The following is a 288358-nucleotide window of genomic DNA, read 5'->3' on the forward strand; positions in this document are numbered from 1 at the left end:
TTCGACGCTGCAACTAACTACGCTATTTTGGTATTCAGGGATTGAAAACGCTTCACTATTGCCTGCACTTTCTCGCTAATTACTAACATCAATGTCCATTCGTCCCTTTTGTACATCACTTGCGTTATGGTCCATACAACACAGTTGCGCCATTTGTTCAGATTCAGCAGTTTCTGGCTCAGATTCTTCCTCCATAATCTGACCTGTATCCACTCGCCAATCGATAGGCACTGCTTTGGCCCGCAAGCGTAGAGTACCGTCTTTATTCTGTATTACATCATCCTCCGCAAAATGATCACTGCACAGGCCTGCTGATCGTATAGAAGATTCTGACCAAGGAAGAAGATCGTTGTTGCCTGAGTAGAAAAATATTTCACCAATTTACCTACCTATTGAAAATATATGTTTATTGAATAACCTACTCTATTCATCGATAAAATAATGAACGCAACGTTACTATAAATAATAAGTAAGAAAAAATGTTTCGTCAAGTTGAAAATCTCCATTATTTACTGTGTGCGAGTACATTGGCGCCATCTAATACCAGACTTGTGCCAATTCGCAGAATCTTTTAAAGACTTCATTCATTATCAAATTGAAATAATATATTATTGTGAATTATTACAGTGCCGATTGTATATATTGAAAGAACAACAAAAAAGCAACAAAGACTGTTCATTGTGATTGTTTACTGTATAAGATTTGTAAGCAAACATTCGGAATTGTGAAACAAAGTTGCTAACAAAGTCAATAATGTAATCTTAATATCATCGTGTTGAAGCAGGAACTGAGTTAGTCTGTAAAGAGACGTGAGTGACTGCAATGACAGAACTGCATGCTTACGATTACATGCCACTTATTTTATTTTCTTTACTACAATGACATCATTAATTTGTTAACTTAAGGTGGCTTGGGCGGTTAGTACCGTACCTAGAGTACGGTACCATAAGGGCCCCTAAAAAATCAACACTTTTCGACGGTAAACTTTTAAATAAATATAGTTATTTCAATAAAACTAAAGTGTAAAAGATAAAGTAATTGCCAGAAAAGTACCGTATATTTTCAAGAATTTCATAGATTCTTTGTAACAAAAAAAAAAAAAACACGAGAACTATTTTAAATTTTTGAGGTTAATAGAGTACTTCTAGAGTATAGGCCGTTTTAGTGATATTTCCCATAAGACTGCATGCTACATTGGTAAATTTTCAGTAGCGATTTGCGAAAAAATTAAGTCGTTGACCCCAGTATTTTTTTATCGCAAATGAATTTGGCATACTTTATTAACATAGTTTCAGAATTTCAGAAGTTTTGATCAAGCCGATAAAAATCCCCGAAGCTACCTTAAATTTCTTGTTAATGAGAGAACTGTGGAGCATGCACTTGTTACGATTCCTCTCACGTATATACCAAACAACTGAAGTAGTTATGAAACTAAATAATATACAGTCAATAATGTATTAATGTATTAACAATAACTTCTGCAACTCTATACTTCTATCTTACCATAAGCTTTGTTACCCCCACCAGTGACGTGCACACAATAACAGTATCATTGTTCACAGTTAAATGATACAACAATATTGTTTATTAATTTTCAAAATTTTATTTTGATTTGTAAGTAATATTAGCCAAGATAAAAAAAGCTAACTTAGTACGAAAAAAAATCATACGTGTGTGTGTGTGTGCGTGTGCGTGTGAATACGTATATGTGTCACGGAGCCCAAAAAAACGTAATCTCTTCGAAATATACACTATGACCTACTTCGAAGCGTTTTTTGAGATTTAAAGACTTTTACTACACTCTTATCAGAAAGAAAATGTGCCGCATTTATGCTGTCGACCCCGAAATAATTTATGGTCTCCTTATCCCTGCTTTGTGTATCATTTTCAACAAGGCATTTCTTATGTATGCGTATAATGAAAACTCGATGGAAAATTACGCGCCTTGTCGATTTATTCCAAATATTTATAAATATAGGTGTATTATAAATATTATAAATATACTTTTGAAAGTCTTGTGTATGCATGTTATATAAATTTTTTTTTCTTTTTTTTTCTTCTCCAGCAAAAACGGAACTGCGCGCTTTTTTCTTACACTTCCTGGCGGTTCCCCGTTCCCAATCGTTCTTGTGGGCAGGAAATTAGGAAATGTATGCAGGGAAGTATATATCCTATCATAACCCACACGCACATGAGAGTTACATTAATTTTTACCGTAAAAGCAACGGTAAAGTGAGGACGCTATCCCAGGCACCTTGTTTTTTATGTACATACAAAGTAAGTTTTACTGCCATTTAAGGTAATTTTTTTAGTGTACATAGAATTTATCGGGATTTATCTATAAATTTTACTGTAGGCTACGGTAATATTTTCCCTGATGAGAAAATGTAACTGATATCGGAGGTTGGTATAATAGGCCACAACCCCACTATACCAAACTCCGATGTATGTTACTTTTTTCCATCAGGGAAAAAATTACCGTAGCCTACAGTAAAATTTATAGATAAATCCCAATAAATTCTATGTACACTAAAAAATTACCGTAAATGGCAGTAAAATTTACTTTGCATGTACATAAAAAATAAGGTGCCTGGGATAGCGTCTTAACTTTACCGTTGCTTTTACGGTAAAAATTAATGTAACTCTTACGTGCGTGTGGGTTATGATAGGATATATACTTCCCATACATTTCCGAATAGCAGTAAAATTTTCTTTGCACGTTTATAAGAAATAAAGTGCCTGGGATGGCGTCCTCACTTTACCGTTGATTTTACGGTAAAAATTAATGTAACTTTTGTACGCATGCACGATAAAGAACATCGTTTTAAACATATCTTTACCATAATTTTCTTGATATAAAAACTCACCAGAGTGCATGATCAATTGATTTTGACGATCCTTCTCTCACAACAACTTCACTAAACTGCACTATTTATATCGTTGTACTATTATTTCCCTTTACACACACTGTAGTTACAATAAGCGTAAAGAAATAACAACGTCTGTGCAACGACAAAGAATAACTGTGAAAAATTCCAATTCGAAGTATCAACCAAATACTTATTGATTCAGAATCTCAAAGAACACGGACATACCTAATTGTACTTTTTTTCAACAGCGAGCTGTCAACACATCACACGTGTGGCGGTTCGCGGTGGCACGGCAGCAGCGGTACGGCTGATTGGTCGTATTCGTAAAAAAGACGTCCAAGCGCGGGAATAAATAGTAAATTTACTTACTTTATTTGTAGTTGTTTGTATGCATCCTGGTATGTATGTGTATGTAACGGTATTTATACATGTGCATATATAATTGTATGCTACATAACTACACTGCTTACGACCTATACTCCTAACATATTAAACTTAATAATATTTTACATGTATGTTCAGTTTATAAATAAAAAAATAATTATAATCATACAGTTACAAATAAACCTTTGAAATGAAATGCAAATTATTTGTATTGCATTAACAGCGTAAACAACAGTAATGAAATCATCCAGAGAGCTTTACAGCAAATTCATGTATTAATGAAATTCTAATAAATAACTGTAGCGCCTGTCAGTAGGTAACCTGGGGTAAAATTACTAGCCAGTTTATCGATAACTAAAACATAAAATAATAATGCAAGCGCTCATCACTGACAATAATAACCCGTATCGCTTACAGGCCATTTTATAAATCAAATAAATAAAAATCTAAAGCGCCTATCATTAGATGACCAGGGACATTGCTGGTAATAAACATGTTTGCTACTATTGTAATAAAGGTAAGTTTTATTGTGCCTTCGGTTTTGTTTCGACAAATCGGAAAAAAGTGTTGTCGACATAATATATAAATTTAAAAGACACATAAATAAAAAAAAAGTTATAAAATGAAACAGAATGATGCGAATCGCATTAAAAAAAAAAAAAAAGAAAAAAAAGTGCCTGTAGTTACAATCCAAACCAAGATCGTAAAACAATACAATCCGCATGCGGCTTAAGCCTTAAATGTCTTAGGTATCCAACGATTGGACGTTTCTGATGTAGAAGTCATATATGTTTATGGATAACCTCCGGAGCTTGTCCTATTGCTATTACAGCAATTATGATAATAAACTTGAGATTACAGCTGAACTGACATCCTTAAAAAATAGTTTAAACTGAATATTTTTCAAAAATATTAGTGGATTTTCCAAATAAGTATGAAAGTATGAAATCCAATGAAAAAGAAATGTCTTGAAATCCAAAGATATTGTATATAATTTTGAGCATTTAACTTCTACATTTTAATTAAATGAGATTGATATAGATAACATTGAAACAAGAGTCAATTGAATAGCATATACTTATAAGTATTTTTGGTTATAGTATATATATAAGTATAGAGAGAAAGACTCGTGTCGTCGCTTGTGTTGGCTGTGCGCTCAGCTAAATGTATGTCAGAACTTGAACACGATCTAACATTTGCTTATTAACCAAGAACTAACATAAGATCTTAAGTTATTTCTTATGTAAGTTCTTGTCGTTTAAATGTATTGAATTACCATCTACATACATACACGGTAAATTTTAAAAATTTTTCTGCATGAAAACTGTTGAAATAGCTCATATAAATCAGTAAATATAAAAAAAGCATCTTTTACCTCCACTAAGGGGATTTGACCCTGGTCCAGAGAATTTCCAGCCGAGTGCGTTACCCACTTGGCCAGAGTGGATACGATTCATGCAGGTAAAGAATTGACGTCCTCATAAGGTTCTTCTAAAACTAATGTTTAATTTTTTATTATGTGGATAACATAACCATTTTGGTTACCTCATTGGTTAATAAACATTTTATAAATGTACATATAAAATTGTTTTGAGTCTGATTATGCGTTTCTTGACAATAAATCTAGTAATTGATTTCACAACTCCTTTTTGTTCACGGATTTTATTTGAACTTTCCTTATACATACTTTTTGTTCCAAGGAAAAAATAATCTATTTTTTAAACTGTAATAAATTCATTGTAATTGCTACAACAAAGTTGAAGATTAACTTTTTCTCTTCAATACTTTAATGTTGGTATCGAAAACCAGCAGCAAAAATAATTTCTCTCTTATTTATACATTACTCAAAAAATTATATAAATTCTTAAAATATAAGTTTATACATTAAATAAAGTTTTTTTTAAGTATTTGATTTAAATAAAAAGTGGAAAAACGCTCCTTAACTAGTATCAGAGATGGTAAAAAGCAATAACTTGAAGACTTACTAACATCGATGTTAGTATTAGATGTACCTCATGAGGACGTCAATTCTTTCCTATGTACCGAATCCACTCTGGCCAAGTGGGTAAGACACTTGACTAAAGAGTCTCTGAACCAGGTTCAAATCCCCTTAGGGTAGGTAAGAGATGCTTTTTTTGTATTAACTAATGTATATAAGCAATGCTAACAGCTTTTGTGCAGAAAAAATTTTTTAATTTACCATTTATGTATCTAGATAGATAGTAATTAAATACGTTGAAACGACTGATACACGAATTTTTATAAAAACTTACATAAGAAATTACATAAGATCTTATATAAGTTCTTGGTTAAAAAGCAAATGCAAGTTCGTGTACAAGTTCTGCTAAACGAACTGATATGAAAACTTACATAAGATATCACATAAAAAATTACATGAGAAATTACGCAAGAACTTATGTAAGACCTTATGACAAATTTTCAGCTGGGCGCTTATGTGGCAAATCCTATTTTTTCTACCGAGCTCAAACCAGCCTCTCAAAAACGCCTGAGAAAAAGTATTTATTTTTTTGACTCTTAACAGTCTGCATTTTATATTTAATATTAAAAAAAACAGTTTATTTATGAATATGTACTTTTATCTATGAATATTATAGTGTTATACATAGGAAAGAGGTATTGGTAAGGAGGTGCTTCGCGAGAATGATCAACACTTATTATTTCAAGGACCTTTATTCAAGATACCGTAATCATAAGCAAGATAGCGCGTGTGTTCCCTTCAAAGGCTCGTCGTGTACTCCCCCGATCAACTCTCTTCTTTCTCGAGCTTCCCTTTCGTTGGCCCTAGGGCCCCTCGTTACGAGGTTTGAGGAGAGGGAGCGTAGAGTCTCACCTATACTATCGTACGTTACACGTCCGAGGCCGCGACGTCGTCGCCTTTGACGACGTTGACTTTTTAATTTACATAGTGTTGAGTCTATATATTTGTTTGCAATTTATGTGTATGTGTATGTGTATTGTATTCTGTTGTCCATGTTGTTTGTGTTTATGTAGCTTAATCTTTTACACTCATCCTTCCATTTAACTGTAAAGAACCGCCGTTCCTTTACATAAATATTTTCGTTCTTCTAATCATTCAGTTTCTCTCATCTCGTGTCGAGTGTATAACAATATTGTTTGTGTATGCGCTTTGCCTTATGTTACAATTACATGCGAAATTGCCGTTAGGTGGGGGCATTTGCTTAGTACTACTTTATATTAAGTGTTGTTTTACAATGTAGTTTCAATTTTAACTTTCGCATGTGTTTGTTTACAAAAAAAAAAAAATTCCGAACAAAATTCTTATTATAGTATTCAAGTAAACAAAAAAAAATCTTTTTCTTCATACCCCGGCCAAAAGTACGAGCTTCCCTGCTCGATTTCACTCAAGGAAGTGTAGCTTTTGTGGCCGGCCAGAAAAGAGGGCGCCTCTGATTGGCTGCGTGCCTTTTGCTACTGCTATCAGCAGCGCACGCGCAGTGGAAGCAAGAACAGCAAGAACCGAGCCAACGAGCCCGACTCGTGCACGCAATATATATAGTGTATAGACTGCTCTTGCCTCGATGCTGTGATCATCAACAGTGACCTGAGACTACGGGTAAAGCTGAATATGTATCGTACAAAGATTGTAATTTTCATAATTGTACTTTTAATGTAAATGAGAAGAAATAGCTTCAAAAATTTTGTTTGCCTGTGAAAATATTGCTACAAATAAGAATTTTCACTGCAAAATTTTGTACTTGAAAATATTATTTTTACAAAAAAAAATAAAATTTCAACTTACTATTTGTTACAAAATATCTATGAATATCTACTATAAAATACTATGTATAATTTGGTTTTTTATAAGAAAAATTTCATTATCTAATAAAGATCATTCGGATAGAAATAATAATTACTTCATACTCATGAAGCTTTCCTACTGCACTTATTCAATGAATCGTATTTAATTTCTGATTTCTTACAAAATGTTAGTAAAAAAAGTCGTCGATGCCCGCCCCCCCGACCAGCACAGCCTCGGCTTCGCCTCGGCCAGCAAAAGTCGGGGCGGGCATCGACTACACATGAGCAACATGTGCTACAAGAGATCCCCGGTGGATGGCGCTGATGCAGACAGCAAAAAAGTAACGTATACGTATATACTCGAGCGTCAGAGCGTCAACTATCAATCAACCAGACATGCTATTTATTAGTTATTATTAATGTATCAAACGTACTTTCGGCCGGGGTATGAAGAAAAATCGTATACGACCCACGGCCAGAAAACTGAAGATCCCGGCCTGCGTGTATGAGGGCCTCGGCTTCGCCTCGGCCATCATAACCACGCAGGCCGGGATCTTCAGTTTTCTGGCCTTGGGTCGTAATATACTATTTGGATCTCGTCCTACGGACTGCGCCCCCTGATACAGTCGAGCGACTTCCGGTGCGCATCCTCTTTTCCTTATTACTGTTATTATTGTTATTATCATCCTTATCTTCACTATAGTTATAGCTACAATCCTCATATATGTATATTTCCATATCAACTTAAAATAAATTTTCCGATGTTACATATAACGAAAAAAGAAAAATTCTTTCTTAGTGTCGTCCTACGGACTCCCCCTCCAATATAGTCGAGCGACTTCCAAAGCTCATACTCGTTGTCTCGCGAATTTTAATTTTGGGTCACGGCCAACGGGAATTCTAGTATTCGTATAGAGGGTTGCAGTCACCTTTTTGCTCTGAATTCTACTGTCGGCGCGGTTTGGATTACTGCTAATTCTCGTGCTTCCTCTTGAGCTCTTTGTTTACCGGTGAACATTCTGTAACATATTATTAGTCGGGCCCCCTGATGAAGAATTAAGGAACTTATACATAAGAAAAAGAAGTCCCATGCCGAATTTATTAACCCTGTAATATATAAAGCTATTAGTTATTAGTTGTCAACCCTGGTTCCTGCCTATGAGCCCGCGCTTTAGTCTCTGTGGTAAATACTTGTCCTAACACTATTTATATCCCATCGATAGCTATTTATTAAAGTATATTACTGTATGTAACTTACCCTTTCTCTTATATTTTCCCTTTATTCGGTTAGCGTTGAGCTGCGAATGTGGCTCTCTCCTCATATATAAAGTTTATAATATTAAACGCATTTTTTTTAATAATCTTGCTTTCCTTCTTCTCCAGATATTATTGCCTATTTATTATTTTTATTGATGTAAGTACTTTTTGTACATTTCAAAATTTTCTATCGCAAATGTTTTTTTTTTTTTGCTGTCATTACTTATTTCACATCAGCTCTACGTGTGCGTATGAGTCGGTTACTGGGTATGTAAATGGTCGGTTATAATATTGTGCGCCCCATCTTGCCTACGGAGTCATATAACACATTTGCGACGACTGTATAGTCCGATAATTTGACGATTGGTTATCTTACATTTGACTTGTATTTTGGTAGCGACGAGCTTGGAAGTGTGAATTAAAAATAATCATTGTACGGCCGTGCATTCCACATTTACGTTTAGACCTGTGTCATATATTTTTCTAGTGTTTTTTTGTATTAACATTTTCTGATACTATATTTTTCATGCTACTCCCCCTCTCTCTTCTCTAATATGATGATGTTTAGGATAGAGATTATATGGATATTTCTCGTTTGCTTTTACTCTTAAAGCTATGCCGTGGACGCAGTTGCTGATTTCGTTCGTTGTACTTTCGCTGTTTTTCCCCTGAAAAACAAAACTTCCATTTTTTCTTTTTTTTTTCTTTTGGTCTTTAGAGAAAGTGTGTGCTTTCTAAGGTGATCGCGCCTTCGACACTGCTCATGTGACAACATGATTTTTCGCACCACGAGAATCTCTGTGAGCTTTTCTCATGAACGCAATACTGCAGGAGCAGCCCACGTTCACTAATGCACAATGTCGTTGTGTAAGTAGTGGCTTTATAATGATTACAAGCAGTCTTGCCTATTTTTTCGGTTGTTGTAGATCTCTATGTCTTTTTTCCAGTATCGACGCCAATGTTTGCACGAAGGTGGGCTGGTAACGTGGTATTGTTGTCCAGGAGGTGTTCCAGGATTCCATGAGGGCTTTCCAGCTGTCCTTCGACGGCCAAGTCCTAAGGAAACACTGCCACACGCTGGGTGGGGTTGATTATTCCTTTTGAGGTGGGCGGTCTGACGAACGTCTTCCTTCCCTTGCTTGCCTCTGTCTACTCTCTTGTCTAGTTCGGACCCCTGCTTACGCTTCTCACTTCCTTTACTACTGCCACGGTCTTTTTGTGGCTCTGTCCCTGACTCATGTTCTGCATTTATCGCGCTGCAGGCCTGTATGAGAGGCGTGTAATGTGCATTTTCACCTACACCTTCTTGATGTACCAAATGGCCAAATTCGCCGTCTGTCGTAGCAATGTAATGAGTTTAAATATAGCTTCCATTGGTTAACGCAAAATGCACACAGATGTTTCTCTTGAATTCTTGGGAGAACAAATAATTACAATCACTGTTCCCGTACATTGTTTGTGACTCCAAATTTTTTTTTGTTTCTTCAGGTTCCCTGCATTTTTGTAACAAATTAGAGTCGCACAAAATTGTTCGTAACTCGGCAGTTGAGATGTCGAGTTCGTATAACCATATAAGGCTGTGGAATAAGCAGTTTCCGGGTGGGTCGTAGGAAATTTCCGATATTTTTGTCAGGATAGTATTGCTGGCGTACTTGTAGCAGTTATTCCCTTTCGAAAGCCTGGCTCTTTCTTGATGTAGCCCAATTTTCCGCCTGCTGTCCCCTGCAAAATTAATTCTCCTTTTTCTGCAACCTCTCGTACTTTTACCTCGTTTTGATTCCTTAGTGCTTGCTGCAGCGGCAAATTGTTTTCGTTAGGCTCCTCTGATTCAGAGTCCGCATCGCCGTTTTCTTGACCTTCTGTTCATATCTGAACCTTTTTTGCTATTCTCGCCACGATATCGTGTTTTTTTTTCGTGTTATACCATTCGAGTTTTCTGAGTCAGTGCCATGGATTTTTATTTTCTTCGGGTTGCCTTGAATTGTTTTCTTACGAGTTGCCCGTACTTTAAATATGCGTGCCGGTGGTCCGTCGCGATTGGCCGGTTCTTCATTCTCTTGTTCGTCTGCTAGCTGGTACAGCTCTTGGCGTGGCCGTTCGGGATTCACTTTCCCCTCTTTTAGTATTGGATTTCGCGATAATGCGTCTGGTGGTCCATTGTTTTCGCCCGGGTGGTATATAACTTCGAAATCATATCCTCTCAGTTCCTCTTTAGGCCTGTTGAAACGAGTATCCGGTTTTTTTAGATAAGTGAAAGTACTTCAGCGGCTTGTGGTCTGTAATCACCGTAAATTTGCGCCTGTATAAATATGGTCTGAATTGCTTTTTTGCAAATACAATCGCCAATAACTCTTTGTCGTATGTCGGGTAGCGAAGTTCACTCCCTTTAAGGCAGCGAGACGCGTACTCATACGGTCTATCTTTTCCAATCTCTCCCTGACTGAGGATCGCTCCAATCGCGTAATTTGACGCGTCTGTTGTGACGATAACGGGTTTTTCCAAGTCTGGAGCAACGAGCACTGGTCCGCTACATAGTATTTCGATAAGAGTTTTGAATGCGTCTTCTTCGTTGTCACTTCACGTAAATTTTGTGCCCTTATTTAATAGCATAGATAGGGGTTGGGTGATCTTCGCATAGCCTTTTATGAATCGCCTATAATATCCAGAAAATCTCAAAAATTGTTTTACTTTTATTTGCGTTTGACGGACGTGGGTATTTTTTGGCTGCTTCGATCTTCTTAGAATCGGTCTTTATTTGTCCATTACCTACGATATGGCCCAACACTTTTGCTTCCCTCTTCAAAAATTGGCACTTCTTGGGTTAGATTGTCAAGTTTGCGTCTGCTAATCGTTTCAATAATTTAGTAAATCACTCCCCATGCTCTTCAAGATTGATTTTCTAAAAACCATTATGTCATCAAGATACACTTTGACCTCATGACCTTGCAAGCCTGCGAGTGCTAGCACAATTGCCCTTAAAAATGTGTTTGGCGAGTCTTTACACCCTATGGGCATTCTTTTGTATTGGTAATGCCTGTCCGGCCCCGAGTGTGCGTCATCTTCGTGCACTTCGAATTGAAAAAATCGTGACTTGAGATCGACTACTGTAATGTAGCGCGCAGATGCTAGGTTTTCTAAAATATCACTTTAAAATGGTAATGGATAGCACGAACCCACCGTGACTTCGTTAAGCAGACGAAAATCTGTGACGACCCTTACTCTTTTTTCGTTGTTTAGCCCCCGTTATTTTGCTACTCTTCAAGTGTTTGAGCTGTACGGGGAGGTAGATGGTTCCACTATACCCTGCTCTAGCATTTCCTCTAGTTCTGTCTTCATTTAGTCTCTGATCGACGGTGGGTATCTATACCTCTTTGCAACTATTGGTTTATCTGTTGTCGTCTTTATTCGGTGTTTGACGAGATGCGTTGCTTTCAGAGGTTCTCTGTCAAGGCCAAATACGTAAGGATTTGACTCAATCAGTCTTATAACATGCTCTATTTCTTCATCGTTGCAACCGGCTGTATCTACGAGTTGCATTGTTTTATCCACCCGTTTCAGTTTTCCTAGCTCATCTTCATCTCTCGCAAAATTTTTTGTTTCTTCTTTATCATCGTTTATTTCTCCATTGAATAACATCATCACTGCTTCCCTCAAACTTTCAACATTGTCCCCTTAAAAGTCTGAGTGCTTCCGGTAAATTTCTTTGTAATTTAGCAGCTCCAGTTCCAGAACAGGAACATATCTTGTCTCATCACTCATATTAATACATTCTGCAACTATCTTTCCGTTAATATTTCTCGCTACAAAGTTCCCAAATAATATTCCCTCCTCCATCTCTTGGAGGGGTATCCAGCTATTTTCTGCTTTATTTCTAACATTTTTTACTCGTGCATAAATAATTTGTTTCGATCTTGCAGGAATTTTAAAAAACTCCGGCTTTAACAGTGGTATCTCTAAATCTTCTAATTTAATCATATTCTCGGCGGCGCTTATCTGGCCCCGATATCGCTTAAAAATATACCACCTTATGATTCCTTCCGCGTCAATAGGGAAGTCATGGGGGACAACATGTAATGTGCACTCCAGCCCTTGTAGCTGAGCCTGTACTGTGCCAAATGTTTTGCGTGCTCCGTGAGTCATGCCAATAATAGCCACTCAATACCTACTATCTATTAGCATGTTTGTGCTAAGAAAATTTTCCTTTATAATCGAAATCTCTGTGCCTGTATCCGCATGAAAAGTCGCCTTTCCATTCTTTAACTGTGGTCCCCGTAACTGGACCGATGGTGGCATATGCCCTGTTCTCGCGAGTTTTATAGTTTTTCTGGGAAGCTGCTCTATTTCTTCGTCACACTCTGAAAGCTTGTGTTTATCATTATTAACATGTGTGTCCGACGCCCTTATCCGATTACTCTTTTTGCAGGCTCTCCTCCCTCTTCTTGTACGTTTGCCCCCCCGTTTTCTAGGAGTATTTTCGCATTCTGCCTTATTACTTTCTATTTTTCCCTGCACTGCGTTAGTATTAGGACTGTTGTGCGTCTCCGCCTCCACTACTTCTTGCTCCACCTTTTGCGGCTTCTCTCTCGCACCTTCTTCTTCGCCGGACACGATTTTTTCCGTCTGTCTCTCTCTCTCTCTCTCTAGTTCATGCTCGGCGTATGGGAATCACGCCGAACATCTTGCGAGTTTAAAGCAGCCGATCCGTCTCTCCTATTATCAGGCTCGTATTCGCCGTTTCTTTACTGCGGTGGCTTCCTATCTTGTGGTGGTCCAGGCCTTATAAGGTTTCTATTATAGCCGTCCCTACTGTCCTGATTTTTATTGTTGTTTCCATAACGGTTGAATGTTTCCCCGTTGTTGTTATTATAAGAGTCACCGTAGCCTCGGTTGGAGTAATAATTACTGTCCGTGGGATTGTAGTTATTGTACCTGTTATTGTAATCATTCCTATCAATATAATTGGTATTTCTATTGTTGTAATTGCTGTTTCCGTTATTTCCAGTACTGTAATTATTGTTTCTGTTGTAGTTGTTATCATTTCTGTTGTCCGGCTCCGATGGGCCATTGTTATAGCCCCTGTTATAATTGTTGTAATTATTGTAATTATTGTTGTGAGAATTGTAATTTCCGTTCCCATGATTATAGCCGTTTCTGTTGGTACTGGTATTTTCTACGGGTTGGTTATACCCTTCGTTTCGCTGTCTCTCCTCTTCCTTTCTGTCTTGCTTACGTGAGCGGCAGTCTCTCGCATAGTGTCCCGGTCTCTGACAATAGTTGCAGTTTCCTTTTGGTTCCCTCCTGTTATCTCTTGACCTGCTATAGTCTTCTATTGACTCGTTGTTTTGCTGCTTGATTTTAGCCTTGCCATTAGGGTATACGAGTTGTCTATGCTTCCGTACCTAATTGAAAGTTCCTGGAGAAATTCTTGCACCGTCTCAAACTGGGCCAGTCTTGGCATGAAATGCTCGGCTGCTTTCTCTTTCAGTCTGTTGGCGAGGGTTCCCAAAAAAAAAATTCGTTCTCCGGCCCCATTTGCCGTGCAACCATTTGCATCACTGTCCCGAACAGTGGTAGGTTAATTGGGTCCCTGTCGAAGAATGGGATGTTGCTCGTCATATAGCAGAGTGTCAGTAGAATATTTTGTTGTGGTCTTCGTGTGCGGTTTTCATCGCGCCCCATATAAGTTCTCTCTTCACCTGGTTGTGAGTGTAGAAATATATCATCTCCCTGCCTTTGTTTGAGTGATCGTGGGACAATCCAAGTGGGTTGGTCTCTATACGTGGGGCGAGCCACTGATGCAAAAGCCGCCTTTTTCATCCATTCTAGTTCTGCGCTGATCTCTCTGATTCTGCTCTCCAGGTGACGTCTTCCACCGTTTTCTATTAATGTGCTCTTCATGCCCCTCCAGTCATCATGTACAGCCGGCGAGGTAGGCTGCCCGAAAATATCTGTATCCCCTGGTATTTTTCGTGGGCCCATTTCTTTCGCTTGGGTCGCGAAAATTTCTGTAGTTCCCCATTTTGATATGTCCTATCCGTTTCATATTGCTTTATTTCTCTGTCTACTAGATGTCTATCCCTACCCCTCGTATCATTTAATTCATCCCCTTTGTTTTTGTTTTCCGTTAACCCGGTTTCATTTATTGTTGTAGTTGCTTTGCCTGTTGGGTGGGATATTTCTTTTCTCTGGTTTTTCTTTACTTTCGTCTTCATTGAAGCAAAGATCCCCATTACCACTGCTCTAGTTTCCTCATCCGTCGCGTCTAATTTTTCGCACCCGCTTGGTTCTAATTCTAATTCTAACATTTGCTGTTTTGTGTCTTCTCTTCGTTCTTTTCGATTAAATATATCGCATATCTCCATCCTATCATTTTGTACTTCGTCTCTGTTATTTGCAACGTCATAGTTCGTACCCCCTGAAAGGGACATGTTTGCTGTATCTGTGGTTTTGGTTTTCTCAAGTGTATCTGTTTTGCTCACACAACACTCTGTTCTTATTTGAAAAATTCGGCTCGCTCTGAGTCAGTGTAGTAGGCTCCGAGTGAGTGTAGACGCGTGTGATTACTGTATCGGAAGCGATAATGCTCAGGGTCCCTCTACCAGCTCTCGGTACGATATATGTTATGTTTAGGTCATAATATTTGGTCCCTTTCACCTAGCTGCAGCAGCATGAGAGAGAACAGACGGGCGAGAGAGTTTCCCTACTTTTCGTGCTTGATCCAATTTATGGAACTTATCCTCTCCTTAAGACGCTGTTCTCTCTCCCCTCTGGTCTCTGCACGAAAAAAGAAATCAAGCATCTGTAGCATGAATACCATCCATATATCGACAGTGTGAGAGAAGTATTGGGTTAAACGCATCGGTTCACATAGCAACACTGTGCGATACAGGATAGACGGTATAAGATCCGCTCAAACGAATGTAGTATGGTCTGCTAGCGTATACACTGTGACACACACGGTCGTAGCGCGTGGAGCCCACGCGCAAAGTGTTTCGTGTGTACTCATACTGATTTTGAATGAGAGACATGCATGATCGAGATGCACAGGCATCTCAGGTATTCTACGTGCCTATCATGGGTTTGGTCTTTTTCACTGTGCTTACTAAGGTATACTTAATTTGTTAGAATACACATTACTGTAAATTCAAGGGCTGTCCTATGATAAAATATTACGTAAAAAAATATTTTTATATATTTATATGGCAGAAAAATCCTAATATTTGATATAATCAAGATTCAATTATAATAGACAATTCTTTGGATATAAATACGTAGTTCCAACTTCTACTGATATTTACCAATGCGATTGACATTAGAGTACATAATTAGTTAAATCCATCATTTTAACACATAGTGGTAACAAAAAATGATTTTTGTATTTACCCAAAGTAATTTTAAAAAATCTTACAAAAACTATGAGGAATTTTTCTATTGGCATTGTCATACTGTTTAATATTTTCACGCTGGCACAGGTGTTTATTAATTTACCTTTTGCCGTATAACCCTCAAAATTGTAACGTATACTGATGTTTCGGTGATTGTCTCCACTCTCTCTCTCTCTCTCTCTCTCTCTCTCTCTATATATATATATATATATATATATATATATATATATATATATGTGTGTGTATATATATATATAATGCACTCAGCGCAGGGTGTTGACAAATAAAGTTGAGCACAATTCACATGTAGTACACTTGAACAAAATATTAGTAATTAATGATGAACAATCGCCACATTAATTTAGTACTCATTAAAGAAATAACTTTTACCTTGGTTATTCATCATTATACACATAAAATCACACGAGCATCACACATATCACATCAGTATATCAGCTGTAATGAATGAGTATTGCAGACCGCGTATGTTATGTATAGGGTATGCCTATAGCTCCCACTCGAATTCAGCGTGCGTACACGCGAAACACTTTGCGCGTGGGCTCCACGCGCTACGACCGTGTGTGTCATAGTGTATATGCTAGCAGATCATACTATATTACTTTGAGCGCATCTCATCCGATCTATACTTGAAATCCAAGCATTGCACACGTGAATCGATAGTCATACTAACGCAGTATAGATTCTCATGCTACAGCTGCTTGATTTTTTTTTCAGTGCGCTGTTTCCTGTTTTCAACGGACTTGTCAAGTTTTTGCGTTATGAGTCACTGATTTTTCTCCTTGTTCTCCAATTCTTTTATCACGTGAATCGTTTTCCCAACAAAATTCTACTAATTCAATGCGTTTTAGGTCTATTTTATCGCGTAATTTATGTTTTGCGCTTAAGAAAAACGGCGGATAAATAATATGTATTTATCAAGGATAAAAAAATTAAAATCCATTGCTCTCATCTCTACCTAACTAGTGCCTCTCCTATTTTGCCTTAGGAGTAAGGAATATACAATTAATTTTATTAAATATGTACTCACGTGCTAGGCGATATGCACACCAATAGGAATAAAATTTCTGGGACCATTTTCCTTGCCTCTTGTTTTCTTGATCCTGTGGTTATCAGCAATTGTTACCCTAGTCCTACTGGCTTCCGGGCTGCTGTCGCCGCTGCTTGTTAACCGGTCCTGTTGCCTCTGATCAAATCCTCGGCTTCTTAATTTTAAATCGTCATCGTATTCTCGCGGCACTGCACTATGTGTGCTTCTCGGCGAAAATTTTTTGAAACGAGTACAATGAAAATAAAAAAAAATTCCGACTCTTACCGTACCCCACACTTAGCACCGATATGCGGAGCGAGAGAAGGCTGCCAGTGAGTTCCCCTGTGTCCTTGTCAAATAACCGCATGCGTAATGTTATGCGTATTGACTCTTTTCGTTCTGTACACTTGTTTTAAACAATAGTTAGAGCAATGATGCGTAATTATAGTATCAGCAAAATAACCCGATGACACTTGGTAACAATCATTGCAGTAGAAGCGATTTCCAACCTTCCGTCCATTTAAACTAATGCTCCCCATTCATCGAGAACCAAGATATGGGCCAGCCGAAATTTTTTTTCAGCAGAAACGTACGGGCTGATTTGAAACACGGAATTATTAAAAAAAAAAATTAAAATAACCTAAAAAAATTTTTTCCTTAATAATAATGTGTTTCAAATCAGCTGGTACGTTTCGGCTGGAAAAATTGTGTCATGTACGTTAGGAGTAACCTTTCTGTTAATTGTAGTTTGGTTCGGTTAACAAGCAAAAACAAAAATTTTTTTTCATCGCCCCATATCTCGGTTCTCGATGAATGAGGAGCATTAGTTTAAACAAACGAAAGGTTGGAAATCGCTTCTACTGCAATGTTACCAAGTGTCATGCGGTTATTTTGCTGATGCTATAACCACGCATCATTGCCCTAACTACAAGAGCAAGGGGACTCACTTGCAGTCTTTTCTCTCTTTGCGCATATCGCATGATTTGGCCTCTATCGTGGTCTATTCTGATAGCTGTGTGATTTTCATCGTAAAAAAATATACTCTACGGATAAATACGATGCTAAATCCGGTGGAATGAAAAAGTGCCCAATTCTCATTGTCAGTTTGTGTAAGTATAACTAGAAGTTGAAACATTCACGTTATTACTGTAATATACCTTGCACAGGCTTGGATATACTGCATTTTTACTGTTTGTACAACCTAAAAATTATTTTGCTTTTTCGCGTGCATAGGTTTCGAAAGCGATATAAATATAAGGGACATGGAAATAAGAAAGACGTATTTGAGAAGTTCAGCTACAGTGACTCGGCTAATTTTTGCTATGATAATGATAATGACACAGCTGATAACCCTAATGATAACATCTGAGTTATAGTATAGTCATGTCACATCAGTAATGGGCGTATTCGTAAATTCGTTTGAATTGTAATTATAATTCCACAATTTCACAATTTTTTACAGGAAAAGCTGGTAGAAGTTAAAAAGCCGAAAATATTGCTAAAAAAAATATTATTAAATTAGAATTGCAAAAGTTACGATCAACATCTCAAAATGTTAATAGTATTGAAAATAGACACTGTAATAATGAAACATCTCAAAATGCTGATAGTATTAAAAATAGACACTGTAACAATGAAACATCTCAAGAAATTTTTGAAACTAAATGCTCAGAATATGAATGTGTAGTTGATCGTTTAAGAAAAGGAAATAAAACACTACATGCAATCAAGACGAAAAAATTGCAAATTTAAGCTACTTAAACATCAAATTACGAAACATGATATTTTGAAACGAACAACTAGGTAGTTGACTCACAGATGTGATATATGTAGTTTATCGCTCTGTGTATTATTTTAAAGTGATAATTTTTATCAAGTAGTATTTGTCAGGGTGCCTATCCATGCTTGGAGCAGTCACTTAGGCCACTGTTACACGGGAGAGACCTTTATCGTTGAAAATTCTTGACCAAGATTTTTAACATCAAATAATTAACTAACTGGGTTGTACCAATGTCAGACTAGTAACCTTTTACGCCCGTCTAGTAATTGAAATTTCTAGCCCCATGTTAGTTACGACAAAATTCATACTGAATGCGTATTCAGTGGCTGTGGTATTAGCACGGTTGGGGTATAGAGAAGAGTGGATTCGCGTGGAAATGTCCATATAGGCGCACAGTTTGGAGACGCGTGGAAGGGGTATATCGAATGTGCGCCTACGAGGAGAGGAGTGGAAATGTCGGCTGTATAGCTGTATATATCTGAACGCATGCGTGCACAGCCAAAGCAAGCGACGACACGAGTTTTTCTTTTTTGAGAGTCTTTTGACTCTGCAACCGAGTACATGATATGTATATATTTAACTGACTTGCTCTCGCTCTGGCTTCAATGTTATCTATAAATCTTATTTAATTAAATCGTGGAACTAAATGCTCATTAATTATACACACAGAATTTTGATTTCAATACATTATTTTTTAACTCTCCCGTACTCTTAAAATTGCCAAATCCATTTATGTTTTAAAAAAATTAACCACTAATTTATTAATTTCACACATCCTAACTGCTGTAAACTGTAGGACAAGCTCTGGAGGATATCCATGAACGTATGTGACTTTGAAAGAGATACCTTCCGTCCTTCGGATAGCTAAGATGGTTAAGGCTTATGCCCCTTTGTAGATTGTTATACACTTAAGGGGTCAAATCCACTTCATAGTAGATATTTTCTTATTTTTTTTTTTATTTAATGTATCATTTTGTCTTCATTTTATTTATTTATGTTTCGTTAAAAAAAAATATATATACATTAAAAAAAAAAAATATATATCTACCATGAAGTGGATTTGAACCCTTAAGTGTATAACAATCTACAAAGGGGCATAAGCCTTAACCATCTTAGCTATCCGAAGGACGGACGGTATCTCTTTCAAAGTCACGTATGTTCATGGATATCTTCCGGAGCTTGTCCTACAGTTTACAGCAGTTAGGATGTGTGAAATTAATAAGTTAGTGGTTAATTTTTTGAAAACATAAATGGATTTGGGAATTTTAAGAGTACGGGAGAGTTAAAAAATAATGTATTGACATTAAAATTCTGTGTGTATAATTAATGAGCATTTAGTTCCACGATTTAATTAAATAAGATTTATAGATAACATTGAAGCCAGAGCGAGAGCAAGTCAGTTAAATATATACATATCATGTACTCGGTTGCAGAGTCAAAAGACTCTCAAAAAAGAAAAACTCGTGTCGTTGCTTGCTTTGGCTGTGCGTTCAGATATATACAGCTATACAGCCGACATTTCCACTCCTCTCCTCGTAGGCGCACATTCGGTATACCCCTTCCACGCGTCTCCAAACTGTGCGCCTATATGGACATTTCCACGCGAATCAACTCTTCTCATACCCCTACCGTGCTAATGCCGTGCTTCTCAAAATCTCAAATAAAAAAAAAAATGTGCACCTTGTTCGGCCGCTCGAACCACTGGAAAAAAAAGGGCACACTCCGTAGCATGGCAGTCAGCAATCTCCCTACTAATCTCTGGTAGCGTGTACATGTACACCCAAGCGTAAAGCGTAAGTGATTAGTGATTCTTTCCAGGCAGTGACCCTAAATGGCAACGTGGACTATTGTTTTCTCTTGATTAACAAGAGGTGGCGCTAGCATTCGTAGGGCACCCAGCTTTTCGCCATAAAAACAGCAGGATCAGAGAATGAGAGAAGTGCATATGTCGCCTGCGTTGTCTGTTAGTGTTTTTGTTTGTAACGTCCTCGAATCGGAGCAATCGTCAACGTTGGTAACATTGGCCCGTTAAAAAGTGATAACACACTAGGTCTTTACTTTGAATAAAATGATGGTGTTGCTACTACCAAGTGTAGATGCTTTTTTGTTTAAAGCTACATTCTGGATAGACTATCAAAGAATTGTCATTTTCAACTATCTCTTATCATTGCTTTGACGGTAGTTCAGTTATTATTGAATACTATCTTGCTTAAAGCTAGCAAAGAAACTTTTATCTGATGAGTAATAATAGTTGATTTTTAAGAACTTTACCCTGTAAATCTAATACTTTATATGGGTATTTTTTGTTTAAAATTGAATATCTGTAATATATAAGTGCAGCTATTTTGCGTTGCAAGGCATGAGTTTAAAATTATCAATGAACATCGAGGAAAAAAATAATTTTATTGATCTTATAGTAATTGAAGTCATTTTTTAACTCTTTCTTGATCTTGAAAAAATATAATCTAATCAACAAGAAACTGCTCAATAGCTGTAAAGACTCTAGAGTGCTTGTTTGTTAATGGATTCCCGAAGAATTTTCAAAATTTATATAGTTTTATTGGTTATGCTAACATCAAGGTGAGTAGATAAAGTTGGATAAATCTAACAAATATTATGAACTACTCTTATACCTACTCCTTTGTCATCATAAGTATTAAATGAGAACTAAAAACTTAGTATTATGGAGCATGACTGTTTAAACAAGCTTGATAAGTAAAAAAGCAAGCCTTGAACCAGAAAATAGTTGCAGTTATAATTTATAGATATTTAATTATGAAAAAAAACGTCTACACACTCAAAGTATTAAGTTGCCAGGGTAGAGTTATTAAAAAAAAAAGCAATGATTATTACTTATCTAACAAAAGGTTTTTGCTGGCATTAAGCAAGATACTAATTGCTAACTACTTTCAAAGCAATGGTAAAAGAAGGTTGAAAACGACAGCTCTTGATAGTCAACCCAGAATGCAGCTTTCAATGAAAAAGCATATCCACCAGGACACCAGGTAATAGCTACACCATTATTTTTTTCGCAGTGGACTTAATGTGCCATCACTTTTTATCGGGCCAATAATAAGTGAACGTAGTTTATTTTAAAAATGTACGTTTCCTCGTTTCTTACAAATTAATTTCATCAGGTAGATAATAGTTATCATAGGAGCTAGACGCAAACGTTTTCACTGGGAAAATGATCTCTCAATGTTTATTTCTTTCCCACTCACTCCTGAGCAACATTAGTTCACTAAAAATTAATGTGTCATATTCAACGCTTATATTACATTGATTTTTAGTAATCAATCGCTCCGAGTGCGCACACGTTACGTCAGTGAATCTTTCAAATCTTATTTATAATCACATTGTTTTCGTGTCGTCCAACGTGTTGCGATTATCGATGATCCCTGTTTCAATTTTTTCGTCATTCTTTCATTTTCAAACGGATCCCTAATCCTTTTTATTTACAACAAATGCATACACATTTTTAAAAAATTTCAATTCATACCACATCGTACTCACTCACTCACTCACTCACAACTAGATCACATTCGATGATCTTCGTAATCTTTTAATCGCAGTTCAAGTCTTGTAATATCGTTTATTACAGCTCGAGCATTCGCTTTGCAGTCTATCAGTCCTCCAGTTCTGACTGTTTATTCCCTTTCGCATTTTTTTGATTCCACATATTTTTTTCATTTATTATGCTTCATCTGTTTACGTTGGATTTTTTTTTTTTGTTTTATGTAATTGATAAGTGTCTACTCGCTACGACTCGAGTTGATTTGACTCGACACATTGATTTAGACAAATTGAAAGTTTAGATAAAATGTACAAGACATAAATTCTCTTTTTTTTTTTTTTTTTGCTTTTTTTTGCTTTTTTTTTTTTTTTGTATTTCTGTGAAGAAAAGCTTCGTATCGCGGTTTTTTCGTCTATTTTTTAGTCATTGATGTACTTAAAGGGATGAAAATATAAACAAAATTCCACCCTTTTACTTTTTAACGAGTATCAAACTCTCACTTATTGTATTAAGTATGCGCGCGTATCAATAATAGTACGCAAAAAGGAATTTTTCATCATGCACGCATTATTTTAACGATAATACTATATTTTATGAGAAATGACAGAGTACTTACTTCGTGACAATGCCATGCTCAGTTTGTTTGTGACTTTACATTTTTGTGTAAATGTAAAAAAAGTAAGAAAACTCCCATTACTGATCCGTTTTGTTATCCGCTTATTTTTTGTAAAGTTATTTTATTTTTTTATGAATTATCGTTGAATTTCGGAGCCGAATACCAAGACGCCGAGTAATACATTTGGAAAAAAGTATAAAAGCATTGTTTCATTTCTCGGGTCAGGACGTGCAGCCAATTGGCCTTCGCCATTTACCTCTAAATTTTGGTACAGTCTCCTAGTTTCACGGAACAATAAAGCTAGTTGATTATTGTTATTATGATTTAAAAAATAAAAGAAATTGTAATGTTGATTTTTCCTGGTGAGAAAGTTATATCCCAAATTTAGAATTCAAGTGATTAAATGTTTTTTGAAATTAATTTTCCATCAACGAAATTTCATACATCAATTTAAAACGCTTTATTTTTACAATTAACAATGATGAATAACGCACTTAAAAGTTCTTTGTTCGAATATAAAATGAATTATTTACACGTTAAAGCTGACAAAAAGTTTGAAAAATGCAATTAATAGTGAATGGGCGATTTTTTTTTTAATTAAAGGATTTATTACAATATATACAATTTTTGCACTAACTTTCGTGATTCGTGTACCATATTTAATGTGTCAAAATTAATCTAATTAACTAAGACTTGACGAATGTTACAACTGCAATTTTCTAATTTCAACTAACGGTTAATACAAAAAAAAAGAATATTTTATAAAATACTTCAAAATTGGAAAACTTACTGAAAAGCTTATCTCGAACATATCGCCTTACAAATAAGATAAAACTAATATACGCGTGCACGTTATCATGTTTGTACGTGCCGACTCTACTAAAATAAGTATTCAGGCCTTTGTTCGGCAGATTATCTTTAGTTTCGATCAATTACTTCATAGCTGTAATTTAAAAATTTTTTTATTTAAAAGTACTTGATTTGAGGTAAAGTTTAAGCCCCGGTAGATTAAAAATAATGCTTGTATTATAAAGTAATACGCGGTTGAAAATCCCAAATAAGTAATTTTTCAAATTTACTTGCATCTTTGAAGAATTTTTTTTAACATGAGCCAATGATTGTGAAAAAATGGATTTTAAACTGAACTTTTAAAAAAAAATTATTAATGCAATTTTTTGTTCACAATTGATTAGCAACGATCCGAAAAATTAATCTACAAGGGCTTAAGTTTTACCTCAAGTCAAGGAATTAAAAAAAAAAAAAAAAAAAAAAAACCACAACTATGAAATAACCGATCAAAACTATGCCGAACGAAGGCCCGAACGCTTTGTTTAATAGAGTCGGCACGTACAAACATAATAACTTGCATGCGTAGATAAGGTTTATCTTATCTGTAAGGCGATAAAGCTCGAAATAAGTTTTTCAGTAAATTTTCTAAACTATAAGCATATTATAAAATATTCATTTTTTCAAATTAACAGTTTGAAATGAGAAAACTGCATTTGTAATATTTAGGGAAAAAATTACGTTCATCGTGCTCAGTAGATTAACATACATTAAATTAATAAGCTTTGGTGGGCCCCATGTTTCTATGGGAACCCCTCTAGCTCTTGGATACCACGGGTGGAAGTAAAGAATGCTCAGATCTCGGCTTGGCCTCGGGTGACAATACATACGAGATCTGGATTATTCTTTACTTAACCACCCTAGGCGTGTGAATAGTTAAGTTTGCACAATTAACAGTCACAAATGAACATTAATTCAGAATTTATTAAAGTAATCCTGTTGAGTTTCCAAAATTTTATTTTAATAAAAAATAACATTCAAGCTGTTACTCAGATTATTTTGCTTCTTCTTCTTCTAAGAAACCTTTTTAAGGTTTCTTAGCAGCTATCTATTAATTTTTTTTTAATTTTAATATACAAAATAAAAGAGTAACAGGCACGAGTTAACCACCCAATGCTCTGCAAAATAAACATTTTATCATTTTCGATTACGCGCTTTATCACGAATTATCCACGCCTCTTAAAATTATTTCGGTATTTCATTATGCAATTAGAGACGCTCCGATGCTCCAAGGAGCATGATGATGATTTTCGACTGCATCGACAGTTCTAACAATGATTGTTTACGCAGGCGACCGTGTGCTCGCGATTACGTTGCTATCACCATTACTCGTTGGTCCATTATTCGACTGTTGGACCGACGCTGGTGCTGGGTGTTGCTGATGATTGGGATTAACTATTACCACGTTCGGATTACCCAGTTTACCGACTCCGGTGAGATATTGAGCACTCATGAGCTGCCCATCTTTGATAATTGGCGTACCGATTACCGTACCGGTTAGCGGACCTGCTGGCGTAAGGATAACCTGTCTGTTACTACCTTGCGACAGTACAGTCATTGTAGGACCAATGACCGGCGTCAGGCTTGCGAGTTGCTGATGTCCCGATTGCGTTGTTACCAAATGACAATTTGCTTGAATACCTTCGTGATGTTGTTGGGCAGCTTGTTGTCCTGAGGACGGAGGAGCTATTGAGCCATTGTTGCTCGACGTCGTTTGCTGAACGAGAGTCGTTGTAAGGGTCGCGGTCGTGGGCTTTGTTGGTTGTAGCGAGACACCTGCATGGCTCAGCGTTACACCTACCAAAAAAAATGAAGTTAATGCACCATACTAAGAATATGTATACTGTTTATACTTTTTTTTCGCTTTCATTTGCCAAGGTTCCATTAACAGCAGCAGTTTTAGCACTTATATCAGCTTGTTCGTTGCCCCTTGTTTCTACATGCAAAGGAATCCATACAAAGCGAATGAAATTGTCTAGCTCAATAGCAACTTACTGGCAACTTTGATAATTAAAATCATAAATAAAATAACACAAGCGCCAATCCCCCCACAACCCGGGGCGCTTACTGGCCGCTTTGTTAATTAATATAACAAATAAAATAACACATGCGCCAATTCCCACACAACCCGGGCCGCTTACTGGCCATTCTGTTTATTAATTAAAAAAATAATTAACGCAAGTGCCAATCACCACACATTCCGGAGAGCTAGATGATGATTTTGAAAATTAATAAAATTTATAAAGTAATAACACGAACGCCTATTACCAAACTATAAAGAGCACTTTCTAGTTGCGCTTGACTTTATTTATCATTTGATGCTTTCTCCAAACAAATAATGCAACCAGTATGCGCCCCGGGTTGCGTAGAGATTGTCGCTTGTGTTATTTTATTTAGTCAATTAATAAACAAAGCGGCCAGTAAGCACCCCGGATTGTTTGGTAATTGGCACTTGCGTTTATTATTTTTTCAATTAATAAACAAAGCAACTAAAAAGCGCCCCGGGTTGTGTGGGGATTGGCGCTACTGTAATTTTATTTATTGTATTAATTAACAAAGCAACCAAAAAGTGCCCCGGGTTGTGTGGTGATAGGCGCTTGTGTTATTTTATTTAGTCAATTAATAAACAAAGCGGCCAGTAAGCGCCCTGGGTTGTGTGGTGATTGGCACTTGCGATAATTATTTTTTCAATTAATAAACAAAGCAACCAAAAAGTGCCCCGGGTTGTGTAGTGATAGGTGCTTGTGTTATTTTATTTTTTTAATTAATAAACAAAGCGGCCAGTAAGCACACCGGGTTGTGTGGTGATAGGCGCTAGTGTTATTTTATTTTTTTTAATTTATAAACAAAGCGGCCAGTAAGCGCCCCGGGTTGTGTGGTGATTGGCGCTTGTATTATTTTATTTAGTCAATTAATAAACAAAGCGGCCAGTAAGCGCCCCGGGTTGTGTGGGGATTAGCGCTAGTGTTATTTTATTCATTTAATTACTAAACAAAGTGGCCAGTAAGCGCCCCGGGTTGTGTGGGGATTGGCACTTCTGTTATTTTATTTTTTATATTAAAAAATAAAGTGGCCAGTAAGCGCTCCAGGTTGTGTGAGGATAGGCGCTTGCGTTATTGTTTAATGTATTTTATTAATTAGTAAAGCTTGTGATACTGCTTTGAGGTGCGTTGAGTTATTGGGTTAAATAGCTTAGGATTAATTTATCAAGTTATGGTGTATGAAATGTTGTCGAGTTATCTGGGGTTTTGCGTCTTGCTCCATATAGCCAATTTAAATTTCCCGCAAGTTTGCCAGTCACATTTGAGAGCACTGATTACACCCAGGGGCAGCGAATCGCTGCCAGCGATGGGATATAGTTCCAGCCAGATTTGGGAATTCTCGAGGACCCAACCTCTCTGACGTGGGAAATCACTAGATCAAAAAAAAAATGGTACCGAAGGTGACGCGCGAAATTCAAATAAGGTCCAATAACACAAGCATCCATCACCTGATGACCCGGGGCGCTTACTGGCCACTCTTTTAAATAAATAATTATTGGTAAATAACACAAGCGCCTATCACCTATTGACCCGGGGCGCTTACTGGCCACTCTTTTAAATAAATAATTATTGGTAAATAACACAAGCGCCTATCACCTGTTGACTCAGGGCGCTTACTGGCCACTCTGTTAAATAAATAATTATAAGTAAATAACACAAGCGCCTATCACCCAATAACCCGAAGCGCTAACTGACCACTCTGTTAAATAAATAAATATTAATAACACAAGCGCCTATCACCTAATAACCCGGGGCGCTTACTGGCCACACTGTTAAATAAATAATTATTAGTAAATAACACAAGCGCCTATCACCTGTAGACCCGGGGCGCTTACTGGCCACTCTGTTAAATAAATAATTATTAAAATAACACAAGCGCCTATCACCTGATGACCCGGGGCGCTTACTGGCCACTCTGTTAAATAAATAATTATTAGTAAATAACACAAGCGCCTATCACCCAATAACCCGAAGCGCTTACTGGCCACTCTGTTAAATAAATAAATATTAATAACACAAGCGCCTATCACCTAATAACCCGGGGCGCTTACTGGCCACTCTTTTAAATGAATAATTATTAGTAAATAACACAAGCGCCTATCACCTTATAACCCGGGGCGCTTACTGGCCACTCTTTTAAATAAATAATTATTGGTAAATAACACAAGCGCCTATCACCTATTGACCCGGGGCGCTTACTGGCCACTGTTTTAAATAAATAATTATTAGTAAATAACACAAGCGCCTATCACCTGATGACCCAGGGCGCTTACTGGCCACTCTGTTAAATATATAATTATTAGTAAATAACACAAGCGCCTATCACCCAATAACCCGAAGCGCTAACTGACCACTCTGTTAAATAAATGAATATTAATAACACAAGCGCCTATCACCTAATAACCCGGGGCGCTTACTGGCCACACTGTTAAATAAATAATTATTAGTAAATAACACAAGCGCCTATCACCTGTTGACCCGGAGCGCTTACTGGCCACTCTGTTAAATAAATAATTATTAAAATAACACAAGCGCCTTTCACCTGATGACCCGGGGCGCTTACTGGCCACTCTGTTAAATAAATAATTATTAGTAAATAACACAAGCGCCTATCACCCAATAACCCGAAGCGCTTACTGGCCACTCTGTTAAATAAATAAATATTAATAACACAAGCGCCTATCACCTAATAACCCGGGGCGCTTACTGGCCACTCTTTTAAATAAATAATTATTAGTAAATAACACAAGCGCCTATCACCTTATAACCCGGGGCGCTTACTGGCCACTCTTTTAAATAAATAATTATTTGTAAATAACACAAGCGCCTATCACCTATTGACCCGGGGCGCTTACTGGCCACTGTTTTAAATAAATAATTATTAGTAAACAACACAAGCGCCTATCACCTGATGACCTAGGGCGCTTACTGGCCACTCTGTAACATAAATAATTATTAGTAAATAACACAAGCGCCTATCACCGTATAACCTGGGGCGCTAATTGCAAATCTAGTAAATAAATAATTATTCATAAATATGTCAAGCACCTTCTTCCTGATGATCCAGGACACTTATTTGCAACACTATTAAATGATAAAAAGTTGATCGATAACATATAACACATATCACAATTTTGATTGCCTATCTAGTACGACAAAGAGCTTTTTAATTGGCGCTCTTGTAATTACTTAATAATTTAGTCTTCAATAGTAGCCAGTTAGTACCCCGGGTCATTAGGTGATAGGCGCTTGTGTTATTTTAATAATTTTTATTTAACAGAGTGGCCAGTAAGCGCCCCGGGTCAACAGGTGATAGGCGCTTGTGTTATTTACTAATGATTATTTATTTAACAGAGTGGCCAGTAAGCACCCTGGGTTATTGGGTGATAGGCGCTTGTGTTATTTACTAATAATTATTTATTTAAAAGAGTGGCCAGTAAGCGCCCCAGGTTATTAGGTGATAGGCGCTTGTGTTATTAATATTTATTCATTTAACAGAGTGGCCAGTAAGCACCCCGGGTTATTGGGTGATAGGCGCTTGTGTTATGTACTAATAATTATTTATTTAACAGAGTGGCCAGTAAGCACCCCGGGTTATTGGGTGATAGGCGCTTGTGTTATTTACTAATAATTATTTATTTAAAAGTGTGGCCAGTAAGCGCCCTGGGTTATAAGGTGATAGGCGCTTGTGTTATTAATATTTATTTATTTAACAGAGTGGCCAGTAAGCACCCCGGGTTATTGGGTTATAGTCGCTTGTGTTATTTACTAATAATTATTTATTTAACAGAGTGGCCAGAAAGCGCCCCGGGTCATCAGGTGATAGGCGCTTGTGTTATTTTAATAATTATTTATTCAACAGAGTGGCCAGTAAGCGCCCCTGGTTATTGGGTGATAGGCGCTTGTGTTATTTACTTATAATTATTAATTTAAAAGAGTGGCCAGTAAGCGCCCCGGGTCAACAGGTGATAGGCGCTTGTGTTATTTACCAATAATTATTTATTCAAAAGAGTGGCCAGTAAGCGCCCCGGGTCAATAGGTAATAGGCGCTTGTGTTATTAATAATTATTTATTTAAAAGAGTGGTTAGTAAGCGCCCCGGGTCATCAGGTGATGCATGCTTGTGTTATTTACTAATAATTATTTATGTTTCAGAGTTGCCAATAAGCACACTGGGTCAACAGATGATAGGCGCTTGTGTTATTTACTAATAATTATTTATTTAAAAAAGTGGCCAGTAAGCGCCCTGGGTTAACAGGTGATAGGCGCTTGTATTATTTTAATAATTATTTATTTAACAGAGTGGCCAGTAAGCGCCCTGAGTCAACAGGTGATAGGCGCTTGTGTTATTCACTAATAATTATTAATTTAAAAGAGTGGCCAGTAAGCGCCCCGGGTCAACAGGTGATAGGCGCTTGTGTTATTTACCAATAATTATTTATTTGAAAGAGTGGACAGTAAGCGCCCCGGGTCAATAGGTGATAGGCGCTTGTGTTATTAATAATTATTTATTTAAAAGAGTGGCCAGTAAGCGCCCCGGGTCATCAGGTGATGGATGCTTGTGTTATTTACTTATAATTATTTATGTTACAGAGTTACCAGTAAGCACACTGGGTCAACAGGTGATAGGCGCTTGTGTTATTTACTAATAATTATTTATTTAAAAGAGTGGCCAGTAAGCGCCCTGGGTCAACAGGTGATAGGCGCTTGTGTTATTTTAATAATTATTTATTCAAAAGAGTGGCCAGTAAGCGCCCTGGGTCAACTGGTGATAGGCGCTTGTGTTATTTACCAATAATTATTTATTTAAAAGAGTGGCCAGTAAGCGCCCCGGGTTATTAGGTGATAGGTGCTTGTGTTTTTAATAATTATTTATTTAAAAGAGTGGCCAGTAAGCGCACCGGGTCATTAGGTGATGGATGCTTGTGTTATTGGACCTCATTTGAATCTCGCGCTTTACCTTTGGTACTATTTTTTTTTGATCTAGTTATTTCCCACGTCAGAGAGGTTGGGTCCTAGAGAATTCCTAAATCTGGCCGGAACTATATCTTACTGCTGTACAGGGGTTTCTCTGATTGGTCAAAACTCCGATTTAGTTCTTTCTCGCATAATAGCTAATGAGCAGTTAGTGAATTACGATGTGCCACCTGCCACATTGTTGGCGAGTCATTGCCATCATTGGTGATGGAAACGAGACAAATATATATTATAGGCGGCACAAGTCTCCTGTTTTCCCACCAACGGATCTCTCCGGCACTCTCCACCGTCTTTATACCTTCAGTCGAAGCACGAGGCTACGCAGCTACAGTACATAACATACATGGCAGTTTTGGCTCTTTGACGTATATGTACTGTAACTTACATCCAAAAGTGCTGGTGCTTGGTTGGCAAGTGTGCAACTGTGCTCTTGAGTGATCGTGAGCAGCGTGAGCTGCGTGAGCGCATTTTGAGCGCAAAAGTGCTATACCTACCTAAATATATTGGTATATAAATTATATAATATATAAAATATTTTGTAAATATAAAATACTTTGACAACACTCACGAAGTGCAGTCTGTATTTATATTGTGTTGAGTAGTTAGTGTTCTTGTCGCACGGTTGATTGTAAGTTGTATCCATTTGATTCGCGCACCGAAATAATATATACTTACGTGGTGCTCTCTCTGTGCTGGATACATGCTTACTTATTTACTTCGGTTCGAAAGTTTTTAAAACGCCTGTGACAAGGCCAATGGTGAGACAAAAGTAACGGAGCTCTTAGCACGTGGCAGCAACAACAGCAACATTGTTTATATTATACAATCGTGCAATTGCGGCTTCCGAGGAGCCCAAGAGGAGAGAAAGGAAAGAAGAACCAACGAGTAAGCTCGATTAGCGTTGCCATCGGAGATCCGGACTAAGTTAATTTAGGTCACAGATACAGGTTTCGGTCAGTATCATATACCTATAAGTAATACTTAACACTTGAGAAAATGTTCCCGCGCGGGCGACTAAATTCATCATATAGAGTATTGTAAGTAGGCGGATTGCCTTCAGGTCGGGCCTGATCTTTGTCTCTGGAGACGAGCCAACGAGGGAAGCTAAAGCCGGAGCGGGAATTGGGTTTTACAACCTCACGACGGGCGTCAACGCGCACTCTCGCCTAGTGTGAACGTCCGACATGCTTAGTGTGGCTCAAGCACGTCATCGTCCAGCCGAAACGCCGGCTTCAACATCGCAACGTTCTGCATCAGGTGAGTCTTACTTTCCTTTTACACCCAAGTACTAAGTATACACACACTATCATTTATACAGCTTAAAACTTCATTTTTTATTTTTCCCACTTATGCATGTGTGTGTACATTATATATATAAATATATACGTTCTTGCTTTATACTCGCTAGCTCTTCTGCTTCTATTCATTCTGCCGCTGCTCTCTGCACATGATGGCTCCCTCTCATTATTATGGTTATTCCGACAAACGGAGTGTTCCTACATCTTTTTGCTTTCATGTCAACGTGTTAACTTGAAACTTCACTCCGCTTAATTACTTTTTTTTTTTTTTTTTTTTTTTCCAATCAAGTTTTCGTCACGGTAAAACTGATAAGTAGTCTAATTACTTACCTATTATACTTGATAACAGCAATCCGTCTCTTGTGATATACATATGCATACCCACATATACATAGGCATACCGGTAGACTGATATTATCGAGAGCGATAATACAAATATTTTTGTAATTATTTCTAGAAAATAATTTTACAAAATGTTAGTAGCAATATATTAAACACAAATTTAATTCATTGGGTGGCCTCCTAATACATACCTTCTGGTCTCAACTGAATATTCTCAACATAGTTTTCCTCATTGTCAAGGTTTTGCTTCTTGCTGATAATGCAATACTCTGGTTCCGTGCTTCTGCGTTTGAGAACATTAGATCTCTCAGGTGACCATGGATGTACTGTAACAGAAAAAAATTGTTATTTGACAAGTTTTTTTATTACAAATTATGAAGTTGGACTTGGTACACTACGGTTCATTAAATTTGTGTTTAATATATTGCTACTAACATTTTGTAAAATTATTTTCTAGAAATAATTACAAAAATATTTGTATTATCGCTCTTGATAATCAGTCTACCGGTGTGCCTATGTATATGTGGGTATGCATGTGTATATCACAAGAGTCGGATTGCTGTTATCAAGTATAATAGGTAAGTAATTAGACTACTCATCAGTTTTACCGTGACGAAAACTTGATTGGAAAAAAAAAAAAAAAAAAAAAAAAAAAAAAAAAAAAAAAAAAGTAATTAAGCGGAGTGAAGTTTCAAGTTAACACGTTGACACGAAAGCAAAAAGATGTAGGAACACTCCATTTGTCGGAATAACCATAATAATGAGAGGGAGGCACACTCAAGGCATTCAACACTTAGGAAAGGGATGGGTGGCCTCCTAATACATACCTTTTGGTCTCAACTGAATATTCTCAACATAGTTTTTCTCATTGTCAAGGTTTTGCTTCTTGCTAATAATGCAAAACTCTGGTTTCGTGCTTCTGCGTTTGAGCACATTAGATCTCTCAGGTGACCATGCATGTACTGTAAGAGAAAAAAATTGTTATTTGACAAGTTTTTTTATTACAAATTATGAAGTTGGACTTTGTACACTACGGTTTACTGGTTCACGGTTCACCGTAGTGTACAAAGTCCAACTTCATAATTTGTAATAAAAAAACTTGTAAAATAACAATTTTTTTCTGTTACAGTACATCCATGGTCACCTGATATATCTAATGTGCTTAAACGCAGAAGCACGGAACGAGAGTATTGCATTATCAGCAAGAAGCAAAACCTTGACAATGAGGAAAACTACGTTGAGAACATTCAGTTGAGACCAGAAGGTATGTATGAGGAGGCCACCCATCCCTTTCCTAAGTGTTGAATGCCTTGAGTATGCCTCCCTCTCATTATTATGGTTACTCCGACAAACGGAGTGTTCCTACATCTTTTTGCTTTCGTGTCAACGTGTTAACTTGAAACTTCACTCCGCTTAATTACTTTTTTTTTTTTTTTTTTTTTTTTTTTTTTTTTCCAATTAAGTTTTCGTCACGGTAAAACTGATAAGTAGTCTAATTACTTACCTATTATACTTGATAACAGCAATCCGACTCTTGTGATATACACATGCATACCCACATATACATAGGCACACCGGTAGACTGATTATCGAGAGCGATAATACAAATATTTTTGTAATTATTTCTACAAAATAATTTTACAAAATGTTAGTAGCAATATATTAAACACAAATTTAAAGAACCGTAGTGTACAAAGTCCAACTTTATAATTTGTAATAAAAAAACTTGTCAAATAACAATTTTTTTATCTTACAGTACATGCATGGTCACCTGAGAGATCTAATGTGCTCAAACGCAGAAGCACGGAACCAGAGTTTTGCATTATCAGCAAGAAGCAAAACCTTGACAATGAAAAAAACTATGTTGAGAACATTCAGTTGAGACCAGAAGTTACTTTGACGCTTATTTCTAAAAATAGTGGTTCAAATGCAATCAAGGAAATATATCAATACAACATCAACATTCCCAATGCCTTTGACGAAAGTTATGAAGAGGCTTGTGATGAAAGCTTTGAAAAACTCAAAGATGAGAAAGTTGAAGAAACATCCGTCAATTTAACTATAAATTATGATTTCAGTTATCTTGAAAATTACAAAGAAATTAAGTTGACGAGAATTAATCGAACTGGAAGTATTCAAGTACTAAACCAAGATGAATTGCATAATTTGTGTTTGCCTGATGAAGTCTATGCAAAAGATTCCGAAGCATGTTTACAGCTTGATGAATCAGAGGCTCAAATATCAACCAAGTTGGTTGCTGATCTTCCAGAAGTTTCCATCGAGCCTTGTTCAAGTAATGCTAAAGCCAAAATTTTGGAATCCAAACCAAAAAAGCGCAGATCACATAAAAAAACTCAAGCAAGGCTCGAAAGAGCTGCTGAAGTATTGAAACAGCAAGAAGTTGAAAACGAAATTGCTACTAACTCTGATTTAGAGAACTACAGCAAGGATGGAAACTTGATTTCATCTACAATTCCAGTCAATGATGAAATCATTTCTGACCAAACCACATATCCCGAGGTATGTTCTTCATTGTTTGAAGAACCGCAAACACCTATTATTACTTATACAACTGCCCCTACTGTCTGTGATTATGATCTCTTCAGTAATGTTGGGATTCCCGTTGAAACTTATTGGTCTAAGGACAAACCCTAATATGCTCATGGATTGCCAAACCCAGTAACAGAAAACAGATGTTGGATTAATGCAACTTTACAAGTTTTGTTTCGACTACCTGTTTTCAACGATCTTAGCTTGTTAGATATATCTAATTGTTCTAAATTGACAAGATCACTTGAAAGTATTCAATACTACTGGAAAAGAGGAATGACCAGAAACTACGCTTACAATACAAGTTTTCAGTAAGTAATGAACGCTAAGCTTGTTTCCTTACACGATTTATTAGTTTCTTTTGCAATCTTTAATTGTGTTATTTTTTGTTATAGTCATTTCAAAGAGGAGTTATCTATATTAGACAAAGGCTATTCATCCAAAGCCCAACAAGACGTTTCTGAATTTCTTATGAATCTATTGAATTTTATTAAAACGGAATTCGAAACAAAGTCCAAAGAATCACATAGTAATGAAATTGAAAATATACCTAATAATGAACAAGACACACCCAGAAAGTCACAAAGTACTTCACATGATTTGAATAAAAGATCACCATTGGCTGATATTTCTGCATCTACAGGTCAATCTAGAAGCAGTCATGTAACAAATAATGAACAACAAGAAAAGGGAAGTACTACAACTCTTTCCTCACCAAAGTCTCAAAATGATAAAGCTGAAGCTAGGCCTAATGTCATTGATGACAATTTTTTACTATACATGGTGGAAAATTATTCTTGCCTTCAATGCTCTAAGAAAAGACAACAAAACATAGAAAATTTAATGTTATTGATTGATTTGCCGTCCGACGATTGTGATGGTACTCTTGACTTAATTGACATGATTAATACAACCTACCATACGGAACAAAGAGAACTGACGTGTGAATCATGCAAGCACGATAGACATACTATGGATAGCAAGTTAAAGGAGATTCCAAAAATTTTGATGGCTCAAATAAAGCGGTACGAAATGACTAGCGAAGGTATCATCAACAAAAAATCGACTAAAATTGATATTCCACGGCTATTGCAGCTTGACAGCCTTGTTATGTAAGTCTTTTTAATTTACCAGTATGCTGTACAAAAATTTGTTGTATCATTAATATAGTATTGGCTTTGTTTCAGACAAAACGATTCAGAGTTGAGTCTTTCTCCATCATATGAACCTGTTGGTATAATATCACACATTGGTGACAGCATAGACTCGGGACATTACATTAGTTTTGTGAAACACAAAGATGAATGGTTTTGTTATGATGATGCAAATGTAAAAATACTAGATGAGGATGAAGTTTTTAAATGTGTACAAACGAATGCTTATGTAATATTCTTCCAAGAGACAGTAGGTGCAGCTTGGCCTGACTTTCGCCCACCTGAACAGAAATAAAAGTCGGTTGCCTCTCTAGTTCGTGAGGTCCTACTTAGGCAGCCTACTGAGGGCACAAGTACAAGTAGGCGCATGAAGGGGCGTGCGTGAGGTACTCATTAGGCAGCCTACATAACCTACCTTCATCTTACTTTTCGAATAGTATATATAGTTGTATCAGCTACGGTTGCAGTGTAAATTGTAGCATAAAATTATGCACAGGTACACAAGTTACAAGTGTCTTTCATTGAGTCTTATACAAATGATTAATGAGTATTCTTATACATATGAGACTAACAAAATCGATCGACATTAAATTTGTTGTCAACTAAACAAAGTTTTCCAAATTACTGAATTAGAAATAATAATTGTTGCTTCAAAAAATATCAATAAAAACTATTTGAAAACCGTACTAAGATTATGAAATTTAACATTCAACAGCTTGTACACTGTCATTTGGATGCCCGACGTCAAATTAAGTTCATCTGTCATTTGATTGAATCAATATGTTTTTGCATGAAAGAAAATTTAAGTAAACTATAGTGTGAGCATTTAATTTGTATTAGATTCTTTGTTATTATTTGATAATTTCTCAGAATTAACTTACGAATTACATGTTCATATTGTAAACTTGATATCAATTGTGAATGAGAGATATTTTTAAGGTGACATTTGTATCTTTATTTATATAAAATTTCTATTTATCTTAATTTTGTATTTTTGTAACTACACGTGATTAACAATGCTGTGATGAAAAATTTTCATGACGAAACAAAATATCATTTGTTTGAAATGAAGCATGACTTTTGTTCAATTATAATACACTGTGTATTCTCATATGTATATATCTATATTTATCCATTGAAAGTTGGTTATGTTACGTCAATAGAGGCAGCCTACTTAGGGCCTACCAAACGCCACCTGACGCTGCCAACGTAGGACCTCAGTTGGCAAGAGAGGCAGCCTAAGTAGGCCCTACTGATCGCCTACTTACAATTTCCGTTCGGGCAGTCATCGTCGTCGCCTTCGTCTTTCGTCAGTTCGTCTGCAGATCAGTAAAATACAGAGACATCTATATATTAGTAAAGAAATATAGTATGATATGCGCGTGCGCAGCGCTCACATAAATATATAATATATACAAACTTGAATGCTTGTATGTATCCAAATCAGTACAGACGAAAATAGGCGATTACTGGGCGAAAGTCATGCCAAAACAGTAAAAATTTTTTGTAATTTTATAACGCTGGACATGGACATTGGAAAAATTCTGACATCACTATATATATAGATTTACTAGCCAATGCTGAATGTCGGATTTTTTCTAATGCTGGTAGTAAATTTACGAATCACTTTTCACATTGAAGTCAGGCCAAGCTGCGCCCAAGTCAGCGCTGTATTACAAACCCACCTGCGGCCAGGCTTGGTTGCTTAATTTGGACCATGCGTTTAAGTTTAAGCTGGGCTGTCCACTTACATTTCTACTCGGGTGATTATGCAACTGATGCAACCTCCCCACCGTTGGCAATAATTGCAAGAGAGACAGATACCCACGCTCGCTGTCGTGTCTCTTTCTATTCGTGCTTTAGCACCGTACACAAGAACAAGAACGAGCAGTCTCTATTTCTTATATGTCTACGTTACTGGCAGGCAGCGAGCACTTTTAGAGAAATTTAAAAACGGTTGTCTAATACGCAGAGTGAATTGGGTACTAACACATATTCATACTCTGCACATAATTATTTTCTAACACTAAATCTACTCAAGGCAATAAGATGATTTGCATCCTGGTAGAAAAAAAAAAAAAAATTTATGAGAGACTTCGAATCAACTTCTTCTGTAATACTTGGTATATTTAATGCTATAATACATTAACATTCAAGTACAATGGCTTTTGCTGCAGAACAACTACAGCCCCAGCAGCAACAACCAACCACCCTTGAGTTCTACCAGGCAATGTCAGATTTCAAGAATATGTTTCCTCAAATGGATGATGATGTCATAGAGGTCAGCAGTTTACATTAATCTAAGAACTTGCAATCATGTCATTTACATCTTACTGAAAATGTATGTGTAAATTCTTCATGTATACACAAACGTCACTTGCACCCAATTTTTATTTTGTTATGTTTACATTTATATTACATCTCATCACATAATTCAGATATTTTTCTGTAGCAGGTGACAATTTTTTTACTCCTAAACTAAAAAAAAAAAAATTTTCCAAAATACTTTCATACAATCTTAAAAATTAATTTGCTGTGTTCTCACCTGCAGTTCTTCCTTCGTATTAGAAATCATTATTTTATAAAACGTATGTTTTTATGAACATTGTATGAGATTTTTTGAGACTGGATAAAAAAATATTGAAATTTTTTTTTCTTATTGCACACTGTTAAGTATGACATAATCTTATCTTTGTACGGTGTGTATAATAATGATAAAATAATGATAAAATAAGTCTTCTTTTCGAATACGGATTTGAAAAAAAAAGTATGTAATTTGTATTTAATTATTAGATTAGTTAAAAAAGAAATCGTTTTTCTGACGGAGATTTTGTTTTTTAGATTCTGAAAAACGTTCACGAATGTTTGCTTGTCAATATTTAAAATGTATCTTTAAATAATAACAGTACGAATTATGGTATATAGAGTTTTATTAAAAAATATATTAGTACACAACTGAACCCTTTATAAAAAGACTGTCATACATTTTATCATTTAATGCAGTCAAGATACATTGATTTTTTATATCTTCAGGGTAACACAAAAATTTTTTCACGGTTAATCCAGCGTTCTTGAATGTGAATCAAATAAAAAATATTTAAGGCATTTTTGTGTTCAATTACTACAGGATGATAAAATACGATAATTTTTGTATCTTTAGTTCTTGTATGCATTGTCATTATCACTCCTTTGGCTGCAGAATTTGTTTCAATAAACGAATCGTTAATTTTCAAATTCTTTGTATACCGTAGCGTTGTGTATCTTCTATTCTTGTAAATCATCTAATCGTAACAAATACAAGTTCCGTTATAATTAAGTTCTTCTTTTTTAACTTTAAAACAGTGCGATATTCCCGGGCCAATTGCTGTTGCATTTTCTAGATTCATAAAAGACGTAACTCGGTTTTTAAAGTTTTCAGTGAGTTCTAAAAATCTTGATCTTTTTGGAAATTGACTAGCAAATGTTGGAATGGATCTATAGAAAAAATAACGATTGGCAATTGGGACCTCTGTTGGGCTTTTCTTTAAATGTAGTAATAGCCTTTTATCATTTTCAAAACAAAAAGCGTCATAAGTATATATAATGGTCCAAGATTTCTGACACTTCGCGCTGTATGTAACAGTAAATGAGTGTTATAGGTCATTTTATTTTTATGGAATAGTTTTTCCAATTAGTAACTTATTAGATTATATCACATCATCGTAGCTGATAGAATCTCTAAGTAAAATTTTAATTCCAAAAACTAATTTTGATAAGTGATCGAAATATTTCTTTGGCAAAGTGCCACATCGACATGTTAAACAATAGTACAAGAGCCAAGACCGCCACTCAGCAGTTCTCGAGGAAGCTCGTTGCTTCAATGATCTTGGAGTTCTTGTTACATGTTTAGGAGATCTTATTGACAGAAGACGACTTTCAACTAAGTATGAATAAATTATTGGGATCTCCAACATAGAAAGGTTGTTAAAGATAGGTAAGTATTAATTCTGTGTACTGGTTTATAACGCCAAGAAACACTCTATTTACAGCTTCATACTGCTGGGTTTTTACTGTTATTTGACTATGAATCTGTAGCATATCTTTAATAATTTTTTCATGGGATCGTTTATATAAATATTCAAAATATCTTCTCCCTGGGCAGCCACTACACAAGTATCATATGTTATGATTATAACACCACAACTGAAAAGACAGACTACCAAAAATTGTAGGATTTCATTTTTTTATTTAATACTAAGCTGAATTACTGTATAACCCCAACTTTTACTGTTGTAATTTATAAATAATTATTATTCATGGCTAAAATAATTTTGAAAAAATTTTTGTTTTCTAATAGTTTTTGTCACAAAGGGGCTATCACCTTGGAGGATTTGCTGCGCAGGACCCTCGGGCTGCCAGATAGCCGCGGATAGATGGCACTTGTGTTTCGAAAACTATTAAAAAACAAAAAATTTTAAAGATATTTTGTCTTGTCTACGACAATCAGGTGAGATGTCAAGTGACTACCTCATGCTAAAAGCTCATCTGAGTTTTTGTAAAATGTATCCATAGTAAAAAAAATTTTTTGAAAACAATTAAATGATATTCAAAGCTGCCCCGTCAAAATACCATTTGGATAGTACACAAAAAAACACATTTTTTAAAGTGTTTTCTTTCAATTTTTAAAAACAAAATAAATTTCTTGAATCCTCAGATGAATCCAAACATCTCAGGTGCTTCTTCAGATGAGATCTCACCTGAGAATTTGAAAAATTTATTTCATTTTCGAAAATTGACAAAACACTTTGAAATATGTGTATTTTGTGTTATAAAGCGTTTAGTGTTCTTAGGCCAATTAATACCATCGATGTATGTATGAGTGTATGGCTTAGTCTGTGTGTGAGTGTGTGACCGCGCAGGAGTGAACTGTAGACTCTCTGCTGGTTGAGTATGGAATGTACAAGCAGTATTAAGTTGGTCGTAGTCGCGTGCACACGTAAAATCGTCGTTTGTAATATGGTTTGAATAAATGCATCTATTGTTGGTATTACAAGCAAGCGTAAACCCATTTATTTATCCACTACACAATTGTATAAATATCATTTTTGATGTACCATCCAATTGTATCGTCAACTGGATAGCTTTAAATTCTGTAAAATTCATTTTTAATTTTTCCTATACCTCAAGCGTTTTTTTGAGAGACTGCTCTCGGCCCTCGGTAGGAAAAATAGGATTTGCCATATAAGCGCCCAATCCACATGAGCGCCCTCTTCCAATGAAAACTTTTTTTTAATAAGGATACTATTTAAGAAATGTCAGGTGAGAAGTAGTCATCTGAGATCTCAGGTCAATTGTAGACAGGGTTGGCTCACTGACAGAAAAGTTTTTACGCCTTATCAGCCGACACTGATAAACTGGAAACGAAATTGCACTTTGCGCCCTTGGCAAGAAAAAAAATGTATGTGACTCGGGCACAAACAATATTCGCGCCCTTCGAGCGCTCGATCATGTTTGTACTTTGATTCCTATTGACGTAATGTACCATTTCTTGTGAAATAGTTGTATATACACACAAAAATCTGCCAATAAATTTCTACTCAACCAATTTTGCTGAAATTTTGCAGACTGATTCTAGACACGTCCTAGATGGTTTTAGTATAGTTTTTTGTTATTAATTTGGAATAATTACGCAAAAAAGTAAGCTAGATTTTTATTTTAGTTCAGTAAAATCCGCTAGGTGGCCTAGAAGTAAAATCTAAGCTACCTGCAATAAAAGTGGGTGGGTCTGGTTTTATATCCCAGAGCGAATTTGTACATGCCTATTGGACGATAGACTTACATCGAATTCTACCCTGAACCACCAAGATTAAGGAGTGCCACGAATAAAAGGCTTTCTGAACGTCAACGCCTCCGGCGTAATACCAGGAAACGTCTAGCCAGATCAAGGTCTAGCTGCTCTAACAATTTAGGGTTTTGTGGCCGTTCTTGCAACTGACTTAGTGCTACAAGAGCAGATTTTTCTACATTAGCAAGTCAGGGAAAATAACCTTGAGGTGTTCGGACAGCCTCATCCACTATAAATTTCATCAGCCTCCTCCTCAGTGGTTCGTCTTGACACTAGACCCACAGAGGTGGTATTCTTCAGGCCCACTTCCTCTTAGAAAAAGGGGCCGTTCTCCAACGGACTAGCATCACGAACTAATCTCCCTGCCTCAAATCACCAAAGCAACCGAGCTCTGCAAAAAAAAAAGGTGCTTGAGACACCTACGTCTCTGGCGTAACACCAGGAGACTTTGCGAAAGAGCTTTACAACTAGCGCTAACGCTTCAAACATTGTAGTTTTTCTCCCGATCAGTCGAGTGCTACAACATCAGGCCCGAGAAGATTACTCCGAGGTATCCAGACAGTCACATTTGCTAGATGAAACTTCAATCAAGAACGAGTTTAGCTTACCGGTCCTTCTTAGGGCCATTCATCTACAACTATCTTGCCAACAAATATACTACAACTTAAGATGGCTTGGGCAATTGTTATCAGCTTGATCCAAACCTCTGAAATGCTAGAATAATGTAAAGGATGCTAAATTTTTTTGCGAAAAGAAAATACTGGGGCCATTGACTTAATTTTTTCGCAAATCGCTATTGAAAATTCATTAATTTAACACTTACTCTTATAAACAGTGGTCACAAAATCGACTTTATCTTCGGAAATCTTTGATTAACATAAAAAATTTTAGATAGTTTTTGTGTATTTTTTTACAAAGAATCTATTCAATTCTTAAAAATAAAGGGTTAACGACTTAACTTGAGAGAAAATCAGAAGAAAAGTATGAAATAATAATCTAGTTTGCTTCGCAATATCTCCCAATTTTCACTACTATAATTTCACGATATCTTATGTCAGTTTCTTGATTTTGTACTTTGGTTTTATCGAAATAACTATTTTTATTAAAAATTTTACCGTCGAAAAGCGTTGATTTTTGAGGAGCCCTTATGGTACCGTACCCTAGGTACGGTACCAACCGCCCAAGCCACCTTAAGAAAAGCTTACAAAGAACTAAGGCTTACAAAAGCTTTAATTATGCCTGTAGTCACAATGGGGTGAATTGAAAAGAAAACTTTAAATGCTCCACATGTATCCAATTTTGGGCATCAAGAAACTGACGTAAAACATTTTTCAAGATTGAAACAGCTGCGTCAAAATCGACAAATAAGTAATCCATTAAGTAAGAAATCAGCTTTCAATCATAGCCCTCAAAAGCTGACAGTGATCACTTTAATCTTCCAAATTTTTAAATAGATAGAATAATATGTATTTCTATACATTGTGACGGTAAAAAATACATAGATTAAGCTCCAGGATATTGTTGTTCTGGTAACAAAGTTGTAAAATTGGTAAAGCAATTTTTTAATAAAATTTTTATTGTTAGTAATGAATTAAAGTTTTGACAAATAGTCCTTTTTATTTATTGTAACATGAGAAAGTGCAAATCAACGGCCCTTTAGGGCCAACAATTATTTTATGACGTAAGAAACGGACGGTATTTTTCAGTTTATAGAATATTAGTAGTTCTGGCTTCCTCGCACATGCATTGTATCGCGTCTACATGTATAACTTTATACAGTCGCAATACCTCTCTTTGCTCAGTGCTGATTCGTTATTTTTCGACATCTCGAGCTGTACAAACGCGCTCTCGTTGTTAAAGCCTACGGCTCCTTGTACTAATCAATACCTTTGAATATCTTAGATAACAATAAAGTTATTTCTTGTATTCTGGTCTACTTTTACTTTGCTTGCGCCTCGCCCAAAACTCTGCCTATCTGCGTAATTGTCAACAGGTTATGGGCCTCAGCCTGCTGCCACGTGCGCGAGGCTAACTTGAAAAAAAAATAACGCGACCGTGACTAGTGAGAGGTGTGTGTGCTCGGCAGTTTTTGTTGAGGTATCGTGTTCGGTGCGGGTGGCAATGAATCCCAATAAGAAGATGCCTTTGGAGGCTGACGAAGTCCGTGAGGATTGTGAGACCAACACCAGCCCCCAGGTAAGCCAAGGGCATGAGGAGAGTGACGGCAGTGAGCCGACCGTGGCGAAGAGCTCCGAAAAGAAACTATCGCTGGGAGACACCACGCCACTGGAAAACTCTACCAGCACCACGTCGCCTCTGTCATCAAGGGCAGGCGTCTGGAATCGCGACATGAATTTGACTCCTGCTAAGCAGAATACCCTCGTGGGGAAAGTTTCTCGAGGTATGTGATATTTCCTATTAAGTTGCGTGATTTAATTCGATTGAGACGCGATGCAGGGTACGGGAGTGCGGTGTCTGTATTTGAAAGAAAAATTCGAGCTCGTTATTCGTTAAATTCGAGTTCACCATTTGTCTTGACTTCCGAGTCAATCTCTGCAAAGAAAAATCGGAATCGCGTTAGTGTTTTGTTTGTCCATTTCCAAGAAGCGGAATAATGCTGGCGCCACGCGGGTGATGATCCGAGGCTCAGGCCGGGACAAGTGAAAGGGAGAGATGGTGGGGGGAGCGCGGCAAGCATGGTCCGTCCTCGTTTCAACTCTTTCTGAAGGCGAACACATGGCGCGCTCTTGCATGTCTGTATCCGGCTACCTGTGTGTGTATATACGTGTGCAAGTCGTAGCTGCGCGTCGCCCGGCCAGCAACTGTGTGCGGCGAAACGGAAGGAGAGGAGAGAGATCGCCGCCGGGTTTGCCATCCAAGCTATATCTATATAGTGTACTACCTTTCTCTCGATTGCTTGTTTCTTTTTGACACTCTCGAAGCTTACTACGAAAACTCGCATAAGCATACCAAGTAAAATTGATTAGTTTCAATTGGAATATTTAACATGTACAAAATTCTCTGAATTTCGAATCGAACTTAAATCGAATAGCTATAGCGACATACATTTTCAGATGAAGGCACTTTGAATGCATTCCTAAAATGGACAAATGCGACTTTCGAGTTGGATAAAACTCATGGAGACGAAATCTTTGGCATGAGTTGGAACGGCGACATTGTTGTTCTAATCATTAAGACAGGATTCAAATATCAGCTTGGTGTGTATTGGAAATTCAACTCACGTAACTTGAAGTCAATCGACCGGTCGTTAAATTACTAAAAATACGTAATTGCGACAGTTTGCTTGTGATTTTCCGAAATCGATATGGCTCGTAGGTGTGTGTCATCGTTGTACGAAGTCACGGGGACGAAAATGCCTGCCTAGCCTTTTGAAACAGTATCAGTTGTCCGATCTGTCGATTGAGGTACTTTCTTTGTCTGACATTTCTTCATGTTTTTTGAATCGAGTAAATTTTATGAAATTCATAGAAAAAGAACTGGTGTGTCGTACGGAGAACTTCAAGTTTTATCGAATATTGTTGGCACAACAGATGGCTCCATGCCTGTCAATTTTAAAAAAATTGCTAAGTCCAAATCCTTCATTACTCTTAATGAGATCGTGCCCGGGCAATTCGATTATGAAAATAAACGAAAATTCGATGATATATTAAATAAAAATTCGAGATTCAAAAAATTTGATTTAGAATTTGAAAATTCAAAATTGAATGATAAAAAGGAGATCTCATAAAGAAAGAGTGCTCAAATTTCAAAGCCTAGAATTTTGAGTATTCAGGACATAGGAACTGGACAAGCCAACAAATCTAATTCAAACTACATCATTAAAAAGTAAAGTATGAACTCGAAATTTTCAGGAGTTAACACCGACCCGCTGCAAAATTCGAACTTGACATTTTGAGGAGTTAACACTGACCTACCACCATGCACTTACGATCTTCAGGAAATCCTGCAAAAATTAAACGAAGCTCTTTTGATATCGTGACAAACAAACCTGCTGTTACTAGATGAATTGAAGGAAGCCAAGCAGGATCGCAAGAGAGCAGAGAGAATTGCCAGGAACTCTGACAATACGACTCGACTTTCGGTGACTCCGTCGTCGTCTGCTCGATCCCGAGCCAACGGTGACCCCTTACTGGCTGATGGAGCCGCTGCTCGCGCTCGATTGGACTTGATTGGAGAAGATACAATAAAGAGAGATTACAAACTCTCTGTCAGTACAAAATTCGATTTCTTTTATAATTATTTCGCATCTGAACTCCGTTATATGGATCTTCTGCATGTAATAGATCAAAATTTCCAGACTCTGGTAGAATTAGACGAAGAGGGGATCGAAAAACAAAAATTTCGTGTCCGCGATATTCTTAATGACAGGATTGATCAAAATTATCATCCGAGAATGGTTTACATAACAGATCCCGTAGAATTATTAAACAAACTAAAAGAAATCAATAAGTACGAATCTTGCCTAAACTCCTCCGATATTCGTCACAAACTTGCAAATTTAAAATACAACCTTAGGAAACAAAAGGCTTTGGAGCACTAGGACTTATTCGAAGAACTTGTGAGAACCTACGATAGTTCACCAGACAATAATCTGCTAGGAGAAAGGGAAAAGAGAGATATGTTTTACCAATCGATTCAACTGTCTGTCCCTCATGTGCAAACCTTAGATTTTGTTCATCGATCGCTCAATTCTTCTGGCCTGTCTTATGGAAGACTCAAGACCTTTCTTCTTGAACAGGAACCTCTTCGACAACAGAAGAACGTCCTCTGGAGCTTCGGCAAATTACAGCCGTAGTCAATCGACCAGTCATGCTCACTCTACAGGTCGTGGTGGATACTTCAATCCCAGGCACCCGTTCATGGCAGAGTGGCCATGTGGACAACACGGCCATGTGCCAGCTAAATGTCTGGCCCCAGAAAAGATCTTCTGCTTCTACCACAAAGGACATGGCGACCATGAGGGGAAAAACTGCCCCAAGTGAAAGGAGGATGAAAGGTATCGTACCACAAATAAATATGATAAAGGAAAACTTCAACGATCTTTTTATGCGAAAGATTCGCGCATAAGAAAGGTTAGCTATTCAAACAACAATAACAAAGATTCTAAACGTGTCAGATTCGACGACAGAAGAGAAAAGTTCAAGTACAACAAGAATCAGGGCACTTATAAAAATGAAAACAAAAACAATAACAAAGGTGAGGATTCTTTACAAATGTTCTGTCCTCTGAATTTGTCTTGAATGAATTCAATAATCGTTCTATTTGAGATTCATCTTTAAATCCGGTGCTATGGAGCACCTTGCAAATTCGAAAAATTATTTTGAGTCTTTCAAATTTGGAAAGTTCGGAAAAATTAAATGCGCAAACAAAGATTCGATAACCGATTTGCAAACACAGGGAGTTGGCAAAATCAGAGGATTTGTCAACAATAATGGAATTGAATTGAATAACGCAATTTGCTCTGATCAACTGGTTGAAAATCTGCTGTCGCTTCGAAAGTTTGTTGACCAAGGTTTATCCATATATTTAGACAATCAACATATCAACATATTCGACAAAAATTTAGAGAGTCAATTATCTCGAGCATTTACCAACAACCTTATTAGCTCGTGGAAGTAAATTTCTTGAATAAAAATATTTCTAAGATTGAACTCATGGCCTGTATCGCCAGAAATTCGAATTATCAACAACCCACATACTTGACTCGAAGGGCTGATACTGAACTTAACAAAAATAAAACTAAAATCACCAACCATGAGCATATGGAAGTGAATCATGAAAACATGTGGGATCTTGCTCTAGCAGCAGCTGTCTACGCATATAACCGGACACCGTACAAGTTAAACGACATGCAGGCTCTATTGGAAAAATTCGAAGAAAAATATAGTTTAGATATAAATCAAATTCGACGTTTTGGTTGTGCGGCCTACATGCTTAGCCCCAAACTGACCCCAAGTTCGGATCCATTGAGAGAAGAGTTTTCTTGATTAGATACACCAGAACTGGATATATATTGTTGAAGTCTGAAGAAGGAAAATACTATGAAAGAAGAGATGTTCGTTTTAATGATAAGCTGATATACCGTAACTTGTACAAGAATAATAGTATTTTGAATTAAGAAAATCTATCTAAAGTTGTAGATAAAGAGAATTTCTTCAAAACATTCGAAGATGAAGAAGAAAATTTGAATTCCAATTACAAAAACCACGATACTCAAATTGTAAAAAAGAAACGAGGAAGACCTTGCAAAATTACAAATTTGACCAATTACCATGTCAATGACTCCAGTTTTACAGATGTACTTACCAATAGTGACAACAGAAAGAAAGTTCATTTTGGTTTTGGCAGAGGAGACGAGAACTTTCTAAACTCCAATGATGAAGTCTCTCGAATTTTATTGGCAAAAATAGATTCGAATATTGTAATAAACAACAATAAGTCTGATTCGAATATAACTCTGACAGATGAACTGTTTCATGTATTACTGGCTAAGATCATTAAAGAAAGATTCTTCCACTTACAGAGAAGCTATGGTTTCTGAAGACAGAAAGTTGTGGAAACAAGATGTTGAAAATGAGTTGAATTCTACGGAGAAAAATCAAGTTTGGAAAAAAGCGGATCGTCCTGTGAGAATGGAATCCAGTATAAGACCAAACATCATCGACTATAGATGGGTTTTAAAGAAGATAACTGATCAAGGCGGTAAAGTCAAGTCCAAAGCTCGACTGGTGATTCGAGGTTTTAAAGACACAAACCAACATAATCCGCAGGAAACTTACGCTCCGGTCTCGAGGCTTGCCCTAGTGAGAGCAGTATTTTCTATCATCAAAAAATTGGACTTGGAAAACTGTCAATTGGATGTCAAAACCGCGTTCTTGAACGGTGAAATTGAAGAGGATATATTCATGGAAACCCCTAAAGGCATGGAAAATTCAAGTAACGATCGAAAAACGAAAGTGTGCAAACTACAATGTTTACTGTATGGACTGAAAATAAGTCCAAAACGCTGGAATGAGCGTTTTACATAAGCAGAAGTCAAAATTGGGTTAACTACCCACGCTACTGAACCGTGTCTGTTTAATTGGCGAGAGAAAGTAAAATTCGTTATCTTGCTATTGTATGTGGATGACATGATTATCACAGGAAACGACATTCGAAAGTTGAATAAAATTAAATACCAACTGCAAAAAAAAATTCGAAATGACTGACCTAGGTGAAGCCAAAAGCTTTCTAATCGCCGAGACAAAATCTTGATTTTGTCGCAACCAGACTACATAGATGAAATGTTATCCAGATTTGGATCTGAAAAACTGCATCCTCAAAAATCTATGGTGACATCTCCTTCATCTCCTATGGTGACAAACCAAGTGCTGATTCGAGAATTAAGAAACAGAGAAGAAACTGTGATGTAAAAAGAGCTGAAAAATTCGAAAACAAAACTCAACATACCGTACAGAGAAGCTGTCGGCAGTTTTCTCTATTTGGCTAACACCATTCGTCTTGATATTGCTTATGCAGTCAACGTTTTAAGCAGACACCAGCTGAACCCTACGGAACAAGATTGGAAAATGTTCAAAAGAGTTTTTCGGTACTTAATAGGGACAAAGAATCTTGAACTTGCTTATCAAGTAAAAGAGGACAAATTAGAAGCATATGCAGATGCTAGTTTTGCAGATTGCAAAGGCTCTCTAACAACTAGTGGCTATGTAATTCGATTATTCGGTGATTCGATTGCTTGGAAAACACACAAACAAAGTAATTATTAACCTGTCAGGCAGAATATGTCTCAATGAGTGGGGCCTGCCAAGAGTTTGTAGCATTGAACAATTCGACTTGATTAATACTTAATTATTCGCTTGCTCCGATGAAACTGGAGGGAGTGGCAAGCTCAGACATATGACTGAAGTGCGTGAGCACTATGTAAAGGAATGTCTCACTAGGTCACTTTGGAAATAGCTTGAATTAGTTCTAAAGCTCAGATTGCTGATATTTTCACAAAACCGTTCCATCGTAAATTGACAAAAATTGTTGTTGAATTCATTCAAAAGATAATTTCGTATTTGTTTTATTTATATGTACAAGATGATATTTATATACTTCTTGTCTGTGCAGGCTCGAAGCCTTAAGAAGACAAAGGCATTAGTCAAAAAAACATATACGGGTCCTTTCATCCTGCCAGAAGCAGTGGATATGCAGTTGATGGCCAATATTAAAAATTTCATGTTTCTAAAATTTGATATGTAGTTCTTTAATTTCGAAATCAATAAGATATAAAGATTCAGTAGTTTTTATCGATTAAGAACTCTAATTTGACTTTGAAGTCACTTTGATAAAATTTTGTATAATGTTTAATTGCTCTGATCCAAGTACATTCGGTTGTGATTATATTCAATGCTTATATACGACTGATTAGAATTATCTTGTAAAATAACACATCTTACTGCGAATCATTAAGGGAAAGTTTACCCGGGATTTGTTCATTGATATAATATAATTTTTGTTTAATGAAGGCTATGCTTTTGTAGTAAGTTGACATGTACTCGTAAGGGAGGAAGTGTTAGAATATTAGTAGTTTTGGCTTCCTCGCACATGCATTGTATCGCGTCTATGCATATAACTTTATATACTCCCAGCGCCTCTCTTTGCTCAGTGCTGATTCATTTTTTTTTCCACCACTCGAGCTGTACAGACGCGCTTTTGTTGTTAAAGCCTACGACTCCTTGTACTACTCGATACCTTTGATTATCTTAGATAACAATAAAGTTATTTCTTGTATTCTTGTCTACTTTTACTTCACTTGTGCCTCGCCCAAAACTCTGGCCACCTGCGTAATTGTCAACATTCAGCATCATTATAAATATTTTTTTCAGTGTTGACAGCTAATTATTCGACCAAAAATGTTTTTTATAAGAAGTTTTTTGTTCTGAGAAATGACAAGAATAGATGATAAATTTTTAACTGAAAACGTTTTACGTTACATGTCAACACACGACGGCGTTCTATTCAGTGGGTTTCGAGCGAAGGGGGGGGGGAGCTGCTAGTTTTCTATAAGTGCATATTAACCGTTTTGAAATCCGTAAAATCTCAGTACCGCGCTAGCGCTACGAGCAGAGAATATATACTTTTCCATTTCTTGCATAGACGTTCAGATCGGCTGTTTTTGCATCCTCAATTATTTTTCTCTAGATTTTAGTTATGTCCCCAAGAAAGTTTATTAAAATATAGTCGAGATATTTTTATTCGTGAAGTTATAAAATGGATGTTCATGGACAAATCGTCAAAAGTTAAAAGAAATATTTTTGTTGTGTTAAATTATTTATCAGCTTAAATGCAATGTGATTATCGATGCCGAATTACGATGTTTTATGCCTTACTCATAGAATAGAACCTCAAATTTTGACATTAAATAATTATTTTACAAAAAACTATGCAATATTTTACAAATTTAAAGATTGGTTTCCATAAATTGTAGAGAGCTATTGATTCTTGGAGCAGAGCTTTTTTCACGTAACTGTGAAGGATTTCGATTGAAACAAATTTTTTCCGCCCTTTTTTGCATTTAGAAGTTTACAAATACTAAACAATGAATTTGCAAAAGTAAGTCATTCATAAAAAATTTCTTGACAAAATGATTGATGGAAGCAAAGATATGAGCAAGAAGCTGAAAAAAAATTTGTTAATTTTTTCATAAATGTTAAAATAAATATATTCCCAGCTTTTGATATCCTTAAAACTGTTTCCCGTATTATTTTTATAGGAAAACTCTGCATTAGAACCAGTTTTTTTTTGTCAGGAGTTTTACAGTTAAATGCATAGAGATATTACCAATAGAATAGGGAAGTAAGTACCTAACGCACAAGTGTACATGTCTCATTGCAAGAGAAAGACAGAGGATAAAAAGATCTTTCATCACTCCACCTACAAGCATGAAAACTTTTAAAGTATATTCATACATAGACGATCACTTCATTTGCCCTCTCTTTCTACCGACAGAACGCGATTCAAGTTGACTCCCCTATTCTATTATTAACATCTCTATGGGTAAATGGTATTTATTGAGCTTCAGGGCGTGGACAGAGATTTGGAGGGAGATTTGCTGAATGCAATGCTATGAAGTGTGCCCACTTTTTGCCACTGGTTCAAGCGCCCAAATTTTTTTATTTGTGAAGCGCGGTAGGGGTATGTGACTACGAGGAGACGAGTGGATTCGCGTGGAAATGTCCATATAGGCGCATATTTTGGAGAAGCGTGGGAAGGGTATTCCGAATGTGCGCCTACGAGGAGAGGAGTGGAAATGTCGGCTATATAGCCGTTTAGCTGAGCACACAGCCAAAGCAAGCGATGACACGAGTCTTTCTCTTTTGACTGCAACTAAGTATATGCTCTATATATTTAACTGTCTTGCTCTCGCTCTTGCTTCAGTGTTATCTATCAATCTTATTTAATTAAATCGTGGAACTAAATGCTCATGATTATATGCACATACTTTTGATTTCGATAAATTATTTTTTAATCCTCCCGTACTTGTAACATTCCGAAATTTATTAATGTTTTTAAAAAATATGCAGCTTCAACTATTCTTTAAGGTTTTCAGTACAGCTTTAACCACTAGCTTATTAATTTTACACATCATAACTTCTTTGAACTGTAGGACAAGCTCCGGAGAATATCTGAACATAATTTATGCATTTTGAAACTCCTAAGAAATTATGAACATCCTATTTACGACAGAAAAAAGCTGGAGGCAGAAGTTTAAATTGGAGTACAATCATCAGTGTCTGTCTACTGCTATTTACTTAAAGTTAAAATTTTAATCAGTAAATTTTGATACACCAAGTAGAAAATAGTTTTGTACAAATTTTATAATTGTTTGCAAATCTTTAATAAGGTGTGCTACTACTATTCTATTTTAGACTGCCAGAAAAATAACAATGAATGGTACAGTTCTCTTAATATGTAATTAAAATTATTCAGCAAGATCCTGAGACAAAACATTTTTTAATATACCGTAGTATTTTATTTTAAAAATATACCTAATTACCTTTTAGGATAAGTATTATATTAAAGCTATTTTCATGCTGCAGATTATTAAGGAAGTTTAATAATTTATATTTAATGCAGGAAAAGCATTGAAATACTTTTGACAATGACACCATCGAGTCAGGAAAGAGCCTTTTTGGATTTTTGGGCAGAAAAGAGTTTTTTTAACTAAAAAGAAAAAACTTTTCACACAGAGGTACACTAAGGTGTACTAAGCCGGCGTCGATAGGTACAACAAAAAAGACCGAGCCGGACAAATTTGGTGTTAGACCCAACGAAACGTTGCTTATGATTGTTTATCGACATTTTGGGGTTTTTATTTGCTCCTCACCCAGCTTTCGGTTGGCCGTGTACTCTGTACAAATTCACACGTTTATTATATACTGAAGAGCGAAACGAGACGTTCAACAGGAAGACATATAAGCCTTTTTAACCAATTTTCTCACTTTTATTTTAAGGTGGTAATCTATATATTTTTATCGATCAATTACTTAAGCATTAGTTTATAACATCATCAATCACTAGATATCTTGGGGTGCTTATTGTCCAATGATTAAATTGATCAAGCAATAATTAATAACACAAGCGCCAATTACTAGGTACTGGGGACCGCTAACTGACCAACAATTACATTAATAAGGTGGCCAGTAAGTACCCCATGTTATTTGGTGATAAGCGCTTCTGTTATCAACTAATGCTTTGTTAATCAGTAAGATGCTTAGTAAGCGCCATATCGTACCTAGTGATTTACGATAATGTTATGATTAAATGGTTTATTTATTTATGTGGATATATACGTCATTATAGTACCAACTTAAAATCGGAGAAATAAAAATTAAAGGCTTTTTCTTGTATTCTGTTTAAAAAGCCTCTTTTATGTCTATTACTCTGAAAATACTCTTTATTATGCTAACCTGACAAATAATTTAGACTCAGGAATTGTGAGAATTAAAAATATTTTTAACTACAAATTTATGTATTAATAAAAAACGAGCCTGGGTCTACTTTTGCACGCAAGAGCTTTCATTAAGAGTTAAAATAGTATCAATAAATAAATTTGTATTTCAAAATTAAAAAAAAAATCTAGTTTTCTGAAAAACAATCGACCAAGTATTTACCCTAGTTTTGCGTGTTTTTCTTAAAATCGTAAAGTATTCCGAAAATTTTCCTGTATTTATGTGCCTACTATTTTATAATAAATTAATTAAGCTATGATTCTTGGAAATTAATACATAAAATTATTATAAAAGAGTTTTAAAGATTTCAAGATTAAGCTTTCCGTCGTGAGAGTTCCGTGAGCTTTTTAATAAAAGCAACCTGTGTCACGTGGTTGAAGAAACTGATAATACGACTATGCTCATATAACTACAAAAAAAAAATTAGCTGTCTTGCATTGTATGGCTAGAGGCGCTTTTTGATGGTTTATCTAATCAACTGCAAACAATAAGATTAATTTATGCAGAACATTGTGTATTGCAGAAAATGTGAAATTAATGAATTGATTGCGAGGATTGAAAGAGCAACTTGAATTGTGAAATTTGAATACTGTTTGTAGTAATTGATCTATAAAAAAAGATAAACAGTGACACCTTCAAAACAGAAAAAAAAAATTTGTTGTTAACTGAAAATGATTAACGCGCTATGAAAAGATTTTAGTAACTATTTCTGTAAAATTACAATAATAATTTATTGTAGGTGGAAAGGATAATTATTTATACACAATACAACTTTTTTTTTAAATCCATTCTCCAAGTTTCAAGTGGTTGAAACTAGTGTGACGTACAGTATCTAGAACCTTTGTAAGTTCGCGCCCAAGACTCACCTCTCACGGCGCATGAGCAGCGGATACAGAGTATGATGATCACCTTTCGGCGGCGGGCCTGAGCGTTATCAGCTCTCCCGCTCTCTCTCTCCGATCAGCCTCCGAACCTAACGCCACGCACGTGACTGCTCTCGCTTTGAGACTTTAATAAACGAACATATACTTTCTTCCACGTGCATTCAATCCTCTTACACCCCCAAACTCCACAATTCCCACGTAACAGGAGGTTGTAGATAACCCGACCCCCAATTTTTGGCGCTCGACTTGTGGCGAGTTGTGTACGACAAAGTAATGGAAAATTTTTTGTTTTTGTTTTCTTTCGTCGTCGGGAAGAACCCACAGTGCAGTGTGAGTGGAAATAAAAAAAATTATCGTGAAAAAAAAAGTAAAAAAAAAAAAAGAATTTAAAGAAGAAACAGTAAATAATAACAAGAAAAGAGAAAAATACAGTGTTGAAAAGACACACGCGGGGAGACACGTGAGAAACCAGCAGGTGTCAAGTACCAGCGTGGGCGCACAGCAGCCATCCAGGAGGCCGGCACCGTCAGGAAATAAAACAAGGAAGAGCCAAAACACGAAACTACATCACACCACGCACTCTCTGGAAGCAATATTTTTCTTTGGACACTTTGTTTACGGACACGGAAACGCTTTGGATTGTACTGCTTAAAATACTGTCCAGGTTGATAAAATTTATATAAACGGTAAATAATATTACTGCTGGGTGATAAGTTTTATCAAATAGGCCCATAACAAACAAACACAACCAAACAAACAAAAAAAAAAAAACAACACAAAAAAAAACAACCAAGCAAAATAAAACAAAATGCAGTCGAGAAAAATTGATAACATTGTAGGTGGGGCGGTGGACCGCTTAGCAGACGCGGAGGTCGTCACAGACGACAGTTTGTAGTTACAATTTTGCCACGATCCCGAGGCCAAAGGTTAGAAAAGTTGAACAAAAAAACAAAAGACTTCATTGGAAAAATTTTTAAGGGCATGAAAACGGTCGTGCTAAGAGATTAAAAAAAGAGGGCCCTAAGCAAATAATTGAAGGAAACGAAGCCTCAGAATCATATATAGAGTCCCTGCGTAGTGATGATAGTGGAGAGGAAGGGGATGAGTCAGATAGGGGGCCCGCTAGGAATCAGCTTAGCAATTGGAGAAGGAAGACAGAGTTGCTCCGGAGATGGCCAGAAAGGGAGGGGGGAGAAAATGAAAGAGAATTCCACAACAGAGATAGAAGGAAAGCTAGACCGATGCGGGAGTTCGAAAATTTTAGAAATAACCAGGAAAGGTGGTAGCAAACAACAGGTGGAGCTACACACAGATCGCCGCGTCACCGGGAGTATGAGAGGAATATAAATTACTCGATTATAGAATTAAGCACAATAATCCCCACAATACCAATATTTACAGAGGACTCAATAAATCTAACGGCGTTCACAAGGGTAGTAAGGGCAATAGGCTGGCAGGTGGACGACAAAGACGTCCTATATTTTTTGGCAACGCTATCCAGCAGGCTAAAAGGTCGAGCGGCAGCACATTTAAATGATAGAATCACACAGTTTAAGTCTATTGAAGAATTTCTCGAAGAGAATACGGAAAGGTACGGGGCCATCAGTAGCACAGAGACAGTTACGGCAAAAATTAGTTCGGAACGACAAAGGCATAGGCCTATAATGCTAACAAAGGCCATTACATTGGCATTGAAAGTCGAGGATATTATGGCTATGAAGTTACCTCGAGTAGACAGCAATAAATATGAGAGATGGGAAAAAGAATCTAACAAAAGGAAAGATGGGGTAAACAAGTGTAACTATTGTGGCCGAATAGGGCACAAAGAATAAGAGTGTCGTTCATTGTGGCATGACATAGAAAAGGGGCTGCTAGTAAAGAAAGGTTGCGGTGAGGAGACCAGAGCACCGTACTATACAAGATACCAGGATAGGGGTGAAGAAAGAAGAAGTGCAAGATCATATAATGATAGTGGAAGAAAACCCGGAGACTACAGACATAATAATATGGCTTAGGCAGAGAATAAATACAACTACGGCAGATATGGGAGAGATTTTGAAAAAGGGTATGCTTATCGCGAAAATAATAACCATAACAATAGTAATAACAGCTATTATGAGCCGAATAGCAGAAATTACGGCCAAAGAGACAGTGGTAGGGATGATAGCCGAAATAATTATGTTCGAAAAAGTAACGAGCGTTATGAGCCTAGACACACAAACAGGACACAAGACGCATTGGAGGCTGAACCTAGATGGGATCTATAGTAAACAGAAGCCAAATTTTCAGAACGATGCTCGAAGTACTCCCCCAACATCGAGCATCGGGAAAAAGTAGCTACGTATTGTAAAGGACCAAAAGTAAATGATGTAGAAATTAGAGAGAAAGAAGAAAAACCCATACATTAGGAGATGTGGGGAAAGGAGATAAACAAAAACAAAATTAATACTTGTCAACAAATGGAGCCAAATTTAAAAAAAATCTAAAAGATAAAAATATATCGATGAGAAAAGAGAACAAGAAAGAAGTCTCGACAGTACTAATTAATTATGCAGCAGTAAGACGCAGACCGCCAACAGTAACGCTGGAGAGTGAGGATTTCTGAAATAAAAGATCCGATTTCTATGCCGACATGGGTGCTTAGATCTCAATACTAAAAGATTATACAAAAGAAAATTCGCCATTGGATAAGAATGTAAAAGTAAAAATAATTGGAGTAACTTATAGAGAACGTGACACAGAAGGCACGGTGGACACAATGATCCATGGTATGAACTGCACTTTCCATGTAGTTCCGCAGGATTTTCCGATCGAAGTAGACGGAATCCTTGGATGGGATATGTTTAAAAAATACAATGGCGAGGCGAGCGCAAAAACAAATAAACTTAGCTTAGGTGGTGTAGAAATCCCACTGAAGACGGCAGAATATCTCGAGATAGCAGCGAGATCCAGGCAGGTTATATATGCAAGAGTCAAAAAAGAATTCGGAAAGATTCAAGTTGGATTTGTGCCACTTCAAGATGTGGGAGAACATGTGCATTTTGGAGACTTTTACGGCACTAATAATGAAGGAAAAATATATGCGAAATGCGTGAATTTTTCAAACAAAAAAAGGAGAATTACAGTACCGAAAGTGGATCTAATAGAGTGCGAAGAAGTGAAGAAGAGCGAAATAACTGGCAACGTGGGAAACGGCGCCAGAGAAAAAGAGACTGCTTTTGTAAGCTTGCTCGAGGAAGACAAATTGGAAGAAAAAGAAATCGAAAAAAATACAGATTGAGATATAAAAGCGTAGATGGAGATAAAGAAATCGACACGTACGCGGAAAAAGACTGTGATATAAAAAGTGTCGAAGAAAGAATTGAAAAAATTATGATACTGATCAATACTAAGGGCTGTAACGGAAAAGAGTTACAGCACGCAAGGAAATTAATATCGATAAATCCGTTTGTGTTTGGGTTGGACGGGGAACCGTTAAAAACAATTTATTTAATTAAACACAAAATAGAGACTACAGCTAATTAGCCAGTAGTGGTCAGAAGATATAGACACCTGCCCGCGGTGAAGGAAAACATCAGGAGAGAAATTTAAAAATTTATGGATTTGGATATAATAGAACCGTCAACCTCCCCATTTAACTTAAATATATGGATAGTGCCTAAACCGCCAGGACAAAACGGCGAGAAGAGGTGGCGACTGGTCACGGATTTTAAACAGCTCAACGAAATAACTGTTGCAAGCTATTACCCACTACCCTTTTATAGCAATATATTGGAGCACTTAGCGGCCGCTTAGTACATCACAGTAGTTGATTTGAAGAGTAGATTTCACCAGATTAAAATTTAAGAAGAGGACGCGCATTGAACTGCATTCTCGGAACCCGACGGTCATTATCAATATAAGCGTATGCCAATGGGGTGCTCAAAGTCACCAAATACATTTTAAAGGGCGATAACGTGAGCTCTAGTCGAGCTACAAGGGCGAGAAATCGAAGTATACATGGGCGACATCATGGTATTCGCAGCAACTCTTGAAGAGCACGAGAAACGCTTAAAAAAATTGATAGAGAGACTGGCAAAAACAAACTTGACCATAGAGCCAAAAAAATTTCAATGTTTGAAGAAAGAAGCAAAAGTCCTTGGTCACGTGGTTGAAAATAGTAAGATAGAGACGGATCCGAAGAAGATCAAAGCCACAAAAGAATATCCAAGACCGACAAATACAAGGAAAATGAAGCAGTTTTTTGGATTCGCAGGATAATACAGAAAATTCATAAAAGATTATGCAAAGACCACTCTATACAAGGACAAAAAAGAATACGGAGTTTAATTGGGTTAAAAAATAGGAAAAGGCTTTTAAAACACTAGTGGATGCGCTATGTTCGGAACCTGTATTAACATCACCGTATTTAAGTAAACCTTTCATTGTAACAACAGATGCGTCGGATTATGCCATCGGGGCAATCCTTAGTCAGAGATAGATAGGTAAGGATGGACCGTGTGAATATGCTTCACAGTGTCTCAAGGGTAGTGAACTTAAGATAGCCAACGTATGTAAAGAGTTGCTAGCAGTAGTTTTTGCAAAGGAACAGTTTAGACCTTATCTGTATGGCCAAAAGTTTACGGTGGTTACGAATCACGAGCCGTTGAAACATTTGAACACGTCCAAAAAACCCGACATTCGGCGTAACAGATTAAAGGCAGAGTTGCGTGGTTATGAATTTGACATCATTTATCGCCCAGGTATCTCAAACATTGCACCAGATGCTCTTTCAAGAAACCCAGTTGTGAAAGAGGGCGAAAAAACCCAGAACTACCGTGAGTAGAACTATATCAAATGGCAGATGAACAAGAGAAGGAAGAGGGTGTTGTAAGTGATGGCCCACCAGTGCGTGTATTCAAAATCAGGGAAAAATTATAAATACAGATTGACGGTAAACTTAAGAAAGTAGTAGTAGAATCAGATTCAGATTCATCACATAAAAATCCCAGAAAGGAAAAGACTGAAGTAGAATTGTGTTCGGAAAAAAAAGCTTAGGAGAAACGAATAACTAAAAAGGAAATCTTTTCACAGGGGCCACTAAAGAATAAATTGGAGCACATGAAGAAAGAGAAGGGCTGGATAAAAGGGGTATAAAAAAAGTGCACACCTTATGTCGTCATAAACCACTAAACAAGGCTAAAGCAAAAGAAGAAAAGACAACGGCAGCTTGACCCTCTAAACAGAATAAGACAAAGTTTTTCTGTCACTCCTGTAAATAACACACAGACTGAAGAATATATAATAGTAAAATGGAAAAAAGACCAGAAGTTAAACACTATGAAATTGAAATATGGTTGAACGGATCAGAGCATGGGAAAGAGAGAGACGACAGAAAGAAGAGAAGCTCAAAAAGTCGTAGTACTTTGGAGGATCGAATGTCTGGGGGGAAAACAAAATCAGAAAATCCACGACAAGAAAGGCAAAAAGAGTCTAACTATTTTGCAGAAAAGGATCCAAAAATTCTGAACGACCTTACCAGCATGTTACAAGAGAAGACAGATAGAATTAAAAAAAAAAGGTTTTGTTGACATCAGAAAAAGAGAGATAAAGGGAAAAGCAGGAGTTAAAATAAATATATGGGAAGTAGATGATAGCAGCAAAAATTTAAGTGAAAAAGGTGATTTAAACAAAACGAAAAGAGGAAACAGTAAGTACAGAAAAGAAAAGTGAAGGCAAGACCAGCAGTGAAGGAGCTAATCTTTCGTGGGATAATCAGGGAGAAAGGCTATCCTCATATCATAACGATATGTCTGGGGCGTTCCATAATTTGAATCATGAAGAATCAAGCAAAAAGAACCAATTGATTTCAAACGATGCATTTAATAAGCAAAAACGTGGATCAGACGGAAATTGTGCAGAGCCATGGAAAGAACGGAATTTAGTAGATGTAAAGGGCGATGGTTATTGCCTGTTTTATTGCCTTATTCTACTGTTTGATCTGGACTTGACAGCAAAGCAGCTCAGAAAAATCTTACTGCATTCTAAACATATTTAAAACTGCGTCGACCCGAGAAACACTAAGAAAATTTTGAGAAAGGATTACGAGTTTGGGGATAGAAAGAGCACTTTTGTCTTTTATCAGGATTGTGATATGTGTGCAGTACGTAAATGGAGATAGACCTCCAATGTGTCATCACTATATAGGAATAAAAGGAGATATATACGAGCACATGTGGTCTGAGCCGAAGCACTATCAGGCGCTCTGCGAAAAAGGACAAAAACGCCATAAATCGATATATGAATTATACAAAAATTTAAGTGATAAAGACAGTAAGATGGTACGGAGGGTGAGACGAGCAACATTGAGGAAAAAGAAAAAAAACAAGTTCCCATATACGAGATAGAAATTCAAGGGTAGAGTTAATAAGAAAACAAAGGAAGACAACAAAACGGATCACGAGATAAGTGATAAGTCAGATTTTGAATTAAAAGAAAAACGAATACCAAAGAAGTGCGATCCGCCACCACCCCCACCGGAACCACCGGATGAGCAAAGCCCAATAGCGAAACAAGAAACACCAAAAATATCGGATGACGACGTGAACAATGAAAGCCACGAAAAAGAAAGTAGTGATAATGAAAATGGGAAAGAGTTACTTAATGAGAACATAAGGGCAGATAGTAATGTCGAAAGCATGGATGATGGCAAAATCAACATAAGTATACCAGGTTTAGATAGGTACAGAGCTTGCCGGACGCGACTACCAGTACAAAAATCACCCTGGAAGCCAGAAGAAGATAATGATATACCACCATTCCAAAGGCTTAGGAAAATTAACGAACATTCATTTAGATACACTGACAACTTGGCCTTTTGAACAATAACAGAAAACATACCGGATACAGAAGCCATAGACACGCTCCACGAGCGAGGTTATATAAATTCAACAGCCATGAATAAAGAAAATAGGAGGGTTGGAGAGGTCTTTCTATCTAGAGCAAGAAAAGTATAAGTAATGCAATTATACGTGAAAGAGCACTTTGACAGTGCGGAATTAAAATCGGATATTAAGAAATGCATATCGTCTTTGAAATAGCCCATGTTGTTTATCAAGTTGACGTCAGTAGGTATTATACGAGATCTAGCAATACTAAGCGTTTCACAGTGGAACTATTTTGCAGAGCAATTTGAAAACACCTTCGAAACCACAAAAATTTCGGCGGTGTTGTACTTGAACAATTTAGTAGTACCACCAGTTGAACAACGATTTGATGTACTCAAAGAATACCACGAGTCATCGGTAGGAGGCCACAGAGGTTTGAACCAGACTTACAACAAAATTGCGAAAGACCATTACTCGCAAAATATGCGACCGGACGTACGTCAGTTCGTGTTAGGTTGTAAATCATGCCAATCTAAGAAACTTGTTAGAGTAAGAACAAAACAGGCTCTAGTTGTAACACATACACCAGCTAGGCCATTTGAAAAAATATCAATTGATTTTTATGGCGCGATAAACAAACCATCGGCTTATGGCAATAGTCACATATTGTTGATTCAGGTCTGGCTCATGAAATATATAATTCTTGTACCAGTAAAAAGAGCGACGGCGTTAGAAACAGCAAAAGCATTTTTAAACAGAGTAATTGCATACTTTGGTGCCCCAGAGAAAGTGCTGTGAGACAGAGGTGCACATTTCCAAAACAAACTGTTGGAAGAGTTCCCAAAAGTATTTAAAATAGACAAAATGGGAACAACAGCCTTCCATCTACAGAGTAACGGCGCAATAGAACAAATGTATCATACATTAAAGGAATATTTAAAGGCGTACGTAAATGAAGATGACTTTTGGGACGATCATTTGGGCATGTGCATGTGTGCTTACAATTAGACAAAACACTCTGCTACGGGGATAGCGCCTTAAAAAGTAGTTCTGGGCTACCCAGCCAGAATCCCATCTAGCTTCAAAAAAACAATAAATGAACAAACGTATGATAAAAATGTAGAAGACGTAATAAAAACAATGATGCGGCTAAGGACAATGGCAGCCATAAATCAAGTTCAGGCGAAGTACAGGTCCAAATATTATTACGACAAAAAATTAAACACAAGATTTTTCATGGAAGAGGAAATGGTCTATGTTCTTAAACAGCCGAGAAAGAAATATGAGGATCACTACGAAGGACCATACAAAATCGTAGGAATAAATTACAAAAACCACAATCTATGACTGAACCGTGGCAATAGAACAAGAATTACATACGTAGATAAAATCAAGAAAGCATGCATTATAAAAACCCAATTGTTAGATAATAGGGAACTCGGGGAATAAAGGAGGATAACAAAAACGAATCGCATAAGAGTAAGAAGCAAATGAAAAAAAAAAAATAAAATAAATAAAAAACAAGATATTAGGAACACGGAGACAAAAATAGTATACTTCTCTCGTAAGCGTGGCCTTCAGACGACTTATGAGATCAGCAATCTAAACAGTATAAACAAAAAAAAAAAAGAATACAAATCTTGTGTTTCAGGGCTGGAACCATGCCGGTGACACAGCAACCTGGAGAGATAGAGGAAATTAAAAGAAACCCTGGAATATTGGTGAAGAGCCCAGTCCAAGCAGTCGCATCAACTTGAAAAATGATATGGTATGTAGATGGGAATGACGTTGTCGAGGAGGTAAATTCATTTTAGACGCGAAAAAGCAAGCAAAATGGAAGTGCAGGGTGACGGTGAAAAAGGAACACGAATATATAGAACAAGTAAAGTACATGGCAGGAAAAGTCTTAAGGGCCTTGGATAGGGTAAAAGAGATATATAGAGCAGTAGTAGGCCAAAAGATTGGTGATCAAAGCAAGACGGGGCAAGCGCTGCAGGGGGGTGTGACTGATGCGGAAAAAGAAAAAAAAAAAATCTAGTAGAGGTGATGCTGACTATTACAATAGAAAAAACTAAGTACTTGACGGAACAAATTAGAGTCATAACATATGAAAACCATAAGCGATATCTTTAAAATATAAAAACGTTTAAAGATAAAGCTGAAAGAATAACGGAGAAAGGTTTAAAAATGTTTGTAGAATACTTTAGCAATTATGACAGAGTTACAGAAATGGTGGGCGAATTTAAACACTTAGCCGAGAAACTTATAACAAAATTTGGAACAACGGTGGACACAATATACTTGGCAATTCGGGGAACGACACATGTACCAGATGCAGCATTGAGAGCGATTTTGGAAGCAACAATTTTGGCAGAGCAGCTAAGACCTGACCTACAGTTCCTAGTGAGGGAAAATATAACTACAGAAGAAGAAATTCGAAAAATCTCAGAAATAACGACTATGGCATTTAACGGCAGAATAATATTTTACATACGGATACCACTGGTTACGAAAGAAAATTTGGACCTTCTTAGGATATCATCAGCCAACATACGAACACATAGCGAGCAGTGTTAGTGAGAGAAGATTTACGCCAATATCGCAAGAGGTTATAAGACTGTGTAAAAGACTAGGAAGAACACGAATATGCACACAAATGGAGCCAACACAGGAAGTCGAAGAGTACCACCCCTGTGAAATACGTATCATATTGGGGATTGCTGTGCAGAAACCAGAAGAATGTCTGATAATTTTAGTCAAGTTAAAGGGCACATTTTGGACACGTCTCTATGCTAAAAACCAACATGCCTTTACCATCACGAGAAAGGACAAAGTTCACATACAATGTGAACACACCGAACACAAGACACTGAAGTGTGTGGATTCTGGGGTAGTCAGCTTAACAAGAGACTGTATAGCTCAAAAATTGGATTCAAGACTGGATCCAGGACAAAAGGAAGGTGAAAATCTCATAATGAAGCTTGAAAGCGCAAACCTAAACTTAAAGAATATAATACAAAAGGTGAAAGGGACTGAAGGAGGTATGTAACTGGAATTAATAGAAGCAGTGATAAAAAGAGACGGACTTCAGGAACTCGATAACCAGGAGCACGGACTTGACGATAGGATAAAAACAGGTACAAAGCTAACGGATATACTCCAACGGGCACACGAGTTAGTACAAACAAAGGAGGAATTTTCAAATTGGAAAGAATACGCATTGTTGGCAGCGGAAATAGTACTAGGAGTGGCAGCCGATGGATTTTCAAAATGGGGGGGTCCAATAATACTAAAAGGTTTTAGAATGATTATCGGTGGATGGGAGAGGAACCGCGAAAACACCAACTCAGTACTACAAGACTTGTCAACCCAGAGGGCCATTGTTAACGCACGAGAGGTACAAGTTCTACTTGGCGAGTGCGTAGGATCAGAAGGCAGAAGACAACCGGTTTAGTTAACAACCAATCTGCAATGATCATTGAGATCTAAGATGTAATAAAAAGGGTCATACATAAGATGTGTACAGATTAGAAAAAAAAATTGTAAATAAAAATAAACAAATAAATAAATTTAAAAAAAAATAACAATAATAATAAAAAAATAAAAATGAAAAGGATAATTAAATAAACAATAACCATAGAAAGAATATAATTATACAAAAATAATGTAGAGAGAGCAGCGCAAACAAGAACAGTTATGTATACACAAATAATTGACAAGGCGTGGCCTCGGAGGTGTGACGTACAGTATCTAGAACCTTTGTAAGTTCGCGCCCAAGACTCACCTCTCACGGCGCATGAGCAGCGGATACAGAGTATGATGATCACCTTTTGGCGGCGGGCCCGAGCGTTATCAGCTCTCCCGCTCTCTTTCTCCGATCAGCCTCCAAACCTAACGCCACACACACGACTGCTCTAGCTTTGAGACTCTTATAAATGATCATATACTTTCTTACACGTGTATTCAATCCCCTTACACCCCCAAACTCCACAATTCCCACGTAACACTAGTATTTATTGAATAAAAAAAGCTTTACTCAGCCTGTGTAAGACTTTTATCCAAAATATGCACTATTTACAGATACTCAAAAATCTGCTTTAATGTTTGCACATATATGTAGTACGAACTTTGTCAATGTAATAACCACGAGGTATTGATAAGGAATGTAACCATAAGCCGAAAAATATAATATGTGTATGTAGATAAATATTCACGTATAATTAGATGTAAGTTGTTACTTACTGGTAATAATCATATTTGATTTAATCGGAATAAAAAAATGAGTTTTCTTCTGCCTCCGGCTTTTTTTTGTCGTAATTAGGATGTCCATAATTTCTTAGAAGATTCAAAATGCATAAATTATGTTCAAATCCTTAAAAGTTATTTTAATATTATAAAAGTATGGAATAGCCTTACTAACAAGAAGTATTTATGAAGAAAAAAATGTTAACTGCACATATATATATATTTTTAAAGGAAACATAAGTAAAAGTAGTGAAAACAAATTGTTAAATAAAATTAAAAAAAAAAAAAAAAAAAAAATCTGCCATGATGTGGATTCGAACTCTAGATTGCTAAACGATCCACGAATTGGTATAAGCCTCATCCATCTTTGCTATTCGAAGGACACGAGGATATCTTTTCGAAGCCACACATGTTTATAGATATCCTTCGGAGATTGTCCTACAGTCCAAAGCAGTTATGATGTGTAAAATTAATAAACTAGTGGTTAAAACTGTACTGAAAACCTTAAAAAATAGTTGAAGCTGTACATTTTTTAAAAACATTATTGGATTTTGGAATGTTGAAAGTATGAGAGAATTAAAAAATAATGTATGAAAATCAAAAGTGTGTGCTGTCACGGCGCAGCCGCGAGGGGTTCACGGGAGCGTGGAGAGGAGATGGGAGAAGAGGAGTGAAGTGACAGAAAAGACAGCGAAAAGGCAGACTAGCTTGGGAACCAGTACGAGGTGGAGCATAACGCGAAGTGAGTGCGCGCAAACAACAGAGGTTAGGTGTGCGAGAACGGTAGCTGAACGAAAGAGAAAGACTCACGGTCGACGCTACTCGAGTACCCGGTAGATTTAAGTGGCGAATACCAGGTCGAGTCCAAGAAGTTTGGCTGGTGGGGACGCCCACCAGTTCCTCTCGTAGAATCAAGAAATCCATTTACCAATTACACCTGATATCGCTACGAAAAGCAAGTAAGTTAAGGCGAGTGTTTTTGCGCGCGTTCGGTTCCTTTGACTCGCGAGGTCTGCCCGTCGTACAGGGAGTTACTTGTGCGAGAGAGACAACGGTCTTAACTTGTTGTTAATGTTCAGGCGAGTTTCCGTTACGGTAAATACACACCCGCGTAAATTTTGACAACTCCTTGTATTTTCTTCTTTACAATATATTTTCTATTTTCTATTTAAACTGCAAGTGATCGTGTGCTGAATTATTGAGCTCGTATATGTGTGTATTACATCCAACCCGAAAATCCCGTGTCCCGTACCTGTGCATGTTATTAGACTTCCAGTGTGGCCTCTCGTTCTAGGTATACAGGCTCTGTGGGTTCGTCGACGCGATCCTGAGACGCTTGAGTATATTGATACAGAGACGAAGGCGAGAAAGCAGGTAACTTGACCTGTGAATTGAACGAGGAGTATCGACGAGGGATTTCGGGCCTAGTCGCCCGATTGAGATATAACTTGGCAGGGCTTGAGGTCACGTCCTGCTCCGGGTTCACTCCCCCCGCGCATCCCGTAGCAGTGCATATAATTATCAGCATTTAGTTCCACGATTTAATTAAATAAGATTGATAGATAACACCAAAGCAAGAGCGAGAGCAAGTCAGTTAAATATATACAGCATATACTTAGTTGCAGGCAGAAGAGACAAACTCGTGTCGTCGCTTGCTTTGGCTGTGCGATCAGCTAAGTGGCTACACGAGGTGTGATCGAAAAGTAAGGTGACTTTTTTAATTGCGCGCGCTTTTTACACTCGAAGTTAAAAATTTTTTTTTTTTATGTTGGTACACTAGTCACAATCATATGTTAATAGTTTTGACTATACAGCATGTGTCGTTTTTATGTGAGAGACTTAAAGGTTAGACTCGTGTTTGCGTACTTGGCGATTTCTTTTTGTTGAAAATAATGGAGCAAAGAGTTTGTATTAATTTTTGTGTAATAAATGGTATTAAGAGCTCAAAAACTCTTGAAATGTTGACAGTGGCCTACGGGGTGTCAACTATGAGCAAAAAAAATGTTTATAAGTGGTATAAGTTATTTCAAGAGGGCCGAGAAAACAATAATGATGAACCTTGCCCTGGGCGACCCAGCACGTCAAACACCGACGAAAATGTTCGGAATGTGAAAGAGATGGTGCTAAAAGATCGTCGAATCACGATTAGAGAAATAGCTGATGATCTTGACATATTGTTTGGCTCATGCCAATCAATTTTGACGGATGTTTTCTGTATGAGACGTGTATCCGCGAACACCATGATAATGCACTTGCGCACAAGTCGTTATTAGTTAGTAGTTTTTTGGTTAAAAACAGTATTTCCATCATGCCTCAGCCACCATATTCACCAGACTTGGCCCCTAGCGACTTTTTCCTCTTCCCAAAATTAAAAAAGCCCATGAAAGAACGAAAATTTGCCACGATTGAGGAGATTAAGGCTACATCGCTGGAGGAGCTCAAACCAATACCCAAAATAGCATTTCAGAAGTGTTTTGACGACTGAAAAAAGCGTTGGCACAAGTGCATTGTATCTGAGGGGGATTATTTTAAAGGGGATAACATTGTTTTAGATGAATGAATAAATATTTTTTTATAAAAATGAAGTCACCTCACTTTTTGATCACACCTCGTATAGCCGACATTTCCACTCCTCTCCTTGTAGGCGCACATTCTGAATACCCTTCCCACACTTCTCCAAAATATGCGCCTATATGGACATTTCCACGCGAATCCACGATTCTCCTCGTAGTCACATACCCCTACCGCACTTCACAAATAAAAAAAAATTTGCCTGGTTCGGCGCTTAGCCACGACGGGGTGCTCGAACCAGTGGAAAAAAGTGGGCACTCCATAGCATTGCAGTCAGCAATCTTCCTATTAAACTCTGGCGTGGACTACGTGCTTAAAGCTTAACTTTATAGAGGTATAAGGACAGAGTACGCGACGGCTATGCTGGCCTGCAAGTGGCTTCGTCAAAAGGTTAGAAAGAGAACGCATTCTAATCCACCGTTCTGTTCTTGTCTTGTCGAGTTACGTGATTGAATAGCCAGATTGAAGTCCAGGTGCTGAGTAAGTTAAGAGAAGGCTAGCCAGTCACGTAACTCGACAAAACAAGAACAGAACGGTGGCTTAGAATGGGTTCTCTTTCGAACCCTCTGACGCTGCCTCTTTCTGGGTCGTACTCTCTGTTCTTATATCTCTATGCTCCACTTTCGCGAAATGTGTCTATTATCATTAAGTTAGCTGAGAGACCAATTTTTCCAGTGTGTCATAGATAGGTGTGCTCCTAAAATGAAGCAGTGTTCGCATCAGCGTGTCCTGTTGGCTACAGATGTTGTCTTGCTTACAATGTTCTCATCTGTAGATAGAACGTAATTAAGAGCCCTCAGTGGCTAAATAAGTGGTAGAGTAATTGCTTCTATCCGAAAAAGTTAGGTTTAAGAATCCGCTCTGCCACTTTTTTTCAGTTACTTTCAGGCTGTATCCCGATAAACGTATTTTCCATTTGTCCTAATAACTGTGACAGTTCTCTGGCAGCTGGTGTAATGTTTTGCCGTGCCATAGTCATAGTAACGAATAATGGCTCTCATTTATGAAATTATGTAATCATTCAGGTGATTTCTTATGTCCACTAATATTAATTGTTTTATGCGTGTTTACAAAAAGTTAAGAAAAAATTTTTTTCAGAAATTTAAATTTAAAAATTTTTTTTCAAAAATATTTACGAAGAATCTAAAATTTATTGTAGACGTTAAGAAAAAGGTTCAAATAAGAAAAAAATCACATGATATTTTTACATGAAAAATCACTTTATTTCTGTGATGCCTCGAGGGTGAAGAGTGGACCCACTAATAGTAATATCGTCTAGCAAATTATCATTAGTACAAAATATAAAATGTGGTACATCGTATTCGCTCCTTGCAGCAATCTAAGGAAGCACCGCCTACATGGGTCAAAATGGTAGTACTTACTTATAATACATATAATAATAGCATAGTATCTTACGAGCCATGACGCCTCATATATTTTTTTTAAGGCATTAACGGATCTCTTACAATAAAGTTAAGTTTTTTTTAGTATTGTGAGAAAGTTTCGAGTCAACAGCAATTTTTCACTGCTTTATGCTGTAAAAATTTTTTTCCTTGAGAAATACATGTCCTCTACACAGAAAATAATTTTGAGCATAAGGAGATCAAGTACGTGTGCTTACAGAGTTCAAATCATTTTGAATTCCTACTACACAAGTATTTGGACTACCTAGATCAAAGATTGTGTCACACTTCAAATTTGCATTGAATTCATAAAGCACAAGCATGAGAGCCACGCTGCCTATAGTGTGTGCGCCCACAATACGGCGCAGCATTGATCTGTAGAAGCTTGTGGAGGGAAGCCCCTGGAGCTTAGCGATCGTGCTCTCACAGCACAAAGTCTGGGCTTATCTTATTTGGATAGTATAGGTATATACTAACGTACTTTTGTAGTGCAAGCCTTTTGTCACTTTTGTGTTTACATTAATGTGTAGTGTAGTAAGACAGTCCAGTACGGTTAGTAATAAAAAATTATCATTTTGTAGCGACCAGATACGGTACTTAAATTGAAAAAAAGCAACTTAAACTGTATTTATTAAATAAATTATTCATTACACAAGAAAACATTATTTCGCCCCCACCGCCCTCCAATTTTTTTATTCGTGTCACCATTTAATAAAATATCAGGTTTATGAATTATTTAGTTTACTAGCTGTTAAAAAGGATCTAAGACTCTAAGAATAATATCTATTAGATCCATTTACTACACTAGTGTATTGAAGAACAAAATTCATATTGGTAGTTGTGTGGTTCGAACAACTGTGGTTAAACTCATTAGATCTTGTTTTGCCCAGCACAGCTCTCTCAAATAACATAAATTGTGGCCTAAGGTATGTCTTGTATAAATAAATACAATATAGTTAAAATTTGTTTTAATAATTTTTTAAAAAAAGTTATCAAATAGAATTGTCATTCCGTTTGTACATACAAAAGTACTTAAATTTTAAATACTCCTTTTTGTTGTATCTAAGTTTAATCTACAAATTACGTTTGGAAAACGTAGTTCCACGAAAGTTTTTTGATAAAATTTATTGATACTATAGTTGAAACGATTCTAATGAAAATGCGCTTGAATAACTAAATGTAGTCAATCTTTTGATGATTTTTAAAAAATATATCGAAAACCCGTTATTGTTGTACTCGAGTATTTTCAAATATTGTAAAAACTTACGAGATGTAATCTGAGTAAATAACTATTTTATTGAAATAAAACAGTTTTCATATCTTTGTTAAAAAACTGTTTCCGTTTTATATATACATATACTCACTGTGGTCATTGGCTGTAAGCCTTTAGTATATTTAAGCCCAATTATTAGGCTCGTGCAGTTCGATGATGTTTAGGGCCGAGGAGTTATACGCACGATTTAGCTTTCTCAGCCCAAAATACCGTATTGCAAAGCTCAATGAAGCTTTGAACGCGCAGAGCCCAGGCTTTGTGCTGTGAGAGCACGATCGCTGAGCTCTGGAGGCTCCCCTCCACAAGCTTCTGCAGTTCAATGCTGCGCCGTACTACAGGCGCACAAACTATAGGCAGCGTGGCTCTCATGCTTGTGCCTTACGATTTCAATGCACATTTAAACTAGTGTGACACAATCTTTGATCTTAGGTAGTCCAAATACTTGTGTAATAGAAATTCAAAATGATTTGAACTCTATAAGCACACGTACTTAATCTACTTATGCTCAAAATTATTTTCCATGTAGTATGATCAACAAATTCCGTCGGTGTTCTATTTCAAAGTGTTGCATAGAGCAAATAGCTTTATTTTCACCCATATCCGCCACATAAAGTTTGACGAGCTTTGATAAAAAGGTACAAAAGTTAAATTTTAAAAGAATAAAAGAAAACAACAAAAACAAAAAAAAATAAAGTGTGGCACTTAACAGAGTCCAATTTGGTTCTCAGAAGCCAATGAAATAACTCTAACTCAAATATACGCATGACTCTTCAAGTCTGTACTTTGTGTGTCTTAAACGTAAAGAATTGAGTTTGGTATCAAATTTAAAGTTATTTATAGTACAAAATTATTATCAGTTATGAATTAGATAAATATTTAATAATAAAGTAAGTCTAGATTAATTATTTAGGCTTTATAAATCTTGTAGGGCAAAATAAAAAAGATCAGTGTTATACATTTATTATCAAAAAGAGGACATAGAGGGTTGTAAAAGTGCTCAGTGCTCTCGAAAGTGGCAAATGATCTAGCGCTAAATTCAAACTGGCCAAATAAATCACGACGCGAGACCCAAGTAACTTAACAGCCGTCACCAGTCTCATGAGCTTTAATAATTGATAGAAAGCATAAAATCGCAAGCTCCAATCACCAGACAACCCGGGACGCTTAGTGATCGCTTTAATTATATAATCATAACGCCAGCGCCAATCACCACACAACCCAGGTTATTGTTTAGTCGTTTTATTTATTATTAAAATAAATAAAATAACAGAAGCACAAATCACCACACAACCCGGAGCGCTTACTAGTCGCTTTGATTGTTTATAATATATCAAATAATAACGCAAGAGCCAATTACCACACAACCCAAAGCGCTTCCTGGCCGCTTACTTCATTTATAATAAATAAAATAATTACACAAGCGCGAATTGCCACACAACTAATGGTCGCCCTAATTATTTATAATAAATAAAATAATAACGCAAGTGCTAATCACTATACAACTCAGGGCGCTTACTGTTCGCTTTAATTTTTTACATCCTGGTCACTCGAATTATTTGCTATAAATATAGTAATTACGCAAGCGCCAATCACCACATTCATTTATAATAAAAAAAATAATAACACAAGCGCTGATCACTACACCACTCGACGCGCTCACTCGTCGCTTTATTTCCAAATACAGCATAAAATAATAACGGAAGCATCAATCACCACACAATTTAAAGCTTTTCCTGGACGCTTACTTGATTAATAATAAATAAAATAATAACACCAGTGCTAATCACCACTCAACTTGGGGCGCTTACTGGTCGCTTTAATTATTTACTATGAATAAAATAATAACGCAAGCGCCAATCACCATACCGCCCCTCACGCTTCCTGGTTGCTTTAATTATTTATATCAAATAAAATAAAAACGCAAAAGCCAATTACCACGCAACTCAAGCGCTTACTGGTCGCTTACTTAAATTATAATAAGTAAAATAACAACACAAGTGCCAATTACCACACAACTTGGGGTGCTTACTGGTCTCTAATTATTTATGCCAAATAGCATAATAACGCAAGCGCTAATTACCACATAACCCTGAAAGCTTCCTTATGGCTTACTTAATTTTTAATTTAAGAAATAATAACAAAAGCCCTAACCACTTAACAACACGCGGTGCTTACTCGTCACTTTATATCTAAATACAGCATAAAATAATATCGCAAGTCCCAATCACTACACAACCCGGAACAAAATAATATTTTAAGTGCCAAACATCACACAACTCAGACCGCTTTCTGGTTAATTTAATTATTTATAATAGATAAAATAATCTATGCACAAACCACCACACAACCTGAGACGCTTACTCTTGGCTATACTTGTTTTCATACAAAATTCAATAATGCAAGGGCCAATCATCACTCAACCCGGGAATTTTTCTGCTCGCTTACTTGATTTATAAGGAACGAAATAATAAAACAAGCGGTAATACTACGCAACCCGGTGTTCTTACTTGTCGCTATATTTCTAAATACACCATAAAATAATAACGCAAGCGTCAATCACTGTACAATTTAGGACACTTACTGGTCGTTTACTTCATTTATAATGAATAAAATAATAACACAAGTGCTTATTACCACCCAACCTAGGGCGCTTGCTAGTTGTTTTATGTATTTTTAATGAATAAAATAATAACGCAAGCGCCAATTACCCCATAACTTGGGACGTTTCTTGATCGTTTTAGTTATTTATAACGAACAAGATAGTAAGACAAGCACCAATCACCACATAACCTGGAGTGCTTCCTTGTCGATATATTTATTTGCAATAAATAAAGTAATAACGCAAACGCTTATCACGACATAATGTGGGACGCTTTTTTGGCGCTTGTTTAATTTATAAGAAAAATTTTAAAATAAGTCCTAACCACTTCACAACTTGGGGCGCTCACTCGTCGCTTTGTGTATGAAAAAAAGAATCTAGTTAACAGTTTATAATATATGTAATAGTATAGTATAGAATAAATATTATTAATGCAACAGTAGTAATTTTTAAAAACCTATAAACTTACAATCTAAGAAAAAATCTACGATCTAGGCCAAAATCTAGTTTCTGTATCCCACTCACTCTTGTCTTGATTTAAAAGAAATGCAAACAAAAAAGTTTTGAAGCTATCGATTCTAGTTGGGACAAATATAGTTTGGTGCAGTTTATTTATCAGAATGGGTGATTGAATAGTGAAAGGCTGGCTCATAGATTTCGTTCAAGAGCAAGGTATAATAAGATAACCTGCAGGAAAGCAAGTGGATCGTTTAATATCTGTATAATTAGATGTAAATCGATAAAGGGACATAATATACGATGGACATTCATGAGCCAGTACCTTAATTGGATGCCTAAGAAATAGTCACGACGGCTGAAAACAGGAAGCCAATTCAACTGAGTACGATATGGGATCACTCTGGATTGCCAACCAATGTTCCCATGGACGAAGCGGATACATCCATTCAGGGCTCTGTGCAATTGGAGATTTGAGGTTGCAGTAATGCCGTGGTAGGCCACTGACATGTAATCAAACAATGGGAAAATAAGAGTTTCAATGAGCTGCTTTCGCAGTGAAAAAGATAGGGCATGTTTACAGTGTTCTACTGTGTAAAGTGAACGAAAGACACTGGCAGAGACGTGCCGAGCATGTCGCTCCCAACTTAACGTACATTGAGAAAATTTTACTACGAAGGCTGTGGTAAGAACTGCCACAATGATTTGTCGTTGTTTCGACCAGAAAATAAAGTAATTGCTACGATGCCTTATAGCAATGTATACTACTGTACTTAGTAGTAACGTTGACTACAGAACTATCGCGGGGATCTTAATATATACATATTACTGCCACTGACTATATACACGTCGTCTGCGCGTCACTGCATTTGCAGGCTGCATCAGTCTCGCGTTTCGCGTCACTGTAAGCACCACGTTTGACGATTTTTCTTGAAATATGCAGCATTTCGGACATTGTAAAGTGCTTATTATTGAATCCCAAGAATAATAATTGTCAAAATGGATGCATTCGTACGGGACGCCTTATCTAATTGGGGCCTAGAAAAATTTATCGATAGATTGTAGAGTAAGTATGCAAAAAAATTAACCTAACCTTTTAGTTTAAAATAAACATCATTACAGAGGCTGGTATAGATGAAGAAATGTTCCTCGTAATTGATGATGAAATGGTAGAAAAATTGTTTGATATAAGTGAATTTGGTTTTAAAAAAAATTTTTTAACCGTCCAAGCCTTTTTAAGAACGCCAGTAGTGCACACTCACCAGATATTACATCAAATTCTTTTTCTCGTCAAATCACAAATGAATTGTCGAATCGTTCGTTTGAAAATGAGAATTCGTCTTTTAACAAGTCACTAACCCCTCCTGCTGTTTGATAACTTCAATACGGAAAGGCAAAGGTTTAAATATTATATGGACCAAAAATTGATGGTAAACCTGAAAAAATTAATTGTTGGTCACAAACTTGTTGATAAATGTGTAAATAATGAAACTATAACCATGAAAGAAGAAGTAACGGCTCAGTATATACACTCCTGCAATACATTGAATCCTTAAATACAGAGACTGTTGTAATCAGTAATTTTATCCAATGTACATTGTGGGCAGATTTAAAAAAAAATTTGAAGGAAAGTTTGTTGTTCCACTTTTTATTTATCAAGACGAATTTAAGGCTGGAAATCCTCCTTGGGGCCCATTCTGGTACCAATAAATTGGGGGGCGTTTATGTCTCCATCCCAAGCTTTTCTTCAAATTTTATATCCCGATTGGAAAACATAATTTTAACTATGCTATTTTTTTGCGAATGATAGAAAAACTTGTGCAAACCAAAACATTTTTCAATTTTTAATTGATGAATTAAATGATTTGAGCCTTAACGGTCTTGAAATTGTCGTAAATAACAGAACACATACGGTATTTTTTCAATTAGCTTTGATTACATGTGACAATTTAAGATTCAATGAAGCACTAGGTTTTGTTAATAACTTTTTTAATGGCAGACCATGTCGCAAATGTAAAATGTCTATAGATTTAACAAAAAGTAAGACAGTTGAAGACGAATCACTTCTTCGTAGCATTGATTCCTACGAAGAAGATTGTAAAGTTAATGCTTCTTGGGAAACCGGTAATACAGAAAGATGCGTCTTCAACACGGTTGATAATTATCATGTACTGAGCAATTTAAGCATGGATCTGATGCGTGATACTTTGGAAGGTACAGCTCACTATGTCATGATAAATATTTAAAATGACCTGATATATGTAAAAAAAAATTTTTACTTTAGAATTTCTGAACATCAGAATAAAAACTTTTCAATACTGTATTGGTGAGTGCAACAAAATACCAACAATCAAAAAAGAGCATATAACTAATGGAAAATGTCAGCTTCTGAAGTAATGATTTTTTGCTAATATTTTGGGTTACTGGTGGGTGATTGCGTAGATGAAAACAAATTTTATAAAAGTTGGCAATTATACTTACTTTTACTTACTACTTAATATTTTCTAAACTTTTGGCTTGACCGTTATTATTAAGATTCATAAAAAGGCACATTTCAGAGCTAGAAAGGTTAATACCTGAATTCCTTATTTCATACAAAAAATTACTTGGTGAACTGAAGTATAAATTTCACAATGCGTTACACTTTATTACAGTAATCTTACTTAATGGACCAATGATTTTTTACTGGACCATGCATTACGAATCGTACCATAGAACACTAAAATTAACTTCAACGACGTCGTGTAGTCGCTTAAATTTGATTAAAACTATAGCCATTAGAAGCTTATTAAAACTAGCGCATATGAAGGTAACAAAAATGTGAAACCAGCTAATATTGCATATTACATAAGGACGAGTGTGATAATTTTTAAAAAAATAAATACTTTTCTAATTTCAAAGATCGAGTATTTGGTACTAACAAAATTTTGTTAAACGAAGTAGTTAGCTTCCAAACCATTATCAGCCAGTGCTTAAGAGTCTCCGCTAACATGCTCAGTTGCCTGGTAGATATCCTCAGGATAGCATGAGTGGTACAGCTGAGTGTCATCGGCGTATATCAAATGGGCGCAGTGTTTTAGTACCCGGAGAAAATTGTTTATGTACGTGAGAAAGAGTAGTATACCACCCACACTACCCTGTGGTACGCCAGTCAATGAGGGGCACCAGTCAGACAGGACCCCACCATTACCCTTGACTGCTTGTCTGCGACCATGAAGGTAACTAAAATACCAGTTCAATGCAGAGTCACTTCAGTTTAGGTCACGCAACTTTTCAAGTAAGCGAGCGTGAGGTATCCTGTCAAAGGCTTTGCTGTAGTCAAACAGGACAAGAATCGTCACTTCACGACTGTCAATCGCCAACCTCACGTCTTCTATAATTCGAACCAAGGCCGTCTGTGTATTGTCGCCCCTTCTAAAACCCACCTGACGAGAATCCAACAGCTCATTCTCAACAGCATTTGGCGAGTGGGGTAATAAATGAGTTTTTCCAAGATGACGGATACGTTTCGATTAAGGAATATGTATTTATGAGCAATGCCAATAGTTCAATAATGCAGGGAGCGGCGAGCCTGAGCATTTTCCCATCTGTACCACCCGAGAGAGCAGAGCAGTGGAAGAGGGCATGCCTCGCGTCATGTGAAGCTACAGGCGAAAAATTAAAAACAGGCATTGGTGAGTGAAGTGGTATACTTTTAACACGCTGCAGGTCCTCAAGTACAACTGGAGCTCCAAGAGATGTGACATCAGAGTAGAACGTGATAAGTTGATTTGGCGAGAAACGCAGTAAGGGCGATGGCAGATGTGAGCTGACTAGGCCTGACTTTCGAACTTCAGACCATTTTGCTTTGACAGTAGTCGCGTTATTCAGTTTGGATGCAAGGTATTTATTTTTGGCCGAATCTAAAAAATTTCAAGCTTCTCTCCTCAAATTTCGATATTCAATTAAGTCTATTTCAAATTGGGTCCTCAAAGCCCGTATATATGCAGCATCCCTGCGCTTCATAAGGAGGCGAATTTTCTGTGTAACCCAGGGCTTTTCGGAGGATTTAAAGCTGATCTGGCGAAGTGGAGCAAGCAAATCAAAGACCGACAGCACAGTATTAGAGAAATTACGGATAAGAAAATCGAGATTAATTTGCCTGCTATCGGTTCCGTCCAGTGGCTCCATACATAAGAGATGAAAATTTAAGAGAGTTTTTGTACGATCAGTTGTTAAAATATCAAGATTAATTTTATTAAAATCACGAGAAAACAATTTTTTGATATACGGGTGTGTCTTATACAAGGTCTAGGTGAGCTCGATAAAGTCGTGACTGGCTATAAAAGGTGTATCAGATTTTGAATAATTAAGAACAGCATCAGAACTATGTACAATAAACAAATCAAGCCAGGTGTGAATAAACTGATCGTAGCGAGGGGTATGGTGTGTGGGTCCAGATTGTACTAAGAACAGTGAATGGAAAGCTATAAATGATTCAAAAGAGGGGGTGTAGTAAGTATCATTATTTATATCTATGGGCAAGCGTGCGGTGGCTCAGTCGGCTAGGTCGTGGATCGGCACGCGGAAGACCGTGGTTCGATTCTCGGCCAGTGCGACTTTCGGGCAAGTACCTCTGTGATTTTTCACATGTGCTTTTTCACCACGCAATGCTCCTCGAGGAGGGTTTAAGCGACCTTCTCACAGCACAAATTTACTAATTTTCCCCTACCCCCCTCCCAGTAATGGGAGGCCTCCCATCCCTCATCCCTTCCTTCTCCAAAGTGCTAAGTGCCCATAGTAGTGCCCTTATTAAAGGAGCCGGACGTCGGGCACTATAATATATAAAAAAAAAAAAATTTATATCTATGGGTCATTCTTTTAAATATGGTAAGCGTTTGTACCTTGGGTTCTCCGATTTTTTTGAAACTTTGCATATCGATTCTATGAGTCAAAAAAAGATAGAACCCGCCGGGAAACATTTTTTTTAGTGCCTACAGAGGCCAGTGCAACGGTTCGAAAATTCAAAAAAATTCAAAAGTCATTATTTCTTTTATTTTTAGCGAGCATCTTAATATTATAAAAAATTTTTTTTTAATATGTATTTCGACGTAAAATTTTCTCAACTTTTCGATAAAAATATTTTGAAAATTAAAAAAAACCGTTATTCGTCCGAAAAACGACTTTTTTTCAAAAATATCAATTTTTGAAGCCGTTTCCCAAATTTTCTTTTAAAATTGACTTCATCATTCGATTCCTTGGCCAATTTTAAAATAATGCGGAAACGTTGGGATATGCATATAAAAAATAATGAAAAAACATGGATATTTTCACTTTTCAAAAAAATTGGGTTTTGTTTAATCGCGTTCGCGGCGCCACGTTTCTTAAGCCATAAATCACGAGCGTAACTCTTTTGTACACACACCTTTATGTGTGTATATAATATAGCAGCTATACTGCCAAACTTAACCAGTAAAGCTTGATTGTAAAGTCAAAAAAACCTGATTTTTTGTTATTTATAAGCTGTTAATTTAAAATGTCAGAGCAAACAAAAGAAAAGTTTGTTTTAATCCTTTTAATAAGCCTGCTAGTCGTAAGTACTGCATAAAAAATTGAACAAATTTATGTACTTTGTTTTTATGTAAACATACTCCAATAGAGGTTATGTATAAATATTTATCTTTAGATTCACATCAAGTAACTAATTTGCGTCCTATATCAGCAGCAGATTTATGCAAAGTGAATGGTGCAGATGAAAATTCTTTGTTATGCTCAGCTTGTCGTAAAGAATTAAGTGTTTATAATCCAACTGATAGTCAAGCTTCATCGAGTTCACAAATCAAGTCTGTACAATCGTCTTCAGAACCGTTAAGTAGTCAAGAAGTATTTCCAATAGTCGAAAAATCAATAGATATTTTAGTAAAAGTATCACCAGTCAAACGAAAATTGTAAGTATTGTAACTCATTCACTGTTCAAGAATTCATGAAATTTTAATTTTACTTTGTACGATTATCCTTTTCTTTCAAAGGTTTGACAGGCCATCATATACAGCATCAAAACTTGATGAAATTCAAGAAGTTGTACGTAAAAAGTTCAAGTCTGATTTCAATGTCAATCCTGTTACAAGTGCTGATGAAATTATACACGATTATAGTGTTATTATTGAAAATTTGAAAAGATTGATTCAACAAGAAACTGATAAATAAGTATTATCAATTTACAACCTAAAAAAGCATTTTTATTAAATTTTAATCATAAAAGTCTTATTATTTAATAGTTTAAAATTTAATCCAATAATTATTTCAGAAAACAAAAGATGATATATTTATCCTTATGTTCTAATCGATGATCAGTTAGTAAAATAGTCGACATATTCAATGTTCCAAGAAAACTTGTAGAAAATGCAAGAAAATTGCAAAATGAAGACATAACTGAGCAAAAAAAGCCTGGTAGGCAAGGTTTGGATGAATTGATCGAGTCAAGAGTAATAGAATTTTACGAAAATGACCAAAATTCTAGATATTTACCTGGTAAAAAAGATTTTAAATCGATCATTCAAAAGGATGGAGAACGAGTACGACTTCAAAAAAAATTAGTTTTATGCAATTTGTCAGAACTTTATCAATCATATAAAGAACAGTTTTCCTCGGATAAGATAAGTTTTTCAAAATTTGAAATGTTGCGTCCTAAAAATTGCGTGTTAGCTGGAAGTAGCGGTACTCATGTTGTGTGTGTCTGTTTAATTCATGAAAATGCAAGATTGATGTTGGAAGGTAATCATTAAATATTTTTAATATTTTGACAATATTAAAATAATTCTTTTTGCTATTTTTCAGGTTGTCAATTTAAGAAACTTTTTTCCGAGCAAGATTTGTATGATATAACGAAACCCAACTATAGAAATTTAATTAATAAAATCGTATGTGAAAATCCTACATTATTATGCTTTGATCGAACGTGCGCGAGTTGTAAAAATACGTGTGAATTGAAAGAAATTTTCATTGAAGCTTTCAAGAAACATCAAATTGTAGAGATAAATTATAAAATTTGGGTTAAAACAGACAAGTGTACGATATTAAGTAATACGAAAGATGTTGATGAGTTTTCTGAAATACTTTTCAATCTCATGAAAAAATTAATTACTCATGATTTCATTGCAGCTGAACAGAATAAATTTTATGCAAATTTAAAAAAAAATTTGAAACCAGGAGAATTTGCTATTCTCCTTGATTTTGCTGAGAATTTCGCGGTCGTGATGCAAAATGCGGTACAAGCTTTTTACTGGAACAATAAGCAATCGAGATTGTTTCCAGTGATAATTTATTACAAAGAAAACAACAAGCTCAAACATCGTTGTTATATTTACATTTCTGATTGTCTTAAACATGATACAATCTCGGTATATATGTTCCAAAAAAATTTTATTGAATTTTTAAGATCAGAGTATGCTAAAATTGACAAAATATATTATATGAGTGATGGTGCTCCACAGCAGTTTATAAATAAAAAAAATTTTTTAAATATTTGCCATCACGAAGAAAATTTTGGATTTAAATGTGAATGGCATTTTTTTGCCACGTCGCATGGGAAATGGCCTTGTGATGGGATCGCGGGTAGCACAAAACGATTAGCTCACCGTGCGAGTCTACAACGGGGATCGACAAACCTAATTCTAAACGCACAAGATTTATTCGAGTGGGCCAAAACTGCTATAAGAAATGTTACTTTTTTTATGTTGGAAATGAAGTTTACGATGAAACATCTAAATTTTTAGATAATCGCTTTTCTAAAGCAATTACTGTAAAAGGTACACTCAATTTGCACGGAATAATACCTTTAAGTGATGTAGGTGGACAAGCAAATGTATTTAAGTACTCCAATACTACTTGTTGTCAAAATGTTAAAATTATAAAATAGAATTAATTTTTAAATAGCTTTTGTTACTAACATGAGAAACTCGTTTCTTTCCAAATTTCTAGCTAAATAAATATAATCAGCAGCCATATATATTTTTATCGAAAAGATAAGAAAATTTTACGTAAAAATACTTGTTTTTAGTAATTTTTATATGATTTTTGTAAGCCTGTAGAAAATAAAAGAAAAAAAAGTCGATTTTTCATGTTCCATGATTTTTCCCTGTATTTTCTTCCATTCTTTTTCATACACATAGCCCAATGTTTCCGCATTGTTTAAAAAACGGTTTTTGACGTAAAATTTGACAAAGAATCGAATGATGAAGTCAATTTTAAAATAAAGTTTGGGGAACGGCTTCAAAAATTGATTTTTTTGAAAAAAAGTCGTTTTTCGAACGAATTTTTATCGAAAAGTTGAGAAAATTTTACGTCGAAATCCATATTAAAAAAAATTTTTTTATAATATTAAGGTGGTTCTTCACGATGGTGCCGTATCAAAGCGACACGGGACCGTGTGGTTTTCTAATTTTCGATTAGCGTATTATTTGCAACATAAAATATGTTGTACTGGCACTTGACTATAATGTCATTGCATTTACATACAAATAAACGTGCTAATAAAGTCAGAGTAAGAGTTATGAAAAAAATTTTTTTTGACGCAAGGTTCTGAAAATGGCATGTACGCTCCTACTCAAGCAGACGTTGCCGCCGATTTCCGCATGATCGATAACTGATCACGTTTACGATTAAATATCGTATACTATTTCCCTGATTAGCCCATACTTTTGTTATATTATTAGAAAGCTGAAAAGTTCTTCTTTCACTACAAACTTTTTCTATTACGATCTTAAGTCTACTTTACGAGATATTACATGATATCGTAGTATGGAAAAGTAACCTACATAAGTATACATGTTAAAAGTGCATTTTTTGACTGACTTGTTGTCAAAAATTTGCCTGATAAAGGGACTTGAAATTTTAAGAGAAGATGTCTTATAACTTTAATAACAATCCCTCCAAGTTTCTCTGTAAGTTTAAGTAAATGGGTTAGGTGAAGAACCACCTTAAGATGCTCGCTAAAAATAAAAGAAATAATGACTTTTGAATTTTTTTGAATTTTGCCTCTGTAGGCACTAAAAAAAATGTTTCCCGGCGAGTTCTATCTTTTTTTGACTCATAGAATCGATATGCAAAGTTTCAAAAAAATCGGAGAACCCAAGGTACAAACGCTTACCATATTTAAAAGAATGACCCTAATATTCTTAACTGTAGGACCTATTATAAAAAATATTGAAAAAAAGAGAAAAAAAGAATTAAAATATTATAATATATAAAAAAAACATAAAATAAAAATTTTTATTTGGTTGAAGAATAATTTGATTAAAATAAAAGACTTAGCTGTCTAGGAGAAATTCTAATTTATTACATCCGAACTTTTAACTAATTCGTAGATTCATTCTACAAATAAATAAATTTAATTTTTTTCATGTGAAACTAGCCATCAACTCAAAGACCTTGTTTACTATCTTTTACAGAATACTTATTTTCAAATTGTTGACTTCACCTTGTAATGTTAGCTTTTACCAAGTGATATGTATGTGGTGATGTTATTGTGTCATACGCTAAGCTCATGTTAACCTACTGTATAAATTTATATTTATGTAATGGAGTAGTTGCGTATTTCAATTCGTCTTTGTATCTCTCGTCCTTGTAAATGACTTTTTCGTATGTTACTTTATTGATTTTTGTTTTGTATTATATTTGTTAATGGAAGCTAAAATTCTATTCTTATCAATTAAAATATGTAAATTTTTAATATTAAAATATAAGAATTGAGAAAAGAAATTCAATCAACAACTAAGTTATGTCTTACCTGATGATTTACAAAATCATTAAAAACGAAAATAATCAAATCTTCCAAATAACATAAGTTCTAAATTTTCAAGTTTGTTTTTCCAATGTTCTTAGAAGTTTTAATTTTTCTTAACTAAACTAAATTCTATGATCATTTGTTAGTCGCTGCCTGCTAAAAAATAGTTGGGTTTCTATTAGCTGATGCTTGCTCGCTCAAGGACATATTTATCTATTTATAACTAAACTATTGCCAAAGTTAGCTTATCTAAAGATACATGTTAAGAATAAAAATAGTACAAATCAGTTGGGTTGCTTATCGTTGATGCTTGCTCATCTGAGAATATATTTTTCACATTAAGTATACTTAAAGTTCGTTGGATTGCTTATTACTTTGCTCACCAGCTTGATAATATGTTTTAATAATTAACTATACTGATTGAAACACATTTAGGTTGATAATCGCCTATGCCTGCGCTTCTAAGGGCACCGTTTAATAAATGATATCAAAAAACAGTCGCACTAGTTATCGCCAATGCTTGCTTGCCTAAGAATATATTTTGTTGATTAACTTGACTAAAAAACAGTTGGATTTCTGATCACTGATGCTTGCTCGCTGAACGGCACATTCAAATAATAAATAAAATAAAAGATCAGATGGATTTCATAACCTCCGGTGTTCAGTAGCTTGAGGATACTTTTTCTTAATTTACTATACTAGTAAGCTGTTCTCACCTGAAAATGAATTATTTTAACTAACTATACTTTAAACAGTTAAGTTACTAATCGCCAATGCTAATACAAAATTTTATGGTGACTAATTGTTTTGTTGATGCTTGCTCGCTAAATAATTTATATTTTGTTAATTCTCTGTACTAAAAAACAGTTTGGTTGCTTATCCCTGATACTTGATCAGCTAAAGATATATTTTATCAATTAATATTACTTAAAATGAGTTTTGCTTCTTATCGCTGATGCTTGCTTGCCCATGGGCACATTTTAATAACAAATAAAACAAAAGAACAAGTAGGTGTTTTATCGCCGATGCCAGGTAGTTTGAAGATATCTTATTTTAGCTATACTATTGGGGTTGATAATTGCTGATATTTGCTTGCTAAAAGATATATTTTATTAATTTACTACACTAAAAAAACAGTTCAGTTACTAATCGACGCTGCATGCTCTTCCGAAAATATATTTTTTTAATTAACTAATAAAAATCAGTCTGGTTTCAAATCGCCGGTGCCTACTTGTTTAAGAATACATTTCAATAATAGATAATGGTAAAAATCGCTTGCCTAACAGCACATTTTATTGATACTTAATACTGTAAAATAGTCAGTTTTCTAATTGTCAATGCTTGCGCGCCTAAGGGCAGATTTTATTTTTCCTTTATTTTTTACAGCATTGATTTTATTTGAAATTTTAAATTCAACACCATGTCATAATTTTGTTACGTGGGAATTGTGGAGTTTCGGGGTGTAAGGGGATTGAATACACGTGGAAGAAAGTATATGTTCGTTTATTAGAGTCTCAAGGCGAGAGCAGTCGCGTGCGTGGCGTTAGGTTCAGAGGCTGATCGGAGAGCGAGGGCGTGGGAGAGCTGATAACGCTCGGGCCCGCCGCCGAAAGGTGATCATCATACTCTGTATCTACTGCTCATGCGCCGTGAGAGGTGAGTCTTGGGCGCGAACTTACAAAGGTTTCAGATACTGTACGTCACACGTCCGAGGCCACGCGGTCATCGTCCTCGATGGCCATACTGTTCGTGTGTGCGAGTATATTTGTGTTATGTTGTCTGTGAATTATTTATGTATACATAATTGTTCTTGTTTGCGCTGCTCTCTTTACATTACTTTTGTATATTTATTATTTATTTAATTATTCTTTTTATTTTTATTTTTATTTATTTATATATATATTTTTTTTAAATCTGTACACATCTTATGTATAACCCTTTTTATTTCATCGTCGATCTCAGTGATCTTCGTGGATTGGTTGTTAACTGAGCTGGTAGTCTTCTGCCTTCTGATCCTACCCGCTCACCCAGTAGCACTTGTACCTCTCGTGCATTAACCATGGCCCTCTGGGTTGACAAGTCTTGTAGTACCGAGTTGGTGTTTCCGAGATTCCTCTCCCGTCCGCCTGTAATCATTCTTAAACCTTTAAGTATTATTGGACCCCCCATTTTAAAAATCCAAAAGATCTGGCATGGTTCCAGCCCTGAAACCCAAGATTTGTATTTTTTTTGTTCATACTGTTTTGATTGCTGATCTCGTAAGTCGTCCGAAGGCCACGCTTACGAGAGAAGTATACTATTTTGGTCTTGTTGTTTCTGATATCTCGTTTTTTTTTTTTTTTTGCTTCTTACTCTATGCGATTTGTTTTTGTTATCCTGCTTTATTCCCCAAGTTCCCTATTATCTAATAATTGGGTTTTTATAACGCATTCTTTCTTGATTTTGTCCACGTGTGTAATTCTTGTTTCATTGCCACGTTTCAGTTTTATATTGTGGTTTTTGTAATTTATTCCTACGATTTCGTATGGTCCTTCGTAGTGATCCTCATATTTCTTTCTCGGCTCTTTAAGAACATAGACCATTTCCCCTTCCATGAAAAATCTTGTGTTCAATTTTTTGTCGTAATAATATTTGGACCTGTACTTCGCCTGAACTTGATTCATGGCTGCTATTGTCCTTAGCCGCGTCATTGTTTTTATTACGTCTTCTACATATTCATCATACGTTTGTTCATTCATTGTTTTCTTGAAGCTAGATGAAATTCTGGCTGGGTAGCCCAGCAATACTTCCTGAGGCGCTATCCCCGTTGCTGAGTGTTTTGTCGAATTGTAAGCGCACATGCACATGCCCAAATGATCGTCCCAAAAGTCATCTTCATTTACGTACGCCTTTAAATATTCCGTTAATGTCTGATGCATTCGTTCTATTGCGCCGTTACTCTGTGGATGGAAGGCTGTTGTTCCCATTTTGTCTATTTTAAATACCCTTGCGAATTCTCCCAACAGTTTGTTTTGGAAATGTGCCCCTCTGTCTGACAGCATTTTCTCTGGGGCGCCAAAGTATGCAATTACTCTGTTTAAAAGTGCTTTTGCTGTTTCTAACGCCGTGGCTCTCTTTACTGGTACAAGAATTATATATTTCGTGAGCCAGTCCTGAATTGACAATATGTGACTATTGCCATGAGCCGATGGTTTGTTTATCGGGCCATAAAAATCAATTGATATTTTTTTAAATGGCCTAGCTGGTGTATCTGTTACGACTAGAGCCTGTTTTGTTCTTACTCTAACAAGTTTTTTAGATTAGCATGATTCACAACCTAACACGAACTGACGTACGTCCGGTCGCATATTTCGCCAGTAATAGTCTTTCGCAATTTTTTTGTAAGTCTTGTTCATACCTCTGTGGCCTCCTACCGATGACTCGTGGTATTCTTTGAGTACATCAAATCGTTGCTCCACAGGTGGTGCTACTAAATTATTCAAGTACAACACTGCCGATATTTTTGTGTTTTCGAAGGTGTTTTCAAATTGCTCTGCGAAATAGTCCCACTGTGATTCGCTTAGTATTGCTAGATCTTGTATAATACCTACTGACGTCAACTTGTTAAACAACATGAGCTGTTTTAAAGACGATATGCATTTCTCAATATCCGATTTTAATCCCGCACTGTCAAAGTGCTCTTTCACGTATAACTGCATTACTGATACTTTTCTTGCTCTAGATAGGAAGACCTCTCCAACCCTCCTATTCTCTTTATTCATGGCTGTTGGATTTATATAACCTCTCTCGTGAAGCGCGTCTATGGCTTCTGTGTCCGGTATATTTTCTGTTATTGTACAGAAGGCTAAGTTGTCAATGTATTTAAATGGGTGTTCATTTATTTTCTTAAGCCTTTGGAATGGTGGTATATCCTTATCTTCCTCTGGTTTTCAGGGTGGTTTTTGTACTGGTAGTCGGGTCCGGCAAGCTCTGTACCTATCTAAACCTGGTATACTTATATTGATTTCGCCATCATCTGTGCTTTCGGCATTATCACCTGCCACCATGTTCGCATTAAGTAACTCCTTTCCATTTTCATTATCGCTAACTTCTTTTTCGTGACTTTCATTGTTTACGTCGTCATCTGATATTTTCGGTGTTTGTTGTTTCGCTATTGGGCTTTGCTCATCCGGTGGTTCCGGTGGGGGTGGTGGCGGATCGCACTTCTTTGGTATTCGTTTTTCTTTTGATCCAGAATCTGACTCATCACTCGTCTCGTGATCTGTTTTGTTGTCTTCCTTTGTTTTCTTATTAACTCTACCCTTGATTTCCTGTCTCGTATATGGGAACTTGTTTTCATTCCTTTTTCTCAATGTTGCTCGTCTCGCCCCTCGTACTATCTTACTGTTTTCATCACTTGAATTTTTGTATAATTCATCCATTGATTTATAGCGTTTTTGTCCTTTTTCGCAGAGCGCCTAATAGTGCTCCGGCTCATACTGCATGTGCTCATATTCATCTCCTTTTATTCCTGTGTAGTGATGACACATTGGAGGTCCATCTCCATTTACGTAGTGCACACATATGTTCTTTTTGAACTCCTGAGAAAAGACAAAAATGCACTCTTTATCCCCAAACTCGTAATCCTTCCTCAAAATTCTCTTAGTGTTTTCCGGGTCGACGCAGTTTTTAATATGTTCATAATGCAGTAAGATTTTTCTTAGCTGCTTTGCTGTTAAGTCCAGATCGAACAGTACAATAAGACTATAAAACAAGCAATTACCATCGCCCTTTACATCTAATAAATCCCACTCTTTCCATGGCTCTGCACAATTTCCATCTGATCTACGTTTTTGCTCATTAAGTGCATCGTTTGAAATCAATTGGTTGTTTTTGCTTGATTCTTCATCATTCAAATTATCGAACGCCCCAGACGTCTCACCATGATTTAAGGATAGCCTTTCTCCCTGATTATCCCATGAAAGATTTGCTCCTCCGCTGCTGGTCTTGCCTTCACTTTTCTCTTCCTTACTTTTATCTTCCGTACTTACGGTTCCCTCTTTTTCTTTGTTTCGATCACCTTTTTTACTTGAATCCCTGCTGCTATCTTCTACCTCCCATACATCTATTCTGACTCCTGGTTTTCCCTCTACCTCTCTTTCTCTGATGTCGACAAAAACTTTTTTTTTGAGTCTATCTGTCTTTTCTTGTAACATGCTGGTAAGGTCGTTAAGTTTTTTTAGATTCTTTTTTGCAAAATAGTTAGACTCTTTTTGCCTTTCTCGTCGTGGATTTTCTGATTTTTTTTCTTCCCCGGACTTTCGATCCTCCGGAGTGCTACGACTTTTTGAGCTTCTCTCCCTACTGTCGTCTCTCTCTTTCCCATGCTCTGATCCGTTCAAGCCTATTTCAATTTCCTCCAAATTATTGTGTTTAATTTCTGGTCTTTTTTCCCAATTCACTTTTATATTTTCTTTAGTCTGTGTGTTTTTTACAGGAGTGACAGAAAAATTCTGTCTAATTCTGTTTAGAGTGTCGAGCTGCCTTTGTCTTTTCTTTCTTTGCTTTTGCCTTGTTCGGTGGTCTATGACGACATAAGGTGTGCTCGTTTTTTGCACCCCTTTTATACAGCCCTTCTCTTTTTTCATGTGCTCTAATTTATTCTTTAGTGGCCCCTGCGATAAGATTTTCTCTTCAGTTTGTTGTTTTTTCTCAACTTCTTCTTCCGAACACAATTCCACTTCAGTCTTTTTCTTCCTGGGTTTTTTATGTGATGAATCTGAGTCTGATTCCACTACTACCTTCTTTAACTTACCGTCGATCCGTATTTTTGATTTTGCCCTAATTTTGAACATACGCGCTGGTGGGCCATCGCTTACTACACCCTCTTCCCTCTCTTGTTCATCTGCCATTTGATACAGTTCTATTCGTGGTAGTTCTGGGTTCTTTTCGCCCTCTTTTACGACTGGATTTCTTGAAAGAGCATCTGGTGTGTTGTTTGAGATACCTGGGCGATAAATTATATCGAAATCGTAACCACGCAACTCTGCCTTTAATCTGTTAAACCGAATGTCGGGTTTTTTGGACGTGTTAAAATGTTTCAACGGCTCGTGATTCGTAACTACCGTAAACTTCCTGCCATACAGATAAGGTCTAAACTGTTCCTTTGCAAAAACTACTGCTAGCAACTCCTTATCATACGTTGGATATCTAAGTTCACTACCCTTGAGGCACCGTGACGCATATTCACATGGTCTATCCTTACCTATCTCTTCCTGACTAAGGATTGCTCCAATGGCATAATCCGACGCATCTGTTGTAACAATGAACGGTTTACTTAAGTCCGGTGCTGTTAATACAGGTTCCGAACATAGCGCATCCACTAGTTTTTTAAAGGCCTCCTCCTCTTTTTCGCCCCATTTAAACTCCGTATTCTTCTTTGTCATTGTAGAGAGTGGTCGCGCTATCTTTGCATAATCTTTTATGAATTTCCTGTAATATCCCGCGAATCCAAGAAACTGCTTAATTTTCCTTGTATTTGGCGGTCTTGGATATTCTTTTGCGGCTTCGATCTTCTTCGGGTCCGTCTTTATCTTACCATTTCCAACCACGTGACCAAGGACTTTTGCTCCCTTCTTCAAAAATTGACATTTTTTTGGCTCTATGGTCATGTTTGCTTTTGCCAGTCTTTCTATCAATTTTTTGAAGCGTTTTTTATGTTCTTTGAGAGTTGCTGCGAACACCATGATGTCATCCATGTATACTTCAATTTCTCTCCCTTGTAGATCGGCTAGAGCTAACGTTATCGCCCTCAGGAATGTATTTGGTGACTCTGAGCACCCCATTGGCATACGTTTATAATTGATAGTGTCCGTCGGGTCCTGAGAATGCAGTTTTATGCGCGTCCTCTTCTTGAATTTTAATCTGGTGGAATCCACTCTTCAAATCAACTACTGTGATGTACTTAGCGGCCGCTAAGTGCTCCAATATGTCGCTTTGAAAGGGTAGTGGGTAACAGCTTCCAACAGTGATTTCGTTCAGCTGTTTGAAATCTGTGACCAGTCGCCACCTTTTCTCGCCGTTTTGTCCTGGCGGTTTAGGCACTATCCATATATTTGAAATATATGGGGACGTTGACGGTTCTATTATATCCAAATCCATCAATTTTTAAATTTCTCTCCTGATGTTTTCCTTCACCGCGGGCGAGTATCTATATCTTCTGACCACTACTGGCTTATTTGTTGTAGTCTCTATTTTGTGTTTAATTAAATGAGTTGTTTTTAACGGTTCTCCGTCCAACCCAAACACAAACGGGTTCATCGATATTGATTTTCTTACGTGTTGTAACTCTTCTTCGTTACAGCCCTCAGTGTCGATCAGTGTTATAATTTTTTCAATTCTTTTTTCGACACTTTTTATATCACGGTCTTTTTCCGCGTATGTGTCGATTTCTTTATTTCCATCTACGCTTTTATATCTCAATCTGTATTTTTTTTCTATTTCTTTTTCTTCCAATTTGTTTTCCTCGAGCAAGCCTACAAATGCAGTCTCTTCTTCTCTGGCGCCGTCCCTCACGTTGCCAGTTATTTCCATTTTCTTCACTTCTTCGCACTCTATCAGATCCACTTCCGGTACTGTAATTCTCCTTTTTTGTTTGAAAAATTCACGCATTCCGCATATATTTTACCTTTATTATTAGTGCCGTAAAAGTCTTCAGAATGCACATGTTCTCCCACATCTTGAAGTGGCACAAATCCAACTTGAATCTTTCCGAATTCTTTTTTGACTCTTGCATATATAACCTGCCTGGATCTCGCTGCTATCTCGAAATATTCTGCCGTCTTCAGTGGGGTTTCTACACCACCTAGGCTAAGTGTATTTGTTTTTGCGCTCACCTCGCCATTGTATTTTTTAAACATATCCCATCCAAGGATTCCGTCTACTTTGATCGGAAAATCCTGCGGGACTACATGGAAAGTGCACTTCATACCATGGATCATTGTGTCCACCGTGCCTTTTGTTTCACGTTCTCCATGAGTTACTCCAATTATTTTTACTTTTACATTCTCATCCAATGGCGAATTTTCTTTTATATAATCTTCTTTTAGTATCGAGATCTCAGCACCCGTGTCAGCATAGAAATCTGATCTTTTATTTCGGAAATCTTCACTCTCCAGCGTTACTGTTGGCGGTCTGCGTCCTACTGCTGCATAGTTAATTAGTACCGTCGTGACTTCTTTCTTGTCTTCTTTTCCAATCGATATATTTTTATCTTTTAGATTTTTTTTTTAATTTGGTTCGATTTGTTGACGAGTATTAATTTTGTTTTCGTTTACCTCCTTTCCCCACACCTCCGACTGTATGGGTTTTTCTTCTTTCTCTCCAATTTTTACATCGTTTACTTTTGGTCCTTTAAAATACGTAGCCACTTTTTTTCGATGCTCGATGTTGGGGGAGTACTTCGAGCATCGTTCTAAAAATTCGGCTTCTGTGTACTAGAGATATCACCCCGTCTAGGTTCAGCCTCCCTCGCGTCTTGTGTCCCGTTTGTGTGTTTAGGCTCATAACGCTCGTTACTTTTCCAATCATAATTATTTTGGCTATCATCTCTGCCACTTTCTCTTTGGCCGTAATTTCTGCCATTCGGCTCATAATATCTATTATTACTATTATTATTGTTGTTATTGTTTTCGCGATAAGCATACCCTCTTTCAAAATCTCTCCCATATCTGCCGTAGTTGTATTTATTCTCTGCCTGAGCCATATTATTATGTCTGTAGTCTCCGGGTCTTCTTCCACTATCATTATATGATCTTCCACCTCTTCATTCTTCACCCCTATCCTGATACCTTGTATAGTACGGTGTTCTGGTCTCCTCACCGCGACCTTTCTTCACCAGCAGCCCCTTTTCTATGTCGTGCCACAATGAACGACACTCTTCTGCTTTGTGCCCAATTCGGCCACAATAGTTACACTTATTTACCTCATCTTCCTTTTTGTTAAATTCTTTTTCCCATCTCTCATATTTATTGCTGTCTACTCGAGGTGATTTCATAGCCATCATGTCCTCGACTTTCAATGATAATGTGATGGCCTTTGTTAGCGTTATGGGCCTATGCATAGAAACTTCGTGGTTGTACGGGGGATTAAGGCCTAATATATATTGGGTCACTACTTTTTTTTAAATATTTTTCTTAAATTCCTGCCTTACCATTTCAGAAACTTCAAGGTTTGCTTCTTGAAGCCCCATAGCTCTGTTAAACAATTTTTGCATGCGATCTGAGTATTCTTTTACAGATTTTCTATCCCTTTGTCGTTCCGACCTAATTTTTGCCATAACTTCTACAATTGCCAAGCTGATTCCTAGCGGGCCCCCTATCTGACTCATCCCCTTCCGTCCACTATCATCACTACGCAAGGGCTCTATATATGATTCTGAGGCTTCGTTTCCTCCAATTATTTGCTTAGGGCCCTCTTTTTTTTTATCTCTTAGTACGACCGTCTTCATGCCCTGAAAAATTTTTCCAATTAAGTCTTTTGTACTTTTGTTCGACTTTTCTAACTCTTTGACCGCCTCGGGATCGTGGCAAAATCGTAACCATAAACTGTCGTCTGTTACGACCTCCGCGTCTGCTAAGCGGTCCACCGCCCCACCTACAACGTTATCAATTTTTCCCGACTGCATTTTGTTTTATTCGCTTGGTTATTTTTTTTTGTGTTTTTTTTTTTTTTGTTTGTTTGGTTGTATTTGTTTGTTATGGGCCAATTTAATAAAACTTATCGCCCAGCAGTAATATTATTTACCGTTTATATAAATTTTATCTACCTGGACAGTATTGTAAGCAGTATGATCCAAAGCATTTCCGTGTCCGTAAACAAAGTGTCCAAAGAAAAATATTGCTACCAGAGGGTGCGTGGTGTGATGTAGTTTCGTGTTTTGGCTCTCCCTTGTTTTATTTCCTGACGGTGCCGGCCTCCTGGATGGCTGCTGAGCGCCCACGCTGGTACTTGACACCTGCTCGTTTCTCACGTGTCTCGCCGCGTGTGTTTTCTTAACACTGTATTTTTTTCTTTTCTTGTTATTATTCACTGTTTCTTCTTTAAATTTTTTTTTTTTTTTTATTTCACTTTTCTTTTTACGATAATTCTTTTTATTTCCACTTGCACTGCACTGTGGGTGCTTCCCGACGACGAAAGATAACCAAAAAAAATTTTTTACTACTTTGTCGTACACAACTCGCCACACGTCGAGCGCCAAAAATTGGGGGTCGGGTTATCTACAACCTCCTGTTACGTGGGAATTGTGGAGTTTCGGGGTGTAAGGGGATTGAATACACGTGGAAGAAGGTATATGTTCGTTTATTAGAGTCTCAAGGCGGGAGCAGTCGCGTGCGTGGCGTTAGGTTCGGAGGCTGATCGGAGAGCGAGGGCGCGGGAGAGCTGATAACGCTCGGGCCCGCCGCCGAAAGGTGATCATCATACTCTGTATCTACTGCTCATGCGCCGTGAGAGGTGAGTCTTGGGCGCGAACTTACAAAGGTTTCAGATACTGTACGTCACAATTTCTTCTAATTGTCTTTAAAAATTTATATAAATAATTTGATAACAAGCTTGTTCTAACGATCTTACAGACCTTTCAAATGTCAGAAGTAAGGAGGTTATTTGCTATGATGTAGTACAATGGCTAGACTCTGATTTAAGACGATTAAAATAAAGCTATCCCGTCAGAGTTCCAAGAAAAAGTGATGCTTATCTTATTTTGTGCAAAATTTGTAGATAAAAGTTTGTTTGTTGATTATAAATATTTTCGTAGCTATTTTTTTTTTTTTTTTTATAATTCACGCAAAACGGTGTCTCAAGTTTTTCAAGAAATATTCTTTTCTGAACACGTTTTTATGCAACGCATACTGTACTTGCATTAATATATCATCTCGAATAACAATATAATCTATTAAGAGAGTTTGGATGTCTGCGAAAATCTTTTGATATTTATACAATGTTTTTTCACACTCATTCTGCTTTATGTAATATAATTCTACAAGAGAAATAACAATGGATAAAAGTACAATTGTAATTTTGCATCTAGCAGTTAGTGCAAAAATGGCTGAAATACTTTCTACAACGGTTAGTGGAGCTTGCAAGTATAAAGATACATCAGAATTTGCTAAGATGTCTTCAGTCTCCGACCTATATTTTCTTTAAAGATATGTTTGCTTGTTGATTCCTTATCTTCTGAAGAACTGCTTTTAGTCTCATCATCAGAAGAGCTGTCAATTTTATCGTTTGTATCGTTAAATATCGCCGGTCTACTGTACGCTTGTAATGAAAGAAAAAATAAGTTACTAAGGTAACAGTATATAAGTGTGTGCATGCTGCGAACGTATATACGAGCAGGAGCAATCTCTAAAATAATCCTATAGTGACCACAACAATACTAATGGCTAACTTCAGTTGTTTTTAATGTTTTCGAGGCCGCTAAACATAAAACCAGTGTTATTTTTCCCGAAAAATGGGGCACTGTTATTCCAGCAGTTTTCAATATTCCTTTTTGAAACTTTTTTTGCTCATTCCTAAGGGTATTTACTTGTTAAAAAAATCATTTTAAGAGTCTCCACAAAGTTTATCAATCATGTACCCAAATTTCAAAGTAAAGTCGCTAGATTTTTGCGGTTGCTAGAGGTTGTGTTAATTTCTGACGCGATTCAATCAGATACAAAATTTTTTTTTTTTTTTTCGCCAGATGTTAATTGAAAATGTTTCTCAGTTACAATAAGTATTTGGTTCTTTCTCTGGTTGTGGACTGTGTATATTGTTGCAAGGGAAATTTATAGGCAATTTGTGAGTTTTTTTTATTTTTTTTAATTTCTTTATTTTTTTTATTTAGGCAAAAGTTTGTTGCTTTTTCTTTTCTTCTGTATAACCCGCAAATATTTGGCACTTTTTCTACTGGACACATACTCTTGTCAGCCAATACTATGGTTTTTGGCTTTTCTTTACGTAGTCGTTTATCAAGATGTGTTTTTTTTTTTTTTTTTTTTATTTCTTTTTTTCTAGTGCTTATCTCTTCACCGATAATAGGGTGTGATGTTTCAGTAGCAGAGTTACTGATTTTGGCAATCTATGTTTTATTTTCACTGCGGATTCTTAAGAATTATATCACAGATGTCTGCTCAGAATGTTCTGACTTCGTTTATGAGACTAATGACTCGTATTATTCTCTTTAATAAGGTTTTTCCTGTATAAATACACATGTATGTATATATACACAAATTTTTTCTTTGATATATATTTTGCAGCCATTCTATTTTCTTCTGAGAACTGTATCCTATAGGCTCTGCAATGTTGTGTTACTATGCATGTATATGCTGTTGTTATTGGCATTCGGAAATGCTGCCTCAGATAACATCGTGATTTTGATTCTTCCACAGTGGAGGAGACCTTCTCTTAAATGGCTTCCAAACCAAATGTGTGTAAGTATTTCCCTTGTTCAGTTTTATTTTAGTCTCGTTGTGTAAACGAAACTCCAGAATTTCCAGTAGTTGTTATTATCCTCTGATAGCTGTTCAATCTGAATCTTATAATCAATCACGCAATCATAGTTTTTTTTCTCTGTGATCTCAACAGACGATTCTTAAAGTTGAATTAGGGTATATCTATTTTGCCATTTTGATAGTAGGTCAGGCGTATCAGAATTGACTATTAATAGAGTAATTGACGGATTATAGCTAAGTGCACGATGGGTAGAAATTTCCAATTGCAGCTGGATTTTTTTGATAATTAAAATCAAAGTATTTTAAAAATTAAATTTTTCTTTGAACTTTGCATGTCTCACGTCCTTTAAAATCTACTAATTACACTATTCTGAAGTGCATCACATATAATCGTAAGTGAACTTGTAAATATTTTGTTATTGAATTTCTTTTTTTTTTTTTTTGTATTGTTAATAATGTTCTTCTTTTGATTGTTTTTTCTTGTTTTTACAGAAATACAATGCTAATAATTATTATGATTCATTTATTTATTATAATTATTATTATTATATTTCTTCCTATAGTTCTGAGTGTAAACATATAATTTTCTCATTATAAACAATATTTCTCATCATTTTTTTTTTGACAATGCCTTTCTTGTTAAGAATTGTACAGTATATTACCTTATCATTTATCTTATTACTTATTTTCCTGTACGTTGGGTGTCGTATAACCAGAATAATTTGACATACGTGTACTCTTCTGTTCCTTTTTTTTTCGCTTTTACTTTGCGCTTGCGTCCGAGGGCCGCGATCAGAAAGAAAAAAATTTTTTTTTTTTTGTACGTATTTTATCAACATTGTTTCTTTAGAAAGGGAAGTGTTGATTGTCTGAATGTCTGTTAGTTACGCAGTTATTCGTTATTTTATATTTTCTTACCTCAGAATTTGTTGTTCCTTTGCGGCTCGTCCGAGAGCCGCTAATTAATGAAAATTACGCTTTTCCCAATGTATTTATACATGTATGTTTTTGTTTATCCTATCTTCCTGTACAATTCTGTATTAGTATAGTAACTTTATTATTCTTGTATTTTTCATCACTTCTGTTATTATACTACTATGAAAATTATTATTGTTATTGTTATTGTTATTACTACTATTATTATTACTTTTAATATTATCATTGTTATAATTATCACTATTGTTGTGTATTGTCGTCAGTTAATGGCTTCCAGTCGTTTTAAAGGTCTGGTAGTGGTGGTGGTTTAAGTGTGAGCCTTATACACTCTTCATCAGCCTTTTCTCTTTCTTTCTCTCTCTCGCTTTCGTCGCCGCTCTCTGTATCACATGCACCTTGTTCACCATTCTCTCTGTCTCGTTTGTTTACAGATTGTTCGTTACTGTCTCCTTCAAGATTTTCCTCTGTGTTATCTTGAGGTTCTTGGTTATCTCGAGGTCGTTGTCGTGATTTTTATTATGATTCTTAGGTAAATAGTCGTTACTGGCTTCTTCTACGAGGGCCGAATAGTGTTGGCTTTCAAGGTGCTTGAATTCCGCGTCTTTCCCCCTCATAAAAGGTTGGTATATTGTCTTATCGGGTGCCACTTGTAGGTGTATGCATATGTTTGTTTCATACTGTTGTGAGAATATAAAAACGCATTTACCGTCGCCAAATTCATGTTTGTTATTAAGTATTACTTTTACTTCTTTTGGGTCTTTACATTTATTTATCTATTTTATTTATCTCGCGTAGCACTTTTCTAAGCTCGTCTGTTGATTCTGCCAAGCTGCACAGAAGTATTAGGGGCGCTCAGACTACCATCTCTAAGGACGTTGATCATTCTTAGTCGTTTGTAGGGTTCTGCGGATTGGATACCTTATATTCAAGTCTATGCATCTTTTTCGTCGTTCATCACGATCGGTATATCATCGCTTTGCCATACATCGATTCTTATGCCTTCTTTCCCCCTTATGTACTTCTTGTCAACGTCGATTGAGACCTTTGCTCGAAATCAATTTATTGATTCGTTAAGTGTTGATTTTAAATTGGTAATTGGACTTCTATTCTTATTATAATTTTTATTTTTGCCGTCGGGTTTTTGTGTATCTGGCGGTCATTGGCTCGCATGTTCGTTCGCTGCCGTTCGGCTTGATTCGGTTATTTCCGTCCCTTGCTCGTCTACCTGTTGTCTACCTTTGGCTCTACTCTCTCTCTGCTGGTCCTGTACCCCTCTTTTATATTCTGATCTCTCTTTACCTTCCTTGTCTCTGTCAGGTGTTGCTGTTGTTGCCGATTCCGCTGTTGCCGCCCTAGCTTTCTGCTCTCTCTCTCTTTTTCTGCTTTCTCCGCAGCCTTGCTATTCCGCGCTAGTTGGAATCCCCAACGTTTTGCTGGCTTGGATTTCCTCTGTGTCACTGGTGGTGAATTGCAATGCTTAATAATAATCTCTTTCGAGTAGTGAGAATGCTCGACAGTATGAGAAAAGTCTGGGATTTTCCTGTGTAGTGTATCCAATTGACGTTTACGAGTTCTATGTTGTATTTTTTTCTGCGGTAACTTCGTTTATAAATAGTGTGCTCGTTGTTTTCACCTCTTTTTCCACATTTTTTTCTTTGCGTATGTAGGCTAGTTTATTTTTTGCCGGTCCTTGTGACAAAATTTTCTCTTTGTCACTTATCGCTGTAAAGTTGTCTTTTTTTGTTTTTGAATAAATACAAAATTTGATAGTACCACAATTGTACGTTATTTCAATTGTCTTTTTGTGTCTTATTTTTCGATTTTTCCGTCATTTTCTGTTCTGATCCTGTATCTCTATAACTGTAACTGCTGGTGCTTGATATGTGCTCGCATCCTTTAAATTTTCTGGGCTTTTTTTAAATTGTTTTCTCGTCTGACTCGTCTGAGTCAGATGTTTCTATTTTGACTTTCTCATTCTTTCGTATTAGATTCCTCTGTCTCCTTGTACGCATTTTATGTAGTCATGCCGGTGGCGCGTTCACGTCTTCATGATTGTCCCTTTCCTGTTTTTCCGCGAGCTCATACAGCTCCCGGCGTGGTAGTTTTGGGTTGTCTTACCCTTTTTTTATTATTGGGTTACTAGACAGGGCATGCTGTGCTTTGTTTATTAGTCCAGGTCTGTAAACATTATCACACTCGTATCCTTGAAGTTCTGCCTTCAAATTTCGAAATCTTAATTCCGGCTTCTTTGATGTGTGAAAATGCTTGAGCGGTACGTGGTCTGTTACGACTGTTAATTTATGACCGAACATATGTGGCCTACATTACTCTTTAGCGTATACTATCGCCAACAATTCATTATCGTAGGTTGGGTATGGTGATTCACTGCCTTTCAAGCATCTGGACGCACATTCACAAGAGTGAAGAAATTGGCACTTTCTCGGTTCTATTGTGAGGTTTGCGTTGGCTAACCATTTTAAAAGCTTTTTGAATCTTATCCCGTGTTGTTCCAAGTTTTGTGCGAATACCATATTGGTAATGTCCGTTCGGTCCTGAGAACGCGGTCTTATGAGCATCCTCCTCGTGAATTTCTACTTGAAAAAACCCGCTCTTCAAATCAACCACGGTTATTTATTTTGCAGCTGATGAATTTTCCAAGATCTCATTCTGGAACGGCAGTGGATAACACGTACCGTCCGTTACTTCGTTTAATAGCTGGAAATCTGTTATGACCCTCCAGTGTTTTTCTTCGTTTGGTCCCACATTTTTCGGGATAATCCACATATTTGAATTATATGGAGATGTCGAGGGTTCAATTATTTGTTTTTGTAGTAGTAGCTTGTCTATTTCTGTTTGCATTTGCTCCTTTAGTTTTATTGGATAACATACCCTCTTGGCAACGATTGGTTTCTCTGTTGACGTTGTTATTCTATGTTTAAGTAAGTTTGTAGCCTTTAGTGGCTCGCTATCTAGGCCAAATACGAAAGGATTGTACTCTGTAAGGTTCTGGATATCGTCTAATTCCTCCATGTTGCAGCTGGATGTATCGACGATTTCCATTATTTTGTTTACTCGAGCCGCTGTATCCGATTTCTTAAAATCTTCAGAATTTTGAATGTAGCTCTTTACATCGTAACTATTTTTACCGCTTATGGCACTTTTTTTTTATAACTTCATTATCTTCTTTATTTTTATCTGAATTTTTAGTATTAAAAAGGCCGATCATCGCTTCGTTTAACCCTTCGGCGTCGTCCCCAGCGATGCTGAATGGTTCCGCCCCTTGTCTTGTTTCACATTCGAAAACATCTATCTCTGGTACTGGCACATCAATTTGTTGATCAGTTACATTTATAATTTCCGCATGTATTTTCGAATTTTTGTTTTCTCCTAAAAAATTTCCGAATAAGATTCCCTCTTTTATGTTTTGTAAAGGGACCCAGCCCACTTGTACGTGGCTGTTATCATCTGTTATACGCGCAAATATTATTTTCCTCGATTTTGCGGGGATTTTAAAATATTTTGGTTTTAGTAATGGGATTCTGATACCTTTTAATTCTGAATAATTTTCTTTGGTGCTTATGAGGATATTATATAACTTAAAGGTGTCCCAGCCAATAATTCCTTCCATCTCTATTGGAAAGGTATCGGGAACTACATGCAGATTCATTATAATACCGTTAAGAGGTATTTTAGTTGTCCCTAACGTGCAGCGTGCTCAGTGTGTGACGCCAGTTATTAGGACTTTTTCTCTGCTCTCTATATGCGTGTCTGTGGTGAGACAGCATTCTTTTATAATCGTTACTTCGGCACCAGTATTCGCATAAAACTTTGCGCTCCATAATTGCAGTTGATTGCTGCTTAATATTACTAATGGTGGTGTGCTTCCAATACTCGTCATACTTACCCTGCGGATAGGTAGGTTCATTTATTCCTTGATGTTTTCTCCGTCAACTAAAGGGCTACTAGTCATAGGTTCTATTTCAACTCTTTTTTCTTCGTAAATATTTTCAGCCGTTTAAGGAGCCTGCTCGGAGTCTGTTTCTCCGATGTGTATTTTATTTGATTCTGTTGGCTTCTTCTCTTCTTTGGCTGCCTCTGTCTCATTCTTACGTTTTATCTCTCTTTCTATTCTCGGAGCCTGCTCGGCGCTTGGGGAGTACGACGAGCGTCCTGCAAGCTTAACTGTTCCGTGCTATGCGTAAATATTTTTCCATCAGATGCATCATTTGTTCTATTTGGAGGTCCTCTGTCGTTATATTTTTCACCCCTATTATAATTTATGTTATAGTTATAATTGCCTCTATAATTAATGTAGTTACCGTACTGGCTGTTGTAATTGTTGTTGTTATTTCGTGGATAATTAATGTTCCTGTTGTAGTTGTGATATCTGTTATAACCTGTATTATTATAGGGGTTTCTTCTCTAATCGTTGTTATAGTTTTGGTGATACGTATTAGGGGGGTAATTATAATTATTTCGGTAGTTTAAATTTCCTTCCGTATTTTTCCTGTTATCTTTGTTGAATTGTTTGCGTCCATCGCTCCGATTTATTCTCCCACTCTTTGCGTCTCTCACTTTTGTGCGACATTTGCTTGTAACATGCCTCCTGCGTCTGCAGTAAGCGCAATTTTTAACTCTTACATTTTGTTCATCTTGTGCTGTCTGCGTTGGTGCGTCATTTGCTTTGATATCAGGGTTTTGAATTTTCTTTTTCGTCGCGTCTCCTACCAGTTTCATACATAATTTTGTAGCACGCTCGCCGTATTCATTGCAATACGAGCAATATTGATAATCCCTGGTTTTTTTACCTTTTTCTGTCGTTTCTGCTTGCTCTTGGTTGCGCGTACGATCGTCCATATCTCTTGTCTCTGTTCTTGCTAGGCATACTTGAGCCTTGATTCGTGCTGGCATTATCTCGCGTAAACTGAGGTCGCTTTCCATTTTCAGCGTGGCTAGGATAGCTTCGCCCAATGTTTTTGGACTGAGGCATGTTACCTTATAGTTATAAGGTGATTGTATTTCATACGTGTATTGCTTTATGGTTTTTTTTTCAGCACTCTCTTTCAACGCCTGTCATTGACTAGGGAGTAATGTCATGTCCGAGTCGTAGAGTGTTATTATTCTATCGTACGTTTTCTGTACGCGGTAGCTGTACTCTTCTACGAGTTCGCCTCTGTATTTCTTTATAACTTTTAATTTTGCTAATAAAGCATCGATGCTCCCTATGCTGCTGCATCTGTTTTTCAGTTCTACTACAAATTGGTCTACTCTTCGAGTAGGGGTGACTTAAGGGGATCGCCGTCAAAAGTTGGCACGTTTGTTGCTAAGTGGCTTAATGAAGAGAAAGTGTTCTGAATTGGGTGTTCGTAATTAAAATTCCCTGCATAATGTGGAGGTACCGTAAATTGATTTTTGGCATTTAAGTAATTTGTATTTGCCCAACTTGATTCGAATTCCTCTGCAGCATAGGGTTGTGTCGTTGTTCTTTGTCTATAGTTATTATTGTTGTAGTTCGTATCGCAAACAACCCCCTCGCTCCCAATTCCTTGCTCCTCTTGAACTACTGGTAATCGCATTTGTATTTGACGCTGTGTGGTTCTCTCATGGATTTTTTGTAATAATGTATGTTTTGATTGTGTCGACATTTTATTTGTATATTGTTGCACCGCCTGTGCAGCTGCTTCTCTTATTATATCGTGTATATTTGTGTTGTGTCTGGTTTAAGCTTTATTGCTAGGTTTATTAGTGAAGGGTTTGTTATTGTTATTTGTTGCATTTTAACGCTCGGCGTGGGGAGTTAATTTTTCTAATAAGGGGAGTTTATGTGTTTCGGTATGGGATGGTGCAACGGCTTCGGTATCGCTCATGTCTTGCCTATGAGATAGCCACCCGCATCTTACGTTTAGCATTAATTTCCTTAACATTTTCATCATAAAAAGCTTCTGTTTTTGGCTGGCTTTCTGTCACTCTGCCCATGATTCTGCATCATCTTCTAAGTCAATCCACACCACCTCGTCGTCTGTGTTAATCAGTCCCACTGTGTGTACGTCTGTGCATCCCTCGACTTTCTGTACTCCTTCTCCCAGTGTATCGTTTGTTTCTGCGTCACTCATAATGTTAATTTCTAGTTTAATTTGTGTTCGTATATATATATATACCTATACATATATAAGGTATTTCACGTCAACTGTCCTAATGCGATCCGCGAGCACCAAAACATGTACTTTTCAACTCACGATTGCGGTATTATAAATAACTGAGAAAAAATAGTGGAAACATAGGATCGACGTGTTTTTTTCTCAGCTTTTCGGTGATGCCATCGGTCTTTTACAAAAATGACGATTTAACCTAGTAAAACACAAAATGTGTTATATCTCAAAAACGGCATTTTTAATATTTTTTTAACCATCGCCAATCGAAAGAACAGAATTTTTTATGTCGGTATGGCGATTTCCAGAGAGCACTTTTTGATTTTAGTGAGATATTAAATGACAAAGTTGGGCGCAACAACACAGTGGCAGTGGCTGCTCGACTCGCGCGATGGTATACTATATATATATATATATATATATATATATATATATATATATATATATCACCAAGCGGACATGGTTAAGTTGCGCTGTTTTGATTCGACGTTTCGATGGATGGTTGAATCGTATACTTTTCTTGTTAAGTGTGTTTGTAAAAAAGTTGTTTTTATGGACACAAGTTAAGAGAAATTGACAGATTGATAGTTTATCTTGAATGGAGCAGTATTTGAGCTGTTTATTATATTTATTTCTCGTTTTCGAGGTTCCATCAACTAGTAACAAAATACGTTATTATGCAAGCAGAAGATGAAATGTGAGCTAATGATTTTACTTGCCGAGCGTTACTTCGCTGCAACGCTTGTGAAGGATATTTTTCAGATAGCTTATAATATTTTAATTCGATTCTTTTTACGTAGGTGAGGCCTAACTTAGAGTGAAATTAAAGTATGTTGTCGTGTTTACTGAATTGAAAAATCGTATGCTTCTTGCTTGCTTTGACAATGGCTTTCTCGTCTCGGTGCTGTAATCCCTTGGGGTTGTCCAATCACAGTAGTATATTCAAGAATTTGTTAAACTTTTCAAGTAATTATCGAGAGACATACCCTGCTGCCTGGAGCCGTAATGACATGCTAAGAGAATTTAACTGTACAGAACGAGAAGCAAGGCAAGCTACAATTTTATTATCTGAAAACGGCATATTAACAGCTCCGAAATAAAACGAGGCAAAGTACTTCCTCTCAAAACAGAAAACTTAGTTAAAAATTTTTATGTACGTGATGATGTAAGTCGACTTATGCCTAGCTTGAAGGATTTCATTTCGGTGAAACAAGAAGATTGTAAAAGGATTCACATAAAAAAAAGATTATTACTTGGCGATTTAAATGATTTGTTTCTACAGTTTCAAAAAGAGCACGAAAATATCGAGATCGGTTTTACTAAATCTACTTTGCTTCGACCGTCCACTGCATTCTAGCTGGAAGCAATGGAACGCATACGGTTTGTGTTTGCGTACACCATAAAAATGTTAAATTGATGTTGGAAGGGACTGACGTGTCTAAATTAACAAAACTTAGCAAATTACAATTAAACAACTACAATGATTGCATTGCAGCCCTAGTATGCGATAATCCATCAGATGAATGTTACACGGGAGTCTGTCTTGATTGCCCGAATACAGCTCAATTGAAAAATCATTTAATTCAAGTATTTAATGACACCGATATTTGTGAAGTAAAATTCCAGAACTGGTTTTAAACTGATCGGTTTAATATAGCATCACAAACGCTAAATGCTCACGAATTCACTGCTTTACTCTGTGAAAAGTTAATGGAGTTGAAAATCCATGGTCATTTCTTAAAAAAATAATCACAGTCTTTTCAAAACCTCAAAAGTAACTTGGAAGATGGCCAATTTATCGTGTGTTGTGATTTCGCGGAAAACTATGCGTTCGTTATGCAAAACTCGACCCAATCGTTTCATTGGAGCAAAAATCAGGCATCTGTATTCACGATAGTTATTTATCATAAAGAAGGAGATGAAGTAAAACATAAAAGTATTGCCATTATTTTCGATAATTTAGCGCATGATACCATAGCCGTGTATGAGTTTAAAAAAATTATTGTCAATTATTTAAAAAAAAACTTTAATCCGAAAAAAATTTCTTACTTCACCGATGGAGCTGGCCCATATTTTAAAAACAAAAGTAATTTCCAAACTCTTTTATACCACAAAACAAATTTCGGTATAGCAGCTGAATGGCATTTCTTTGTCACTGCACATGGCAATGGTGCTTGTAATGGCATTGGAGCAAATTCAAAACGAGGCGCGAGAAGAGCAAGTTTGCAATTGACGTCGGAAAAGCACATTACCTCTGCTGAAGCTTTATACGATTGGGCAAAAAGTCACTGCAAAGAAATTGAATTTTTTTTTAGTGCGAAATCAGATTATGAAGCAACTTCAATATTTTTAAAAAGTAGGTTTAATAAATGCAAACTTATCCCAGGGACATTAAATTATAACGCAATCATTTCCATTGATAACAAATATTTTATGCTTAAAAATACATCTTTAGCCACAAAATACCAAAATTTTCCTAAAGTGAAGTTAGAAAATCTTAAGGCGACGAGTATTAAGAAGAAAAAATGTATATTACCGAAGAAAAAAACTAAGTGACTATTGTAAACATTATGTGAGAAATATAATTACAGAGTTATCGAACGGTGTAAACAATTTATTGCAATGTAATTATGAACGATGTAAATAGTTTATTTTATCTCTCTGTCAGTTTTTGATTAATAAATACATTTTCAATACTTTTGTTTTGTTAAATTCGATTTTGGTTTATTCCTTTTTTAATGGTAACTCATTAAAATAACATATTTATTTATTTAATTATTTATTTTGCTGTGTATTAAAAGTTGAATCAAAACAGCGCAACCTAACCATGTTCGCTTGGCGATAAATACATATAGCATACCATCGCGCGAGTCGAGCAGCAGCTCCCACTGTGTCGTTGCGCCCAACTTTGTCATTCAATATCTCGCTAAAATGAAAAAAGTACTCTCTGGAAATCACCATACTGACGTAAAAAATCCTGCTCTTTCGATTGGCGATGGTTAAAAAAATATTAAAAATGCCGTTTTTGAGATATAACACATTTTGTGTTTTTCTAGGTTAAATCGTCATTTTTTCAAAAGACCGATTGCATCACCGAAAAGCTGAGGAAAAAACACGTCGATCCTATGTTTCCATTATTTTTTCTCAGTTATTTATAATACCGCAATCGCGAGTTCAAAAGTACATGTTTTGGTGCTTGCGGATCGCACTAGGACAGTTGACGTGAAATGCCTCTTGTGCATATATTTTTCTTTAGTTTCATCGTAAGGCACCTATTGTTTTTGTGTATTTTGTGTTAGCCCGATAGATATAGATTAAATTAGAAAATTTTGTATCGAGTGCTTGTCTCCTGTATATCAGGTATATGCTTATACATGCAATTGTGTGTTACAACCAAGGTCCTTAGATTTGTAATTTAGTGAGGATATCGATGTAAAAAATTTTTCTTCGAATGCGTTTTCCCTCGAGAGTTATTTGTATGGTATGTAAGAACAGTGAAATTTCACTTACCAGATTCCTGTCACGTTGGTCAGTATAATGATGATCCTGTGTATCCCCATGAGTCGGCCACCGTAAACACAAATACTAACCAAACACATTGCGAATCTTGAAGTATACACTATATTCATCGAGAGTCTTTTTGAAAGCTGACCTATTGTACTTAGGTTGAAAAACATGTAAAAAAAGACTTAACGAATCTATAGTTAAAATTTCAAAATGTTATGACGTATTACTTAGAAAAATAAACAAAAAAACTTACTTCAAAGTCGAGATATTGACATGGTTCAATATGATATTTAGAGTTTTGTACCAAAAAGTTTTTTGGACGATAGTAGAAACATATATATATATATATATATATATATATATATATATATATATATATATAAGTCGTTAGTTTCCTAGCGAAAAAAATATATGACATATGGAAAACTCAAGCCAGAGATTGATTTCATGAAAAATGTAAGAATATAAAAAGTATATTCTCTTAATCATTTAGTTCTTGCAATTTTTTTTGCTTATGCATGACGGACAAAATATGATATTGAACCCTAACGGCATTTCAGTTTTTATATAAGGTATTTAGGAAAAGGAGGGGAGTAGAAAGTCGGAAAAAAAGTTTATTACATAGCAAGTATATTGAAGTATAGTTTTTGAGTCATGCACTACTTAAAACTGTTAATGTAAGCTTTACAAAATTATCACCAAGTTTATAATGAGTGTCATAGGCCTTTGGACCTCAAGTACCACTATTACTGTGTAGTGGACTTTCTTTGCAAGAATTTAATGTTTTAAAATTGTTAATTCAATGTTCCAATACAACCTTCTGCAAGTAAACGTTAAACAAGGATGGTTCAATAAATCCTTAAAAAATCTTAGAGATGATGCTCGTAGTATCGCAAATTTTCTGTTTTTTTGCAATTCTTTACTAGGTATCTGACAAAGTTTCAACGATATTTTTTCAATTGTATGATTTTTATTGCCAATTAAAAAAAATAACTAAAGTAACTCAAGAATGAAATCGCATGACATAGTTGAGGCATAAAAGTTTCGATAGGTGCCATACTTTTAATTTTGCATGAAAATTGGGTATGAAAAAAATATCTGCGAAATAGGTGCCGCATTTACTCTCAACTAAGAGTCTTTTTGAACAACTTCTACAATAGCTCTCATTTCCATTATACGTGTACTTAATAATGACAATGTTTTCTCACAGAAAATCGTACATTAAATTATCTAGATGTAAATATCCGAAGGATAGTTCAATCCCAGAAAGTACATTGCTGTACTATATTTATCTCTAGTCCACATTTCAATTACAAATTCTTTTCATACTTGATTTTAAAATGATATACAACATAAAAAAATGGTGTTGACAATGATTATAACAATGATGATGGCAATCATGATGATGGTAACTAATTTTCACTTGAAAGTTTAAATAAGTTGAGTGCTATAAAAGTGATTCTATAAGTACTTATTATTAGTAACTCAAAATATTTTAAGTTGAGATTTTTTTTAAAAATTGATTTTTGTAAGAGGTTTCAGAAAGTTTATTCTCTGAGTGTAATAGTTAAAGCCCCAATGTTTTTTAGGCTGTTTTAAGATCGAATCAAGGAGCTGTTGATATGACTATTGATCAATTATTGTCAATGAGCACTGATAATGAAAATGAAAAGATTCGCAGTGAAATTGAAGAAAATGAGGATTTACCATCAAGAAACATAAAGCTGACAACTTTTAGAGCTGAAAGCACCAGAAAAATTAAAAATTGGCAACCACCTCTTATTGGGCCGTTGCCTCATTCTTTTCTGCGAATCTCTTTTCAGGAAGTCGACAGTATTAATAGTTTGAATCTTAACTCTGGACAAGACTTTAGTTTTTTAGAAGATGAAAGCTTTGCTTTTTTTCTTCAGAATAAGGAATTTATGACAGAATTACGTTGGAATGAAGACTTTATGTCAACTTTGAAAAATGGTAATATATTTTTTATTTAAAATGATAAAATTTCTGTCTTGTATTTTTTGTGATATTTTTATAACTCATGACGTGGCTTGGAGGTAGAACATCACACTAACCGATTTTCAAGGAAGTTAACAAGCTTAACTTACTTGAAGTTTATCTCGTAGTTCATGAGCACTCTTACTGAAAACATGTGAAAATAAATTAATTAAAATTTTTATTCATGATGATCAGTGAGGAATTTAAAGTATACTTTGTATTACTTTTCAAATTTTTCGCAGCCATGTTTTGAAAACTACTCTAGCCTTTATAATAAAAGTCTTTTAAGTTTAAATTTGTCTTACTCAATTAACATGATCTTGTTATGTCTATATACTTTAAGGTCAAAGGTAGACTTACTAGACTTGAAGGAGGCTCTACCTCACTATCCCTTACCTTTCTAGCTCTCCCATATCCTAATAATTTTTCTTGCTTTTCCTTTGGTATACTTTAGCTCTTATTTTGCACTCAACAATCGTTTGTTGGCTAGTGAATATTTTTAAGTAAAATATACGTGATTTCATTTATTTATCTGATTTTTTTTTTTGGTAAACAGAAGTGTTTACTTGAGTACTTTAACAACTAACCTTATAGTTTTAAATCATATAAAAATTGTGATTCTGATTGTTTGAGTAATAGTGTAAATTGTTAGATGTGTAATCACTTTGGTTTGAAATACTACGGATACTTGTTTGTCAAACGTAACCCATGTCCATGCTGCCTCCATCATAACATTTATTTGGTAAATCAACAAAAAGATCAAGTGCAATCAAATAAAATTGTTTTAAAATACTTATTATAGAGGAGTAGTAAATGAAGAAATAATTAAATAAGTATATGTGCAATACATGGGAATGTGCAGTTACATTCAATGTCTTAAGACAATGATCTATGTATTGTAGCATCAAAAACGAAAGTTCATAATTTGACAAAACTGCTTTCCATATTTATTCACCTCTAAAAATGTAAATATTATTCTTTGACTTATAGAGCTAAATGTTTGGTGAAAATTCACAGAAAAATTCAACATCATAAATATTCGTAATTCGATAAATCTCGGATGATCATAGAAAATATAAGGTATTACATTTGAAAAAAAAAAACAGAAATATATTTATATTAAGATATACATTATTTAGTGATTATGACTGAAAAGACACATTTTAATTGACGAAACATTAAAGTGGTAGAATTGTGTGGACGTCTGTATAACTCCTGAATATCTGCATAATTACCCTACTCCATGCTTATAATTTCCCGCATAAGTCACTTTCTAAAAACACACGCAAACAGACGAATGCGCGCGCGCACACACACATGCACACACATACAGACACACATATATCTCCCAATATTATATAGTTTTTTTGTGTAGGGTAGTCATCATTCTTTCCCACGCTCTCCACACCTCCGAGCTCCTTCGAAAAAATAAGTTTGTTTCAAATATCCCCCCACAAAAAAAGTAAAATTTGATCGTTTCTCACAGGATACCGACATAGGTAAAAAATATGCTAAACATTATAATAATAACAATATATCTTTGTTATTATAAATGTTCGGGCACATTTAAAATCTACTGACTAACGACCGAACAATAACTCTCACATTTTTGTTACGTTGAGATAAAATTTTTATATACTTCAAGTGCTTGAAATGTGCCTTAGTATTTATTTATGTCTTGTAAAGTTTATAATTTACTGCTACTGAGATATTAATAGTACAAGAAAATGTAGCTATTTTTTCCACCGTTCAAAGACGTTCAAGCTAATTCCCAAACAAACCTATTACATCTATACTAAAGGCCGCGGTTACATGGAGTGGAAAAAACTAGTGAAATAACACAGCATCAGAGAAGAAAAATAATTTCCCTACTACTATTTTTATTTGTTGTGGGAACCTTTTTTTCTAACGTAATCTATCAGAGAGGGTACCATTTAACTTTTTTTGCGTCGTGGCTCTACGTTATTACATGAGCTGATGAACTGAAAAATAGTTACATGATACGGCCCTAGTATTATGTAAATAGGATTCCGCGCATGACAATGCACTCATCACAAGTTTATTACACCTACACCTTTATGGAAAAAAGGTGTACAGATTCGTATATACGTTTACAGCTGAGGTGTAGTTGTTTTGTACATCCATAATAAAGGCTGCGGTTACATAGGGCAGAAAAAGCCAGTGCAACGTCACAGCATCAGAGAGAAAAGTTAATTTCCCCTCTAATCAGTCGGTTTGATCGTGTTTTTTTTTGGAGTTAAAGTTCTCTAGGCTCGCCTTATATGGGTAATTAACCCGTGAAACGACCGAGCGACTGTACGCAGGCTTGTATACTTATAGCTATGCGCTCGATATGCCAGTGCAAAGGAAGCCATCGTAAACAAATAGGCTGGTGGTACTAAAGAGAACGACAAAGTCCGGTGGACAACAACAACATTGTTGTTCTTTCTCACATTTTCACTGCACTGTAACGAAATGAACACCATATGATAAATCATATAGGCCATTCTACTCAAAATTGCATATTTCATGTCCCAGTCGATTACACAGTCGTTTAAGGAGATATCGATCCGGAAATATTTTTAATTATTCAAAAGATATTAACTGCTGAAGGTAAAACATAATGTAGACCATATATAAGTATTTTTTTAGTTTGAGATGCAAAAAAGGGCTAAATTAGCGTAACGAGCTCATGACTCATTCGAAAATTTTTAGTTTTAACGACTCCTGGAATCAAAACACAGTTTTTAATTTTTGAAGTTATACTTCTGTAGGTGAATCAAAGATTTCAGATTTTGACCTTGAGAAAAAGTGTGACGGAAGTGGATTTTTCTTGATTCTTCCCTTTCGCCCCACCCCTCATGACGTACTTCCGGTTTCCTCTACACCACATAATGCCACACAATTTAAATTTTATGAATTTCATTTCTTTTTCTTTCAACCCATTCTATAAAAAAAAAAAAAAAAAAAAAAAAAAAAAAAAAAAAAAACAAGCAAACAAACAAACAAACAAACGAAAAACAAACAGTTTCCAAAGATATTCGAACCCCTGACCTCTTACTTTCTGGCTGCGGCCCTTACCTACTCTGCTACAAGAAAGCCCATTAGTAAGTAATCAATTACTTCATGTTATGGTACAGTTTGTAACTTATATTTAATTGTAGCTTTTACTAAATGTACAATAATTTATTTGGTTTCGTTATCAATTAAATAAATAAACAATTTACTTAATTTAATAAATTTTTAAAAATGTTTTTTAAAAAAGCTTGGAAATGAGTATATTTTAGCAGAGTACCCTTCCAATTAATTAATAAATATTTACTTCTACGTATTCAATTTGTTACTTTTACAGTAAATTAATAATTTTTTTTACAATTCTTTCATATTTTCTCAAAAATTTCAAAAATTACAAAAAAATTTTTTGTACTGTACAAACACAATACTTAATTTTTATTGTTTTACTCTCTTACAAATTTTTCATTCGTGATTATAGTGATTTTTTGGCCGTTCTTCATATAGTTTGTGGGGGAAAGTTCAGAGAAATGATAGGAATTCTAATGTGTACAGTAAAGCTAGCAAGTGTTTTTCTCATGTGGATGTACTCACATACATGCATTTACGCACACTTCATCCCCTTTTTCTAAATTCATTTGAAATTTAACTTGTGGGTCCATTCAAAAATTCAATAGGTTTATCTAAAAGTAATTTTTTGTACCCAAAAAATTCGAGAGATTCCTACAAATCATGTAAATGCCGTTTAACGTTATTTTTTTATTAGGTTACATGTTAAGTATCGATTTTTTTTAATGTAATGTATTTAAAATAATGGCATAGTCAAACAAAGTACAATTTTTGTGGGTATTTTTCATACTATTTTTTATACAATATATTATTTTTATTGTATTGTGCCGTAATATATTGTTTATAATCGTTAACCCATTAAATATTAATTAAAATCACACCCAATCAACTTAGGTATACTCATTCCCACGATAATTGCACCATTTTCGTACAGAATATCGTTTCATAAAAGGTAAATTTATATTTATAATTATATTATCTGCCATATAATTTTATAGGAGTACAACTTCTTACTTGGATACCCAAGCACCCACTGTCTACTGGTTTTATGGTATGAGGTCATAAAGTTACTGGCGCTTACAAAATTTTTACGTATTTTAGATAGCCAAAAAAAGTTTTATCCAAGAGTTGCATGCCGTTTAAGTTGTGGGACAGACATCTTATAAATTGAAAATTTCAATGGAAAAAACTCTCACAATCGCAAGCAATTGAATATGGGCATTCCAATTAAAACATCTTATATTCTACAAATGTCAAGAATGTTGCAGGAATTTTTCTTCTATTTTTCCATTCCAATAAGCCAGTTCTGCAGGCTCGCGAATTTGAAGATTCTTTTTCGCCAAAATAAAAACTAACGCCCGTAACGCTAAGGAATGTTACGTTCCTTTTTTTAGCATTAGGTTATCGACTCGGAAGGTGGTGGGTTGAAATTAAGCTGTTTTATGTATGATATAAGTGCAGTGGCAAAGCCTTATTTGCGTTTGGTGTGTTACAATCTCGATTTTTCGACGATTTTATAAGAGCCCGTAACGCTCCTCTTTTTGCTAAGAGCCCGTAACGCCATCCCGTAACGATATGAAACGCATTGTATCTTCAATGAGTCTTAGCTTATCGGCTGAAGTAGTAATGTACATAATATTAGGAACACAGTACATTGTACAAGACAAGAATAAAGTTAAGTTTTCACTCTAAGTGGTATCATCATTATTTTAAGATGATTTTTTGAACCCGTAACGTTTTTTTTTTTAAATGAGTCGTGTCATATCTTTGTGCCCTGTTTTATTGTCGACTTGGATAGTGTAGTATATAATAGTAGGGATTGAGTACATGTTATAAGTGCAAGAATACGGTTAAATGTTTACTGTGAGTAGTGGTACAGTCATGATCTTAAGACAATTCTTTCAACCCGTAACGCTTCTTTTATTTATAAGAAAATCGTCAAGTACATGATGTAATCAATTATAATGATAAACATCTTTAAAAAAATCATATTAGGCTTTAACCAATAAAACCAAAGAATAACCATCGCAGAGTGTTAGAGTCTAAGTATCCTTCTTCAAAAATAGGGGGTTGCACGAAGCGTGCAGAAAAGCGATGTATATATATATAAATCTTTCTATATTATATAGCTTTTTTCTTAGGGCTGTCCAAACATCATCTCCGCACCCCCCTGGTCCCTCGACAGCCCCCCTTAACCCCCCACAATACAAGGAAAAATAATTTTCATTTCTGTGAATTTAACCCAACAAATGTTGTATAAACCCTTCATGACCCCTATTTTCCCTCTAAAGCACCCACAAAAATTTATTGCCCATTTTACCCACCTTCCACGACCCCCCACAGAAACTTAAAATATATTAAGAAAATGTTATAACCCTGTTTTAAAGGAACTATATTAAAGAAGGGTACATATAAGATAATTTTCTCAACCAACAGCCCTCCCCCACATCTTCTTAAAACTTAAAATGTATTGTGAAGATACTTTGTCATGGGGTCATTATGAAATACTTATTCCCACAGCCCCTCCACACCCCCTAAATTAACTTATAATTTTTTGTGAGATTACTTTATGATTAAGACAAAAGAAGCTTATCCGCCACTTTCCTCCACGAAAAAATTAGAATTTTTCTTTGATACCTGTTATTTTTATATTTGTCGACACCTTTCCCCCACTGTACAATAACTTCAATTTGTGTTTTTCCATTTCATTAGTTTTTGTCCAAACAACAATCAATTAAATTATAAGTAAAAAAACTTTTCCAACAGACGTAGTTAAAGAGATTGAAAGTCTCAATGGGACATTAAATAACATAACGTTTAATTCCTCTTAACTAGTACATATAGTATTTTTAATTTACTTCCCACACCTTTTGGTAGATGGTGATAGCCCGTAGAAAGCGCAAAAATCAGTTTATAATAAATAATTTATTTATCAAAAGTATTACGAAAATTATTAAAATTATCCTGTTATAATATTTTATCTTGAAATTTAACGCGTTAAAAATTTTGATGAGAACTTGATGATTTAAGGTTGTTGAATAGAAAAAATTGGAAACTTTTTAATTTTACTAATCAATTTTAAATTGGAAGGGGGAGTTGGCGCGTGGAGCGCTCAAAAGGGCGTAGCCCTACTATATATATATATACTAGAGGGGCTAATTCCCTCTGCGCGCCAACCTTCCACTAACAGATTAAGTAGACAAAATAACGACATTACTCGTGTATTTATCAATGCAGGCTGATAATTGAGGAGCTGGAAACGAAAAGGGCGCATAAGTTGAGAAACACGTAAAAGTATTGTCCAAGGAGTAAATTTTTCAAACTCACCATATCGATTTTTAAAAAATACTAGCTTGTATAGAATGAAAATCCACACCTTTTTTACTTTTACAACTTTTTGAATCAAGTCGTACTTTTTGAGATAAAAAATAAAAACCGCATTTCTTGAAAACTCAAATTCAATCACTTTTAAAAACATAAATTGCTGTTTCTCAGTCAATTATGATCGAAATCGTTTGAAATTTAGTACGGGTACGTGGAATGTCTCAGCGCTGCCGATGAATTAATCAGATTTAGTTGAATTTTTTATAATTAATTAATATTTAATTAGAAGTAGGTAGTGCACGGATTACGAAGGTTGTCAACTTCAATGAAATAAAGTGTGCGGGAAAGTTTCAGCTTGACAAAACTTTCAGCGACAAAGTTGTTCCTCAATATTCGAAGAAGTTTTCCTAAAAGTTTCAAATCGATTTATCAAAAAACAGCCGAGATAGAGAACTTTTTGTAACAACGTGCACGGATGGTAGGCAATAAGCTGTCACCGGCATGCAGCAGACGGCCTAACCTGATGTTGTTGTTGAGCTGGGCGACCGCCTTGGCTCAGTTATTGTCAGCTGTGCACGTTCTATTTATACAAAGTTCTATATTTCGGCTGTTCTTCAAGAATACCTACGCTCCTGAAACGAATAATATAAATGATGAAATCTTGTAAAGAATTGAAGACAATACTATAGTAAGCAACTTTTCTGAATAATTTTATTTAGTTTAGTCATTAAAATTTCATTTAACTATTTTATTAAAATTTGACTGTATTCTGTCTAAGTAATTTTAATTAATAATTTTCTGTTGATTTTTACATCTGTTTTAATCTGTTTTTTGTCTTGAGTTACTGCTCATCACTTTTTAATTCCTGCTCTTATGCTTTTTTTATGTTTTTATGATCACGCTTAATTTGTACTTTGCTTTTGCCAGCTGCTTTTAAGCTTTTTTTTCGTTCAACAATTTTTTTCAATTTAATTTCTTTTTTCTGGCTAATAGAATCTTCGTTTTTTTTTCTTTTTGGCTCTGTTTTCAGTTTGTTTTTATTTTCTTGATCAATGTCTTTTTTAACAATCTTTCTTCCTACTTTATCAAAATGTTCTATAAAATATGTTCTACTTTGTGGACTAACATACTTGAGTAAACTTTCAACATCTTTTATTTTTTCACTTGCTAAACCAACTATAGGCGGTGATACGCAGCTGATACTATCAAATTTAATAATTGGCTCTATTGTAAATGATTGTGAATAATTGTCATAGTTTACATAGATATCAACCTTTCCTTGTACGTAAAATTTAATATGAAAAGCTTTGCTGATGTACAAATTTTTTATGTCACCTTTGAATATTTTTTCATAATCTATTAGTTGATATTCTTTTTCTTGCACGATAATAAACGGCGGCTCTCGAGCACTTTCGATGATTTTGACATATTCTTGTTGAGTTTCAATTCGTTCAAAATGTTTCTTTTTCTGTGAATATAGACCGAAATTACGATCACACTGGTTAAATGAATGTCCTCGAACAGGGTATAAATATTCAATTTCAATATTTAACTCTGATGCTAAGCTAGAAAAAAACCTTAAAATCATATAGTTACGATTTTGACCGCCACAAGCGTCAGAAAAGAGAATAATTTTTTTATGAATCATGGGCTTAAATTCTTTGTTAATAACGAATGAAACAAAATTGCAAACCGTGTTAGCACCTTTCTTAGCAATACCTTCTGGTAGAATAAACATGTAACTGACGTCAGTTTTATGCACATGAACATTAAACACGTATACCCACATTAATCGACGAAAAAATTGATCACAAACAGGTAGTTTGGGTAAAGGAAGATTTTGTGCAAAATCAAACTCAAGAATCAAAGCATTTTCTTCTGAAATCAACTGCTTTTTCATTTTAAAATAAGCTGCTGCCTTATTTTTATGAACTTGAACTTCTTGGCTGATTGCACCAGCAGTTTCACTTTCAAAACAAATGTTGCATACATCTGACCTGGGTAAGTTAAAAGAGAAGCCCGAATGATGATCAAAAAATTTTGCAAAAGATGATTCTCCTATTGGAGGATCTTCTTTGCCAGTTATAGCTGTATAATAAGTCAAAAACGATTCATATAAATTTTTTGAATTAACGGTAGGGTTTTCAAAATACTTCAATGAAGACTTTTCGTATGAATAATGGGGCTGACGATGTGGAATCGATTCACAATGCAATAAAATTAACTGCTTCACTTCTTCCGTCAATTTTGAATTATGAAGATTTTTTTGCCCTCTTTGGTCGTTGAAACTATCTTGATTTAATATTTTTCTCTGGACTGTTCTTAATCTTTTTTCTCCAATTTGAAATAAACTAAGAATAAATTTTTGGCAAACTTGATAAACATCTTCTGACGTATGAAATAAATAAGTCCATATGACTAATCTTTGGGATTTATTACTCGGATTTATTGTACAAGGATCGCGTTATTTCAAGCAATTCGATAAATAAACATTCTGCATATTGTAATTGCCCAGTGACCAAAAATCAATATGTTTATCAATCTGTAATTGTACGGCAATTTTTTTAAAACATTCATGTTTACAACAGCTAGCGATAGGTTCAAATGATTTCTCGAGAACTTCTTTACCCAAAAGAGTCTCATACGTTTTACCCTGCAAAGTAAGCAACATAAATAACATCAGGTAATCAATGGTAAAATATCAAACGGTATTCACTTATATATGAACACAAATTTCCATAGCATTTCGTAAATGCTCAACAAAAAAATGAGTAAAAAAACAATACGTATGAACAGACACGTATACGTAAATATATACCTCATTTTTAGCTCTTTTTTTCAGGTTTGATTGCCAGTTTTTTTCGTTTCTTATCCTTTTGCGTCCACGGTGCTCATCATTCACATTATTCATTTCAGGAGCGTATAGTAGGTATTCTTGAAGAACAGCCGAAATATAGAACTTCGTATAAATAAAACGTGCACAGCTGACAATAACTGAGCCACGGCGGTCGCCCAGCTCAACAACACCATCAGGTTAGGCCGTCTGCTGCATGCCGTTGACAGCTTATTGCCTACCATCCGTGCACGTTGTTACAAAAAGTTCTCTATCTCGGCTGTTTTTTGATAAATCGATTTGAAACTTTTAGGAAAACTTCTTCGAATATTGAGGAACAACTTTGTCGCTGAAAGTTTTGTCAAGCTGAAACTTTCCCGCACACTTTATTTCATTGAAGTTGACAACCTTCGTAATCCGTGCACTACCTACTTCTAATTAAATATTAATTAATTATAAAAAATTCAACTAAATCTGATTAATTCATCGGCAGCGCTGAGACATTCCACGTACCCGTACTAAATTTCAAACGATTTCGATCATAATTGACTGAGAAACAGCAATTTATGTTTTTAAAAGTGATTGAATTTGAGTTTTCAAGAAATGCGGTTTTTATTTTTTATCTCAAAAAGTACGACTTGATTCAAAAAGTTGTAAAAGTAAAAAAGGTGTGGATTTTCATTCTATACAAGCTAGTATTTTTTAAAAATCGATATGGTGAGTTTGAAAAATTTACTCCTTGGACAATACTTTTACGTGTTTCTCAACTTATGCGCCCTTTTCGTTTCCAGCTCCTCAATTAGTTCACAACAGCAGAATACGTGACTCACAAAGGAGTTGATAAAACATTTGATAACATAAATGGTTATTTGCCAATATAATTTTTCAATAATATCAGAAAAGGTCTTTCACCACACGAACAAAAATTAAAAATAAATGCTATAGTAATGTTAATAAGAACTTTGAGTACATCAGAAGGTCTCTGTAAAGACACAAAATTAAAAATCAAAAAATTATTCAAGTATAATATAGAAGCAGAAATAATAACGGGAGAAAAAATAGAAAGCAAAGCTTATATTCCTAGAATATCATTGAATACAGGCACCTCATCATCATTACCTTTTGTCTTATATAGAAAACAGTTCTCCGTTGTATTAGCATTTTCTATGAATATCAATAAATCACAAGGACAAAGTTTTGATTCCTTAAGATTGTATATTAAAACCTTTATCCTCTCACGGACAATTATACGTTGCTTCATCAAGATGTAAAAATCCAAAAAGAATTTTTATTCAAATAGAATCCGAGAATAAATCAGAAATTAAAAACACTGTTTAGCAAGAAATTTTTCACTAGTTAAAAAATATGTAACTTTAAAGATCGTCACATTTAAACAGACGTATGTTAATTCATAAAAACCATAAAAAAGAAATATGTGAAAAATGTGAAAAGGTTTTAAAAGAACAGATGGATTAAAATGACACATGAAATGTCACAACATTAAGCTAACAGAATGAGTTGTTGTTTTAAAAGCTTAGTTGTGTTTGTCTATGTAATTATACCTCCTCTTGAATTCTGTGTTTTTGTTAATAAAGTACTCAGGTAATCAAGAATTTTATATTTGGTTAAAGTAAACATGGACCAGAAAGAGATTTGAAATGTAAAAGTTCAATCAAGTTAAACAAATAATGGTACTTTAGAGACATATAGTAAGTAAGGGGGAGCGAATAGACAGAGACAGACCTATGATCAGTGACTTGGAAAACCCTAAAAACGAGGTATGACTTGGGTACTAAATTACATATATTTTTTAACATTTATGATAGTAAAACATTCTATAAATAAGTATTTTTCTTGGGGGGGGGGTAGAGGGGGAGATTACTCGAATATAATTTGATCAAAAATAACGCTAAAACAAGCAAATAACTTTGTGAATCGAGGGGGAGCTGTGGGGTAGCTGAGGGGGAGCGGGAGCGAGCAGGGGGAGCTGAGACTCACTTTCGTTAGTACAACTATATAATATAGGGAGAGATAAATGTTTATATATATACATATCTTCATATAAAGTGTTTAAAATTCTTTAAGGCCCCCCCCCCCCAACTTCCTTGCCGCCCTTATAATTGTATACAGACCCTTTCGCCCGTTCATAGTTTTGTTCATAAAAATATAACTTTTTTACGGTATGAATTGTTTTGAATGAGGAAAAAGGTAATTAAGCGTGTCTTGAAATTGTTAAATAGGTGTTTGTATGTTTAATTCTGCAAATCAATGGGTATTTTGGGAATTAAAAAAAAAGAAATACAAAAATTTCTAATAAGTAGTAAAAGTCATTAGAGTTCTTTATCTACCAGAAAACAGAAAAAACTAATAACGAAATAACGAGATTAAGTAAATCAATGAATAACTAGAAAACTCCGGCAACAATTTATTTAATGGAATTAAGTAGATTGTGTTGCGAAAAAAAGGTATGACATTTTGACAAAACAACAAAAAATGGAGAGGACGACAACCAGTGGAAAAATTATAACTGTAGATAGATTGGATATTATTTTGCTGAAAAACAAGAAGCGTTTTTTTTTCATTAACATAAAATAGGTCCCTTAAGTTTAATAGAAAAAATACGCGTAAAGAAATTTTTCTAAAAAATTTTAAAGATATTGCTACTAGTATGGGTTCAATTGAGCACGATTCTCAAATTCGTAAGATTTTTAAAGAAGCAGTTTGTGTTATGAGACCATTTTATTTACGATAATTTTTCGCTCAGTTTCTACTTTCAGAAAATAATCTAGGTGATTAAATTTGAAAAAGATATAAATGTTATTATTCAAGATTTTTAAATAATGTACTTGTTTAGTTGAACAAGATTTTGGAGCCGGAAAATAAGCCATGTAAAAGTTATTATTTATCTATATCCGTTAACAACTGTAAAGATATAAATAATGATACAAGTGACGTAACGTATAGCATAAAAATATTTAACGTACAGTATCTTCTGTTAAATGATAATCAAAAATAGATGTTCGATCAAAGATGTGTCAGAGAGTGGAAAATTATTTTTATTGATACTCTAGGTGGTGCAGGTGCAACATTTTTGTATAAAATTTTGATTTATTATTTTATTTCAACCGAAAAAAAAGTTTTGCCTATGGCTATGACAGGTATTGCCTTGATATTACTCCTTAAGAAAATGACAAGTCAAAAAAATTCGGAATTACTATTACAAGTAGATAATATTAAGAGTCCATTATTGAAACTACAATATGAAAAAATGGCTGTTAGTTAATTAAATTATATGGGATAAAGCTTTAATGACCTTATAAAAGCTTTAGAAAAAGTTGATAATACTTAACGAGACTTCAACAATGAAAACAATCCTTTTAGAAGCAAACAAATTTTTTTATGGGATCATTTTGAATAAATTCTTTCTGTCATTAAAAAAACATTGTAAGTAAAATAATATCAAAATTCTCACTTTTATAGTCATCATTTAAAATTGATAAATAAAATGATAATCTCGTTTAAATGATGCTAAATTTTCAAAATTATTATGGAAAATAGGAAATAAGAAAGTAGAGTACTTGTCATTCCAAGAAAACAGTGAATAGATAATGTATGTCCTAAAATATTGGGTGAAGAGTCAGATTTTAATTTTAATAGTGTAACTTTAACAACACATAATGAATATACATTTTTCTCAAATAATACAATTTTAAGTTAAAGTAAAGAAGAATTTATCACTTATTAAGGTGGCTCCTCACCCCTATACAGCACGTATTTATAATATTTTATTAAAATGTTTATTGAAAGTTATAACAAGTGTCATTTAGCCTGACAATATTATAGCTAGTGCTAAACATCATGCGATTTTTTTCATAAAATTTTGTTGATAAATTTCTTAGATACCGAAACTTGGAAAAAATTCAACAAATTACTGTAATCTTTTTTCAATTTACATCTAATATTTAATTTTTTGGGCTCATTCTCTTCCTTGAACAAAATCATTTGGAGTTACCACTGACAAAATTGCAACAACTTAGATAGGTTTCCCATGAATTTAATTTGTTTACTTATTCTTCGTATTCTCATATAAACAACTGAACTTTGTGGGAAACCTATCCAAGTTATTGCAATTTCGTTCGTGGTGACTTCCGATAAATTTGTTCAAGGAAGAGAATGAGCCCAAAAAATTGAATATTAGATGTAAATTGAAAAAGATTACAGTAATTTGTTGAATTTTTTCCAAGTTTCGGTATCTAAGAAATTTATCAATAAAATTTTATGAAAAAAACCACATGATGTTTAGCACTAGCTATAATATTGTCAGACTAACTGACACTTGTTATAACTTTCAATAAAAATTTTAATAAAATATTCCAAATACGTGCTGTATAAGGGTGAGGAGCCACCTTAAAGTGTCGATAAAACATCACATTAAAAGTTAACAAATATTTATATTAATTTTGCAACAAAAGTCTTAAATAATATTCGTAAATGTCTTTCTCTTTATAAATTACATTCAAAAATTGCAGCAGTCCTGATATTAATTAAAAATTTGAATAAAGTATATTGATATTGTAATAGAATGAGTAAAAAATAACACAATCATTTAAATATATTACTGGAGCAAAAATAGTGACTGTTAATAAATAAGAAATAAAGTAATCATCCTATTATACTCTTATGAACAGTCGTTTTCCATGACAATTATTTATTCGCAATGACAAAGTTTTCTCACAATCAGTTTGAACTTAAAAAAGCTTTTGTTTTTACATGAAAACTTATTTGTTGTTTTTTCTAGGAGTCAAAAATCAAACAATACTTTTATACTTTTATACTAAAAAGAATTCGCATATATAATGTAGTATGTAAAAATATTATTGTAAATTACTGTTTGAATAAAAAAATGTACATACGTACACATCATCTTTGTTTATCATTAATACTAGATAATTATTTTGTATTTCAAATTTTTATTTAAAAAAAAAATAAATTCAAGAAAAACAAGCATATCTTTACTATTAAAAATAATAGAAAATTTGACTTCGATTTATTTAGATTCATAAGATGAATTGTAATACAAAACATCTATATATATATATATATATATATATGCATAATAACGCTTTACTTTGACCTGAAAGCGATCATATAACAGATAGTTGAGAAGAGCACTGACAATTTATGAGGCAACATTATTATTTACTACAATCTTTATGAGGAATTGGCATGCTTAGTGACGCAAAAAACAAATAATAATCTGAAAAAAGTTCATTTCTCTTTAACTTTTGAAATGTGTTGATTATTTTGATTACTGTAAGAAAACTACAACAGAAGTTTGTCCGATAACTGAAGTCTAGAAAGAAAACATTTTAAAATAGTTTAAAAAAACTTAATGTTACAATTAATTCATCTGAGGTGGCATGAAAAGTGTGCTGGCTCGCGAAAGTACTGCCTTATTAGAAAGGCTTATTTTTATGAGTCAGCTTACGCAACCACTCTAATGATTTGATTAATATTTGTTGTTCTGTTAGATGTATACATAATTAGAAGAAAGTTTTGTAATTATTTGTCTGTCACGTAGTATTTGATAAAATTAAAATAGTCTTCTCTTTTGAAGATTAAAAATTTTAAAACGTGTATCGAAAGCTTGAAACAGTAGGTTTATTTGAAAAATACTCCCTCATCCCCATCGAAATTTTATTAAAAGGGAGAGTATATTTTATACGACGTATATCTTTAAATCTAGGTAAAGACTTGGTTCGGAAAATGCTTTTTATAGTATCTCAGAAATAGTACCAAAATCAAGAAAATATATAAAAATGGGAGATACATGCAAACAGTTTCTTATTACTGCACCTATTTTGAGCCAAACCTAATTCATATTGCATAAGTACATTTTTTATGTAAATATACTGTTTATTACCTACAGAAGCGTGAAAGAACAAATAACTGTGGGGGTTGGCACGCTAAGCCTGCAGAGGTGTGGAGCTCTACTACTATATATAAATATATATACATACATTCTTTTAAGAGGTAACTTATGCAGTCATTACGAGCTCTTTAGATATATATCAATAACATAGAAAAGTTGGGCAAACTGTCTGTTTCAGTATGATTTAGTCCTCATAATAACTCTTGCAATTTTTTCCAAATAGTTCAATTTTATTCTATATATATATATATATCTTCTCCTATATTATATAGTTATTTGTGTGAAGCATTCCACATATCCCCCCCCCACAGCCCTTCCACAGACCCCCACACTTCTCCCACAAATAAGCCAAAAATTCGACAATTTTTATCTTTAAATCGAGATTTCTAATTTTTTTTTTTGAAACCCTCCACAGCCCCCCACACATTTTTTCTTGTCCCCTCACAGACCCCCACACCATTTTTCTTGTCCCCTCACAGACCCCTACACTATTTTTCTTGTCTCCCAAAGCCTTTCCACACTATTTTCCTTGTCCCCTTACAACTTTTTCTATTAAGTATAAAATACCCCTATTAAAAATAAATAATAATTTTACTTAGTATTAAGAATAATTATTTTCAACTATTTTTCCACACTGCCAAGGAGGCAAATAGACGGACTTTATACATAATAAAACATTAAATCCATGTTTAATTATGTAATAATGTGAATAAATAATTTATTAAAAGTAATATAATAACGATTAAAAATTGTTGAAATTCATTAAAAAGTATAAAGTTCTCGGTGCATTCAACTTTTTTTGTGTTACTATTATTTTAAAACAATGTAACATTCATTTTTTCTTACATGTTTGAATATGACATAAAACTACACATACAAATTAAACCGTCACATAATTACTAAATAATGATAACCGTGAAAGTATCGCCTCATTTAAAAAGGTTAAGTGCATAATTCATTAAATTGAGCTCTATCATAACCACGAAGAGACAGAACTCCCCGCACCTGATCGTAAATTCGGATATTTATAATGATACACATGTATACTTGTTCTATGTATTTTATAAATTTATACATGTTTTGAATTTCAACGTTTTATATGTATATTTATACATATTATCTAAAATTAAAAAATTGGACTGTCTCTTACATATTGCTTCAAGGTATACGTATTATAAAATAATTATTGTTGTATTTTAATTTTGTAAATCAATAAATAAAAATTTAACTTTACAACTGCCCTTTAAAATATTAATGATAATAAAATTAACTAAATGTTTTAAAAATAGCTATGATAATTTTCTTTTGACGTGTGTACTAAGCTATTGTATTTTAATAAATTTTATTTAAAAAATTAGAGACTTTTTATACCGAAAAATTCAAAATTAAATTTTTTTAACCCAAATTGTCATCACAAATAAAATATACAACATGTCATGTATACTTGTAGCATGATAAAATATTCATAAATAACTTTTAATTTCTTGCCATGAATATTGCCAATTTATCTCTCTTTTCCAACAATATTTTCTATTTGTGTATTTTTTTGCCTGTCAACTTGAATGAATAAATTATTTTTATCCTTGCATCTTGTTAAAGCCACATGTAATTGACCATGAAAAAAAAGCTTTTTAAATACAAACCTATATTATCGAAACTTTGACCTAAGAATTTTTTTATTGTCATAGTCAATGCCACAACGATTAAAAATTGTTTACGATACAAAATAAAAGATAATGTTAAGGAGTTTCCTGTGTCTAAAGTTACTCTTGGAATGAAGACTCTATTTCCAATTTATTCTCCAGTTATTATACTGTAAAAATTTTGTGATTCGTAAACGTGTTCCATTACACAGTCCATCTAATATACTTAAATTTCTAAGTAACATTACTATTGTACCAATTTTTAGATTTAGTTGATAAGGTGGTAATCCTTCACGAATATTGTTTAACATTTCCACCGGAAAAATTAAATAAATATTATCGTCCGATTTATCAACCCCTTTATAAGTTCTGTCATCTATACTGTAGAAAGTTTTAATTTCTCCAGTTAATTTTTTAAGAATTTCATTATTTAAATAAGAGGTGTTCTCGTAATGTGGAGTAAGTATAACACCATTCATCGAACAATTGTAGATATTAAAAAACGTTTGAGGACATTCATTATTTGAGATTTAATTTTTAAAAATGTTAAAAGTTTTTATTTCCCCTTCCCCAATTTTTGATAATAATTTTAAAAATCCTTGATCGTAAGAATGAATATTGATTCCTAATTTTAAAATTTGGAATGAGTTCAATAAAAATAAAGATCAAACTGTTTATTGAATCATAATTTTTTTATTACCTTTTTTTATTATTGACACAATCTGACAAAAATCTCCTCCTAAAATAATTAATTTATTTCAAAAATATTTTTCAGTATTACACAAATCTCTTAATGTTCCGTTGACTATTTTCCATGCTTTCTTTTGAATCATGGAAGCTTCATCCCAAATAATTAAATCAACTTCTCTAATTTTTTTTTATCTGACTCAAATCCTAAAAATGCACTCTGTATATTATTAAGATCTAAAGGAAGGCTAAAAGTTTTACGACTGGTCATCATCCCCTTTGGAAGCAAAATTGGTGCTTCGCCAGTCCATGCTATTAACATGATTTTTTTTATTCGGAGAAATAATAACATTAATTAACGTTTTATATCAAAAAGTTTTTCCTGACCCTCCAGGACCATCTATACAGAATATAATATTTCTTTGTTCGCAAATAAAATAAAATATATTTTTTTGGTCATTATTCAAAATTTTATACATTGAGTTGAACATTTCTTGACTAAAACGAATTTCATCATTCATATCTTCTTTTTTACTTTCCATTTTTTTTGGTGTAGGTAAATTAAAGTATCCACATGATTTATCTTCTTAATCAAAAATTTAGTTAATATGTAAATGATCTAAATTATCTTTATTAGTAGGCAAACCCTTCGTGAAAAATTCTTAGTATTTATTCCATATTTTATCACCTTGAACGTTTTCTAAAATTAAAAATCAAGCAAAAAATTGTCTTAATTGATATGAAAACATAACAGCAATTGCTTCTTTGAAAATTTCATCAATTTTTTCATTGTTGTCTATTAAACCCATTGCAATTGCAGTATAATTTAAAGTTTCATAAGTTATTCTTCTATATGTTATCATGTCTTTAAACGATGTCAAACCAGTTACTTTATTTAATACAAGTTTAAAATAAAATTTTTCATGATCTTTTGGAGATAGAATGTTTAATCGACCAACTGCAATATTTTTTATCGTATTTTTCCTTTAAGATTAATTTTTTGTCCAAGATTACTATTTGAATTTCCATATGTTTGAATATCGTTGTTCGAGAAATTAACTATAACTTAAAAATCTAATAAATCTGAGATGTTTTTCATTTCAATACTTGTACCATAAGTCCCATTTTTTGACATTATGTTGATATATATATATATATATATATATATATTTTATACCGGGTTACCACGACAGCCTACTTATCCTAGTCGCGGGGGACACCCATACACCACCTATGTGTGAGGGTGTATTGCCACACCCATCTCTAAGCCTTTTTCCTCGCATCCTACCTGAATCCATGGGCACAGTGTGAGTATCTCCGGTGGAACACCTTGCCAGTTAAGCTGACACTCTCTGCACCGATGGTGCATCGGGTCCACTCACCACTGTATACCACTTTCCCCGGAGAAGACTCCATTATTCCAGGATGTCCACTCCTCGCCGGTTAAGCCGACGCTCTCTGCCGAAGCATCGGATCCAGGCTAATTAGCATTCCCGGAGAAGCCCCGTGTTTCAGGGGCCACTCCTCGCCGGTAAAGCCGGCGATCCCTGCCCGACGCCTGGCATCGGGTCCGCTAATCCCTACATATAGAGCCCTGACACTGTTTCGCATTCACCCAGGCTCGAGAACCTGTGGGGCAAGGAAGAAACCCTGGAATTACTCTGAAGGGAAATTCCACGGAAAAACCCGCCCCGAAACAGCCGGGGTTACATAGGAACTTTTCCCAATGAAAACAGTTTTTGAAAAAATCTGCATTTACCGGGAATCGAACCCACGACCCCTAGAACTGCGTTGTATTAGTAACAAGCACGGTTACCACTGAGCCAACGCCGCTCCTCCATTATGTTGATATACTTATCGCTACTTTTTTCATTTTGATAATAATTGTTTCTACTATAAATTCATAATAATCTTTCCATTTATTTACATCATTATTGATTTTTAAAGAACGAGCTCTTATGTGGAAATCTTCGTCACTATACAGAAAATAAGAAAAAGTTCTGAACAAACAATTTCCGTCACCTTTCATGCTAACTTTTATATTGTTTATTTGAAAAAATTTTTAAAATATTTATTTTCATTTTAAATTAAATTGTAATAGTACAAAGTACAAACGATTTTTCCAATTTACAGTGAGGAACTCTGTGAAGTAATTATTTCCATTTTTGTCATTAAATCTGAAAATGAAAAATTCTTTCTAACCACTTATATCAATTGATAAAATATAGAATGCATAATAGTAACAAAAATAATATAAAATGTATGTTATATAAAATTTAAATAATTTGAAAAGTGATAAAAGTGATTAAAACTTTTTGTTGTTAAGAATTCAATCATCAAAAAAATAACGTATACCTTTTTTCTCTAAACATAACGAAGAGTTTAAAAACAAAATTTAACGTACCACTATAGTACCTTCTGGGTGGTGTGGAAATTTACTGATAAATATATAACTAATGCTTAACAATGTAGATCAAAAACTCTTCTTCCTCACGAAATTTTGGGCACCAACCTCTTTTCACTAACAGATGAAATTTAAAGACTCTCCTTTTAAGTTAGAACATTAGGAGGTTGGCGTGCGAAGTGCGCAGAGGGATGCAGCCCCACTAGTATATATGGGGGACAGGCAAATCTGTGTTGGTTGGCTGGGGGGGGGACTGTGAAGGGGCTCTCGGCGGTCTGTGAGGGGCTGCGGGGGGTCGAAGGAAAAAGTTTAAAAACATTAAATAAGCGATAAAATTGGTCGGATTTCAGCTTATTTGTGGAAGGGCTGTGCGAGGTCCATGTGGGGGTCTTTGGGGGGGATATGTGGAATGCCCCACAGAAATAACCATATAATATAGGGGAATATATATATATATATATATATACATATAATAGTAGGGCTCCATCCCTTGGCGTGTTTTGTGCGCTAACCCCAGGTGCGAATAAAAGAATCTCTATAATAACTTTTTTGCAAATTGAAATTGCTTAAAGCTATGATTATTTTGCTTATGCGGACGATTATTAGCACTGCAAGGGGGGGAGGGTACTTTTGTGGACAAAAATAAGTTGTGGACTAGATTATTGATGTATTTTTTAGAAGCACGTAACGTGTTTATAATTTTTTTTTACTAAACACAGACACGCAGTTTTTTGCGTGTGGATACATTTTTATATTACAATATCCTAACCAACATTATTTTTCACTTAAAGCTTAGAATTAAAGTTAGTTTTAGTCACATTAATTTATTTTACTATACACTTACATTTTTTTTTACTGATTTTGATATTCTTATCTTCTTGTCTATTTTTTTAGTTACGTGTTCTGCGCAATACTATCCAAAATGTAAACAGACTTTTTACAACGTTCAAGGCAATGTCAAACACTTAATTACTCTAATGATAGTAATTAGTTATAATTTTCAGTTCGAAAATAGTATTATAATAAAACAATTACACAATTACAGAAACAAAAATTTGCATTGCTAGCACATGCCGAAAAAGAAAATTTATTCACGCAAGTGCTCTCAACCAATAGTTGGAAATTATATTCATATGTGTTTAAGATATTCTATTGAGTAATTGTTCAAAGAATGTCATTATAAATAATTTAATAGTCTTTAATGCATATTAATAATAGTATTAAGTCTCAGAATTTCATTGCCATTATAGTTAAGGATGCTTAGTGCCAGAGGATCATGCAATAAACACCAAAACTTAACGAGCCTCGACCATGCTTGTCAAGTATTGTATCTACTCTGTTACAAGCTATCTCGATGTATGGAAAACTCTTACCTGTTCTTTTACTGTAGTTCGTATCTTATTTTCAACTTAAATATTCATTTCCTTTTTATTGACTAAATTAGATTAATTTTAAATTATATTTATTGATAAATTATTTATTTAGGTCGATATAATTTTTTTTTTTTAAGTTTACAAACCTTTTTCTTAGAACCAGATACTAGATGTATGAATATATGTTTATTTACTTTTAATTTTTAATTTGAACTTTAAATGAATATTAAAAAAAAACATTTAAAAAAAAATTTTTCTCAAGATTCTTATCTTTTTTCTATTATTGGCTTGTTCACACGAGGTTCTATGGATAAAGTGTTTTATTTTTATTGCACCTCATTTTTAGAAAAACTTTTTCCGTTAAGAAGGTTACTTTTCGAGTTAAGCTATGTTCAAAGGCATGTAACATTACCTTGTTCAAGATACAGAGGTACTACAGAAGATTTTTTCTTAGCGTAAGCATATGTGATGGATGCAAGCGTGACGTTAGAGATGTTATTAGTATAGTCGGTATGAAATTGTTTTAGATAGTCTTATACTGGACAGTCTAGTATTTCATCGCACTATAGCTTTACTTTGAACTTTTTTTGTGTACATTATAAAAGAAAAAAAAAGAAAGACAAAAAGTACATCGGGTTGCAAACTCTATTAACAAAATTGACGACAATAAGGTAGTAAGTATTGGATTTTTATTAAATAACTTTTTGTTTATTTGGTTTAAAATCTGAAATTTAAAGATACTAGAGATAATGTCTGGACCTACCAATTCCAAAAGGTTTTATCACGATACTTTTAGCTGTACAAAGGTTATAAAAAATTAAAATTTTAAATTAACAACTTTGTAATGAGTCGCTAGTTGTAAATTTTTTGATTGGACTTACGGCACAGCATATTTTTAAGCATGCCAACAACGTTAATATCATCAGTTTCAGTGAAATTTTAATTATGGAAAAGGTCGTTTCTTGATACTTTAATTATGTGGTATTTTTGTCTTATTTATTTGTTTATGCAAGAAGATTTTTGTTGATTTTTGAGAATAGTTTTGAAAAATAGAAGCTAATCCTTATGCATAATAATCGTCCAAGTAACTTTTATTTAAAACTCTTATCTTAAAACATAACCAAGTAAAAAGCCGAAAAAACACATATTGCAATTAAAAACAATGTTCTGGATTGAGCTCACTGACAAGATTTTTTTACGTCATTGTTTATGTTTTTCTAGTAATTGTACGGCCAATTTCGTAATGATAAAACCATGGTTGTCGAATCTTCTGGTGCCTCTGCTACTTATTGCTTAAGTATATAGCTAACAATTTTTATCTTTCTAATGCACAATATTTAGACCAGCGAGTTCCCCAAAAAAGTAGCTTAGAAAATAAAAAACTGACCAACCTTTTTTTAGTCGCTGAAAAAACTTGATCTTTATGTTTTTGAGGGTACTTAATACGAATCTTATATTTATTTCCATCTAAAATTGAATCTTTATAGTCATTTTCAATTCTTTCAAAAAAATGCGAGATAAATTATTCTTCGATTATTAAAGTTTAATTCAATGAAATCCAGCGATTAGTAAATGTTTTTCTATGAAAATTTAACGACACAATTTTAATCCATTGCTTTAAACATTAACATAGGTCCAGAAATATCAACACATTTTGAGGCATTTTAAGAAATTAAAAAAAATTATTTTTAACCATCTGATTTAATACGTCCCTATTTAAAAATGAGTGATAAAGTTTTTTATCCTACGCTTCTTAACTTACAGAATTAAACTATATGGTTTGAAGGAGTTTTTGACCACATTGCATTCGCACCATCTAGGTACAAAAGAAAAAAAGATGAAGTTATTTCAAAATAATCGCTAACTCTTCGCGGCTTTCATGCAATCAATAGGTAAGCGTTAATATAATGCACTTAGTTGCAGTTATTATTTATTTATTTAACAATGTTTGATAAGATTTAGTAAAAAATATTTATATAAATCAAATGAAAGTGTTTAAAAAACAGCCACCGCAATGTTAAGTAACAATTAGAAAATTAAGCTAAATATAGATTTAATATAATATTTTTATTGAAAATTCTCAGATTATTTTTGAATGATATTTTTACAAGATTTTCTACATGAACATAAGAACAGGAATTTTTTTACGTATTTGCAAACACTACGATCACTTTTCTTCAAGCGGCGCTCAGCTTATCCTGTTTATATCCCTCATAACAAAAATAATGTAGGTATAAGCCATCATGTCGGAAAAAAAATATAGTTTGAATTGATATCAAAGTTCTTAAGAAGCATTGTTTAGTTGTTTTTTACGTCAGCTTGAAAAAAAAAATATATAATAATAATAACATGGTATTTTCTTTGCCGTCTGCTATGCTGTAAAAAGAAACATAAGGTGTGCTCATATGACAACCTAAGTTCACTTGTTTCTGCTTCTTTCGAACAGCCACCTTGATTATTCTAACTGTTCACGACCATATAAGGTTGGGGAAATTAGGAAAAATTGTAATGTTATAACGGACAGGTGGGGCATAGCTAATTGTATTTGATTACATGCAAGCAACATCATCGTAAAATCAATCTTATTTTAGAGGTGAAAAACAATATCAAGTTAAGGATGTATTGTTTTTTTTAATTGACCTTAAACACATTACAAATACAACAATCAGACTTTTTTAACTAGTGGGTATTAAAATTCGATTGATGTAAGACTAGTTGACTTAAAGTTAGTAACAAATTTATTAATATATCAACAAACTAGTGTCGAAAACTACACGACTATTTTAATTTAAAAAACAAACGTCTGACGTATTTGAAACTTTTGAGAAATTTTTTTTTTATGGTCCTCAATATACCATTAAACTTACTTACGCAACTGTTTTTTCGTTTATAAGAAATCTCAATTCTTTATAAAAAGCATTAAACGTTAAACGGTTTTGTGAATGTTAGAGACGATAAAAATTATGGCCAAAAAATATTGATTGGGATGCTATTTTTTATTGAGATCCACGTTTTACGGTGACTCAATGGGCGTAGTTATTTTTTCATCCTAAGACTGTAAAAATGGCATTCGAAAAATAAGATCTCTTACAATACCTCATAAAAAAGTAGTTGTTGCGTCATACGGTTTTTACAGTAAGTAGCTGGTATCTTATTACGAATTGATGAAAACAAGTTTCTTTAGCATACGCAGATGCTATGGTAATTTTTATTTAAATACATCGATTATTGGTTTATTCATAAATATTAACGCTTCAAATTGTAGGTACGCATTGTTCAATACTTACTTTTTATAAATTTAGATATTAGATAAAATCACTCGAGTTAGAATGCAAGCAATCTTTCTTCGTGAAGTTTTTAATATGTGGTGAAAAATTAAATGCCTGTTTCAAACTTTAAAATGAAGTCTTCAGTTCCAATAATGTTGGAACTTCCAATTTTATTGCCTCCAACGATCAATACATTATTCAATGTCACTATAGATATTACTCTACACATCCTTCAAGATGAGCACTCAGAGAACTGAAGTTTGCGATAGGCTGCAACATATTAATAGGCACAAGTAGATGGAGGTACTGTACAGGTATTGTTTTAACCAAGTGCACTTTGCATATCGTAGCCTAGTCATAGCAAGCATTTTCAAGATCCACACAAAAATTGAATTACTTTTTTTTTTCAAGAAATTTTTTAAAAATTAAGTAATAATGTGCCTAATTTAGGTGGCGCTGCTAAGTGAAATAAAAAATACTCGTTAAAATCGCCAGAATGCAAGCAGTCTTGTGGGAAGATTTTTTTTATCAACTAAAAAAAAATTATGAAGCGCGAATAAACCAAGTAAATTAAAGATTTAAAGGTATATTATGCTGGAATATAGTAATAAATTTTATGTGATGTTGTCATGTACACTTAAAGCGTGGAAAAAAAATTAAAACATGATTTGCGACTTTGTCTTAAAATGAAAAAATGACTACGTCCATAGCATCGTCATAAAATATAAGTCTCAATAAAATATTAGCTCCCTCACGAAGATTTTTGTTTACCCTAACTTTGACAAAAACATTAAATGTTTGGTGCTTTTTTTATAAACAATTGCGATTTCTTGTAAATAAATAAATGTTTGCGTAAGAAAATTCAATAGTATATTTAGGACCATGAAATATATATTCTAAAAAGTATTAAGTACGTACGACGTTCATTTCTTACATAAAAAATAAATTAAAATTTGATGATCTTCAACACGAATATTTTGATACGTCAATAAATTCTTTACTAAAGGGTCCCCCTGGTTAAGAATGGTGGAATGCCACTTTTCAAAAACAAACTTTTTTTTTTAATAGGTTACTAACCCTTAAAAACTAAGGCTCGTCATATTTTTAGACCCAATATCGACCCCCATGTATATTTCATTGTCCAAAACGTCTATTTTCGGTTTTTATTTTTTTTCAACTTTCCTAACCTCAAAAACTATACTGGAAAATACTATATCGTGCTATTTTCCACCCGCTAAATCGATTAAAAATACTTTTTAACCATAAAACTGTAAATTTCTAACCTTAGAAAATTAATTTGAACTTTAAAATCGCTCTATCTTTTTTTCCTTAGAGATGGCGCGTTTAGATCTTGCAAAAAACGCTTTTTTGGCTCAAAATGCATACCCATGAATTTTGGCAGATTTTTCCAAGTAATGCGCCATGTCCGAAAACCGATCCTAACCTCCAAAGTAGCTGTTTTTTGCATTTATCTCTTTTTCTGTGCAAGGTACACTTCTAATTCTCGCGGAAAACGATTCTTGGATCAAAATACTTACCCATGAATTTTGTCAGATTTTTTTTAAGTGGTGCGCCATGTCCGAAAACCTATTATAACCTCTAAAATAGCTATTTTCCGAATGTATCTTTTTGTATGAATCATTTTTAGTTAAAATAAGTTTGAAAGAAAAGGGATCCAATTTCTGTTTTATTTTGGAACGAAATGAAGAAAATACGTTGTGGAAAAAATAATCATGTATTTACAAATATTTACATACATCTTTTCATAATTATTCACAATTCTAAGTATAATACAATTCCTAATCTTCATCACTATTTTCATCGATTATTGGATGGGTGTCGTCGAAATCAAATAATTTTGTCAAAGCTTCAAAAGGCTTAAATGTTTTCGATAAATATCTACCGTGTGATAAATAATAAATTATTGCAGCTACATGAGACCAACATCCTATTGTCCGGTTACCATTAGCACAGTTACAACATTGATCTCTTATTCCATCATGTCCAATTGAATCCGCTTTGTAACATACGTAACATTTATAAATCCTACTGCTGATGTGTCTTGATCTAACTTTAAACTTTAACACATCAGATTTTTCTTTAACATATCTCAATCTCAGGGTACAATCATCTTGAATCATCTCCACTAAATAAGATACTACCTGCTTCAACTGATAAGAACCCGTGAAAAAATTTCCAAATCTTTGATAGTCATTTCTAGGAAATCTATAGCAAATCATTCGATGTTATTTCACAAAACGGTAAACTTTTTCTATTCCAATTTTTCTCTTCAACTTCAATTGCCAAATGATTTTGATCTGACTTTTTTCCCTCAATTCTTTGGATAATTTCATCAACTTTTTCATTATTTGAATTCAATCTTTTGCCAAAAGTATTATATAAAAAACATGCAATTTGACAATATAAGTCTGCAATGGGTAACATGGTATTGTGTAGTTGATAATGCAATAATTTAAATTTTTGACCAATAATTCCATGCCACCCATCGGATTTCCGTCACTAACAGAGACTCATTAGATTCTCTGGTTGATAGCTGAGTCCGGTTTCCCTTCAATGCTGGCATGAAAACTTTAAATCCTTTTTCTTCTAAATATTGTTTGACATCTCAGAAACCTCTATCTAAAAAAAAGATGTCCCCTTCTTTTAAAATGCTGCTCAAACCATTTGCATCTTCTAATACATACTGAAGGATCTGTGTATCATTTTTATTAGCATTAAATGGTCCAGTTACGTCCAGAACAAATTCATTAGTAGTACAATTTGTGAACGGTTTGCATAATGGTGTTTTTTTCTGCCCAGAGTACGATTTTCTTTGATAGGTGTTATTGCTACTTTTTTTATGACGTAGATAGGTTCCATCCCAAATTATAGCTAAACGATTTTCAACACTACATAATTTTTTCGCTACCAAAAAGGTGTTTTCTATCAAAAAATCTCGAGACTGGGAGTCAATTCCGAACCGTGTTGGCAATACATCGTTTTTTAAACTGCTCAAAATTGATTCTATGAATGCTGATACTTGTTTTTCCTGTAGGCCCAAAACAGCGAAAATGCAGTTATCAAAATTACCAGTCCGTAATTTAAATAAAAAAGTCACTGTAGAGCTTGAATAACTGTGCGGTTTCCTGAATTTCTCAAAGAAGGCATCATATTTTGAAGGGCATGAATACTTTCCCATGTAAAGCCTGTTAAAGATTTCAAATGCTCTTCAGATAATCCGAAATTTCCAATTTAGTTAAAAAGACGTGAATTCACTTGACTTAAGGTAACAAGGAATTTATCAATTTCAGTTAATTCAATGGAGCATTCATTCGAGAAAACTTTCATTTTATCCATTTCTTCTTTATAAAATCTAGATTTTTTTAAAAGGTCACAGCAACATCTATTTCTATTTGGTATGAAAATTTCTCGTTTAGTAAAAACTTATATCCTAGCATTGAAAGGGACATTTTGAAGATTATCTTTTGAATTGCAAATGTAACAATACATACGAGTGATAACTGATCTCTGAAAAGGCATATTGACTATTTCTACTGTTTTTTCCACAGGTGGTATATAAATTGATGAGTTTGTTGACTGAGTGTTGGATAAAGTGAGAGATAATTGACTGAATCGCTCACTATTTGATTCGATTTCACTGTATTCTGATTCAATATCTGCAGGATCTTTCATTACTTTATGTTCGATGGCATCATTCAATAACGGTATTGCAGAGTTATTTTCTGCTTCTAGTTTTTTCATATCACTTGCACTTCTTCTAGAGTTACGTCTGCATTTATTACAAATTACATCACCAATTTGAACATAGCATTTATAAACTTCAGATATATGCGCAGCCTTATCTCGAGAGTTAATAAACATGAAATCACCGGTGGTTTTGCGAATATATACATTGCAAGCGACGCACTTATCATCATTCGTTTTTCTCTTCTTAATATCATCATCTGATTCCATCATCTCACCTGTGAAATATTGATTTGTCGTGAGCAGATTTTAAATTATTGAAAATTTAATTTTAAGACCAGATTGAAAGTAGAATAAGATGCAAACATAAGTAACAGAAAAAAAAATATTCAGATTCTTTATTTTTTTTTAATTAAAATATTAAAAAGAGGGCGTTCCACAACTGGTATAAGTTAACACTTCTTATTAAACGCAAAGAACTCTAACTCAGCTATAAAAAGTTGAGGAGTCACATGAAAATGCAGAGATTAACTTCAAATTCAAAATAAAAGTAGATTGTAAAAGTGCATTGAATCATCGTCAATTGAATATAGTACCAACTCAAACCAGCATTGGAAATACTATTTTCTTACATTTTTGCATGAAAAAATAAAAAACATCACAAATTATTTAATCCAGGAATTTTTACATTGCGACTATAAACTTTGGTTTTTCATTGTTATGTTGAATTTTCTTAAAAAATAGTTTTTTCAAATACTCTCATAAGGTTTTCATCCTTTACAATTCTGTTTGCTTTTGATGCTTGGGTAACTCAGTCAAAAACTTATAGCTATTAATATGCCTATAATTTATAGCTATAATTATAGCTATAACTACCTATAAAACAACTATAATAATGTATAAAATTCAGCTATAAATATAGCTATAAACTACAGCTGTAAATTTTTCACAAATAATGAATAAACATTAGTTTAAAATCAGATTTTTTCGACATATATCGATCAGTACAGATGGTATCATCCGTAGGATAACAGCAAAACTGGGGGCCTGAAGTATTTTGGAATAAGTAGAAAAAAAAAACAAGAAATCATATACAATTTCAAGTTTTTTAAATTTGTTTGAGAATACTTTAGGCCCTCAGTTTGACTGTTATCACACGGATGATACCGTGTATACTGATCGATATATGTTGAAAAAATCTGATTTTAAACTAATTTCTATTTAAAATTTGTGAAAAGATTACAGCTGTAATTTATAGCTATATTTATAGCTGAATTTTATTCATTATTATAGCTGTTTTATAGGTAGTTACAGCTATATTTTATAGGTATAATTATAGCTATAAATTTTTAATTGAGAATATTTTTTCAGTACATGAATTGAAATAAACTTTCATCAATCGCACGTACCTTGAATATTGTCATCAATTTCTGACTGTAATTCTTCATGCTGTAAAGGATTATTTTGAGCTTAAGATGTAGAAGGCTGTTGATACTCTTCGTTACTCAATTTTCCATCAAAACTTTGCTCAGAATTCATCGGCTTATTAGTAACTTTGCTTCTTTCACCTACTGAAAAAGTAAAAACATTTCAATAAAAAAATTTGCTAGATGTTGAATATGTACAAATATTAATCAAACCAAATATTGTATTGAAACAGTAAAAAAATTTTCATAAAGCTGTTAAGATAATTAAATATCAAAAATACATTTATACTTTTTCAATTCTGATTATGATTGTAGATTTACATTCATTATTCTAATAGATTCAAACATAAACATCTAATTTTAATGATCAAGGAGCCCGGTAGGGCTCTCTTGGCAAGTTTATGATACATTTATTTTTTTCTATTTAAAAAACTAGTAGTTACTGAAAATTATAATTCAATACCTTGGTTATCTTGATCTTTGTTCTCATCCTTTTGATTTTTTTTTCCTGATTTTATTTTTCTTACTTTGCTGTAGCATTTGGAGCAAATCACATCATGAATATGAATATCAAGTTCAGAAAGCAAGGTCAATTGTGCTGCAGTTTCCAAATTATGAACTGTAAAAGATTTACCACCAGCTTTCCGGATTAATGCACGACACATAGAACACTTATCTAGTCTAGTCTTTTTCTTCGGCGGTTCTGCACTAGTTTCCATTATTCAACTTTATAAAAAGAGAATTATTTTAATACCAGTCATTACTCGTGTTAAAATATGTGGATCAAATGAATGTTGTTAATGATTTTGAGAAATAAATTTTGAGATTATAAATTTTCATTTATCATAGTTTTTTAAACTAACTATTGCTTTGGTAATTAGCATGTAAATGAAATCAATACTGAGTCAAGGTGGAATTCACATTGAAAATTATAAGTATGATAATAACCATTCAACTTAATAAAAAAATTGTGATAAAATTTTGAAATCGCTTAGGTAGAATCAAAGAAGTAGAAATAGAATATGTAAGTAAATGTAAGTCATATTCAACATTCACTTTAAAAACAAAGATTAAGATTATAACTTATCGACCATTGATTTCATCATTTTTTTATTTTATCAACATATAGCTCAAGAATTTACGTAATATAAACTCACAGCAATCTTTAAAATGATTTTTAGTAAAAATTGATAAAAATCTTGATAGATGAACACTATTATACTAGCAACTTTTTGTCTCCTCGAATGAGAACTTTTTAATATCAACATGCATAATATTAACGTACAGCTAAATTGAAATGATTAACATGTAACATACCACTTTCAGTATTATTTTTGAGAATCCATAATATGGATATGAAAATTTACTTCAATGGAGTATTAGTTTTTCAATCTCTACATCGGTAACTTAAAACAAAAACTTCACCAACTTTTTTTTTCTTCAAAAAGCGAAAAAAAAGGAATGCTAATTCCTTTCTTGTGTTTTATCAATGAAAAAATTCAATGATGAATTTAATATGAAAAGTTTATACTTTCAAAAACCGAGATACACACCCGAATAATCCAAATCAACAGATGCGTAACACTTGAAGGTCTTCGAACATAAAATAAGTTAAGAACTCCCAGTCAGTTTCTGACACAGAAAATCAATATTCACTCATTCGTGTTCCTTCTTCCCGTAAGTCTTGTGAAGCTCAGAGTAGAGTTGGTATAATACGTATTATTCGTTCTGTGTTTATGTTTTCGTCAAATTAAATATACTGTAGTAATTTTAAACTTTGAACCCTACTGAAAAATCTCAAGTGAGATCTCAGCTGATTTCTCAGGTGAAATCTCAGCTTATTTCTCAGGTGAGAACTTGACTGAAATCTCTTGCCGAAATCTCAGCTGAGATTCCCAAAAAATAATTATCAAGGTAATTGATGTTATGCGCTGAGTATATTAAAATAGTCCTAGTGGAATCAAAGTCTATTTTACTGTTTGACCTAAAGAGTAACGGATAAACCTTGAATATTTGTAACGATGTTAGCACTTGAAAAAAGTTTCACAAAATGAAGTAACGTACAAGCTAGCATATGGGGCGGCACGCTACTCGCGCTGTCTGCTATCGCCTGCCTCGAGGGTAGTAGAAGTAAGTGTGTTTCAACAATAATATCAGAATTATATTGAATTCCTCTTTTCATTCATTATTAAACTACTCGCCTCGCGACGGCATAGCAATAGCACTAATGTCGCGAATTATTCTAACATCTCGAATTCTAATCTAACTTGACTTGAAAAAAAATTGACGGTGTTAGCACTTTGAAAATTTTTTGCGAAAAAATAAAGTGTGAACTAGCGCGTGGAGCTGCCAGCACGCAGTGGGTACTAGTTTGCACACGCTATATCTATCCTTCTCTCTCTTATAATAGGATCGACATGAATATTCAAGGATGACCTATCACCCGGTTGGTCAAACAGTATAATAGACTTTGATTTAATTTTTTTCAATATACTTGAGGCAGATTTTCGATATACTTGAGTCATAATATCAAATCTCATGATAATTCCTTTTTCATGGATCTCAGCTGAGATTTTGGCATAAGATCTCACCTTAGTTCTGACCTGAAAACTCAGCTAAGATCTCACCTGAGATTTTTCATTACGGGAATCCATTCTCAGATGTTGCACAATACACTGAAAAATCGAATAAAATTCGAGGGAATGTTTTTTAGGCGATAAGACATTTTTGCAAGGATTTGAAATGCACCTCGTGAGGGAAAAAAAAAAATAAAATCGAAAAAAAGCAGTCTTAAAGGTTAGAATCGGTTTTCGGACATGGCGCACTACTTGAAAGAATCTGACAAAATTCATGGGTATGTATTTTGAGCTAAAAAAGCGTTTTCCGTTGAAATTAGAAGTTCACCTTGTACAGATATGAAGATAAATGCGAAAAACAGCTATTTTAGAGGTTAGGATCGGTTTTCGGACATGGCGCACCACTTGAAAAAATCTGCCAAAATTCATGGGTATGTATTTTGAGCCAAAAAATCGTTTTTTTTGCAAGAATTAAAGGTGCACCTTGTACAGATAAGAAGATAAATGCGAAAAACAGCTATTTTGGAGGTTAGGATCGGTTTTCGGACATGGCGCATCACTTGGAAAAATCTGCCACAATTCATGTGTATGTATTTTGAGCCAAAAAAGCGTTTTTTTGCAAGATCTAGACCTGCCATCTCTAAGGAAAAAAAGATAAAGCGATTTTAAAGTTTAAATTATTTTTTTAGGTTAGAAATTTACATTTTTGAGTTTAGAAAGTATTTTTAATCGATTCAGTGGGTCAAAAATAACACGACATGATATTTTTCAGTATAATTTTTGAGGTTAGGGAAGTTGAAAAAAACTAAAAACCGAAAATAGACGTTTTGGACAATGTAATATACATGCGAGTCGATATTGGGTCTAAAAATATGACGAGCCTTAGTTTTTGAGGGTTAGTATCCTATTAAAAAAAAAAAGTTTATTTTTGAAAAGTGGCATTTCGCCATTCTTAACCGGGGTGACCCTTTCATTTAGATGGTTTCAAATGATTCAAATTTTTAAAATGTATAAGTTTAAGAAATTTATAATGTGTTTGAAGCAAATTACAAAATACTCGATTTTTTGTGATTTTTTCTTCATGTATTGTTAATATTACTTTGTTTCTTACCTCCAAAATTAGATCAATTTCAAGATGATGTTCCGTGCATATGAAGGAATAAAAGTAGCTATGTCTATTCCTGTGCGTAATTAAGTGGAACAATAGCCCTCTTTAGTTTATTTCTTCTGGTCAGTAGCTAGTAGCTAGCCCAATAAAATAAGATTATGCCAAAAGCAATTTTTTTTGCAAATAACAAATTATTTGATACGTAAATATTATAACAAATTATTTGAAGTTTCAATTTTTAATATAAGCTCTTATAGAATTGGATTAGAAAATGAGTTACGCATTTATTTTCTGAAAAAATTGTAGTATCTGAGCAGATTCAATACAAGTTACTTGTGGAAAAATTCTTTTTTTTTCTAGTGTTACCTTGCACAGTGCAGCTAGCGTGGTATTTTCTCGTGACATTTACCGAGAAAGAAAGTAAAAATTTGTTTAAACGGTTATGAAGCGGTGTGCAGCCGCCATTTTCTCGTTACTGATACGCGTGAGTTTAAAAAAAAACAAATAGTAGATGTTTAATAAATATAATAATCGCTGAAATTCTAATGCCTAACATTAAATTTTTTTTTCTGTAAGCTACAAAAAATAAATACATGCAGATGTGAACAGCTTAAGAGTAATTCAACAAATAACAGCAATTAGTTACTAGTACAATTAATAAAAAATTTTTTTTGTGGTTTCGGTGCGTCCTTCTTTTTATAAACTAGCATTTTCTTCTGCTTCTTAAAATTTTTATAAGCATTGAAAATTATTTTTCTGATTGTTCATTACTTTTTCACTTCATCAATAAAAAATAGCAAGCACCGAATATTCACTAAACGTAAGAATACACTTCTGCTTAGTGTACATACATACCCATAGGTATGTGTGCTTGACTGCAGCTGGACTTTGGCTGCCTAGTCTATACTCGTCTGTACTTGGGTTTCAGTAATGTATTTGCCAAACTTTTCATGTCCACATATAGACAAGGGAGCTACGTTCATACCTATAGACATATATACTGCCTTTACTATACACAATTAGTACTCGCACACCAAATGCACACAAGTTCGTACGTTTTGTTTACGCGAGCATTTATTACATATATTTATAACCGAATTTCAGGCCAGTACAGGTGCCCGCGTGTCAGCCCAAAGTTTTTTTACAAACCTACTTACACGTATAGATATACCTATTGCGCAGTAACAGCTTTCACTCTCTCTCCTCCTTACTCGCTTTACCTTTGCTCTCGGCTTGCTTCGGCTGGCCCCATTGGCTCGCCCCCTTTACTCGTCTATTCTTTCATTTTCTCATGCTAGTTCTACCTATATTGCGAGAAATAGAGCAGTGAAGTGGGGGATCTCACTCTACGGTCGTTTTTTTCCGATGTTAGGTGCAGACTTTTCTTGGTACATGTAAAGTTCCATGTATTCAATATACTATACCAGTAGCAATGTTAACTAATGTATAAGGGGTAAAAAAATTTTACGAAGGTGTGCCATTTGCGATAAGACTTTATTGTAGAATTTATTTACTATCCGAAAATCGTCAAACCTGCCATAATTTTGCCAATTGTTTTTTCAGAATAAGTGATATTAGAAAATAAAGTTGTGGTACCTATCAGGTTTAATAAGGTCATGGGAAGGGGAGAATGACCTTTTTTTCGTCAGACAACAGGGACGTTCTAGATCTTGGCTTGGGGAGTGACGTTGTAAAAACTGACATAATTTTGCGACATGATCACAATGTTTTTCTTCTACCTCCAGTGGCTGTGAATTGTACCCATAAATGTACAGTATAGTGCCGATACTGCTGGCTGGCGAGCAGTTTGCCGAGCTGACCTCTATACTATATAATTCAGCCGACGCGTGCATACATGTATACATATGCATACAGCAACAGCTACTGTATAGCTATTACTTTTTCTTACTGGTAACAAGTCTAACTACATGGAGAGAAATCCGTAGCAGGAATACTAAAATAAAATATTCTGATCGTCGTCAAGGGCGTGCATGCACGTACAATCATATGGAAATGTATCCGTAGTGTCTGCATAATAGTATGTGACGCCGTACAGCGTCTGCTCTACCACGCGAGAGCAGACTCAGCAGACAGAGCTCAGCTCAGCTATACTACTATATATACATGCAGTGGTTGCTCCCTTAGAGAATATATACATGGAGGAAGCATTGTATGCTCTGACCGCGAGACGAGATGAGAGAGACAAAAGACAAATAGCAGTACAACCTTTCTCTCTCTTACACGCCTCTGATTGGTTGGCCCCCTTCCGTATATATAGGTATAGTCGTATCCACGAGTGGCGGTCGTGGGGGAAAAGAGCAGATATATGTATCCTAAGATCTGATCAAAAAAAACTTATACATTACCAGAGGATATAGAATATATCCTCTTTAAGTATAGAAGGCCAAAGCGGAATTCTGAGCAATACACACTAAAACAATAATCTTCCATTACAACATAATTAAAACAACAAAATTTGAATAAAAATTTTCAATTTTAATTAAAGCCCTCATACCTGGTTAAACCGTTCATGTATGGCTAATGACTCAGTTGGAATGTTTGTCTTCGATAACTGAGCGGTCAAGAATGCTCGATTAGCTTCTGCGCTCTGGGCTTCGAATCTGACCTATGCTTTTTTTTTTTTTTTCAGGTATACATTTTCATAATACTTGTTTTATTACATTTCGTTTGTTTATAATTTTTATGTATTTTTATAAATAAATTTATTTTATAAGATTTCACACTTAAATAATAAGATTTAAAAAACTACTCTTGGCTAATGCCAACAAAATACTAAGGCGAGCATAAATTCAATATTATACTATTGCAATACGTCGTATAATTTATTTTTTATTGGCATTACTCAATGGAAACCGACGGGAAGGTGGCAGTATTTTTCATTAGGATAGGATACATGCAGGATAAAGGGCACATTAGATATTAGAACCCCAATAAATCCGTATCGATCAATGCAGTAAATAATTAAACAAATAATATTAACACTTGTAATAATAATAATATACAAAAAGTATTTACACATTTTTGCATTAGTATTTTACTGGCATTAGCCAAGAGTAGTTTTTTAAATCTTATTATTAAAGTGTGAAATCTTATAAAATAAATTTATTTATAAAAATACATACAAATTATAAACAAACGAAACGTAATAAAACAAGTATTATAAAAATGTATGCCTGAAAAAAAAAAAAAAAACCATAGGTCAGATTCGAAGCACAGAGCGCAAAAGCTAATCGAGCATTCTTGACCGCTCAGCTATCGAAGACAAACATTCCAACTGAGTCATTAGCCATACATGAACTGTTTAACCAGGTATGAGGGCTTTAATTAAAATTGGAAATTTTTATTTAAATTTTGTTGTTTTAATTATGTTGTAATGGAAGATTATTGTTTTAGTGTGTATTGCTCGGAATTCCGCTTTGGCCTTCTATACTTAAAGAGGATATATTTTATATTCTCTGGTAATGTATAAGTTCTTTTTCGTCAAAGCTTAGGTTACATATATCTGCTCTGTTCCCCCACGACCGCCACTCGTGGATACGACTATACCTATATATACGGAAGGGGGCCAACCAATCAGAGGTGTGTAAGAGAGAGAAAGGTTGTACTGCTATTTGTCTTTTGTCTCTCTCATCTCGTCTCACGGCCGGAGCATACAATGCTTCCTCCATGTATATATTCTCTAAGGTTGCTCCTCACTGCACATAAGGTAAATGTTTCTATTCGTGGATTTTGTCCCTATTCATGGATCATGAAAACTCATGTATTTGTTATACAACATATTAGATAAAAAATTTGTGGTAATTGTACATTTTATTAATCTTTATGAATTTACAAGAAAAGTTTCATTGTACATACGACAAATGACCAATTTTAAATATAATTTCATAAAGGGGCCCAAAGTTAAACATAATCTATCTTTAGTACTGTAAATTAATTATTGTACCAAACTTCAACAAGTAATTCATGCGATTCTAATGAACAAATAAACGTTAAAATTATATCCGTCAAATGCAATAGTGTTATACGAAACTAAAAAACTTTAATTGTCTTGAAATATTATACTGAATTTATGTTTTTAAGAAAGTTTCATTAATAGGAACATAATTCTGAAACAATTGGTACAATGTTTTATAATCATATATATTTTGTTTTTATGAATAATCTTTCATAATCATAATTTTATAAACGAAGTAACTCAATAATTAAGAACCATACTTAAAACTTAAAATAATAATGGTATATTCATAGCTTACCAGTAAAAACTGTAATTTCTACTATTCAAGCTCACAATTAAGAAAAAAAATGTAAGAAACACGTATGATGAAATTTATGTTCATACTAGAGATATTTACCTTACTGAACGTGTGCTATACAGATTTCTTTCTGTTTTCCTCTTATCAGCTGTTATTTTTTTTATTTTATTATTATTATTTACTTTTTTTTTGCAAACAATGTATACTTACATATTTGACAGTAAATTGTTAGATATTTGTCCCAGAAATATGTGTGTGACTATGTGGATGGGTGGAGTTGTGGGCACGCGCGTATGCTTTGGTATGTAAATGTATGTGTGTATCTATGGACGTTATTAGAACAATTAATGTCGGATAATGCTTCGCTGCTACATAAATTTAACAGCTTTTGTCAGGGGTCCCGAGACTCCTCACGCTTGTTTTGAATGGTGCTTCATCACACAACAACATGCGCATGTGACCCGCATGATGACTCATCACATAACAACATGCCTTGCGTGACCCAAATAATGATGCATACACACACTTACACTGGTTGAATATCACAACGGTTATCTTTCAATGCGCACACTTGACTAGTTTTATAGTTTTCAAGGACAACGTCTACGTGATCCGTAGTTGGCTTGCGGGCTCCCTATAGAAACAAATGCCAATAAAAGGGTACAAGGACCACAGCGGAGAGTTCAGTTTGCTTCTGGTCTCAGACCATAGTGGAACTTGTGTCGCTGATTCCGGTACTTCTACACAAAATCAAAGGTATTTACACTTCTGTTTATCCTTCCGCAACTTATTGGGCTGATCCGTATTTAAGTAATAGCGTTATTAGCTCGTCTGAGAACTAAGTCATTATCTCTACAACTTTTCGGTAAGGGAAGAAAAGACTCTTTTAAGGACTCTCTGGTGTGGTTTTCCCCAAGGGCTTCAAAGGATTGACTTTAACAGACTTTCCAAAAGTTAAATGGCTCTGTGGATTTATGGGCCTTTTTTGCAAATGCGATAAGAGCAAAGAATAAGGAAATAATGGGAGTGAGAGAAGTATCATCAAAAATAAGTAAAATAATGTATAAGTGTACTACACTTTTTCAAATACATCAGGCTATCAGTGCAACTGATTTACTATATTGAAAGAAACCACATAACCTTACCACGTGGCAAACTACATGGTATTATCACACGTGGTTTCCCCAGTAGTTTTTGTCTAAAAAATGCGCCTTTTGTACCATACATCGTTAATTTGACATTGTTTCTCACCTCTCAAATTAGATTTATTCCACGCAATGCTGCTTGCATGGAATAGAATATTATTAGCAATGCCCTACCTGAGCGTAATAACATAACCATTTTTCCTTATTCTTTTGACTTAATCTGGTGGTGAAACGTTAGAACAATCACGGTGGCTATTCCAAAGTAGCAAAAATGTGACATCACGTTATGGCTTTTTTTTGTCTTTTTAACTGACATGAAAAAAACAACAAGATTTCTTAAAAATTCTAACGTTAATCCATAGCAACAAATTGTTTTTGGCTCGAAGTAATGGTTTATATCTACATTATTTTCGTTACGACGGATGTAAATAGGATAAGCTGAGTGTCGATTGAAAAATAGTGATCGTAGTGTTTGCAAATACTGAAAGAGATACTTGTTATTTTTTTTATGTAGAAAGTCTTGTTAAAATATCAATAGGAAACTCATATGACGATGATCAAAAAAAATATTATATTAAATCTATATTTAGCTTAATATTCTAATATTATTGTTACTTAATTCTACGGTGGCTGTTTATCACATACTTTCATTCAGTTTATATGAATATTTTTTACAGAATTATATCAATCATTGTTAAAAGAATAACGAATAACTGTAATCAAGTGCATTAGTCAAAAGTATAGTATCGCGAAGAAATATCAAACACATTAACGCTTACCTATTGCTTGCGTAAAAACCACGCAGAGACAACGCTGCTTTTTAAATAATTATTTGAACATTGAAAAAACTGTAGCTGCTGTACACTACGATACTACCATAAGTGAGAGGTTATAATTCTCACAAGAACGTCGTCCTCAAATCTCGTCAGTATGATTCGCAAGCAACACCTTGCGCAGAAAACAATATTGCATGAACTTATTTATTTTCTTTTACTTTTAATTTGATCGATGGTTAAAAATATTTGAACTTATATTGTTTTTTTTTTTTTTTTTTTTTTTTTTTTTTTTTCAATTTAAAAATGTAACCAGCCATTGTATCGTGAAAAATCGTGATCTCTACAAACGATTCCCCAACATCATACAACGAATTTATTCAATATTGACCTTTTAAAAACATCTCAAGGTAAAAAAAAAGTTTAGGGTATTGCTACTACAGATTTACTTCTGCATGTGACCTAATCTGACCGGTCTGTTTCACATAAGTCTGTTAAATGCAAGTATTAGACGTGTTTGTGTATGGCTTTCATGATTTCAATGGTTAATACGTCATACTAAAGAGTTCACTTTTCATCAAGAACGAAACGAATCAATTCCTATTTATTTCATTTTTTTAGAAGGCATTTAATAGAATAATTCTTGTTCTACGCTAAACTGTCGTGTATACTTTTTAAATAATATGTTGGTTGATGACTTTTTTTTTTTTTTTTTAGAACTGAGTGTCCTGATTTCTTGATTAGTCCGTCTGTAACCTCTAATTCACCTAACTGAATGCTTAACGAAACAAAATATACAAAATTGATGCTCGTGTGCTCAAATCTTTGAGTTGGATAGGAATAGGAAGAGATCTTATTAAAGAAACACATGTTACAGTTGATTTAAAATTAATACTGTTTACTCTTTTTTCAAACTTTAACAACTAAGAATTAGAAAGTGTGGGTTGCAAGGTATTAGAAATATAATACGAATCAACACGCGGCTTAATTGCTTTTTAATTGATACTAACTTAACGATGTCAACGGTACGATTGGTGAACGTAAACTGAACTTTTAAGCTTGAGCAGAGTTAGCCACTGTTTGTCTAACAGTGTTATACGCTAATAATATACTTACTTAAAGATTTACATAAGATGGCTGGTTCGGTTCACTTCGCTTATTAGCAAGTATCTCTCATAAATAGCGTGATGAGACTATTGAGAGGAAACAAATTAAAGGCACTGAATTCAAAAGCATAGAATGATTTTTTAACTCTGTGTATAGGTGTATCATTCTTGCTTGCGCATCTAATGTATAAAAAAAAATTCATGCGAGTATGAGCTGTGTTTGTGGTTAAATTCATTAACACGCTACGCTAAAGAGTCTAGCTATTAATCAAGGGTAAAACGAGTTAATTTCTCTTTATTTAATATTTATTTCATCTGCTTAACACCTAGCTCATAATTGAATCGACTTGGAATCCAACAGTAGCTTAGTTAGATGTATTGTAAATTCAGAGTTCGAACAAGAATTCATTTATTAAGAAACAAATTAAAATAATGAATTCGTCTGTTTCATGCGTAGCTTTTAATAAATTGTCTGAGAATTTAGCAATGACTAATTTAGATGAATCATTATTTTAGAGTGAAAACAAAACTTGTAGAATATTAACCTAATCAAAAATGACCTGTTACTCATAGTTAGAAATGCAATGTACAATGCGCTTGGAGTACTGTTTAATTTCACTTATTTTTTTGCGTAAATGAAAACAATTGTAGTGGTATGCTACCAAGAATCAAAAATTTAAGCCTAGCTACAGTTGACGTGACTGAAAGGTAATAGTTCCATTTTTCTAAGCGTGGAACAACGTAAGCTTTAATTTACCTACGTCTCTGACCTTCTAAGCTTATAAATTTTTGTATCCTCATCTTAGTGAGTTACCGTTTTCTTCATGCGATTTTTTTGCTTATGTATATAAGTATTTATCTTACTATTATATAAAGAGACAGCTGTCATAGGCTATTAAAATTAACGATAACTTTAATAGAAAAGTTCTTGTGCAATTTATAAAAACTAACCGCAAAACGGCTCTGAAAGAGGGTTTTAACTTCTGATTGCTAGTGGGCGAGTGGTTATATTTTCAATGTTACTTTACATTGTTTGAGCCGCTTCCGCAATGATTTTTATGGAGTGACTTTAATAAGTAAAAGTTAATAGTATGCTACAGTAATGTGTGACACGTACATCAGCACATAGTTGATGTCAAGTGATAACACATCTCACGAAATTTCATATCTTATGAAATTTTGATCGTTCCTAAATGTATATGGCGTGGAAAAAACCTTCAATCTTACTAATATATGAAGCAAAGTCGCTAAAACCGTTGTAATCGCTAACCGCGAAAACTACTCAACCGATCTGACTGAAATTTTGCATGCTGATACTTGACACTTCCTGGATGGTTTTCGTAAAGTATTTATCTTGAAAAAATTAACAATAATAGCAATAAATAAGCTCATAGTCTTGCAAAATACGCTAGCTTTTCACTTTAGTTTGGTAGGATCCGCTAGGTAGTGTAGAAGTAAAATCGAAGCTACCTGCAATAGAAGTAGGAGATTATGCGAGAGATCAGCTTTTCATTATAACCCTGATGAAAGTAATCACTAACATTTGCCAGATTTTAAAATAGGTAGGATAATATGTATTCTTATTCTGTGGCAATAAAAATGAAGAGGTTAAGCTCCGAGACTTTGTTGTTCTGGTAATTGGCAATAATAATTAACAAATAAACTACATGGATTTCGAACGTAAATATATTTAAAAAAATGGTTTTTAGTCTGGGAAGTGTCAAGAATAGATGTAAAATTTTAAACTGAAAACATTTTACATAATTTATCAACATTCTACGGTGTTCCATTAAGTGAGTTTCGGGCGAAGTTGAAACGGGAGGACCGCTAGTCTTTTTGTAATTATAATGGTGTGTTGATTCTGTTACTCGGCATTTGTTTGGAATATCTATACTGAGATTACTATATCATCGCACCAATTTTCCAGCAAAGGTCGTTTTTGAAGTAGTTATTCATCCTTAACCCACCGACATTAATTGATTTTAGAAAAACAACAATTAAATGTGATTATTTTTAATCCAAATATGTTTGATAATAGTGTCAAAAACATGACCTGTAAATAGAACCACGATAATTTCATGAAACTATTAAAATTTTTTAATAATATCTATTTTGGCTACCATCCATGAAAAAATATATTAAAATTGTAATGTTTTCCTAACTGTACAGGCAACTCTTTTTTACTTAATATAATATTCCTATGGCAATATGAAATAGTAGGGTCAATCGCCCAATACATATATATGAAGAACAACCAGTAGATGAACGATTCAGAAATAAAATTATATTAAAAATGTTTTAACAATGATTAAAATCTTTTTCTATCTTATTGAAAATGTAAGATTTCAACGTTTAAATTAAAAATCATGCATTAATTAAATTTTTCTTATCTCGTGCCCAAAAAATACAGTAGTTGGACGTCTTCCTGGAGTGAGGTTTTTTTCTGGTCGCAAGTAAGATGGCGTATGTAAAAGTAAGAGTTTTTGTTGACAGTTGAGTAATTTATCAAGAGATTAGTAAGGTATGTTGTAGATCATTCGATTTGTAAAGTGATTTTACACTTTCTGATGCAGTTTATAGTACTAGAAACTATAAAGTAATTACGTAATCTTCGTCCATCTATTGGATTGAAATTCATGACCTTTATCCAATAGATGAACGTATCTGTTTGTATGCAATAGTCGTACATTGTACATGATGTACCTATTCGAAAACATTATTTATATACACTGTAGTAATAAATATGTGAATCTACAGAATTTTATTATGTTTTAGATGCCGATAGATACCAAGTGACTGTATAAACTACACAATTATTCAGCTGAAAATTTGGAAAATGCCATCCGAAGAGTTTGAATTGGAGACATTTTTGGAAAAGTCTCAGAAAAGACAACAACACCGAAACCGACATTTTTTCATAGATTTAAAGTAAATTTTCATAAATTTAAGAAAAATCGATTGAAAAAATGGATTCTTGATAAAGCTTGGCTTGGCTTGGCTTTCCCATGTCTCCAGATACAGTGTAAATTTCTGTGCAAAATGTCTTGAATGAATAGGGATGAGAGACTGCATTAAAAAAAAATTATGAATCTAGAGAAAAAAGGTTGAATTTATTTTTGAAGAGGCATCCTGAAATAAAAAAAAAGAATGCTGAAGTTTTATCGAGAGGTCGTGCATCTGTCACCGAAAAAAAGTTGAAAGCATGGCTCAGAAAAGTAAAAACTTACTTGGAAGAGGAAAATTTAATAGGCGTTCTGGGCCGACCAAACAGTACATGGAACGGAGATGAAACTAGTCATCAACTGAATCCTTGGAGTGGACGTCTACTTGGACTAAGAAATGAAAAAAAATTAATGAAATGTCGCTAGTCATGACAATGAAATCAATAACAGTTTTGTTCTCTTTCTCTACTACAGGTTCTGTTATACCCCCAATGTTTATGTTACCGTATAAAAGAATCCCAACGCATTTGTCAAAATTAATTCCACTGGATTGAACAGTTGGGTGCTCAGAATCAGGTTATATAGTATCAAGTACCTTTTATTAGTATACTGCCAATGTGTTCTACACATAGTGTGTAGAAAATAATGTGACATTTCCTATTATTTATTATCTGGACGGACGCAAGTCTCACTTATCATTAGAATTAAGTCATTTTTGCAGAAAAAAGTCAATTATTTTAGTTGCACTTTTTCTTAACTATACACACATCATTCAGCCATGTAATGTATCGATATTTAAGGCAGTAAAGTGTAAATGAAAAGCAACAGTTTTAAAATACAAACAGAAAAAGCAAACATCTCTGACAAAGGCTAAGTTTGCACCTTTGTTTAAAAAGCTTTTGACCAACTAAATCATAAATCTATAAAAAATGGCTTTAGAATGTTTGGTTTGTATCCATTAAACGAAGATGCCATTGACTATGATTAATGCATATCTCATAGAAGACAACCAATCAATTTGTCGAGGTCAGCTGAGTTGACTCATAGACTGCTATTAACTTATGATGATTTGTTTTTAACAAATGAATTTCTCGAAACATGCCTTGATTAAGTAAAATTCAACATTTATTCAATGTAGACAAAAAAGTGATACATGAGGCGTTTCACGCGAAACGTCCCAGGCCCGTTACGCGAGCGCTATAAGTCACTGTTTTCAGCTCATTTTCTTGGCCTTATTACAGTCCTAAATAAATGTTGCAAATAGCATTTTCGATGTGTTTTTCAGTCAGCTTTCCGATGGTGTGGTTAGATTTCCGAAAAAATTTCATTTTTACTGAAAAAAAACACAAAACATGCTATATCTCAAAAAAGGCATTTTTAATATTTTTTTTGATAGGCTAGATGGAAATCTGAGGTTTTTTTTTTCAGTGAAAACGTCTTTTTGCACAAAAATTCGAGTAAAACAATACCAAAGAGTAGACGTTCGGCCGTCTGAACGCGTGCCGAGACCCGGCGCGGTGCCGCCGCACTGGGCCTAAATTAACTATGAATATTACTAATTTATCTCATAAATTGTTTTTTTAATTTCAATGTTTTATCATTGATTGGAATGACAGCATGGAATTGCAAAGTACCTGGTATTAATTTTGCTTTATCAAATCAAGATTTAAGTTTAGTTTTACATATTTCATAATACTCTTTACTCAAATAAAAAACTTTTATTTCCTTGCAATAATTCTTTGCCCAGTCGTACAAGTTTTCTGCTGTTAAAATTCGGTTATTAGAGGAAACTTAAAAACTTGCACGTCTTGCACCTCTCTTCAAGTTGGCTCCAATACCGTCACACGCTCCCTTTCCATGAGCAGTAGCAAAAAATTGCCATTCACAATCAGTTTTGAAATCTTTTTTGAGGAAAAGTATGTTTCTAAAATTGCTCTTATTTTTGAAATGTTGACTGGCCCCATCAGTTATGTAAAAAATTTTCTTCACTACAAACTTGGATCTCAAATAATTAATTATAACTTTTTGATACTCATACACAGCAATTGTATCATGATTTAGGTCATCGGAAGTAACAGCAATACCGATTTGTTTAAGCTCATCTTTTTCTTTATAATAAATTACAACTGTAAAAATGGAAGCTTGGTTATTGTTCCAATGAAAAGATTGGGTTGAGTTCTGTATAACAAACGCATAATTTTTCAAAAAATTACAAGTTACAATAAATTCTCTACTTTTAAGATCTTTTTTCAGTTGATTAATAAAAAGTGATTGTTTCGTAGCAAAATAATCATGAGTTTTGAGTTTTAATAATTTTTCTTCTAGGAAGTCAACAAAATCATGAAAATTCAAAGTATGTGTAGCAATGGTATATCTGTCTGTTTAAAACCACGATTCATATTCAATTTCAAAAATATTATGTTTTTCAAAACATTCTAGAAGATGTGGACGTAACGTTGACATACTGGGACAATCTAGACACTCTGCGCTTAAGAAACATTTTTCAATACAGTTACTGCACACTACTGCTTTAATACAGTCGTGATAGTTTTTAAAAGGCAGCTCAGTATTCTGCGTTAAATGTTCCAGATCTATAGCTTCAAAAATTGGTTTAAAATTTTCATGATGTACGCATACGCATACATTATGTGTACCGCTAGTTCCAGCTAAAATGCAGTGTAATGGTCGTAAGTGTGAAAATTTAGTATACCCTTTTTTATAATCACTATACTCTTTTTGAAATAAGCAATAAATTTCATTAATGTTTCGAAGCAGTAATCTTTTCTGAACATGTTTTCGTTCACCGTTTTCCTGCTTGACAGATACGAAATCTTTCATACCTGGCATTAATCGACTTAAATAGTCCCTTTCATAAAAATTCTTAACTAAAACTATCAGTTGTTCTGAAAGAGAATTACCTTTTCGTTTAGGCGGTATTGAGAGTACGCCGCTTTTTTCTTCTAATATTCTCGCTGCTCGAACTTCTCTCTCACTGCAACCAAACTCTCTTATCAAATCATTACGACTCCAAAAATCAGGAGCAAGAGTTAGTAACTGTATTACTCTTGCTTTTTTGTAGACTCTGAAAACTTTTTTTTTATTTTTTCGAGAATTACAACTGCTGCTTTGTGATACTCATTTCCACGTTCAAATTTCAATTTTTTCCATCATCATTATCTACATCAAATTTCCGCTTATAAATTAAACGACGATAATTTGCGCAGATTTTTTAGTTTTCTTGGACAAACGGGTAAATATTTCTCATTGAATTTGGGAGAGAAATTAAATCCTTAGAAGATAAGTGATCGATAAGTTTTAAAGGATTAATACATCTTTTAGTTTTCGTGAATAAACGATTGTTACAATTGCTTAAAGTGTTAGATTGACTTTTTCAAAACAATCAAGTATAAATGCCCTTATACAATGGCGTATTTAAGAAATCCTGTTTTACATATTAAGTGTCAGTTTATGATTTTAGCAAATACGCCATTCACAGCAAGTTGAATAAGTTAAAATATGCAAGGCAATTATTATGAATTTAGAACTAAAATACGCTGTATGTTCAGACGGTTCTTTTAATTCTACCTGAAAATCGTATAAAAAATCAAAGATTCTATTTTAATTATACAATAAATTCTATTTTAATTACACTATATTAAGTAATACCGTGTGAGCATACTTCATTGTTCAATAAATAATTAAATGTTACAAAACTAATAATATTAGTTCACTTACGTGGAGCGCGGCGTGGCGCCAGCCTTTGGGGTGCGTTCAGACGGCTGAACGTCTACTCTTGGGTATTATTTGACTCAAATTTTTCAGTGACAGTACACTGTGCAAAATAATGTTTTCAATGTAAAAAAACCTCAGATTTCCATCCAGCCTATCAAAAAAAATATTGAAAATGCCTTTTTTGAGATATAGCATATTTTGTGTTTTTTTTCAGTGAAAATGAAATTTTTTCGGGAATCTAACCACGCCATCGGAAAGCTGACTAAAAAATACATCGAAAATGCTATTTGCAACATTTTTTTAGGATAGGAATAAGGCCAAGAAAATAAGCTGAAAACAGTGACTTATAGTGCTCGCGTGACGGGCCTGGGACGTTTTGCGTGAAACGCCTCACATGTGATGATTCCGTTTACTTGTTATGGGAAAAATGTGTAGATAATTTAGACTTATCGGCAGTAGAAAATGCATAGCAATCGATTGACAATTCCATAGCTTCCCATCCCAAGAAGTACTCGCTAATGAGTCAGAAAATTAATATCATTTAAATAAGGACAAAAATGACAGTATTAATGATTTGTATAATGTGACTGGCACTCAAAAGAATTATCACATGACAATATCTGATTATACACAGGTAATCGTAGATAAAGACATTAATCTGAAAGATTTAAATATCCTCGACATACCTATTGTTGATATCTGTGATATATATAACCCTGATTCCTACAGTAATAATTCTAGTATTAATCGATATAATATTAAGCAAACAAATGAGTTGCATAAAGTGTATGAGTTGTATATGCATGAACAGAAACGTAAAGCAAAAGATGTGATCGTTGAAAATATGATTGGCATGAATGAAAGTGTCATGGAAGAACACAAAAATCAAGCTAGTCAGGATTAATTCGTAAGTGTAACTGACGTGAACACTGAAATAGTATCAAAAGAATGTGAAAATTATAGTCACGTTCAGACACAATGATTATTTAATAATTTAAACGAAAAACGAAGTATGGATGGTACTTACTTTTGTTAGATTTAATTATTAATTATTTCTCTGATCTATTTACATAATCTGAAATTACAATATTTTTTTTTATATTCTTTCAATACATGGAATAAACACTTTTTATGGCCAGCAAGCGTAACTAGTGTGAACACTTCCCCGAAAGGCAAGTACATCAACAACTTCCTTGCGTTTTAATAGGCTACAAAATGAGAAACTATCAACCGTTATTGAAGAGGGAGAAAGAAAAAAAGGAATTAGAAAAACAAAAAAAACCTTTAAGAAAGAAACATAAAAAAAAGAAGAAAATGAACTTAAAAGCAGAAAATTAAAGAAGAAAGAGAAATTAAAAAACAACAGGCAAAGCTAAAAGAAGACGAATGAAAGAAAAAAAAGAAATAGCTAAAGAACGCGAAAACAAATGTTTTCTTTCTGTTAAGTAGTCAAGTAAAACTTTAAACGTAGTAAATAACAAAATAAAATGTTATACTAATACAGAGCCGTTTAAATTAATCAATTTAAATATTCAAATAGATACACTTGTTAATTTATGTATCCATAAGTAAATTTTTGTACAGGAATTGACACAATAAGGTCCCTATTTTATCTTTTTATAACAGTAATATTTATTATAATAGATTTTCAATTGTCAAAATATGATTTTGTTCATCGTTTATTTACTGGACGTACACCGTCCAGCTACTGGAATTTTCGTTCATCTAATGGGGTTGAAGGAAATTTTTTAAATTTTTTTGTACTGTAAGGTATTTTCCAATGCTTGGATTTATTTTCATTTTAAAGCTTACATCTTTTTGAAGACGGCAACTATGTTTTTTCGGTGAAAAATATCATATTATTTATTTGCGATAGAGGGAAAAACCGAGATCTCCCTAATCATTCATCTCTTGGGTAGTTGACCCTACATCAGTTTTTTTTTTAAGTTTATGGCTTAATTATTTTTTCATCGAATCATATTTACATTTTAACAGCGATTGATTTTCTATTACTATTATTTTTGTTTTTTTTTTAAGAGAGAGACAGAACTGACTTAGCAGCTGACTGAAAAATGATAATAAAATAAAAACTTCTTTAATTTGAATTGTATTAATTAATGATAAAAAAAGTCTGTATGATTTTTTTAAGTACGATTTGCTTTGACTCATTTCATATTAACATACCTTTTTTGTCTTAATTTTTATGTATCAATGTTATCTGGGTGGGATTATTGAAATTATAGTCGTCTTACGTCTATGTTAGGCCCATTATTGTCTTTATACGCCTGTAGCCTGTAGTGCTTACTAATTAGAGCGTCTATCTTGGTCATCAGATCATCGCTAACTACTGTTTACTTTTTTGTTGTTACGGATAGACGTGCGCATAGGCGTATAACAAGTGTCTAATAAAGGCTAACCAAAAAATTTTTTATACGAAACTATTTCTTTATTTGCCAGCACACAAAAACTCTGCCCAGCTTATTCAAAAAACCAATAATTTTAGTTATGTTATTTTTTATAAAAAAATTATTTATTACATACAGTTAATAATGAAAATTAGTAGAAGCTATATATTTAACAGCAAATAAATCTTAAAATTGGTTTAGGTATTCAAATTTTCCTGACATTCCAACTTAAAGTATTAAAAACATTACTGTTAGACAAATAAAAGTATAAGACCTTAAGTTTTGTTATTTGTTATTCAATACATATCCTCAACAGCGTCAAACGGTTCCACTACCATGTTTGACTACATCCTCCATTTTAATCACGGCATAGAATAGTTTAATATGCTTACAATTTAAAAGATAGGTATAACCAACTAACAATACTAATCACTCAAATATTATAAGATGCTACGAACTCTACGTTCTGTATCCTTTTTTTCCGCTTCCTTTCTATATTTGTTTTTTTTGTCGCATTTGAAAATTGACGTTTTTAATACATAAATGCTTCTATTTATTACGCGAAATTTTATTTGCTGCATTGTATCATTAAAAAGACTATACAAATCTTGGATTAACAACATACTTATTAAAAATACATACATTCTAAATACATTTTATTACCATAATTCAATTCCATGCAATGTAATTGAGGATGAAAAACAAAAAATTGTAAACAATCTATCACGAATAAAAAAGCTCTGCCAGTAAAGTAGCAAAAAGCTCTGTCAGGATCTATTCTTTCACGTTTTTTTGTGAAGATTCAAGCCCAGAAAAATCAAGAAAGTGTAAGATCATTCCACTACTGTCGTCCAAGGCAAAGCCCAGAATAAAAACGACAATCTAAGGCTTCTTTACTTCTGGATGCATCTATACAATTGTTTAACTTATACATAATTTTAAACTCTAATTGAAAAATTGATATTCTGAGTATGATTCGGTAGTGAAAAGTGATTGTTTCAGATTGACTATAATAAACTGTATTGTGGCTGATGTGGCTGAGCTTTACCAGCTCGGGGTAATTTGAATAAAATTAGTGAATTATAATTACCCCAATAACAAAAGAGGACTGATTTAGATGAGAAAACAACTATTTATTTTTAGACTATTTCACAAATGTTCAAGTGTAGCTCAATATAAAAGACGTCGAGCGTCGAGCCTCTTTGTTATCATTATAAAAAAAAAAAAAAATGCTAACTGAGAAATAGTAGTCTGAAAATAGAATATAACTATTTGAAAACTCTTACCAAATTCTATTTTCAAAACAGTAGTAAAAAAACAAGTGGCCAAATTCGTGCTAAACACTTTGTCTTGCATCTGAGGCACGACTAATCTATGAGGTGCCAGAGCAAAATTTTGATTTTATTTCTGTTTAATATCCAACTTAGTTGATATATAAATAATTTACCTTTGAATGAAAAATAACAAACTCTAATGCTGCAAAATAGTTTTTCAGCTATTTTAAAACGTTGTTATTTACTGCACTAAAACAACACTGTAGACAAAATTGATCAATACAAACAAATGTTTTGCAGTAAAAGTTTTATCTTAAAATGTGATGTTCAAAAATAGATAGCATAAAACAATTTTCTGTCAATTTAGAAACATTTTTTGACGATTAAATCGTTGAGAAGGTACTTAACAGAAAAACTTTATTCTCAAAACAACTTTTGTTATAAAGGCTGAGTTGTAAAATTTGAATTTATTTTTGTACCAAGCAAAGAACTTTTTTTTCATTGTTTTCGTACATATTTAACATGATAAAGCGTCTGTATTTTATATCACAGAAAAATGTGTTATAAAAAAAGTTAATTTTCCTGCTGAATCAAACGTTATTATCAATTGAAAATTTTGTTTTTTTTAATACACCTGCACAATGTCATATGTATGGTATATTTGAAGCTTGTTTATGATGAATGCATTGTAATAAAAAGTAAATTCAATATGGCCGATCCAATATGTTGGATAAAAATTAATCGATTTCCTAAATCTCATTGAAAAACGTTACTTAGGGGCTTTTGAGGTCGCTGATTACGAATCTGCTACCGCAATTTGCAATTATAGCATATCCAACATAGTGGATTAAAATTTACCAAGTTCTTGAATCTCATTCAAAATTATTACTTTTAGGTTTTTAAGGTCGCTAATTTTAATTCTGTAATATTGTATTGAACAAATTTAAAATAGTAGATCTTACATAGTGGATCAGAATTAATAATAAGTGTCTAACAGTGATTTTAATGGTGTTACTATCCATTGATTCTCAAAAATTGAAACAATTAAAATAAATGATTAATCAAATTACAAGCTGCAAAAATCTGTAAACTTTGTGCCATAAGCTCTAAAATTCATCTGAGCCTTCTAACTAGGGTGAGTTAAAATTGTTAATTTATTTATATCATACCTTTTGATGAAATAATTAGACAAATATTTATTGACAGTGTTGATGACGGTATGGGGTGGAGTCGGGAATCACCGGAATAAAACAATGAAACACACAAAGTTATGTTAAAGAAAATGGTTGTATTATTACCAATGTTGTATACAAACGTTTGGGCGCCATATCCACCTTGTTTGCTCGCAGCCCGTGAACATCTGCCTTGCTCTCGCGAGATTGTCGCGCCGCCGCGTTCGCATCTCCTCCCTTCGTCTCATTTTGTGAATTCCGCCCGTTTCTGGTACGCTTCGATGTTAGCGCGCCGCGACCTATCAGTAACGAAGAAGCAACCACCAAATTCAAAGTGAAACAGTTGACACTACAGCCATAACTAATTGCTTGCGTATCATCGAGACTACTTTTCAGCCTAAATGGCCCCAAAATCTTAGTCTGTGCACGCTAGTTCGACCGTTAGTACAACCGGAACTTCACGCTCCTATCGAGGTCTCTAATATCAAACAGTGGCTCGACGGCCGCGAGCATCTTGCGCCAACAAGTCGCCTGGACCAATCCACGCAAACAGTCGACATATACGTCGTGAGCCCCCGATTTTCTTCATCGTTGCCTGACTACATTCAGCTCATCATGATGCTCAGCTGCCGATTACGTATACATTGGTATACCTTAACTCACACACTCTTTCTTCGCGTATTTAACTCACCACTCTTGCTCGCCGACTTCTGCCCGTTACAGACAGCAAATTGTAATATAATTTACTCTAGAATTCAGAGTTATTTTATTCATATATTAATTTCAAAAGATCCTTATGACCACAAAGGACCGATATAACTTATAAGTATAAATAATCTAACTCTATAGTGTCAATTATCTTGATTTTTCTTGGGTAAATTACACAGATAAGAGCATTTAATATTACTTTCTATAACTGTAGGTCTATTAGTTTCGTCTAGTGAAAAGCAAGTCGTGATTTGTGGTGAAACTTTTTCTTGTAAGACAAGGCCTTTTAAAGTTGCTCCCTGTAGTACAGATTTTCTTCGTACCAGAACAACTATCGCGTATTTAGGTATAAATAAGTATTGTATAAATAAAGGGTTGTAAATGAGACGTATGTTTAATAATATTGTAGTTAGTACATGAATCGAAAGTAAAAATCACGCATTGAACTCTATGTGAAAATTCCTAGTACAACATTTTCTCGCCTTATTAATTTTAATGTTGAAATTATGCAATTTTTCCACACACAATATTATGTTAGAGACTACATTGAAAACTCAAAGATGAAATCTGAAGTAAAAATTAAATGTAAAAACTAAAGTTCAAATTTTAACATACATAATCTATAAAGAAATTGTACATGTATTTAACACGAATTCCACTAAATGTTGACGTTGAAATCCTCGACAAATTTTGAAATCATATAGAGGCACTGTTAAATACTTTTTGATGTAGAGGCGAAGTTCAACTTAGTCTTCAATTTTATCTTGGAGGTGTAGGTAAAATCCACCTTTGTCCAATGTAGTTTATCGGCATGAATAAAAGTGTAAGATACACCATGAGACTTTTTATGTTAGACTCCAGAATCTTAAAACGACTACAGTTTGTGTAGACTTCAGTACGTATACTAGGAAAGTTCTGACCTACCTTCTCCCTTCCCTCTAGGGAAGATCTGTAGCATGAGGCTTCTGGAGGGGGAAGATATAGCGTGAGGGTTCTGGCTCACAGAGGGGAGAGTTGTAGCGTAAGAGTATGGGGCTCCCCCCTCCGAGTGGGTGGCTGCCGCGGAGAGGAAGTCACGTGCAGGTGAGAGGTCGCGGGTCAGCCATGCTGTTGCACGAGCTTATCCGCGCTCTCCTCTTCTTCTAGTGTCGGCTTGTTCCCAAGACGAGCTTTGGGGTGGGACCATTAACCTATACGCATGAAATGTACACATGCGTACGCCCATGTATATATGATGTATTATTTACCTTTGCAGTAGTCGGAAGTATACTGGCAGCCAGGTGAAAAGCTTTTTGTGCTTAGAAGTCAGCATCTTACCTGAAGTAGCTGAGTAAGTTTCTTAACAAGGGTGTGGATGAAAAAATTAACATCAATAAATGTTTTGTGTTGTTAAATATACAAATATTGAATATGAAATGAGAAGATAAAAATTTTTTTATTACATGTTATGTTTCTTATATTTTTTTTATTTCTTACATTAGAACGATAAATATCTTGTAACGAGGCAAAATGGCCTCTATATTCCAAAATGCTCTCGCTGATGAAACGTGTATACAAAGAGCATTAATTTGGCGCTTCTCCGAACTGTTTATTTTTCGGGAGCTGTATACACGCTGAGAGGAGGGGACGAGGACGCCAACGGACAAACAGTTGAGATGCAGAGACACAGCAACGCCAGCAGAAAAGGACAAGGAAAGTGCGAACGCGACTACCGAGATATAGCAGCTGCTATGTATGAGAGTGACTGCGAGAGGAGATACGTGGCGGCAGCAGTGGCGGCGGCCATTGCTTGAGCAAGAGATCGTGAGTGAGTCGGAAGTAGAGCCTCGAACTGCACGCTTAAGCGCGAGCAGTGAGAGCTTCGGTGACTTGACGGGTTTTCGTGGCGAGAGTTGAGAGAGAGAGAGAGTTTTCGAGAAGGTGCGTTGAGTGTTGAGAGAAGAGAGAGAAGTGTACGTGCGAGACGAGAAGCTGCTGTGTTCTCCCAGGACGACGAGGTCTCCAGGTCGAGGACTACGGCCGCTGAGAGAAGAAGCAGAGAGAGAAGAGTTGAGAGAGAGAGAGAGAAGAGAAAGGGTGAAGCCGCAGGACGAACGACCCGCTCGAGGACACCGGACGACATCACGCCGGGTTGGACTCGCCGACGTTTTGACTAGGAGGTGAGGCTAGAGAGAGAAAGAGAAGTAGTGTGTAGCGTAGACCGTGCGAGAGAGAGATTGTAGTGTAGACAGTGAGAGAGAGAGAGAGAGAGTTTGGGTTGACGAGACGAGGTTTATGAGAGACCGCGAGGTGCATGGGAGGGCCGCCATTTTTCGTGCGTGTTGTCGTGTATTAAGATAGTCAAGATAGATAGTAGAGTAGAGAGAGAGTAAGAGAAAGAGTGTATAGTCGAGCAGAGAGAGAGAGAAAGAGAGAGAGCGAAAGAGTGTATAACAGTGTGAGAGATTGGGAACGGAGTGTGAGTGTGTGCGTAGTAGTGTGGGTCGAGGATAAGCAGGAGCCCCTCCTGGTCCCGGACCAGCAGGACGTGGTGAACGAGCGCTCGCGGCTTGCGGGGTGCGAGGCGAAGTCGCTGCAGCGCTGTCCAGAAGACGAGGTGAAGCGTTGTGTCGTGTATTGTGAAAGGAGATACTGTGTATTAGTGTTAAGTGTGTTAAATAAAGAAATAGTGAAAGGTATTAATTTTTTGTGTGTAAATTAATAGTTTTTCCCGTAGAACAAGAGAACTCCCGCGCCTATCCCCCTTTTTCAGGAGCAGAAACCCAAGAGGTGAGAGGGACAACGGTGACGAACGCGATCGAGATTTGCTAGCGCTGCGTCGGCGCCGCGTTTTACAAAAAACTAATAGATAATATAAAACTAATAGATCTCATATGCTCAATTTTATTGATTTATTCCTCATAATTATTATTCTAAATGATAGAAGTAAACTTATTATAAAGAAAACCACCCAATCCACTGTTAAATCGCTACTTGTATTTAGCGGTCTTATGATGTCTATAGTATATTTTTTGATATATTTTACACTTATCAGATCTTGTCACTTTCTTTTTCCTATAACCAATAACTTTTTTTCTTATAAAACACGCACCGCATTCATAAGTAATATTTTCAAATCTCAAAAAGTTTTTATCTTCTTTGCTAATAATAGCTTTCCTATCAAAATCATAATATTTAATGATTATCTTAGTGTTGGTATCACTGTCTATCACTAATTAAAATGTTTCTATCACTAACGCAATCAACATTATTACAGACAATATCTTTCTTTTTTTTATTTAGGCTAGCTATAGTGTCACTATCACTGTCAACATCAAAATCACTTTGACTTTTTACTCCTTCAGTTTTATTTTTCTGTATTTCACAGTTTGTAATATTTTCGGAATCACTACTATTTACTCCATTTTTCTGGTTTTTTGATGGAATATATATGGGTGGGTATTCACCTGGTTTTACTTAAGCCAACTTTCCTGGTACATATTGTATTCCAAAATCTGTAACAATAAGTCTCCTTTTTTTTTTTATTGGTATTTAAAAGGACAATTTTTAGTTATCACACATTTTGCCACTTTTTTAATCTCCAGTATATAAGACTGCTTTATAAATACTTTTTGAACGAGGAGCGGCGTTGGCTCAGTGGTAAGTGTGCTTGTTACTGATACAACGCAGTTCTAGGGGTCGTGGGTTCGATTCCCGGTGAATGCAGATTTTTTCAAAAACTGTTTTCATCGGGAAAAGTTCCTATGTAACCCCGGCTATTTTGGGGCGGGTTTTTCCGTGGAATTTTCCTTCAGAGTAATTCCAGGGTTTTTTCCGTGCCCCACAGGTTCTCGGGCCTGGGTAAATGCGAAACAGTGTCAGGGCTCTATAGGTAGGGATTAGCGGACCCGATGCCAGGCGTCGGGGAGGGATCGCTGGCCTTACGGGCGAGGAGTGGCCCCTGAAACACGGGGCTTCTCCGGGAATGCTAATTAGCCTGGATCCGATGCTTCGGCAGAGAGCGCCGGCTTAACTGGCGAGGAGTGGACGTCCTGGAATAATGGAGTCTTCTCCGGGGAAAGTGGTATACAGTGGTGAGTGGACCCGATGCACCATCGGTGCAGAGAGTGTCAGCTTAACTGGTAAGGTGTTCCACCAGAGATACTCACACTGTGCCCATGGATTCAGGGAGGAGGCGAGGAAAAAGGTTTAGAGATGAGTGTGGCAATACACCCCCACACATAGGTGGTGAGTGGGTGGCCCTCGCGACTAGGCCAAGTAGGCTGCCGTGGTAACCCGGTATAAAAAAAAAAAAAAAAAATGGTTTTTGAACTGGTCGATAAAAAATATACATTGGCGCTGTTGGAAAGTTAGGAGAGAACTAGTAGTCCTTTGAAAGATTTTTGGTCTGAAGAAAACTGATAACTATGCTTCGTCTTTTATACAACACTTTTACTTCTACAATCTTGGCATTGTATGTATGTCTACGTCGTAGTAGGGACGTACCAGTTTAATTGGTCAGTTACAAGCAGACGTTGATAATTTTTTTCACTACAGAATTATTTTCATAAGGTTATAAATATTGGTAAATACTGATCCAAAGACTCTCAACATTTCAACAAGACTGCTTTTTTCTTTACACATGCTCTTTTTCTAACGCTTTTATTGTTTTATTCTTACAGTAATGTTGCAGCAGTACTCTTATTTCAAAAATATATTTTCTCGTATAATCAATGAAACACTTATAAATATGAGAGTAAAAATTTTAATTTTTTTTATTTTTAAATTACTATACATCGACTTTATATCAAGGATAGCTAATTTGTTCAGCCTTAGTCTTTTTTAATATACTTTTTTTTTATAGCTATAGCATTCTCTAGAGCACAATATGCTGATTTAAAAGTGACAAACACTCTTTAAAGTTGTAAATGACCCTGAGGGGGGAGAGAATAGTCCTTTAGTTCTTATTTATTATCTTCTATTTATTGTGCATCGGATTTAATGAATCATATACCTTTTGAGGGTATACCTTAACGAAGCCATTACGGTTTTTTAAGTCCTTTAACATAAATTACGTCATCCTCTTGAATAATAGATTGAAAAGTGACGATTAAATGTTCATAAGGCACTTCTCCAGAGTCCCAAAGGAGACCATGGTAATTACGTTCTAACCATCGATTTTCACCTTTATTTTCAGGCTTTAGCTGATCCCAGGAGTGAGGGGGAGGCATGAAAAGAAATACTGTTGGTGTAAAACCTTCTTCCAGTAAAAGTAGAATTGCTACCTCTTCAAAAATGAATTCGTTACATGTAGTCTTAAAGTCTTGAATATCAATCACGTATTTAGCCATCGTCAAGCTAGTACTTTTTTTCGTTGGCGTAGAACTTTCTCTGCAAGATAAGTATTTAGATACTTGGTTTTCTGCAGTTCTTGCTCGTAAAAGCCACCAGAGATTGTCTGCTGCTGATAATCCTCCAAATGATAAGTAAACGGCTTTGTTGGTGCTACTTGGGTTACAGTAAAAATTTCTGTCGACCAGTTAGGCGTATAACCATTTTCAAAGACTTGTTTAGCATTACTCACACGTACTTTATCACCAACTTTCAATTTTGATTTTGTTCCTTTTTTCGAATGTATAAATTTTTGTAAAATACTTTTTTCATCAACTAATGAAACATCTTTTGGCTTTACACCAATCGCTCAGTGTTTTTGATTATTGTAAGAAGTTATCAATTGTGGCGAAATATTGAGCCACTTGTAATTACCTCTTACTCTAAACTTCTTCCACATATCATGCTTTCGGGTACGATTAAATTGATAGGGAACGTAGACACCTTAAGATTACTGTACGTGGAGTAAAAGTTTATTTTATAATGTTTCATGAGACCTTGACAATTTGCGTTGTAAAACTCTTTACCATAATCGGTTTGCAAGTTTGTTGGAACTCTTCCGTCCATTGATATAGATTTCATAGTTGCAGTCACATCTGTACCAGTTTTATTTTTTACGAAGATGGCCCATGCATACTTGGAAAATACATCTATCAATGTGAGCAAGTATCTGTAACCCTTATTTTTACGAGCATAAGGAATCATCTCCACAAAATCCGCTTGCCATGTTTTATCCAAGCCCCAAACGTCAAACTTTCGGCGGAGGTAGTTGGGTTTTGCAGGTTTATAAAGCTCTTCCACTACTACTTCCATCCTTCTTAACTGTCTTCTGGACTTTTATTGGATATCTGGGTCAAAATCTCCTTAACTGTATTTATTTTACGCTGTAAATTTAGCATTGTTTCTGAGAATACATCGCTTAAATCGCTCACTAGTAAATTTATTTGTTCTTGTTCATCTAATATGAAACTTTTTTCTTTCTGCAAAGTCGTAAGATTTATAGCATCATTAGGTTAAACAGCTGATGCAACATTGCATAATTTTTTATTTTTTAAGTCAAATTGACCATCTGAGGTGAGCTTATATCCAATTCCAGAAGGACCTTGACTACCACTTTCAAACTTAGCTGATTCACGTCCGAATACATCAATGCTCATTTAAATACTGAAGTTAAATTTAATGAGCAAGCTTAATGTACAATATTAGCTTCACGAAGATCTTCAACGATTCAATTTATTTCGTTAGTATGACTAGGATAATCTCCCGATCTTTCTGCTACTAGCAATCTTAGTCGATTAACTAGTTCGGTACGGTTGTCTCAGTTAACATAATCCATTTGCGTGTTCAGTTTTGCTATTTTAAATGAAGGTATAGATCCACCTTTTCTACTTGTGACAGATTAAGTAATGGAGCAATAACATCATTAAATTTTTTACTGTTGTATGGATTAACAGTCTCATTTTTATCAAATTTTCTTTTATGCGCACTTGAAGTTTCCAAAATACGTTTGTATTGAACTAAATTATCTGGTGTCATGTGTTCTTTATCAGGATGCTTTTTAATAAGTTACATCATCAATCTATTAATCATTGGATATCTTAAATTCTTCATTTGAATTCGATTATTTTTTGGATAAATGGGTGAATCGCCGAGTATATATCATCCATTTTTTTCTCTTCTTATGCCATAAATTCTATCTAATTCTGGCTAAATTTTATCAACTATTTTTTAATAAAAACTCATGGATAAAGTTTTATTAATATCATGCGCCGAATCATCATCATAATGACTTTTTTCAACATCAGTATTATAGTCTTTGATAACATTATTGGATAAAAACGTATCTTCATTATCATTGTTAACGTATCACTGATTCTATTAGCTGATTGAAACATTGATGAGTCGATTATTTTTTTGTTTGTTTAAAAGGCTTCAAAGGCTCTTTGGATTAAGATTCAAAGCTTTGCGGTACATTTTTTCCTCATTTGTTTTATAAATGATTTTATGAAGCGGATCAGTAATAGGCTTGAAAGTCTCACTATTTTTTTTTCAAAACTCTTTTTTGCCAACTTTAACAATCGATGCTTACGTTTCACAGGTTTTTTGCTTTTTTAATTTGTTAAAGAATACGTTTTTCTTATTTTTTTCCTTATGAAATGCATCCGTGTTAACCGCTTGATAGTTAACAAAACACTGATGCATACTTAATGTGAATGAGTAATATTTATTGCAAAAGAGTCAAATCCTCTTCTATATCTACCATTATTTACATCACTTTCCTTGTCTCTTACGACAAATCCATGTTTCTCAACTCCCCAACATTTAACACATAATTTTTGTAATATATGTTATATCGGTATTAATATGATTGTTATAGATGTGTCTTAAATCCTCATTGTTTCAAATCATCTTGTCAAAATATTACTAAGAGGTTTAAATTATCTCGGACTAAATGCTTTGGAACTTGAGCATAAGATTGACAAAGATAGAAGCAGTCAACATTTTTGTGGTGCAGAAAAAGGCTCTCACATTATCTTGTTTTTTACAGGCAATGTAATCGAATATCATTATGGAGTCTGGTAGTGCCTTATCCGGTGATATTACTAATTCATGCTCGCTAACAGAAAAATATATTATGCTATCAATGGGATTTAATAGTTCTTTTAGAAACTTATACTTGGGTTGATTCAAAGATTTTGAGTACAAATAACTATTCTCAAATCTCAATCTATTGTGGTGATTGATAAGAGATAGTGAGCTTTTTTTTTCCACAGTTTGATATACCGCAAAAAAAAGCTCTTATAGTATTAACAAATGACCGTAGCGTTTTATTTTTTTATCTTAATTGTTTAACAATCATTAAAATTTTCGATTGAAAGTTTAATTTTCTGCTCCACAAAGCTCATGTTAACTGACTCAGCTGAAACTGAAAGTGATATCATAATCAGCATGTTATTAAACATTTAATCCTTTTTTTAACATAAATACCGTGCTACTGATGTTTACGAGCTCAGTTAACATTTCACACTCTAGAAGCGATGATCATTCACATCTACGAAAAGACCGTGGTGTCATAAATACAGCCCTAAACAAACTGCCAGTAGAACTGCACGTACCAGGATATGAGTATTGCAGACCGGGCACTAAACTAGCTAAGATATAGGCTTGTGGAGATCCAGGCATCAATCTATTAAATGAAGCTTGTAAACAACACGATATAGCTTATTCTCAAAACACTGACGACATTACGGCTAGAAACGTAGAAGATAAAATTCTTTCGGAAAAAGCTTGGCAACGCTTTAAAGCTAAAGATTCAAGTATTGATGAAAAAGCTTCCACTTTTGCTGTAAGCAGCGCAATTAAAGGGAAAAAAAAATTAGAAATAGGTTTATCAAAGAATAAAAAAAAAAAAGTAAGAAAAAAGAAAGTTAAAAAGATAGTGAATTTAAAAAACTTAATTCAAAGTGCTAAAAAGTCTATGATTACAAGTAAATGTGCTCGCAAAGTTGTAAGTTCTGCTTTACAAGGAGCTCGAGCTGCCATGAAAAAGCAGGTGGTAAGAAAAATATTAAAACGCTACGCATGTTACACATACCTCTAAAGATTAGAGGTTTTTTACCTTACATCGTACCCGCATTTGCAGGTGTAAGCGCTATAGGGGCTATTGCTAATGGTGCGAGTGGTATATATAAAACAATAAGTCAAGCAAACGAAGCCAAGAAATAGCTTGAACAGAGTGCGAGACACAATAAAAAAATAAAAGCTATTTTACTTCGTGAAGGTCTCTTCCTAAAACAACATAAAAAAGATTTAGGTCTATACTTAAAACCAGAAAAGGGATAAAAAAAAAAGTTCGAAGTGAAACTGCCAAATCGTGCTCACACAAATAAAGATATTATGAAATATGCAAAAATATTTAAGATACCACATTTTCGAGGAGTATTCATGAAAAACGATATGCCACTTAGTAGTCCACATCAAAATGAAACAGCTATTGTTAATTTAGATGATAGAGTAGGTCCTGGTACACATTGGGTTGTATACAAAAAACAAGGTGATGACGTAACATATTTCAATAGTTTTGGCGATCTACAACCACCGCTAGATTTGATGGTATACCTCGATGTTGGTATTATTAAGTATAATTACAAAAGATATAGAGAATTTAATACTTACAACTGTGGTCAACTCTGTCTAAGATTTTTAAGTAATAACCTTAACCGTAAGCCTTTATAAGCTAGTAATTAAAAAAAATTTATCATTTATTGATGAACCGTCATGGAAGACGCATTTACGTTAGATTTATCCAGAACATCATCCGTTCTCGAAGCACAATATTTTCCTCCGATTAAGCTGTTACCGCAAAAAAATTACGTTCTTAGTTTAGTGGAATCACTCACATTTTATTACATACTTAATATTAATGAGAGTATTAAATAATTTTACGTGGGTAAAGAGGTGATAACTTTACCAAAGGTAGCTATAAAATTCAAGATATAAAAAATTTTCTCATCGACTTATAAACACCTGAAGATGTTTCGATAAGTGTAAAGCCAATCAATAATAGGCTTCGTAGCGTGATTTTGTGTAGCTATCCAATTGATTTTCGCCCAGAAGACTCGTTGGAATCAGCTTTAGGTTTTTTCAAAACGCATACTCGCACCAAACAAAACTCATGAGTCAGATAAACCTGTATCGATTCTTAATGTAAATACACTTCGAGTTGAGTATAACATTACTACTAGAACAAATGTAAATGAACGTAAAGTCCACACGATTCATGAATTTTTCCCTGCAGTTCCTCCTGAGTATAAAATTATTGAAGTTCTAAGACAAATAATTTACCTACCCATTGAAGTCAAGATGATAGATCATCGTCAAGTTCGCATCGTTGATCTGGAATGAAAATTAATAAATTTCAGAGGGAAGTTATTACAATAAGGCTACATGTGAAACAATTAAGTTGAAGGAATGGATATTTTATATGTCGTGAAGGAAAAAAAAAATTTTGTTAGAGGACATATGAAAACATTTGAAGAATTGCTTTGGCTTTCTCTCGTGGCTCTAATTTTCCAAGTCACGAATTAAAATCACTAGATTTTTTTTATATCTTTTTTTTTTATCCTTTGATGATCTTCTACTCATATCAGGAAATGTTTCTCATTCGAAAATTATAATTTCCCTGTTTTGTTTTTTTTTTCTCTTGAAGCAAAGGAGATTGAAATTAAATATCAACGACAATATTTTAAACGAACCAAAATTTTTTATTAGTCAAATTATAACTTACAATCACCAAGAGAGCGTCTCAAGAAAATTTGAGACGCGTATGGGAATGAAATTAATAAACAGCTAACTGCGACAAAACAACGATTGAAAGCGTTGTTCGAAGAGTTTAAGCTTTTAATAACAAATAACAAAATACTACCTCAAAATAAGAGGACAATTAAAAGATCTTACTGAATTCACTCTAGTGGGAGAGAGGATTCACTGCTCGATGACGAGTTTGATTAACAAGCTTTCTTGATCCAGCGGGGAACGGTAACTGTTGACAAACTGCCGTCTGCGTGGAAAGATCTAGTTTTGTTCGTTCTGTGTTCGATGGCTGACTTTTCAACTGAACTACGAGAGCCTGGCTGCCACGTGGGAGCTTTCCGACCTTCTTCGAGAGCACACAAAAGCCGACTCTTAACCCGGTGCGAACTCAGTGGAGCGATCGCCAGAGAGCCCCGAAGATTGGGAATTAATAGGGGCGGGGGTCGAGCACACCAATACAAGCTCAGTCGGAGCAGTTAACACTACTTTACTTGTGTGCGCGAGCCCCTTCCACGTTTACCAGCCAGTCTCTAGTATAAGGTAATACAGTTCGTGCACCGAGCAGTAAGTCCCCAACAAATATTTACTTATAAGTGAACAATATAATTATACCAACATGGGAAAGATGCATCAGTTATCAACGAGCAACAAAGTATTGACACGTCAAAACGTAGAGTTTTTAATAAGCCTAGACTTGAAAGTGATCGTTGGCTCAAGTTTTTTTGCATATTTTCCTGCTGTTTTCAAGATAAAAAAAATTCTAAACATTTTGTCAGGTGTCACATTTGACAAATCAATTGCGCACTATAAAATTCATGGACATCAGCTTGACATTTTACCAGCATTTAACAACAGTGATGAGATTCGCATTTTAATTAAACATCAAGATTTATGTTTTTTACCCTCACAAAGCGCCCTACATATTTGCAGGCGTATTATATTAAACAATAATACTGCAGTAACTCGACCTGAGTTAGTTAATTATGTGCGAGCGACGAGGATGTGGCAGCGGACAGAAACGTCCGCGGCCTGGAGTCTAGAGTACAGGACAGCAGCCATCGCGCGGTGGCTGGCATCGGAAAATACGTGTAGGTGAATGTTCACTGACGCGACTGTTCCGATCCAACGAGGCAGGGATACACCGGAGATGGCTTGGAGCTCGATGGCAAAGGCAGTCCACCTTTGAATCATGGACGACGGAGCAGACTCGTCCCAGTCCAGGTTGGCTCGCCATAAGTCTTGCAGCAGGAGTTTGGCGTTCAGCACGATCGGCGCAAGCCAACTGCATGGGTCAAACAGGCCCGTGAGCGCTGCGAGCATGGTCCTCTTGGTGGTTTGGTGCTGGCTGAGAGGAGGTGTTAGCAGGAAGCAATCTGACAGTGGGTCCCAGCTCACACCAAGCTCACTAACGAGACCTTCAGCGCCAAGCTGACACCAAGTGGGCCGCAGGCGCACGTCGTCGGGGAGGTTGTCCAGCAGCTCGGGCACATTGGCTACCCACTTGTGCAGAGGAAACCCGCCGGCTTGCAGAAGTTCGATTAGCACGGCCGACGAGGGTCTAGCCGAAGATCGTGTGCTGACCGATAATGCCTCCCCGCCGGACGGATTCTGCCCTCAATATGCGGCTGTAGACGTCGGCACCGAGGATCAGGTCCACACGACTAAGTGTACCAAATGCGGGGTCGGCCAGAGGCTGAAGATCAAGCCACTGCTCGGCCACGGATGGGTGCAGAGGAGCGGACGGCGATACAAACCCGAGCTGAGGTAAGCAGAATGCCGCCAAGGTAATCGGTGGCGCATCTCTGCCCGGGTCGATGTGCAGATGGGCCCAAGTTTTCGAGTGGATGACCGACTCACCTCCTACGCCGAAAATGTTCGCATTGGTGTGCTCCAGCGTGGCGTCGAGCCGACGGAAGAGGGCGACGGGCCCAGGTCGTCGGCACGGGTTGCACCGACGGGGTCGGCCTTCGGCCGTTACGGTGATGGCAGACCGTCAGATGGGTCTGATGGCCGTCGACGGCTGCTGTCGTGAAGTAGGCTGTGGTGCTGTTTTTGGCAGTGCTGACAAACAGATCGGGAGGGGCAGAACTTCAACAGGTGGCCCGTTCGGAGGCAATTAAAACATAGTCGGGCTTGATAGATCAGGTCTCGCCGAGCGTGCGCGTCGAGGCCTTGGAATCGAGCGCAGTGCCCCAGATAATGGGTTTCGCTGCAGAACGGGCACGGAGGCAGAGCTGCGCCAGTTGCAAGGGAGCGATAGTGCCGCTTACAAGATGATGAAGCTGGTGGACGGATGCTGGGCGTGCTGGCTGGCCGCGCTGGGCGAGATGCCTCAATGAAGCTGAGAGCGCGGCACTGTCGGTGAAGAAAGTTCGTCATGGCGGCGAAAGTCGCAGTCTCAATCCCAGCCTTTGTGTCGGTGCCCTCGAGCCGCTCGAGCTCATCCTCCCAGCCACGCCGGGTAGTCAGGTCCATGCCGGTCATTGCACAAGAGATCAACCAGTCATCCCACTGGAGGACAGGACGGCCCAAAGCTTGCAACTGATCCCGATGGCGACCCAGCGTATCAAGAAGGCTCCGCAGACCTCTGGCCGACTCGTCCCTTAAGGGCCTAATGTTGCGTAGCGCCGTTAGATGGTCGCGTACTAGGAGACGGCGGTGTTTAAACCGCGCCTCAAGCGCGGCCCAAGCGGTCGAGTAGTTGGCGCCAACGATCTGGATCGCGTCAAAGGCTGTTTTGGCATCTCCCTCCACGAGAGACTTTAAGTAAAATAGTCGCTCGACATCGGTGAGCTGTTGATCGTTATGCACTAGCGCTCGAAAGAGATCCCGGAAGCTCTTCCAGTCTTCTCTTTTCCTGAAGAAGGCGGGAATACTAATTCAGGACAGGCGGGGTCCACAATTCGATGTAGCGTGCCTGGTGCCCGCGCCACCGTTGCCAGGGGGTGGTGCGAGGGTGCTCCTCGCGTTGTAGAGGTGTGCGCGTGACTCTATGTACTCAGCCTCCGATGTCGAATACATTTGGGTTAGTGACTCCTGCTTCTCGGGAGGAGGCGTCTCGATGAGCTTCAGATGATTGGCCTGAAAGTCGCTCCAGTAGCCATCCAGCAACTCAAGCCTCACTTCAACGAGGCCGGTGGTCCAGGCCGAGGGCTCAGTTTGCGTGACGGCCAGCGCGAAACGAGCGATGACGTCTGCCAGAGCGCATTGGGCGCCAAATAGGTTAGCCCAGCCTTTGTCGGACATTATGTTGTGTGCTGAATGCTCTCCTTGGTTCACACCTGCTCTGCAATGGTTACTGTTTGTTTTTTACTCGCTTGATTATCCGGCTCGAAGGACCAATGTTCAGTTTTGAAAATCTTTATTGAATATGATTTAGTGCCTAGTACAGAGTTGCAGACAATTATATCACTTCTGTAGATGTGATCTCTCTCAGCTCTTTCTTCCTTGGGTCCTCGATCGTCAGTCTGTCAGCCCGCGCGCGGCTCGGCCGCTCCGCTGGAGCACTACTCGCGCAGAACGAAGGAGGGCGCGCGTGCCGTCTCCTTGTCGGACGTTAATCGCAGGAAACGAGCCGAACAGAGCTTATATTGCTGTTATAATTTATTTAACCTTTACCTAAAACCAGCGTAAGATTAAAATATTAAGAACTGATGATTAATTTTTATGAAACATATACGTACAGTAGCACAGTGTAGGACGTATTTAAACAAATTTTAGCGCAGACTGCTGCTTAGTTCATCATGCAGCGTTAAACATGACGGATACGCGTTTATGTCATAGTTAGTACAACGTTTTTAAGCTACAACAAAAAATGGATGTATACACGGCTCATGTTATAGAGATTTAAGATTTCTCGACGCTTCTCGACAGTTTTTACCCAAAGAAGTGGCTGTTGTGTCTTTTATGACACCAATGATTCGTCATTGGATTGTGCATCCCCCGTGTAATTTTTCTACCTTACCTATAAATGTGCATGAAAACAACGATCATCAGCCAAAGAAAGTGTATGGACTTCGCTGGTTTGAAGGTAATTGTTCAATTAGAAAATTACAGCAGCACTTGTACGCTGTAGCAAAAAATGCGAACTAAATTTACGTTTATGAAGACAATACAGCTGCGTATTAAGAATCTACCATAGAGTGCTGTGATAAACATTCAGCAATATATGATGCCATTACGTCACATTCTTAGTATGGGATGTTCAACAAAGGCGTTAATGTATGGTACTCATGAGGCACATAAAAGTCTACGTAGAAAGAAATTTTGCGCACTTAGTAAAGCTTATCAAATTAAATTATTTTTGTACTCTTTAGTAGAAAGCGACATTGAATCAGGCACGGAACGTTTTATAGACGCACTTAATAGTTGTAAAAATAAAATTTCTAAAATGTCTTACATTGGGATATTAGTGATGGATCTAATACTGCTAATACTGATAGTGACTGTGAAACTGATAATATTGTTAATGCTAAGAATGATGACTGTGTGTAGGCAATGAAGAAAAAAAGTATATAATTTAGGATGAAAAAATTTTAAAGTACGAGGTGTGATCAAAAAGTAAGGTGACTTTTTGTATTGCGTGCGCTCTTTACACTCTTTGAATATTTTTTTTTTTTTAATGTTGGTACACTAGTGACGATCATATGTCAATAGTTTTTACGATAAAGCATGTGTCGTTTTTATGTGAGAGACTTAAAGGTTAGACTCGTGTTTGCGTACTCGGCGATTTCTTTTTGTTGAAAATAATAGAGCAAAGAGTTTGTATTAATTTTTGTGTAATAAATGGTATTAAGAGTTCAAAAACTCTTGAAATGTTGACAGTGGCCTACGGTGAGTCAACTATGAGCAAAAAAAATGTTTATAAGTGGTATAAGCTATTTCAAGAGGGCCGAGAAAATTATAATGATGAACCTCGCTCTGGGCGACCCAGCACGTCAAACACCGACGAAAATGTTCAGAAAGTGAAAGAAATGGTGCTAAAAGATCGTCGAATCACGATTACAGAAATAGCTGATGATCTTGACATATCGTTTGGCTCATGCCAATCAATTTTGACGGATGTTTTGGGTATGAGACGTGTGTCCGCGAAAACCATGATAATGCACCAGCGCACAAGTCGTTATTACTTAGTAGTTTTTTGGCCAAAAACAGTACTTCTATCATGCCTCAGCCACCATACTCACCAGACTTGGCCCCCAGCGACTTTTTCCTCTTCCCAAAATTGAAAAAGCCCATGAAAGGACGAAGATTTGCCACAATTGAGGAGATTAAGGCTACATCGCTGGAGGAGCTCAAAGCAATACCCAAAATAGCATTTCAGAAGTGTTTTGACCACTGGAAAAAGCGTTGGCACAAGTGCATTGTATCTAAGGGGGATTATTTTGGAGGGGATTACATAGTTTTAGATGAATAGATAAATATTTTTTTATAAAAATGAAAAGTCACCTTACTTCTTGATCACACCTCGTATATCTTTCAGCTTAGTACAATAAATTCGTGCCTTCTTATAAGCTAATGAAAATTTGCGTATAGCTTCAATTATCTCATGACGATTGAATAGTTAACATAAAAAAAACATTGGTCCGTACTATAGCGAACCAAAATACGAGAGCCTCAGTAAGGGAGAGTGAGGATAAAAATATCCAAAAACCACTTTTAGAAAAGCACGTTAAGGCATCTTAACCAATAGGCAAGGGAAATAATTATTTCGAAAATGTTCGCTTTCATCCAATGAAAGATGGATATGATATATTTAAAAAACAATGTCAATAATTGGTCCTTGCTAGGACTATGAAAAATTTTTGTATTTTTTGGAAGCTACAAATATTTGTACCAAATTAAAATTTTTTGTTATTGAATTCCATTTGCATATTATTTTTTCAATGTGTTGTGTTATCCTAACAATCTCAAACCTCAAATTTATTAGCTTGCTCTATTTATTGGAAAGGTACTGTGTTTAAAATAAGTAAGCCATAAATAACATGCATTATTGTCCAAAAAAAATTTTTTAGTAAAAAAATGTATTATTACAGGTAAAAAATATTCTTACACAAAATATTTAATTTTATTAATTAAGATAAAAGAAATAATATCCAACACAATATAAAACACACTTTTCGTAACACTGCTCTGTTCTTATAACTTTAAAAAAATTGTTAATTCCTCGTGTAAACATAAGATAATCACTTGAGTGTTCATCACTTTAAAAAAGGTTATTTGTGTGCTGCTGATGCAATCCATTGTTGAATTCTGTAAGAAAAAATTTATTAAGATAAAAGCTGTGCAGAATAAAAGTATTCTCTGAAATACACCAACATGTGCACCGGCGCTCTTACAGAACGGAAAAAATTATAACTATACCATTGTTAGGTACCAGTTAAAATAGTTGGGTACACTCTCTCCAACTCGCTAATTTCAGTTGTGTGGATACAGTAATGTCGATAATACTTTAGCCACACTAACACCTCGACCACTCCATTAGATGCAATTTTGTTGAACGGAAACATTCGCCTTTGTTGAAAGTTAAAAACTTGTGATAAATTTTTATCTACTACCGAAACAATTGCACTTTCAATGGTGAGTTAAAGATCGTTTTCTGGAGTTAAAAGCTCCACTTCTTCCTCAAATAGAAGCATTTTGTCAACTGAAAATCTTTTTCCAAGACGCATTCGAATACATTTTTTTTTTTTTTTCATTTATAGCACACGTTAGGTATGTTATCAGCTGTAAGACTATAAAACTATTCGTAAATACAGTTCAACAACCACAACAAGCCAAAGTCATTTGAAAAGTGGTCTTATTTAAAAAAGTATTGCTTACATCCTTAGGGTCTAACTTGTGATAACACAGTACTCTACTATAACGTTTATAAGGCTGCAGAGAAGTGCATAATCCAACTAAAGGCATACTTTTTCTATTTCATTAATATCTACGTACATAATCACTCGGATTAGCGTGAGCACTTATACATGAGCATACGCATGTGTACTTTTTCATGCGTGTAGCAACAGCACTGCTGACCCTCGACCTCTCACCCGCACATGACTTCCCCTCTGCAATGACCACTCAGAGAGGGAAGCCCCATACCCTCGCGTTACAGCTCTCTCCCTCAATGAGCCAGAACCCTAACGCTACATCTTCCCCCTCAGTGGGCCAGAAGCCTCATGCTACAGCTTCCCTCTAGGGAGAAGTAGGGAAGTGAGCCAAAACCCGGCCAGTGTACCTACTGACGTCCATTCTTTTTTATATTCCTGCACTTTGTCTCTACTAAACTAACTGCTTAGTGTAATTAAATCTGCTTTCAGCTAATATAATTAAATTTTTAAAATAAGGTAATTAGCACACTCTTAGATTTAAACTACGAGACATTTTTGTTTAACAACTACATCTGTTTGAAATCCAATCTTCCTTTTTTTCTGTTTCTATTAAATAGTAAAAAGCCAGTTAAGGCCTAAATTGTCATTACTATTGCTATCATAAAAACTTTTGTGTGATTCTCCGTAACACACATATTTACTAGGAATCAGGTAAGCCTCAGATAAAACTAATGCTAAAATCTGTTATAAGTGTTAAAACCGGCCTTTTCAGATGGGTGACTGTTAACAGCGAAGAGAGTTGAGGGTGGCGAGAGTAGATCAGATCGGCTGATAACATTGAGCAACAGTAAAAGCACCCTATGCTAGAGCCTCTAGGTATGGAGATACAGAACTTCTACTGGATTCTGATGCTACTGCTGGTAGTATGGTAGAATCAGTTTTTCGGCCCACAAAATTCTGACTAACTCAAAAAAAATATGGTAATAGTTTAAATGCATAGTAACACAGCCCTTCTTATATACTATAAGCTATTTTCTTACTTGAGATGTTTATCAAAATTTAGTAGTTGCCACCTAGCGAGTGGTAGGCGGTATTATCAAGTGCACAGTTGGAAAGTGGTGCTGCGCGCGACATTTAGAAATCAATTTTATGTAAAACAATTGAATGTATTAAGTAGTAGTTATTTTGATAATTACTAAAATAATACCCCGGATGGTAACATAAGTTTTAAGTAATAGTCAAATATTTGTCATGCGATTCTCAGGTAAATCTTATTTAAAAATCAGGTGACTCTATATTCCTGGTAAAAACTTTGTCAAAGATCTATCAAGAATTTGTTACTACATAATTATAGAAAATATTCTAAACTTAAAAAATTTTTTAAATCGGATTTTTGGTGATTGACTCCTTGATATGAAAATAATTAATTAACAAACAATAATATTTATAGTCCAGCGTATTGAGTTACTGGCAATTGACAGCTTTTTACTTAAACTATTCAACTTTTCAAAAAAGAGTGTTAGTTAATTAAAGTTATTGTTACCGCACATTGACAAACATCAAAACCCGTAATATTCCAGCATCTATTGAATTTGTGGTCTTTTTACAATATTCACCATACTCAATTTGCAAATAACAATAACAGCTTCATAATCGACAATCTCGAAGACCCCTGAGACGTTATTTCTGCTATTATTGGGTTACTTAATCAGATTTTGGTTGGTTTTATTACATCTGACATCTTGAATTTATGAGTTATGATAACAAATTCGTAATTAGTGACCTTAAAAATCCCCGAGTACTGTTTTTCAATGAGATTCGGGAAATTAATTCATTTTGATCCACCATCTTGAATTTAGAAAATACGATAACAGATTCGTAAGCAACGACTTCGAAAACCCCCGAGTAGTGTTTTTAATGAGATTCGGGGAATTTATTAATTTTGGTCCACCATATTCGATCTGCCATCTTGAATTTGTAAATTATGATAACAGATTCGTAATCAGCGACCTCGAAGACCCCCAACTTATATTTTTCAATGAGATTCGGGAAACTAATTAATATTGATCCGCCATACTGAATCCGTCATCTTGAATTTACTTATTATTATAATGCAGTTATAATAAACAAACTTTAAATATACTATACACATGATATTGTGCAGGTATATTAAAAAAAACAAAATTATCAATTGATAATAATATTTGATTCAGCAGGTTTTGCCATTTTTTTAACACTGGAGGTAAGGTAGAACAAATTTGAGGATATGAATTGAAAATTAGCCTCGACAGATGTCTTACAAATCATCTAAACTTGAAAAAAAAAAAAAATCATCCAAATTAGTTTAAATCGTGGTCAATAAAAACTTTTGAACCAAAAAAGTGCTATTTTACCCACTGTGCGCCATAGGCCGTATCCCCTCTCTGCATTATAGCTCCGGAGTTTGTGAGCGACTCGCCGTGCTGCCGTATTCACGGAAAATAGCTGCTTTTTGACATCGATTTTTCGCGTACTGTCGGAATGTCAAACAGAACGACGTTTTGGTAGGTTGTATAATAACTTTCGACGAGTACAGTGCCGTTTGAAAAATGGCAATATGTTAAAAAACCAGCCACGTCCAACTTTTTTGTGGAGGGACCATTTTTTGCTTCTTGCAGTGGTTTGCAAAAAGTTTACAATCGATCTTTTTGAAACTTAGTGTGGATGTTAAGGGGTACAATATCTACGTTGTATTTAATTTTCAAATCTAAATATTCAAATTAACGTGAGCTATAGATTTTTTTTAAAACTGTCCAAAAGAGCACTTTTTGGCAAATTGTGAAAAAACATCTGGGCCAATTTTATCTTATAAGAGCTCATTTTCTTCGTCTTAAAATTGCCCATCTTTTTCAACAATACTACTTTTTTTCCGACTGTCCAGTTTTTTTTTAGACGCGGAAAACCATTTTTGACCACATTTACTATATTTTTTTTTTAGGCTGTTAGCTGACACAATTTGGAGTCTTAAGCTATTTAGATTTGTTCAGAAAATAAATAACTACCACCATGACTTTTTTCGCACTAGTAGTAGTTTTGTTTTTCAAAAAGTTAATTCTATCCTACTAATATATGATGAGTAAGTGTGTGTATTTTTTACTTGTACTGTGTAAGTGTACCCATATGCGCCTGTGCAAAAATAATGAGTTTAACGAGTTTTCTGAAGAAAATAAAAACATCCTGGCACAAAAAAAATTCGTCTATCGTCGTCGTCGTTGTCACCGTCGTCGTCGTTATTATTAACATTATTATTGTTATTTTAACATTATTATTATTATCATTTTTTATATCATCTTTATTACTGTTGTTATTGTCATTAGAATCAACATCATTATCATTATTATCGTGTTGCCTCATCGCTTCTCTCACCGATTAGTTCACAAAAATATAATCTAATAACAGATTAAGTAGTTCCGAATAAAAAAAAAAGGTTACTTCGAGTAAATTGAATAATGGTTTTCGATAATTAATAAAATATGTATTGACAATTTGTATTCTCCTCTAAAATTTTTGCTCAAGTTAAGTGTAAATGTTCATGTTACTTAAAACCCGTATCATTCAAAAGAAATAGTTGCTTCAATTTTTTATTCTATGACTATTAAAAAAAATGAATAATGTTTGAAAAAACATAAATAATTCAAATTTAAATATGAGTCAAAAAATAACTGTATCACAATAAAACCACTCTGTCTGATTAATGTGTGTTAAATTATTCTAGTAGTATAAGTAGTGAATGTTTTTTTTTTCTTTATTTTACCATGTTAAAGTGTTCTTATTGTTCAGCAGCGTATTACAGTCAAGAAAAAGTTTCAAATAGTTGCTGTTGCAAAGGTGAAATAACGTTTCCACATTCAGGTTAACGTTTAGGCCTTGCAAGAAAAAAAAACAATTTACAGTTTAAAATAACACAGTCAAGGTTTTTATATTAATCGTTTTACCATAGACGTTCAAACTAAAAAGTCAGTTATGTATTTATAATTATATTACAGCCATTAAAAAAATATTAACATTAGGAAAAAAATGTTAACAAATCATGTGAAAATGTAAAAATACAAATAAAAGGAATACCTGATAGAAAAAAATTACAAATATTTATTATGAAATACAAAACTATATTAATAATAAAAATAAAAAATTTATTATCTACTTGAAAAAGAAAGTAAAACATTAATTAGTGGCAACGTAATGTAGCGCAGTAATTGTATCAAAATCTGAAACGATTAAAAAATTTTACATTTATTATTCATTAAAAAATAAGCCAAAGAATATTCCAAACCACGCATATTTGAATACGTTATTATGATTTGTAAACCCAATAGTAAATCTCACAGTGTGTTCTTCAGCATATCTTGGTAGGACTACAAACACTTTAAAAAATCATGAGTATGACGAACATATTCTGATTTGAACTCATTGTAAGCATTGTGTTTACTGGTAAATACTTAAGAAAATTCAAACCATCAATATACATTTTTATCAATTCATGAAACATATAACAATACAAAAATTTTAATGTTACATGAGTTATTGTTTCATATAATAAATTGAAAGACCCTCACCTTAAATTAGAAAAGGGGGTTGGCATGCAGAGCGCTTGAGATACCGAGCACTCTGAGTACATACATACATCTTTTTTTATTAGATGGTTCTTTTGGCTGGGCCCTGCACACCCCTTGCCATATCTCCCCCACTACCTTTTAAGCAAATAATATCAGATCACATCAGCTAGCCATTGCTGAAAAAAAAAAAAATTTTGTTCAGTACACATAATGATAAGCTTTATTTTGTACCTTGCTGTGTGTACATTCATGGGAGGATCAGTCAACCTGGATAAAAAGATATATATAGGGAAGTGTCAAAGTTGGTAGAACTCATTAAACTCTTGAGTAAGAGATCAATTAGGACAGAACTTAAGAGAAAGCGAAAGCCTTCGAGCAATTCAATACAATCGTCAGCAGTGTCTTTTCCAAATTTTTCACCCTGTAAAGATCCGCAGAAAACTATGATTGTTAAACAAATCGTTATAAAGTCTGATGTAATTAATTTCTTTGAAAAATTCAAACACGATGTTAAAGTCAAGCAGTTTCTTCAATGTTTTAGACCAGTAGGATCTGAATCAGATGATCACAGAAACTATTATGCATTATGCAATTAAGCTTGGAAACAAATTTGATCGCTAAAAACTCAAAAAGTTAAGAAGCTATGGTCTTAAAATTTAGTTTTTTTTTTTTATTTCATTTTTTTTTGTGGAGGGAAGGGAAATGCATTGAGGCACACCGCAGGGACAGCGGTAGTGTGGGACTCGGTGGATTTTTTTTATTATACCACCCATACCCACTAAACCCCCCCCCCCATGCCGAGTGGCTTTTGATCCACCCTGGAACCGCGTTAGCATTACTTCAGGGTGGAGCCACCAGGGAGACCATCGCGTCTCACAGCATTAGCGAGCAAGCTCGCCACCAGTTGCTAGAGGTGCCAATCCTCTCGAGTCCTGAAAAGGACTCCGAGTCCCTGAAGACCGGCACCCATATTCTAGCGCTTACTTAATGCTTTCCGCATAGCTTGGCTTGGCTTGGGTCCGCATTCACCTACTCAGGGGCCCCCGTTACCTGCACGGCGGCTAAGTTGAAATTTAGTACACTTGTTTATATTAGTAATAGCAACATTTTTTTTAAATTTAAAGCTTGAAGAGGATTTTATTTTCGAGTTACTAAATGTTGAAAAAACCCGCTTTTTCAACTTTAAACACTATCTGCAAGTAAACAGTGACATGTAAAATATCGCTACGCATCTTATTTCATATATAATTCAATCCTCTACAAATTTTCTATTGACGGTATGTAATGACTTATGCATCGGAGAGGAGATATTACGAAAAAAACTAGAAAAAACCTAACTTTTTAAATTTATTGTTGACCAAAAATATGAAGCAGAGGGCTAATTTTTTAACAAGCTTAGGAGATTCTTATATGCACGAAAAGGAACCGATTTTTGCAGAGAAACTGAATCGAGGCAAAAAAGCTAACGTGTTAGTTTGACGTCTAGGCTAATATACTCAATACATTTTAACAGAGCGACTGAAAAATACACTGCGGATTCACAGAAAATGTATCAGCATGCTAAACTTTTGATTGTTTGATTCAAAGCATATACTATTTTTCATTCCGTTTCAAAGCATATATTATTTTCTATCAATTGTTGTTAGCGGATCAACTGATTTTCAGTTTCCATTGTTAGCTTTACGTTATGGCCATTAGAGACACTTAAACTGACTATGGGGTGTGGATAAATTCATGCGTGTTCTTCACAATGTCAAATGCACGAAAAACTCTATTTATAAATGGAATACGAAGAGAATACCGATGATTATGAGGGGCTGTATATATAATAGAATAAATATTTATGAGTAATATACAAATAATATGAACACTTTGTAAAAATGACTTCTCAAATAAGTATTAAATGAATTCTCTAAAAATAAGATGAAAAATGTTTTATTATTTTCCTTAAAAAGATTTTATTTCTTGTATTAATTATAAATTCTTTTGACAATCTTCATACTTATGCGTTTATGCATGTATGTATGTTTGTATGTATGTGTGTTTATGCTTTTTTTTAAAGTAAAAAAATCATTGGTTGTATCCCGCAGGTAAGAGTTAATTTTGGAAGATCTTGGAAATAAATAAAAGAGACTTTTTGTTGTTACCGTCTCTACTATCGTTGTCATTTTTCTGCTTCTGTTTTTACTCAGTTGTTGCTGCTGCTGTTATTTTATTAACTTTTATTCCTACTATGCCTGAGCAATTCAACAACAAAAAACTATTAACATAGGCTATTACTAAGATTCGAACCGAGCACCTCACTATGTACAGTCACTGAACTTCACATACAACCCTAGTCTCAGTGGTGCTTATTATACATTAAATTAAATTAAAATGTATACAAAATACACATTAATGTGCTTATCTTATGTAAGAATTGACATATGTATAATATAGATTGACAGGTAAATGTGTAAATCTCATACCTTAGAGGGGTAGCAATTGTTAGTTCCCGTACAAAAATATATAGCTGTAAATATAGCTATTACAAACAGCTGTTTTTACAGCTGTCATATAGCTATTACTACCTATATGGTAGCTATAATCGGATGTATGAATAAGGTATACGTAAACATTTATTTACAGGTATAAAATAGATGTATGATACTCAGTCGAAAATGTATAGCTACATATAATTACACCTATAAATTATAACTATAATTATAGCTATAACTAACTGTAAAATAGCTATAAATATAGCTATCAATTATAGCTAAAAATTTTGCTCAGATTTTACATAAAATTTGGTTTAAAATCGCATTTTTTGAAGGTTCATCAGACATATAGTGCTATCACCTGTATCATAACATTAAAACTGGAGGGCCTACAGTATTTTTGAATCAGTAGAAAAAAAAAAAAAATTCTAAACAATAAGTATTTTGAGTTTCTTAAAAATTGTTCAAAAATACTTCAGGCCCTTTATATCATACCTGTAAATAAACGTTTACGTACACCTTATTCATACACCCCATTATAGCTATAATATAGGTAGTTCTAGCTGTATGAACAGCTGTCAAAATAGCTATTTGTAATAGCTATATTCACAGGTATATATTTTTCTCCAGGTTGTACCTCACGGATAAGTGTATATGATAAGGGCTTTTATCCGTACATAAAAAGTAACTCGATCTTCGAACTTATCTCGATCTAAGAACTAAATCTTCTATGGGCTGAGTGAAGAGAAAAAACTTTGCCTCAACCACCTAACATTTTGAGCAAAGTAGCTTTTCGTGTTCAGTTGGGCTAGTATGGATAGAGAGGGGGAAGTGTGCTGAAGTTGACGTGTACTGAAATCAGCCTACACTGAGGGGAAAGTATAATAAAAGGTCCTGTACTGGAATGGTAATCTGGTGTCATCCTGCCGTCTGAGGACTTTTTACTTTGGCCAACCTAATTTTTACCTATCCGGACAGTAATTTCTCTTGTAGAAACAGTAAAAATTACTGTTCGAAACCCTAAAAATTATTGTTCCAATAGTAAAAAGTCTCTAGACGACCGAACAGTACCAGATTACTATTCTAGCACAGTAATTTTTATTATATTTTTCTCTCTGTATAGTCAACTTATAACAGAAACGGATCTGAGCTGTTCTAGCTACTTAATTATTAACTTTTTACTAATGACGTTTTGATTAGAGTTAATAGAATTTAGGGGTTTTGGGAAATTTTTTTTTTAAAGTTATTAGAGACTATAAAAATTACATAATAATGAAAATAGAAACTTCAAATCGCTTCCTCGATAACTATATACCTGATTCTATTACCACGTATTATCAACCTTATAAGTTCTTAATACCGCCCACATTTTCCGTAATTTATCTAGTGTTATCAGCTTATAACTATTGCGATAAGGTGTTACTCTGCTAATTTTGTTTATCAAATGCAAATGAGGGTAGTATAAATCGAACTATCTATTTCCTGCGCGTATCCTGTACTAATCTGATAATAGAATCAAGCCCCCGCGCTAGCCAATAGCAACGCTTCTATTATGTCCAAGCTGCGTACTGCTCGCTGCGAGAGTCACTCTGCTCCGATCGCTCCTACTATACGCTACATCATGTAGTCTATAATTTTACATGTCTTGTACATCTAAGGACATGATACTTAAGTACATTATATTATTTAATTTAACATATAATTTTCAGTTCGCATAAATGCGTAATATTAAGTTCACTTTTGTTGGGTATTCAATAAATATAACATTGTTTCGTTATACATGTAGTGTTGTGCGTGCTTAATGGTGCTCGTCATCATCTGCCTCTGCCAAACGCTGTATTTCCTTATCCCCCCTCTGTATCCGGCTACGGTCTTCAACTTTATTATACAGTCCGCTCATTTGATCCTAAACAAGGGTGTAAAGCATTATTGAATATTTTGATTATATCAAAAGGCTTTGATAATAATATATTCAATCAACAAGACTAATAAATAAAAACAAAAAACAGATACTCTACACTACACATGTAACTTAACTTAATTATTCGTTAGGTAATAAGAACAACAAAATCTTACGACATGACAAAAACAATGAATACTCATTAATTAGTATTACAATTACTTCTATTAAATTTCTTTTTTTCTTCTACTTTCAATTGTTTTGTTGAATTTTGCTAACAGTAAACTATGTTACTAATAGAATAAAATATTCACAATATCAGACAATAAGTTGTTGCCTTCTTACTATCACGTTCCGTTAAGTACTGTTAAGAACATTTTTTTTAATCCACCGTTTAAACAAATTTTTATTAATGCTTAAATATCTGCAAGCAAATCTTTGTTAAAGTTGTATCGCTCCCAATTGTTCTCAATACCAGTGTGCGAGCGTGTCCTCTAAGGACGATACGACCTTGGCTGCAGAGAGGAGAGGAAGTTCAGTTAGAAAAGAACCGGAACTGTGCCATTTTCTACGCTCAGTGATACACCAATCACCTCTATTATTGTTTTGTCAACCGTTTTTTTCAACATTACCAAGGACACTGAGCGCTCATAATATTGGAAATTAATAAAGATACTTGCAAGCAAAACTTCTTTTCTACATTTTTTTATAAAATTTATTAAGTATAGAAATTATAATAGTACGTTTATATAAATTTAAAAACGCTTTTAAATTCTAAACGTTGGTCAGATTTGACAGGATATTAAAGGAGATTACTATGTACATGACAACAGTGGATAAAATACCTGGTAAAGATAGAATTTTAGCGTAATACTCTGGAAATTAGGTTTGAAGCCCCAAAATAAACATTTGTAACATATTATTTTTTTAGAATTTTACTATGATTTTTGCTCTATTTTATAGACTTCCATATTGCTTTCATACGTCTGAACTTCTAAGTGAAGGGCGGAACTCGTAGGTTCATTTTTCAAACCTATAAGTTTTATTTTTGTAAGTCAGGAACTAACCGTTGGCTCAAAGACCTTGTTTGCTTTTACTTACAATATCCTTTTCTTTTAAATCGTTGACTCGGTGTTGTGGTGTTAGGTTTATTGAGTGGTATGTATGGAGTAGTGTAAAGGTGTCATACGCCAAGCTGATGTTAACCTACTGTTTGAATCTTTATCTTATGTAATGTAGTAGTAGTGTATTTTATTCGTCTTTTTATCTCACATCCTTGAAAAAGTCTTCATCATACGTTATCTGTTTATTTTTTCTTGATATTTAATTTGTTAATTAAAGCTAAAATTTAGTTTGTATGAATGGAAATTTTGAATCTTAAAATAATTAAATTAAGAAAATAAATGTAATTAACAACAAAGTTATGTCTTATCTGATGACTTAATAAATTTGGTAAGGCTGGAGGTATTCGATTTTCGAAAGTAATGTGAATTATAAATTTTTTCGCAAAAAGTTTGCATTTACAGTGTTTTAACGGTTAATAGTTTTTTTAAACATAACCTACGTCTATGGCCATTAATTACCTGCTGCTTATTGCTCACATTTTTGCTTGCATTAATGTGGAATAATGTTGTAAGATAAGCGCTTATAAAGTTATTTGGAGATTGCACTCGTAGTTCGAGTTTTACAATGGTAGCTTGTGTAAAAAGAAGTAAGTTATACATCACGCAATTGCAGAAGCAGGTATACAGCTTGATGTTTAAAAATTGCTGAGCATTTGCTTTTTATAATTTCACAACAGAGCTATGTATTTCGACTAATAAATATTATGTATATGACATGGGATGTCACAGCTTAATAATTAATGGAAATTTCGTTCAAATTAAAAGATGCAGGAAGTTTAATATGTTATTAGATTATTAAAATCTTTTAAACATAGGTGATAAGATTACAATAGCAGTTGTTATAACACTTTGGCGTGATAAAAAAAGCCCCACCACCTGGGTAAAAGCCTGCTTTGACGAAGTGCGCAATAGCAAAATAGGTGGAGAAAAGTAACCTATTACATACTGATAAAGAGAGAGATAAAGTGAGGGAGAGAAAAAAAGAGAGCTAGAAAGTAGTGGAGATAAAGTAGAAAGAGAGAGAGAGAGAGTGCCTAGTGTAAGTTGGCTAGAGAAACCATTAATTACCGTGTAAAGATAAAATGAGGGAGAGATGGAAAGTAGAAAAAAACGCTTTAAAATGAGTTAAAAGAAAGGTGGGGTCAGCTAGTAAAAGAAGACATACTGTAACAACTACTGTGGCTTAGTGATTTAGGCTACGATTCTTATACCTCAAGGACTTACTTAATTTACTCTCGAGTTTAAGGCCCAATATTTACTCATTTGGTTTAAGACTCTGGAAAACTAATTTTCTATATCCGTATTTTGGAACGTGGACCGATAGATTCGAACCCATATAAAATAAGATAACCTATTTCTATGTAACTACTTCACTCACCATGTCTATAATGGTAGCATACTTATGTATGGTAACACAGCAATATAGAACTAGAAACATAAATCCCATGAGGGCCTAAAATAACTATTTAATTTACAAAAAATCCATATAGCAGTGAAATATTATTTTTCATAGAAAAGCACTTTAAAAACAATGACTCGTTAGAAGCTACCATGTGGTAGCTGCCACATGTGTAAGACCGTATTCATTCCACTATAATAAATCAGTTGTACATACTTAGACATGCGTGGCATCTGTTCACATTTTGTAAGAGTGATCGATAGAGTTATGGCTATGCTATGGGGCACAGTTTTTACTGCCGTGGAAAATTAACTTAATTTTAAAACTAAAATAAACTGATTAGTTGGACGAACCACCACCGCTCAGTTATGCTAGCTTTTCCAAACCGCTCACAGTCATATGAGTAGCGCGCGAATCGATGAATTGAATCGATCGATACGGTGATTCGCCTTCCTGTATCAACTCATCAAAAACAATCGTGATTTTGGAATCGATTTACGGGGGTCCCACCGTTAAAATTTCATACAAATAGATTTGAGCGTGTGTTTCCAGTTTATTTTACCACAGGTAGCATCAATTTTTGCTAATTCTAACGTTTAGATTTTTTTAAATGTTGCAGTAAATATTAACTGTATTCTAGATTTATTTTAAAGCTCTTATCTAAAGCCAGTAACATTTTCATATTATTCTAATCTTGTGGAATAAACATTTGTCCAGCGATTTTCTTTAAAATAAATCAATAACAAACTTGGATCATGTGTACCACATCTTATTCTTGTATATGAGTTCTCTTGGCCATATTCTTTGCAAATTTGGTAATAATAAGATGTAGTCAGATAAATTCATATTTATGTAATCATCGTACATTTTGTAAGAAAAAAAGTTCCCGTACTGATGGTGGTACACAGGCTTCTTGTATTCCTTTCAGATTTTGTTGATTACTCACAACCGTACCCTCCAAGAGTTTTATTGTCTCAGTTAGAAGCATTTTAGCAGCTAACCTCTTTTTCTTCAAGTTTGTAAATCTCTTATAATTTTCTTAAAGTTTGTAGTTTCTCTACGACGTTGTAGAATCAACAATCTATTAATAAGGATCTTTCCACTTAACACTTCCCCACTACGTTTCAGCTATCTGTACGCTGGTTTCTAAAGAGCTAGTGCAACGGTGCAGCATATGCATTTTACGAAGATTATCAGTGCGTCATACACATACTACGATGATAGATTACTGGTATGATGATGATGAGGAGCTTTCTAGAAGGAGATTCAATGTGCGCTAATGGTAATGACAGTAAAGATAAAGTTGCTGGTATGAAATGTTATTAAATGCAAAGTAATGAGAATGCTTTTTTTATTCTTGTACAATTAAAAAAGTGAAAACGTACATTTAATTACAACAAAGTTGGAAACTTTTTTACGTACAGCTACAGTAACATATTTATACTGGCCGTAATTATTTGATTCCTTTAGTTAATTTCTGTTTAGTTCCATTGTACCAAGACGAGTTCGAGGAAAACGTTTTGTTCTAAAGGTTATCGGTAAATATATATAAATCAAAATCCCATTTTAAGTTGAATAAATGACTTATTAATAAAAAAGTATGTTCACAGTTGCAAGATTCTTATAAAAACAGAGCTTGACGATATAGAGTTGTACGAATACTAAAACTTACTTCTCCTGAATTACCAGTTATCATGGAATATTTACAAGAATGTTTGAAAATAACAAATCGCACTTTTTAACGGTACGTTCAATCAAAGTAGTGATCGACTATCCAAAATAAAACACTTGTGTGATTTTTTCAATGAATTGTTAATATACCAATAGTTTTAAGATTTTTTGTTTAAATTATTTTCAAATTCTTAAGCCAAAGTATAAGCTTGTCTTCTTGGTGTAAAATTTATTACTATTTATACTTCCATACCTTGTGCATACCCAATCGTTGTCAAACGATTTTAATATGCTAAAATCCAATGGCTTAATGAAGCTAAAATTACCAGATTTAGAATTTCTATGTATCGAGAAATAAGACGTAAAAAAAGTTAAGCCGTGATTGTCAGCAGGGTAACTTAAATACTTATTTGAGCTAATCTCCAGTAAAAATTTTTCGACTAGAATGCAACCAACTATAAGATCATGACCACGTGATTACTCAAAAATGACTAGTACGACCAATCAACTCATAAAATTGGCTTGGATACCTACCGAAAAGATTAGGTAAATAGTGGGCATAAAATTTATAGTCACATTTATGCTGACGTTAACAGCAAAACATCCGTCGCAACGCTTTTAAGAATGCACTGTCACAAGTTAATCAGATATTAAAAATTAACGTCTGCAGTGGAGTCTCCAAACTTTCAGTGAGCTAGTACAGAGAGGCAAGTTGACTGATCGATCGGCTCGTTTCAGCGAACCGCGTGTTACTCACATAACTGCGAGTGGTTTTTAAAAGCTAGTGCAATGGCGTGGTGACAGATTGTACGACCAATTAGTTGATTTTGGTAATCCTTGCATTGCTTACCTGATTTTCGGTTGCAGTTGAAAAACTATGGACCACAGCAGCAGCCACGATTCTACAAAATGAGATAATTGAATAATAAAGCTGAACATCAGTGGAAAAGTCTCCATATATCATTCGCGAGACCACAACAGCTTTCAGTGAGCTATTACAAAGAAGTGAATCATGCGATCGATCAGTTTGTTTTGGTAACCCACGTGCCACCTACTAAACTGCTTGCATTTTTGGAAAGTTAGCGCAATGGCATGGTAGTGGATCGTACGTAGGTGATAGTAGTAGTCATCGCTCTGTCGTCTATGTCTGGTCAAGAGGTAGCGCTACGCATGATACATCGTAGGTTGTACTGGTGAAATCGTAGCAGTGTATGTTCTCACATGTGGTAGCTGCTACCGGGACATAGTTTTATCAGTGCACAACTACACCTTGCCTCCATGATTCTACAGAATAGTTGAACGTTTGCTCCCTATTCATCGTAGAATTGTACCGTTGATCGAATTTTCCATACATTCAAATTCATAAAATGTAATATTACATTGAAAAAAAAATAAAGTAATCGAATAATGAAGCTGAATGTTGATATAAACTAAAACTTGGAAACAAAATTCACAAACATAATTTTTCACTATTTAATTTTCAAGAACACTAAGCCGAAATACGATTAGCAAAAAATCAGAATGCGTGAGAAAATTTTTTGATATCCATTTCGCAGAAAAAAAATGTAACTTTACACTGTATAAGAAATCAGTAACATTTGAGAAAAGTTGAGATTCTCTTTCTCGCTCTTTTATCATTATTGCAACATCAACTCGATCGTAATGCTTTTAAGAATGTGCTGACGTAAGGTCATCCAATATTAAAACTTAAAGTTCGCTTCACTGGTAAATCGTTCGCTTAATCTGTTCATTTCAACGATCAATGCGCCACTCACGTGACCATGAGCGTTTTTAAAAAGAGCTAGCAGAACGGTGTGGCGGCGCGTGGCAGGTTGCACGACCAATCAGTGTATTTTGGCAATCTGTGCATTTCTCACAAATACGTAAGTGCCTTCGGAGAGTTAGTGCAAAGATAATCCACGTGAAAAATGAAGTGGATTTTCTGCTCAAGTAAAAAACTGTAGCCCAAAACAGCAGCCATGACTCTGTCATCTTTGTCTGGTTAAGAGGTAGTACTACGCATGATACATTATACGTTCTACTGGTGGAGCCATATGCTCGTCGTAGGCTTAAATCACTTTTACAAAAAACGTGAGCAATCTCCACGCGTGGCGAAGTATGTGCAATTGATGAATCATAGTGGAGTGAGCATGTTCTTACACATATAGTAGCTTCTACATGGTAGTTTTTACCGAGTTATGATTTTGTTAGTGTCTTACTACGGAAGATATTTCTAGTTCTTCATTTTTGTATTACTATACATTTGTATGCTATCATCATAAGCATGGTGAAAAAGTCCTGTATATTAAATTGATGTGAATTAAATCCTTTTATAGAAATATGTTATCTTATTTTACATGGGTTTTAATCCATGGGTCCACAATTCTAAATACGGACATGAAAAATAAGTTTTTTAGAGTCTTCAACCAAATAAGTAAATACTGAGCCTTAAACGTGTTTGTGTCTGAACGCGTTTTTTCTTACTTTTCTTCTCCCCCTTCTTTTTGTCTATCTTCACACTGTAATTTTGGGTTTCTCCAGTCAACTAACAGAAGCACTCTTTCTCTCTCTCTCTATTCTGCCTCTACTACTTTCGTTCTCTATCTTTTTCTGTCCCTCACTCTATCTCTTGCAATTTCTCTCTTTCTCTTTATGCAACAGGTTACTCTCTTTCACCCGTCGTGCTATCTTACGAACACTAACATGTTACGCTTGTTAGAAGTTTGGTTTGATGGGTCAAAGTGCTGCAACAACTACTTACAATATTTAATTCTGATTAAGCGTTTCATCTTGCTATGAAATAGTGATCTTAATTATTCATTAACACTTCTTAGTTTAACAGACTGAAATTTTTGCGTTTAAAAATAGACATTTTCTCTAAAAACAAAAATTATAATAGTAATTATCATTGGAACTTTTCTAACTACATAAGTAATAATAGTTGAATATAGTAGTTATAGGTACAATTTTTTTTTTTTACTTCTGGACAACATTGGCATCAGGAGTCGATTTCAGCCAAATAGGTACAATATTGAATGAGAGTGAATAAACAAATACATTTATTCATTCAAACAAAGATTAAATAATAAAATTATTTTTCAGACTCAAAATTGCAAGAGAAAAGTGAAAGTGATGATGAGGAAGATCTGTTCAAGGAACGTCTCAAAAATATGGGCAAAGGTAAGCCTAAAAAGTTGTTAACTGTAATCTACGTAAGCATTGTAGATAATTTAAGAATTAATTGATATTTTTTAGCATCCAAAAAAAAGTTTGCACAGCTAACAAAAGTTTTTACTCGCAATAAAAAACGAGATGGGTTGCACTTACTGCCACCAAGTGCATCTTGCGATGATCTACTAAATACATCATAAGAGTCATCGAGATCTCATCAAAAAAAATTTTAATGGAAAAAATACAATGAAGCCAAAATTCTTATAAAAACGACAGCAGTGCAATTAGTTTAAATAAGTATGGAGAAGACTCCATGAAAAATTTTCTATTTTCATTAGATCGGTCGGTGGGTTATCGAAAAATACACAAGACATGTATTTTTTTTTTTTTTTTTTTTTCAAATCAACAATACCTAATGTAGATAGAGCTTGTAAAAGTTTGAAATGACGTTACTTTGTAAAAAAAATAATATTTAATGCTTCTATCAATATTTATTTACGTGAAACGAAGAAAAAAATTTTTGAAATCATTTGAAATTCTACCTGACAGACCTAAAAGATTTTTAAAGTATTTTTCCCTATATTATTGAATTTTAACTTTGGTATTAATCATCGATATTTATTATCCCCCTGACTAAAATTAATTTTTATAAATATAACTACTTTGAGTTAAATAAAGAAAATGATCAACACATTTTTTAAATTGAAAATAATCATAACAGTATGAATATAACGGTAGAACTCGTGTTTTTTAAGCTACTTTTTGAGTATTTATCATTTTTGTAATTATTTTCCAACTCCGTTAGAAAACAAGTATTGTTGGAGTTGTTTTCAAAATCATAGGGATTCGTTTGTTTTAAATTGTATTATTAGATGATCTTACTCATATAATATTACCTTATAACCTGAGTAATGTATAACTTAATTTTAAATATTACAGATAATTTCGAAAAATCAGTTGTTGGCGGTATTTTCAATGTATATAACCTTTTTTTTAGTATTAAAACTTCTTAGATGGCAAAATTTTTATTTGTAGTTGTTTAAAACCTTGCTTGTTAAAAAAATTTTTGCATACGCGGTGTTTGACAAGTTGAAATACAATATTAGTATCATCATATATTTAAAAAATATTTTTAATTTTTTCTTTTTTTGAAGTAACGTTTCTTCGTTAGGTTTTACGATAAACAGCTCAATGTAGGATTCGATAAATGAGGGGCACTTTTTTTTTTTATTTATGCAGGCATTTAAAATATATATATAATGAAATATTGAATAAATACTTTACTAAATAAGAATCAATCCAACAATAAAATTCTTTAACATGGTACTAATGACTTACTTGAAAAATTAATCTTGAAATGAGTAATACGATTTTTTTGCACTCTGAGGTGAATAAAATTAATCTTAGTTTTACATGCCATATTTTTTTTCTGAACAATTTTTCATGTACATATCAGGATGAAGTTTTTTTTAGGATTTAGAAATCATTCTTTTAAGCTTGAATAAAGGGTAGTCACAGGCTGTAATAATTTTTTGGACACCAAAATGCCCAAAAACAGCGTTTTTCGTGACTTATTTTTTTTTCTCGCATTGTAATGAACAAAAAAATCTGATAAACTTATGAGTACACTTTGGATTTAAATTATAATTTTGACTATGATATGGAAAGGAGAAATAACATTTAATTTTTTTAACATATAGAGCAGAAAAAGTAAAATTTTTATGTTTTTTTTGTATCTTTTCAATTGGGGCATAGCGAGATGTATAAAAAAAATCTTGTTTTACCTTTAAACGAGTGTACATTAGGCAAATGTAGGTTTTTCACTTTTTCTATTTTCATATTAAATGATTCAAAGACTTGAGCCTCGGTTATTACAATTTATTATTTTACATAATTTGTTCTCTGAAAATGTTGGTGCAGCAGCACCCCTTATAATGCTTTTATTTACCCGTAAATATTGCTGTAGTAGCGGGATAGCTCTCGCAGCAGCCGCTGACGCACAATTAGTGAATTTGCTTTTTTTTTGTATAAAAATCGTAAACTTCGAGACAGGATAGAGATATCACTATAAATTTTTTTTTCTCACAGATAGTTGGACTAGATATACAAGAAAACTATATTCAATCGCGTAATATTGTTATAAACAATTAAAATCTATCACAATGTTAAAAAAATTACTAGAAAAAAAAATTCCTTATACAATTTACTTTGAATTCAATTTACTTAAAACTTCCACGCAGGAATTTTTGGGGTCGCTGATTACGAACGTGAAGTTAGTTTTTGTGGATTCAAACTGGCCGATCAAATATGGTACGCAAAAATCGATAAGTTTTAAACAATTTTATATTAATTGTTGTGATTGTCACTGTTTCAGTTTCCTCTAATAATTTTAAGATAAGACTCGTAATTAATAAAGTTTCTGATTCAAAATGGGTAAAGAAATCATGAATTCTTAAATTTAAACAAAAAATTAGTTTTTTGCATTGAAAAAAGGACGTAATCGATTATTTTCACATGCTTTACAGTTAAAGGAAAAAAAATTTTTACATATTTTCATCGTGCGTATTGGTATGTCTTGATCAACGTACATAAAAAAGTAAAAAAGAAAAAATTTACATGACTTAATCAAAGAACATAAAACAAACTAATACAGAAAAAAATTTTAATTCGAACAACCATATACTTCAACTGCCACCACGCTAGTAGATTTTTATTGAAGGCCGTATTCATAAGCCAGTATGTGCTAGTAACGTAGCTGATCTAAGGCCAATCGGTCTGTGATTTTGAGTCCTAAGTCGAGATCCAGTAATCAAAAATATGCCAAAAATCGGAATTTTTCCATAGAATTCGATGCACTAAAATTAAAAGAACGGACATTATGGAGGCCAATAGAAAATGAAGGCCCAAAAAACTGGTAAAAAACTGTTTTTTTTTGTTTAAAAAGAAGGAAAAGTTTGTACTAAAAAAACTTTTATACTAAAGTTGTAGAAAAAATAATTACGGATCGCCAGGCTAGTTGGACCTCAAAGCATCAACAAACGAAGTATTTATATGAAAACACCGTTAATAACATCATTTTTTTAAAAATGCTTGTATCTCAGTAAAAAACTAATATGCTTTAACTAAATTTGGTGAAAGTGTAGCTCTTGGATTAAGAGAAAAGAAAAATTTTTCAAATTTTGAAAGTATTAAAAAGTTCTTGCTAAAACCGATTTTTTGTAAAAAAAAGTCTATTTCTTGAAACCTGTATACCTCATAGGGCCTTTGATTTTTGCAAACGATTCGGGGCTTAAAATTTTTTATAAAAGTTGCTCTAACGTGTGTCAGTATTGGGCGCTTTTTAAATTGACTCATAGTATGCCAACAATCAGCTAATACCATGTGATAGTTAGAATTTTTTAATGAATTAACAAAAAAAAATTTGATGTACGACCTTCTGAAGTCAATACAATTTTTTTTTGTTTAAATTTGTGAGGACGCATCATACGTCGTACAGCAAGTAAGTTTTGACATATTTATGTTAAATACTTACATTTTCAATAAAAAAATGTTCCAGCTTGACAAAACATTAGTAACATTTTAAAAAACCATTAGGTATAGGTTGAGCTCAACGCTTGCATCGCGCAAACGTTTGCACTGAGTACGTAGGGGGGGGGGAGACATTTCGGAGTTCTCGGCTACTCTGCTTTGTGCTGCTTTTTCCGTCTGCTTACTTTTCAACCGTATTTAGTAGCGTTCACGTGTATTGTAATCCATATTTTGTATAACATTAGTCCAGTGTTTGTACCTATATATTACATCAAATTGTGATACAACCTCTTGTTTGTTTAGACAAGGAAAAAGTATAAAGTATTCGATAAACGAAAGTTGCAGCCACCAAATTTCGAGGTTTTTTATGGATAAAACGCTTTACACACTAATATTGCTCGAGTCGGATGCGATATTATAACGTGTTTGTATTCTACCACAGAATATAAAGGTTTACTTAATGATTTAAGATTTCTTATGTTTAAGTAATCAACATGAAGGTCGTCATTCAATTAAGGAAGTCTTCCACCAACTGAGGGTGCAGCCGCTGAACATGCCTACCGAACTTTTTTGCAACTACGATCATGGCTCGGTAACTAACTAGACCCTTGACAATGGAGTTGGACTACTGACAGTCATTATCTGCTTTCGAAGTACATCTCAGATCAAATGGTTCCAGAAGAGATCATAAAAACGATAGCATGTAGATGCGGCTGTAAAAGCAAGATTTGTAGTCTCAAAAAGCATGGATTAAAATGTTCCGACATGTGCTTAACACGTAACATTGAAAGAGGCGCTAACATGGAACGAATTGCCATTGACGCAGATGATTTTGATGATGATATTGATGAAGTGATTCTTAATGAAACCGATATCGAAGAATCGGCTGTGGATAAAATTTGTAATGATATCGTCACCAGTGAAGCTGACTCGTCAATAATCGCTGAAAATAGCGAAGACAGTAGTAGTGACAATGAGGATGAGCAATCCATTAAAAAAAGAAGATTGTAATAATTTTTTGTTAAAAACTGTATAACATACTGTATGCGTGAGACAATATTGTATAATAAAATTATTTTTTTTGTACTATACATATCGATTACTTATTATTTACCCGCACCATTTTCCTGTATAAACGTGAAACTCATAGAATTCGAGTAAAAAATTCCTCTAATTTAAATAACTGCGTTTTTTTACGGTTTCAAACAATATTTATATTACTCGACAGCTATTGCATTAATTTCAAGCCTACCTAAAAGTTTACCTTAAAGTTTGTACATGCACATAAAAAATATATATACATTACGGCTGTTCTACGCAAAGTTAATGTTGTACACTACATATATAGATGTAAACGTTTAAGGATAGCGAGTAGCTCTCACACGATTAACTTCGACAATTTTTATTTTCAATAACATTATGCGCTGCAGGTGCAGTAAATTTTTTTATTGAAAGTATAAGTATTGAACTTAAATATTTCCAAACCTAATATATGTGCAACGTATTGTCACGTACGATATCATAGCTACACGTACGTGCGCCCCCTCTTTTTGGGGCCTACTACAGATGATTGTAGTGGGAGGGAGCAAAGCGATAAGCAGATAGGATGCTGAAAGGAGCGCTCTCTCTGGCTGGAACCGTCAAGGACGAAGGTCGTACACACGCGACGCGCTCTTCTCTCGTTTTTGCATTAATAAAGACGTTGATACTAGTTCCTCGACTATTTACTTCGTGCGCACCCCAAGACCATAGAATCCTACGCAACAGTTTTGGTGTCAGAAGTGGGATGGTCATCGCGATTAAATAAAAATAAAATTTTTTTTTTCGGTTTTTGTCGACGATAAAATATCGACTCTCGCGATTTTTGGGAAACACACATAGTGTCGTGCCACGAAGTGAACTAGGAACTGCTACGAGAGAAATTAGCGGAGCGAGGAGTTGCTGAAGTACGAAAAAAAAGCAGCTTCAATCAAGGACCAAGGCGGAGGATACCCGGGACTACGATAGAAATCAAGCAAACAAGGATGATAAAGATCTTGGTCGCCATTATTCTAGCCGGGAGCATATGGTAAGTACTTGAGATTCATAAATAAATAAATATATTTAACTGTCCAAGGGGTCCTGTTAAAATTTTTTAGTGCGTTATAAATTTATTTTTTTTTGCTATATCGGTTTTGCGTTCGGTATCCTCCTCATAGTATTGGCGGTGCGTCATTAAGGTAATTTTTCGTGAGTCAGGAAAATTTCGGACAGTTAAAATAAAATGGTCAGATTGAAAGTAAGGAAATAAAAAATAAATAAATAATAAATTAGACACACGGTAAATGTTAAAGTAAAGCGGTTTTGTCATCGTGAGATAGGAACGCAAAGAATCGTACAGAAATTTACTTATAAGTGTTTAAGCGCTCTCATACAGACAGGAAATAAAGAATTTCAAAAAAAAGAATAATAAAGAATCTACGATGGAAAACTTCGATGAAGCACACAGTGATGTAGTGAGTGTTAGGGAGGACGAAATTCCCTCGTATCCGGAGAATGAGTCGGAGTCAGAAATACTGACCATATTTTTAGAGCACAGTCCCGAAACTCAAATGGAATGGGAAAAAATGGGTAAGAAACAGCGTATGCTAATGTTGAAGTTTTTGAAAAAAAATGAAACCTGGGGTGATTAGGGAGAAAGTTTCACAAACAACGTCATGCATAATGGGGGCGGGTGCAGAATATTCAAACACCGTAAGAAACGACGCTGCGAATACGTCACCCTCAAAGAATGCAGATTATACAGCCGGAAATGGGATGAGCGAAATTTCGAGGGACGTAAACTCGTACTCGAAAGATAGGTTCGACAGCAAAGATACACAGGATACGCTTCAACATGCGTTCAGACGAGGAGAAAAACAAGCGGCGCAGCAAACAGCACAGCAATGTGTGACTCAGTTTTCGGAGGAAGCACTTACACAAAATTGTAGGGAATTAGTATTTGGCCATAAAAACAATTGGAACATACCGTATCTTAACGTTGGAAGAAATAAGAATGTATGGGGGGCAGCAAACGGGAATCCCAAATTTTTCGGGCGCAAGGATGCAGGACGCTGGACCCAGCTACGAACCCACGGGCCCAATAAATGAAAGGGTGAGAGGCCAACTGATAGCACCGTCATCTGACTGGCCGTTTCGGGATAATAACATGCACGGGGAAAACATTTTGCGAGAGCAGCAACATCAAGCGCAGCCAAATCCGACTTATATAAACCCTATCATGAGTCAACAGCGAGTGGAAAACACGCACCCTGTCAGCATGCACTATAGTGCACTGTCCCATGTCAACAGTGCGGCGAGTGGCATCCCTATATTCAACGGGGATCCAATAAACTTTCCGCTTTTTGAACAGATGGTGAGGACAGCAAATCTAGCAGTTCCGCCGCAATATGAAAAATACTTTATTGGTACGTTAGGCGGTAAACTTAGGGGGATGGCGGCAGATCAATTTTGCACCCGGTTATCACTGTTTAATACCGTAGACGCATTTTTACTTGCGCTGTCACGGCGATTCGGGAGCATGGGAGGCATAGATACACAGCTAGCCCAAATCAAGTCACTGACTCAACTGAATAGCGAGTCAGTTACTCAGTACTGCAGCCGGGTGCAACGGTTGCATAATAGAATAATGATGACCCATGACGCCAACCCACAGCTGTCCCAGATTCAAAAAAATGCCCTAAAACAATCTGCAGATAGAGAGTCAGCGAAACAGTTTATATATGGGTTGAAAGCGCCATACAATTGGAACGTGGCCGGGGTAAAACCTGCAACACTGGAGGAGGCCATTGAAGCGGCTATAGATGTAGATAACGAGTTAAGTTTACGTCAAATGGCACCTAATGATTTTAGTACATATGCAACACGGGAGAGTTGTTTTGGTAAGAGGAATCCAAGGATAGGCATGGTAATCAGCGATGCGCCGGAGGGAAAGAGCGATACGGACGAATGGGACGGCATCAAAGATGTTAAGTGGTGCTCATATTGTCAGGAGCACTGTCTGCACTCTACGAGCGGGTGCGAAAAGCTATGGAGGGACGCGAAAAACGGAAGAATAAAAGACCCCGATAGGCCCGAAACAGAACCACCAAAGAGACTAACAGAGATAAGGGACAAAAATGAAGGAAGACCTGCGTACAATGATCAGGCACCTAATGTGCAGTATAGTGACCCTGACCCTAAAAATTACCATAACAAACATAATAGCTACACATCCAATTATAATAATTATAACAATAATAATAGAAACTTCAATGGCAACAATAGTCGCCCTCCGGCGAATAATAACAGGAACAATAATAGGCCATTCGAAGAGAACAGGAATTTCAATGGTCGAAATAGGGGAAATAATTATGCACCCAATAATAATTATAATAATCATAATCAGCGACGAGAAAATAATTATAATAATTACGCGCCCGGTAATAACAATTATAACAATTATAATCAGCAACGAGAAAACAATTATAACAATTACGCGCCCAGCAATGACAAGTATAACAATTATAATCAGCGACGGAAAAATAATTATAATAACTATAGACCCAGGGACAACAATTGCAACCTTTACAATCAAAGAGGAAACCAAAATAATCAATACAATCATGAGAAAAATACGAGAACAGACGGGTCACGCGCGGAAAATTTAAACTCCCAGGATGCTCGATGCACTCCCCAAGCGTCGGGCATCCCCCAGTAGATAGAAAGATAACAAAAACACTCGACAGCAGAAAAACGGCAAACGTAGAGGTAAGAGAGTCGCTAGCTGCGAGTGTAAGAGTTGATATGACGACAAGGAGAGATAATTTGCCTCAAAACAGCCCTCAAATAGAAGTAGGACGAAATAATAACGGAAGCGAGCCTCAGCGTGAAGCAAAAACAAATATATTTCTAGCAGGTAGGACACCCCCTTCAGTATTTATGACAAGCACTCAACTAAGAGGGGGGGAAGCAAAATTCTATGCGGAAATTTCTATTATAAAGGAAGACAGTATTCTTCCAAATGCATTCTTTGACGTGAGGAACCGAGTAAGAATTGTAGGTGTTACGCACGGAGAGCGTAGCACTTTAGGTGTAGTTGAAATACCTCTGAATGGCCTTATGTGTAGGTTGCATGTGGTCCCACGCGACTTCCCAATAGATGGGAAAGGTATTATTGGATGGGACATTTTTAAGTTATATCAAGGTCGCATAAGCGCGGCAGAAAATATTTTTGAATTAGGAGGAACGAACATTAATTTAATCGAGCCAGAGATGCTCGAGATTCTTGCTAGGTCAAGGCAAGTTATATATGCCCGTGTCGGGGTAAATAGCGAAAAAATAAAAGTAGGGTGGGTTCCTTTGCAAAGAATGAGAGAAGGAGTTTTATTCGGAAATTTTATAGCCACAAATAATAGTGGAAAAGTTTATGCTGAGTGTGTAAACACACTAAATGAAACAATAAGCATACCTGTACCGGAAATAGAGTTATTAGAATGCGAAGTGATGCGAGAGGCCGATCCATTTAGTATCGAAGGGGACGACGCTCGGGGCGTTAATGAGGCAATTATAAAACTTTTTGAGGCAGATGGCCAAGAAAGGAGAAAAATGAACAAAGTTCAATATGGCATTACAAATAATTATACATGTGGCGGGTCCAATAGTGATTTTAAGAACACTGACAATTTAAGTAGGTTGTCGGATAAAGGAAAAATAGCGAGAATCGATAAAATAATGCAGCTTATTGATGTTTCAAGTTGCAACGAGGAAGAAAAATCACACGTCCGGAAACTCATAGAGTATAATCCGTTTGTATTTGGTCTGGATGGAGAACCACTGAAAGCAACTCATATATTGAAACACCGCATCATAACTACGACGGACAAGCCCGTGACGGCGAAGCGCTATAGGTACCCACCAGCGCTAAGGGAACAGATGAAAAAAGAGATAGAGAAATTGCTCGAGCAAGGAATCGTCGAGCCTTCGAAATCACCATACAATTCTAACATGTGGATTGTACCCAAGCATGCGGGGCCGGACGGGGAGAAACGTTCGCGCGTGGTAACTGATTTTAGGCAGCTCAATGAAATAACTGTAGGAAGTTGCCATCCCTTACCATTCCAAAGTGATATACTCGAGCATTTAGCGTCAGCTCGATACATTACAGTAGTCGATCTAAAACAGGGATTTTTCCAAATAGAAATTCATGAGGATGACGCACACAAAACAGCATTTTCTGGGCCAGACGGTCATTATCAGTATAAGAGAATGCCAATGGGGTGTACGGACTCGCCGAATACATTTTTGAGAGCGATGTCACTCGCGTTGGCGGGTCTACAAGGTCATGAAATCGAAGTGTATTTGGATGATATCATGGTGTTTGCTCCGAACCTCGAAGAGCACGAGAGGCGTTTCATTAGACTTTTAAAGCGGCTTTCGGAAGCAAACTTGACAATTGAGCCGAAAAAATGCCAATTTTTGAAACGCGAAGCGAAAGTACTGGGACACGTAGTAGGAAACGGACAAATTAAAACAGATCCAAAAAAAAATTGAAGCAGTGAAAAAATATCCGAGGCCTACGAATGCAAAGAAAATCAAACAATTTCTTGGATTTGTCGGATATTATAGACGATTTATCCAGAATTATGCGAAAATTGCTCAGCCACTCTCCAAACTCTTGAGAAAAGGAACATAGTTCAAATGGGAAGAGCAGCAGGAGCAAGCTTTCAAAACATTAGTTGACGCATTATGTAGTGAGCCGGTACTTATTGCACCTAATCTAGACAAGCCTTTTATAGTCACAACAGATGCATCAGACTACGCAATAGGAGCAATATTAAGCCAAGGCGAGTTGGGTAAAGATAGACCGTGTGAATACGCTTCACCATGCCTTAGAGGGAGCAAATTACGCTACTCATCGTATGATAAGGAACTGTTGGCTATAGTGTTTGCAAAAGAACAGTTTCGGCCGTATTTATTTGGGCGCAAATTTACAGTGGTCACGGATCATGAGCCATTAAAACATTATCACACGTCAAACAAGCCAAACATAAGATTTAATAGGCTAAAAGCGGAGCTACAAGGCTACAAATTTGACGTGGTACATCGGCCAGGCATTTCAAACAAAGCACCTGACGCATTCTCTCGAAATCCAGTAATAGGAGAGGGAGAAATAAACACTGAGCGGCCATGCCAAGAACTGTATCAGCTGTTGGACGAACAGGAGAAAGAAGGACTAGCCGATAGCAATGGGCCTCCAGCGCGCATTTTTAAAATATGAGCGACTCGTAAACAGCGTATGCAGGGAAATACTGAAAAGGGGAAAATTATTTACTCTGATTCAGAGGATTCGAATGAGAAAGTACAGAGGAAAAAACAAAATTTTGATGGACGGAAGAAAATAAATATGAAACGAAGATAGATGGTCAAGCTGATGGTGAGGGAGATTCCGAATCCGAGGAAAAAGTAGGAATAAACGAAAAATTAAGCAGGAAAATAAAGAAAACAGTGAGAAAAAGAGGTCGCCCAAGAAAGAATATTATAGTTAGCAATTTAAAAACAGAAACAGATACGGAACGCAACGAGATTCCATCAAAAAACGTTATTGTTGCAAATTGCGGAACACCAGTAATAATGAATAGCGAATCAGAAAATCACAGTACGGGACTCGATGATTGGGGCTGGCAGCTGATACAAGCAAGCTTGGCGGCCAAAGAGGCGATGAGAGTGAAAGGCACCCAAAAGTTAACGGAAGCAAACGAGGTAGATGGAAGCATCGTAACATTTGGGAAAGGTGTTTTTGAAGGCAGAGGTGTTGAAGCGTCGGAGAGAGCCGATCAAGCACGAGAAAGATCGAGGGAAGAAGAGAGTGAAGGAGAGACACCACAGTACGAGCATATGGCAAATGAGCCGCTCACTGACGGTACTTATGAATGTAATAAAAGGGAGAAAAAAAAACAATTATATGAGGGACAGAATGAAAATAAGCTCGATATGGAAATAGAAGGCACAGGTTCGGATTCATCAGATGATGAAGTTGAAAAAATGACGAGACCAATCGCTACGGCAGGGGATGATCCCATTTTCCAAGGAATGACGGACGGGAAATTAGATTATATTATGAAAGAACCGGGGTTTCGAAGGGGAGTAAAAACGACGAGTGCACCAGCAGCAGTACTAATCGAGGATAGGGAACGAAAATTGCGCAAGAGACAACTGGATACATTGAACAGACAAAAGCCGAATTTTTCGATTACGCCGACAATAATGAGCCCTTCGAAGGAAATAATAATAGCTAATTGTGATACGCCACAAACGTCAAATAGTACAACGGCACAAAACACGGAAGAAGAAGAACGTAGGTCAGTGGAGCTCTCAGTGAGTGCGGAAACAAATTTCGCTCCAACAACAGAGGCAGACAAGGAACCGGATTTACACGCTTTGTTAGAGGGAAGATCAGACGAACTGCGAGCGCAAGTTATGATCGACGTAAGAAGGCGAGATGTAGAGGGAAGGCCGGGAATGAGGATTGACGTGTGGGAGCCCAACGAAAAGCGCATAAGGCCCTCACCTGAACCACCACCCCCACCAGACCCTTAAAGCCACTGTAAGCCATTGACTGAAAAGAGTACAACGACGATAGTAATAACAATATTGATAATGTTAATAATAATGATTGTAATATTAATAATAATAATGATGACAGAAGCAATACACAATGTAAGAATAATAAAGCTAGTACACTGATATAGTATATTGTATAGAAGACAGGATGAACAGAAACATACGGGTATAAATATATATAGGGAAAAGCGTTAGTTTTTAGTAATTCGCGGCCCTCGGACGAGCCGCGAGTGAATAACAAAATATAATTAAAATATAATTGAGAAAATATAAAATAACTAATATCTGCGTAACCATAAGATACTTTGTACAATTAACATACCCCCTTGTAAAGAAAGAATATTGATAAAATACTTACAAAAATTTAGTTTTCTTAAATTTTCGCGGCCCCCGGACGCGCCGCGAAAAAAAAAATGAGCTGACGGAGGCAGGTAAATAAACAATAACGTTAGGACCGAAGAAAAACGGAAACACATATATGCACACTGGTAAAGGCAGGGAGTTATAAAAATAACATACGACTGATATGAGAACAAAAAATAAAGCATACAAGATGCGCGCGTGGCATTCTCTAACAAAAAATGTAACAGAAAGAATTTATAATAAGAATAATAACAATAATAGTCAGAGTTATGTAATAATAACGATAAAAATAACAATAAGGTAATTAACAGGTAGCATTACCAAAACAAAAGTGAGGAGCTACAATCAACAAAAAATTATATAACACGTATAAAAACATTAACATTAGGCTGCAAGCATGGAAGATACAGGTTGGAATAGACAAAAAAAAAATTAAAAGGCAGAGAAGAGTTCGAAAAGAATATCAATCAGATTTTAGGTAACACGACTTATTGTTGTTGTTGCTGAACAGTGTGATCCCCTAAAACAATCACATTCGTGGCGTTTAAGACCACCCCTTCCTTCCTCGAAGATTTCCTAAAATACCCCACTACTCTCAGCAATTCCACAAAGATCCTTCCAGCACGTACCTGGAGCAATTGAAAGCAATTCTCGTGAACGACGGAGGCCCATGGACTGCACAGTGAACTCCCTTAGCTGACGCTAGTATCCGGGAGAGCACAAGCAAGTAATGCATTAAAATTAACAAAAAAAATCAACAAAACGGATAACTCAGATACGAGAATGACGTTAGAGAAATAACTAGCAATGCTGCTGAAAACAACCCCAACGATTTCTGCTGAAATGAACCCGTCCAGTACCTCATGGCGTGGGGCATACCAAAGACTCGCGGAGATTACGGTGACGGAAAACTACTAGGAACGGCAGAAAAAAAAAAAGAAAAAAAAAGCAGAAAAAAATAAACAAAAACAAAAAAATCAAAAAAGATGGGAATGGTGATTAAGTAGTCACCAACCTGGGCAAACATAGTGGCTACGGCACGCAAAATAAAGTATATGAATCTATAAAAAGCCACAATACAAGCTAGCAAAAAGGGAGAGAAAAAAGTGGAAAATAATAGTTGCAGTGAATGGGCACAAGCACTGTCAGATTATTGAAATATATAAGGCTCCATCATAATTCCTTTTCCATACATGACACACAAGAACGGAAGAAAGGGAGCGGAAAATTTTACGAACAGAAAATCGGACAGACTAATATAAGCCAATTGAGCCTTGGGCACAAGATTGACAATCTTCGCGGACTCGCCTCTGTTGGAGTATAATTATAATTTAATGTGTTAATAAAGTGAACTTATTGAATTACCAACAAGAATGAGAAATATAAAAGAAAAAAATTATAAAAATAATAAAGACAGAGTAAGAAAATATTAAGCATGTGGTAACAAAGAAGCGTAGTCGTAGTAAAATAGCGAGAAATAGATTTATGTATACTGTATAGCGTGTGAGAAAACAGATATCTGTAAAGAGAGTGCCACACTCGCAACTGAAAATAAGCACACGGTTCTTGAATGGTAAATGCATTCGGTAGCGTCATATTCGAGTCAAGCACCTTCCAGGTACATATATGTGCGTGAGCGTAGATGTAGGAAAATAGAACGTTAACAAAGACGACACAGCCAACCGCTCTCTTTTCTCGCCCCTCACTATCTCTACTGCGGTTCTTAAAAGATGTCAAAAACAAGAATATACCCGTGGGAATAGAGAAGGATATACGAAATAAGAAACCATTACGGTTGAGTGTATCACCCAGCATACGAATACGAGGAAGTACAAATAAAAGGAGAACTGTCAGGCTACAAGGGTTAACCGTGGACGGTGGCGGAAATATTATTAGGCACGGCGGTAAATTCGTTTGGATTTTTAAAAATGGGGGGCCTCTTAATACTAAATTTGGCTAGAATGCTTACAGGTAGAAGAAACCGTTCCGAAAGTGAAGGCGCAGCAGCGAATGCAGTGACAGTGCAACTAACAATGCTACAGACCATACAAAGACCAGTCGCGTCGCAAAACCAAGTACGCGTAGCGGTCAGAAGTGCACCTCCGGCAGCTGACAAAATAAAACGTCCTCGTGCATAAGAGGATATATATATATAAAAAAAAAACTTTAATTAAATTTTGTATACATACATAAATCTAGGTTACGTTTGTTTATTATAATTTAGTTACCATATTTACGAACAAAAATGCATTATGTGAAAATATCTAACAGGCTCGTAGCGCAGCCAACTGTAACAATAACACGAATCAAAAACATTAAAAGAATGATCGAATCAACAGTAGGAAAATAATTAATATTATACGATACATTATAACATACTGTAATACCATATTTTACAAGTTTAACATGGATAACCTACAGTGGGATTAAATATTTAGTTAATAATTAGTAGAAATAACTTGAAGATTGTTACACTCTATGAATTTATAAATAAGAATTTTGCAATATTGCACTATATTATAAAGGGAGAAGAGCGTTAACAAAAACAATAAATGCTTACACAAAAAAAAACAATTTAGCGAATTTGTGTAAATGAGGAACAAGGACAGGTTTTTTTCTCTCTCCACCTTTTTACTCCTACGTTAGAAATCTCACATACAATATAAACAACATTACACGAACATTACTCTAGCACAAACATGTAAATTAAAAAGGGAAATCGCCATCGAGGACGATAGCGGTGCGGCCTCGGACGTGTCACGTACGATATCATAGCTACACGTACGTGCGCCCCCTCTTTTTGGGGCCTACTACAGATGATTGTAGTGGGAGGGAGCAAAGCGATAAGTAGATAGGATGCTGAAAGGAGCGCTCTCTCTGGCTGGAACCGTCAAGGACGAAGGTCGTACACACGTGACGCACTCTTCTCTCGTTTTTGCATTAATAAAGACGTTGATACTAGTTCCTCGACTATTTACTTCGTGCGCACCCCAAGACCATAGAATCCTACGCAACAGTATAATGCGTCCTCAAGCATTTAAACAAAAAAAAATTATCCTGACTCGAAAAAGTCGTACATGAAAATTTTTTTTTTCCAATTCATTAAAAAATACTAGCTATGAAATGATATTAGCGTCGATTCACAGAAAAAAGTTTTTTTAGTGAAAAAACAGTGTTTTTCAATGCCAAAAAAAAAAAAAAAAAAAAACGGTTTTTTGACCGATTTTTTTGCATATTACCGGTCATTTTAAAAATCGCGCAATACTGACTTATGTGAGCCATACGTATTTCAAAAAAAAGACTTTTTTTACAAGAAATCAGTTTTTGCAAAAACTTTTCAATATTTTCTAAATTTCCATAAACTTCTTTCTCTCTTATGCCAAGAGCTACACTTTCACCTAATTTGGTTGAAAAATATAAATTTTTCAGTGGATTACAAATTTCTTAAAAAATGATATTTTTAACGGTTTTTTAAAAGAAATAATTTGTTTACTGATACTTTATAGTTCAGCTAGCACAGATCGATCCATAATTAATGTTTCTACAACCTTTGTATAAAACTTTTTTCAATACAAACCTTTCCTTTTTTTTAAACAAAAAAAAAACAATTTTTTAACGAACTTGGACTTAAATTTTCGATGACCCGTAATTATAGTAATTTATTTTAATATTAGTGCATTGGATTCTATGGAAAATTTCCTTTTTTTTGCATATTTTTGATTACTGGATTTTGGAAACTGAAATTAACATGGGGCTTGAAATAGACAGACTGCTTTAGGTAGAGTAAGTAAGAGTAACAAAAAAAAAACAATTTTTTGACGAATTTGGGCTTAAATTTTCGATGGGCCGTAATTATGTTAATTTATTTTAATATTAGTGCATTGGATTCTATGGAAAATTTCTTTTTTTTTGCATATTTTTGATTACTGGATTTTGGAAACTGAAATTAACATGGGGCTTGAAATTGACAGACTGCTTTAGGTAGAGTAAGTAAGATAACTTTAGAGTGAGAATAATTTATTTTTGCTGTACCATTTTGTCTTTGTTAATTATTTTTGTAATGAATAACATAATATCATTATGAGAAGTAAATCGAGTAGTAATAATAAAGCTCTGCATTAAATATTAGTATCTTTAAGTTTTATCAATAAATCTTCAAACAATGAGTTAGTTATAATATGAGTGTTTCAGAGACTAAAACTAAAAGAGAGTACATTGACTGTTATTAAAAATCAAGTATTCTTCATTTTTTTGGTTGTTTATATTTGTACACTTTATGTATATAATACGTGATAATCATCTATTTGAAAACACGTTCTAAATCTATTACCTTATTACTGGCCTTACACTAATCTTGAAAAAATTATCAAGAAGCTCTAATTATTTTTAAGAACTCCTCTTCATCCTATTTTTGATATGTAATACATGATAATTGATAAGTTGATAGGTTTCAATGCACATGAAATATTTAATTAATAAAAATACATTAATGTATTAATGTTCTAGCATATACATATAGATGTACAAGTATTTCAACGATTTAATATTTCCTGCATTACAAGAGCAGTGATTCATTTCAACTATCTAATGTCAAACCTTAACTTTTTCATCTAAATATGTATCGAGTATTAAAAAAAAATTTTTTTTCATGCAGATTCATCAGGGCATATCAATACGCATGAATGAAATCTATAGAGATTAATTTTTTTTTTAAACTGCCACCACGCTACTAGAATTGATTGTTACACAAGCCCAAGCTAACACCATATGTATATACTAAAATTGCAGACAATAACTTGTAAAAAAACTGATTACGTTCTTTTCTTCAATGCAAATTATTAAATTTTCGTTTTGATTTCGAAAATTCATGATTCTATCAGTGAATGGTAAAAAAAGGAATATGACTTGTTGTAGTCATGGTCCATAAATGGTATGTTCGGTTGTTAGGTTCGTTTAGACCGTTTGTTTGAATCCTTAATTTTTACTTTAAAACACACAAATAAAACGAAAACAATAAATGGATGAAATAACCAAAACAAAAGAACAACGAAAATTAAACATACCCGTAAGCTGAGACGGTAGAACAATAAAATCTTTTAAATAATAAAACGAAAACAATTAACTGATGAAATAATCGAAACGAATGAATGACGAAAATTAAACGTACCCGTAAGCTGAGATGGTGAAACAATAAGGCATTATTTACAATAAAAACAGCTCGAACAAAAAAAAAGTCGCATTGGTTAATATATTTATTTAGTGAAAACATAAAAGGAATAGCGCGTTGTTCCTAAGATCACCTAATCTGACCTATTCTTCATATACATATTATTCAATGCCATTTTTGTTTTTGTTCCTATTCTACTTTTTGTTTCCAGAGGGTCATTTCGCAAGTAGTAACACTATTGGGTTTTGTTTTCGGCTTGATCAAAAACTCCACTACCTTTCTTTAAGTAAAAGGAGGACAGTAGTGGAGTTTAATTAAACGGCTTGATTTTAAAGACAATATTTATAACGTATGCACATTCCTATGTTACATTTAAAATAATTCCTAACCAACAGTTATTGACAGTTAATATGGACTAGAATCTTACGATATTAATAAATTTATTATTCATAGTTAATCAAAATGGATCCGGAACACAAACAACCCCCTAACAATGTAGCTAAATTACATAATAAAAAATGTTGCAAATGTCAATATTGGCTTCAAACTATAAAGTGTACGAAAAATTAATAAAAACGAACGAAGAGGCTGAATAGTTTTTTAAATTGTACAATTTCTCAATTCAGCCAAAGCAAACTCCTTATAATAAATGCTATGCAAACCTTAAACTATCAAAGAGCAAACTAAATAAAGATTTAAGTTTAGTAAAGCAGAAATTGTCCTCAACATTTAATACGCAAAAACAAATAGTTTTGACACAAGAAGCAAGTTGTAATGCAGACCTATCTCAAGCTTTATCTTAATTTTTCATCGATGAAGATGAAGCAATAACATCAAACACGCAATCGTCACAAAAATCTACGGCATTCTCTCAAGTATCCTATCAAGCATTAGTATCATGAGCTCAGATATCTAGTCAATGCTTATTATACTGTCCAACAAACGAGTCTAATTCTGGTGAAAAAAAATATATAAATATGTTGTTTGCAAGGGTAGCTTTTTCAAAAGCACGTTGTGTGTGGACAAATAACGAATAACATCGATGTACCGATTGGAGTTCGTTTTCAGATAATTACAAAAAGACATTTGTTCAAACGAAATTGATGCTGCCCTGTAAATCGGTAAAAAAATCATTTTATTAAAATTTAATATTTATTATGACAGTATTTTCAACAGAAACAAAACTCAAGGCAGCATAAGTGGAAGTTTTTATTAATAGACCATTGGAACAAGTTGATTTACGGCTCCATGATGAAACTGGAAAGATATTTTTATCAGAGAAATATGTTAAATCTTTCACTAGATACTCACAAAATTCTATTATTACAATTCAAGATAAACTGACATCAACGAAAATATTCCATAACAGAAATATTACCTAATCTTTTGTAATATTTTTATTGAAATTACGATCTGGAAGCTTTAATACATTAATAGCTGCTGCTTTGGAAATAGCTAAAAAGGTTGTGGAGAACAAGTGCTTCCAAAGAACTTTGAGATCAGTGTTTACGATCGAGAATTGTAATTGCAACAACAGATTAAAGCTGTTTCATTATTGTATAGTCTTAACGAAAAAAATCTGTTCATAATCTATGACGGGACGTATAACAATTCTAATGATTCCTACCATAGAATATCCAATTCTAGTTAAAAAATCTATTATGTAAGCCATTTATAATCTGTACGACGAATGTATTTATCATTGATCTCGCAGGATCATTTAAAGGTACACTTAATGATGCTGAAATTCTTAAACACATATTTGCAAGATCTAAATGGACTTGTAGACATTTCAAAAAAAGGTGATGTGTTTATTTGAGACCGTGGATTTATGGACGTAGTTGGTTACTTAGAAAAAAAGGAGTTTGAAGTACTAATGCCCACTTTTTAAGGAATCAAAATTTGTTACAAAAATACGCTGGTTTATCGATGCTGTACATGGAATAATTTCACTAAAAAATAAACTCTTACATTATCAATTTAGGAATCAAGCCCGTCCAAATGCTTGAACATATTGCAGAACAGCATGTGACATTTAAAATCTTATTGGTAAAAAATTATTTAGAGGGCAAAACCCTACTCGTTGACTTACGGAGAAGCATGAAGGAACTGAAAACAACTGTAGAAGCGAACAACATGAGATTTAGAGATTCTAAAACAATCCCGTTGGGATCAATTGTGGAAGAATTCGAAAATATTTTTCAGGGAAAAAATTTTACAGCAGTCTTATACTTAAACAATTTAACAACGCGACAATCTAACCTGAAATCCGACATCAGGCAATACATTTTAAGATGTGACGGATGCCAAAGAAACAAGTAAGTTCGTATAAGAACAAGGTTATCCATGATCATAACAAACACACCGGCCTTCCCATTCGGAAAGATATCAATCGATTTTTACGGCCCACTAGCAGAAACATGAAAAGGCAACCGATAGATACTGTTCGTCCAAGGTACGCTAACGAAATTCATAATTTTAATACCAGTGAGGCAACCAACTGCTATGGTAACAGCTGAAAACCTTTTGAATAAGATTTTTGCGTTTTTGGACCGCCTGATGACCTACTGTCGGATAATAGGATACACTCTAGAAATAGACCACTAGATAAATTTGCGCGTTTTTTCTGAATAAATAAAAACCACACGACCACATGCAGATCACAATCCAATGGTAGCATTAAACGAATGCACCATACAATAACCGAGTACCTAAAAGCATATTGTGAAGATCGAAATTGATGATTCATGACTCATGACGAAAATGATTAGGCCTTTGCATGCACGCATATAACACCACAGTGCATGAGAGCACAGGATATACACCACACAAACTGGTATTTGGCAGAAGAGCTCTAACCCCGACAAGCCTGGCATCATGCTCACAAATTACAAGCAAGAACTAATACATTCGAAACTTATCGAAAACATTGCAAGAATTACAGACAATTTTAGCCATGAATCTGGCATACTTGAAATTGTGCACCCAATATTAATGTAGCTGAAGCTAGCCGCTAGACTATATAGAATAATCCGTAAAAAAATTCTATTCAAAATGACATTTAAGAGGCTGAAATACGGGCTCGGCTTTTCAATTAGTACCTCCGATCATTATATAAGTGGTAAAATTACATCATAGTGATTACAACATACAAAAGCAAAACAAAAAAGCAGCTAACACTAATTTAATAAACGATATTACAATAAAGAATAGGTGTACATTATATTTACTCAAACAAAGCGTAAGAATAATAATTGATGGGTCAAACATAACTCACGTTCTTCCACTTTTCATGTTAAACACTATCTAATCATTTTATTTCACGCACAAAAATTATAAAACACACTTTGTTTATAATAAAACTGCTGCATTGACAAAAAAACTAAGATTTTCTCAAAGAATTTCGATTGTATTAAGCCGTACAATTATAATCAAGAGGTCCTATAAAGCTCATTGTTAGCAGTATGGATGTGTGGGTATGTGATCAGGCAATAAAATGTACAACACTATCGTTTTTATTCCAAAACACGAACACATTTATTCTCACTATCTTGGGTATATGCTATTTTTAGTCTTTATAATCAAAAATACAATCGTAAGCTGAACTGAAATAAAGCAAGATCAAATGAAATAAGGAAATATGAAAAGCAGGGAGTGCGTATCGACAGACTGACCGTGCGAGATGGAATAAACTATAGGTATTAGACGCTGAAGTGCAACGCCACGGCGTCTCGTCTTCTTGCTATTGCGCATGCGTTAGAATTCAGTTACGAGCGCCAAATATACATCTAACACTTCCTTTCGTTTGTATTTGAATTTAATAAAACAGTATAAAATAAAAAAGGAAAGACATGTTTGATTATTAACACTGAGTAATCATGTATAGAAGAATAAGTAATCAACTGAAGATGTGGAATACGTCGGCTTCTTGATCTCTCATTGGGGTTGGTTGCGACGAGCTGAAAGATACACAGAGAGATACATTAATTGGCATGTCTATTATCATTATCTGTCTATTATCAATTTATTAATTTTACTATCTTCAGTTCAAGTTTAACTATCAAACAGTTCAAACGGCAGGGGTTTTGCAAAAATATCTGCCAGTTGTTCCTTGGATGAAATCCATTTGTTAATTATTTTTCCTCTGGCTACCATTTTAACGTAGTGAGCTTTGATGTCGGTCATGTGTCTCAGTCTTTTGCCACCATCCACCGTAGCACTTGCTCCGGCGGCGTTGTTGTCACACTAAAGGTTCGCAGGCAACAGAGTATTCGCTACGTGCACGAGCTGAAAAAGCGATCGCAGCAATACCTGTGCTAATATGTGAAACTAAATGATAGATTTGTCTTCTGCTAGCAGACTGCTAAGCATTACTTAAATAAGAAAGTTGTTTTTTTTAATTTTATATTTCTAAAGATAAAATTTTTACTAAAATTATGAGTAGTAAGTACACCTTTTACTCATGCATGTTTATTAAAATATCTTGATTAAATTGCAATGGTATATATCTTGTGCTGTATATTTTTTAGAGCTATTAGCTAGTGTAACCTGCAAAGTTGTAGAAGCTCTGACTCCGAAAACGAAAAAAAATTATTGATTGAAGTGCTGTGTTCCTAGATGTTTCAACACATCTATAAACTCACCAAACGTTGAGTTTTATCGCTTCCCGACAGCCAATATTTTATTTCCTCATCGTGTGGAGAGACGCAACTCATGGCTGAAGCTTTAAAAAAAAAAAAAAAATGCTGACGGTTCTCCCTGGACGCCTAGTAATGATCGTGTTTGCAGTGCTCATTTCATCGGCAATAAGAAATGCAACGATACTAGGAGCCCGAGTTTTAATCCAACGTTACTCCCAGGACATCCTTTAAGAATAATTCCCGAGAACGCTATTGCGAGGTATAAAAGAAAAATAAAACGTGACCCGAAGAAAGACGAAGAAAGTAAAAAAGTAAAAGTTGATATGAACGAGAAAATCACGCCAGCTGTAGATTGTCAAGATTCTCTTTCCAACAATGACCGCACGTACCAAGATAAAAGTATTGATGTGAGTTTTCTTGACAAAGATAGTGATACAAAACAGCTGGTTTTAATATGTAATATGTTCCAAAATTCAAGTACGTGTGAAGCTCAAACACAAACTTGTGTACCTGTATCAAACAAAAAAGTGTTCGTTTTAACGACTGTAAAAGATAAAGAAACTCAAACAAAAAATACACAAGTATTTCAAGGATTTGATAGTATAACAACTGATCAAGAAATGAGTGATCTTGCTGGGGTAACATCTCAAGTTTTTCAGCTACTTTTGAAAATCTTTAAAAGTGATGAGAGTATCGACAAGCGATCAAAAACAAGTGTGGAAAATAAACTGCTTATTTTTCTAATTAAAATGAAAAGTGGACTAACTTTTTCAGCGATAGGTGTACTATTTTGCTTACATAGAAGTACTGTGTCAAGAATATTTTACTCTACTTTAGAGTACTTAGTAAGAGCTTGTAAGGAATTTGTTTTTTGGCCTAGAAAAGAAGTTGTTTAAGAACTGATGCCTGCCATGTTTAAGCCAGACTATCAAAACTGCAGAGTGATAATAGATGCAACAGAGTTTGTCGTTGAATAACCATCAACTGTTGAGCAAAGAGTTCAGTTTTTCTCACACTACAAAAAAGGTTTTAGAATAAAAGTTGTAGTTGGGTGTACACCTTGTGGATTTATTTCTCTGTTAAGTAAGGCCTACGGCAGACGAGCAATAGACGCTCAAATCACTGTGGAATCTGGACTACTAGATTTGTTAGAACCTGGTGATGTTGTTCTTGCTGATAAGGGTTTTCCACAAGTTAAGACTCTTTTAGATAACAGTAGAAAGGATGTATTAGTAGTTATGCCTCCTTTTTTGCTTGATCATCATTTTACAGATGAGCAGGTTAAAGAGACTTACAAAATTGCAAAAGTAAGAATTCACATTGAACGTATAATGCAACGTATACGAATTTATAAGATCGTCGACAAATTTACATTGGAAATGTTACCCCATGCAGATAATATTTTGTTTATGTGCTGTATCCTCGTTAATTTACAGTCACCTATTATTTCCAAGGAAGATCAGACTCTAAAGGAAAATAAAAAATAGATTGGGTATTGTTGTGTCATTGGAATTGTTTAATTAAACAAATATTCAATTGCTTCATCGTATATTTGCATTACTTTGTTCAAATAAAATAGTATTAATAATTGCACAAGTAACAATTTTTTAAATTGTTTGTACATAATCATCACATACAAGCTAACATTTTGGTTAATATACACCAGTCTTTGTTTGAAAAATTACATACAGATAGTACTAATGTTATGTAAAGTAAAACTAACACAGTCAAAATTCAGGAAACATTTAATTTTATAAGAAATTGCAGTTAAAGTAGCCTTGCTTCAAATTAAAATATTTTCTTTCTTACTGCTGTTATGGTTTTTAAACAATGCTGGTAAAAACGATTTGAAGTAAAACAAATGTAACTTCTTTAACAATTGATACAAAAATGTATCATCCCTATGTACGCACACTAAACAACTGCCACAGGAAGACCAAACATAAAAGTCACATTCCATGAGATCAGTAGCATACATTTGCAATTGTACTTGTGTGTAATACTGATGGGATTTTAACAAATGCACACTGTCATTTTCATAGTGCAAATACTTAACATTGAGTGTGTTTTCAACTAGATCAATAATAGGCTTGTTTTTGCAACTGAATGGGCATTTCACTTCCAATAGTTTAACAACCTGATCATTCGTTACAACTAATCCATCGGGACTTACACACAACCATGGTTGCTTTGGTATCACAAATACACCTACACTTTTAACAATAAAATTATTTTCTCTTGTGTAATCACTAATGGCTTTTCTTTCATTAATCAAGCCGTACTCCATTGATTTCGTACTTTTCTTCTTATCATCATTAACAAACTCATTTGCAAGTTCTTCACATTTTTTTCTGGTCATACTTTTTACTCTGTGAGCTTTCGAACTTGCACTGATTCGAACGTATCTAGCTTCATGCCACATTTTATTGTTATTTTGCTCCACTGTTTTCATACATGATTCGATAACCTCATCTTCATTTAAACAAATATACATTTCATAAAACCTTTTCTCATTATCATTAGAAAACTTCAAAGTTTTACAGTATAAATCACTACAGTTTGACATATTTACTAAGATAATTGCACAACTTTCGACATCTGCAGTTTCGCATTTCATGACAACCTTACTTATTAATTTGTTTAAAATATTACGTATGAAAAACTTATCTTGATTCATATGTGCGATCCTTAAAATATTTCTAAGAGGACAATTTATGCTATCAAGATCACTAGTTTTTAAATTGTAAGGCAACATTGTGGATTTAATATTTTCCTTTTTTTTGAACACATCAGAAATAACTAGGGGTTTGGAGTAAATATCTTTACCCAATTGAGCATGAGTTGGCTTACCCCGTTCCTGTTCTTGTGAAGTTTTTGATACACTTCTTTTCGTATTTACAAAATAAATCACAGCATAAATGTGCTTACACTTATGAGCTTGACGAGCAATGCAGTTAAAATCAGCATGTGTCACGAGTCGTGCACTATTTAACTAGAAAAATATTTAATTGAATCACAATAAAACATACTAAGTTAGATTATAAAAATTTATTAAGATTTTACCTCCAAGGTCACAGTATATGGATGTTTGGTGACGGATGTTGTTCTGATAACACTGCCTCTGATTAATCCAATGTTTCCCTTGACCTCCTCTACACGTTTTACGTGAGATTCTGCTAAAGCTTTTCCTTTGCATATTTTTTGGGGATCAAAAATAATTGAGTGAGAAATAGGAGCAAAACCAGTTAGTATTCTTACATCCATGGCACGACTGTAAACAAAGTCAATTCATCTGTCAAAATACACAATCTTGTAAGTTTTACTTACACAGATGACGTTTGCTATGGCACAAAAGATACTACACAACTTACATGTGTAAATTCATACTTAATTATGTTTTCAATTACGATTTACCTTATGATCTGCAACAATTTCCTTTTTCATTTCGGTCTCAACGGTGTATTAAGCACGTATCGCGAATATTGCCTTCTGCTATGCCAGACCAATAGTTCTCACTTTTCCCTTAGTGGCGCTGCTTCAAAATTGTGCACGTAGCGAATATGACAGTATTAAGCTAATTGAGTTTTCCAATCCTATCAGCTCCTGACTTGCATCACACATCGCCACGTATTCTGCCTCGCAGGTTGAGATTGTAACGCAACTCTGTTTTCTCGTCTTCCAAGCAACTGTATCGCCATCCAATCTTTTGAGGTATCCACCTGTCGTAATTGAGCCTTGACAGTCTGCCAAGCTCGCATCTGAAAAGTCTTTCAGCTTATTTTTCCGGCCTCTGTAGGTTAATCCCAGAGTTCTGGTGTGTTGCAGATATCGAAAGACTCGTTTAACCATTCTCCAGTCATCTTCAGTTGGGCAGATTTGGTGTCTGCTTGATACATTCACAGAGTACGAGATATCTGGTCTGACTGTGTTAGCCAGATACAGCAGGCTTCCAACTGTTTTTCTGTAAGGTACATTTTCTTCAGTTTTAGTTTTGTTCAGTTCTCCAGTTTCTTCCGATTCTTCTGTCTTTTCTTTGCCGATTCAGGGCTTGATTTGTCACCATTGGTGTTCTTTGTGGTTTTGAGTCGGTAAATCCAAACCTTTCCAGAACTTTGTCGATGTATAGTGTTTGTGTAAGTGAAATTGAATTATGTTTTCAATCTCTTCCTACTGTGATAACTGGAAAAGTGCCAACCTGGCCAAGATCTGACATCTCAAAGTCAGACTGCAGACCAATCGTAATTGCTTTTGGTTTACTTACACAATTTCTTGCTATCATGATATCATTCACATATGGAATCGAGATTAAAAGGTTAACTTTTCCTTCCCATGTGTAAAGGCAAGTTTCACTGGTGTGCGTTTGTGATACTAGTTTCAGTGCAGCCACACGAAAACACTCGTTGCATTTCTTAAAGCTGATCTTGAGTCTATACAGGGCTTTTTCTAAATTATATACTTTATTTTTCTTAAGTTAATCTTCAAAAAGCAGACCTTCAGGAAACTCTATATATATATATATATATATTTCTTTCTTGATTGAACCATTCATGAATGCTGTCTTGACATCCAGTAGACAAGTTTCTTGATTTAATTTATTAAAAGTTGATATTACCGATCTCACAAGAGCCAACCCAGATACAGGAGCATAAGTCTCTTCCAAGTCATATTTATTCCTATCTTTAAACCCACGAATCACCAACCTCACTTTAAAAGTCGTGGTTTCCATCTTCGTCTATCTTCTTTTTTAGGACTCGTCTGGAATCAATGATGTTCGGCTTCCTTCCTTCAACATTCATGGTTGATCCGTCTACAATTTTCCATACTTGATTTTATGCATCCATTCCAATTCTTCGTAGATTGCTTTAAAGTTTTCTTGAACAAGCTCTTTATTATTCCTCGGTCGTCCTCATTTTATTTGACTCCTTGTTATCCCTCCGTTTCAAGACTATCTTTACCAAACTTAATTAACCATTCATCTTATTTAATGTCTATCTAATGATTATTTCAGTTTGCTATTTTTTCATTTCCCCAAACGTTTCAAAGTACAAGTCTTTCATGAAATCTTACACCCCCGGAACCTCATAAAATTTTCCATCCTCTGATCTTAAAAAAATGTAGCTGGTAGTAGTGTAGCCAACCAGTACTACTCGTATACCTTGAGGGCTGTATTTGGTTCCAGTGTTCTTTTGTATCTTAATAAAGGCCACACGACCAAATCTTATTTGATTTATTTCTAACTTTAAATTGGGGGTACAATTTCCGAAGGGAGCTGTTATTTTGTTGGACAGGTGTGGTGTGCGATTATATGTATATACTGCAGTACCTAAGCTTAGATCCAACATGTTCTCCCTAAAACTGGAGTCATATGTGAAGGTTCACACTTTGTCCTGCAATGTGCGATTTATTCGTTCTAAAACGCCATTATATTGAAGATTGTCTGGACAGACCAGTTGAGACTTAGCTCCCAATCTCTGGAGAATTTCCACTGTTCGACCTCCTGCAAACTCTGTGCCTTGGTCAGTTCTGTAATAGAACATCTTTGCATTAAAGTCCAGTAGATTTCGTGCGCTATTCGTAAATTTGTCCATACAATTTCTTGCTTTACTTTTCACATTCACAGGGTATGCCATCGTCAATATTAAATAGTCGTCTGTGTATGCTATCATAAATTTGTATCTTTTAGGATAAGTTGTTTCGATGCCCTCTTTCTTCTAGTGTTAAAAGGCAATCTTTAAATTTTAGCAATGTGATACACCTTGCATAATGCAATAAAATTATCGAACACAGACTTATTCAAATCTTTATTGTCCAAAAACTTGCTTTGCGATGCCTTAAGATATTCCTCCGATGAATGCCCGAATCTTGCGTGTCAGAGCATGGCTCTGTAATTTCTTTTAAGTATTTTATACCTTTATGTAAAGGGACTTTAAGCCTCTGAAATCTCACTAATCATTAGTTCTTTACTATCATTAATTTTTCTATCTTTAATGGTTTTCTCCAACTCATTTTGCTGAGCGGTATCTAAACAATCGTTTTCAGATCCATTGTTTGGGATTATAGGTCAGCTCTTACTATAATTGGTACTGACTTACTGAACCTTTTCGGCCATTGCCGCAGAGGCACTTTATATCATTAAGCAATCTATAATTTCTTTACGCTTCTTGTTGTTGCTTGTACTCTGACCACCTTGCACTAGTTTCACTATCCAATAAAGTCTCTGTAAGCATCGGAAATTAACGTCTCGTTAGAGGGTGGGTCGATTATATCTATCTTAAGGTTGTCTTAATAGATACACATGCCTCTATTAAAAAGCTGATGAAGTGACAGCAAGTTTTCAGCGAGCATATTGGCGCATATCACTCTATCTAGGAAAATTTTGTTTTTGTCATTACTACCCAAAACCCACCTTTCTCTCTCCGCTCTCAAGTTTCAGAGGAATTTTTATTCGCGCATTCAACCAATTTTCTTTCATAAATTTTTGGTTCCCTCCGTTTATGTAGAAAACAAAGTTTCGGGTCTAACAACAAACATACTACTCGATGCATTAGATCCAAGCAATTCTATATAATTTTCCCCCTCTCTATACTTGACGTAAATATTTATAGGACAAGCCATTCTCGCTTTCAAACAGTCTATTAGAATCTGCAATTTTCACATCTGGTACTTTATTGACAATCTTGTTTTGAAAGCCATCTCTTTTGTCATCTTCAAGAAAACTCTGAGTTTCACTAATAAGTTCAAAATCTATCAAAATCCATTCAAAATCTATCTTAGTCCATCGAGGAACTCACAAAATTTAGTATCACTTTGCTTTGTGGGATCAAATCTAACAGTATAAATTTTTTTGTGTATTTAATACGCCTTCATCTGTATATCCTTCTTTTCTTTCATTAATTTTTGCATTATTACCGTAAGATAAGTAATAAAGTACACTCTGTTTTAGTAATCTAGGGATAATCTATTTGGTATTAATTTAAAAGTCTGCTCTTTATCTTTAATCAACTTTTGAATCACCTAAATATTTTTCTTATAAGCTCCTTCAATCAGTTCTATCTTAAGATCATTATTTCTGCCCGCCATTTTCTTATGCAAATTATCCATCTGTTTCTTTAAACTATCTTTTCTATCTGTCGGATCCTTTAATATGCTATCTATAGTTCATGTATTAATCGAATATTTTTTTTTTTTTTTTTTTAATTTGCTATCACTTATTAAGGTTTATTAATCAAAATCAAATCCAACTTTCTCTTTTCCAAATATTTGATGTGCTATCTAGTTAGAATCATCTTGTATCAATTAAATGGGATGTTCTTTAACAAACCGAACAGATTTGGACAAAAATTGACCGACACATTTTAGATTTAACTGAAACGTTTTTTACGGGTTCTATATCGAATAAAAAGAGATGCGTATAAGAGGATTCTTTTTTATTTTCGATATTTTGAAAAATAAAAAAGATCGAAAATTCATGAATTTGATGATTTATCGATAAAAGTCTATTTTTCAAAAATTTATAAATCCGGTTGTATTTAAGCTAAAAAATTTTTTTTTTTCTTAATTTAAAGGTAAAAAGACAAGCTTTAAGAAAAAAGTACTTACAAAATAAATTGTCAAAAAATTCAAATTGTTATTAACAATTTAAATGTTTAAATCGGTCTTAACAGTGGCGCCACCCATGAATCAACTTTTTACTATTTTTATCATATTCTGCGTCAAATTTTCTATCAAAAATGCTTTTAAAAACGATGGAAAAGTTGTTTTTACTGAGAGAAAAAAATTAATTAATTTAGCGCAGTACGTCACATCGACATGTGGGTCACATTTTACGGCTCATATTCTTGTTTTGCACTGTTTATCTCTTAAGTACATATAATTGTTTAATTTTTTTAATTAAAACATATTTTATTAGCCAAGAAGAAGGGAAAAAATAGAAAAAATACACAAATAAAAATTAAAAAATGAATAACGACAAAATATTTTGAATCAAATAGTATAAAATTTTCGAAAAAATTTAAAAAAAAGTGTTCAACTTGATAGGCGATGGTCCAGATGATATTGATGACGAGGATGATGACATTACAATTTTAAGAACTTTACAAAAAAGTTTTAATACTTCGCAAGACCGAGTTCACAAAATAAAGATTTCAACCATTATCAGACATTGGTCTTACAACAAAATATTGATTAATTTTCCTACAGCAAATCGTCCCATGATATCTGTTGCAAAAACAATTGCTAAAAAAAAGGTATTTTAAGTGATCCAAACCCTAAATATCATCTATCTTTAGAAGCAGATATTGTTAGTACTATAGTCATAGCATAGTATAGCTGTAGCAGCTAAATAAAGATCCTCATACCCCAATGCAAGCCTGCCTCACGCGAGGAAAAACACGTGCCGACTCTTGACCTTTGAGAATTACACAGTACTAGCTTTATTAAACACTTCACAAATCCTATCTTCTGTCATATTTATTATATCTATAACATCTATTATTACCACTCTTATAGAATTTTGGTTTCGAAACAACGAAAAACTAAACACATCATGTCAACACAACGACCGATAAAGACACTATAAGTATCATTATCAGTTACTTACTTTCATCCTTCTGTGAATTTTTCACAATCCTTCTCACCCCGCCAGCTGTCACCTCCCTGATCTGCTCGGGCTCACTGGAGGCTGATGTCAATCTCTACACTGCCTCGTCGATGGCCTGTAAAAAATTTGATCAGAAAGTCCTATAAGACGTTTTTTTCCTTTTTTCGTCAATATAATCTATTTATTTTTATCCAAGCAGAAAAATTATAAACAACGGTATGCTTATAACACACCTGCTGCATGAACGAAAAACTGAGATTCTCTCGAAGAATTTCAATCGTATTAAGCCTTAACATTGTAATTAAGACGTCATATGGGGATAAATTTTTTCGTTATTTTACATACAATATAATCTAGTAAATTTTATCCCAGCACAAAAATTGTAAACAATGGTTTGTGTAGAATAAAGCTGCTGCATTTACGGAAAACTGAGATTTTCTCGAAGAATTTCAATCTTACTAATCCTTGGAATTATAATCATAAGGATCTAGAACGCTATTATTTTCTTTTTTTTGTAGACAATATTATCTTATTATTTTAATCATGCACAAATAATATAAACAACGGTTTGTTTCCAGTAAACCTGCTGCATTTACAAAAATCTAAGATTTACTTGAAGGAATTCGATCGTATCAAGCCTTAAACTTATGATTAAAACGCTCCAGATTTCTTACATTTCTCCAGTTTTTATTGATAATATGATCTTATTATTTTTATCCACGCTCAAAAATTATAAACAACTGTTTTTTTATAACAAACCTGCTACATCAACGAAAAACTAAAATTTTCTCGAAAAAATTTGATTGTATCAAGCCGTAAACTTAAATTTAGAGGTCTTATAAGGCTTTTTTACTTGTTTTTTTTTTTTTTTTTTTTTTTTTTTTTTTTTTTTTCTTTCATGCAGTATGATTTATATATTTAAATCCTTGCACAAAAATGATAAATAACGGTTTGTTATAATGCAACTGCTGTATTCACGAGAAAATAAGATTGTCTTGACGAAATTCAATCCTTCCAATCCTTAAAATTATAATCAAAAGGTCTTACAAGGCTTATTTTTTGCTTTTTTTAAATACAATATGGTCTTACTTTTTTCGTCCACACACAAAAATTATAATCAACTGTTTGTTAATAACAAAACTGTTGTGATCACTAGCAAATAAAACTTTTAAAAAAAAATTTTAGTCTTACCATGCCTTTAAGTTATAATCATGAGATCCTACGTAACTTTTTTTGCTTTTTTTGTATACAATTTAATCTAATTATTGTTATCCATGTACAAAAATTATAAATAATATTTTATTTATAATAAAGCTGCTGCATTTACGAAAAACTGAGATTTTCTCGAAAAAATTCGATCATATCAAGCCATAAAGTTAAAATCAAAAGTCCCCACAGGGCTTTTTTTTTTTTTGTATACAATATGATTTAATCATTTTTGTTCAAGCACAAAACATGTAAATAACAGTTTATTTATGATAAAGCTGCTGCTTTTACGAAAAACTGAGATATTCTCGAAGAAATTCGATCGTATGAAGCCTTTAAATTGTAACCAAGAGGGCCTATTGAGCTAATTTTTTTCCTTTTTATTATGTACAATAAGATTTGATTACTTTTATAGACATACTAGCAGCCCCCCGTCTCGGCTTCGCCCGAGACTTACTAAATAAAACACCGTAGTGTGTTGACATGTAATGTGAAACATTTTTAGTTAGAAAATTTTACACATATTCCCGATACATCTTAGAACAAAAATCTTCTTATTAAAAACATATTTTTTCGGAATCCATATAGTTTATTTGGTTATAGTTTAATAAGGTGTAAGAATTCAAAAAAATAATTATGCTGAAAAGTACCGTGCGTTTTTTATGCCATAAAATAATCGATGGCTATAAGAAGTTGTTGATTTACAGTTTTTTCTTTGTAATTCACGAAAAGGGCTTTTTTTTAAAGCTGTTAAGATTTTAAACCCCCAAAAAATTTATATTAAAAAAAAAAATTTTTTTTTCATATCTCACAATTTTGTCACCAGAGCAACAAAGTCCTGGACCTTAAACCCAACATTTTTATTGCCACAAAAACAGAAATACATTTTCTACTTATTTAAAAATCTGAAGTAGGATTTTTAAAGATTTCAGAGATTGCTGTAAAGGTACAATGAAAAGCTGATCTCTCACGTAATGGACTCTTAAGTTGTCGATTTTGACGCTGCTGTTTCAATCTCGATAAATTTTCTGCGTCAGTTTCTTGACGTCAAAGTAAAATTGTATTTGTTAGATACATTTGAAGTTTTTCTTTCAATCCACCCTCTTGCGACTTTTGGCATGCTTTAAATTTTTGTGACCCCTAAAGGCTGTTTTATCTCAACTTTGTTAAGTTCTAATACAATTGTTGGCAAGGTAGTTCAACGTCCGATGGCCCTAAAAAAGACCAGTGAATTTCTTAAATATACCCTTTCTTGACTGAAGTTAACAACAATTGTGACTGCCTGGATACCTCAGGGTGATCTTCTCTGGCCTGATGTTGAAGCCCCAGACTGATTAGGAGAAAAATTACTAAGTCCGAAGCTTTGGGGCTAGTTATAGTGCTCTTTCCCAACGTCTCCCGGTATAACGTCGAAGACATTGGTGTCTAAAGCACCTTTTTTATTTGCAGATTCAGTTGTTTTGGTGATCTTAGATGGGGAGATTGGTTAGTGATACTTGTCCAGTGGAGGCTGTCCCGTTGGCTCAAGTTTTTTTTCCTTTATAGCTGTTATAGGTTTGCCCAGCGCAGACCTTGGAGAGGATCAGTGATTCCTGGTTGAATGCTTAGAGTCGAGAGGGTAATATAGAGTCGTCGGTCACCGGGTTTTCCAGCCTTGCGAAGAACAACTCCGCAGGTGACGTCTGCCAGTGAATAGCTGACTTGGTTTAATAGTGCCCGTCTTTAGTTAATATAGTCTTTTAGTCGACGAATCGCTTCCGGAAATGGTAATAAAAATGTATTTGTTGGCAAGGTAGATTACACTTAGGTGGCCCCTAAAAAGAACCGATGAAATTGATGGTTAAGTAGGGAACGTAAATACTTATAATGGCCCTAAAAAGCGCCAGTGGTGAAACTTCCAGGCTATTCTTTATTATTATTCCTAATGATGAAGAGCTGGCTACGGGTTGCTTGATTCTTACCCTGGGAGTCTCGATGTACGGAGACTGTGATGGAGGGAGGTACGCCGCTGACCAAAGTATATCTCGTCTCGGGTCGTTCCCCGGATAACCAACTGCTCATCTTTAGACGGGAACATGTGGGTAAGCGCGTTGGGGACGCGACGACCAAGAAGGTAGCCGTTGTGGCTTTCCGTGCCCCTCAGAGCTGTTTTCCCTTGCTTACATTTGTAGCCACAAATTCTCTAACCACACCAGGTGGGATGGTGGGACTGCCACACAACTCTGAAGAGTTGGTGCAGATTGTGCTCTGGCTAGATATGTCTCCTGGTATTCTGGCAGAGACGGCATCGGTTGGAATTGATTTTTTTTTTTTTGTGATCGCACTCATCGAGATACAGGGTGAAGGGACACCTAGGTCCCTTCCCCTTTAGAGAAGAGTGTCGTCCGTAACCGGGATACCCAGTTGCAGGAATATCACCAGCATTTTCTGTACAGCTTGTTGAGCTGCCAAGGCTCGACTATACCACTATCGATACGCTCCAGCCTATTATAACCACACTTATTTAATTATGTTGCAGGTAGCTTCGATTTTATGTCGACACCACCTAGCGGATTTTACTGAACTAAAGTGAAAAGCTGGCGTATTTTTGCAAAACTTTGAGCTCATTTATTGCTCTTGTTATTAAGTTTTTTAAGATAAAAACTATACTAAAACCATCTAGGAAGTATCATGAATCAGTGTGCAAAATTTCAGCAAAATTGGTTCAGTAGTTTTCGCGGTTAGCGATTACAACGGTTTTAGCGACTTTGCTTTATATATTAGTAAGACGAAAATTATAAACAACGGTTTGTTTAGAATAAAGCTGCTGCATTTACGGAACACTGAGATTTTTTGGAATAACTTCGATCTTTTGAAGCCTTAACATTGCAATCAAGAGCTTCTATGGAGCTTTCTAGTTATTTTTGTCTATCCACGAAAAATGTAATCTACGGTTTGTTTATAATAAAATTGCTGCTATCACGAGAAAATACAACGTTTTCAAAGACATTTAATATAACCAAGCCTGAAATTGATAAACAAGAGATCTTATGGGGCTTTTCTTTTTTTTTTCTAATACATAACATGATTTTATTATTTTTTTCCCATCGCAAAAGTTGATTAACAGCAGTTTGTTAAGCATAAAACTGCTGTATTTACAAGAAATGAAGATTACCTTGACGAAATTTAATCTTACCAATTTTTAAAATTTAATCAAAAGGTGGTATGAAGCTTTATTTCTCCTTTTTATAAGTACAATATGCTCGAAATATTATTCTCTTTACACAAAAATTATAAACAACGGTTGGTTTATAATAAAGCTGCTTGCTTTTTGAAAAACTAAGGTTTTCTCAAATAAATTCGGTTGAATCAAGCCTTAAAATTTTAATCAAGAGGTTCTATGGGGCTAAATTTTTTTTTTTTCAATCCACAATACGACTTTATTTCCTTTGTCTGAGCATAAGAATTATAAACAGCGGTTTATTTATTATAATACTGCTGTATTTACGAGAAAAAATGGATTTCTTGAAGGAGTTCGATCGTGTCAAGTCTTAAAAGTACAAATGAGAGGTTTTATGGTGCTAATCTTTTTTCTCTGTCTGTATAAAACATGATCTTATTATTTATTTTCATGCACAAAAATTACAAACAACAGTTTGCTCATAATTAACCTGCATTTACGAAAAACTGAGATTTTCTGTCTTACCAAGCCATTAAATTATACTTAAGAGGTCTTATAAAGCTTACTTTATTCTTTTTCTATAGTTAATATAATTTTATTATTTTTATCAACGCATAAGAAATATAATCAACGGTTTGTTTATAATTAAACTGCTGCGATTACAAGAAAATACGTTTTTGAAGACACTTAATAGATTTAAGCCTTAGACTTACAATTGAGAGATTCTATGGGTTTTTTTTTCCTTTTTTGATACACAACATGACTTAATATTTTTTTTTGCGCAAAATTTATAAACAACGGTTTTATTACAATAAAGCTCTTGTATTTACGAGAAAATATGATTTTCTTAACAAAATTTAATCTTACTTATCCTTAAAATTATAATCAAAGGTTTAAGAAGGCTCTTTTATTCAGAATATGATCTGAACATTAAACTCCTTGCACAAAAATTATAAACAACAGTCGGTTTATGATAAAACTGCTGTATTCACGAGAAACTAAGATTGTCTCGTAAAAACTTGATCGTATCAAGCCTTAAAATTATAATTAAGAGGTACTATAGGGCTGTTTTTTTTACTGTACATAATATGATCTAATTCTTTTTAGCCACGCACAAAAATCATAACATCGAATTGTTTATAATAAAGCTGCTGCATTTACGAAAAACTGAGATTTTCTCGAAGGAATTCTATCGTATCAAGCCTTGAATTCATAATCATGGGGTTTTCTAGAGCTGATTGTTTTTATTTTTTTAGATACAATATGATCTCATTATTTGATTCACGCTCAAAAATTATTAACAACGGTTTGTTTATAATAAAGCTGCTGCATTTACGAAAAACTGAGATTTTCTCGAAGAAATTCCATCTTACTAAGCCTAAAAATTACAATGAAGAGGTCTTATAAGGGATTTTTTTTTTATACATACAATATGATTTAATTATTTTTATCCTTGCCAAAAATTATTAAAAACGGTTTGCTCACAATAAAACTGCTGCATTAACAAAAACTAAATATTTTTCGAAGAAATTCGATCGTTTTAAGCCTTTAAACTAAAATTAAGAGGTCCCAAAGGGCTTTCTTCTACTTTTGTTGTATACAATATGATTCTATTATTTCTATTCACGCACGAAAATTATAAACAACGGTTTTTTTATAGTGAAGCTGCTGCATTTACGAAAAACTGACGTTTTCTTGAAGAAATTCAATCTTACCAAGCCATAAAATTTCAATCAAGAGGTCATCTGAGGCTTTTTCTTTTTTTTTTATATTTAATACACTTTAATTTTTTTTATCCACGCACAAAAATTATAAACAACGTTTTGTTTATAATAAAACTCCTGCGATCACGAGAAAATGTAACTTCTTCGAAAATATTCAATATAACCAAGCCTTAATCTAATAATCGAGGGATTTCATGGGGCCTTTATTCATTTTTTTCTTATACACAACATGAAGTAATTACTCTTTTTCAGGCACCAAAATTATATACAACGGTTTGTTTATAATAAAACTGCTGCATTTACGAGAAATCAAGATTTTGTGGAAGAAATTCAATCTTACCAATCCTTACAATTATAATCATAAGGTCTTATGAGGCTCTTTTTTTCCTTTTTTTATATACAATATGATTTAAAAATTTTAACTTTTACACAAAAATTATAAACAACGGTTTGTTTATGATAAAATTGGTGTATTCACGAGAAAATATGATTTTCTCGAAGAAATTCGGTTGAATCAAGCCTTCAACTTTTAATTGAGAGGTCCTATGGGGCTAATTTTTTTTCTTTTTTAATACAAAACATGACTATATTACTTTTGTCCAGGCACAAAAATTATAAACAACGGTTTGTTTACTACAATACTTCTGTATTCACGAGAGAATAAGACTTTCTTGAAGAAATTCAATCTTACTATACCTTAAAATCATAATTGAGTTTTCACTTCTTTTCATAGACATATTGATTTAAATATTTTTGTTTACAACCAAAAACTATAAACAACGGTTGTTAATAACGGTAATAAAGCTGCTGCATTTACAGAAAACTGCGATTTTCTGGAAGAAATTCGATCGTATTAAGCCATAAAATTATTATCACGAAGTCCTATGGGGCTTTGTTTTCCCTTTTTTAGCAAATATTAAAATATATTTTGCTCTTGTATTCATTAATATGTTATCAATCAAATATCTTTTTCTACTTAGAAAAATTTCAAATATTATAGACTAATGTTAAATTCAAAAAAGTTTTAAGGCATTTCGCGTGAGGTAGGGGAGACCGGGGTAGAATGGGCTTAGATTTTTTAAAACTAATATAAAACTATAGAAATAAACAAATCTATTAATTAAAAACGGGGTAGCACTGAGGCTGTATGGGTGTGTACATTTTAAATGGAACAGTTTTTTTTATTGAAATGTATCATTACAAGTGTTAGTTCTTGACTATATCTAACAAAATAATAAAAACAATGTGCTGAATAAAATGAAGGTGAAAATCACATTAATAAGTTTTTTTTTTTAATGTGTAATCTGAAAGAACAGAATTTTATATTTTACGTTTTTATCAAAATGAACTTGTAATTTTTGGCTTGTATTGTAAGTCTCTCTGGATAATCTCTATTTAAAATAATTTACTTACAGACTATAGTAACAAATAATCACAGCTCAATTACATTAAAATTAACTACATTATCAAGTCCCTATGTTTACACACCTACGTACGTATTTAAATTTTGACATGTCTTGTCTTATGCAGTAGGAAACGACCTACTATACGGACTCACTCATTTTACCCCATGAAAGTTCACCCATTCCGCCCCAAAGGTAATTTTTATATAAAATCTTGATAATTACGTCATTTTTAAAGATTAAAAAAAAATAGGTAACTCATTTAAAGTTTAATAGTTACATATTAATTAAAAATTATTTTTGACCCTCCGCATGCCATTTATATTCAATTTCTGGTTCATTTAAAATCCGTTAAAGAAAGAAAATCCTAAAGAATATTTCTTGGAGTAAGTTTTTTTATATATTTAATGTACTTGATTAAAATAAGACAAGATCACATTTTTCCATTAGAAATTGTTTGTTTGGTTTCCAACATTAAAAAAAAAAAAAAGAAAAATTAACAAATTCTCCGCTATAGTTTATTAAATACTGCAAATTCCCATATTCCCCAGATAGCCATTATGCTTCGGTCTCCCCTACATAAATTATATTGCTAGGAGCTATATTTATTGTATTTTTCTGCGAGTATCCTGTTTGAAAAATATCCATATGTTGAATAGTTTTCTATAAATTTTATTTTTCTGAAATTCTTATTAAAATAAAAAAGCTCTTTTACATGTTTTTATGAAACAATAGAACTAAATTTTTTTGTTATAAATGATTCTTTGTTTAAAATATCTAAAATATTTTATTTATACTCTTTTTTTTTTTTTGTTTATTGTACAGTATGCTTTTACTACATGTTATATAATTAATTCATTTATTCAACTTTTTTTGGCATTAGTTAAATTTTGTGCGATATCTTCCTTGCGAAAACCTGAGAAACAGAATATGTTTAATTTGGTAAATAAAAATCTGCTAAATCCAATAGTAACTCTGTTTATAGTCCAAATCGGACAAAATCTCGAGCAATTGCAGCTCAAAGTGGAACAGTTTAACACGAATTTAAATGGAAGAGCATTAAAAAAAAACAGCTGTACAAGCATTTTTCGACTCAAAATTAAAAACCTGAGACATTTTGTAATGTGCTTGTAGAAAAAGTTTCGTTCTTTTTAATTCTGTTTTAAAAAATTCTGGTAATCGGTCATTTTTAAAAGATATTTGCCAAGAAAGACATTAAAATTAGTTTCATGGTTATGTGACAGACGACAGCAGAATATCGACACCGTATACGTACATGCATATATATACAAGAGTCAAATTCGCCTACTTGACTAGAACAGTAGACAAGGAAGCTACCTTAATCGTAGAAAAGTAAAGAGAGTAATCCGCAAAATTCAAATGTAGTTGAGCAATCTAGGGGTGGGATTTTTTATGATTTTAATCGATTCGTTAGCCGTTAAACGCTTGATGTGCGTCATTTCATCGTCTGGCTCTAGGAATTTTGTACGCCCCTCTTCGAATTCTCTACCCTCTTTTTTTCGTCTTATCCGTTTTAGCCCTGCTTAAAATATGTGCTAAGGCTTTCCAAATGCTTCCCATATCAGCTTCCGCAAAAGGTGTTGTCGAGCAAGAAGCGACTGTTGCTGCCCACGCACATATATGAACACCACAGTTACCATTAACTTGTTTAGGTATATCTGTGGGTGCATACACAGTCCATTCATTCCATGCAAACTGAGTTCTTGTTTGATATTGAATGAACGTTTGTATACCTTCAAGTACTACTGTTGAAGGGGAGCTTAGAAGAGAATCAAAATGAATTATGCACTTGTGGCCGCGAATAACTAATAATAAAGTTCAGTGTTTGTATGGAAAAACACGATTTACAAGTATAAGCAAAACATTTTTTTTTTCAACGTTTTGTAACCTCGCCCACCTACAGAAGCCTTTACTGATAAATCTTTCTCTTAGTATTTTTTCAAAAAACATAGAATCGAATCACTGCAACTGCATACCATTACTTGTAGCTACATCTGGAAGTAAACTCAAGAAACTGTTTATTATTCCATCATCAATATATTGATCAATGCTTTCTTAAGGTTTCAATGATGAAAAACTTACAGCATCTACTATAAAACCATTTACTATATTGTTTTTTAAGTTTGGAAAATTTTGTGGGTATTCGTCAAATTGAAAAAGGTCTTGTGATCCCGAAAATGAATAGTCAATGTTGTAAGTGAAATCGTTCTTGCCATCTTCGCTGTACAAATTATTGTGAACGCTGCCTGAAGTAGCCTCAAGCTCTGGACTAAAATTCCTTTCTTTTACAAATGTGCTATTTCTATCGCTAAATTGATCAGTTTGTTCATAGTCTTGACACACATTGTGTTTTTTGAAGTTTTCCGTCTGTTGAATGCTTTTACTTTTTTTCTCCATCACCTTAATTTTTTTTGCAGTTTGAAGTATAGATCGGAGCATGTCATTTAAATTTTTTTGACATTCAGTTAATGCTTTATTACAGTGTTTTGATTGTTTAAAATGCAAATTACGTCCTCGTTTTCGTTTGGATCCCTTTTTCCATATCTCAACATCTGGTTTATCGGTTGGTCGGGGTAGTTCAGATTTTATGTTATGATTTTTTTCAACTATTTTCGCACCTTCTTTAGATATTTTAACATTTTTTTTTCTATCTGATTTTTTTCCAAGGAAATTCCCGTTCTTTAATCTTAGCTTGAATGACTTCTTCATTTTTTTTAATAAGACTTGGTACCTATAAGTAATCGTTCTTCATGTCTTAAAACTTAAAAATAAACTAAAAGATAAATTATAACATAATCAATCAAATTTTGACTGAAAAGCAAGGTGGCTGTGATGCAATGCTGCTTCTAGCATTGATGTGTAAAAAAATGCTCTCCATTTCAAGTATATATCTTAATTGTTTTTCACTAAATAAAATAACCATTAATGGATTTACTGCATGGTATTGGATATATCCTTTTATTTTATCTCCGTATTGCTCACTATATTGCAGCTTTAATTGTTCCATAAATCCGTAATAATCCTTGTCCAAGTCATTACTGCCTCTGCTTTCATTCTTTATTTTATGCAATATCATTGAACTTAGCGCATCATTTAGGTTTCCGTGAGATAATACTTTATTCGGCACTTTTTGGATAGCAGCCCATTTAACCATAGCAGCAGAGTTTTTCTCCAGTTCTTCAGTATACATGCTTTTTTTTCATTTTTTATTGGATGGCGATGCATTTCTCGCTCCTCCGGGTCATGGAAAATAGCGCTTGAAGTGCACACTTCCACTTCAAGGTCGTCATAAGATTCTTTAATCTACTGCTTAACAATAAATTTACATGACGTGCACGAAAATATCTTGCAATCTGCAGTGACCTAAAAAAACAGATCATTTCTCGTTTTCTTATTACTACCAGCGTAAAAATTTTTTAGTGTGGCCGAACTTTATCAAAGTTTGCGGTTTGCCGAAGTTTTCTACAATACATTTTTTTAGTATTGCATAAGTTCTACATTTATCTTTGCACGTGTAACATGCTTCTGCACATTCACGCACACATAATTTTACAAAACAAATTATAATACCAAATTTATTTTCACTGTTGCTATAAAAATATTTAGCACACAAAGTGTTGATTTTCTTATTTTGCGCACGAGATGAAATTTCATAATAAATTCCTATTTTTATAAGGCCGGTTTATAAGGATGGTTTATTGGTGCCAAACGATAAGCCGGTCACAATAACATTTGTTTTTAACTTATAAGGCAATTCATTAATCGTTAAATAAAACGGCCAAGTACTGGTTTTTGACGACTTAAATAAAGGTACGCCATCTGTATTCCATGTAAAAGTGATATTATTGTTGCTTAAAAAACCTTGCAGTTAATTTTTGTAAGCTGAGCCATTATAAATATCTTCATAATTCGTTTTTTATTTCTTTGCGGCATTACAATTATTATTCAAATTTTCATAAAAATCAGTACGTTTATAAAAAGAGGCTATCGCTGTGATAAAATCGGAATTTCCAAAAAATAGCTAATATTTTCTTTTGTCTTACATTTCACACAATACTCTCCTTCGTTCTTACTTCGTTCTAACAGTTAAAGCAATAGAAATATTTTACAAATGGATCGTTGATTTTTGCGAAAAATTTTTGGAATTCGTACTAAGTTATTACGCATTCATTTGGTTGCATACAATGCATCGAAATCATCTGTAATAGATGAGACAAAAGTACTCCGGTAATTTTAAATCGTAACGCAAGTGATAAAATCGATAAAATACTTTCTCCAATAGTAATGGAATGATGGATGCACCAGGGTAAATCAGGGTAAATCAACTAGTTTCCTTCGTCTTTGTTTTCAGAGTCCCTTTTATCATCACTTTCCCTTGCAACATCACTTTCTCTTGATTCTTCGTCTTCTAAACTTGATTCAGTGCTCGAATTTTCATCTTCAGTCATCTTCCGTTCATCAGTTTCTGAGCTCAAGACAGCACTTTCTTCACACACGTTTACGATTTCACTGCTTTCTGAATGGTGTAAAATCAGAGCCATGTATAAATTGACTGTATCAAAGTAAAATTATTCCATGGTTTATTTTATACCGCAACTAAACTCCAAGAGCTTATCAACCAAACTAAATTCGCAAAAAGTGTCGATTTAACCTAAAAAATCGATCGAAATGTAGTTATACATATATGTATGGATTATTAAACTTGGCAGTCTTAAATTGTAATTAAAGACTGTTTGAGAAGCGATTAACTTGTTAGACATAAATACCGTGCACGTGAAATGAAAAATTATTAACTTATCTATAGTGTTTAAAAATTTTGTAATTAATGTATCATAGTCATCAACAGCAACATTTTCATTACTTGCATTTGAATCGCTTTCGTTATCAGTCTTGGCACAATGATCGGATTCGTTGTAATCATCAGAAACTGGAAAATTTGTAGAATTTCATTAAAAACCGTAAAATAATCTATCGCGTTTATCAAAATGATTGAATTTTACATCATTTTAATGTGTGAATAAGTATACGCAATAATTCTTAGCAAAAATGAAAAACGCGTACATTAATTTTTTGGTATTTTAGATTATGCATCATTTAGAAAACGATGCATTTTTAGGCGTTCATGAATTTTGCTTGAATCGGAGCAAAAGATTAAAAAATTAGCATGGGTGCGATAAAATTTGGGCCAAGTTCACGAACCATTAACCCTAAATTATGTTTTTTTTAATTTTACGTGTTTAATTAAGATATAGTAATACTCATATACTAAAACATAATACTCTATGAATTTTTAATTGTTGATACCTCATCACGAAAAATTCAAATGCCTTTTGAAGGATTCAAATTAAAAAATTCAAACCACTTCGTGTAGTTAAAGTTTTCCTTGGAGGGCTATTTATTTCATCATCTGATTAGGATGTTTAAGATGAATCATCCTCACTGCTCGTACAAATTTTCTTCAATATTCGGTATTCATTTGCACGCGAGTATTTATTCAAACAAATTTTTCTCCGAGGCTTCTTATTTTACTTTGAGAAAAAAGTATTGTAAAACATATAACCCTTCTCCCTTTCGAATGTTTTGATAAGAAAACAGGCTTGTGTATGTTTGTTCGTTACTATGATGATTAGATATATACATATTTAAATAGCAGTACTTGATGGATTGTAATTGAGATGAATCATGTTCGCTTTAATTTCGTGGAAAAAAACTCATGAAACAAGTGTTATTTCCTTGAACGAGCTTAAAATCGTGAAAGTCAATAAAATCAAGGCGAAATGGGGAAGTCATAGTATTCGGCAACAATAGTCATAAAGAGCGGTAAATGTAAAAAAAATACTATGCTATCTAAATTAATGTTTCTAAAAAATTAAAATCCATTAGTGTAACAAGAGACTATTTCTTTTCTATTCAAGTAAACTTGAAAATATGTATATCGTTGCAGAGGAAAAAGAGTGGTTAGAATCTCTGTGTTACAAGCAGTGGAGATATAGTTACGCCTGATCGGCAGCCATCGGCATCATCTGAAGTTCTCGCAAAGAAAAAGGAACTTAAACTGAATCAGAATCATACCATGACTTTGAGGCAGGAGAATTCAAATAAAAGCAATCTAAATACTTTTAAATCTCGTGAAATTTTTGAGAGAGCTGTTTCTTTGAATGATTCTACGAACAAATCTGATTCTGCACGAAAAAATAAGATAGAGACAAACAGGTAATACATTTTTTTTCTATACTTATACCACTGAAAAAAATTAGCAGATAAAATCAACAAAAACATCTATAGTGGCACACTTAAGCTGCAGTCACATGAAGTCTGATGTACTTTAGATTAGAAGATGAAGCTCTGAGGCGCGAAAAGTTTAAACGTTATCAATCACTGTAACTGAATAAAATTTTGAAAATAAGTAACTAATGAAGTGTTCAACTTCATAAATAGAGCAGTCAGCAATACGATGAAGCCTATAATTTCAGTAAATAACGTAAGAAACATTATTTTGTTATTATTAATGGAAAACCAGAATAGTAATTATTAATTAATTGACAAAGATACCATAAGAAAGCTGTACATTGTTTATCGGCGAGTATTGAAGAAAAAAAAGCCAAAACTAAAGCGTGTATGGGTTTCTGAAATTTTTACAGAAACTAATCAGATCTTTCAAGGGGCAAGTGATAACTTTTTAATGTCATTGAGACAATATGACAAAGCAAGTTTTCAAAATTTTTTTAGAATGTCACCAGATCTTTTTTACCAACTTTTATCAATAGTTGGTCCCAAAATATTTTAAAAAATCCATTGCACGCCCTCCAATATCTGCAACAGTGTGTTTGCAGATGACTCTGAGATTTTTAGCTATTGGTGACAGCATTAAATCTTTAGCTTATTTATTTAGAGTAAGTCCTAATGCACTATCAGGAATCATCGAAAAAACGGCTAAAGAAATGCGGAACTGTGTAAAACCGGTAGTATTTCCAACGAAATTCACCGAAAGTTTCTGGAAAAACGTTGCTTTAAGATTTGATGAAGAGTGGAACTTTTCCCATTGTATAGGCAGCGCTGATAGCAAATTCATTACTATGCAGGTATTTTGGGAAGCTATCCTAAAATTGTGTACTATCTAATACACTACAATTTTTCATAATTGTTCTACATTTCTTTAATAGGCACCCCCACACAGTAATTCATTTTTTTATGATTACAAGGGTCACCACAGTATATACTTGCAATCATTTGCTGATGCTGATGAAAAGTTTTTACTGGTAGAAATTGGAGCAGCTGGTAGACAAAGTGATGGTGGGGTGTTCCAAAATAGTTGTTTTGGTAAAGCTATTTTAAATGATCAGCTCTGCATCCCAGCATCAGAGTCGTTGGTACCTGCAGGTACTATAGTCTACCCTACGTATTTGTAGGTGATGAGGCATTTGCTCTTAGTAGTCACATGATGACCCCTTATCTTTGAGATTTGAATCTAGACCTCACAAAAAGAGTGTTAAATTATCGTCTGTCAAGAGCTCGACGGATTGTTGAATGTGCATTTGGTAGACTTACTTCAGTGTGAAGAGTTTTTAAATCCAGTATAAAAGTATCACTACCATGTATGCTAAAAGTTAAAAAGCAGTAGTTTGTCCAGAGATAAGTAGGGAGATTGCCAGTGCCTATGTTAAAGAGTGTGCCGATGTTTTGGCACTGATTTGAGCGCCAATCCATCGTGGCCAGCAGAGGAACCGTGCACATGTTTTCTATTGGCTGGCGGCTTGTAGGCTTGGCTCGCGCGGAGAGGTAAGGGGAGATCAGTGAGGGAGACATGAGAATCCAAATGTGTGCATCGGTGATGGAGATGGAGATGGAGGAGAAGCTAAACCTATATGCATATGCATACAACGGGCTATATATGTATAGCTATAGTTGTACACTGCTAATATGGAAAAGAGCTGCGCGTATTACTTTTCTCGCTTTTCCTCCCTGAAAGAAAGATAAGCTTTTTGAATGCAGTTGATCATTCGTTCAACTATGATTAACAAAAACATAATTGTCAGATTATTAGCAGTTTTTTTTTTCATTTTTCAAAAAATAACAAGCTCATCGCAATTAACATATTATTATGCTTTATTAATAAACGAGCGCCTTTATCCCAAATATTCGGTGTACTCAATTGTTCTTCACTTTTACGATAAGTGAAATTATTGAATAATAAATGAAGGCATTCACCACAACGACACAGTACGCTCAAATATTTTTTGTACTAAGTACTATTATTTACTAATATACTAAACACCTTTACCCGAACGCTCGATTGCACTGATATCTTTATTTGTTAATTTATATTTTTTCACCATTAATACATAGCTTAACGGCAATAATACGATAAAGCTTAAATTAAATCTCAAGCTTCGAAACTTTACGATAAACATATGTAACTTTTAGTCTCGTTGCACCCTAAGCGTTAATAGCTCAGATGGCTAGAGCAAGAGGGTGAATTTTACTTTTTCGGCTCCGGGTTCTAATCTCACTTTAAACAAATTTTTTTTTTTTTTTTTTATTTCAACATTACTTTAAATGTTTCATACTTTTTTTTTTGTGATTACTTACGTATTTTGTTTTATCAGTGACCAAAAACATTTTTTTTAATTACTTATTATGAAGAAGTAATTATCAAAAAAGAAAGTCATTACAGCTTTGTTTGTGGTAATACCTGTAATAGGTTATTATGAAAAAATGCACGTTCTCTCTGTATTTTTTCCGGGCTGGAGACCGGCACACTAAATGTGGCCACATTACGCGCGCGTTTTTTTTTTTTTTTTTTTTTTTTTTTTTAATTTGTCGAGTGCTCGACGAATTTATTGAAAATACTACTACAAGACAAATTTAATAATGAAAACTAGTGATTAAGTACTACAACGAATTAATAAATACTGCGAATTTTTGTAACTGTTATTAAGGTGAGGTGTTTTCCAAAAGCACTATAATTATTTCGTTAAGCGATTATTTTACGACTCGAATTGAAAAGTATAATACAATTCTCAGTGACGCATACATTATGTACACAATTATAAAAATAATAAATATCGTGTAGTAAACAATATTTTTACAGAAATTTAAATTCATGACTCTTATCACACACAGTAGCGCATCCTATCTCGTTTGCATCCCATTTAGAGCAAGAAATTATTTTAATTCATTACGGCTAATAATAATAATGATAATAATAATAATAATAATAATAATAATAATAATGTCTAGAAAATTTTTTAGACAACACAAAAACAGTCTTTATTCTTTGGCAAGGAAACAAGTAATTTTTTTCTACATGACTATCTAAGACATACTAATCAATCATTTTTAATGTACAAAAAATGAAAAAAAAAAAAAAAAGTATTTTGTTTATAATTTTAAAAAAAAGTTTAAAATTACTTTTTGGAATACCTTCGAGCAATTCAAGAATTCGTTAACATCATTAGTTGTAATGCAAACTAAAATATGAAATTGAAATGATTAACTGCACTTAAAAAGCTGTTACTTAATGCGTCAAATAATTTTTTTAGCCATGGATGGAAAAAAAAATTTCTTGTATCGTGTACCATAATTGGAAAAAAAAAATTTTTTTAGTTACTGACAAAACAAAATACGTAATTAATCATAAAAAAAAAAGTATGAAACATTTAAAGTAATGTTGGAATAAAAAAAAAAAAAAAAAAAAAATTTGCTCCAAGTGAGATTGGAACCCGGAGCCGAAAAACTAAAATTCACCCTTCTGCTCTAGCCATCTCAGCTATCAACGCTTAGAATCCTTAGCAGAAATGAAATGAGGACATCCTTATTTCAAATCAGGGCCTGATCAGTCATCGTGAGTCTGGTCACGCTTGTAACGCTTATCTAATCAGGTACTGGTCAGCCAGCATGATTTTATCCTTAGAGCGTCTGGTATATATATATATATATATGTGTGTGTGTGTGTGTGTGTGTGTGTGTGTGTGTGTGTGTGTATGCATACTCACATATGTCTAGCAGAAAGCCAAGGTACTGCTCCAAAATAAGTCAAATTTTTATAAATATATGATTAAAAGCAAACTTAAATAACTATAATATAAATAAAAAAAGAATTATTAAGTTGACTACAATTCCTAAAAAATGGACAGCAAAAAAAGAAAGGCTTTGCTTACCAAATATAGAGTCCGTAAGTATAGGTTAACTCAAAAAGTTGGTTCTTGTAGTGATAGCAGTGACAGTGATAATTTTGAAAATAACATCAAAACAAACAAACCAGATAATTTAATTAATGCATAAAATGCAACTACGTGTTACGTCGAAGACGGCGTAATAGTAAATTTTGTAATTAGGCCTAAGCTTTCGCTCAATAGCCTGGGAACACGACAGCAAGGGTTGAGGATGAGGCACTAGGATAGGAACAGGGTAGATGATTAAAGAAGGGTTAGCTAGCTACTTGGCCATCGGTATGTGTACCCACGACACGTAACTTAGCGTTGCTTGATTTTTTTAAATGGAGGCTAGTTGTTTGGCCATCGGCATTTTCACCAATCGGCACACAACTTAGCGTTGCTTGATTTTTAAATAGAGGCTAGTTGTTTGGCCATCGGCATTTGCACCAACCGGCACACAACTTAGCGTTGCTTGATTTTTAAATAGAGGCTAGTTGTTTGGCCATCGGCATTTGCACCAACCGGCACACAACTAAGCGTTGCTTGATTTTTAAATAGAGGCTAGTTGTTTGGCCATCGGCATTTGCGCCAACTGGCACACAACTTAGCGTTGCTTCCTTTAAATTATTTTTTTTGGATTAAAATTGATATTTTCTCACCACCTGCTTGGCCATAAATATCCGGATTGAACGGCACGCAAAAGTGGGTTTTACGAAGAAAAAAAAAAACTATTAGGGGATATATAAGAATTAAGTTTAAAAAGTATTGTTACTTACTTTTATTAAAAAGAAAAAAAAGGGGGAACATAAGTGGCTCTCGAGGCAAGATCCGGGTGGCCGGATATAATTTAAATCGAAATTGTGGACCGGATTCCCCAGGTCACGAATAGACTTCGATCGGATTCTCCAGGTCGTGTATTCCAGTCTGGCTACTGCTCTCGGTGGTTTACCAAGCTGGCCTGACCATTGAATGCATCGACCGGGTTCTTCAGGTCGTATGCCCTTAGTCTGGCTACTGCTCTAGGTATACACCCAAGCTGGCCTGACCATTGAACGAATTTTTTTGAGACTGAGCTGCTCGTGCAGGAGGCCATGGGCTTGTATAGCCGAAGATCTTTCCTCCTTATCACTGCCACTACGGCCAGAGACGACGAGACGCACATAGGTTCTTAGAATTAGTCTGCATCATCTCATGGCAGGGAGAGGGAAATATTTCCTATATGCTTTCCGTCTTCCTTTACATATGTTGTTTTGGTTTTGGGGCGACGCTTACTTGCTAAAGAATATAGTATAGTAACGATACTGGTCCCAGTGCTTGCTTATCGGGATTAGGTCGTATTATAGTTCGCGTTATTTTTCGGCTTGGCGTCTCTGGGTATGTAAGTGTTAGAGAAAGAAGGTGGTAGGAGTATAGCATGCTGTTGTCAAGTCACGTTGCATGAACGCTGGCCGATGTGTAGATCAACATCCCGGCTCGCGCGTCGGCTTATTTACGAATGGTTAAGACACAGAAGAGGGAAAGGATAGAAAATTATGAAATTTCATCAGGCGATGTCGACGTATAAGGAGGGAGGGAGATGTAGACTAGTTCTTCTTTGACTTACTCGGTTTCTCCTTATATGTGTGTCACGAAGCCTTAGTTTCGGTACTTGGTGTATGTGTGCGTGTATGTCATTTAGCTTGCTAAAAAAACGCGGCTTTACGAGGAGGATAAGGAGAGGAGAAGGGGAAAAAAAGGTACTTCGAGCGCAGCCTCGATGTAACATACGTTTACAACCGTTAAAACATCACAGGTCACCAATAACAGTTACAAAGTGTGCAAAAATACGTATTTTGAAGGCAGCTATGGAAATGAAAATAAATATTTTAATCCATCTCATAAGACCCAATGTAACTTTGACGTTAACCCGAATAATTATTTAGAAAAAACAAAATCTAAAGAATGTTTAAATACTAGTGATAATTCAAACAAAAACACGTTTGAAACAGAAGAAAGTATTGGTGAGTCTGAAAGTTCTGATAGTAGCGATTCACAAATAAAATCTAATTTGCATTCTCAAATTCCGATTAGCAATTATACATACAAAAATGATATCCCCATAAAGGATAATATAAGGATTTGGGCATTGAATAATAAAATTACTCATAAAGCATCGGATGAGTTGCTGAAAAATAATAGTTATTAAAACGATTTTATTGTATTTATTATAAAAGTATGTGCATTACTGTAAATAATTTTCCTTTATTATAAAAGTATGTGCATTACTATAAATAATTTTTCATGTGTAACAAAACATGTACAAATATTTATATTTAAAATAAAGATAAGAAAATAAAAATCATATATTCAAATTAGATGGTTATAACTTAGATGACAAAGCTTCATAGATCAAGCAATGCGCATGTGCGGTCAGAATAAGTAAGGATAAAATCATGTTGTCTGACCAGTACCTGGTCAGATAAGCGTTACAAGCGTGATCAGGACCTGATCACTAAAAAGGATAGCGTGATCAGGGACTGATCAGATCCGTAATTCATTTCCTTCTCGGGATATAGTGAGAATAAAAGTTACATATGTTTATCGTAAAGTTTCGAAGCTATAGATTTAATTTAAGCTTTATCGTATTATTGCCGCTAAGCTATGTATTAATGGTGAAAAAATATAAATTAACAAATAAAGATATCAGTGCAATGGAGCGTTCGGGTAAAGGTGTTCAGTATATTAGTAAATAATATTACTTAGTTCAAAAAATATTTGAGCGTACTGTGTCGTTGTGGTGAATGCCTTCATTTATTATTCAATAATTTCACTTATCATAAAAATGAAGAACAATTGAGCGCACTGGATTATTGGGATAAAGGCGCTCGTTTATTAATAAAGCATAATAATATGTTAATTGCGTTGAGCTTGTCATTTTTTGAAAAATGAAAAAAAAAATTGCTAATAACCTGACAATTATGTTTTTGTTTATTATAGTTGAACGAATGATCAACTGCATTTAAAAAGCTTATCTTTCTTTTAGGGAAGAAAAGCGAGAAAAGTAATACGCGCAACTCTTTTCCGTATTGGCAGTGTACAACTATAGCTATAGATATATAGCCCGTTGTATGCATATACATATAGGTTTAGCTTCATTTGCTGAGTATTTTATGAATGATGGTGCTGTTGAATTTCAATGAAATGAGTCTAAGAACAACGATTTTTAATAATTATTGTATGAGTTAATGTTCATACTGTGCTTGAATAACATGATTTGTTTCAACGAAATCGATTACAGAATATTCGAATATTTATTTCATCTTACTTTTATTCTTACACAAAGCAGGTACACAAATTGCTTTTTTTGTACTACAAACTGAACAACATTCAAAGCGGAATATTCAATTCTTTTTTCTCCTGATTTAAAAGAACGCAAGACCTCGATTTAAATCTCCAGCCTGGAGTCGTTTGTTATACTTCTTAATACATCCCCAACTTGAAGTAAAAACCCATCGACCCCATCTAATGTCTTTTTCTTTTCTTTGAGCTCTACCAAAACATACGTATCAAAGGGGTAGTGTCATTGGATTTCGAACCTAAAGTAATAGTTTACATTAACATTATATTTTAGGCAGTGCTCTATTGAACCATGATAAATACTTACGTTTACGAGAATTCTCGAAATAAAATTCTGGAACACGTGGTTCATCTGAAATGGTTTCATTCAAAGCACTTTCTGGAGATTTAGACTGATCATCAGCAGAGTTTTCAAAAGACGTGACTGAACTGTAATAAAACCAATAAAAAAGCAAAGTTTTCAATTGCTCAAACAGTTGCAGTGGAGTTAAACATGAAGTTATTACGGGGCAGAATCAGTTGAATCTTTGAAAAATGACATTAGGTCATGAAACTTGAAAGACTTGCAAGGGTCTTTCTTTTACGTGGCAGCAGAGCCACTAGGCTGGTAAGCTTGCACTGCAGATCTAGTCTTCATCAATCTACTGCGTAAATAATCCCATTGTTTGGTGAGAACTTTGTCATCTTCTTTCAGTTCTTTACAAATTTCGGCCCACAAAAGAGATTTCTTGTAACGTCTTCTGTCTTTAGCAGCAATGTTTTTACTGTCGTAGAGAGCAGGACAATCTTTTACAGCCAGGATGAGCGCTTCATCCATCAAATCTTGACTTGATGTCTTGTCAGGATCACTGCTAGTACCAGCATTATTTTTTTCAGACGACCCAGCAGATTTACCTGCTACTTGATTTGTTAAGACTGATTCAAAGAAAAAGAAGGTGTGAATGAAGATAAAATCATAACACTTCAAGAGTAAAAAATAAGATTTACCAGCAAAAACTTTGTCTTCCATATCAGATACCAGAACATACTTGGTACGATCAAACTCTGCGAAATACTTATGAATCCACACATTATCATCAGGCTCAAGCAAATCTAAGCATTTGTGATAAGTTAAAAGCTGCAAATAATATTATTGGAAATAAAAACTTGAATTGTTGTATTTATAAAATTTAAGTTTATATTTACAGTGGTTAGTGTTACTTACAGGTTGGAACTCTGGTTGCCCACTCATTTTTCTTTTACAACACTTTTATTTTTAGGTGAGATTGGACATACATAGATAATCTCTACACTTTCTACATGCACTTACTTTTTTTCATTAAACAAATACATAATTGAACTAACCGCCTCAGAGCTTTATCTTCCAGTCTTAAGTACGTCAGACTCCATGTGACTACAGCCTAACACTCATGGTACTGCTGTGTGCTTTTTCTGGGCGCGCGGTGCTCTCACAACACTCGAAATGTGGGCTGACTCCATGTATACTAACCAGCCCACACGTTGAGTATTTTTCCAGTTAACACCTCCAACAGGGTCCAACTTTCTTAAAAAATGTCTTCACTTCTAACCTATAGTTCTGCTAAAGCAAAAATGATATTTTATTAAATTAACATTTACATTTTTTTTTTATAAAATTTAAAATATTTTCAACTCATTCACACTCTTTTTAAATACAATTATTTAGCTATAAAAAAAAGAAGGATGATTTCTTAAGTCAAGAAAAAGAAGATAAAGATGAAAAAAATAAAAATGAAACAAACGAAGAAGATAAACAAAAGAGTGACAAAGAAGAAGAGAGTGACGAAGAAAACAAAGAAGTCGACGGAGACGGAGAAGAAACTAATGAAGAAAATGAAAATGAAAACTCAGACCGTTTGATTGTAAACCAAATTTATAATCAAAGAATCCAAAATGTACCGGCAATAGTTTCAATAGCAAGCCCTCGAAAAAATGCACAACAAAAGAAGAATAACAAAACTGCAATATGCATATGTTCTCAATTACCAACAAGTATGCTTTCAAAATAGATTTATTTTTATTTTGTGTAAAAATACTTAAAGATAAAATATATTTATGACGTCATATTGCTTATTACAGTTACTTCTAATGACATTGTAAGAGTCAACCAGCTGATGTATCTACTGAAATTGATTCATGACACACAAAATAAATCTGTCGAGGTATATAATTTATAGTATTACGCCGACAGAAAGTACTTGTAACCTTATGTTTATGATTACTTAAGACAAAGTTGTATATGTTTAGGCCACGGATGGGATGGATTCAATGGCACAAAATCTAATTGATATTAGCACTGGCACGGTGCGTATAATACATCTAAAGTATATTTGGAATATTTTGCATCTTAACTCAATCGATCTAATTTTTTGTGCAGATTGAGCTCACAAAAGGATCTGGTTGTATATGTTTAGGCCACGGATGGGATGGATTCAATGGCACAAAATCTAATTGATATTAGCACCGGCACGGTGCGTATAATACATCTAAAGTATATTTGGAATATTTTGCATCTTAACTCAATCGATCTAATTTTTTGTGCAGATTGAGCTCACAAAAGGATCTGGTATCATCGTAAATGGTCGAAAAGTTCATTGTATTTAACAGATGTATTACAAGAATCCTAGAGAGATTATCAGAAGATTAATGAGACTGATATTGGGTGAAACAGTTTTGAAGGAAAGTTCACCGACAGGAAAAAATGGATGGAAGCCTATTCCAGAAATGATCTACACTGAAGTTAAAAGTACCTATAAAACAAAATGCTTTTAAATGATTTAGAATTTAATATACAGTACTAATATCAAATGTTCTTTTTATTAGAATTCGTTATTAAAAATGCACGTACAAAAAGTATAAAATAGATAAAAAGGAGTATAGGGATGTGTTAACATCTTTGTGTGCCACGCTCCGTAATCCTCGAGAAAAGATAGTGATAAAAAGAAAATGTGATGACAGTAATAGCAAGAAGAGTGACGGTAAAAAAATTAAAAAGTAGTTTAAGTATTGTAAAACTGCGTTCTTTTATTAATTTTTAATACTTACAATGTTAATCCATTTTGCTTCATAAAAAATAAAACGACAGTTAAACTGAGCACGTTAAATCATGCATAGGGCTATCTGACCTTGAATAACCTAAAAAAATTTTTAGTAAAAATTATTATAAAATTTGGGCCAAACTAAAAAAGATTTTTTCCAAACTTGCGCCAAACTTTAGCGCTGGAAAAGCCGAAGTTTGGGAAAGTCTCATTGGCAAAGTTTGGCAAACTTTGGCCATATGTAAACTTTGACAAAGTTCAGCCACACTTAAAAATTTTTTCGCGGGATAGAATTTGTGTTTCTCTATCGACAAAACACAAAATTTGAACACTTTTGAGAATTCTTTGTTAAACCGATCAGTTCACCCTGGTTTTAGACGTATTTTATCTTTATCTGGAACATATTTTCCTAAAAAGATTTTAGCAAAGTCATGGTCGACTGCAGTAGACGATTTTTTTCTTTAGAAACAGGCACAGAAGCATTGTTATCGGTTGCGTATTGTCAGTCTTATTTTTGTTTGTCACTATTGATAACAAAAGGATTAACAGCATCTTCAATCAAACTGCCAATTTTAATTGTATTGTTAATTGACAAAAGAATCTTATCAGGTTGTATTTCAGACGAAAACGTACTGTGGGTCAAATTATGTACTTCCAAATCGTTAACGAAACCAGGAATGACACTGGTTGACTTTGCAATGCAATTTTTATCAATGCAGCGCTTTGCATTATCAATAATATTAAGGTAAAAGTACCAATTATGAAACAAATTATAGCATTTTTTTCTGTATTGTCTTAAAAAAAAGTGGACATGCTTTAATGCTAGTGATTTTAGTTTTTCTTAAATCGCTCCAACTTGAGTATCTTATTATAATTTTTTTACATTATTTTTTTGCAAAATGGACTGTTTTTTTCTAATAAAATTGTGCAAAAGGCTTCGTTTCAGTGTTTCATTATTCATGTCCTAATTATGGAACTTCCTTCATAAAGTAATTTGTGGGCACTAATTTTAAGTTACTTAGAGTACGTTGCTCATATGACACGATTTTCTTGTGATACAATTGCATTTTATGCCAATTAGTTAGTTGTAATGGAATTGAATCTCATTTTAAAAGTTTGTTTCATTATACGGACAACTAAATAAGTTAGGTTATGTTTGATTATGTCCCTATTATGAAATCATTATACAGAGAAACTTATTTTACTTTGAATTGAATGTAATAATCGAGCCTTTTCAATTTAAAAATATTAAAATTAACTATTAATTGCTAAAAAATAATTTTTTAACGTTTAAGTTATCTTGTTTATAAATATTTTTTTGTTTGTTTTAGTTATTGTTTCCTTTTTACAATTATTCATGATGTATTTGGAATTATACTGAAATATTCTGTGACAACGTTTTTTGTACTCATTCATTGTACCAGCCGAAAAGTGGTTTGGTAAAATACTTCTACACAATTCAAACCAAATTACACAAGTGTAAAATTCTTGTGTTAAAAGCAATAAAAACTCATGTATGGTAGAGCAGTGCTTAATAAATACTCTTTCAATACCCAGACAAATGTCGTCACTTGTGATTTTTATGGAATGTATCATTCTTCGTGTGAATAAACTACTTAATTTTTAAGATAACTGCTACCAACAACAAATAAATTTATAAATATTAAATTTTCTGACAGTTTGATTAAAAAACTTTTTTACACATTACGATACTATTGCAATTAATTATGCGTGTATCACAACTAAATATGTATATCACATTTCTGAGAAATTTAAAGCATGATCATATGTAAGTCGAATATAAATTGAAATTTCTTTGGCAGCCATGAGAATATTTGGTTGAAAAATACTGTATTCTAAAATAACTCGCTTTGTAGCGGTATTTCAAAAATCCAAACACCATCGAACATGAGTATACTTAGATATTTTAAGTGACGCATTTTTAAAATCGTTCACAGTTTTGTACTTACAAAACGCTAGATTAATTAAAATTAGTTAACTTAGAATAAGTAATCAACTACAAGATTCTCTTTAGCACTTACATTTTTGAAAAATAGTCCACCACCAAGATAATTACAATTGAGATACCTACAGAGAGTAAATATAAAACATTTTGAGAACTTGAGCGTTTTATACGGTGACACGAATAAGAAATCCAGATACTTACTGTATTATTACTGCACACAAGATTTTTCTTCGATATTTTCTATTATCTGAATTACATAAAAAACAATTCAATCTAAACTGAGTGGAGTCACTAATAACATTTGAAAAATTGAAACATACTAAAAATACGAGGGATCGCTAATTCACTGTCTTGAGTAACAAAAATAAACTTTCCTCAATTTTAATTCAAGTGTAGACAAAAAATCAAGGAATATTACAACTCACATGCACATCACCGAATATTATGGTTAATCTAACTACACACAAAAAATACTTATAGATTAATTAACATGCTACCGATTTCTATGCAGTTCCAACAATAACAAGTACCATACAGTATTATTACGTTATTATGCACACCCAGTATACGCTTACTCGAGGAAGATCTGCTTTTATTTTGTAAAATACGAAGCATCACTGCAGTCAACAAGGAGAAAGGTGCTATTCGGGAATTAACTTAATTTACGTACTTGTACAACGCACTGCGATAATGTGATTGGCTTATCCCCTGACAGTGTAGTAGTAAACCGTGACATTTGAATTTGCTGAGCGCGAAATTTGAATGCAGTAATTGTATTATCAGATGTAAAAACCGTGTACAACTAATAAGTAAATGCATGAAAATCTCGATAAAATCTCAATAGTAACTCCTATTCCGGCGCAAGCCAAGATTTGAGCTTCGCTCAGGTACGTAAGTGCCCCTCCTCTCATCCCTTTGAGAGCGAGCTGGCCTCCGAAATTCTCCGTCATTTTCCTTCTTCTTTCTCCTCTTATGCCCTTTTGTCTTCTAGGGAAGTGGTCCTCACGGATCTGTCCCATGCGGGGAGGTTAGTTTTTAGTCGGTAAGCACACCGGGTGAATTCGACAAAACCACTGGATTAGCTGGGGTGTCTATGAAGATTTTCCCCTCCCCGCTCCATCAAACAAAAAAAAAAAAAAATCAATAGTAGCTCAATGAATTAATACATAAAGATGTAACTGTATTTTCAGAATTATGGTTTTTATATACATACCGTATAACTGTTACAGAATTTGAATCTCGCGCTTAAAAAATTCGAATGATTGGACGATAAGTGAGCTACCAGTAGTTCAGTGGTAGAGAGTTTGCCTTCTGCCAGGAGGGTGAGGGTTCGATCCCGCTCTATGCACTCGCGGCATCCTGTGGGATTTTTTCTTCACATATGCCATTATCACTGTAATAGCTCCTGGCTTTTCGATGTTTACCGTTCCGTCGCCGTCAGTAATAAAAAATGGTACAAAAAATTGTATACCTAAAAACAAAGTATGAAATGTGGTATAGTGGAATCCAATTATTTACTGAAAAGCCAAATGAAATAATAAGACAAGATAAGATGATAAGTTTTTTTTCTAACTATTTAAAGTTTTAAATGTATAAATAATGCGTTACTCATAATCATAATGCTAACTTCTATCAGCTTTAACTTACTTACAGTTAAAAAACGTTAAAAAATAGAGAATACGTACCAATATAAATCGCTTGAATAATATTCTGCATATTTTTATGTAACATTTGCTATAAACATGGTTTTATTTAAAATCTCTTCAACTTATTAGTTACAAACAAGTTATTATTTATAATAACCGTGTGGGGCTTTTTAACGTTGTGATTCATTGGATAGCAAGAAAGGAAGACATTAAGCAGAAAATCTTGTGGCTCAGTGGCAAAAAAACTCATTTTAAATTTTTTAAAATTTTTAAGGATCAAATACATAGCTTCAATATTTCGTGGGGCTCTTCCTTTGTTTTAGAGAGCAATAAAGGATGAAAATGAGCCACTAACAGATGCTGCAATAAGATTCTCAAGTATCATGCAGATCGTTTGAAAAAGAAGCTTTTTCCTACATCAAGTATGTTTGATAGGCTTGTGTGCCCCCAGTAGAAAAAAATAGAATTCGCCATTCGCCAAATAAGCGCCATCATTCCACGGCTACGTTACGTTCCTCGAGCCGCAGCAAAACAGCCCCGAAAGCGATACAGCTTATTAAAAAAAATTACTTTTTCGTATCTTAGACGTTTTTAGGGGCTAGTGTGCGCGCGAAAAAAAAAGGAAAAAAAGTAAAGGAAAAGAAAAAAATTTTAATTTTCAATTTTATTAAATTTCAAGATACCTTAGTATTTAACTAAAATTTCAAATTAGTAATTTTCTCACGTATTTATTAGAAACTATTAATATAGGAGATTGTGAAAAAAAAAGTAAAAACAATTTAAAGCACAAAGTAAAATAGAAACCTAAGGCTGAGTCATTATTTTGTATGCATCAGTGACATAGGCACATTAAAGTTTATGATTAATTTTTACAGTTTTATAATTGTCACTTAACAATATCAAATACAATATTTTAAAGTTCTTTAAAACATAAAATTCAAACTCAATTAAAAAATGAAGCAACATCTCACATTGCACTGCTAATCCTTCCTCTAAAAGAAATTAAGTCTCAGTACCGTCGAGATAAACATAGTAAGTTTGTTTTTGCAGAGATTTTTCTAAATTACTCTTTATTTGTTACTCTAAAGAAAGCTACAAAAGTTAAAGGACTTTATTCCCCATCGAAAATCAGGGAGACAAAACACAGTCTCGTCTATACATCTTAAGTGTTTGCAAAGTAAAAAATTTTGAGAAAACATTAGAAAACATTAGGAAAAAAAAACACATTGCTTCAAACAAATCCTTATTCACGTCAACTCAGCAGCTTTACTATAAACGAAAAATTACTTATAAATATTCCGCATCAAATAAAATCATTTAAAGCATCAATATAAAAATAAATCAGCCTTCTAGTACCTCGAAATCGTTATTCAAAAATTGATTTTTGTCGAGTATAAATCAGTTTTCCATTGTCGCACTTAATAAATTGAAAATATGACATATTGTTTAAAATTTTTGTAACCTCAGCAGTTAAACTATATCATGTTATGCATGGATAAAAAAAACTTTAAAAATGTAGGGCCTTCAAATTATAATGTTAAAGCTGTGTAAAATTATTTTCTTCAAAGAAATTGTTTGATTCTCCTAATTCTTTATTAGGATACTCCTAAAAAGGAAAAAAATTAGCCCTAAAGATTTTCTTAATTGTACTTTTCAGGCTTGATACGATCGAAGTTCTTCGAGAAAATCTCAGTTTTTTTTTAATGCAGTAGCTTTATCATAAACAAACCATTGTTCATAGTTTTTGTACGTAGATAAAAATAACTGCATTTGCTGTATATATAAGAAAAAACAAAATAAGCCTTGTAGCACCTCTTGATTCTAATGTAAAGGCTTGTTACGATTCACTTTCTTCGAGGAAATCTCAGATCTCCATAAATGCAGTAGGTTTAATTGTTGGTAAAATTGGTAAATTGAATTTCGTAAAGAAAATTTTATTTTCTCGTGATCGCAGCAGTTTTATTTTAAATAAACCGTTGTTAATAATTGTCAAATCATTTTTATATATTGACCCCTTCCATTAAAATTGCGGTATCTATTTATTTTTTAATTTATAGAAACGTTGCGCTTATTTCTATAGTGAACATCGCTGGAGTGCGAAAAACTTTGTCAATTAAAATTACAAAGCAGTGAAAAAAGTTATCTGCTTCGGCTAGGAGTTGAACCTGAGCCTCCTTCTTTCAGGGAAGGTACGTTAACCAACTTCGCCACCGAAGCCTTGGCGGACACCCTAAACAGAGCAGTGGAGAAGCTCCAGCGATTTTCACTATAAAAATGAGCGCGACGTTTCTCTCAATTAAAAAAAATATAGATAGCGCAATTTCAGATAAAAGAGGTCAATATGTAATAATAGTTTGACATAATACTTACCCATTGATTAATAACATCAATATCTATGATTCGGCGTTCGACCTAAGTCACGCCTAAACAGAGCAGTGGAGAAGGATGTCCGCCGAGGCTTCGGTGGCGAAGTTGGTTAACGTGCTTTCCTGGCAAGAAGGAGGCCCAAGTTCACCTCCTGGCCGAAACGGATAACTTTTTTCACTGCTTTGTAATTTTAATTGACAAACTTTTTTGCACTCCAGCGATTTTCATTATAAAATTGAGCGCGACGTGTCTATAAATTGAAAAATATAGATAGAGCAATTTTATAAAGAAGAGGTCAATATATAATAATAATTTAACATTATACTTACCCGCCGATTAATAACATCAATATCGTTGTTTATAATGTTTAAGGGTGGTTAAAAATCCCTTGATCATACTGTATTTAAAAAAAGGAAAAAAAAGCGTCATAATCTTGATTATTATCTTACACCCTGGTAAGATATAACTAATTGAAGAAAATTTTATTCTCTTGTGATCGCAAGAGTTTTAGTATGAACAAATTGTTGTTCATAATTTTTGTATCTTGATAAAAATAATAAGAACTCATTGGGCATAAAAAGAGGAAAATAATAAGCCTCATAAGAGGTCTTATTTATAAGTTTAAGGCTTGGTAAGATCAAAATTTCTTCAAGAAAATTTTATTTTTCCGTTATCACAGTTGTTTTATTATAAACAAACCGTTGTTCATAATTTTTGTCCGTTGATAAAATAAAGTACATCTTATTGTATGTATACATAAAAAAAGCCGAATAAGGTTTTAAATTATAATTTTAAGGCTTGGAAAAATTGAATATCGTCAAGAAAATTTTACTTTTTCGTGATCGCAGCAGTTTTACTTGAAACAAACCATTGTTTATTTTTTATTGTGCGTGGGTAAAATATACTTTATCATATTGTGTTTAAAGAAAGTTAAAAAATAAGCCCTATAAGACCTCTTGATTATAATTTCAAGGCTCAATACGATCGAGTTCTCTGAAAAAATCTCAGTTCTTCGGAACTAAAGCAGCTTTATTAAAAACAAACCGTATATTATAATTTTCAAGCGTAGATAAAAACAATTAGATCATAATGTATTTAAAAAAAGTAAAAAAATAAGTCTTATAAGACCTTTAGATTGCATTTTTAAAGCTTGGTACGATTGAGTTTTTTTAAGAAAATTTTACTCTCTAGTGATGGCAGCAGTTTTATTATAAACAAACCATTGTTTATTATTTTTGTGTGCATAAAAATAATTAGATAATTTTTTTTATAAAAAAAAAAAAATGTTAGCCTAATCAGACTTCTTAATTATAATTTTACGGACTAGTAAGATTGAATTTCGTCGAAAAAATTACATTTTCTGGTGATCGCAAGAGTTTTATTAGAAACAAACCGTTTTTCGTAATTTTTGTGTATGCATTAAAATGATTACATATGTTGAGTATAAGATAAGGAAAAAAAGCCTCATAAGACATCTTGATTATAATTTTGAGGCTTGCTAAGATTGAATTTCTTAAAGAAAATTTTATTCTCTCGTGATCGCAGCAGTTTCATTATAATCAAACCGTTTATAATTTTTTCGTGTAGATAAAAATAATTGGATCGTATTGTTTGTAAAAAAATTTTTAAAAAGCCCTATAAGACCTAATGAAGTGCTTGATGAGGCCTACAAATAGCTATTTGTCAGAATTTTTAAACTCAGATCGGTTGTAAACATTTAAGGTTATGTTGTTAGAGTCTCAAACTGATGAAGTGCCAAAATGTTGGTAGCTAATCGAGTGATTTAGGGCTTAAAATAGCTATTTATGGTAAATTTTTTAACTATGTCTTTGAAGTTTTAAGCGTTGGAACCATCAAAAAACGAAATTGATGCCAAATCACTTCAAAAGGCATAACTAACATTTAACTAGGCTATAACAACCATATAGAGCCGTTAGAATCGATCCAGGAACGTATAAACCCATCATAAAGGTGTGTTAGTATTAGCTGTAGAACTGGGTAGTTACCATGTATACGGTAAGTGTCGCGAAGTCATGTACACACAAATGAAAAGGCAAAAAATGGTAACTCTTATGGTTGAAAATATATTATAGATGTATGATAACCAAGGAACCAATTACCCAAAAAACCTCACCTTCAATTAATGCTGTTAGGAAAAACTGTATTTGTAAGTTTTTCTGAAAAGTTTTTCTGTATAAAATCCATCTTACTCAAAAAAAATATTAACTTTTTTATTTTAATGTATGTTTATTCAAAGGTACATACTTCGTGCAGACGTTCGTAAACGTATTATGGGTGTACATTTTAAATTATGTTTATTCAAATGTACATACGCCATGCAGACGCCCGAAAACGTAAACTTAGTTTTTTATGGAGAGCGGCGTTGGCTTAGTGATAAGCGTGCTTGTTACTGATACAATGCTGTTCTGTAGGTTGTGGGTTCAATTCCTGGTGAATGCAAGTTTTTTCAAAAACTGTTTTCATCGGAAAAAGTTCCTATGTATTCCGGGCTGTTTTGGGGTGGATTTTTCCGTGGAATTTTTCTTCAGAGTAATTCCAGGGTCATTTACTTGCCCCGCATGTCTTCGGGCCTGGGTGAATACGAAACAGTGTTAGGAGGTAGGGATTAGTGGATCCGATGCGCCAGGCAGGGATCGCTGGTCTTATCGGCGAGGAGTGGTCCCTGAAACACGGCCCCATTGAAAATGTCTAATGAAAACTGATAAAATTTTTTTTTGTCTGTTTATATTCGGTATTTTCACTAGGAAAACCATATAAAAAACAATAACGTGCAAAAGTTAATTTTTCTCATATCTATTTTTTTACCAGCACAACATTGAACATAAGTAAATTCTAAAATTAAGTATTACCATCTGAATGGCAACACCAAAACAGTGGGGTTGATGTGTTTTACGTGGAACTGTGCTAAATATTTTTTTTCTTACTTTTTTTAAGATTCTATTTAAAGTACTTGAACCCTCCTGTTTTGGTGTTGCCATCCAGATGGTGCGACTGAAATCGACAATTTACTTATGTTTAATCTCATGCTAGTAGAAAAATAGATATGAGAAAAATTAACTTCCAAACATTATAGTTTTTTATGTGGTTTTCCTAGTGCAAAAACCGAATAGAAACAGACGAAAAAAAATTTTATCAGTTTTCATTAGACATTTTCAACTGGGGGGGGCTTCTCCGGGGATGCAATTAGCCTGGATCCGATGATTCGGCAGAGAGCGTCGTCTTAACCAGCGAGGAGTGGTTGTCCTGAAGTCCTCTCCAGAGAAAGGCTATACAATGCCGAGTGGACCTGATGCACCGTTGGTGCAAAGAGTGTCAGCTTAACTGGCAAGGTGTTTTACCAGAGATACTCGCACTGTGCCCATCGATTAGGTAAAACATCAGTAAAAAAGGTTGGAAAATGGGTGCGGCAATACACACCCCCACACATAACTGGTGAGTGGGTGGCCCTGGCGACGTGGCCTAAGAACTGTCGCGGTAACCCGGTAAAAAAAACTTAGTTTCTTATGAGCACTTTTCCAGCGGGATTTTTGAAAAAATCGTAGTATTTGATTTTAAAGTTTACGTTACTCAAACTTTTCCAGCACTTTTTGGTGCTTATGTTTCGTCAAATTACTAGAGCTATAAGTTGAAAAATTTACGTCGCCCGGAAACATAACCTCTACGTGGTATACATATAATGATACATCACCGTTTTTAACAGAAAAGCTTAGTTCTGCTGCATGAATTCCATTTTATCCAAGGAAATTTTAACGTATCATGGTTTTGACACTTTATTGTATGTTTTTTTAAATTTATGTCATGCAGACAAATGACTAGCTCTAGAAATTCGACTATATATGAGTACCGCGAAAAGCCGAAAAAGTTTAGGTAACGTAACTTTAAAAATTAATAACTATTATTTTTGCAAGAATCCTGCTCGAAAAGTGCTCATAAAAAACCAAGTTTACGTTTTCGGGCGTCTGCACGGCGTATACATATTTAAATAAACGTATGTTAAAATACAAAAGTTGATATTTCCTTGGGTAAGATATATGAATTAAATAAAGAAAAACTGTACTTTTTCCTAACAGCATTATTGTAGGTTAGGTTTTTTGGGTTATTGGTTCCTGGGTTATCATATATATATATATATAACATAGTGTTAGCTGTAGGAATAGGTAGATACCGAGCATACGGTAATTGTCGTGAAGTCACGTACACACAATTAAAAAGAAAAAATAATTGTAGCACTTATGGGTAACAGTAATTATATACATAACACACCTTTGTAATGGGTTTATACGTTCCTAGATTGATTTCAACTGCTCTATATAGTCGTTTTGGCCTAGTTAAATGTTTATCATGCCTTTTTAAACGATTCGGCGTTAATTAAAAAAAAATTTTTTTCTGTTGGGGCCCACTAACGTTGGAAACTTTGTAGACATAGTTAAAAATTTAGCTTTAAATCGCTATTTTTAGGCCTAAAGCACTCCGTTAGAGACCAATACTTTTGCGAAATGACATTTACACAGCAACATTTATTCAAAAGCTATTATAGATACACACAAGATGTATTAGTAATAGACTTTAAAAATCCAGCCTTATGTAGCCATTAGTACAGAAGAATTCAGTTTTTCTTGCTGGAATGCACCTTATCCACAGGAATATCATATTATTATGGATTGTAATCATTCATTATGATTTCATGAGTCCTTTTATGCTTCGTATAAACTCACTTAGTGCGTATATATTTATCACTATTTTGTGTAATGTTATATATCGGTAAGTTACATGAGAAAATACATGGTGTAAAAGTTTCAGCTTCCGGAAACATAACCTCGATTTTCCACAACCAACCTTAGTTGTAAATGATCTAAAAACTTATATTTTTTGATACCACTCTATTCACCACTGATATTTTTATAATACGAAAATAACATGAAAGGTATTATAAAACACACAAGCTGTACACATATTCGAGATTTCAGAAACATATCTTCTATATTTTACAACCAAACTAAGTTGTTAAATGACCGAAAATCGGTAATTTTGGATCAAGTCACTCGATTTACCACTGATAGAATAGTAAAATGACAATAACATCATAGATACTGTAGAAATACACAAGGTGTACAAGTATTATCTTCCGAACACATAATGCAGGTTGCTAGCAAAAAATGGAGGTTATGTTTCCGGAAGCTTAAAACTCGTACGGCTTGTGTAATTCTATAGTACCTATAATACTAAGGTAGTTTTATTAAAACATTAGGAGAAAATCGAATATTATCAAAAAATACTGGTATTTTGTTTATTTTACAACTTAGATTTCTGGAAAAAAGTAATTCACGAGAATTAATGTAAGGTCTTATGTCAGTTTTTATATAAGAACTTACACAAGAATTTACAATAGCTTTTCGACCAAGAACTTACATAATATCTGATATATCTGGTCTTGTAAGAAAATAACTGATTAATAGTTTATAAAAAAAAATATTTTTTAAAGCGATTATTTCATGGTAAAATAGTCATCTATAGTGTTATCATGTGGATGGCAACACCAATAATGGGGGCTTGAAGTATTTTTAAAAATGCTTATTTAAAAAACTTGTCACATATTTTTATTCATGCATTTGTTACAAATCCATAAAAAATACTTCAAAGCCCCATTATTGGTTCATCCATCCGCATGATAACACCATGGGGCTGTTTTAGCATGAAATGATCCTTTTTTTTTTTTTTTTTTTTCATAAACAATTTATTAGTTATTTTCTTATAAGGCAAGACATCAGATTTTATGTAAGTTCTTGGTCGAAAAGCAATTGTAAATTCTTAAGTAAGTTAACATAAAAACTGACATAAGACCTTACCTAAGATCTTACATTAGTTCTAGTTCGAGATTATGTTTCCGTGAGCTAAAATTGGTACAATAAGGTTGTATAGAACATATATATATATATATAGATAGATCTGATACGCAAGGGTATGTCAAGTCTACGACGTGATAGTTTAAAGGAAGACGATTATTTTTAAAAAAGAGAAGACTGTTGAGAAAAAAAAAGGAAAATGTTGAAGATACTGATATTTACAGACCCAATATGAATCTTTTAAGTATTGATACCTCAAAAATTATTCAAAATACTGATATGAATTCAGCTACACCCGTATACTTTGATTTTGAGACTGGTGGTTTTGCAAAAACTGCTGAAATTTTGCAAATCGCTGCAAAATGCGGCATCTCCGGTTTTTCAGATATCAAAAATGTGCCAGCGTAACTTGTAAATTATAAGTTAGAAATACTGGCCACTCACTTTCAAATATATATGATACGGACGCGCACAATGCGATGGCTAATGTTATAATGTAAAAGAAAGTTATTCAAAAACTTGGTATCAATAATTCTTCAATCTTAAATCGTACTGTAAAGTGGAAGCAGAAAGTACACAGGAAAAAAATTCAATGACGAGCTGCTTGATGTATTAAGAAAGCTAAATGTTTTAAGTACATGTACTTCAATCGCCACAAGAAAAAAAATTATTGCAGCAAAAATGTCTTATAAAAAGATTCTTAAAGTTTATAAAAAACACAAGTTGACTAGACTACGTATTCTCTTTGGTGAAGATGACAGCTGTAGCGTTTTAGTGATCAAGAGCAAAAAAGTAATTGAAAAAGTAGAAAAATATCTTGAAAATGTTAATAAATAATTATTACATGCTTGGTTTTCTTATACATTTACTAAATTTCATGAAATATAAATTCAAATTTTTTATTGAGTAAATTAATACATTCTTTTATATTTTTTTAATCAATTACCTATTTTGAACATATTCTTTTAAGTATAATTTGTAATTTTTTTAGACAACAATCAATCAATAACACCGGTATAACATGTGATATACGTTAAGAAATCACCGGGGACTATGCCCTTCTGAAAAATATTTTGTAATTACATTTGTAATTACATTTGTAATTACACTTGTCAAGCCATTTGTAGTGCTACTTGGAATTCCACTTTGAATTACACATAGGGTCTTAGAATGGAAATTCCAAGTGGAATGCCAAGTGTTATTCCAAGTAGAATTACAAATAACAATTAGAGATGAATTTTTTTTCTTTTCAAAATAGTTTAAAATAGAATCATACGCAGCGTAATGGCCAGAATTGGTGTGATCGTCAGTATAGTAACACCAAAACAGGGGGATTCAGTTCATTTTGAGAAAACTTGAAAAAAAATAGAAAATTCTATTTTCTCTAAGTTTGTGAAAAAATACTTTAATCGCCCTGTTTTGGTGTTACTATACGGATGATAACACCTGTAATGGCCATTACGCTGTGCACGATTCTATAGGAAACTAATTCAAAAAGAAAAAAAATTAATCTCCAATCGTTATTTGTAATTCCACTTAGAATTACACTTGGCATTCCACTTGGAATTTCCATTCTAAAACCCCATGTGTAATTCCAAGTGGAATTACAAATGGCTTGACAAGTGTAATTACAAATGTAATTACAAATGTAACTACAAAATGCTTTTCAGAAGGGTGTCGTGTTTACTCGAGGGAAGGAGAGTAACACGAGGAGTAAAATAATTGACGATGCTCAATTTCCCTTACAACAATAGTATATTACGTACAAGTTTGCAAAGGCTTCGATTTACGAACCGAGAGGTTTACGGCACGAGCCGAAGGCTAGGGCCGTAACGAGGTTCGTAAAGAAGCCTTTTCGAACGAGTTTCGTAAACTATTTTTCCACCTGAGAACCCAAAATCAAGTGGCGAAGGTGCTATTTTGAGATTAGAAGGCGGAAAAAACTATTCCTCTTTATTCAAACAGAAGTGAAAAATGCAGACATGTTGCTCCCGTAAAAACTCAAACCGAACCACTGGAAAAAAGGCCCTGCCAGCTAAGGTGGCGGTAAAGCTTGGGGCTTGCTTGCCGATTGGATATATCCACGTTCGATGTTGTGTCTTCTTCTACTTGTGCTTCAGCGGCGTACATAAGAACGAGCAGTCTATTTTTCTTAAATGTCTACGGCCACAGACGTATTGGTTTAATTTCTATCAAAGTACGAAACGCACATAAATTTGAAACACGCGTGTTTAAAAAAAGTCGCAATGTTGTCATATGTTTACAACTTGAAGGTAGCCTACTTTCGTTAATGGCCGTTTGGATTACAATGCTAAAAAGCAGCTAAACTGGAGCCACCAAAATCTCCTAAGAAGAAGTAGAAGAAGTTAGCCTACACGCTCTAAGGGCTCGGGCACATGGAACCGCGTAAAGCGTAAAGCGTATCGCATATCGCGTAAAAGTAAGGAAGGTTAAGTATACGTCACTTTGTGGTCATATAGAAAAGGCGTAAAAGCCTCGCGTATCGCGTAAGTGTGAAGTAGAGGGGAGTTGACCAATTTACTGTCTTGTCAACAAAAAAAGCTTTCGAAGTTCTGAACGCAAGTGAATTCTAACCTGCGTACATGTAAAAAAAAAAGTTTTTAAGTATATACTTCTTTTTTTCTTTTTATTTAAGAGCCGTTAATACATTTCATACAGCTTAATCATTACACTTTTCACTTTTTCTTTGCAACATTGGGTCATTGCGTAGGTCGTATAGACTTTCCACAATTTGCCTAAAGTTCTTACGATTTATTTTTCATCCATGTCAGAAATTCGATTAATTATACAATTTTGATACTGTAATTGTTGTTGTTGACATTAGCTGCTGACTGTATTTACAGCTTGCATACTTTATTTACGCTATACGCGAAAAAATTTGTCATCGCGCACATGGGTACAATAAAAATACGGGCGTAAATCTATTTTTGCCATGAGTGCGAGCGAGACAGCATGTGCAAATCCAACGAAATATTCGCTGTGATTGGTTCAAAAACTCTTACGCGCGAATTTTTACTCCCATGTGCGCGATGACAAACTTTTTCGCGTAAAGCGTACCTTACCTAACTTTCCCTGATCCTATAATTTTACGCGATACGCTTTACGCTTTACGCGGTTCCATGTGCCCGAGCCCTAACTGCTGTTTCTCACAGTTATTTAATTATTTATTATCATTATGGTGAATCTATATGAATCTTTTACTAATGTTTAGAGCAGTTTTCGCACTTTTTATGGTCTTCATTACATTAAGAACTGGCAGTTAATAGCGGAGATATTTCATAGTAAAAATGGTCTAGCCATAAGATTCCACGTTAAGTAGCGAATTTTGTTTATTTCTCTAATAATAGTTAGTGAATCATTCCCAAATTGGCACAGATGGTAATTGCATATTTGTCTACGTATACGTATTTTTTCAACAGTGTGTACATGTTATTTCTTTGACCGGATAAGCCTTAATTCGACTTAATTCATCATATTCTTGAAAGTTATAAGGAATTTGGATAAACATCTAGCAATCTATTTGTAGCAGCACAGTATGTATCCTTGACAGCATCAGATAAAACATGTTTGTCTCCGGTGCTTTTCTTACGAGTTTCAATAACTATTTCCATGCATTTCTGATTAGGTTCCAGATTCAAATACATCATTTCTTCTACCGACTGTAATAAGGTATAGGAATACGGATAAACATAAATCTTTCGATTATTTAAAGCAATAGTAGAAGTTATTTAAATGCAGCTTTCAAGTAGAACAAAGTAAATTACTGCAGCATAACTATTTGGAGTCTCAAGTACAGATGAAGAGATGAATGACTTTTGATTTTCATACACACTGCCATAAATTAAAACTTAATCTACTAACCCAAAGAAATTCTTATTTGAAATTAAAAACGATGTACACAATAAATATATCACCATCCAACACCTTTGTGACAACTAAAGCAGAGATCAGTAGGGAGATTGCTGACTGCCATGCTACGGAGTGTGCCCACTTTTTTCCAGTGGTTCGAGCGCCCCGCCGCGACCAAGCGGCCGAACCGGGCGCACATTTTTTTATTTTATTTTAGATGCGCGGTAGGGGTAGGGGTATGAGAAGAGTGGATTCGCGTGGAAATGTCCATATAGGCGCACATTTTGGAGACGCGTGGAAAGGGTATACCGAGTGTGCGCCTACGAGGAGAGGAGTGGAAATGTCGGCTATATAGCTGTATATATCTGAGCGCACAGCCAAAGCAAGCGACGACACGAGTTTTTCTCTTTCGAAAGTCTTTGACTCTGCAACCGAGTACATGCTATTTATATATTTAACTGACTTGCTCTCCTACTGGCTTAAATGTTATCTATAAATCTTATTTAATTAAATCGTGGAACTAAATGCTCATTAATTATATACACAGAATTTTGATTTCAATACATTATTTTTTAACTCTCCCGTACTCTTAACATTCCCAAATCCATTTATGTTTTCAAAAAATATATAGCTTCAACCATTTTTTAAGGTTTTCAGTACAGCTTTAACCACTAGTTCATTAATTTCACACATCCTAACTGCTGTAAACTGTAGGACAAGCTCCGGAGGATATCCATGAACCTATGTGACTTCGAAAGGGATATCTTTCGTTCTTCGGATAGCTAAGATGGTTAAGGCTTATGCCACTTCGTAGATTGTTTTGCACTTAAGGGTTCAAATCCATATCATGGTAGATATGTTTTTTTTTTTTTATATTTAATTAATCATTTTGTCTTCATTTCTTTATGTTTCGTTAAAAGAATATATATATATATATGTGTGTGGTCAACATTTTTTTTCGGATACATCAAAATAAATTAATATTGTTACTTTGATACTTCTTGTTAGCAAGGCAATTCTATAATTTTATAATACTATAATAACTTTGAAGGATTTTAACATAATTTGTGTATTAAAAAACTCTTAAGAAATTATGAACATCCTATTTACGACAAAAAAAGCTGAAGGCAGAAGAAAACTCATACTTTTACTACGATTATATTAAATATGATCATTACCAGTAAAGTACAACTTACATCCAATTATACGTGAATATTTAACTACGTACATATATTATATTTTTGAGCTTATATTTACATTCCTTATCAATACCTTGTGGTTATTGCATTGACAAAATTCGTACTACATATATGTACAAACATGAAAGTAGATTTTTTAGTCTTTATAAATAGTGCGTATTTTAGATTAAAGAGTCTTACAGAGACTAAACAAAGCTTTTTTTATTCAACACAATACAGACTAGTTTCAACCTTTTGTAACTCAGAGTATGGTTTAAAAAAAAAATTTGTATTCTGTGTAAGCAATTAATCTTTTTACCTACAATAAATTGTTATTGTAATTTTTTAGAAATAGTTACTAAAATTTTTTGACAGTGCGTAAATCATATACAGTTAACAAAAAATTTTTTTCCTCTGTTTTCAAGGTGGCACTATATATATTTTTATAGATAAATAACTATACAAAATATAATAATTTTTTTAGTTCTCACAATTCCTGATTTTAAATAATTTATCACGTTAGCATAATAAAGAGTCTTCTCAGAGTAGTAGGCGTAAAAAAGCCTTTTCAAAGTGAATATAAGAAAGATCGAGCCTTTAATTTTTATTTCTCTGATTTTCAGTTGGTACTACATTTATCTGTGTATATATATAATTGATCTATAAAAATATATACATTATTACTACCTTAAAATAGAAGTGAACAAATTAGTTAAAAAGGCGTTGATATCTTTGTTGAACTCCTCGTTTTGTTCTCCAGTATAAAATAAATGTGTGGATTCGTACAGGGGTACGAAACCAACCGAGAGCTGGCTGAGAAGCAAATAAGAACTCAAAAATGTCGAAGAATAATCTGAGCGACGATTCGTTGGGCTTAATTATACCAATCGACGCCGACACCTCAGTGCGAGTGTATCTCTGTATGAAAAGGCTTTTTCTTTTAGTTTAAGAGGACTTTCTTCTGCCCGAAAATTTAAAAAGGCACTTTCTTGACTTTTACTCTAAAAAGACTCTTTCTTGCACTCATCCGATGGTATCATTGTTAAAAATATTACGATGCTTTTTCTGCATTCAATTTAAATGATTAAACTTTCTTTATAATCTACAGTCTAAAAATATGTTTATTACAATCATCACCCTTGAAGGTAGTTAATTTTTTTTTTTTTTTTTTTTTAACAAAATACTGCAGTATTATAAAAAATGTTTTGTCTCAGAATCTTGCCATATAAATTTTATTACTTATTCATCGAACTGTTTCATTCATTATTATTCTTCTGGCTGTCTAAAAATAAATGAAAACAGCACACCTTATTAAAAATTTGCAAACAATTTTAAAATATTTACAAAACTATTTAATATTGTGTTCATCAAGTTCATTTACTGATTAAAATTTTAACATTAAGTAAATAGCAGTAGACGGGCGGATTTTTTTGTCGTAAATAGGATGTTCATAATTTCTTAAGAGTTTTTTAATACACAAATTATGTTAAAATCCTTCAAAGTTATTATAGTATTATAAAAATATAGAATTGCCTTGCTAACAAGAAGTATCAAAGTAACAATATTAAGTTATTTTGATGTATCCGAAAAAAAATGTTGACCACACACATATATATATATATATTTTTTCAACGAAACATAAAGAAATGAAGACAAAATGATCAATTAAATGTAAAAAAAAAAAACATATCTACCATGATATGGATTTGAACCCTTAAGTGCAAAACAATCTAGGAAGTGGCATAAGCCTTAACCATCTTAGCTATCCGAAGAACGAAAGATATCCCTTTCGAAGTCACATAGGTTCATGGATATCCTCCGGAGCTTGTCCTACAGTTTACAGCAGTTAGGATGTGTGAAATTAATGAACTAGTGGTTAAAGCTGTACTGAAAACCTTAAAAAATGGTTGAAGCTATATATTTTTTGAAAACATAAATGGATTTGGGAATGTTAAGAGTACGGGAGAGTTAAAAAATAATGTATTGAAATCAAAATTCTGTGTATATAATTAATGAGCATTTAGTTCCACGATTTAATTAAATAAGATTTATAGATAACATTTAAGCCAGTACGAGAGCAAGTCAGTTAAATATATAAATAGCATGTACTCGGTTGCAGAGTCAAAGACTTTCGAAAGAGAAAAACTCGTGTCGTCGCTTGCTTTGGCTGTGCGCTCAGATATATACAGCTATATAGCCGACATTTCCACTCCTCTCTTCGTAGGCGCACACTCGGTATACCCTTTCCACGCGTCTCCAAAATGTGCGCCTATATGGACATTTCCACGCGAATCCACTCTTCTCATACTCCTACCCCTACCGCACATCTAAAGTAAAAAAAAAAATGTGCGCCTGGTTCGGCCGCTTGGTCGCGGCGGGGCGCTCGAACCACTGGAAAAAAGTGGGCACACTCCGTAGCATGGCAGTCAGCAATCTCCCTACTTATCTCTGACTAAAGTTATTGATGATTCTAGCTTATTGAAAGCTCCACTTATGTTATAAAAATTTTTTTACATTACTTCATGCTCAAAAAAATGTACATGAGGTACTTAATCATAATCAAAAGCTTGGAGTAGATCACCCTGTTGTTGCGGTCCAATAAAAACCAATAAAATTTTACAATGGGATTTTTCTACTAGTTTCTTATCGGTATTTGCACCCGTAAATCCAAATAAAATCCGAAATGGTTAAAAATAGATTTTCAATATCATTTATTATAACTAGGACATGATTGAACAAAAATAAATTGACAAATTTATGTCATACCATCCGGATGGTAACATCAAAACGGGGGGATTAGAGTATTTTATATGTAAATTGAAAGAAAAGTTAGTTATTAATTTTTATTAGAATTTTGTAAAAAATACTTTAGTCCCCCCGTTTTGGTGTTACCATCCGAATGGTATGACATAAATTTGTCAATTTATTTTTGTTCAATCATGTCCTAGTTATAATAAATGATATAGAAAATCTATTTTTGACCATTTCGGATTTTATTTGGATTTACGGGTGCAAATACCGATAACAAACCAATAAAAAAATCCTATGGTATAATCAATGAATTTTTTATTGGTTTTTATTGGACCGCAACAATAGGGCAGGTAAGTACGTACCTTGCCAAAAGTAATCAATCTGATCATGAGCTAATAGATACTGCAATAAAGGAGACTAGGGCAATGAGCCGAGTCGGACGTTGAGCCGAAAAGTCGGACGGTGAGCCGAATAGCCAGGAGTGTGGCAAATACTAGGTAACAAGGGGGGAGTCACGAAAAATGTTAGTACAATTCTTTGTCATCAGTCAGTTCTTAAGGAATCGGACCGACCGACCACAAAAAAAATACCTAGTTTATGTCGTAATATAACATGTGTAATCCGCAATCGCCACCAGCAGTTACATATGGGTGTAATCCGCAATCGCCGCCAGCAGTTACTTGTGTAAGACGTGACAACGTTGAGTGGTTGGGGGCGCTACTGTCGATTTACTGGTGATGTGGGGTGTAATCCGCAATCGCCGCCAGCAGTAACATATGTAAGACGTGACAACGTTGCGTGGTTGGAGGCGCTACTGTCGATTTACTGGTGATGTGGGGTGTAATCCGCAATCGCCGCCAGCAGTAACATATGTAAGACGTGACAACGTTGCGTGGTTGGGGGCGCTACTGTCGATTTACTGGTGATGTGGGGTGTAATCCGCAATCGCCGCCAGCAGTAACATATGTAAGACGTGACAACGTTGCGTGGTTGGGGGCGCTACTGTCGATTTACTGGTGATGTGATCCGCAATCCCGCCAGCAGTAAAGCAGACGACGTCAGTCTACTTGCTCTTTTTCGTGACATTTTCTGATTGTAAACAAAGCACATTGTGCTAGACGTAAACAAACACGCAGACCAAAAAAAAATAGTTTCAAGTGCCAAAAAGAAAAATGGAAATAACAGATTTACTGCTGGCGGGATTGCGCGGGATCACAGCAAAAATGTCACAAAAAAGAGCAAATAGACCGAAGTTGTCTGCTTTACTGCTGGCGGGATTGCGGATCACATCACCAGTAAATCGACAGTAGCGCCCCCAACCACGCAACGTTGTCACGTCTTACATATGTTACTGCTGGCGGCGATTGCGGATTACACCCGTGATCCGCAATCCTGCCAGCAGTAAAGCAGACGATACTTGCTCTTTTTCGTGACATTTTTGCTGTGATCCCGCGCAATCCCACCAGCAGTAAAGCAGACTATATTTTCGAGTAGCTTAATTGTTAGGATTTTTTCGAAGTCATCGTGTTTTTCATTAAAGTAGATAATTTTACATTTTGCATCATGAACACCAAAAAAGGTGTGACAATTGTTGATGCCAGTACGGGAGAAAAGTTTAATGTAATGTTGTCTACAGGATTAGTCGAACGAGCAAAAAACAGTAAGTATTTATAACGATACCGTAATATAATGGAAAATGTTTTTTCGTTACCTCAAAATATTATATCAAATCTTTTATGAATGAGAAAATTATGCCCTATATTTTTTCTCACTCGTAACTCGAGAATGAAGGCTCTATTGATGTAATTCTCGTTTATAAACTGTCACATTCCTACATACTTAAAAAATGCTTTCTTCACATTCTCACAATGTTCATATTCATATTTGTTTCTAGTTGATGGTTATTCTGTTTTATGAATTCTAGATGCAGTTTTTAGGAGTAGAATCATTAATCAACTCAAAAATAGCGTCTGAATCACTAGAACTGGAACTTTTGGAGTCAAACGTAACAGCAAGTATCGGAGCTGTTATTTGCATTTTTCTTTTTGGCACGTGAAACTATTTTTTTTGGTCTGCGTGTTTGTTTACGTCCAGCACAATATGCTTTGTTTACAAACAGAAAATGTCACGAAAAAGAGCAAGTAGACTGACATCGTCTGCTTTACTGCTGGTGGGATCGATTACATACAGCGTTGGGTTAGGCGGATTCAATATCGGAACTTTTTCCCTAGATCGTATATATAGCTATACGATCTAGGGAGAATGTTCCGTCGAGCAGACAGCACAGCAGTGAAGGGGCATTGCCAGAGACACGCGGTAATATTATAACACAAGCGCCTATCACCCAATGACCCAGGGCACTAACTGGCCACTCTTTTAAATAATTAATTATTAATAACATAAGCGCCTATTACCCAATGACCCGGGGCGCTAACTGGCCACTTTTTTAAATAAATAATTATTAATAACATAAGCACTTATCACCGTATAACCTGGGGCGCTAATTGCAAATCTAGTAAATAAATAATTATTAATAAATATGTCAAGCACCTTTTTCCTGATGATCCAGGACACTTATTTGCAACACTATTAAATAATAAAAAGTTGATCGATAACATATGTAAACATATCACAATTTTAATTGCCTATCTAGTACGACAAAGATCTTTTTAAATGGTGCTCTTGTAATTCCTTGATAATTTATTATTCAATAGTAGCCAGTAAGCGCCCCGGGTCATAAGGTGATAGGCGCTTGGGTTATTTTAATAATTATTTATTTAACAGAGTGGCCAGTAAGCGCCCCGGGTCATTGGGTGATAGGCACTTGTGTTATTAATATTACAATTTTGAATTTCCGCGTGTCTTTGGCAATGCCCCTTCACTGCTGTGCGGTCTGCTCGACGGAACATTCTCCCTAGATCGTATAGCTATGTATACGATCTAGGGAAAAAGTTCCGATATTGAATCCGCCTAACCCAACGCTGATTACATACATAAACTGCGTTGACTAACAGATACTTCAAAATATAATATATCCAATAGGTGGCGCACCAGTCTCGATGCTTAGATAGCACTCCAACTGCCGATAACGATGTCCCGGTGATCGGAGCCTACAGTTTTCCAAATTTGCCGAGTTATTTGACACTAATACGAGTATTGGTATACTAGGATGCCGATGACGATGTCTTCAGCGTTGGGTTAGACGAATTCAATATCGGAACTATTTCACTAGATCGTATATTAAATAATAAAGTATTAATTAATAGCACAAGCGCCTATTACCCAATGATCTGGGGTGCTTACTGACCACTTTGTTAAATAATCAACTATTTATTAATAGCACAAGCACCTATTTCCTGATGACCGTTGTGCTATTAATTAATAATATAAATCGCTTAATAAAGCGACCAGTAAACACCCCGGTTCATCGGGTGATAGGCGCTTATGCTATTAATTAATAATATATATCGTTTAATAAAGCGACCAGTAGGCACTCCAGGTCATCGAGTGATAGGTGTTTCTGCTATTAGTTAATACTTCATTATTTAACAGAGAGGCCAGTTAGCCCCCGGGTCATTGGGTGATAGGCGCTTGTGCTATTAATTAATACTTTATTATTTAATAAAGCGACCAGTAAGCGCCCCGGGACATCGGGTGATAGGTGCTTGTGTTAATAATTAATACTTGGTTATTTAATAAAGAGGCCAGTTAGCACCCCGGGTCATTGGATGATTGGCACTTTTGTGATTAATATTACAATTTTTACTTTTCGCGTGTCTTTGGCAATGCCCCTTCACTGCTGTGCTGTCTGCTCGACGGACCATTCTCCCTAGATCGTATAGCTATGTATACGATCTGGGGAAAAAGTTCCGATATTGAATCCGCCTAACCCAACGCTGGATGTCCTGGTGATCGACACCTGGAGTTTTTAATTATAAACAATTGAATAGACTTATAAACGAGTCCAGGTATACGGGGTTGCCGATGACGATGTTCTGCTGATCGGCACCTGGAGTTTTTAGTTATCAACTCTTAAATACAGCCAGAATGGAGTCTAGGTATACGAGGGTGCCGATGACGATGTCCTGGTAATAGTCACCTAGAGTTTTTAATCATAAAAATTCAATTAGACTCTAACGAGAGTCTAGGTATACGGGGATGCCGATGATGATGCCCTGGTGATTGGCACCGAGAGTTCTTAGTTATAAACTCTTTAATACAGCCAGAAACGAGTCTAGATATACGAGGGTGCCGATGACGATGTCCTGGTGATCGTCACCTAGAATTTTTTGATTATAAAAATTCAATTAGACTCTAACGAGAGTCTAGGCATACGGGGGTGCCGATGACGATGTTCTGCTGATCGGCACCTGGAGTTTTGAATCATAAAAATTCAATTAGACTCTAGCGAGAGTATAGGTATACGGAGTTGCCCATGACGATGTCCTGGTGATCATCATCTAGAGTTTTTAATTATAAAAATTCTATGAGATTCTAACGAGAGTCTAGGTATACGGGGGTGCCGATGACGATGTCCTGGTGATTGGCACCGAGAGTTTTTAGTTATAAACATTTAAATACAGTTATAAACGAGTCTAGGTATACGAGGGTGCCATTGACGATGTCCTGGTGATCGCCACCTAGAGTTTTTAATTATAAGAATTTTATTAGACTCTAACACGAGTGCAGGCATCCGAGGATGCCGTTGACGATGTCCTGGTGATCGGCACCCAAAGCTTTTTGCTTTTAACATTTAATAAGACTTTAATGAAAGTTTACCTATTTCATGGGGCTTTTTACGACATCTCGTTGACTGGTTTCTGGATTTTTATTTACAAACTTGGTACCCACTTGTATTCAGTGTAATTTTTATAATAATTCATAAGTTGAAAATAATTCATAATTGTTGAACTGCAGAAATATTGAGGGCCTTGTATTAGCTTTTAGTTATAGTTATAAAATTTTCATTTTCCACAGTACAACGTCGAGAAATTTATTTACATTATTCAGTGCTCTGTAGTTTTGTTTTCATACCGTTGTGTTTATCTTCTATTATATTACACACATTCCATATTTTCCGTTCTTTACCTAGAATTTCGTAATTGTATTAATGTTAATTTTAATTGGTTTCTTATCTGCTCAAATGAATATAGTAAAAGGACGGTATAACACTATTTCACATAGGTATATACATTTCACGACAGTTAAGGATCATCCTTAAATAATTATATAAAAAATTGATTGATTTTAAGATTCTTCGACTCTCAAAATTTCTTTAATAAGAGGCAATACATTACAATTTAACATTACACTATTCGTTTGAGATATTAATCATAATTTTTTTTTATTATTTTACCATGAGAACATGATGTTGCTTCAGTATTTTCCATTACCTCGTTGATATTATTCCTGGTAACTTCAACACACGATGACTCAGGTACATATACACTGCTTTGACTGTCATCGTCATCGGTGTCGGTCATAGCTAATAAAAATGTTTTAGTTACTTTCGTTTTAACTTATTTTTATTGTAGAACTTACAGTTATTACGCTAATGATGTCTTTCACGTCTCTTCCAAGTTGATCATATTTGGATTTTCACCAATTCTACACCGATTTTACTCTCTTTCTCAGATAGTTGTAATTTTCGTATTATTTTATTAAATTTAAAAAAGATGTAAGGTGTATTTTGCTCAGTATTTTGTACTAAAATTTTTATTTTATCTATTATTTGGCATGTTTACCGTACAACTAGCGTCAAAATTTAATGGGAGTCCCCATAAAGTGGCAAAATTGAGTACTTTACATAGGTGCAATCGACCATTCTAAGCCACAGGAGTGAAAGAGATAGAGGTAATGACGGTTCACACCTCGGATACATAATGGAGGTTATGTATACAGTTTCATTTACTGACAATAATGGATTCCATCAGTGTAAAATGTATGAAATATCCGAATAACACTTGAATTTGACGTAGAAAACAGTATGATCATTTAATGGTGCTGATTACTTTTTTTCAATTTTTTTCGTCAGTTTGCTTGATTATAGCGCTCAGTCAGTACAATCTAGCTTTATTTATACATAATTATGCACTAATAGGTTTGTACGATAAAAAAAAATATAAAAAACACACCTTCGTGAACTCCAGACGCATTAACATTGTAACTGTTATTGTCGGATGATTCGTCACTGATGTTGGAGTTTTCACCATCATCATTGGCTTCTGCTGGCTCGGCACAATTATTTATTAATTACCTAACTATTTTCCGAGAAAAAGAGGAATTGACTCACTCTACACATCACAATCAATCTCGCTAAAATCTGACCTTATATATTTTTTGCATCATCAGGAATGTGCGATAATTTTTCTTTTTTTAATACACTGCTGCAAACAATGGTTATTAGAAAAATAACGTTGCTTCTTGTTCAATTTTCCTGTTAGTTTACATTAGATGTACCAGCTTCCTACCGTACTAATCTTCAGCGAAGTACTTTTATTTACTGTAATTAATTTTTTCTGATAATTTTCATGTGAACAAAACGGTTGATGCACGTACTTTTTACATCCCAAAATAATTCAAAATTAATTTTAGTACAATCCCTTGTAGTTTGAGAAAAAAACGGCGAAAAATAAGACCATGCACAGTTCAAGTATCAACTGATTACGTAATTTCCATAAAATTCTTAATTAATCTCGCTGAGCCTAACCTTAAATTGTTCTTAGAAATGTCAAAAATTGGCGTCAACTCCCCTTTTTTCAGATAATAGCTAGGTATTTCATAAATAATTTTATAAGGCTACAACATCACATTGACCCAATCTATAAGGTTGGAAACTTTTATTATCGCCGGACTTATTTTAATAACAAATAATTTGCATGGAATACATGCTCGTAAAGTTTTTGAGCCGACCGTTTTTTTCCTAACAGGAGGGTTATAACTCGATGGTAACTTTCCAAAAAGTTGTTCGTTAAATGCCTTAACCGGTATACACTGAATCCTACGAATTAATATATTTTTATTAGTCCTCTTATAATTTTTTCATTGTAATTTGTTCATGTTGTCATTCGTACGGTAACAAAATAATGTATATTTTCAAAAAATTAATTTTGAATTGTTCTCCATTAAGCAAAAATAATTGTATTCAAAAAATTTGTATTCATTATTTGTAAAAAATAGTCGAAAATACAACTCAACAAACACTACTATTATTAATTTCTACATTTCAGATAAGTAATAAGACATATCACAATTGTCTATCACGAGTTAGTATAAAAATTGATAGTGATAATCAACCATTACAGATTTTTCTAGTTATTATTATTTTCGACTGTACTATGACGACATTGACGACCAAAAAAGTCATCAAAAATAAATACTAATAACAAAAATTCCTAAACTTTATTATAGTTTTAAATCTAGACTCTGTAAAGTATTATTATTATTTTTTTTTTCTTTATCACAAAATGAATTGCCGTTTGGTTTATAATCAAATTGTTAAGATTTTTTTAAAAACGTTTGTTAGTGTGTAAAAGGAAGTCTTGAAAAATATCCTGGTTCTAGGTACCATGTACATGGTGTGTAATATGGCAAATAATTATAAATATCTAGTTATTACTCTGTATTCTGTTTTAAGGAAATTTTCATTTACCACATCCACATAATATCTTTTTTTTAATCAAACTTGATTACATGTCACATCCATTCAAAACACCATTCCGAATTGGGACGTATTTTATACTGACAATGTACGGAGAATCGATATAAATTCAAGAAATAATCAATATATAGTTCGCTTGGATTTAACTTTGAAAAAATCATGATATTTTTAGGTGACATTCTATATGGCACATTTCATGGGGTTTACTTAGGCCGATAGAATTAGCTCATTAGGCACACATCTTCGATGATATTCATCGAAGGGTGGTCAGTAGCTGATCCTTAAAAAAGCGCCCATTCACAACGCGGTCGTCATTTTCTTATTAACGATTTTATGTAAAAAAAATAGTTCAAATACCTGGTTTTTAACGATATCTGCAAGTCAATGAACAGGAACCATATTTTGTGGTACGTACTGCATTTGCAGGTATCATTAAAACGAACAGTTTGTGGCGTGAACAATCAATATCGATGCATAATTGTTTAAAGTACTCGACATATAAGACCGAAAAAATCGAAAATTTCGTAATTTTTTGACTCCGTCAAAAAATTTTTAACAGCTCTCAAACTTAGTGTGAATGTGTTTTCCGTAAGCATGAAATTACTTAAATGTTTTCGAAAAAAAAAATTTTCAACTTTTTGAGAAAATGCATTTCTTTATTAAAAATATATCTATTATTAAGTTCCATCTAACTTGGTTGACGTCATCTGAGCGGGCCCAGTGGGAGCTCATTTATTTTGTTGTGACGTCTAGTTAATGAATTCATTAACGGCATAAATGTTTTAGCAATTTTCCATCAATAAAATAGTTCTTACGAAAGTGCGACTTTTTTGCGAATCTTATTAACAAATTACAGTATCAGTATTAAACTGGTGTAAGTATCCGAAAAACTCAAATTTAAAAAAAAATGAACAATGACCAAAAAAAAAACTATTGATGTAAAATGTTTACAAGCCGAAATAATTTTTTTAATAACAATACAGTAGTTGGTAATATTTTATCGCACTACCCCAATTGAAAAAAAAAATAAAACCGGATTTCAAATGGTCCAGATCCAACTCTTTTCACTGTTCGAAATCGAACTCAGTAAGATAGTGGACTGTATATTTTTTATATCGCACGCCGGATTTGGGGGAGCGTGAAAAAAGGATGTAATAAAAGGACACAATGATAAATGCACAACACACTTTTAAACACTTTAGCCGTATATTACAAAAAACAATCTCTCTATTTAATTCTACTTCAACAAGTCATAATACTTGCTTACATGCAAGATAAAAAAAAGGCAGAACTAATTTTTTAGTGAGACGGAGAAATTACGTGTCAATCGAAATTGTGAATAGTTTTTGTTACAATAATCTTACATAAAACGATACACGTGAAAATTATAAACACGAGCGCAAAGCGACTTACCGGAAAGGGCGTTTGAGGCTGACTAACGATAACCGCAGCAGCAGCAAGCTGCTGGACAAAGGTAAGTATAAACAGAGTCTATTGGTGTATTAAGGGGGCTCCTTCGCGAAAGTCCCCTAACAGAGATATATTATTTCTTGTAAATAAAAGTCTACTAAATTTAATGGTGGTCTAAATTATATTTCGAATGGGTCAAAATTTTGAGAAATCCGAGCTCAAAGTTGTAACTATTAGCACGTGTTCCTATGGGGCAGCGTGAAAAACAATTTGTTTTCGTTTATAATAAACCTAAATTAAAAGTCCCAGCAGACTGAATATATACGTTTTGTAGATGAAGTCTTCCTCTGTAATATGCTGTATTAAAAATTGTGGATAAAGGACCATTTTAGTGAGATATTTGTGATGGAAATAAATAAATAGTGTCCGGGAGGTCAGGAGGTCACGTGGGTAGCAGACGTACTTGTTCACGACATATATATATACCATATACCTATATATTACATCGCTATACTACACCAACACAGGTGGTCTGGTCTGGTGGTGTACCCTCGTATGCACTAGACTGGTCAAAACAATAATTAATTTTTCGTACAAAGTTAAACTGCACACATAAATATCATTTTTTCCACTTCATACGTTATTAAAAATATCATAATGATTTTCAGACATATTTGTTTATTGAAAAACAAAACTTTATTTTTTGTTTGTCTTTGACCTCAGCAGTAGTCGTAGGAGCCCCCTTAATAGACGCGCGCACGCTTATGATTGGCCCTTATAGGTAAGAGAATATCCTAAAGCACGAGATTTCAAATCTCATAAACTAAATTTTCTATTTACATCAGTACAATGTTACTGATGTTGCACATTCACCGTCGGTGTAAATTTGAATTCGTTCAGTTTAGCTTGCAAATATTTTACAACAATAATTTTTTTTTCGTTTTTAAAAAAAGCTCTGCTTTTCGGATAAACCAGTTTAATACCGATATGGTCATTTGTTTATGAGATATTATAAAAAAACCTTTCGAAAAAAGACTAACTTTCGTTAAGACCACTTTTTTTATAAAAAATTATTAAAACCATTATACTGTTGAGAAATTCATAAACTAGACGTTACAACAAAGTAAATGAGCTCCCACTGAGCCTAGTCAGATGACGGCAACAAAGTCACATCTTTTTAATACATAAATGCATTTTCTCAAAAAGTTGAAAATATTTTTTTACGAAAACGTTGAAGTAGTTTTATGCTTACAAAAGACATTTTTACTAAGTTTGAGAGCTGTTAAACATTTTTTGACGGAGTAAGAAATTACGAAATTTTCGATTTTTTTGCTGTTGTATGTCAGCTATTTTAAACAATTATGCATCGATATTGATTGTTTACGTCACAAACTGTTCGTTTTAATGATACCTGCAAATTCAGTACCACAAAGTATGGTTCTTGTTGATTGGCTTACTGATATCGTTAAAAACCAGGTATTTTTACCATTTTTTTTTTTTTTTTTATAAAACCGTTAACAAGAAAATGATAACCACGTGTGAATGAACGAATTTTTAAGGATGAGCTACTGACTACCAAATCCATTTATTAAACCGTGTTAAATACTGTAAGGGATTACATCTTGTGGATTTGCTAACTCTTTTGGCCTATTTTTATATGTACAGTTGTGCCAAGAAAGAAAATAACCTTCCGGCTTCACTGTATTAATCTCCTGCTCGAAATATTCGATGAATGCATCAAAGTATGCACCGTGACAGCGATTGCACTCCTCTTTTAGATATTGAAAAGCATCCTTTATCATATTGGAAGGCAGAAATGCTAAGGCAATCAATTTTCTGAGTAACAGGTGCCTTGCTGGCCTAGTAATCTTGTTTTTTTTAATGGCAGCCTTTTTTTCAACGCATTGCGAAATACGGCCTGAAAAGTAATAATAATATTAATACTAGGGCATTCAACATATTTATAGTTAGGGGTAAATGAACCAATTACTGCACACGGAAATTTTCGACTGTGCTACATTTTTTATTTCTCAATGTTTTTCAATACACAGTAATGCAGTCTAGCTCAATCTTTATCTGCAGCATCTTATGCGATTAAAACGACAAACGTTTTTCTGTTACGTTATTTATTTTTCTTTTGAATAATTATTTTAGTTCTGATATCACTTGCTAGTATAACTATGCACGGTTATAAAAGTAGCACCAGTCGCTGCGCCCCTCTTTACTGCGCGAGTATCTCCCATAACATTTTCACGCTGAAGGCCTAGACGCAATTGCTGCACACCAATCACTACGCACGACTACAAAGTTTTGTAGTTTAGATTCATTAAGAGTCAGTCAGTTAAACAATTATAAATGTTATAATAAACAGTATGATTCAGGATTTAACGTTATTAGTGTCCGTACATGTTACAATATCTAAGCACCCAAATTTTCCATTCTGTTTTTCTTATTTTTAATTACTGTCGAGTGCGTAATAGTTGGTACCTGCTCAGTAATTGGGTCAATTACCCCTATAATATATAAACACTTATTATAAACCTGGAACATATGAAACAGGCAGCCACTTATTAATGCCTCACGATATGCTATCCTCAGGGCCTTACGCGGCCTTTTTCGTAGTCAGCCATAATGTGGCGAGGAGAGACAGCATCGAATTGTTCATTTATAAATGAGAAGATTGCCTCATAATCAGCAGTCTTACGCATGCCTTCCCATGAGTGCATAGAAAACGGGGACTGCCTTTTATTAAAAAAGCAGAATACAATTACATTTCGATTATTAAGTGAAGCAACATTCGTTGTGAGATTACATGCATCTTAACCTGTACATGTTTCAACAAATAAATGAAGGCGCAGATCGAGTTCACGGAAAAAATTCGGTCTTTTGATGTACTCCCTTTCAATAAAAAATAATTAGCTATTATTTTAGCTATCAGCTATAATATCATCAGCTATCATATCAGCTTCTAGCTATCATCAGTTATACCACAGTTCATTGACCGAAACCAAAAAAAAAAATAATGATTTACTTATATGTTTTCCAGTATAAAAAAAATGATTATTTTTCCACAAGATTTTCTCACGAAGGTGAGAATAATAGTTTTATCTAAATTAAAAGTCGGCATCATTTATTTAATTAATTATTAACGGAATAAAGTATGAAAAAACATTTATTGCACCAAACAATTTTCAATCGACGTAGCAAAACAAATAGTGTTACTGAAATCTAACTATGAAAAAATATAGTTATATATTTGTACAACACATAGTTGTTTGTAAAATTGCAGCATAATTCCCAGCAGGCACGGAAACACAATATGAATTGTAATTGAATTCTTTTTTTTTAATTCTTAAAGAATTCATTAGAATGAATTCAATATGTATTCAATATGTGATCATAATGAATTCTTAATGAATTCTTTTTAAATATAATTTTACGTCGTTAAGTACACGTTAAGAATTCATAAATTCATCAACTTATGCCATGTGAGATGGGCCCAACAAGAGTTCTTAAAGAATTCATTAGTCTTCATGTAAAAAATCTTTATCGACTGCCTGAAATTATCGCACATATATATATCTGCCTGATAACTTAATTCGTTTCCAGCGAAATTCAAATGATTTATTTATTTAATTACAAATAATAACCTGAACATCAAAATAAATTGATGTCACTTTGTTACGAGGTTAATCCCGACACAACTTTCTTTTATCTACAACTACGATATGGTTATCATTATTACTCGTATTTTATTATAATTAATAAAAAGAGTTTAAATTTTGCGGGGAACGGGCTAAAGTATGTATGTGTGTACATTGGGTGCGTTTTTTTAAGTAGTCGGTCGATCGGTAACCTTGTTCATGAATCTATTTAGATGTTTATACTTGAAAACTCTCGGTGCCGATCACCAGGACATCGTCATCAGCACCGTCGTATACCTGGACTCCTTTATGAGTCTATTTAAATATTTATAACTAAAAGCTCTCGGTGCCGATCACCAGGACATCGCCATCGGCACCTCTCCGTATACCTAGACTCTCGTTAGAGTCTAATTGAATTTTTTAAATTAAAAACTATAGGTGACGATTACCAGAACATCGTCATCGGTACCCTCGTATACCTAGACTCTCGTTAGAGTCTAATTAAATTTTTTTAATTAAAAACTCTAAGTGACGATTACCAGAACATCGTCATTAGCACCCTCGTGTACCTAGACTCGTTTCTGGCTGTATTTAGTAGTTTATAACTAATGAAAACATTGAATTTCAAATGGAATCCTAAAATCATCAAAAGAGTATACGAAACAAAAATGTAGTCATCATGTGAAGACTTGGCTTCAACATACCTCTGACAGGCTTAAACAAAAAACTAAGAAGACTACTGCCGCAGAGCTGGCTCTGAACCTGTTATTTTAAGTTGAGAACATTACTTTGTTTTGATGTTTAATGCTTTCAAGAAGTATTTTCATTGTAGTTACTTAGAAGTTTTACTATCGTTCTAAAACGAAACCCGTTTTTACACATATATTTCAAATTTTATTCACATGTATTTCAAATCTGTTCTTTAAATTATTATACAGATTTTTGAAACCTCACATTTAACTGAGTATAATTATAAAAAACAACATAATTTTTGTTATTATTTTTTACTCAATCAAAAAGCACTTAAAAATGTTAATTGAAGTAGATTAAAATAGTTTCAAAATTTAACATTTACATAATAAATTCATTACTTTTTGTCAGTCACTGCTTGTTTCAATACAAAAGATCGAAGCTAGTCTATTTTAAATAGTCAGTCAATGCTAAGACTAATTTATATCAGTATGTAAAATACGATGTAACTTTTTTGTAGTAATTATTGTCAGAGCCTAGACCATCGTATTTCCTTGAGACGTACCTAAGCACCCTAAAAATTATTACTGGGTTAATTGATTTAAGAGATTGCATTGTTACTAACATGTGTTTCATAATCATTAGGAAAATTTTTTTTTGTATTTCATTTTGATCCCACGGTACTTAAAAATTAAACTTGAATAAAAAATTATTCCGTTAACAAGTCGGTTTTATTCTGTACACACTTACTCACTCCGGCTTTGGATATACATTGTTATCCGAAAAAAGTCTGCAGACAAGTGGAATTGAACTCAGGTAGCTAGAGCCGGCGTGTGACACAAACACGCTTCACCACTCGACTATCGAGGATTCGGAAATTCCCTAACATTAAACGCCTACATTAACTATTTACAAAAGCTTTGATTTTTTGTTATTTTAATTTCCTCTTGTGATTAAAAAATTGTGTAAAAAATCTCTCTGCTCTTCTCGCTTATGGACAACGCTATTTTATAACTTTTTATTACACGCGCACTTATCTCTACATATTATAGCAACGTCGTACGATCTGGATTATAAATTATTGTAAGTACATGATCTTATGATGCAAATTATAAAATAAAGTCTTCGGACGTGTAATAAAAATTATTTTTAACACAAATAAATAACAAATTGAGATTGCAAAAAAAATCGTATAATAGCGAGCTTCCATATTTAGGACAAGCTTCGGAGCTTCACCATAAACATGATTAACTTTCGACCTTAAGACTCCCAGTGCTTTCGTAGCACAGGTGGCTCGCACGCGTGTCTATCGTTTCGTTTTTGCATGCTCGGGTTCGAATCTCAGTATGGAAGATAACTTTTTTTTTTGTTTCAGTGGTCTTACTGGTTATTCTGTATTTTTTACTCGACAAACTCTTTTATCATTATTACTTATGCAGATATTTAAATTTAAATTAAATATTAAATACCTTAAAAATTTTTATTTTCACTGTCCAATAAGCTCCAGATTGTATTTTTGTATCTTATACATACTTCTTTATTTAACTTTTATTTGATTCATATAAATAAGTTTTTTGCTACTTCGAGAAAAAAATAATAAATAGGATGTCGTATAAAAATTTTTCTTATAACTTTATAATAATTCTTCAGATTTATTTTGAATTATAGTGATAGCTTATTTCGTGTCGTTTTAGTTGTTAAAAAGTAAAGCAGTGTTAAAAAACAAAAAAAATTCATGCACAAACGAAAAAAGTCTCAAAATGATATATAATTTAAGTTTCATTTATTTTTTGTAGCAACAGGCGAAAATCAATGAAGTAGTGCACCATAATAAACTTTTACTATCTTATTAAACATTTAATTTTTACTTACGTGTCTACCTAATTAATAGTAATAGAGTGGGCATGTGTGTGTCTCGCGTGGTGTTCCCTACTTATCGCCCGGCCTCTGGCCTGAAAGACGCTCGAGTAGCTTTACAGCAAGTAGCTTGACTTTTAGAATTTTTAAATATGGTGTAGTGATTTGAACAGTAAATGAGTAGGGAACACCGCGCGAGACACACACATGCCTTTGCCTTCAAGAAGCTAATGAATAATTGACCAACGAGTTAAGTTCTTTTTGTGACGCACCTCCTTACCAGCTTCTCAATCTTACGTAACACAGCATTGAAAAATTATTTATTTTGATGTATTCGACACAAAGAGTTGACAACGTACATAAATTCAAATAAAAGTTATACTCAGAAATTGAAACAGAATAATCCATTACTTAAAAAAAAAAAAAAAAAAAAAAAAAATGATGGTGAAAATGAGGATCGAACCCAGCATTGCAAAATAACCTCTCCATAGGTATAAGCCTTAACCGTCTGAGCTATCGAGACATCGTGTCATGATAGTTTGGAAGTCACATATGCTCATCGACCACCTCCAGAGCTTGGCCTACAGCTTATGATGAGTAAAATTAATAAATCTTTCTACTCATCTGTGATCGTGAAGTACGTAATTTCATATAATTTTATTTAATTCTTGTTAGGGCGGAAAAAAATTTAAGGTGTGTACTGGAGAAAAGTTGCAGTTACTCAATGTAGCGAAAAAACATTTTTTGACATGGACGATCTTATTGGACATGTTTGGGTCACTTAACTGTTTATTTAATACGTCTGCTTTTCCAGCAACAAAACATATGCTTGATAAGCTTTCAAAATTACAAACGGAATCAATCACCTATCATTCTGTATGTTCCTCATGTTCAAAGTATTTAAGTAAAATACACGAATTAAAAGACAGTATAAAATGCGATTGTAATTGTGTACTTGACTTGCCGAATGATGGTACATTTTTTATCGAACTAAGTATAAAAGATCAATTACAAAAATTATTTTCTAATTCAGCGATTGTGGAAAGCCTAGCACACAGGTTTAAAAGAAAAAAACGAACAGAAAGTAATGTAGAGGACATTTTTAATGGAAAAAAGTATAGACAATTGGCCAGGTGCAAGTGATAGGAGGAGATAGATGAGTCGACGCCAGCGTGCGTAGTGGCGAAAACAGGAAATCTAGGGTACCAAATTACTGTAATTTTTGCTTAAATAAGGAAAAAATAACAGTATTTCGTCGAATTTACAGATGTTATCATCACGTATGCATAAATAGTATTAATATTATGAAATTCCAGTTACACAAATGTAAAAATATAAACTTTGTTGTGCCAAGAACGGTCGTAAAATGTTTGAATGTAACAATATATTAATGAAACCTCGTTAGTTTTCGATTCAGAGCACACTCTCAGAAGCAGACGGCAACGAAAAAAGATAGTTACGCAAAATAAGACATGATCTCTGTGATTTCTATTATTTAAAGGTTTATGGAATATAAGTGTAAGACTGCAGTGCTGTGTTGTTTAGTGTAACAGCAGCGCAAACACAGATTACAGTAAAATTACATGAATTTAGATGATTATCCGGCCAACTGTAAATAAAGGTACTTTTCACGTGCATTGTAATTTAGACAGTTTTCAAAATAATCTGAATAAAACGTGCATGCAAGTTAACTTAGTAGGGAGCTGAAGTTACCGAGGTCTGCCTTATTACGATGGCACTTGTCAAATTGCTAACTCCATCACTTTGAAATTCGAACATCGCACACATGACTACTTTCAACCAACTGTTTACCTTTTTTTAAGGCTTCAGAGTCAAAACAAATCGAGTGTGTGATATTCCCCTAAAGCCTCTTTTTATGATAACATCCATTATCAGATGAATAAATATAATAATTTTTTGCTAACTAATTGATTGTTACTAAAAAGGTGCATCAGTATATGCTGTTGACATATAATGTGGGTACTCGCGGTTGCATTATTTTGACAGCAAGGGTGGCGTTGCATGACATGACTCAGTCAAAAATTTATAGCTATGAATATGCCTATAATTTATAGCTATAATTATAGCTATAACTACCTATAAAACAGCTATAATAATGTATAAAATTCAGCTATAAACATAGCTATAAACTACAGCTGTAAATTTTTCACAAATAATGAATAAAAATTAGTTTAAAATCAGATTTTTTCAACATATATCGATCAGTACAGATGGTATCATCCCTATGATAACAGTAAAACTGGGGGCCTAAAGTATTTTTGAATAAGTAGAAAAAAAAACTAGGAATCATATACAATTTCAAGTTTTTTATAAATTGTTTAAAGATACTGCAGTTTTGATATAGCCATACTGCATCACATCACATATGTTTTCTAAAACCGAAAGAAAGAGGGATGAGAAATAAGATAAGCTGTTTCAAGTGGGTAAAAGAATTATGGGAGATATGGGTGTCAAAGAACTACACAATTTCTTAGTTACGAGGAAAATTTTAGTATGTGAAGGGGGGGTGAGGGATGGAAAAACATATGTGATGTGATGCAGTATGGCTCAAATTATGAGGGGGTAAAAAAAAACAAAGATTGGAGGGAAAGGAAGTCAGAGGAGCTATAAAAATTAATGTTTATGGGCTGCAGTTCTGTGTGCTTGTATCAGAGTGATTTGTATTGAGAAAAAAAGACATAAAACATGAAAAAGTAAAACTGAGAATTATCCAAGTTATGAGTTTTAGAACATTTATTCATACCTTCTTGTACATACAAATTATTCATTCTACAACTTGAACCTTACGTCATATGACGTAAATATTTACAAATATTTTTACACACATATTTGTTAACTCCAAGAAAACAATTTCAAAATGATGTTGCAAAAATACATTGTCGGTAAGAGACTGAAACTTTTCT

At 34.3% G+C, this 288358-nt stretch overlaps 2 protein-coding genes, 1 long non-coding RNA gene and 1 pseudogene across 3 annotated transcripts; 3 read left to right on the forward strand and 1 right to left on the reverse strand.

Moving 5' to 3' along the window:
* The first annotated feature begins 34958 nt into the window (after nt 1-34958).
* On the forward strand, nt 34959-36137 carry LOC149373260 (ubiquitin carboxyl-terminal hydrolase 3-like). Its single transcript, XM_089597579.1, has 3 exons — nt 34959-34999; nt 35084-35800; nt 35876-36137. Exons 1-3 carry the CDS (start codon nt 34965-34967, stop codon nt 36135-36137), a joined length of 1014 nt encoding a protein of 337 aa, XP_089453705.1. The 5' UTR covers nt 34959-34964.
* A 1605-nt stretch (nt 36138-37742) lies between these two features.
* LOC106637006 (CUE domain-containing protein 1) lies at nt 37743-195916 on the forward strand. The gene is made up of 4 exons (XM_014349623.2): nt 37743-38123; nt 108395-108776; nt 195463-195540; nt 195616-195916. The coding sequence occupies exons 1-4, from the start codon at nt 38004-38006 to the stop codon at nt 195729-195731; spliced, it is 696 nt and encodes a 231-aa protein (XP_014205109.1). The 5' UTR covers nt 37743-38003; the 3' UTR covers nt 195732-195916.
* On the forward strand, nt 151919-153940 carry LOC149373261 (uncharacterized; annotated as a pseudogene).
* Nucleotides 195917-265710: 69794 nt separating the features above from the next.
* On the reverse strand, nt 265711-270599 carry LOC149373262 (uncharacterized). The gene is made up of 2 exons (XR_016293425.1): nt 270536-270599; nt 265711-266054 (listed from the first exon to the last, which is right to left on the reverse strand). It is a non-coding gene; the product is annotated as an uncharacterized LOC149373262 (long non-coding RNA).
* Between the last annotated feature and the right edge of the window lie 17759 nt (nt 270600-288358).

This window comes from Copidosoma floridanum, unplaced genomic scaffold (genome assembly GCF_036245765.1).
Source record: "Copidosoma floridanum isolate Cflo_tuat_1 unplaced genomic scaffold, Cflo_Japanese_pri ptg000034l, whole genome shotgun sequence".
Lineage (NCBI taxonomy): Eukaryota > Metazoa > Arthropoda > Insecta > Hymenoptera > Encyrtidae > Copidosoma > Copidosoma floridanum.

Coding starts and splice junctions, on each gene's coding strand:
- LOC149373260 (XM_089597579.1), top strand. CDS start 34,965: ATGACCAGAAACTACGCTTACAATACAAGTTTTCA. Junction 35,000..35,083: donor GCTTACAATACAAGTTTTCA/GTAAGTAATGAA, acceptor TTTTTGTTATAG/TCATTTCAAAGAGGAGTTAT. Junction 35,801..35,875: donor CAGCTTGACAGCCTTGTTAT/GTAAGTCTTTTT, acceptor GCTTTGTTTCAG/ACAAAACGATTCAGAGTTGA.
- LOC106637006 (XM_014349623.2), top strand. CDS start 38,004: ATGGCTTTTGCTGCAGAACAACTACAGCCCCAGCAGCAACAACCAACC. Junction 108,777..195,462: donor TATGTCAACTTTGAAAAATG/GTAATATATTTT, acceptor ATTATTTTTCAG/ACTCAAAATTGCAAGAGAAA. Junction 195,541..195,615: donor TCTCAAAAATATGGGCAAAG/GTAAGCCTAAAA, acceptor GATATTTTTTAG/CATCCAAAAAAAAGTTTGCA.